The sequence below is a fragment of the Schistocerca serialis genome, unplaced genomic scaffold (assembly GCF_023864345.2).
Source record: "Schistocerca serialis cubense isolate TAMUIC-IGC-003099 unplaced genomic scaffold, iqSchSeri2.2 HiC_scaffold_1362, whole genome shotgun sequence".
Classification (NCBI taxonomy): Eukaryota; Metazoa; Arthropoda; class Insecta; order Orthoptera; family Acrididae; genus Schistocerca; species Schistocerca serialis.
This window is the reverse complement of record NW_026047583.1, coordinates 4649235-4937592: the sequence shown is the minus strand read 5'-3', so window position 1 is coordinate 4937592 and position 288358 is coordinate 4649235.

The window sequence follows — 288358 nt, the reverse complement described above, 5'->3', positions numbered from 1 at the left end:
TCTCCCGTGAGTCCAGTTTTAGATTCCGATGCTTCACTTCTGGTTTACTGTATCCCTTGGACCTTCTAATTGGCGATGAAATACAGAAATTGAATCCGAATTTAATACAAAAGGCACATTGCCCACTTAAGTACAAGAGGACTGACACTCTAACTTTCTATGATTTGAACCTCTCCTGTGAGTCCAGTTTTAGATTCCGATGCTTCACATCAGGTTTACTGAATCCCTTGTACCTTCTTATTGACGATGAAACAAGGGAATTGCATCCTAATTTAATACAAAAGACGCAATGCCGACCTAAGTACAAGAGGAATGACACTCTAACTTTCTATGATTTGAACTTCTCCTGTGGGTCCAGTTCTAGATTCCGACGCCTCACTTCAGGTTTACTGTATCCCTTGGACCTTCTTATCGACGATGAAACACAGAAATTGCATCCGAATTTAATATAAAAGGCACAATGCCGACTTAAGTACAAGAGGACTGACACTCTCACTTTCTATGATTTGAACCTCTCCTGTGAGTCCAATTTTAGATTCCGATGCTTCACTTCTGGTTTACTGTATACCTTGGACCTTCTTATTGACGATGAAACACAGTAATTGCATCATAATTAAATTCAAAAGGCACAATGCCGACTTAAGTACAGGCGGACTGACACTCTAACTTTCTATGATTTGAACCTCTCCAGAGAGTCCAGTTTTAGATTCCGATGCTTCACTTCAGGTTTACTGTGTACCTTGGACCTTCTTAGTGACGATGAGGCACAGAAATTGCATCGCAATTGAATTCAAAAAGCACAATGCCGACTTAAGTACAAGAGGACTGACACTCTCACTTTCTATGATTAGAACCTCTCCTGTGAGTCCAGTTTTAGATTCCGATGCTTCACTTCAGGTCTACTGTATCCCTTGGACCTACTTATTGACGATGAACCACAGAAATTGCTTCCGAATTTAATACAAAAGGCACAACGCGGACTTAAGTACAAGAGGACTGACACTCGCACTTTCAATGATTTGCACCTCTCCCGTGAGTCCAGTTTTAGATTCCAATGCTTCCCTTCAGGGGTACTGTATCCCATGGACCTTCTTATTGACGATGAAACACAGAAATTGCATCTGAATTTAATACTAATGGCACAATGCCGACTTAAGTACAAGAGGACTGACACTCTAACGTTCTATGATTTGAACCGCTCCTGTGAGTCCAGTTTTAGATTCCGACGCTTCACTTCAGGTTTACTGTATCCCTTGGACCTTCTTATTGACGATGAAACACAGAAATTGCATCCGAATTTAATACAAAAGGCACAATGCCGTCTTAGGTACAAGAGGAATGACACTCTAACTTTATATGATTTGAACCTCTCCTGTGAGTCCAGTTTTAGATTCCGACGCATCACTTCAGGTTTACCGTATCCCATGGACCTTCTTATCGACGATGAAACACAGAAATTGCATCCGAATTTAATACAAATGGCACAATGCCGACTTAAGTATAAGGGGACAGACACTCAAACTTTCAATGATTTGAACCTCTCCTGTGAGTCCAGTGTCAGATTCCGATGCTTCACTTCAGGTTTACTGTATCCCTTGTACCTTCTTATTGACGATGACACACAGAAATTGCATCCGAATTTAATACAAAAGGCACAATGCCGACTTAAGTACAAGAGGACTGACACTCTCACGTTCCATTATATGAACCTCTTCTGTGAGTCCAGTTTTAGATTCCGATGCTACACTTCAGGTTTACTGTATACCTTGGACCTTCTTATTGACGATGAGACACAGAAATTGCATGCGTATTTAATACAAGAGGCACAATGGTGACTTAAGTTCAAGACGACTGACACTCTCACTTTCTATAATTTGATCCTCTCCTTTGAGTCCAGTTTTAGATTCCGATGCTACACTTCAAGTTTACTGTATCCCTAGGACCTTCTTATTGACGATGAAACACAGATATTGCATCCGAATTTAATACAAATGGCACAATGCCGACTTAAGTATAAGAGGACTGACACTCTAACTTTCTATGATTTGAACCTCTCCTTTGAGACCAGTGTCAGATTCCGATGCTTCACTCCAGGTTTCCTTAATCCCTTGGACCTTCTTATTGACGAAGAAGCACAGATATTGCATCCGAATTTAATACGAAAGGCAAAATGCCGACTAAACTACAAGACGACTGACACTCTCACTTTCTATGATATGAACCTCTCCTGTGAGTCCAGTTTTAGATTCCGATGCTTCACTTCAAGTTTACTGTATCCCTTGGACCTTCTTATTGACGATGAAACACATAAATTGCTTCCGAATTTAATACAAAAGGCACAATGCCGACTGAGGTACAAGAGGACTGACACACTCACCTTCTATGATTTGAACCTCTCCTGTGAGTCCAGTTTTAGATTCCGATGCTTCACTTCAGGTTTACTGTATACCTTGGACCTTCCTATTGACGATGAAACACAGAAATTGCATCCGAATTTAATACAAAAGGCAGAATGCCGAGTTAAGTACAAGAGGACTGACACTCTAACTTTCTATGATTTGAACCTCTCCTGAGAGTCCAGATTTAGATTCCGATGCTTCACTTCAGGTTTACCGTATAGATTCGACCTTCCTATTGACGATGAAACACAGAAATTGCATCGGAATTAAATTCAAAAGATACAATGCCGACTTAAGTACAAGAGGACTGACACTCTAACTTTCTATGATTTTAACCTCTCCTGTGAGTCCAGTTTTAGATTCCGATGCTTCACTTCATGTTTACTGTGTACCTTGGACCTTCTAATTGACGATGAGGCACAGAAATTGCATTGCAATTGAATTCAAAAAGCACAATGCCGACTTAAGTACATGAAGACTGACCAACTTTCTATGATTTGAACCTTTCCTGTGAGTCCAGTTTTGGATTCCGATGCTTCTCTTCAGGTTTACTGTATCCCTTGTACCTTCTTATTGGCGATGAAACACAGAAATTGCATCCGAATTTAATACGAAAGGCAAAATGCCGACTAAACTACAAGACGACTGACACTCTCACTTTCTATGATATGAACCTCTCCTGTGAGTCCAGTTTTAGATTCCGATGCTTCACTTCAAGTTTACTGTATCCCTTGGACCTTCTTATTGACGATGAAACACATAAATTGCTTCCGAATTTAATACAAAAGGCACAATGCCGACTGAGGTACAAGAGGACTGACACACTCACCTTCTATGATTTGAACCTCTCCTGTGAGTCCAGTTTTAGATTCCGATGCTTCACTTCAGGTTTACTGTATACCTTGGACCTTCCTATTGACGATGAAACACAGAAATTGCATCCGAATTTAATACAAAAGGCAGAATGCCGACTTAAGTACAAGAGGACTGACACTCTAACTTTCTATGATTTGAACCTCTCCTGAGAGTCCAGATTTAGATTCCGATGCTTCACTTCAGGTTTACCGTATAGATTCGACCTTCCTATTGACGATGAAACACAGAAATTGCATCCGAATTTAATACAAAAGGCAGAATGCCGACTTAAGTTCAAGACGACTGACACTCTCACTTTCTATAATTTGATCCTCTCCTTTGAGTCCAGTTTTAGATTCCAATGCTTCACTTCAGGTTTACTGTATCCCTTGGACCTTCTTATTGCGATGAAACAAAGAAATTGCATCCGAATTTAATACAAATGGCACAATTCCCGACTTAAGTATAAGAGGACAGACACTCTAACTTTCGATGATTTGAACCTCTCCTGTGAGTCCAGTGTCAGATTCCGATGCTTCACTTCAGGTTTCCTTAATCCCTTGGACCTTCTTATTGACGATGAAGCACAGAAATTGCATCCGAATTTAATACAAAAGGCACAATGCCGACTTAAGTACAAGAGGACTGACACTCTCACTTTCTATGATTTGAACCTCTCCTGTGAGTCCAGTTTTAGATTCCGATGCTTCACTTCAGGTTTACTGTATCCCTTGTACCTTCTTATTGACGATGAAACACAGAAATTGCATCCGAATTTAATAGAAAAGCCACAATGCCGTCTTAAGTGCAAGAGGACTGACACTCTCACTTTCCATTATATGAACCTCTCCTGTGAGTCCAGTTTAATATTCCGATGCTTCACTTCAGGGTTACTGTATACCTTGGACCTTCTTATTGACGTTGAGTCACAGAAATTGCATCGGAATTTAATACAAAAGGCAAAATGCCGACTTAAGTACAAGAGGACTGACACTATAACTTGCTGTGATTTGAACGTCTCCTGTGAGTCCAGTTTTAGATTCCGATGGTTCAGTTCAGGTTTACTGTATACCTTCGACCTTCCTATTGACGATGAAACACAGAAATTGCATCCGAAATTAATACAAAAGGCACATTGCCCACTTAAGTACAAGAGGACTGACACTCTAACTCTCTATGATTTGAACTGCTCCTGTGAGTTTAGTTTTAGATTCCGATGCTTCACTTCAGGTTAACTGTATACCTCGGAACTTCTTATTACGATGAAACACAGAAATTGCATCGGAATTAAATTCAAAAGGCACAATGCCGACTTAAGTACAACAGGACTGACACTCTAATTTTCTATGATTTGATCCTCTCCTTTGAGTCCAGTTTTAGATTCCGATGCTTCACTTCTTATTTCCTTAATCCCATGGACCTTCTTATTGACGATGAAGCACAGAAATTGCATCCGAATTTAATACAAAAGGCACAATGCCGTCTTAAGTGCAAGAGGACTGACTCTTTAACTTTCTATGATTTGAACCTCTCCCGTGAGTCCAGTTTTAGATTCCGATGCTTCACTTCAGTTTTACTGTATCCCTTGGACCTTCTAATTGACAATGAAACACAGAAATTGCATCCGAATTTAATACAAAAGGCACAATGCCGACTTAAGTACAAGAGGACTGACACTCTCACTTTCTATGATTTGAACCTCTCCTGTGAGTCCAGTTTTAGATTCCGATGCTTCACTTCAGGTCTACTGTATCCCTTGGACCTACTTATTGACGATGAACCACAGAAATTGCTTCCGAATTTAATACAAAAGGCACAATGCGGACTTAAGCACAAGAGGACTGACACTCGCACTTTCAATGATTTGAACCTCTCCTGTGAGTCCAGTTTTAGATTCCAATGCTTCCCTTCATGGGTACTGTATCCCATGGACCTTCTTATTGACGATGAAACACAGAAATTGCACCTGAATTTAATACTAATGGCACAATGCCGACTTAAGTACAAGAGGACTGACACTCTAACTTTCTATGATTTGAACCGCTCCTGTGAGTCCAGTTTTAGATTCCGACGCTTCACTTCAGGTTTACCGTATCCCATGGAACTTCTTATCGACGATGAAACACAGAAATTGCATCCGAATTTAATACAAAATGCACAATGCCGACTTAAGTATAAGGGGACAGACACTCAAACTTTCTATGATTTGAACCTCTCCTGTGAGTCCAGTGTCAGATTCCGATGCTTCACTTAAGGTTTCCTTAATCCCTTGGACTTACTTATTGACGATGAAGCACAGAAATTTCATCCGAATTTAATACAAAAGGCACAATGCCGACTTAAGTACAAGAGGACTGACACTCTCACTTTCTATGATTTGAACCTCTCCTGTGAGTCCAGTTTTAGATTCCGATGCTTCACTTCAGGTTTCCTTAATCCCTTGGACCTTCTTATTGACGATGAAGCACAGAAATTGCATCCGAATTTAATACGAAAGGCACAATGCCGACTTAAGTACAAGAGGACTGACACTCTCACTTTCTATGATTTGAACCTCTCCTGTGAGTCCAGTTTTAGATTCCGATGCTTCACTTCAGGTATACTGTATCCCTTGTACCTTCTTATTGACGATGAAACACAGAAAATGCATCCGAATTTAATACAAAAGGCACAATGCCGACTTAAGTACAAGAGGACTGACACCCTAACTTTCTATGATTTGAACCTCCCCTGTGAGTCCAGATTTAGATTCTGATGCTTCACTTCATGTTAACTGTATACCTTCGACCTTCCTATTGACGATGAGACACAGAAATTGCATGCGAATTTAATACAAGAGGCACAATGCCGACTTAAGTTCAAGACGACTGACACTCTCACTTTCTATAATTTGATCCTCTCCTTTGAGTCCAGTTTTAGATTCCGATGCTTCACTTCAAGTTTACTGTATCCCTTGGACCTTCTTATTGACGATGAAACACAGATATTGCATCCGAAATTAATACAAATGGCACAATGCCGACTTAAGTATAAGAGGACTGACACTCTAACTTTCTATGATTTGAACCTCTCCTGTGTGTCCAGTGTCAGATTCCAATGCTTCACTCCAGGTTTCCTTAATCCCTTGGAATTCTTATTGACGAAGAAGCACAGAGATTGCATCCGAATTTAATATAAAAGGCACAATGCCGACTTAAGTACAAGAGGACTGACACTCTAACTTTCTATGATTTGAACCTCTCCTGTGAGTCCAGTTTTATATTCCGATGCTTCACTTCAGCTTTACTGTTTACCTTGGACCTTCTTATTGACGATGAAACACAGAAATTGCATCGGAATTAAATTCAAAAGAAACAATGCCGACTTAAGTACAAGAGGACTGACACTCTAACTTTCTATGATTTGAACCTCTCCTGTGAGTCCAGTTTTAGATTCCGATGCTTCACTTCATGTTTACTGTGTACCTTGGACCTTCTAATTGACGATGAGGCACAGAAATTGCATTGCAATTGAATTCAAAAAGCACAATGCCGACTGAAGTACATGAAGACTGACCAACTTTCTGTGATTTGAACCTTTCCTGTGAGTCCAGTTTTAGATTCCGCTGCTTCACTTCAGGTTTACTGTATCCCTTGTACCTTCTTATTGACGATGAAGCACAGAAATTGCATCCGAATTTAATACGAAAGGCACAATGCCGACTAAACTACAAGACGACTGACACTCTCAGTTTCAATGATATGAACCTCTCCTGTGAGTCCAGTTTTAGATTCCGATGCTTCACTTCAAGTTTACTGTATCCCTTGGACCTTCTTATTGACGATGAAACACAGAAATTCCATCCGAATTTAATACAGAAGGCACAATGCCGACTGAGGTACAAGAGGACTGACACACTCACCTTCTATGATTTGAACCTCTCCTGTGAGTCCAGTTTTAGATTCCGATGCTTCACATCAGGTTTACTGTATACCTTGGACCTTCCTATTGACGATGAAACACAGAAATTGCATCCGAATTTAATACAAAAGGCAGAATGCCGACATAAGTACAAGATGACTGACACTCTAACTTTCTATGATTTGAACCTCTCCTGTGAGTTCAGATTTAGATTCCGATGCTTCACTTCAGGTTTACTGTATAGATTCGACCTTCCTAATGACGATGAAACACAGAAATTGCATCCGAATTTAATACAAAAGGCAGAATGCCGACTTAAGTTCAAGACGACTGACACTCTCACTTTCTATAATTTGATCCTCTCCTTTGAGTCCAGTTTTAGATTCCGATGCATCACTTCAGGTTTACTGTATCCCTTGGACCTTCTTATTGCGATGAAACAAAGAAATTGCATCCGAATTAAATACAAATGGCACAATGCCGACTTAAGTATAAGAGGAGAGACACTCTAACTTTCTATGATTTGAAACTCTCCCGTGAGTCCAGTTTTAGATTCCGATGCTTCACTTCAGTTTTACTGTATCCCTTGGACCTTCTAATTGACAATGGAACTCAGAAATTGCATCCGAATTTAATACAAAAGGCACAATGCCGACTTAAGTACAAGAGGACTGACACTCTCACTTTCTATGATTTGAACCTCTCCTGTGAGTCTAGTTTTAGATTCCGATGCTTCACTTCAGGTCTACTGTATCCCTTGGACCTACTTATTGACGATGAACCACAGAAATTGCTTCCGAATTTAATACAAAAGGCACAATGCGGACTTAAGCACAAGAGGACTGACACTCGCACTTTCAATGATTTGAACCTCTCCTCTGAGTCCAGTTTTAGATTCCAATGCTTCCCTTAAGGGGTACTGTATCCCATGGACCTTCTTATTGACGATGAAACACAGAAATTGCACCTGAATTTAATACTAATGGCACAATGCCGACTTAAGTACAAGAGGACTGACACTCTAAGTTTCTATGATTTGAACCGCTCCTGTGAGTCCAGTTTTAGATTCCGACGCTTCACTTCAGGTTTACCGTATCCCATGGAACTTCTTATCGACGATGAAACACTGAAATTGCATCCGAATTTAATACAAATGGCACAATGCCGACTTAAGTATAAGGGGACAGACACTCAAACTTTCTATGATTTGAACCTCTCCTGTGAGTCCAGTGTCAGATTCCGATGCTTCACTTAAGGTTTCCTTAATCCCTTGGACTTACTTATTGACGATGAAGCACAGAAATTTCATCCGAATTTAATACAAAAGGCACAATGCCGACTTAAGTACAAGATTACTGACACTCTCACTTTCTATGATTTGAACCTCTCCTGTGAGTCCAGTTTTAGATTCCGATGCTTCACTTCAGGTTTCCTTAATCCCTTGGACCTTCTTATTGACGATGAAGCACAGAAATTGCATCCGAATTTAATACGAAAGGCACAATGCCGACTTAAGTACAAGAGGACTGACACTCTCACTTTCTATGATTTGAACCTCTTCTGTGAGTCCAGTTTTAGATTCCGAAACTTCACTTCAGGTTTACTGTATCCCTTGCACCTTCTTATTGACGATGAAACACAGAAAATGCATCCGAATTTAATACAAAAGGCACAATGCCGACTTAAGTACAAGAGGGCTGACACTCTCACTTTCCATTATATGAACCTCTCCTGTGAGTCCAGTTTTAGATTCCGATGCTTCACTTCCGGTTTACTGTATACCTTGGACCTTCTTAGTGACGATGAGTCACAGAAATTGCATCGGAATTTAATACAAAAGGCAGAATGCCGACTTAAGTACAAGAGGACTGACACTCTAACTTTCTATGATTTGAACCTCTCCTGTGAGTCCAGATTTAGATTCTGATGCTTCACTTCATGTTTACTGTATACCTTCGACCTTCCTATTGACGATGAGACACAGAAATTGCATGCGAATTTAATACAAGAGGCACAATGCCGACTTAAGTTCAAGACGACTGACACTCTCACTTTCTATAATTTGATCCTCTCCTTTGAGTCCAGTTTTAGATTCCGATGCTTCACTTCAAGTTTACTGTATCCCTTGGACCTTCTTATTGACGATGAAACACAGATATTGCATCCGAAATTAATACAAATGGCACAATGCCGACTTAAGTATAAGAGGACTGACACTCTAACTTTCTATGATTTGAACCTCTCCTGTGAGTCCAGTGTCAGATTCCAATGCTTCACTCCAGGTTTCCTTAATCCCTTGGAATTCTTATTGACGAAGAAGCACAGAGATTGCATCCGAATTTAATATAAAAGGCACAATGCCGACTTAAGTACAAGAGGACTGACACTCTAACTTTCTATGATTTGAACCTCTCCTGTGAGTCCAGTTTTATATTCCGATGCTTCACTTCAGCTTTACTGTTTACCTTGGACCTTCTTATTGACGATGAAACACAGAAATTGCATCGGAATTAAATTCAAAAGAAACAATGCCGACTTAAGTACAAGAGGACTGACACTCTAACTTTCTATGATTTGAACCTCTCCTGTGAGTCCAGTTTTAGATTCCGATGCTTCACTTCATGTTTACTGTGTACCTTGGACCTTCTAATTGACGATGAGGCACAGAAATTGCATTGCAATTGAATTCAAAAAGCACAATGCCGACTGAAGTACATGAAGACTGACCAACTTTCTATGATTTGAACCTTTCCTGTGAGTCCAGTTTTAGATTCCGCTGCTTCACTTCAGGTTTACTGTATCCCTTGTACCTTCTTATTGACGATGAAACACAGAAATTGCATCCGAATTTAATACGAAAGGCACAATGCCGACTAAACTACAAGACGACTGACACTCTCAGTTTCTATGATATGAACCTCTCCTGTGAGTCCAGTTTTAGATTCCGATGCTTCACTTCAAGTTTACTGTATCCCTTGGACCTTCTTATTGACGATGAAACACAGAAATTGCATCCGAATTTAACACAGAAGGCACAATGCCGACTGAGGTACAAGAGGACTGACACACTCACCTTCTATGATTTGAACCTCTCCTGTGAGTCCAGTTTTAGATTCCAATGCTTCACTTCAGGTTTACTGTATACCTTGGACCTTCCTATTGACGATGAAACACAGAAATTGCATCCGAATTTAATACAAAAGGCAGAATGCCGACATAAGTACAAGAGGACTGACACTCTAACTTTCTAAGATTTGAACCTCTCCTGTGAGTTCAGATTTAGATTCCGATGCTTCACTTCAGGTTTACTGTATAGATTCGACCTTCCTAATGACGATGAAACACAGAAATTGCATCCGAATTTAATACAAAAGGCAGAATGCCGACTTAAGTTCAAGACGACTGACACTCTCACTTTCTATAATTTGATCCTCTCCTTTGAGTCCAGTTTTAGATTCCGATGCTTCACTTCAGGTTTACTGTATCCCTTGGACCTTCTTATTGCGATGAAACAAAGAAATTGCATCCGAATTTAATACAAATGGCACAATGCCGACTTAAGTATAAGAGGAGAGACACTCTAACTTTCTATGATTTGAACCTCTCCTGTGAGTCCAGTTTTAGATTCCGATGCTTCACTTCAGGTTTACTGTATCCCTTGTACCTTCTTATTGAGATGAAACACAGAAATTGCATCCGAATTTAGTAGAAAAGCCACAATGCCGACTTAAGGGCAAGAGGACTGACACTCTCACTTTCCATTATATGAACCTCTCCTGTAAGTCCAGTTTTAGATTCCGATGCTTCACTTCAGGGTTACTGTATACCTTGGACCTTCTTATTGACGTTGAGTCACAGAAATTGCATCGGAATTTAATACAAAAGGCAAAATGCCGACTTAAGTACAAGAGGACTGACACTATAACTTTCTATGATTTGAACGTCTCCTGTGAGTCCAGTTTTAGATTCCGATGCTTCAGTTCAGGTTTACTGTATACATTCGACCTTCCTATTGACGATGAAACTCAGAAATTGCATCCGAATTTAATACAAAAGGCACAATGCCGACTTATGTACAAGACAACTGACACTCTCACTTTCTATGATATGAACCTCTCCTGTGAGTCCAGTTTTAGATTCCGATGCTTCACTTCAAGTTTAGTGTATCCCTTGGACCTTCTTATTGACGATGAAACTCAGAAATTGCATCCGAATTTAATACAAAAGGCACAATGTCGACTTAAGTACAAGAGGACTGACACTCTAACTTTCTATGATTTGAACCTCTCCTGTGAGTCCAGATTTAGATTCCGATGCTTCACTTCAGGATTACTGTATACCTTCGACCTTACTATTGACGATGAGACACAGAAATTGCTTCCGAATTTAATACAAAAGGCACAATGCCGACTTAAGTTCAAGACGACTGACACTCTGACTTTCTATAATTTGATCCTCCCCTTTGAGTCCAGTTTTAGATTCCGATGCTTCACTCCAGGTTTCCTTAATCCCTTGGACCTTCTTATTGACGAAGAAGCACAGATATTACATCCGAATTTTATACAAAAGGCACAATGCCGACTTAAGTACAAGAGGACTGACACTCTAACTTTCTATGATTTGAACCACTCCCGTGAGTCCAGTTTTAGAATCCGATGCTTCACTTCAGGTTTACTGTATCCCTTGGACCTTCTTATTGACGATGAAACACAGAAATTCCATCCGAATTTAATACAAATGTTACAATGCCGACTTAAGTATAAGAGGACTGACACTCTAACTTTCTATGATTTGAACCTCTCCTGTGAGTCCAGTGTCCGATTCCGATGCTTCACTTCAGGTTTCCTTAATCCCTTGGACCTTCTTATTGACGATGAAACAAGGGAATTGCATCCGAATTTAATACAAAGGACACAATGCCGACTTAAGTACAAGAGGAATGACACTCTAACTTTATATGATTTGAACCTCTCCTGTGAGTCCAGTTTTAGATTCCGACGCATCACTTCAGGTTTACCGTATCCCTTGGACCTTCTTATCGACGATGAAACACAGAAATTGCATCCGAATTTAATACAAATGGCACAATGCCGACTTAAGTATAAGGGGACAGACATTCAAACTTTCTATGATTTGGACCTCTCCTGTGAGTCCAGTGTCAAATTCCGATGCTTCACTTAAGGTTTCCTTAATCCCTTGGACCTTCTTATTGACGATGAAGCACAGAAATTGCATCCGAATTTAATACAAAAGGCACAATGCCGACTTAAGTACGAGAGGACTGACACTCTCACTTTCCATTATATGAACCTCTCCTGTGAGTCCAGTTTTAGATTCCGATGCTTCACTTCAGGTTTACTGTATACCTTGGACCTTCTTATTGACGATGAGTCACAGAAATTGCATCGGAATTTAATACAAAAGGCACATTGTCGACTTAAGTACAAGAGGACTGACTCTCTAACTTTCTATGATTTGAACCTCTCCTGTGAGTCCAGATTTAGATTCTGATGCTTCACTGCAGGTTTACTGTATACCTTTGACCTTCCTATTGACGATGAGACACAGAAATTGCATCCGAATTTAATACAAGAGGCACAATGCCGACTTAAGTTCAAGACGACTGACACTCTCACTTTCTATAATTTGATCCTCTCCTTTGAGTCCAGTTTTAGATTCCGTTGCTTCGCTTCAAGTTTACTGTATCCCTTGGACCTTCTTATTGACGATGAAACACAGAAATTGCATCCGAATTTAATACAAATGGCACAATGCCGAGTTAAGTATAAGAGGACTGACACTCTAACTTTCTATGATTTGAACCTCTCCTGTGAGTCCAGTTTTAGATTCCGATGCTTCACTTCAGGTTTACTGTATTCCTTGTACCTTTTTTTTGACGATGAAAAAAGGGAATTGCATCCGAATTTAATACAAAATACACAATGCAAACTTAAGTACAAGAGGACTGACACTCTAACTTTCTATGATTTGAACCTCTCCCGTGAGTCCAGTTTTAGATTCCGATGCTTCACTTCAGGATTACTGTATCCCTTGGACCTTCTTATTGACGATAAAACACAGAAATTGCATCCGAATTTAATACAAATGTTACAATGCCGACTTAAGTATAGGAGGACTGACACTCTAACTTTCTATGATTTGAACCTCTCCTGTGAGTCCAGTGTCCGATTCCGATGCTTCACTTCAGGTTTCCTTAATCCCTTGGACCTTCTTATTGACGAGAAGCACAGATATTGCATCCGAATTTTATACAAAAGGCACAATGCCGACTTAAATACAAGAGGACTGACACTCTAACTTTCTATGGTTTGAACATCTCCCGTGAGTCCAGTTTTAGATTCCGATGCTTCACTTCTGGTTTATTGTATCCCTTGGACCTTCTAATTGGCGATGAAATACAGAAATTGAATCCGAATTTAATACAAAAGGATCATTGCCGACTTAAGTACAAGAGGACTGACACTCTAACTTTCTATGATTTGAACCTCTCCTGTGAGTACAATTTTAGATTCCGATGCTTCACATCAGGTTTACTGTATCCCTTGTACCTTCTTATTGACGATGAAACAATGGAATTGCATCCTAATTTAATACAAAAGACGCAATGCCGACTTAAGTACAAGAGGAATGACACTCTAACTTTCTATGATTTGAACTTCTCCTGTGGGTCCAGTTCTAGATTCCGACGCCTCACTTCAGGTTTACTGTATCCCTTGGACCTTCTTATCGACGATAAAACACAGAAATTGCATCCGAATTTAATACAAAAGGCACAACGCCGACTTAAGTACAAGAGGACTGACACTCTCACTTTCTATGGCTTGAACCTGTCCTGTGAGTCCAGTTTTAGATTCCGATGCTTCACTTCTGGTTTACTGTATACCTTGGACCTTCTTATTGACGATGAAACACAGTAATTGCATCATAATTAAATTCAAAAGGCACAATGCCGACTTAAGTACAAGCGGACTGACACTTTAACATTCTATGATTTGAACCTCTCCAGAGAGTCCAGTTTTAGATTCCGATGCTTCACTTCAGGTTTACTGTATACCTCGGAACTTCTTATTACGATGAAACACAGAAATTGCATCGGAATTAAATTCAAAAGGCACAATGCCGACTTAAGTACAACAGGACTGACACTCTAATTTTCTATGATTTGATCCTCTCCTCTGAGTCCAGTTTTAGATTCCGATGCTTCTCTTCAGGTTTCCTTAATCCCTTGGACCTTCTTATTGACGATGAAGCACAGAAATTGCATCCGAATTTAATACAAAAGGCACAATGCCGACTTAAGTGCAAGAGGACTGACTTTTTAACTGTCTATGATTTGAACCTCTCCCATGAGTCCAGTTTTAGATTCGGATGCTTCACTTTAGGTTTACTGTGTCCCATGGACCTTCTTATTGACGATGAAACACAGAAATTGCATCCGAATTTAATAAAAATGGCACAATGCCGACTTAAGTATAAGAGGACTGACACTCTAACTTTCTATGATTTGAACCTCTCCTGTGAGTCCACTGTTAGACTCCGATGCTTCACTTCAGGTTTCCTTAATCCCCTGGACCTTCATATTGACGATGAAGCACAGAAATTGCATCCGAATTTAATACAAAAGGCACAATGCCGACTTAAGTACAAGAGGACTGACTCCTTAACTTTCTATGATTTGAACCTCTCCCGTGCGCCCAGTTTTAGATTCCGATGCTTCACTTCAGGTTACTGTATCCCTTGGACCTTCTAATTGACAATGAAACACAGAAATTGCATCCGAATTTAATACAAAAGGCACAATGCCGACTTAAGTACAAGAGGACTGACACTCTCACTTTCTATGATTTGAACCTCTCCTGTGTGTCCAATTTTAGATTCCGATGCTTCACTTCAGGTTTACTGTATCCCTTGGACCATCTTATTGACGATGAAACACAGAAATTGCATCCGAATATAATACAAAGGGCACAATGCCGACTTAAGTACAAGGCGACTGAAACTCTCACTTTCAATGATTTGAACCTCTCCTGTAAGTCCAGTTTTAGATTCCGATGCTTCACTTCAGGTTTACTGTATCCCTCGCACCATCTTATTGACAATGAAACAAAGAAATTGCATCCGAATATAATACAAAAGGCACAATGCCGACTTAAGTACAAGAGGACTGACACTTTAACTTTCTATGATTTGAACCTCTCCTGTGAGTCCAGTTTTAGATTCCGATGCTTCACTTCAGGTTTACTGTATACCTTGGACCTTCTTATTGACGATGAAACACAGTAATTGCATCGGAATTAAATTCAAAAGGCACAATGCCGACTTAAGTACAAGAGGACTGACACTCTAACTTTCTATGATTTGAACCTCTCCTGTGAGTCCAGTTTTAGATTCCGATGCTTCACTTCAGGTTTACTGTGTACCTTGGACCTTCTTATTGACGATGAGGCACAGAAATTGCATCGCAATTTAATTCAAAAAGCACAATGCCGACTTAAGTACAAGATGACTGACAAACTTTATATGATTTGAACCTTTCCTGTGAGTACAGTTTTAGATTCCGATGCTTCACTTCTGGTTTACTGTATCCCTTGGACCTTCTTATTAACGATGAAAAACAGAAATTGCATCCGAATTTAATACAAAAGGCACAATGCCGACTTAAGTACAAGTGGACTGACACTCTAATTTTCTATGTTTTGAACCTCTCCTGTGAGTCCAGTTTTAAATTCCGATGCTTCACTTCAGGTTTACTGTATCCCTTGGACCTTCTTGTTGACGATGAAACGCAGAAATTATATCCGAATTTAATACAAAAGGCACAATACCGACTTATGTACAAGAGGACTGACACTCTCAATTTCTATGATTTGAACCTCTCCCGCGAGTCCAGTTTTAGATTCCGACGCTTCACTTCAGGTTTACTGTATCCCTTGGACCTTCTTATTGACGATGAAACACTGAAATTGCATCGGAATTTATTACAAAAGGCACAATGCCGACTTAAGTACAAGAGGACTCACACTCTCACCTTCTATGATTTGAACGTCTCCTGTGAGTCCAGTTTTAGATTCCGGTGCTTCACTTCAGGTTTACTGTATCCCTTGTACCTTGTTATTGACGATGAAGCACAGAAATTGCATCCGAATTTAATACAAAAGGCACAATGCCGACTTAAGTACAAGGGGACTGACACTCTCACTTTCCATGATTTGAACCTCTCCTGTGAGTCCCGTTTTAGATTCCGAAGCTTAGCTTCAGGTTTACTGCATACCTTGGACCTTCTTGTTGACGATGAGACACAGAAATTGCATCCGAATTTAATACAAAAGGCACAATGCCGACTTAAGTACAAGAGGACTGACACCATAACCTTCTATGATTTGAACCTCTCCTGTGAGTCCAGTTTTAGATTCCGATGCTTCAGTTCAGTTTTACTGTATACCTTCGACCTTCCTATTGACGATGAAACACAGAAATAGCATCCGAATTTAATGCAAAAGGCACAATGCCGACTTAAGTACAAGAGGACTGACACTCTAACTTTCTATGACTTGAACCTCTCCTGTGAGTCCAGATTTAGATTCCGATGCTTCACTTCAGGTTTACTGTATACCTTCGACCTTCCTATTGACGATGAAACACAGAAATTGCATCCGAATTTAATACAAAAGCACAATGCCGACTTAAATACAAGAAGACTGACTAACTTTCTATGATTTGAACCTTTTCTGTGACTCCAGTTTTAGATTGCGATGCTTCACTTCAGGTCTACTGTATCCCTTGGACCTTCTTACTGACGATGAAACACAGAAATTGATTCCGAATTTAATACAAAAGGCACAATGCCGACTTAAGTACAAGAGGACTGACACTCGCACTTTCAATGATTTGAACCTCTCCTGTGAGTCCAGTTTTAGATTCCAATGCTTCACTTCAGGGTTACTGTATCCCATGGACCTTCTTATTGACGATGAAACACAGAAATGGCAACCGAATTTAGTACTAATGGCACAATGCCGACTTAAGTTCAAGACGACTGACACTCTCACTTTCTATAATTTGATCCTCTCCTTTGAGTCCAGTTTTAGATTCCGATGCTTCACTTCAGGTTTACTGTATCTCTTGGACCTTCTTATTGACGATGAAACACAGAAATTGCATCCGAATTTAATACAAATGGCACAATGCCGACTTAAGTATAAGAGGACTGACACTCTAACTTTCTATGATTTGATCCTCTCCTGTGATTCCAGTGTCAGATTCCGATGCTTCACTTCAGGTTTCCTTAATCCCTTGGACCTTCTTATTGACGAGGAAGCACAGATATTGCATCCGAATTTAATACAAAAGGCACAATGCCGACTTAAGTACAAGAGGACTGACACTCTAACTTTCTATGATTTGAACCTCTCCCGTGAGTCCAGTTTTAGATTCCGAAACTTCACTTCAGGTTTACTGTATCCCTTGGACCCTCCTATTGACGATGAAACACAGAAACTGCATCCGAATTTAATACAAAAGGCACAATGCCGACTTAAGTACAAGACGACTGACACTCTCACTTTCTATGATTTGAACCTCTCCTGTGAGTCCAGCTTTAGATTCCGATGCTTCACTTCTGGGTTACTGTATACCTTGGACCTTCTTATTGACGATGAAGCGCAGTAATTGCATCGGAATTAAATTCAAAAGGCACAATGCCGACTTAAGTACAAGAGGACTAACACTCTAACTTTCTATGATTTGAACCTCTCCTGTGAGTTCAGTTTTAGATTCCGATGCATCACTTCAGGTTTACTGTGTACCTTGGACCTTCTTATTGACGATGAGGCACAGAAATTGCATCGCAATTGAATTCAAAAAGCACAAGGCTGACTTAAGTACAAGAAGACTGACAAACTTCCTATGATTTGAACCTTTCCTGTGAGTACAGTTTTAGATTCCGATGCTTCACTTCAGTTTTACTGTATCCCTTGTACCTTGTTATTGACGATGAAACACAGAAATTGCATCGGAATTTAATACAAAAGGCACAATGCCGACTTAGGTACAAGAGAACTTACACCATAACCTTCTATGATTTGAACCTCTCCTGTGAGTCCAGTTTTAGATTCCGATGCTTCGGTTCAGGTTTACTGTATACCGTCCACTTTCCTATTGACGATGAAACAAAGAAATTGCATCCGAATTTAATAGAAAAGGCACAATGCCGACTGAAATACAAGAGGACTGACACTCTCACTTTCTATGATTTGAACCTCTCCTGTGAGTTCAGTTTTAGATTCCGATGCTTCATTTCAGGTTTACTGTATACCTTGGACCTTCTTATTGACGATGAAACACAGAAATAGCATCCGAATTTATTGCAAAAGGCACAATGCCGACTTAAGTACAAGAGGACTCACACTCTCACTTTCTATGATTTGAACCTCTCCTGTGAGTCCAGTTTTAGATTCCGGTGCTTCACTTCAGGTTTACTGTATCCCTTGTACCTTGTTATTGACGATGAAACACAGAAATTGCATCCGAATTTAATACAAAAGGCACAATGCCGACTTAAGTACAAGGGGACTGACACTCTCACTTTCCATGATTTGAACCTCTCCTGTGAGTCCCGTTTTAGATTTCGAAGCTTCACTTCAGGTTTACTGCATACCTTGGACCTTCTTGTTGACGATGAGACACAGAAATTGCATCCGAATTTAATACAAAAGGCACAATGCCGACTTAAGTACAAGAGGACTGACACCATAACCTTCTATGATTTGAACCTCTCCTGTGAGTCCAGTTTTAGATTCCGATGCTTCAGTTCAGGTTTACTGTATACCTTCGACCTTCCTATTGACGATGAAACACAGAAATTGCATCTGAATTTAATACAAAAGCACAATGCCGACTTAAGTTCAAGACGACTGACACTCTCACTTTCTATAATTTGATCCTCTCCTTTGAGTCCAGTTTTAGTTTCCGATGCCTCACTTCAGGTTTACTGTATCTCTTGGACCTTCTTATTGCCGATGAAACACAGAAATTGCATAGGAATTAAATTCAAAAGAAACAATGCCGACTTATGGACAAGAGGACTGACACTCCAACTTTCTATGACTTAAACCTCTCCTGTGAGTCCAGTTTTAGTTTCCGATGCTTCACTTCAGGTTTACTGTGTACCTTGGACCTTCTTATTGACGATGAGGCAAAGAAATTGCATCGTAATTGAATTCAAAAAGCACAAGGCCGACTTAAGTACAAGAAGTCTGACTAACTTTCTATGATTTGAACCTCTCCTGTGAGTACAATTTTAGATTCCGATGCTTCACATCAGGTTTACTGTATCCCTTGTACCTTCTTATTGACGATGAAACAATGGAATTGCATCCTAATTTAATACAAAAGACGCAATGCCGACTTAAGTACAAGAGGAATGACACTCTAACTTTCTATGATTTGAACTTCTCCTGTGGGTCCAGTTCTAGATTCCGACGCCTCACTTCAGGTTTACTGTATCCCTTGGACCTTCTTATCGACGATAAAACACAGAAATTGCATCCGAATTTAATACAAAAGGCACAATGCCGACTTAAGTACAAGAGGACTGACACTCTCACTTTCTATGGCTTGAACCTGTCTTGTGAGTCCAGTTTTAGATTCCGATGCTTCACTTCTGGTTTACTGTATACCTTGGACCTTCTTATTGACGATGAAACACAGTAATTGCATCATAATTAAATTCAAAAGGCACAATGCCGACTTAAGTACAAGCGGACTGACACTTTAACATTCTATGATTTGAACCTCTCCAGAGAGTCCAGTTTTAGATTCCGATGCTTCACTTCAGGTTTACTGTGTACCTTGGACCTTCTTAGTGACGATGAAACATAGAAATTGCATCCGATCTTAATACAAAAGGCACAATGCCGACTTAAGTACAGGAGGACTGACGCTCTAACTTTCTATGATTTGAACCGCTCCTGTGAGTCCAGTTTTAGATTCCGATGCTTCACTTCAGGTTAACTGTATACCTCGGAACTTCTTATTACGATGAAACACAGAAATTGCATCGGAATTAAATTCAAAAGGCACAATGCCGACTTAAGTACAACAGGACTGACACTCTAATTTTGTATGATTTGATCCTCTCCTCTGAGTCCAGTTTTAGATTCCGATGCTTCTCTTCAGGTTTCCTTAATCCCTTGGACCTTCTTATTGACGATGAAGCACAGAAATTGCATCCGAATTTAATACAAAAGGCACAATGCCGACTTAAGTGCAAGAGGACTGACTTTTTAACTGTCTATGATTTGAACCTCTCCCATGAGTCCAGTTTTAGATTCGGATGCTTCACTTTAGGTTTACTGTGTCCCTTGGACCTTCTTATTGACGATGAAACACAGAAATTGCATCCGAATTTAATAAAAATGGCACAATGCCGACTTAAGTATAAGAGGACTGACACTCTAACTTTCTATGATTTGAACCTCTCCTGTGAGTCCACTGTCAGACTCCGATGCTTCACTTCAGGTTTCCTTAATCCCCTGGACCTTCATATTGACGATGAAGCACAGAAATTGCATCCGAATTTAATACAAAAGGCACAATGCCGACTTAAGTACAAGAGGACTGACTCCTTAACTTTCTATGATTTGAACCTCTCCCGTGAGCCCAGTTTTAGATTCCGATGCTTCACTTCAGGTTACTGTATCCCTTGGACCTTCTCATTGACAATGAAACACAGAAATTGCATCCGAATTTAATACAAAAGGCACAATGCCGACTTAAGTACAAGAGGACTGACACTCTCACTTTCTATGATTTGAACCTCTCCTGTGTGTCCAATTTTAGATTCCGATGCTTCACTTCAGGTTTACTGTATCCCTTGGACCATCTTATTGACGATGAAACACAGAAATTGCATCCGAATATAATACAAAGGGCACAATGCCGACTTAAGTACAAGAGGACTGACACTCTAACTTTCTATGATTTGAACCTCTCCTGTGAGTCCAGTTTTAGATTCCGATGCTTCACTTCAGGTTTACTGTGTACCTTGGACCTTCTTATTGACGATGAGGCACAGAAATTGCATCGCAATTTAATTCAAAAAGCACAATGCCGACTTAAGTACAAGAAGACTGACAAACTTTCTATGATTTGAACCTTTCCTGTGAGTACAGTTTTAGATTCCGATGCTTCACTTCTGGTTTACTGTATCCCTTGGACCTTCTTATTAACGATGAAAAACAGAAATTGCATCCGAATTTAATACAAAAGGCACAATGCCGACTTAAGTACAAGTGGACTGACACTCTAATTTTCTATGTTTTGAACCTCTCCTGTGAGTCCAGTTTTAAATTCCGATGCTTCACTTCAGGTTTACTGTATCCCTTGGACCTTCTTGTTGACGATGAAACGCAGAAATTATATCCGAATTTAATACAAAAGGCACAATACCGACTTATGTACAAGAGGACTGACACTCTCAATTTCTATGATTTGAACCTCTCCCGCGAGTCCAGTTTTAGATTCCGACGCTTCACTTCAGGTTTACTGTATCCCTTGGACCTTCTTATTGACGATGAAACACAGAAATTGCATCGGAATTTAATACAAAAGGCACAATGCCGACTTAAGTACAAGAGGACTCACACTCTCACCTTCTATGATTTGAACGTCTCCTGTGAGTCCAGTTTTAGATTCCGGTGCTTCACTTCAGGTTTACTGTATCCCTTGTACCATGTTATTGACGATGAAACACAGAAATTGCATCCGAATTTAATACAAAAGGCACAATGCCGACTTAAGTACAAGGGGACTGACACTCTCACTTTCCATGATTTGAACCTCTCCTGTGAGTCCCGTTTTAGATTCCGAAGCTTAGCTTCAGGTTTACTGCATACCTTGGACCTTCTTGTTGACGATGAGACACAGAAATTGCATCCGAATTTAATACAAAAGGCACAATGCCGACTTAAGTACAAGAGGACTGACACCATAACCTTCTATGATTTGAACCTCTCCTGTGAGTCCAGTTTTAGATTCCAGATGCTTCAGTTCAGTTTTACTGTATACCTTCGACCTTCCTATTGACGATGAAACAAAGAAATTGCATCCGAATTTAATACAAAAGGCACAATGCCGACTGAAGTACAAGAGGACTGTCACTCTCACTTTCTATGATTTGAACCTCTCCTGTGAGTTCAGTTTTAGATTCCGATGCTTCACTTCAGGTTTACTGTATAACTTGGACCTTCTTATTGACGATGAAACACAGAAATAGCATCCGAATTTAATGCAAAAGGCACAATGCCGACTTAAGTACAAGAGGACTGACACTCTAACTTTCTATGACTTGAACCTCTCCTGTGAGTCCAGATTTAGATTCCGATGCTTCACTTCAGGTTTACTGTATACCTTCGACCTTCCTATTGACGATGAAACACAGAAATTGCATCCGAATTTAATACAAAAGCACAATGCCGACTTAAATACAAGAAGACTGACTAACTTTCTATGATTTGAACCTTTTCTGTGACTCCAGTTTTAGATTGCGATGCTTCACTTCAGGTCTACTGTATCCCTTGGACCTTCTTACTGACAATGAAACACAGAAATTGATTCCGAATTTAATACAAAAGGCACAATGCCGACTTAAGTACAAGAGGACTGACACTCGCACTTTCAATGATTTGAACCTCTCCTGTGAGTCCAGTTTTAGATTCCGATGCTTCACTTCAGGTTTACTGTATCTCTTGGACCTTCTTATTGACGATGAAACACAGAAATTGCATCCGAATTTAATACAAATGGCACAATGCCGACTTAAGTATAAGAGGACTGACACTCTAACTTTCTATGATTTGATCCTCTCCTGTGATTCCAGTGTCAGATTCCGATGCTTCACTTCAGGTTTCCTTAATCCCTTGGACCTTCTTATTGACGAGGAAGCACAGATATTGCATCCGAATTTAATACAAAAGGCACAATGCCGACTTAAGTACAAGAGGACTGACACTCTAACTTTCTATGATTTGAACCTCTCCCGTGAGTCCAGTTTTAGATTCCGAAACTTCACTTCAGGTTTACTGTATCCCTTGGACCCTCTTATTGACGATGAAACACAGAAACAGCATCCGAATTTAATACAAAAGGCACAATGCCGACTTAAGTACAAGACGACTGACACTCTCACTTTCTATGATTTGAACCTCTCCTGTGAGTCCAGTTTTAGATTCCGATGCTTCACTTCAGGTTTACTGTATCCCTCGCACCATCTTATTGACGATGAAACAAAGAAATCGCATCCGAATTTAATACAAAAGGCACAATGCCGACTTAAGTACAAGAGGACTGACACTCTCACTTTCTATGGCTTGAACCTGTCCTGTGAGTCCAGTTTTAGATTCCGATGCTTCACGTCTGGTTTACTGTATACCTTGGACCTGCTTATTGACGATGAAACACAGTAATTGCATCATAATTAAATTCAAAAGGCACAATGCCGACTTAAGTACAAGCGGACTGACACTTTAACATTCTATGATTTGAACCTCTCCAGAGAGTCCAGTTTTAGATTCCGATGCTTCACTTCAGGTTTACTGTGTACCTTGGACCTTCTTAGTGACGATGAAACATAGAAATTGCATCCGATCTTAATACAAAAGGCACAATGCCGACTTAAGTACAGGAGGACTGACGCTCTAACTTTCTATGATTTGAACCGCTCCTGTGAGTCCAGTTTTAGATTCCGATGCTTCACTTCAGGTTAACTGTATACCTCGGAACTTCTTATTACGATGAAACACAGAAATTGCATCGGAATTAAATTCAAAAGGCACAATGCCGACTTAAGTACAACAGGACTGACACTCTAATTTTCTATGATTTGATCCTCTCCTCTGAGTCCAGTTTTAGATTCCGATGCTTCACTTCAGGTTTACTGTGTACCTTGGACCTTCTTATTGACGATGAGGCACAGAAATTGCATCGCAATTTAATTCAAAAAGCACAATGCCGACTTAAGTACAAGAAGACTGACAAACTTTCTATGATTTGAACCTTTCCTGTGAGTACAGTTTTAGATTCTGATGCTTCACTTCTGGTTTACTGTATCCCTTGGACCTTCTTATTAACGATGAAAAACAGAAATTGCATCCGAATTTAATACAAAAGGCACAATGCCGACTTAAGTACAAGTGGACTGACACTCTAATTTTCTATGTTTTGAACCTCTCCTGTGAGTCCAGTTTTAAATTCCGATGCTTCACTTCAGGTTTACTGTATCCCTTGGACCTTCTTGTTGACGATGAAACGCAGAAATTATATCCGAATTTAATACAAAAGGCACAATACCGACTTATGTACAAGAGGACTGACACTCTCAATTTCTATGATTTGAACCTCTCCCGCGAGTCCAGTTTTAGATTCCGACGCTTCACTTCAGGTTTACTGTATCCCTTGGACCTTCTTATTGACGATGAAACACAGAAATTGCATCGGAATTTAATACAAAAGGCACAATGCCGACTTAAGTACAAGAGGACTCACACTCTCACCTTCTATGATTTGAACGTCTCCTGTGAGTCCAGTTTTAGATTCCGGTGCTTCACTTCAGGTTTACTGTATCCCTTGTACCTTGTTATTGACGATGAAACACAGAAATTGCATCCGAATTTAATACAAAAGGCACAATGCCGACTTAAGTACAAGGGGACTGACACTCTCACTTTCCATGATTTGAACCTCTCCTGTGAGTCCCGTTTTAGATTCCGAAGCTTAGCTTCAGGTTTACTGCATACCTTGGACCTTCTTGTTGACGATGAGACACAGAAATTGCATCCGAATTTAATACAAAAGGCACAATGCCGACTTAAGTACAAGAGGACTGACACCATAACCTTCTATGATTTGAACCTCTCCTGTGAGTCCAGTTTTAGATTCCGATGCTTCAGTTCAGTTTTACTGTATACCTTCGACCTTCCTATTGACGATGAAACAAAGAAATTGCATCCGAATTTAATACAAAAGGCACAATGCCGACTGAAGTACAAGAGGACTGTCACTCTCACTTTCTATGATTTGAACCTCTCCTGTGAGTCCAGATTTAGATTCCGATGCTTCACTTCAGGTTTACTGTATACCTTCGACCTTCCTATTGACGATGAAACACAGAAATGGCATCCGAATTTAATACAAAAGCACAATGCCGACTTAAATACAAGAAGACTGACTAACTTTCTATGATTTGAACCTTTTCTGTGACTCCAGTTTTAGATTGCGATGCTTCACTTCAGGTCTACTGTATCCCTTGGACCTTCTTACTGACGATGAAACACAGAAATTGATTCCGAATTTAATACAAAAGGCACAATGCCGACTTAAGTACAAGAGGACTGACACTCGCACTTTCAATGATTTGAACCTCTCCTGTGAGTCCAGTTTTAGATTCCAATGCTTCACTTCAGGGTTACTGTATCCCATGGACCTTCTTATTGACGATGAAACACAGAAATGGCAACCGAATTTAGTACTAATGGCACAATGCCGACTTAAGTTCAAGACGACTGACACTCTCACTTTCTATAATTTGATCCTCTCCTTTGAGTCCAGTTTTAGATTCCGATGCTTCACTTCAGGTTTACTGTATCTCTTGGACCTTCTTATTGACGATGAAACACAGAAATTGCATCCGAATTTAATACAAATGGCACAATGCCGACTTAAGTATAAGAGGACTGACACTCTAACTTTCTATGATTTGATCCTCTCCTGTGATTCCAGTGTCAGATTCCGATGCTTCACTTCAGGTTTCCTTAATCCCTTGGACCTTCTTATTGACGAGGAAGCACAGATATTGCATCCGAATTTAATACAAAAGGCACAATGCCGACTTAAGTGCAAGAGGACTGACACTCTAACTTTCTATGATTTGAACCTCTCCCGTGAGTCCAGTTTTAGATTCCGAAACTTCACTTCAGGTTTACTGTATCCCTTGGACCCTCTTATTGACGATGAAACACAGAAACTGCATCCGAATTTAATACAAAAGGCACAATGCCGACTTAAGTACAAGACGACTGATACTCTCACTTTCTATGATTTGAACCTCTCCTGTGAGTCCAGTTTTAGATTCCGATGCTTCACTTCAGGTTTACTGTATCCCTCGCACCATCTTATTGACGATGAAACAAAGAAATTGCATCCGAATTTAATACAAAAGGCACAATGCCGACTTAAGTACAAGAGGACTGACACTCTAACTTTCTATGATTTGAACCTCTCCTGTGAGTCCAGCTTTAGATTCCGATGCTTCACTTCTGGTTTACTGTATACCTTGGACCTTCTTATTGACGATGAAGCGCAGTAATTGCATCGGAATTAAATTCAAAAGGCACAATGCCGACTTAAGTACAAGAGGACTAACACTCTAACTTTCTATGATTTGAACCTCTCCTGTGAGTTCAGTTTTAGATTCCGATGCATCACTTCAGGTTTACTGTGTACCTTGGACCTTCTTATTGACGATGAGGCACAGAAATTGCATCGCAATTGAATTCAAAAAGCACAAGGCTGACTTAAGTACAAGAAGACTGACAAACTTCCTATGATTTGAACCTTTCCTGTGAGTACAGTTTTAGATTCCGATGCTTCACTTCAGTTTTACTGTATCCCTTGTACCTTGTTATTGACGATGAAACACAGAAATTGATTCCGAATTTAATACAAAAGGCACAATGCCGACTTAAGTGCAAGAGGACTGACACTCTCACTTTCTATAATTTGATCCTCTCCTTTGAGGCCAGTTTTAGATTCCGATGCTTCACTTCAGGTTTACTGTATCTCTTGGACCTTCTTATTGACGATGAAACACAGAAATTGCATCCGAATTTAATACAAATGGCACAATGCCGACTTAAGTATAAGAGGACTGACACTCTAACTTTCTATGAATTGATCCCCTCCTGTGATTCCAGTGTCAGTATCCGATGCTTCACTTCAGGTTTCCTTAATCCCTTGGACCTTCTTATTGACGAGGAAGCACAGATATTGCATCCGAATGTAATACAAAAGACACAATGCCGACTTAAGTACAAGAGGACTGACACTCTAACTTTCTATGATTTGAACCTCTCCCGTGAGTCCAGTTTTAGATTCCGATGCTTCACTTCAGGTTTACTGTATCCCTTGGACCCTCTTATTGACGATGAAACACAGAAATTGCATCCGAATATAACACAAAAGGCACAATGCCGACTTAAGTACAAGAGGACTGACACTCTAACTTTCTATGATTTGAACCTCTCCTGTGAGTCCAGTTTTAGATTCCGATGCTTCACTTCAGGTTTACTGTATCTCTTGGACCTTCTTATTGACGATGAAACACAGAAATTGCATCCGAATTTAATACAAATGGCACAATGCCGACTTATGTATAAGAGGACTGACACTCTAACTTTCTATGAATTGATCCTCTCCTGTGATTCCAGTGTCAGTATCCGATGCTTCACTTCAGGTTTCCTTAATCCCTTGGACCTTCTTATTGACGAGGAAGCACAGATATTGCATCCGAATGTAATACAAAAGACACAATGCCGACTTAAGTACAAGAGGACTGACACTCTAACTTTCTATGATTTGAACCTCTCCCGTGAGTCCAGTTTTAGATTCCGATGCTTCACTTCAGGTTTACTGTATCCCTTGGAACCTCTTATTGACGATGAAACACAGAAATTGCATCCGAATATAACACAAAAGGCACAATGCCGATTTAAGTACAAGACGACTGACACTCTCACTTTCTATGATTTGAACCTCTCCTGTGAGTCCAGTTTTAGATTCCGATGCTTCACTTCAGGTTTACTGTATCCCTCGAACCATCTTATTGACGATGAAGCAAAGAAATTGCATCCGAATTTAATACAAAAGGCACAATGCCGACTTAAGTGCAAGAGGACTCACACTCTAACTTTCTATGATTTGAACCTCTCCTGTGAGTCCAGCTTTAGATTCCGATGCTTCACTTCTGGTTTACTGTATACCTTGGACCTTCAAATTGACGATGAAGCGCAGTAATTGCATCGGAATTAAATTCAAAAGGCACAATGCCGACTTAAGTACAAGAGGACTGACACTCTAACTTTCTATGATTTGAACCTCTCCTGTGAGTACAGTTTTAGATTCCGATGCTTCACTTCAGGTTTACTGTATCCCTTGTACCTTGTTATTGATGATGAAACACAGAAATTGCATCCGAATTTAATACAAAAGGCACAATGCCAACTTAGGTACAAGAGGACTAACACCATAACCTTCTATGATTTGAACCTCTCCTGTGAGTCCAGTTTTAGATTCCGATGCTTCAGTTCAGGTTTACTGTATACCGTCGACTTTCCTATTGACGATGAAACAAAGAAATTGCATAAGAATTTAATACAAAATGCACAATGCCGACTGAAATACAAGAGGACTGACACTCTCACTTTCTATGATTTGAACCTCTCCTGTGAGTTCAGTTTTAGATTCCGATGCTTCATTTCAGATTTACTGTATACTTTGGACCTTCTTATTGACGATGAAACTCAGAAATAGCATCCGAATTTAATGCAAAAGGCACAATGCCGACTTAAGAACAAGAGGACTCACACTCTAACTTTCTATGACTTGAACCTCTCCTGTGAGTCCAGATTTAGATTCCGATGCTGCACTTCAGGTTTACTGTATACCTTCGACCATCCTATTGACGAGGAAACACAGAAGTTGCATCCGAATTTAATACAAAAGCACAATGCCGACTTAAGTTCAAGACGACTGACACTCTCACTTTCTATAATTTGATCCTCTCCTTTGAGTCCAGTTTTAGATTCCGATGCTTCACTTCAGGTTTACTGTATCTCTTGGACCTTCTTATTGACGATGAAACACAGAAATTGCATCCGAATTTAATACAAATGGCACAATGCCGACTTAAGTGTAAGAGGACTGACACTCTAACTTTCTATGATTTGAACCTCTCCTGTGAGTCCAGTGTCAGATTCCGATGCTTCACTTCAGGTTACCTTAATCCCTTGGACCTTCTTTTTGACGATGAAGCAAGGGAAATTGCATCCGAATTTAATACAAAAGGCACAATGCCGACTTAAGTACAAGAGGACTGACACTCTCACTTTGTATGATTTGAACCTCTCCTGTGAGTCCAGTTTTAGATTCCGATGCTTCACTTCAGGTTTACTGTATCCCTTGGACTTCTTATTGACGATGAAACACAGAAATCGCATCCGAATTTAATACAAATGGAACAATGCCGACTTAAGTATAATTGAAATGACACTCTAACTTTCTATGATTTGAACCTCTCCTGTGAGTCCAGTGTCAGATTCCGATGCTTCACTTCAGGTTTCCTTAATACCTTGGACCTTCTTATTGACGATAAAGCACAGAAATTGCATCCGAATTTAATACAAAAAGCACAATGCCGACTTAAGTACAAGAGAACTGACACTCTAACTTTCTATGATTTGAACCTCTCCTGTGATTCCAGTTTTAGATTCCGATGCTTCACTTCAGGTTTACTGTATCTCTTGGACCTTCTTATTGACGATAAAGCACAGAAATTGCATCCGAATTTAATACAAAAAGCACAATGCCGACTTAAGTACAAGAGAACTGACACTCTAACTTTCTATGATTTGAACCTCTCCTGTGAGTCCAGTTTTAGATACCCATGCTTCACTTCAGGTCTACTGTATCCCTTGGACCTTCTTATGGACGATGAAACACAGAAATTGCATTCGAATTTAATACAAAAGGCACAATGCCGACTTAAGTACAAGGGGACTGACACTCTCACTTTCTATGATTTGAACCTCTCCTGTGAGTCTGGTTTTAGATTAAAATGCTTCACTTCAGGGTTACTGTATCCCCTGGACCTTCTTATTGACGATGAAACACAGAAATTGCATCCGAATTTAATACAAATGGCACAATGCCGACTTAAGTACAAGAGGACTGACACTATAACTTTCTATGATTTGAACCGCTCCTGTGAGTCCAGTTTTAAATTCCGATGCTTCACTTCAGGTTTACTGTATACCTCGGAACTTCTTATTACGATGAAACACAGAAACTGCATCGGAATTAAATTCAAAAGGCACAATGCCGACTTAAGTACATGAGGACTGAAACTCTAATTTTCTATGATTTGAACCTCTCCTGTGAGTCCATTTTTAAATTCCGATGCTTCAGTTCAGGTTTAGTGTATCCCTAGGACCTTCTTGTTGACGATGAAACGCAAAAATTATATCCGAATTTAATACAAAAGGCACAATGCCGACTTATGTACAACAGGACTGACACTCTCACTTACTATGATTTGAACCTCTCCAGTGAGTCCAGTTTTAGATTCCGACGCTTCACTTCAGGTTTACTGTATCCCTTGGACCTTCTTATTGACGATGAAACACAGAAATTGCATCCGAATTTAATCCAAACGCACAATGCCGACTTAAGTACAAGAGGACTGACACTCTCACTTTCTATGATTTGAACCTCTCCTGTGAGTCCAGTTGTAGATTCCGATGCTTCACTTCAGGTTTACTGGATCCCTTGTACCTTGTTATTGACGATGAAACACAGAAATTGCATCCGAATTTAATACAAAAGGCACAATGCCGACTTAAGTACAAGAGGACTGACACTCTCACTTTCCATGATTTGATCCTCTCCTGTGAGTCCCATTTTGATTCCGGAGCTTCACTTCAGGTTTACTGTATACCTTGGACCTTCTTGTTGACGATGAGACACAGAATTGCATCGGTATTTAATACAAAAGGCACAATGCCGACTTAAGTACAAGAGGACTGACACCATAACCTTCTATGATTTGAACCTCTCCTGTGAGTCCACTTTTAGATTCCGATGCTTCAGTTCAGGTTTACTGTATACCTTCGACCTTCCTATTGACGATGAAACAAGGAAATTGCATCCGAATTTAATACAAAAGGCACAATGCCGACTGAAGTACAAGAGGACTGACACTCTCACTTTCTATGATTTGAACCTCTCCTGTGAGTTCAGTTTTAGATTCCGATGCTTCACTTCAGGTTTACTGTATACCTTGGACCTTCTTATTGACGATGAAACACAGAAATAGCATCCGAATTAAATGCAAAAGGCACAATGCCGACTTCAGTACAAGAGGACTGACACACTAACTTTCTATGACTTGAACCTCTCCTGTGAGTCCAGATTTAGATTCCGATGCTTCACTTCAGGTTTACTGTATACCTTCGACCTTCCTATTGACGATGAAACACAGAAATTGCATCCGAATTTAATACAAAAGCACAATGCCGACTTAAGTTCAAGACGACTGACACTCTCACTTTCTATAATTAGATCCTCTCCTTTGAGCCCAGTTTTAGATTCCGATGCTTCACTTCAGGTTTACTGTATCTCTTGGACCTTCTTATTGACAATGAAACACAGAAATCGCATCCGAATTTAATACAAATGGCACAATGCCGACTTAAGTGTAAGAGGACTGACACTCTAACTTTCTATGATGTGAACCTCTCCTGTGAGTCCAGTGTCAGATTCCGATGCTTCACTTCAGGTTTCCTTAATCCCTTGGACCTTCTTATTGACGATGAAGCAAAGAAATTGCATCCGAATTTTATACAAAAGGCACAATGCCGACTTAACTACAAGAGGACTGACACTCTCACTTTCTATGATTTGAACCTCTCCTGTGAGTACAGTTTTAGATTCCGATGCTTCACTTCAGGTTTACTGTATCCCTTGGACCTTCTTATTGACGATGAAACACAGAAATCGCATCTGAATTTAATACAAATGGCACAATGCCGACTTAAGTATAAGTGGACTGACACTCTATCTTTCTATGATTTAAACCTCTCCTGTGAGTCCAGTGTCAGATTTCGATGCTTCACTTCAGGTTTCCTTAATACCATGGACCTTCTTATTGACGATGAAGCACAGAAATTGCATCCGAATTTAATACAAAAAGCACAATGCCGACTTAAGTACAAGAGGACTGACACTCTAACTTTCTATGATTTGAACCTCTCCTGTGAGTCCAGTTTTAGATTCCGATGCTTCACCTCAGGTTTACAGTATCCCTTGGACCTTCTAATTGACGATGAAACACAGAAATTGCATCCGAATTTAATACAAAAGGCACAATGCCGACTTAAGTACAAGAGGACTGACACTCTAACTTTCTATGATTTGAACCTCTCCTGTGAGTCCAGTGACAGATTCCGATGCTTCACTTCAGGTTTCCTTAATACCTTGGACCTTTTTATTGACGATAAAGCACAGAAATTGCATCCGAATTTAATACAAAAGGCACAATGCCGACTTAAGTACAAGAGGACTGACACTATAACTTTCTATGATTTGAACCGCTCCTGTGAGTCCAGTTTTAAATTCCGATGCTTCACTTCAGGTTTACTTTATACCTCGGAACTTCTTATTACGATGAAACACAGAAACTGCATCGGAATTAAATTCAAAAGGCACAATGCCGACTTAAGTACATGAGGACTGAAACTCTAATTTTCTATGATTTGAACCTCTCCTGTGAGTCCAGTTTTAAATTCCGATGCTTCAGTTCAGGTTTAGTGTATCCCTAGGACCTTCTTGTTGACGATGAAACGCAAAAATTATATCCGAATTTAATACAAAAGGCACAATGCCGACTTATGTACAACAGGACTGACACTCTCACTTACTATGATTTAAACCTCTCCAGTGAGTCCAGTTTTAGATTCCGACGCTTCACTTCAGGTTTACTGTATCCCTTGGACCTTCTTATTGACGATGAAACACAGAAATTGCATCCGAATTTAATCCAAACGCACAATGCCGACTTAAGTACAAGAGGACTGACACTCTCACTTTCTATGATTTGAACCTCTCCTGTGAGTCCAGTTGTAGATTCCGATGCTTCACTTCAGGTTTACTGGATCCCTTGTACCTTGTTATTGACGATGAAACACAGAAATTGCATCCTAATTTAATACAAAAGGCACAATGCCGACTTAAGTACAAGAGGACTGACACACTCACTTTCGATGATTTGATCCTCTCCAGTGTGTCCCATTTAGATTCCGGAGCTTCACTTCAGGTTTACTGTATACCTTGGTCCTTCTTGTTGACGATGAGACACAGAATTGCATCGGAATTTAATACAAAAGGCACAATGCCGACTTAAGTACAAGAGGACTGACACCATAACCTTCTATGATTTGAACCTCTCCTTTGAGTCCAGTTTTAGATTCCGATGCTTCAGTTCAGGTTTACTGTATACCTTCGACCTTCCTATTGACGATGAAACAAGGAAATTGCATCCGAATTTAATACAAAAGGCACAATGCCGACTGAAGTACAAGAGGACTGACACTCTCACTTTCTATGATTTGAACCTCTCCTGTGAGTTCAGTTTTAGATTCCGATGCTTCACTTCAGGTTTACTGTATACCTTGGACCTCCTTATTGACGATGAAACACAGAAATAGCATCCGAATTAAATGCAAAAGGCACAATGCCGACTTAAGTACAAGAGGACTGACACACTAACTTTCTATGACTTGAACCTCTCCTGTGAGTCCAGATTTAGATTCCGATGCTTCACTTCAGGTTTACTGTATACCTTCGACCTTCCTATTGACGATGAAAAACAGAAATTGCATCCGAATTTAATACAAAAGCACAATGCCGACTTAAGTTCAAGACGACTGACACTCTCACTTTCTATAATTTGATCCTCTCCTTTGAGCCCAGTTTTAGATTCCGATGCTTCACTTCAGGTTTACTGTATCTCTTGGACCTTCTTATTGACAATGAAACACAGAAATTGCATCCGAATTTAATACAAATGGCACAATGCCGACTTAAGTGTAAGAGGACTGACACTCAAACTTTCTATGATTTGAACCTCTCCTGTGAGTCCAGTTTTAGATTCCAATGCTTCACTTCAGGGTTATTGTATCCCCTGGACCTTCTAATTGACGATGAAACACAGAAATTGCATCCGAATTTAATACAAAAGGTACAATGCCGACTTAAGAACAAGAGGACTGACACTATAACTTTCTATGATTTGAACCGCTCCTGTGAGTCCAGTTTTAGATTCCGATGCTTCACTTCAGGTTTTCTGTATACCTCGGAACTTCTTATTACGATGAAACACAGAAATTGCATCGAAATTAAATTCAAAAGGCACAATGCCGACTTAAGTACATGAGGAATGACACTCTAATTTTCTGTGATTTGAACCTCTCCTGTGAGTCCAGTTTTAAATTCCGATGCTTCAGTACAGGTTTAGTGTATCCCTAGGACCTTCTTGTTGACGATGAAACTTAAAAATTATATCCGAATTTAATACAAAAGGCACAATGCCGACTTATGTACAGCAGGACTGACACTCTCACTTACTATGATTTGAACCTCTGCAGTGAGTCCAGTTTTAGATTCCGACGCTTCACTTCAGGTTTACTGTATCCCTTGGACCTTCTTATTGACGATGAAACACAGATATTGCATCCGAATTTAATCCAAACGCACAAAGCCGACATAAGTACAAGAGGACTGACACTCTCACATTCTATGATTTGAACCTCTCCTGTGAGTCCAGTTTTAGATTCCGATGCTTCACTTCAGGTTTACTGTATCCCTTGTACCTTCTTCTTGACGATGAAGCACAGAAATTGCATCCGAATTTAATACAAAAGGCACAATGCCGACTTAAGTACAAGGGGACTGACACTCTCACTTTCCATGATTTGAACCTCTCCTGTGAGTCCCGTTTTAGATTCCGAAGCTTCACTTCAGGTTTACTGCATACCTTGGACCTTCTTGTTGACGATGAGACACAGAAATTGCATCCGAATGTAATACAAAAGGCACAATGCCGACTTAAGTACAAGAGGACTGACACCATAACCTTCTATGATTTGAACCTCTCCTGTGAGTCCAGTTTTAGATTCCGATGCATCAGTTCAGGTTTACTGTATACCTTCGACCTTCCTATTGACGATGAAACAAAGAAATTGCATCCGAATTTAATACAAAAGGCACAATGCCGACTGAAGTACAAGAGGACTGCACTCTCACTTTCTATGATTTGAACCTCTCCTGTGAGTTCAGTTTTAGATTCCGATGCTTCACTTCAGGTTTACTGTATACCTAGGACCTTCTTATTAGCGATTAAACACAGAAATAACATCCGAATTTAATGCAAAAGGCACAATGCCGACTTAAGTACAAGAGGACTGACACTCTAACTTTCTATGACTTGAACCTCTCCTGTGAGTCCAGATTTAGATTCCGATGCTTCACTTCAGGTTTACTGTATACCTTCGACCTTCCTATTGACGATGAAACACAGAAATTGCATCCGAATTTAATACAAAAGCACAATGCCGACTTAAGTTCAAGACGACTGACACTCTCACATTCTATAATTTGATCCTCTCCTTTGAGTCCAGTTTTAGTTTCCGATGCCTCACTTCAGGTTTACTGTATCCCTTGGACCTTCTTATTGACGATGAAACACAGAAATTGCATAGGAATTAAATTCAAAAGAAACAATGCCGACATATGGACAAGAGGACTGACACTCCAACTTTCTATGACTTAAACCTCTCCTGTGAGTCCAGATTTAGTTTCCGATGCTTCACTTCAGGTTTACTGTGTACCTTGGACCTTCTTATTGACGATGAGGCAAAGAAATTGCATCGTAATTGAATTCAAAAAGCACAATGACGACTTAAGTACAAGAAGTCTGACTAACTTTCTATGATTTGGACCTTTCTTGTGACTCCAGTTTTAGATTGCGATGCTTCACTTCAGGTCTACTGTATCCCTTGGACCTTCTTACTGACGATGAAACACAGAAATTGATTCCGAATTTAATACAAAAGGCACAATGCCGACTTAAGTACAAGAGGACTGACACTCTCACTTTCTATAATTTGATCCTCTCCTTTGAGTCCAGTTTTAGATTCCGATGCTTCACTTCAGGTTTACTGTATCTCTTGGACCTTCTTATTGACGATGAAACACAGAAATTGCATCCGAATTTAATACAAATGGCACAATGCCGACTTAAGTATAAGAGGACTGACACTCTAACTTTCTATGAATTGATCCTCTCCTGTGATTCCAGTGTCAGTATCCGATGCTTCACTTCAGGTTTCCTTAATCCCTTGGACATTCTTATTGACGAGGAAGCACAGATATTGCATCCGAATTTAATACAAAAGGCACAATGCCGACTTAAGTACAAGAGGACTGACACTCTAACTTTCTATGATTTGAACCACTCCCGTGAGTCCAGTTTTAGATTCCGATGCTTCACTTCAGGTTTACTGTATCCCTTGGACCCTCTTATTGACGATGAAACACAGAAATTGCATCCGAATATAATACAAAAGGCACAATGCCGACTTAAGTACAAGACGACTGACACTCTCACTTTCTATGATTTGAACCTCTCCTGTGAGTCCAGTTTTAGATTCCGATGCTTCACTTCAGGTTTACTGTATCCCTCGCACCATCTTATTGACGATGAAGCAAAGAAATTGCATCCGAATTTAATACAAAAGGCACAATGCCGACTTAAGTACAAGAGGACTCACACTCTAACTTTCTATGATTTGAACCTCTCCTGTGAGTCCAGCTTTAGATTCCGATTCTTCACTTCTGGTTTACTGTATACCTTGGACCTTCAAATTGACGATGAAGCGCAGTAATTGCATCGGAATTAAATTCAAAAGGCACAATGCCGACTTAAGTACAAGAGGACTGACACTCTAACTTTCTATGATTTGAACCTCTCCTGTGAGTCCAGTTTTAGATTCCGATGCTTCACTTCAGGTTTACTGTGTACCTTGGACCTTCTTATTGACGATGATGCACAGAAATTGCATCGCAATTGAATTCAAAAAGCACAAGGCCGACTTAAGTACAAGAAGACTGACAAACTTTCTATGATTTGAACCTTTCCTGTGAGTACAGTTTTAGATTCCGATGCTTCACTTCGGGTTTACTGTATCCCTTGTACCTTGTTATTGATGATGAAACACAGAAATTGCATCCGAATTTAATAGAAAAGGCACAATGCCAACTTAGGTACAAGAGGACTAACACCATAACCTTCTATGATTTGAACCTCTCCTGTGTGTCCAGTTTTAGATTCCGATTCTTCAGTTCAGGTTTACTGTATACCGTCGACTTTCCTATTGACGATGAAACAAAGAAATTGCATCCGAATTTAATACAAAATGCACAATGCCGGCTGAAATACAAGAGGACTGACACTCTCACTTTCTATGATTTGAACCTCTCCTGTGAGTTCAGTTTTAGATTCCGATGCTTCATTTCAGGTTTACTGTATACTTTGGACCTTCTTATTGACGATGAAACACAGAAATAGCATCCGAATTTAATGCAAAAGGCACAATGCCGACTTAAGTACAAGAGGACTCACACTCTAACTTTCTATGACTTGAACCTCTCCTTTGAGTCCAGATTTAGATTCCGATGCTTCACTTCAGGTTTACTGTATACCTTCGACCATCCTATTGACGAGGAAACACAGAAATTGCATCCGAATTTAATACAAAAGCACAATGCCGACTTAAGTTCAAGACGACTGACACTCTCACTTTCTATAATTTGAACCTCTCCTGTGAGTCCAGTTTTAGATTCCGATGCTTCACTTCAGGTTTACTGTATCCCTTGGACCTTCTTATTGACGATGAAACACAGAAATCGCATCCGAATTTAATACAAATGGCACAATGCCGACTTAAGTATAATTGGAATGACACTCTATCTTTCTATGATTTGAACCTCTCCTGTGAGTCAAGTGTCAGATTCCGATGCTTCACTTCAGGTTTCCTTAATGCCTTGGACCTTCTTATTGACGATAAAGCACAGAAATTGCATCCGAATTTAATACAAAAGGCACAATGCCGACTTAAGTACAAGAGGACCTGACACTCTAACTTTCTATGATTTGAACCTCTCCTGTGAGTCCAGTTTTAGATTCCGATGCTTCACTTCAGGTTTACTGTATCCCTTGGACCTTCTGATTGACGATGAAACACAGAAATTGCATCCGAATTTAATACAAAAGGCACAATGCCGACTTAAGTACAAGAGGACTGACACTCTAACTTTCTATGAATTAAACCTCTCCTGTGAGTCCAATTTTAGATTCCGATGCTTCACTTCAGGTTTACTGTATACCTCGGAACTTCTTATTACGATGAAACACAGAAATTGCATCGGAATTAAATTCAAAAGGCACAATGCCGACTTAAGTACATGAGGACTGAAACTCTAATTTTCTATGATTTGAACCTCTCCTGTGAGTCCAGTTTTAAATTCCGATGCTTCAGTTCAGGTTTAGTGTATCCCTAGGACCTTCTTGTTGACGATGAAACGCAAAAATTATATCCGAATTTAATACAAAAGGCACAATGCCGTCTTATGTACAACAGGACTGACACTCTCACTTACTATGATTTGAACCTCTCCAGTGAGTCCAGTTTTAGATTCCGACGCTTCACTTCAGGTTTACTGTATCCCTTGGACCTTCTTATTGACGATGAAACACAGAAATTGCATCCGAATTTAATCCAAACGCACAATGCCGAATTAAGTACAAGAGGACTGACACTCTCACTTTCTATGATTTGAACCTCTACTGTGAGTCCAATTGTAGATTCCGATGCTTCACTTCAGGTTTACTGGATCCCTTGTACCTTGTTATTGACGATGAAACACAGAAATTGCATCCGAATTTAATACAAAAGGCACAATGCCGACTTAAGTACAAGAGGACTGACACTCTCACTTTCCACGATTTGATCCTCTCCTGTGAGTCCCATTTAGATTCCGGAGCTTCACTTCAGGTTTACTGTATACCTTGGACCTTCTTGTTGACGATGAGACACAGAATTGCATCGGAATTTAATACAAAAGGCACAATGCCGACTTAAGTACAAGAGGACTGACACCATAACCTTCTATGATTTGAACCTCTCCTGTGAGTCCAGTTTTAGATTCCGATGCTTCAGTTCAGGTTTACTGTATACCTTCGACCTTCCTATTGACGATGAAACAAGGAAATTGCATCCGAATTTAATACAAAAGGCACAATGCCGACTGAAGTACAAGAGGACTGACACTCTCACTTTCTATGATTTGAACCTCTCCTGTGAGTTCAGTTTTAGATTCCGATGCTTCACTTCAGGTTTACTGTATACCTTGGACCTTCTTATTGACGATGTAACACAGAAATAGCATCCGAATTAATTGCAAAAGGCACAATGCCGACTTAAGTACAAGAGGACTGACACACTAACTTTCTATGACTTGAACCTCTCCTGTGAGTCCAGATTTAGATTCCGATGCTTCACTTCAGGTTTACTGTATACCTTCGACCTTCCTATTGACGATGAAACACAGAAATTGCATACGAATTTAATACAAAAGCACAATGCCGACATAAGTTCAAGACGACTGACACTCTCACTTTCTATAATTTGATCCTCTCCTTTGAGCCCAGTTTTAGATTCCGATACTTCACTTCAGGTTTACTGTATCTCTTGGGCCTTCTAATTGACAATGAAACACAGAAATTGCATCCGAATTTAATACAAATGGCACAATGCCGACTTAAGTGTAAGAGGACTGACACTCTAACTTACTATGATTTGAACCTCTGCTGTGAGTCCAGTGTCAGATTCCGATGCTTCACTTCAAGTTTCCTTAATCCCTTGGACCTTCTTATTGACGATGAAGCAAAGTAATTGCATCCGAATTTTATACAAAAGGCACAATGCCGACTTAACTACAAGAGGAATGACACTCTAACTTTCTATGATTTGAACCTCTCCTGTGAGTCCAGTTTTAGATTCCGATGCTTCACCTCAGGTTTACTGTATCCCTTGGACCTTCTAATTGACGATGAAACACAGAAATTGCATCCGAATTTAATACAAAAGGCACAATGCCGACTTAAGTACAAGAGGACTGACACTCTAACTTTCTATGATTTGAACCTCTCCTGTGAGTCCAGTTTTAGATTCCAATGCTTCACTTCAGGGTTACTGTATCCCTTGGACCTTCTAATTGACGATGAAACACAGAAATTGCATCCGAATTTAATACAAAAGGCACAATGCCGACTTAAGTACAAGGGTACTGACACTATAACTTTCTATGATTTGAACCGCTCCTGTAAGTCCAGTTTTAGATTCCGATGCTTCAATTCAGGTTTTCTGTATACCTCGGAACTTCTTATTACGATGAAACACAGAAATTGCATCGGAATTAAATTCAAAAGGCACAATGCCGACTTAAGTACATGAGGACTGACACTCTAATTTTCTGTGATTTGAACCTCTCCTGTGAGTCCAGTTTTAAATTCCGATGCTTCAGTACAGGTTTAGTGTATCCCTAGGACCTTCTTGTTGACGATGAAACGCAAAAATTATATCCGAATTTAATACAATAGGCACAATGCCGACTTAAGTACAAGAGGACTGACACTATAACTTTCTATGATATGAACCTCTCCTGTGAGTCGAGTATTAGATTCCGATGCTTGAGTTCAGGTTTACTGTATACCTTCGACCGTCCTATTGACGATGAAACACAGAAATTGCATCCGAATTTAATACAAAAGGCACAATGCCGACTTAAGTTCAAGACGACTGAAACTCTCACTTTCTATAATTTGATCCTCTCCTTTGAGTCCAGTTTTAGATTCCGATGCTACACTTCAGGTTTACTGAATCCCTTGGACCTTCTTATTGAAGATGAAACACAGAAATTGCATTCGAATTTAATACAAATGGCACAATGCCGACTTAAGTATAAGAGGACTGACACTCTAACTTTCTATGATTTGAACCTCTCCTGTGAGTCCAGTTTTAGATTCCGATGCTTCACTTCAGGTTTACTGTATCCCTTGAACCTTCTGATTGACGATGAAACACAGAAATTGCATCCGAATTTAATACAAAAGGCACAATGCCAACTTAAGTACAAGAGGACTGACACTCTAACTTTCTATGAATTTAACCTCTCCTGTGAGTCCAGTTTTAGATTCCGATGCTTCACTTCAGGTATACTGTATACCTCGGAACTTCTTATTACGATGAAACACAGAAATTGCATCGGAATTAAATTCAAAAGGCACAATGCCGACTTAAGTACATGAGGACTGAAACTCTAATTTTCTATGATTTGAACCTCTCCTGTGAGTCCAGTTTTAAATTCCGATGCTTCAGTTCAGGTTTAGTGTATCCCTAGGACCTTCTTGTTGACGATGAAACGCAAAAATTATATCCGAATTTAATACAAAAGGCACAATGCCCACTTATGTACAACAGGACTGACACTCTCACTTACTATGATTTGAACCTCTCCAGTGAGTCCAGTTTTAGATTCCGACGCTTCACTTCAGGTTTACTGTATCCCTTGGACCTTCTTATTGACGATGAAACACAGAAATTGCATCCGAATTTAATCCAAACGCACAATGCCGACTTAAGTACAAGAGGACGGACACTCTCACTTTCTATGATTTGAACCTCTACTGTGAGTCCAGTTGTAGATTCCGATGCTTCACTTCAGGTTTACTGGATCCCTTGTACCTTGTTATTGACGATGAAACACAGAAATTGCATCCGAATTTAATACAAAAGGCACAATGCCGACTTAAGTACAAGAGGACTGACACTCTCACTTTCCATGATTTGATCCTCTCCTGTGAGTCCCATTTAGATTCCGGAGCTTCACTTCAGGTTTACTGTATACCTTGGACCTTCTTGTTGACGATGAGACACAGAATTGCATCGGAATTTAATACAAAAGGCACAATGCCGACTTAAGTACAAGAGGACTGACACCATAACCTTCTATGATTTGAACCTCTCCTGTGAGTCCAGTTTTAGATTCCGATGCTTCAGTTCAGGTTTACTGTATACCTTCGACCTTCTTATTGACGATGAAACAAGGAAATTGCATCCGAATTTAATACAAAAGGCACAATGCCGACTGAAGTACAAGAGGACTGACTCTCTCACTTTCTATGATTTGAACCTCTCCTGTGAGTTCAGTTTTAGATTCCGATGCTTCACTTCAGGTTTACTGTATACCTTGGACCTTCTTATTGACGATGTAACACAGAAATAGCATCCGAATTAATTGCAAAAGGCACAATGCCGACTTAAGTACAAGAGGACTGACACACTAACTTTCTATGACTTGAACCTCTCCTGTGAGTCCAGAATTAGATTCCGATGCTTCACTTCAGGTTTACTGTATACCTTCGACCTTCCTATTGACGATGAAACACAGAAATTGCATACGAATTTAATACAAAAGCACAATGCCGACATAAGTTCAAGACGACTGACACTCTCACTTTCTATAATTTGATCCTCTCCTTTGAGCCCAGTTTTAGATTCCGATGCTTCACTTCAGGTTTACTGTATCTCTTGGACCTTCTAATTGACAATGAAACACAGAAATTGCATCCGAATTTAATACAAATGGCACAAAGCCGACTTAAGTGTAAGAGGACTGACACTCTAACTTACTATGATTTGAACCTCTGCTGTGAGTCCAGTGTCAGATTCCGATGCTTCACTTCAGGTTTCCTTAATCCCTTGGACCTTCTTATTGACGATGAAGCAAAGTAATTGCATCCGAATTTTATACAAAAGGCACAATGCCGACTTAACTACAAGAGGACTGACACTCTCACTTTCTATGATTTGAACCTCTCCTGTGAGTCCAGTTTTAGATTCCGATGCTTCACTTCAGGTTTACTGTATCCCTTGGACCTTCTTATTGACGATGAAACACAGAAATCGCATCCGAATTTAATACAAATAGCACAATGCCGACATAAGTATAAGAGGACTGACACTCTATCTTTCTATGATTTAAACCTCTCCTGTGAGTCCAGTGTCAGATTTCGATGCTTCACTTCAGGTTTCCTTAGTACCATGGACCTTCTTATTGACGATGAAGCACGGAAATTGCATCCGAATTTAATACAAAAAGCACAATGCCGACTTAAGTACAAGAGGAATGACACTCTAACTTTCTATGATTTGAACCTCTCCTGTGAGTCCAGTTTTAGATTCCGATGCTTCACCTCAGGTTTACTGTATCCCTTGGACCTTCTAATTGACGATGAAACACAGAAATTGCATCCGAATTTAATACAAAAGGCACGATGCCGACTTAAGTACAAGAGGACTGACACTCTAACTTTCTATGATTTGAACCTCTCCTGTGAGTCCAGTTTTAGATTCCAATGCTTCACTTCAGGGTTACTGTATCCCTTGGACCTTCTAATTGACGATGAAACACAGAAATTGCATCCGAATTTAATACAAAAGGCACAATGCCGACTTAAGTACAAGAGTACTGACACTATAACTTTCTATGATTTGAACCGCTCCTGTAAGTCCAGTTTTAGATTCCGATGCTTCACTTCAGGTTTTCTGTATACCTCGGAACTTCTTATTACGATGAAACACAGAAATTGCATCGGAATTAAATTCAAAAGGCACAATGCCGACTTAAGTACATGAGGACTGACACTCTAATTTTCTGTGATTTGAACCTCTCCTGTGAGTCCAGTTTTAAATTCCGATGCTTCAGTACAGGTTTAGTGTATCCCTAGGACCTTCTTGTTGACGATGAAACGCAAAAATTATATCCGAATTTAATACAATAGGCACAATGCCGACTTAAGTACAAGAGGACTGACACTATAACTTTCTATGATTTGAACCTCTCCTGTGAGTCGAGTATTAGATTCCGATGCTTGAGTTCAGGTTTACTGTATACCTTCGACCGTCCTATTGACGATGAAACACAGAAATTGCATCCGAATTTAATACAAAAGGCACAATGCCGACTTAAGTTCAAGACGACTGAAACTCTCACTTTCTATAATTTGATCCTCTCCTTTGAGTCCAGTTTTAGATTCCGACGCTACACTTCAGGTTTACTGAATCCCTTGGACCTTCTTATTGAAGATGAAACACAGAAATTGCATTCGAATTTAATACAAATGGCACAATGCCGACTTAAACATAAGAGGACTGACACTCTAACTTTCTATGATTTGAACCTCTCCTGTGAGTCCAGTGTCAGATTCCGATGCTTCACTTCAGGTTTCCTTAATCCCTTGTACCTTCTTACTGACGAGGAAGCACAGAAATTGCATCCGAATTTAATACAAAAGGCACAATGCCGACTTAATTAAAAGAGGACTGATACTCTAACTTTCTTTGCTTTGAACCTCTCCCGTGACTCCAGTTTTCGATTCCGATGCTTCACATCAGGTTTACTGTATCCTTTGGACCTTCTAATTGACGATGAAACACAGAAATTGCATCCGAATTTAATACAAAAGGCACAATGCCGACTTAAGTACAAGAGGACTGACACTCTCACTTTCCATGATTTGATCCTCTCCTGTGAGTCCCATTTAGATTCCGGAGCTTCACTTCAGGTTTACTGTATACCTTGGACCTTCTTGTTGACGATGAGACACAGAATTGCATCGGTATTTAATACAAAAGGCACAATGCCGACTTAAGTACAAGAGGACTGACACCATAACCTTCTATGATTTGAACCTCTCCTGTGAGTCCACTTTTAGATTCCGATGCTTCAGTTCAGGTTTACTGTATACCTTCGACCTTCCTATTGACGATGAAACAAGGAAATTGCATCCGAATTTAATACAAAAGGCACAATGCCGACTGAAGTACAAGAGGACTGACACTCTCACTTTCTATGATTTGAACCTCTCCTGTGAGTTCAGTTTTAGATTCCGATGCTTCACTTCAGGTTTACTGTATACCTTCGACCTTCCTATTGACGATGAAACACAGAAATTGAATCCGAATTTAAAACAAAAGGCGCAATGCCGACTTAGGTACAAGAGGACTGACACACTAACTTTCTATGATTTGAACCTCTCCTGTGAGTCCAGTTTTAGATTTCGATGCTTCACTTCAGGTTTACTGTATCCCTTGGACCTTCTTATTGACGATGGAACACAGAAATTGCATCCGAATTTAATACAAAAGGCACAAAGCTGACTTAAGTACAAGAGGACTGACACTCTCACTTACTATGTTTTGAACCTCTCCTGTGAGTCCAGTTTTAGATTCCGATGCTTCACTTCAGGTTTACTGTATCCCTTGTACCTTCTTATTGACGATGAAACAAGGAAATTGCATCCGAATTTAATACAAAAGACACAATGCCGACTTAAGTACAAGAGGAATGACACTCTAACTATCTATGATTTGAACCTGTCCTGTGAGGCCAGTTTTAGGTTCCGATGCTTCACTTCAGGTTTCCTTTATACCTTGGACCTTCTTATTGACGATGAAACAAAGAAATTGCATCCGAATTTAATACAAAAGGCACTATGCCGACATAAGTACAAGAGGACTGACACTCTCACTATCTATGATTTGAACCTCTCCTCTGAGTCCAGTTTTTGTTCCGATGCTTCACTTCAGGTTTACTGTATACCTTGGACCTTCTTATTGACGATGAAACACAGAAATTGCATCGGAATTTAATACAAAAGGCACAATGGCGTCTTAAGTACAAGAGGACTGACACTCTAACTTTCTATTATATGAACCTCTCCTGTGAGTCCAGTTTTAGATTCCGATGCTTCATTTCAGGTCTGCTGTATACCTTTGACCTTCCTATTGACGATGAAACACAGTAATAGCATCCGAATTTAATACAAAAGGCACAATGCCGCCTTAAGTACAAGACGACTGACACTCTAACTTTCTATGATTTGAACCTCTCCTGTGAGTACAGTTTTAGATTCCGAAGTTTCACTTCAGGTTTCTGTATCCCTTGGACCATCTTATTGACGATGAGACACAGAAATTGCATCGGAATTTAATACAAAAGGCACAATGCCGACTTAAGTACAAGAGGACTGACACTATAACTTTCTATGATTGAAACCTCTCCTGTGAGTCCAGTTTAAGTTTCCGATGCATCAGTTCAGGTTTACTGTATAACTTCGACCGTCCAATTGACGATGAAACACAGAAATTGCATCCGAATTTAATACAAAAGGCACAATGCCGACTTAAGTACAAGACGGCTGACACTCTCACTTTCTATGATATGAACCTCTCCTGTGAGTCCAGTTTTAGATTCTGATGCTTCACTTCAGGATTACTGTATCCCTTGGACCTTCTTATTGACGATGAAACACAGATTTTGCATCCGAATTTAATACAAAAGGCACAATGCCGACTTAAGTACAAGAGGACTGACACTCTAACTTTCTATGATTTGAACCTCTCCTGTGAGTCCAGTGTCAGATTCCGATGCTTCACTTCAGGTTATCTTAATCCCTTGGACCTTCTTATTGACGAGGAAGAACAGAAATTGCATCCGAATTTAATACAAAAGGCACAATGCCGACTGAAGTACAAGTAGACTGACACTCTCACTTTCTATCATTTGAACCTCTCCTGTGAGTCCAGTTTCAGATTAAGATGCTTCACTTAGGTTTACTGTATACCTTGGACCTTCTTATTGACGATGAAACACAGAAATTGCATCCGAATTTAATACAAAAAGCACAATGCCGACTTAAGTACAAGAGGACTGACACTCTAACTTTCTATGATTAGAACCTCTCCTGTGAGTCCAGATTTAGATTCCGATGCTTCACTTCAGGTTTACTGTATACCTTTGACCTTCCTATTGACGATGAAACACAGAAATTGCATCCGAATTTAATACAAAAGGCACAATGCCGACTTAAGTTCAAGACGACTGACACTCTCACTTACTATAATTTGATCCTCTCCTTTGAGTCCAGTTTTAGATTCCGATGCTTCACTTCAGGTTTACTGTATCCCGTGGACCTTCTTATTGAAGACGAAACACAGAAATTGCATTCGAATTTAATACAAATGGCACAATGATGACTTAAGTATAAGAGGACTGACACTCTAAATTTCTATGATTTGAACCTCTCCTGTGAGTCCAGTGTCAGATTCCGATGCTTCATATCAGGTTTCCCTAATCCCTTGGACCTTCTTATTGACGAGGAAGCACAGACATTGCATCCGAATTTAATACAAAAGGCACAATGCCGACTTAAGTACAAGAGGACTGATACTCTAACTTTCTTTGATTTGAACCTCTCCCGTGAGTCCAGTTTTCGATTCCGATGTTTCACTTCAGGTTTCTGTATCCCTTGGACCATCTTATTGACGATGAGACACAGAAATTGCATCGGAATTTAAAACAAAAGGCACAATGCCGACTTAAGTACAAGAGGACTGACACTCTAACTTTCTATGATTTGAACCTCTCCTGTGAGTCCAGTTTTAGATACCGATGCTTCACTTCAGGTCTACTGCATCCCTTGGACCTTCTTATAGACGATGAAACACAGAAATTGCATTCGAATTTAATACAAAAGGCACAATGCCGACTTAAGTACAAGGGGACTGACACTCGCACTTTCTATGATTTGAACCTCTCCTGTGAGTCTGGGTTTAGATTAAAATGCTTCACTTCAGGGTTACTGTATCCCCTGGACCTTCTTATTGACGATGAAACACAGAAATTGCATCCGAATTTAATACAAATGGCACAATGCCGACTTAAGTACAAGAGGACTGACACTATAACTTTCTATGATTTGAACCGCTCCTGTGAGTCCAGTTTTAGATTCCGATGCTTCACTTCAGGTTTACTGTATACCTCGGAACTTCTTATTACGATGAAACACAGAAATTGCATCGGAATTAAATTCAAAAGGCACAATGCCGACTTAAGTACATGAGGACTGAAACTCTAATTTTCTATGATTTGAACCTCTCCTGTGAGTCCAGTTTTAAATTCCGTTGCTTCAGTTCAGGTTTAGTGTATCCCGAGGCCCTTCTTGTTGACGATGAAACGCAAAAATTGTATCCGAATTTAATACAAAAGGCACAATGCCGACTTATGTACAACAGGACTGACACTCTCACTTACTATGATTCGAACCTCTCCAGGGAGTCCAGTTTTAGATTCCGACGCTTCACTTCAGGTTTACTGTATCCCTTGGACCTTCTTATTGACGATGAAACACAGAAATTGCATCCGAATTTAATCCAAACGCACAATGCCGACTTAAGTACACGAGGACTGACACTCTCACTTTCTACGATTTGAACCTCTCCTGTGAGTCCAGTTGTAGATTCCGATGCTTCACTTCAGGTTTACTGGATCCCTTGTACCTTGTTATTGACGATGAAACACAGAAATTGCATCCGAATTTAATACAAAAGGCACAATGCCGACTTAAGTACAAGAGGCTTGACACTCTCACTTTCCATGATTTGATCATCTCCTGTGAGTCCCATTTAGATTCCGGAGCTTCACTTCATTTTTACTGTATACCTTGGACCTTCTTGTTGACGATGAGACACAGAATTGCATCGGAATTTAATACAAAAGGCACAATGCCGACTTAAGTACAAGAGGACTGACACCATAACCTTCTATGATTTGAACCTCTCCTGTGAGTCCAGTTTTAGATTCCGATGCTTCAGTTCAGGTTTACTGTATACCTTCGACCTTCTTATTGACGATGAAACAAGGAAATTGCATCCGAATTTAACACAAAAGGCACAATGCCGACTGAAGTACAAGAGGACTGACACTCTCACTTTCTATGATTTGAACCACTCCTGTGAGTTCAGTTTTAGATTCCGATGCTTCACTTCAGGTTTACTGTATACCTTGGACCTTCTTATTGACGATGAAACACAGAAATAGCATCCGAATTAAATGCAAAAGGCACAATGCCGACTTAAGTACAAGAGGACTGACACACTAACTTTCAATGACTTGAACCTCTGCTGTGAGTCCAGATTTAGATTCCGATGCTTCACTTCAGGTTTACTGTATACCTTCGACCTTCCTATTGACTATGAAACACAGAAATTGCATCCGAATTTAATACAAATGGCACAATGCCGACTTAAGTGTAAGAGGACTGACACTCTAACTTTCTATGTTTTGAACCTCTCCTGTGAGTCCAGTGTCAGATTCCGATGCTTCAGTTCAGGTTTCCTTAATCCCTTGGACCTTCTTATTGACGATGAAGCAAAGAAATTGCATCCGAATTTTATACAAAAGGCACAATGCCGACTTAAGTACAAGAGGACTGACACTCTCACTTTCTATCATTTGAACCTCTCCTGTGAGTCCAGTTTTAGATACCGATGCTTCACTTCAGGTTTACAGTATTCCTTGGACCTTCTTATTGACGATGAAACACAGAAATCGCATCCGAATTTAATACAAATGGCACAATGCCGACTTAAGTATAAGAGGACTGACACTCTATCTTTCTATGATTTAAACCTCTCCTGTGAGTCCAGTGTCAGATTTCGATGCTTCACTTCGGGTTTCCTTAATACCATGGACCTTCTTATTGACGATGAAGCACAGAAATTGCATCCGAATTTAATACAAAAAGCACAATGCCGACTTAAGTACAAGAGGACTGACACTCTAACTATCTATGATTTGAACCTCTCCTGTGAGTCCAGTTTTAGATTCCGATGCTTCACCTCAGGTTTACTGTATCCCTTGGACCTTCTAATTGACGATGAAACACAGAAATTGCATCCGAATTTAATACAAAAGTCACAATGCCGACTTAAGTACAAGACGGCTGACACTCTCACTTTCTATGATATGAACCTCTCCTGTGAGTCCAGTTTTAGATTCTGATGCTTCACTTCAGGATTACTGTATCCCTTGGACCTTCTTATTGACGATGAAACACAGATTTTGCATCCGAATTTAATACAAAAGGCACAATGCCGACTTAAGTACAAGAGGACTGACACTCTAACTTTCTATGATTTGAACCTCTCCTGTGAGTCCAGTGTCAGATTCCGATGCTTCACTTCAGGTTATCTTAATCCCTTGGACCTTCTTATTGACGAGGAAGAACAGAAATTGCATCCGAATTTAATACAAAAGGCACAATGCCGACTGAAGTACAAGTAGACTGACACTCTCACTTTCTATCATTTGAACCTCTCCTTTGAGTCCAGTTTCAGATTCAGATGCTTCACTTAGGTTTACTGTATACCTTGGACCTTCTTATTGACGATGAAACACAGAAATTGCATCCGAATTTAATACAAAAAGCACAATGCCGACTTAAGTACAAGAGGACTGACACTCTAACTTTCTATGATTAGAACCTCTCCTGTGAGTCCAGATTTAGATTCCGATGCTTCACTTCAGGTTTACTGTATACCTTTGACCTTCCTATTGACGATGAAACACAGAAATTGCATCCGAATTTAATACAAAAGGCACAATGCCGACTTAAGTTCAAGACGACTGACACTCTCACTTACTATAATTTGATCCTCTCCTTTGAGTCCAGTTTTAGATTCCGATGCTTCACTTCAGGTTTACTGTATCCCGTGGACCTTCTTATTGAAGACGAAACACAGAAATTGCATTCGAATTTAATACAAATGGCACATTGATGACTTAAGTATAAGAGGACTGACACTCTAAATTTCTATGATTTGAACCTCTCCTGTGAGTCCAGTGTCAGATTCCGATGCTTCATATCAGGTTTCCCTAATCCCTTGGACCTTCTTATTGACGAGGAAGCACAGACATTGCATCCGAATTTAATACAAAAGGCACAATGCCGACTTAAGTACAAGAGGACTGATACTCTAACTTTCTTTGATTTGAACCTCTCCCGTGAGTCCAGTTTTCGATTCCGATGTTTCACTTCAGGTTTCTGTATCCCTTGGACCATCTTATTGACGATGAGACACAGAAATTGCATCGGAATTTAAAACAAAAGGCACAATGCCGACTTAAGTACAAGAGGACTGACACTCTAACTTTCTATGATTTGAACCTCTCCTGTGAGTCCAGTTTTAGATACCGATGCTTCACTTCAGGTCTACTGCATCCCTTGGACCTTCTTATAGACGATGAAACACAGAAATTGCATTCGAATTTAATACAAAAGGCACAATGCCGACTTAAGTACAAGGGGACTGACACTCGCACTTTCTATGATTTGAACCTCTCCTGTGAGTCTGGGTTTAGATTAAAATGCTTCACTTCAGGGTTACTGTATCCCCTGGACCTTCTTATTGACGATGAAACACAGAAATTGCATCCGAATTTAATACAAATGGCACAATGCCGACTTAAGTACAAGAGGACTGACACTATAACTTTCTATGAATTGAACCGCTCCTGTGAGTCCAGTTTTAGATTCCGATGCTTCACTTCAGGTTTACTGTATACCTCGGAACTTCTTATTACGATGAAACACAGAAATTGCATCGGAATTAAATTCAAAAGGCACAATGCCGACTTAAGTACATGAGGACTGAAACTCTAATTTTCTATGATTTGAACCTCTCCTGTGAGTCCAGTTTTAAATTCCGTTGCTTCAGTTCAGGTTTAGTGTATCCCGAGGCCCTTCTTGTTGACGATGAAACGCAAAAATTATATCCGAATTTAATACAAAAGGCACAATGCCGACTTATGTACAACAGGACTGACACTCTCACTTACTATGATTTGAACCTCTCCAGGGAGTTCAGTTTTAGATTCCGACGCTTCACTTCAGGTTTACTGTATCCCTTGGACCTTCTTATTGACGATGAAACACAGAAATTGCATCCGAATTTAATCCAAACGCACAATGCCGACTTAAGTACAAGAGGACTGACACTCTCACTTTCTATGATTTGAACCTCTCCTGTGAGTCCAGTTCAAGATTCCGATGCTTCACTTCAGGTTTACTGGATCCCTTGTACCTTGTTATTGACGATGAAACACAGAAATTGCATCCGAATTTAATACAAAAGGCACAATGCCGACTTAAGTACAAGAGGCTTGACACTCTCACTTTCCATGATTTGATCATCTCCTGTGAGTCCCATTTAGATTCCGGAGCTTCACTTCATTTTTACTGTATACCTTGGACCTTCTTGTTGACGATGAGTCACAGAATTGCATCGGAATTTAATACAAAAGGCACAATGCCGACTTAAGTACAAGAGGACTGACACCATAACCTTCTATGATTTGAACCTCTCCTGTGAGTCCAGTTTTAGATTCCGATGCTTCAGTTCAGGTTTACTGTATACCTTCGACCTTCCTATTGACGATGAAACAAGGAAATTGCATCCGAATTTAACACAAAAGGCACAATGCTGACTGAAGTACAAGAGGACTGACACTCTCACTTTCTATGATTTGAACCACTCCTGTGAGTTCAGTTTTAGATTCCGATGCTTCACTTCAGGTTTACTGTATACCTTGGACCTTCTTATTGACGATGAAACACAGAAATAGCATCCGAATTAAATGCAAAAGGCACAATGCCGACTTAAGTACAAGAGGACTGACACACTAACTTTCAATGACTTGAACCTCTGCTGTGAGTCCAGATTTAGATTCCGATGCTTCACTTCAGGTTTACTGTATACCTTCGACCTTCCTATTGACTATGAAACACAGAAATTGCATCCGAATTTAATACAAATGGCACAATGCCGACTTAAGTGTAAGAGGACTGACACTCTAACTTTCTATGTTTTGAACCTCTCCTGTGAGTCCAGTGTCAGATTCCGATGCTTCACTTCAGGTTTCCTTAATCCCTTGGACCTTCTTATTGACGATGAAGCAAAGAAATTGCATCCGAATTTTATACAAAAGGCACAATGCCGACTTAAGTACAAGTGGACTGACACTCTCACTTTCTATCATTTGAACCTCTCCTGTGAGTCCAGTTTTAGATTCCGATGCTTCACTTCAGGTTTACAGTATCCCTTGGACCTTCTTATTGACGATGAAACACAGAAATCGCATAAGAATTTAATACAAATGGCACAATGCCGACTTAAGTATAAGAGGACTGACACTCTATCTTTCTATGATTTAAACCTCTCCTGTGAGTCCAGTGTCAGATTTCGATGCTTCACTTCAGGTTTCCTTAATACCATGGACCTTCTTATTGACGATGAAGCACAGAAATTGCATCCGAATTTAATACAAAAAGCACAATGCCGACTTAAGTACAAGAGGACTGACACTCTAACTTTCTATGATTTGAACCTCTCCTGTGAGTCCAGTTTTAGATTCCGATGCTTCACCTCAGGTTTACTGTATCCCTTGGACCTTCTAATTGACGATGAAACACAGAAATTGCATCCGAATTTAATACAAAAGTCACAATGCCGACTTAAGTACAAGAGGACTGACACTCTAACTTTCTATGATTTGAACCTCTCCTGTGAGTCCAGTTTTAGATTCCAATGCTTCACTTCAGGGTTACTGTATCCCTTGGACCTTCTAATTGACGATGAAACACAGAAATTGCATCCGAATTTAATACAAAAGGCACAATGCCGACTTAAGTACAAGAGGACTGACACTATAACTTTCTATGATTTGAACCGCTCCTGTGAGTCCAGTTTTAGATTCCGATGCTTCACTTCAGGTTTTCTGTATACCTCGGAACTTCTTATTACGATGAAACACAGAAATTGCATCGGAATTAAATTCAAAAGGCACAATGCCGACTTAAGTACATGAGGACTGACACTCTAACTTTCTGTGATTTGAACCTCTCCTGTGAGTCCAGTTTTAAATTCCGATGCTTCAGTACAGGTTTAGTGTATCCCTAGGACCTTCTTGTTGACGATGAAACGCAAAAATTATATCCGAATTTAATACAAAAGGCACAATGCCGACTTATGTACAACAGGACTGACACTCTCACTTACTATGATTTGAACCTCTGCAGTGAGTTCAGTTTTAGATTCCGACGCTTCACTTCAGGTTTACTGTATCCCTTGGACCTTCTTATTGACGATGAAACACAGAAATTGCATCCGAATTTAATCCAAACGCACAAAGCCGACATAAGTACAAGAGGACTGACACTCTCACTTTCTATGATTTGAACCTCTCCTGAGAGTCCAGTTTTAGATTCCGATGCTTCACTTCAGGTTTACTGTATCCCTTGTACCTTCTTCTTGACGATGAAGCACAGAAATTGCATCCGAATTTAATACAAAAGGCACAATGCCGACGTAAGTACAAGAGGACTGACACTCTCACTTTCCATGATTTGAACCTCTAATGTGAGTCCAGTTTTAGATTCCGATGCTTCACTTCAGGTTTACTGTATACCTTGGACGTTCTTATTGACGATGAGACACAGAAATTGCATCGGAATTTAATACAAAAGGCACAATGCCGACTTAAGTACAAGAGGACTGACACTATAACTTTCTATGATTTGAACCTCTCCTGTGAGTCGACTATTAGATTCCGATGCTTGAGTTCAGGTTTACTGTATACCTTCGACCGTCCTATTGACGATGAAACACAGAAATTGCATCCGAATTTAATACAAAAGGCACAATGCCGACTTAAGTTCAAGACGACTGAAACTCTCACTTTCTATAATTTGATCCTCTCCTTTGAGTCCAGTTTTAGATTCCGATGCTTCACTTCAGGTTTACTGAATCCCTTGGACCTTCTTATTGAAGATGAAACACAGAAATTGCATCGGAATTTAATACAAATGGCACAATGCCGACTTAAGTATAAGAGGACTGACACTCTAACTTTCTATGATTTGAACCTCTCCTGTGAGTCCAGTGTCAGATTCCGATGCTTCACTTCAGGTTTCCTTAATCCCTTGTACCTTCCTATTGACGAGGAAGGACAGAAATTGCATCCGAATTTAATACAAAAGGCACAATGCCGACTTAATTAAAAGAGGACTGATACTCTGACTTTCTTTGCTTTGAACCTCTCCCGTGAGTCCAGTTTTCGATTCCGATGCTTCACATCAAGTTTACTGTATCCCTTGGACCTTCTAATTGACGATGAAACACAGAAATTGCATCCGAATTTAATACAAAAGGCGCAATGCCGACATAGGTAGAAGAGGACTGACACCCTAACTTTCTATGATTTGAACCTCTCCTGTGAGTCCAGTTTTAGATTTCGATGCTTCACTTCAGGTTTACTGTATCCCTTGGACCTTCTTATTGACAATGGAACACAGAAATTGCATCGGAATTTAATACAAAAGGCACAATGGCGACTTAAGTACAAGAGGACTGACACTCTAACTTTCTATTATATTAACCTCTCCTGTGAGTCCAGTTTTAGATTCCGATGCTTCATTTCAGGTCTGCTGTATACCTTTGACCTTCCTATTGACGATGAAACACAGTAATAGCATCCGAATTTAATACAAAAGGCACAATGCCGCCTTAAGTACAAGACGACTGACACTCTAACTTTCTATGATTTGAACCTCTCCTGTGAGTACAGTTTTAGATTCCGAAGTTTCACTTCAGGTTTCTGTATCCCTTGGACCATCTTATTGACGATGAGACACAGTAATTGCATCGGAATTTAATACAAAAGGCACAATGCCGACTTAAGTACAAGAGGACTGACACTATAACTTTCTATGATTTAAACCTCTCCTGTGAGTCCAGTTTTAGATTCCGATGCTTCAGTTCATGTTTACTGTATAACTTCGACCGTCCAATTGACGATGAAACACAGAAATTGCATCCGAATTTAATACAAAAGGCACAATGCCGACTTAAGTACAAGACGGCTGACACTCTCACTTTCTATGATATGAACCTCACCCGTGAGTCCAGTTTTAGATTCTGATGCTTCACTTCAGGATTACTGTATCCCTTGGACCTGCTTATTGACGATGAAACACAGATTTTGCATCCGAATTTAATACAAAAGGCACAATGCCGACTTAAGTACAAGCGGACTGACACTCTAACTTTCTATAATTTGAACCTCTCCTGTGAGTCCAGTGTCAGATTCCGATGCTTCACTTCAGGTTTCCTTAATCCCTTGGATCTTCTTATTGACGAGGAAGAACAGAAATTGCATCCGAATTTAATACAAAAGGCACAATGCCGACTGAAGTACAAGTAGACTGACACTCTCACTTTCTATCATTAGAACCTCTCCTGTGAGTACAGTTTCAGATTCAGATGCTTCACTTAGGTTTACTGTATACCTTGGACCTTCTTATTGACGATGAAACACAGAAATTGCATCCGAATTTAATACAAAAGGCACAATGCCGACTTAAGTACAAGAGGACTGACACTCTAACTTTCTATGATTTGAACCTCTCCTGTGAGTCCAGATTTAGATTCCGATGCTTCACTTCAGGTTTACTGTATACCTTTGACCTTCCTATTGACGATGAAACACAGAAATTGCATCCGAATTTAATACAAAAGGCACAATGCCGACTTTAGTTCAAGACGACTGACACTCTCACTTACTATAATTTGATCCTCTCCTTTGAGACCAGTTTTAGATTCCGATGCTTCACTTCAGGTTTACTGTATCCCTTGGACCTTCTTATTGAAGATGAAACACAGAAATTGCATTCGAATTAAATACAAATGGCACAATGATGACTTAAGTATAAGAGGACTGACACTCTAAATTTCGATGATTTGAACCTCTCCTGTGAGTCCAGTGTCAGATTCCGATGCTTCAGTTCAGGTTTACTGTATACCTTCGACCGTCCTATTGACGATGAAACACAGAAATTGCATCCGAATTTAATACAAAAGGCACAATGCCGACTTAAGTTCAAGATGACTGACACTCTCACTTTCTATAATTTGATCCTCTCCTTTGAGTCCAGTTTTCGATTCCGATGCTTCACTTCAGGTTTACTGTATCCCTTGGACCATCTTATTGACGATGAGACACAGAAATTGCATCGGAATTTAATACAAAAGGCACAACGCCGACTTAAGTACAAGAGGACTGACACACTAACTTTCTATGATTTGAATCTCTCCTGTGAGTCCAGTTCTAGATTTCGATGCTTCACTTCAGGTTTACTGTATCCCTTGGACCTTCTTATTGACGATGGAACACAGAAATTACATCCAAATTTAATACTAAAGGCACAAAGCCGACTTAAGTACAAGTGGTCTGACACTCTAACTTACTATGTTTGAACCTCTCCTGTGAGTCCAGTTTTAGATTCCGATGCTTCACTTCAGGTTTACTGTATCCCTTGTACCTTCTTATTGACGATGAAACAAGGAAATTGCATCCGAATTTAATACAAAAGACACAATGCCGACTTAAGTACAAGAGGAATGACACTCTAACTTTCTATGATTTGAACCTCTCCTGTGAGGCCAGTTTTAGATTCCGATGCTTCACTTCAGGTTTCCTTTATACCTTGGACCTTCTTATTGACGATGAAACACAGAAATTGCATCCGAATTTAATACAAAAGGCACTATTCCGACATAAGTACAAGAGGACTGACACTCTCACTATCTATGATTTGAACCTCTCCTCTGAGTCCAGTTTTTGATTCCGATGCTTCACTTCAGGTTTACTGTATACCTTGGACCTTCTTATTGACGATGAAACACAGATATTGCATCCGAAATTAATACAAAAGGCACAATGCCGACTGAAGTACAAGTAGACTGACACTCTTACTTTCTATCATTTGAACCACTCCTGTGAGTCCAGTTTCAGATTCCGGTGCTTCACTTCAGGTTTACTGTATACCTTGGACCTTCTCATTGACGATGAAACACAGAAATTGCATCCGAATTTGATACAAAAGGCACAATGCCGACTTAAGTAGAAGAGGACTGACACTCTAACTTTCTATGATTTGAACCTCTCCTGTGAGTCCAGATTTAATTCCGATGCTTCACTTCAGGTTTACTGTATACCTTCGACCTTCCTATTGACGATGAAACACAGAAATTGCATCCGAATTTAATACAAAAGGCACAATGCCGACTTAAGTTCAAGACGACTGACACTCTCACTTTCTATAATTTGTTCATCTCCTTTGAGTCCAGTTTTAGATTCCGATGCCTCACTTCAGGTTTACTGTATCCCTTGGACCCTCTTATTGCAGATGAAACACAGACATTGCATTCGAATTTAATACAAAGGGTTCAATGACGACTTAAGTATAAGAGGAGTGACACGATAACTTTCTATGATTTGAACCTCTCCTGTGAGTCCAGTGTCAGATTCCGATGCTTCACTTCAGGTTTCCTTAATCCCTTGGACATTCTTATTGACGAGGAAGCACAGAAATTGCATCCGAATTTAATACAAAAGGCACAATGCCGACTTAAGTACAAGACGACTGACACTCTAACTTTCTACGATTTGAACCTCTCCTGTGAGTACAGTTTTAGATTCCGATGTTTCACTTCAGGTTTCTGTATCCCTTGGACCATCTTATTGACGATGAAACACAGAAATTGCATCCGAATGTAATACAAAAGGCACAATGCCGACTTAAGTACAAGAGGACTGACACTCTCAATTTCTATGATTTGAACCTCTCCTGTTATTCCAGTTTTAGATTCCGCTGCTTCACTTCAGGTTTACTGTATACCTTGAACCTTCTTATTGACTATGAAACACAGAAATTGCATCCGAATTTAATACAAAACGCACAATGCCGACTTAAGCACAAGAGGACCGACACTCTAACTTTCTATGTTTTGAACCTCTCCTGTGGGACCAGTTTTAGATTCCGATTCCTGAATTCAGGTTTACTGTATCCCTTGGACCTTCATATTGACGTTGAAAACCAGAAACTTCATCCGAATTTAATAAAAAGGCACATTGCCGACTTAAGGACAGGAGGACTGACTCTCTCACTTTCTATGATTTGAACCTCTCCTGTGAGTCCAGTTTTAGATTCCGACGTTTCACTTCAGGTTTACTGTATCGCTGTACCTTCTTATTGACGATGAATCGAAGAAATCGCATCCTAATTTAATACAAAAGCACAATGCCGACTTGAGTACAAGAGGACTGACACTCTAACTTTCTATGATTTGAACCTCTCCTGTGAGTCGAGTCTTAGATTCCGATGCTTCACTTCAGGTATCCTTTATACCTTGGACACTCTTATTGACAATGAAACAAAGAAATTGCATCCGAATTTAATACAAAAGGCACAATGCCGACTTAAGTACATGAGGACTGAAACTATACCTTTCTATGATTTTAACCTCTCCTGTGAGTCCAGTTTTAGATTCCGATGCTTCAGCTCAGGTTTACTGTATACCGTCGACCTTGCTATTGACGATGAAACACAGAAATTGCATCCGAATTTAATACAAAATACACAATGCCCACTTAAGAACAAGACGACTGACACTCCCACTTTCTATGATTTGAACCTCTCCTGTGAGTCCAGTTTTAGATTCTGATGTTTCACTTGAGGTTTACTGTATCCCTTGGACCTTCTTATTGACGATGAAACACAGAAATTGCATCCGAATTTAATACAAAGGGCACAATGCCTACTTAAGTACAAGAGGACTGACACTCTAACTTTCTATGATTTGAACCTCTCCTAACAGTCCAGTTTTAGATTCCGATGCTTCACTTCAGGTTTACTGTGTACCTTGGACCTTCTTAATGACGATGAGGCACAGAAATTGCATCAGGGTTAAATTCAAAAGGCACAATGCCGACTTAAGTACAAGAGGACTGACACTCTAACTTTCTGTGATTTGAACCTCTCCTGTGAGTCCAGTTTTAGATTCCGATGCTTCACTTCAGGTTTATTGTGTACCTTGGACCTTCTTATTGACGATGAGGCACAGAAATTGCATCGGAATTAAATTCAAAAGGCACAATGCCGACTTAAGTACAAGAGGACTGACACTCTAACTTTCTATGATTTGAACCTCTCCTGTGAGTCCAGTTTTAGATTCCGTTGCTTCACTTCAGGTTTACTGTATCCCTTGGACCTTCTTATTGACGATGAAACACAGAAATTGCATCCGAATTTAATACAAAAGGCACAATGCCGACTTAAGTACAAGAGGACCGACACTCTAATTTTCTATGATTTGAACCTCTCCTGTGAGTCCAGTTTTAGATTCCGATGCCTCACTTTAGGTTTACTGTATACCTCGGAACTTCGTATTGACGATGAAACACAGAAATTGCATCGGAATTAAATTCAAAAGGCACAAAGCCGACTTAAGAACAAGAGGACTGACACTCTCGCTTTCCATGATTTGAACCTCTCCTGTCAGTCCAGTTTTAGGTTCCGATGCTTCACTTCAGGTTTACTGTATACCTTGGACATTCTTATTGACGATGAGACACAGAAATTGCATCGGAATTTATTACAAAAGGCACAATGCCGACTTAAGTACAAGAGGACTGACACTACAACTTTCTATAATTTAACCTCTCCTGTGAGTCCAGTTTTAGTTTCCGATGCTTCACTTCAGGTTTACTGTATACCTTCGTTCTTCCTATAGACGATGAAACACAGAAACTGCATCCGAATTTAATACAAAAGGCACAATGCAGATATAAGTACAAGACGACTGACACTCTCACTTTCTTTGATTTGAACCTCTCCTGTGAGTTCAGTTTTAGATTCCGATGCTTCACTTCAGGTTTACTGTATACCTTGGACCTTCTTACTGACGATGAAACACAGAAATAGCATCCGAATTTAATGCAAAAGGCACAATGCCGACTTAAGTACAAGAGGACTGACACTCTAACTTTCTATGACTTGAACCTCTCCTGTGAGTCCAGATTTAGATTCCGATGCTTCAATTCAGGTTTACTGTATACCTTCGACCTTCCTATTGACGATGAAACACAGAAATTGCATCCGAATTTAATACAAAAGCACAATGCCGACTTAAGTTCAAGACGACTGACACTCTCACTTTCTATAATTTGATCCTCTCCTTTGAGTCCAGTTTTAGATTCCGATGCTTCACTTCAGGTTTACTGTATCTCTTGGACCTTCTTATTGACGATGAAACACAGAAATTGCATAGGAATTAAATTCAAAAGAGACAATGCCGACTTATGGACAAGAGGACTGGCACTCCAACTTTCTATGACTTAAACCACTCCTGTGAGTCCAGTTTTAGTTTCCGATGCTTCACTTCAGGTTTACTGTGTACCTTGGACCTTCTTATTGACGATGAGGCACAGAAATAGCATCGTAATTGAATTCAAAAAGCACAATTCCGACTTAAGTACAAGAAGACTGACTAACTTTCTATGATTTGAACCTTTCCTGTGAGTACAGTTTTAGATTCCGATGCTTCACGTCAGGTTTACTGTATCCCTTGGACCATCTAATTAACGATGAAACACAGATATTGCATCCGAATTTAATACAAAAGGCACAATGCCGACTTAAGTACAAGAGGACTGACACTCTAACTTTCTATGATTTGAACCTCTCCTGTGAGTCCAGATTTAGATTCCGATGCTTCACTTCAGGTTTACTGTATACCTTTGACCTTCCTATTGACGATGAAACACAGAAATTGCATCCGAATTTAATACAAAAGGCACAATGCCGACTTTAGTTCAAGACGACTGACACTCTCACTTACTATAATTTGATCCTCTCCTTTGAGACCAGTTTTAGATTCCGATGCTTCACTTCAGGTTTACTGTATCCCTTGGACCTTCTTATTGAAGATGAAACACAGAAATTGCATTCGAATTAAATACAAATGGCACAATGATGACTTAAGTATAAGAGGACTGACACTCTAAATTTCGATGATTTGAACCTCTCCTGTGAGTCCAGTGTCAGATTCCGATGCTTCAGTTCAGGTTTACTGTATACCTTCGACCGTCCTATTGACGATGAAACACAGAAATTGCATCCGAATTTAATACAAAAGGCACAATGCCGACTTAAGTTCAAGATGACTGACACTCTCACTTTCTATAATTTGATCCTCTCCTTTGAGTCCAGTTTTCGATTCCGATGCTTCACTTCAGGTTTACTGTATCCCTTGGACCATCTTATTGACGATGAGACACAGAAATTGCATCGGAATTTAATACAAAAGGCACAACGCCGACTTAAGTACAAGAGGACTGACACACTAACTTTCTATGATTTGAATCTCTCCTGTGAGTCCAGTTCTAGATTTCGATGCTTCACTTCAGGTTTACTGTATCCCTTGGACCTTCTTATTGACGATGGAACACAGAAATTACATCCAAATTTAATACTAAAGGCACAAAGCCGACTTAAGTACAAGTGGTCTGACACTCTAACTTACTATGTTTGAACCTCTCCTGTGAGTCCAGTTTTAGATTCCGATGCTTCACTTCAGGTTTACTGTATCCCTTGTACCTTCTTATTGACGATGAAACACGGAAATTGCATCCGAATTTAATACAAAAGACACAATGCCGACTTAAGTACAAGAGGAATGACACTCTAACTTTCTATGATTTGAACCTCTCCTGTGAGGCCAGTTTTAGATTCCGATGCTTCACTTCAGGTTTCCTTTATACCTTGGACCTTCTTATTGACGATGAAACACAGAAATTGCATCCGAATTTAATACAAAAGGCACTATTCCGACATAAGTACAAGAGGACTGACACTCTCACTATCTATGATTTGAACCTCTCCTCTGAGTCCAGTTTTTGATTCCGATGCTTCACTTCAGGTTTACTGTATACCTTGGACCTTCTTATTGACGATGAAACACAGATATTGCATCCGAAATTAATACAAAAGGCACAATGCCGACTGAAGTACAAGTAGACTGACACTCTTACTTTCTATCATTTGAACCACTCCTGTGAGTCCAGTTTCAGATTCCGGTGCTTCACTTCAGGTTTACTGTATACCTTGGACCTTCTCATTGACGATGAAACACAGAAATTGCATCCGAATTTGATACAAAAGGCACAATGCCGACTTAAGTAGAAGAGGACTGACACTCTAACTTTCTATGATTTGAACCTCTCCTGTGAGTCCAGATTTAATTCCGATGCTTCACTTCAGGTTTACTGTATACCTTCGACCTTCCTATTGACGATGAAACACAGAAATTGCATCCGAATTTAATACAAAAGGCACAATGCCGACTTAAGTTCAAGACGACTGACACTCTCACTTTCTATAATTTGTTCATCTCCTTTGAGTCCAGTTTTAGATTCCGATGCCTCACTTCAGGTTTACTGTATCCCTTGGACCCTCTTATTGCAGATGAAACACAGACATTGCATTCGAATTTAATACAAAGGGTTCAATGACGACTTAAGTATAAGAGGAGTGACACGATAACTTTCTATGATTTGAACCTCTCCTGTGAGTCCAGTGTCAGATTCCGATGCTTCACTTCAGGTTTCCTTAATCCCTTGGACATTCTTATTGACGAGGAAGCACAGAAATTGCATCCGAATTTAATACAAAAGGCACAATGCCGACTTAAGTACAAGACGACTGACACTCTAACTTTCTACGATTTGAACCTCTCCTGTGAGTACAGTTTTAGATTCCGATGTTTCACTTCAGGTTTCTGTATCCCTTGGACCATCTTATTGACGATGAAACACAGAAATTGCATCCGAATATAATACAAAAGGCACAATGCCGACTTAAGTACAAGAGGACTGACACTCTCAATTTCTATGATTTGAACCTCTCCTGTTATTCCAGTTTTAGATTCCGCTGCTTCACTTCAGGTTTACTGTATACCTTGAACCTTCTTATTGACTATGAAACACAGAAATTGCATCCGAATTTAATACAAAACGCACAATGCCGACTTAAGCACAAGAGGACCGACACTCTAACTTTCTATGTTTTGAACCTCTCCTGTGGGACCAGTTTTAGATTCCGATTCCTGAATTCAGGTTTACTGTATCCCTTGGACCTTCATATTGACGTTGAAAACCAGAAACTTCATCCGAATTTAATAAAAAGGCACATTGCCGACTTAAGGACAGGAGGACTGACTCTCTCACTTTCTATGATTTGAACCTCTCCTGTGAGTCCAGTTTTAGATTCCGACGTTTCACTTCAGGTTTACTGTATCGCTGTACCTTCTTATTGACGATGAATCGAAGAAATCGCATCCTAATTTAATACAAAAGCACAATGCCGACTTGAGTACAAGAGGACTGACACTCTAACTTTCTATGATTTGAACCTCTCCTGTGAGTCGAGTCTTAGATTCCGATGCTTCACTTCAGGTATCCTTTATACCTTGGACACTCTTATTGACAATGAAACAAAGAAATTGCATCCGAATTTAATACAAAAGGCACAATGCCGACTTAAGTACATGAGGACTGAAACTATACCTTTCTATGATTTTAACCTCTCCTGTGAGTCCAGTTTTAGATTCCGATGCTTCAGCTCAGGTTTACTGTATACCGTCGACCTTGCTATTGACGATGAAACACAGAAATTGCATCCGAATTTAATACAAAATACACAATGCCCACTTAAGAACAAGACGACTGACACTCCCACTTTCTATGATTTGAACCTCTCCTGTGAGTCCAGTTTTAGATTCTGATGTTTCACTTGAGGTTTACTGTATCCCTTGGACCTTCTTATTGACGATGAAACACAGAAATTGCATCCGAATTTAATACAAAGGGCACAATGCCTACTTAAGTACAAGAGGACTGACACTCTAACTTTCTATGATTTGAACCTCTCCTAACAGTCCAGTTTTAGATTCCGATGCTTCACTTCAGGTTTACTGTGTACCTTGGACCTTCTTAATGACGATGAGGCACAGAAATTGCATCAGGGTTAAATTCAAAAGGCACAATGCCGACTTAAGTACAAGAGGACTGACACTCTAACTTTCTGTGATTTGAACCTCTCCTGTGAGTCCAGTTTTAGATTCCGATGCTTCACTTCAGGTTTATTGTGTACCTTGGACCTTCTTATTGACGATGAGGCACAGAAATTGCATCGGAATTAAATTCAAAAGGCACAATGCCGACTTAAGTACAAGAGGACTGACACTCTAACTTTCTATGATTTGAACCTCTCCTGTGAGTCCAGTTTTAGATTCCGTTGCTTCACTTCAGGTTTACTGTATCCCTTGGACCTTCTTATTGACGATGAAACACAGAAATTGCATCCGAATTTAATACAAAAGGCACAATGCCGACTTAAGTACAAGAGGACCGACACTCTAATTTTCTATGATTTGAACCTCTCCTGTGAGTCCAGTTTTAGATTCCGATGCCTCACTTTAGGTTTACTGTATACCTCGGAACTTCGTATTGACGATGAAACACAGAAATTGCATCGGAATTAAATTCAAAAGGCACAAAGCCGACTTAAGAACAAGAGGACTGACACTCTCGCTTTCCATGATTTGAACCTCTCCTGTGAGTCCAGTTTTAGGTTCCGATGCTTCACTTCAGGTTTACTGTATACCTTGGACATTCTTATTGACGATGAGACACAGAAATTGCATCGGAATTTATTACAAAAGGCACAATGCCGACTTAAGTACAAGAGGACTGACACTACAACTTTCTATAATTTAACCTCTCCTGTGAGTCCAGTTTTAGTTTCCGATGCTTCACTTCAGGTTTACTGTATACCTTCGTTCTTCCTATTGACGATGAAACACAGAAACTGCATCCGAATTTAATACAAAAGGCACAATGCAGATATAAGTACAAGACGACTGACACTCTCACTTTCTTTGATTTGAACCTCTCCTGTGAGTTCAGTTTTAGATTCCGATGCTTCACTTCAGGTTTACTGTATACCTTGGACCTTCTTACTGACGATGAAACACAGAAATAGCATCCGAATTTAATGCAAAAGGCACAATGCCGACTTAAGTACAAGAGGACTGACACTCTAACTTTCTATGACTTGAACCTCTCCTGTGAGTCCAGATTTAGATTCCGATGCTTCAATTCAGGTTTACTGTATACCTTCGACCTTCCTATTGACGATGAAACACAGAAATTGCATCCGAATTTAATACAAAAGGCACAATGCCGACTTAAGTATAAGAGGACTGACACTCTAACTTTCTATGATTTGATCCTCTCCTGTGAGTCCAGTGTCAGATTCCGATGCTTCACTTCAGGTTTCCTTAATCCCTTGGACCTTCTTATTGACGAGGAAGCACAGATATTGCATCCGAATTTAATACAAAAGGCACAATGCCGACTTAAGTACAAGAGGACTGACACTCTGACTTTCTATGATTTGAACCTCTCCCGTGAGTCCAGTTTTAGATTCCGATGCTTCACTTCAGGTTTACTGTATCCCTTGGACCCTCTTATTGACGATGAAACACAGAAATTGCATCCGAATATAATACAAAAGGCACAATGCCGACTTAAGTACAAGACGACTTACACTCTCACTTTATATGATTTGAACCTCTCCTGTGAGTCCAGTTTTAGATTCCGATGCTTCACTTCAGGTTTACTGTATCCCTCGCACCATCTTATTGACGATGAAACAAAGAAATTGCATCCGAATTTAATACAAAAGGCACAATGCCGACTTAAGTACAAGATGACTGACACTCTCACTTTATATGATTTGAACCTCTCCTGTGAGTCCAGATTTAGATTCCGATGCTTCACTTCTGGTTTACTGTATACCTTGGACCTTCTTATAGACGATGAAACGCAGTAATTGCATCGGAATTAAATTCAAAAGGCACAATGCCGACTTAAGTACAAGAGGACTGACACTCTAACTTTCTATGATTTGAACCTCTCCTGTGAGTTCAGTTTTACTTTCCGATGCTTCACTTCAGGTTTACAGTGTACCTTGGACCTTCTTGTTGACGATGAAACGCAGAAATTATATCCGAATTTAATACAAATGGCACAATACCGACTTATGTACAAGAGGACTGACACTCTCACTTTCTATGACTTAACCCTCTCCTGTGAGTCCAGATATAGTTTCCGATGCTTCACTTCAGGTTTACTGTGTACCTTGGACCTTCTTATTGACGATGAGGCACAGAAATTGCATCGTAATTGAATTCAAAAAGCACAATTCCGACTTAAGTACAAGAAGACTGACTAACTTTCTATGATTTGAACCTTTCCTGTGAGTACAGTTTTAGATTCCGATGCTTCACTTCAGGTTTACTGTATCCCTTGGACCATCATATTAACGATGAAACACAGATATTGCATCCGAATTTAATACAAGAGGCACAATGCCGACTTAAGTACAAGAGGACTGACACACTAACTTTCTATGATTTGAATCTCTCCTGTGAGTCCAGTTCTAGATTTCGATGCTTCACTTCAGGTTTACTGTATCCCTTGGACCTTCTTATTGACGATGGAACACAGAAATTACATCCAAATTTAATACTAAAGGCACAAAGCCGACTTAAGTACAAGTGGTCTGACACTCTAACTTACTATGTTTTGAACCTCTCCTGTGAGTCCAGTTTTAGATTCCGATGCTTCACTTCAGGTTTACTGTATCCCTTGTACCTTCTTATTGACGATGAAACAAGGAAATTGCATCCGAATTTAATACAAAAGACACAATGCCGACTTAAGTACAAGAGGAATGACACTCTAACTTTCTATGATTTGAACCTCTCCTGTGAGGCCAGTTTTAGATTCCGATGCTTCACTTCAGGTTTCCTTTATACCTTGGACCTTCTTATTGACGATGAAACACAGAAATTGCATCCGAATTTATTACAAAAGGCACTATTCCGACATAAGTACAAGAGGACTGACACTCTCACTATCTATGATTTGAACCTCTCCTCTGAGTCCAGTTTTTGATTCCGATGCTTCACTTCAGGTTTACTGTATACCTTGGACCTTCTTATTGACGATGAAACACAGATATTGCATCCGAAATTAATACAAAAGGCACAATGCCGACTGAAGTACAAGTAGACTGACACTCTTACTTTCTATCATTTGAACCACTCCTGTGAGTCCAGTTTCAGATTCCGGTGCTTCACTTCAGGTTTACTGTATACCTTGGACCTTCTCATTGACGATGAAACACAGAAATTGCATCCGAATTTGATACAAAAGGCACAATGCCGACTTAAGTAGAAGAGGACTGACACTCTAACTTTCTATGATTTGAACCTCTCCTGTGAGTCCAGATTTAATTCCGATGCTTCACTTCAGGTTTACTGTATACCTTCGACCTTCCTATTGACGATGAAACACAGAAATTGCATCCGAATTTAATACAAAAGGCACAATGCCGACTTAAGTTCAAGACGACTGACACTCTCACTTTCTATAATTTGTTCATCTCCTTTGAGTCCAGTTTTAGATTCCGATGCCTCACTTCAGGTTTACTGTATCCCTTGGACCCTCTTATTGCAGATGAAACACAGACATTGCATTCGAATTTAATACAAAGGGCTCAATGACGACTTAAGTATAAGAGGAGTGACACGATAACTTTCTATGATTTGAACCTCTCCTGTGAGTCCAGTGTCAGATTCCGATGCTTCACTTCAGGTTTCCTTAATCCCTTGGACATTCTTATTGACGAGGAAGCACAGAAATTGCATCCGAATTTAATACAAAAGGCACAATGCCGACTTAAGTACAAGACGACTGACACTCTAACTTTCTACGATTTGAACCTCTCCTGTGAGTACAGTTTTAGATTCCGATGTTTCACTTCAGGTTTCTGTATCCCTTGGACCATCTTATTGACGATGAAACACAGAAATTGCATCCGAATGTAATACAAAAGGCACAATGCCGACTTAAGTACAAGAGGACTGACACTCTCAATTTCTATGATTTGAACCTCTCCTGTTATTCCAGTTTTAGATTCCGCTGCTTCACTTCAGGTTTACTGTATACCTTGAACCTTCTTATTGACTATGAAACACAGAAATTGCATCCGAATTTAATACAAAACGCACAATGCCGACTTAAGCACAAGAGGACCGACACTCTAACTTTCTATGTTTTGAACCTCTCCTGTGGGACCAGTTTTAGATTCCGATTCCTGAATTCAGGTTTACTGTATCCCTTGGACCTTCATATTGACGTTGAAAACCAGAAACTTCATCCGAATTTAATAAAAAGGCACATTGCCGACTTAAGGACAGGAGGACTGACTCTCTCACTTTCTATGATTTGAACCTCTCCTGTGAGTCCAGTTTTAGATTCCGACGTTTCACTTCAGGTTTACTGTATCGCTGTACCTTCTTATTGACGATGAATCAAAGAAATCGCATCCTAATTTAATACAAAAGCACAATGCCGACTTGAGTACAAGAGGACTGACACTCTAACTTTCTATGATTTGAACCTCTCCTGTGAGTCGAGTCTTAGATTCCGATGCTTCACTTCAGGTATCCTTTATACCTTGGACACTCTTATTGACAATGAAACAAAGAAATTGCATCCGAATTTAATACAAAAGCCACAATGCCGACTTAAGTACATGAGGACTGAAACTATACCTTTCTATGATTTTAACCTCTCCTGTGAGTCCAGTTTTAGATTCCGATGCTTCAGCTCAGGTTTACTGTATACCGTCGACCTTGCTATTGACGATGGAACACAGAAATTGCATCCGAATTTAATACAAAATACACAATGCCCACTTAAGAACAAGACGACTGACACTCCCACTTTCTATGATTTGAACCTCTCCTGTGAGTCCAGTTTTAGATTCTGATGTTTCACTTGAGGTTTACTGTATCCCTTGGACCTTCTTATTGACGATGAAACACAGAAATTGCATCCGAATTTAATACAAAGGGCACAATGCCTACTTAAGTACAAGAGGACTGACACTCTAACTTTCTATGATTTGAACCTCTCCTAAGAGTCCAGTTTTAGATTCCGATGCTTCACTTCAGGTTTACTGTGTACCTTGGACCTTCTTAATGACGATGAGGCACAGAAATTGCATCAGGGTTAAATTCAAAAGGCACAATGCCGACTTAAGTACAAGAGGACTGACACTCTAACTTTCTGTGATTTGAACCTCTCCTGTGAGTCCAGTTTTAGATTCCGATGCTTCACTTCAGGTTTATTGTGTACCTTGGACCTTCTTATTGACGATGAGGCACAGAAATTGCATCGGAATTAAATTCAAAAGGCACAATGCCGACTTAAGTACAAGAGGACTGACACTCTAACTTTCTATGATTTGAACCTCTCCTGTGAGTCCAGTTTTAGATTCCGATGCTTCACTTCAGGTTTACTGTATCCCTTGGACCTTCTTATTGACGATGAAACACAGAAATTGCATCCGAATTTAATACAAAAGGCACAATGCCGACTTAAGTACAAGAGGACCGACACTCTAATTTTCTATGATTTGAACCTCTCCTGTGAGTCCAGTTTTAGATTCCGATGCCTCACTTTAGGTTTACTGTATACCTCGGAACTTCGTATTGACGATGAAACACAGAAATTGCATCGGAATTAAATTCAAAAGGCACAAAGCCGACTTAAGAACAAGAGGACTGACACTCTCGCTTTCCATGATTTGAACCTCTCTTGTCAGTCCAGTTTTAGGTTCCGATGCTTCTCTTCAGGTTTACTGTATACCTTGGACATTCTTATTGACGATGAGACACAGAAATTGCATCGGAATTTATTACAAAAGGCACAATGCCGACTTAAGTACAAGAGGACTGACACTACAACTTTCTATAATTTAACCTCTCCTGTGAGTCCGGTTTTAGTTTCCGATGCTTCACTTCAGGTTTACTGTATACCTTCGTTCTTCCTATTGACGATGAAACACAGAAACTGCATCCGAATTTAATACAAAAGGCACAATGCAGATATAAGTACAAGACGACTGACACTCTCACTTTCTTTGATTTGAACCTCTCCTGTGAGTTCAGTTTTAGATTCCGATGCTTCACTTCAGGTTTACTGTATACCTTGGACCTTCTTACTGACGATGAAACACAGAAATAGCATCCGAATTTAATGCAAAAGGCACAATGCCGACTTAAGTACAAGAGGACTGACACTCTAACTTTCTATGACTTGAACCTCTCCTGTGAGTCCAGATTTAGATTCCGATGCTTCAATTCAGGTTTACTGTATACCTTCGACCTTCCTATTGACGATGAAACACAGAAATTGCATCCGAATTTAATACAAAAGCACAATGCCGACTTAAGTTCAAGACGACTGACACTCTCACTTTCTATAATTTGATCCTCTCCTTTGAGTCCAGTTTTAGATTCCGATGCTTCACTTCAGGTTTACTGTATCTCTTGGACCTTCTTATTGACGATGAAACACAGAAATTGCATAGGAATTAAATTCAAAAGAGACAATGCCGACTTATGGACAAGAGGACTGGCACTCCAACTTCCTATGACTTAAACCACTCCTGTGAGTCCAGTTTTAGTTTCCGATGCTTCACTTCAGGTTTACTGTGTACCTTGGACCTTCTTATTGACGATGAGGCACAGAAATAGCATCGTAATTGAATTCAAAAAGCACAATTCCGACTTAAGTACAAGAAGACTGACTAACTTTCAATGATTTGAACCTTTCCTGTGAGTACAGTTTTAGATTCCGATGCTTCACGTCAGGTTTACTGTATCCCTTGGACCATCTAATTAACGATGAAACACAGATATTGCATCCGAATTTAATACAAAAGGCACAATGCGACTTAAGTATAAGAGGACTGACACTCTAACTTTCTATGATTTGATCCTCTCCTGTGAGTCCAGTGTCAGATTCCGATGCTTCACTTCAGGTTTCCTTAATCCCTTGGACCTTCTTATTGACGAGGAAGCACAGATATTGCATCCGAATTTAATACAAAAGGCACAATGCCGACTTAAGTACAAGAGGACTGACACTCTAACTTTCTATGATTTGAACCTCTCCCGTGAGTCCAGTTTTAGATTCCGATGCTTCACTTCAGGTTTACTGTTTCCCTTGGACCCTCTTATTGACGATGAAACACAGAAATTGCATCCGAATATAATACAAAAGGCACAATGCCGACTTAAGTACAAGACGACTTACACTCTCACTTTCTATGATTTGAACCTCTCCTGTGAGTCCAGTTTTAGATTCCGATGCTTCACTTCAGGTTTACTGTATCCCTCGCACCATCTTATTGACGATGAAACAAAGAAATTGCATCCGAATTTAATACAAAAGGCACAATGCCGACTTAAGTACAAGATGACTGACACTCTAACTTTCAATGATTTGAACCTCTCCTGTGAGTCCAGTTTTAGATTCCGATGCTTCACTTCTGGTTTACTGTATACCTTGGACCTTCTTATAGACGATGAAACGCAGTAATTGCATCGGAATTAAATTCAAAAGGCACAATGCCGACTTAAGTACAAGAGGACTGACACTCTAAATTTCTATGATTTGAACCTCTCCTGTGAGTTCAGTTTTACTTTCCGATGTTTCACTTCAGGTTTACTGTGTACCTTGGACCTTCTTGTTGACGATGAAACGCAGAAATTATATCCGAATTTAATACAAATGGCACAATACCGACTTATGTACAAGAGGACTGACACTCTCACTTTCTATGACTTAACCCTCTCCTGTGAGTCCAGATATAGTTTCCGATGCTTCACTTCAGGTTTACTGTGTACCTTGGACCTTCTTATTGACGATGAGGCACAGAAATTGCATCGTAATTGAATTCAAAAAGCACAATTCCGACTTAAGTACAAGAAGACTGACTAACTTTCTATGATTTGAACCTTTCCTGTGAGTACAGTTTTAGATTCCGATGCTTCACTTCAGGTTTACTGTATCCCTTGGCCCATCATATTAACGATGAAACACAGATATTGCATCCGAATTTAATACAAGAGGCACAATGCCGACTTAAGTACAAGTGGACTAACTCTCTAATTTTCTATGATTTGAACCTCTCCTGTGAGTCCAGTTTTAAATTCCGATGCTTCACTTCAGGTTTACTGTATCCCTTGGACCTTCTTGTTGACGATGAGACGCAGAAATTATATCCGAATTTAATACAAATGGCACAAAACCGACTTATGTACAAGAGGACTGACACTCTCACTTTCTATGATTTGAACCTCTCCTGCGAGTCCAGTTTTAGATTCCGACGCTTCACTTCAGGTTTACTGTAACCCTTGGACCTTCTTATTGACGATGAAACACAGAAATTGCATCGGAATTTAATACAAAAGGCACAATTCCGACTTAAGTACAAGAGGACTCACACTCTCACTTTCTATGATTTGAACCTCTCCTGTGAGTCCAGTTTTAGATTCCGATGCTTCAGCTCAGGTTTACTGTATACCGTCGACCTTGCTATTGACAATGAAACACAGAAATTGCATCCGAATTTAATACAAAAGGCACAATGCCCACTTAAGAACAAGACGACTGACACTCTCACTTTCTATGATTTGAACCTCTCCTGTGAGTCCAGTTTTAGATTCTGATGTTTCACTTGAGGTTTACTGTATCCCTTGGACCTTCTTATTGACGATGAAACACAGAAATTGCATCCGAATTTAATACAAAGGGCACAATGCCTACTTAAGTATAAGAGGACTGACACTCTAACTTTCTATGATTTTAACCTCTCCTGTGAGTCCAGTTTTAGATTCCGATGCTTCAGCTCAGGTTTACTGTATACCGTCGACCTTGCTATTGACGATGAAACACAGAAATTGCATCCGAATTTAATACAAAAGGCACAATGCCCACTTAAGAACAAGACGACTGACACTCTCACTTTCTATGATTTGAACCTCTCCTGTGAGTCCAGTTATAGATTCCGATGCTTCACTTCAGGTTTATTGTGTACCTTGGACCTTCTTATCGACGATGAGGCACCGAAATTGCATCGGAATTAAATTCAAAAGGCACAATGCTGACTTAAGTACAAGAGGACTGACACTCTAACTTTCTATGATTTGAACCTCTCCTGTGAGTCCAGTTTTAGATTCCGATGCTTCACTTCAGGTTTACTGTATCTCTTGGACCTTCTTATTGACGATGAAACACAGAAATTGCATCCGAATTTAATACAAAAGGCACAATGCCGACTTGAGTACAAGAGGACCGACACTCTAATTTTCTATGATTTGAACCTCTCCTGTGAGTCCAGTTTTAGATTCCGATGCCTCACTTTAGGTTTACTGTATACCTCGGAACTTCGTATTGACGAAGAAACACAGAAATTGCATCGGAATTAAATTCAAAAGGCACAAAGCCGACTTAAGTACAAGAGGACTGAGACTCTAACTTTCTGTGATTTGAACCTCTCCTGTGAGTCCAGTTTTAGATCCCGATGCTTCACTTCAGGTTTACTGTGTACCTTGGACCTTCTTATTGACGATGAGGCACAGAAATTGCATCGTAATTGAATTAAAAAAGCACAATTCCGACTTAAGTACAAGAAGACTGACTAACTTTCTATGATTTGAACCTTTCCTGTGAGTACAGTTTTAGATTCCGATGCTTCACTTCAGGTTTACTGTATCCCTTGGACCATCTTATTAACGATGAAACACAGATATTGCATCCGAATTTAATACAAAAGGCACAATGCCGACTTAAGTATAAGAGGACTGACACTCTAACTTTCTATGATTTGATCCTCTCCTGTGGGTCCAGTGTCAGATTCCGATGCTTCACTTCAGGTTTCCTTAATCCCTTGGACCTTCTTATTGACGAGGAAGCACAGATATTGCATCCGAATTTAATACAAAAGGCACAATGCCGACTTAAGTACAAGAGGACTGACACTCTAACTTTCTATGATTTGAACCTCTCCCGTGAGTCCAGTTTTAGATTCCGATCCTTCACTTCAGGTTTACTGTATCTCTTGGACCCTCTTATTGACGATGAAACACAGAAATTGCATCCGAATATAATACAAAAGGCACAATGCCGACCTAAGTACAAGACGACTGACACTCTCACTTTCTACGATTTGAACCTCTCCTGTGAGTCCAGTTTTAGATTCCGATGCTTCACTTCAGGTTTACTGTATCCCTCGCACCATCTTATTGACGATGAAACAAAGAAATTGCATCCGAATTTAATACAAAAGGCACAATGCCGACTTAAGTACAAGATGACTGACACTCTAACTTTCAATGATTTTAACCTCTCCTGTGAGTCCAGTTTTAGATTCCGATGCTTCACTTCTGGTTTACTGTATACCTTGGACCTTCTTATTGACGATGAAACGCAGTAATTGCATCGGAATTAAATTCAAAAGTCACAATGCCGACTTAAGTACAAGAGGACTGACACTCTAACTTTCTATGATTTGAACCTCTCCTGTGAGTCCAGTTTTAGTTTCCGATGCTTCACTTCAGGTTTACTGTGTACCTTGGACCTTCTTATTGACGATGAGGCACAGAAATTGCATCGCAATTGAATTCAAAAAGCACAATGCCGACTTAAGTACAATAAGACTGACAAACTTTCTATGATTTGAACCTTTATTGTGAGTACAGTTTTAGATTCCGATGCTTCACTTCAGGTTTACTGTATCCCTTGGACCATCTTATTAACGATGAAACACAGATATTGCATCCGAATTTAATACAAAAGGCACAATGCCGACTTAAGTATAAGAGGACTGACACTCTAACTTTCTATGATTTGATCCTCTCCTGTGGGTCCAGTGTCAGATTCCGATGCTTCACTTCAGGTTTCCTTAATCCCTTGGACCTTCTTATTGACGAGGAAGCACAGATATTGCATCCGAATTTAATACAAAAGGCACAATGCCGACTTAAGTACAAGAGGACTGACACTCTAACTTTCTATGATTTGAACCTCTCCCGTGAGTCCAGTTTTAGATTCCGATGCTTCACTTCAGGTTTACAGTATCCCTTGTACCTTGTTATTGACGATGAGGCACAGAAATTGCATCGCAATTGAATTCAAAAAGCACAATGCCGACTTAAGTACAAGAAGACTGACTAACTTTCTATGATTTGAACCTTTCCTGTGAGTACAGTTTTAGATTCCGATGCTTCACTTCAGGTTTACTGTATCCCTTGGACCATCTTATTAACGATGAAACACAGATATTGCATCCGAATTTAATACAAAAGGCACAATGCCGACTTAAGTATAAGAGGACTGACACTCTAACTTTCTATGATTTGATCCTCTCCTGTGGGTCCAGTGTCAGATTCCGATGCTTCACTTCAGGTTTCCTTAATCCCTTGGACCTTCTTATTGACGAGGAAGCACAGATATTGCATCCGAATTTAATACAAAAGGCACAATGCCGTCTTAAGTACAAGAGGACTGACACTCTAACTTTCTATGATTTGAACCTCTCCCGTGAGTCCAGTTTTAGATTCCGATGCTTCACTTCAGGTTTACTGTATCTCTTGGACCCTCTTATTGACGATGAAACACAGAAATTGCATCCGAATATAATACAAAAGGCACAATGCCGACCTAAGTACAAGACGACTGACACTCTCACTTTCTACGATTTGAACCTCTCCTGTGAGTCCAGTTTTAGATTCCGATGCTTCACTTCAGGTTTACTGTATCCCTCGCACCATCTTATTGACGATGAAACAAAGAAATTGCATCCGAATTTAATACAAAAGGCACAATGCCGACTTAAGTACAAGATGACTGACACTCTAACTTTCAATGATTTTAACCTCTCCTGTGAGTCCAGTTTTAGATTCCGATGCTTCACTTCTGGTTTACTGTATACCTTGGACCTTCTTATTGACGATGAAACGCAGTAATTGCATCGGAATTAACTTCAAAAGGCACAATGCCGACTTAAGTACAAGAGGACTGACACTCTAACTTTCTCTGATTTGAACCTCTCCTGTGAGTCCAGTTTTAGTTTCCGATGCTTCACTTCAGGTTTACTGTGTACCTTGGACCTTCTTATTGACGATGAGGCACAGAAATTGCATCGCAATTGAATTCAAAAAGCACAATGCCGACTTAAGTACAAGAAGACTGACAAACTTTCTATGATTTGAACCTTTCCTGTGAGTACAGTTTTAGATTCCGATGCTTCACTTCAGGTTTACTGTATCCCTTGGACCATCTTATTAACGATGAAACACAGATATTGCATCCGAATTTAATACAAAAGGCACAATGCCGACTTAAGTACAAGTGGACTAACACTCTAATTTTCTATGATTTGAACCTCTCCTGTGAGTCCAGTTTTAAATTCCGATGCTTCACTTCAGGTTTTTTGTATCCCTTGGACCTTCTTGTTGACGATGAAACGCAGAAATTATATCCGAATTTAATACAAATGGCACAATACCGAGTTATGTACAAGAGGACTGACACTCTCACTTTCTATGATTTGAACCTCTCCTGTGAGTCCAGTTTTAGATTCCGACGCTTCACTTCAGGTTTACTGTATCCCTTGGACCTTCTTATTGACGATGAAACACAGAAATTGCATCGGAATTTAATACAAAAGGCACAATGCCGACTTAAGTACAAGAGGACTCACACTCTCACTTTCTATGATTTGAACCTCTCCTGTGAGTCCAGTGTCAGATTCCGGTGCTTCACTTCAGGTTTCCTTAATCCCTTGGACCTTCTAATTGACGATGAAGCACAGAAATTGCATCCCAATTTAATACAAAAGGCACAATGCCGATTTAAGTACAAGAGGACTGACACTCTCACTTTCTATGATTTGAACCTCTCCTGTGAGTCCAGTTTTAGATTCCGATGCTTCAGTTCAGGTTTCCTGTATACCTTCGACCTTCCTATTGACGATGAAACAATGAAATTGCATCCGAATTTAATACAAAAGGCACAATGCCGACTTAAGTACAAGGGGACTCACACTCTCACTTTCTATGATTTGAACCTCTCCTGTGAGTCCAGTTTTAGATTCCGATGCTTCACTTCAGGTTTACGGTATCCCTTGTACCTTGTTATTGACGATGAAACACAGAAATTGCATCCGAATTTAATACAAAAGGCACAATACCGACTTATGTACAAGAGGACTGACACTCTCACTTTCTATGATTTGAACCTCTCCTGCGAGTCCAGTTTTGGATTCCGACGCTTCACTTCAGGTTTACTGTATCCCTTGGACCTTCTTATTGACGATGAAACACAGAAATTGCATCGGAATTTAATACAAAAGGCACAATGCCGACTTAAGTACAAGGGGACTCACACTCTCACTTTCCATGATTTGAACCTCTCCTGTGAGTCCAGTTTTAGATTCCGATGCTTCACTTCAGGTTTACTGTATCCCCTGTACCTTGTTATTGAAGATGAAACACAGAAATTGCATTCGAATTTAATACAAAAGGCACATTGCCGACTTAAGTACAAGAGGACTGACACTCTCACTTTCCATGATTTGAACCTCTCCTGTGAGTCCCGTTTTGGATTCCGAAGCTTCACTTCAGGTTTACTGTATACCTTCGACCTTCCTATTGACGATGAAACACAGAAATTGCATCCGAATTTAATACAAAAGCACAATGCCGACTTAAGTTCAAGACGACTGACACTCTCACTTTCTATAATTTGATCCTCTCCTTTGAGTCCAGTTTTAGATTCCGATGCTTCACTTCAGGTTTACTGTATCTCTTGGACCTTCTTATTGACGATGAAACACAGAAATTGCATCCGAATTTAAAACAAATGGCACAATGCCGACTTAAGTGTAAGAGGACTGACACTCTAACTTTCTATGATTTGAACCTCTCCTGTGAGTCCAGTGACAGATTCCGATGCTTCACTTCAGGTTTCCTTAATCCCTTGGACCTTCTAATTGTCGATGAAGCAAAGAAATTGCATCCGAATTTAATACAAAAGGCACAATGCCGACTTAAGTACAAGAGGACTGACACTCTCACTTTCTATGATTTGAACCTCTCCTGTGAGTCCAGTTTTAGATTCCGATGCTTCACTTCAGGTTTACTGTATCCCTTGGACCTTCTTATTGACGATGAAACACAGAAATCGCATCCGAATTTAATACAAATGGCACAATGCCGACTTCAGTATAAGAGGACTGACACTCTAACTTTCTATGATTTGAACCTCTCCTGTGAGGCCAGTGTCAGATTCCGATGCTTCACTTCAGGTTTCCTTAATACCTTGGACCTTCTTATTGACGATGAAGCACAGAAATTGCATCCGAATTTAATACAAAAGGCACAATGGCGACTTAAGTACAAGAGGACTGACACTTTAACTTTCTATGATTTGAACCACACCTGTGAGTCCAGTTTTAGATTCCGATGCTTCACTTCAGGTCTACTGCATCCCTTGGACCTTCTTATAGACGATGAAACACAGAAATTGCATTCAAATTATAACAAAAGGCACAATGCCGACTTAAGTACAAGGGGACTGACACTCGCACTTTCTATGATTCGAACCTCTCCTGTGAGTCCAGTTTTAGATTCCAATGCTTCACTTCAGGGTTACTGTATTCCTTGGACCTTCTTATTGACGATGGAACACAGAAATTGCATCCGAATTTAATACAAGAGGCACAATGCCGACTTAAGTACAAGAGGACTGACACTATAACTTTCTATGATTTGAACCGCTCCTGTGAGTCCAGTTTTAGATTCCGATGCTTCACTTCAGGTTTACTGTATACCTCGGAACTTCTTATTACGATGAAACACAGAAATTGCATAGGAATTAAATTCAAAAGGCACAATGCCGACTTAAGTACATGAGGACTGACACTCTAATTTTCTATGATTTGAACCTCTCCTGTGAGTCCAGTTTTAAATTCCGATGCTTCAGTTCAGGTTTAGTGTATCCCAGGGACCTCCTTGTTGACGATGAAACGCAAAAATTATATCCGAATTTAATACAAAAGGCACAATGCCGACTTATGTACAACAGGACTGACAGTCTCACTTACTATGATTTGAACCTCTCCAGTGAGTCAAGATTTAGATTCCGCGCTTCACTTCAGGTTTACTGTATCCCTTGGACCTTCTTATTGACGATGAAACACAGAAATTGCATCCGAATTTTATCCAAACGCACAATGCCGACTTAAGTACAAGAGGACTGCAACTCTCACTTTCTATGATTTGAACCTCACCTGTGAGTCCAGTTTTAGATTCCGATGCGTCACTTCAGGTTTACTGTATCCCTTGTACCTTCTTCTTGACGATGAAGCACAGAAATTGCATCCGAATTTAATACAAAAGGCACAATGCCGACTTAAGTACAGGAGGACTGACACTCTCACTTTCCATGATTTGAACCTCTCCTGTGAGTCCAGTGTCAGATTCCGATGCTTCACTTCAGGTTTCCTTAATACCTTGGACCTTCTTATAGACGATGAAACACAGAAATTGCATTCGGATTTAATACAAAAGGCACAATGCCGACTTAAGTACAAGGGGACTGACACTTGCACTTTCTATGATTTGAACCTCTCCTGTGAGTCCAGTTTTAAATTCCGATGCTTCAGTTCAGGTTTAGTGTATCCCTAGGACCTTCTTGTTGACGATGAAACGCTAAAATTATATCCGAATTTAATACAAAAGGCACAATGCCAACTTATGTACAACAGGACTGACACTCTCACTTACCATGATTTGAACCTCTCCAGTGAGTCCAGTTTTAGATTCCGACGCTTCACTTCAGGTTTACTGTATCCCTTGGACCTTCATATTGACGATGAAACACAGAAATTGCGTCGGAATTTAATACAAAAGGCACAATGCCGACTTAAGTACAAGAGGACTCACACTCTCTATTTCTATGATTTGAACCTCTCCTGTGAGTCCAGTTTTTGATTCCGATGCTTCACTTCAGGTTTACAGTATCCCTTGTACCTTGTTATTGACGATGAAACACAGAAATTGCATCCGAATTTAATACAAAAGGCACAATGCCGACTTAAGTACAAGAGGACTGACACTCTCACTTTCCATGATTTGATCCTCTCCTGTGAGTCCCGTTTTAGATTCCGAAGTTTCACTTCAGGTTTACTGTATACCTTGGACCTTCTTGTTGACGATGAGACACAGAAATTGCATCCGAATTTAATACAAAAGGCACAATGCCGAGTTAAGTACAAGGGGACTGACACCATAACCTTCTATGATTTGAACCTCTCCTGTGAGTCCAGTTTTAGATTCCGATGCTTCAGTTCAGGTTTACTGTATACCTTCGACCTTCCTATTGACGATGAAACAATGAAATTGCATCCGAATTTAATACAAAAGGCACAATGCCGACTGAAGTACAAGAGGACTGACACTCTCACTTTCTATGATTTGAACCTCTCCTGTAAGTTCAGTTTTAGATTCCGATGCTTCACTTCAGGTTTACTGTATACCTTGGACCTTCTTATTGACGATGCAACACAGAAATAGCATCCGAATTAAATGCAAAAGGTACAATGCCGACTTAAGTACAAGAGGACTGACACACTAACTTTCTATGACTTGAACCTCTCCTGTGAGTCCAGATTTAGATTCCGATGCTTCACTTCAGGTTTACTGTATACCTTCGACCTTCCTATTGACGATGAAACACAGAAATTGCATCCGAATTTAATACAAAAGCACAATGCCGACTTAAGTTCAAGACGACTGACACTCTCACTTTCTATAATTTGATCCTCTCCTTTGAGTCCAGTTTTAGATTCCGATGCTTCACTTCAGGTTTACTGTATCTCTTGGACCTTCTTATTGACGATGAAACACAGAAATTGCATCCGAATTTAATACAAATGGCACAATGCCGACTTAAGTGTAAGAGGACAGACACTCTAATTTACTATGATTTGAACCTCTCCTGTGAGTCCAGTGTCAGATTCCGATGCTTCACTTCAGGTTTCCTTAATCCCTTGGATCTTCTTATTGACGATGAAGCAAAGAAATTGCATCCGAATTTTATACAAAAGGCACAATGCCGACTTAAGAACAAATGGACTGACACTCTCACTTTCTATGGTTTGAACCTCTTATGTGGGTCCAGTTTTAGATTCCGAGGCTTCACATCAGGTTTACTCTATCCCTTGGAATTTCTTATTGACGATGAAACACAGAAATCGCATCCGAATTTAATACAAATGGCACAATGCCGACTTAAGTATAAGAGGACTGACACTCTAACTTTCTATGATTTGAACATCTCCTGTGAGTCCAGTGTCAGATTTCGATGCTTCACTTCAGGTTTCCTTAATACCATGGACCTTCTTATTGACGATGAAGCACAGAAATTGCATCCGAATTTAATACAAAAGGCACAATGCCGACTTAAGTACAAGAGGACTGACACTCTAACTTTCTATGATTTGAACCTCTCCTGTGAGTCCAGTTTTAGATTCCGATGCTTCACTGCAGGTCTACTGCATCCCTTGGACCTTCTTATAGACGATAAAACACAGAAATTGCATTCGAATTTAATACAAAAGGCACAATGCCGACTTAAGTACAAGGGGACTGACACTTGCACTTTCTATGATTTGAACCTTTCCTGTGAGTCCAGTTTTAGGTTCCAATGCTTCACTTCAGGGTTACTGTATCCCTTGGACCTTCTTATTGACGAAGAAACACAGAAATTGCATCCGAATTTAACACAAAATGCACAATGCCGACTGAAGTACAAGAGGACTGACACTCTCACTTTCTATGATTTGAACCTCTCCTGTGAGTTCAGTTTTAGATTCCGATGCTTCACTTCAGCTTTACTGTATACCTTGTACCTTCTTATTGACGATGAAACACAGAAATAGCATCCGAATTTAATGCAAAAGGCACAATGCCGACTTAAGTACAAGAGGACTGACACTCTAACTTTCTATATTTTGAACCTCTCCTGTGAGTCCAGTGTCAGATTCAGATGCTTCACTTCAGGTGTCCTTAATACCTTGGACCTTCTTATTGACGATGAAGCACAGAAATTGCATCCGAATTTAATACAAAAGGCACAATGCCGACTTCAGTACAAGAGGACTGACACTCTAACTTTCTATGATTTGAACCTCTCCTGTGAGTCCAGATTTAGATTCCGATGCTTCACTTCAGGTTTACTGTATCCCTTGGACCTTCTAATTGACGATGAAACACAGAAATTGCATCCGAATTTAATACAAAAGGCACAATGCCGACTTAAGTACAAAAGGACCCACACTCTAACTTTCTATGATTTGAACCTCTCCTGTGAATCCAGTTTTAGATTCCGATGCTTCACTTCAGGTCTACTGCATCCCTTGGACCTTCTTATAGACGGTGAAACACAGAAATTGTACTCGAATTTAATACAAAAGGCACAATGCCAACTTAAGTACAAGTGGACTGACACTTGCACTTTCTATGATTTGAACCTCTTCTGTGAGTCCAGTTTTAGATTCCGATGCTTCACTTCAGGTCTACTGCATCCCTTGGACCTTCTTATAGACGATGAAACACAGAAATTGCATTCGAATTTAATACAAAAGGCACAATGCCGACTTAAGTACAAGGGGACTGACACTTGCACTTTCTATGATTTGAACCTCTCCTGTGAGTCCAGTTTTAGATTCCAATGCTTCACTTCAGGGTTACTGTATCCCTTGGACCTTCTTATTGACGATGAAACACAGAAATTGCATCCGAATTTAATACAAAAGGCACAATGCCGACTTAAGTATAAGAGGACTGACACTCTAACTTTCTATGATTCGAACATCTCCTGTGAGTCCAGTGTCAGATTTCGATGCATCACTTCAGGTTTCCTTAATACCATGGACCTTCTTATTGACGATGAAGCACAGAAATTGCATCCGAATTTAATACAAAAGGCAAAATGCCGACTTAAGTACAGGAGGACTGACACTCTCACTTTCCATGATTTGATCCTCTCCTGTGAGTCCCGTTTTAGATTCCGAAGTTTCACTTCAGGTTTACTGTATCCCTTGGACATTCTTATTGACGATGAAACACAGAAATCGCATCCGAATTTAATACAAATGGCACAATGCCGACTTAAGTATAAGAGGACTGACACTCTAACTTTCTATGATTTGAACCTCTCCTGTGAGGCCAGTGTCAGATTTCGATGCTTCACTTCAGGTTTCCTTAATACCATGGACCTTCTTATTGACGATGAAGCACAAAAATTGCATCCGAATTTAATACAAAAGGCACAATGCCGACTTAAGTACAAGAGGACTGACACTCTCACTTTCTATGATTTGAACCTCTCCTGTGAGTCCAGTTTCAGATTCCGATGCTTCACTTCAGGTTTACAGTATCCCTTGTACCTTGTTATTGACGATGAAACACAGATATTGCATCCGAATTTAATACAAATGGCACAATGCCGACTTAAGTACAAGAGGACTGACACTCTCCCTTTCCATGATTTGATCCTCTCCTGTGAGTCCCGTTTAAGATTCCGAAGTTTCACTTCAGGTTTACTGTATACCTTGGACATTCTAATTGACGATGAAACACAGAAATTGCATCCGAATTTAATACAAAAAGCACAATGCCGACTTAAGTACAAGAGGACTGACACTCTAACTTTCTATGATTTGAACCTCTCCTGTGAGTCCAGTTTTAGATTCCGATGCTTCACTGCAGGTCTACTGCATCCCTTGGACCTTCTTATAGACGATAAAACACAGAAATTGCATTCGAATTTAATACAAAAGGCACAATGCCGACTTAAGTACAAGGGGACTGACACTTGCACTTTCTATGATTTGAACCTTTCCTGTGAGTCCAGTTTTAGGTTCCAATGCTTCACTTCAGGGTTACTGTATCCCTTGGACCTTCTTATTGACGAAGAAACACAGAAATTGCATCCGAATGTAATACAAAATGCACAATGCCGACTGAAGTACAAGAGGACTGACACTCTCACTTTCTATGATTTGAACCTCTCCTGTGAGTTCAATTTTTAGATTCCGATGCTTCACTTCAGCTTTACTGTATACCTTGGACCTTCTTATTGACGATGAAACACAGAAATAGCATCCGAATTTAATGCAAAAGGCACAATGCCGACTTAAGTACAAGAGGACTGACACTCTAACTTTCTATATTTTGAACCTCTCCTGTGAGTCCAGTGTCAGATTCCGATGCTTCACTTCAGGTGTCCTTAATACCTTGGACCTTCTTATTGACGATGTAGCACAGAAATTGCATCCGAATTTAATACAAAAGGCACAATGCCGACTTCAGTACAAGAGGACTGACACTCTAACTTTCATTGATTTGAACCTCTCCCGTGAGTCCAGATTTAGATTCCGATGCTTCACTTCAGGTTTACTGTATCCCTTGGACCTTCTAATTGACGATGAAACACAGAAATTGCATCCGAATTTAATACAAAAGGCACAATGCCGACTTAAGTACAAGAGGACTCACACTCTAACTTTCTATGATTTGAACCTCTCCTGTGAGTCCAGTTTTAGATTCCGATGCTTCACTTCAGGTCTACTGCATCCCTTGGACCTTCTTATAGACGGTGAAACACAGAAATTGCACTCGAATTTAATACAAAAGGCACAATGCCGACTTAAGTACAAGTGGACTGACACTTGCACTTTCTATGATTTGAACCTCTCCTGTGAGTCCAGTTTTAGATTCCAATGCTTCACTTCAGGGTTACTGTATCCCTTGGACCTTCTTATTGACGATGAAACACAGAAATTGCATCCGAATTTAATACAAAAGGCACAATGCCGACTTAAGTACAAGAGGACTGACACTATAACTTTCTATGATTTGAACCGCTCCTGTGAGTCCAGTTTTAGATTCCGATGCTTCACTTCAGGTTTACTGTACACCTCGGAACTTCTTATTACGATGAAACACAGAAATTGCATCGGACTTAAATTCAAAAGGCACAATGCCGACTTAAGTACATGAGGACTGACACTCTAATTTTCTATGATTTGAACCTCTCCTGTGAGTCCAGTTTTAAATTCCGATGCTTCAGTTCAGGTTTAGTGTATCCCTAGGACCTTCTTGTTGACGATGAAACGCAAAAATTATATCCGAATTTAATACAAAAGGCACAATGCCGACTTATGTACAACAGGACTGACACTCTCACTTACCATGATTTGAACCTCTCCAGTGAGTCCAGTTTTAGATTCCGACGCTTCACTGCAGGATTACTGTATCCCTTGGACCTTCATATTGACGATGAAACACAGAAATTGCATCGGAATTTAATACAAAAGGCACAATGCCGACTTAAGTACAAGAGGACTCACACTCTCACTTTCTATGATTTGAACCTCTCCTGAGAGTCCAGTTTTAGATTCCGATGCTTCACTTCAGGTTTACAGTATCCCTTGTACCTTGTTATTGACGATGAAACACAGAAATTGCATCCGAATTTAATACAAAAGGCACAATGCCGACTTAAGTACAAGGGAACTGACACTCTCACTTTCCATGATTTGAACCTCTCCTGTGAGTCCCGTTTTAGATTCCGAAGCTTCACTTCAGGTTTACTGCATACCTTGGACCTTCTTGTTGACGATGAGACACAGAAATTGCATCCGAATTTAATACAACAGGCACAATGCCGACTTAAGTACAAGAGGACTGACACCATAACCTTCTATGATTTGAAATTCTCCTGTGAGTCCAGTTTTAGATTCCGATGCTTCAGTTCAGGTTTACAGTATACCTTCGACCTTCCTATTGACGATGAAACACAGATATTGCATCCGAATTTAATACAAAAGCACAATGCCGACTTAAGTTCAAGACGACTGACACTCTCACTTTCTATAATTTGATTCTCTCCTTTGAGTCCAGTTTTAGTTTCCGATGCCTCACTTCAGGTTTACTGTATCTCTTGGACCTTCTTATTGACGATGAAACACAGAAATTGCATAGGAATTTAATACAAAAGGCACAATGCCGACTTAAGTACAAGGGGACTGACACTTGCACTTTCTATGATTTGAACCTCTCCTGTGAGTCCAGTTTTAGATTCCAATGCTTCACTTCAGGGTTACTGTATCCCTTGGACCTTCTTATTGACGATGAAACACAGAAATTGCATCCGAATTTAATACAAAAGGCACAATGCCGACTTAAGTACAAGAGGACTGACACTATAACTTTCTATGATTTGAACCGCTCCTGTGAGTCCAGTTTTAGATTCCGATGCCTCACTTCAGGTTTACTGTATACCTCGGAACTTCTTATTACGATGAAACACAGAAATTGCATCGGAATTAGTTTCAAAAGGCACAATGCCGACTTAAGTACATGAGGACAGACACTCTCATTTTCTATGATTTGAACCTCTCCTGTGAGTCCAGTTTTAAATTCCGATGCTTCAGTTCAGGTTTAGTGTATCCCTAGGACCTTCTTGTTGACGATGAAACGCAAAAATTACATCCGAATTTAATACAAAAGGCACAATGCCGACTTATGTACAATAGGACTGACACTCTCACTTACCATGATTTGAACCTCTCCAGTGAGTCCAGTTTTAGATTCCGATGCTTCACTGCAGGATTACTGTATCCCTTGGACCTTCATATTGACGATGAAACACAGAAATTGCATCGGAATTTAATACAAAAGGCACAATGCCGACTTAAGTACAAGAGGACTCACACTCTCACTTTCTATGATTTGAACCTCTCCTGTGAGTCCAGTTTTAGATTCCGATGCTTCACTTCAGGTTTACAGTATCCCTTGTACCTTGTTATTGACGATGAAACACAGAAATTGCATCCGAATTCAATACAAAAGGCACAATGCCGACTGAAGTACAAGAGGTCTGACACTCTCACTTTCCATGATTTGATCCTCTCCTGTGAGCCCCGTTTTAGATTCCGAAGTTTCACTTCAGGTTTACTGTATACCTTGGACCTTCTTGTTGACGATGAGACACAGAAATTGCATCCGAATTTAATACAAAAGGCACAATGCCGACTTAAGTACAAGAGGACTGACACCATAACCTTCTATGATTTGAACCTCTCCTGTGAGTCCAGTTTTAGATTCCGATGCTTTAGTTCAGGTTTACTGTATACCTTCGACCTTCCTATTGACGGTGAAACAATGAAATTGCATCCGAATTTAATACAAAAGGCACAATGCTGACTGAAGTACAAGAGGACTGACACTCTCACTTTCTATGATTTGAACCTCTCCTGTGTGTTCAATTTAGATTCCGGTGATTCACTTCAGCTTTACTGTATACCTTGGACCTTCTTATTGACGATGAAACACAGAAATAGCATCCGAATTTAATGCAAAAGGCACAATGCCGACTTAAGTACAAGAGGACTGACACTCTAACTTTCTATGAATTGAACCTCTCCTGTGAGTCCAGTGTCAGATTCCGATGCTTCACTTCAGGTGTCCTTAATACCTTGGACCTTCTTATTGACGATGAAGCACAGAAATTGCATCCGAATTAAATACAAAAGGCACAATGCCGACTTCAGTACAAGAGGACTGACACTCTAACATTCTATGATTTGAACCTCTCCTGTGAGTCCAGATTTAGATTCCGATGCTTCACTTCAGGTTTACTGTATCCCTTGGACCTTCTAATTGACGATGAAACACAGAAATTGCATCCGAATTTAATACAAAAGGCACAATGCTGACTTAAGTATAAGAGGACTCACACTCTAACTTTCTATGATTTGAACCTCTCCTGTGAGTCCAGTTTTAGATTCCGATGCTTCACTTCAGGTCTACTGCATCCCTTGGACCTTCTTATAGACGATGAAACACAGAAATTGCACTCGAATTTAATACAAAAGGCACAATGCCGACTTTAGTACAAGTGGACTGACACTTGCACTTTCTATGATTTGAACCTCTCCAGTGAGTCCAGTTTTAGATTCCGATGCTTCACTTCAGGTCTACTGCATCCCTTGGACCTTCTCATAGACGATGAAACACAGAAATTGCATTTGAATTTAATACAAAAGGCACAATGCCGACTTAAGTACAAGGGGACTGACACTTGCACTGTCTATGATTTGAACCTCTCCTGTGAGTCCAGTTTTAGATTCCAATGCTTCACTTCAGGGTTACTGTATCCCTTGGACCTTCTTATTGACGATGAAACACAGAAATTGCATCCGAATTTAATACAAAAGGCACAATGCCGACTTAAGTACAAGAGGACTGACACTTTAACTTTCCATGATTTGAACCGCTCCTGTGAGGCCAGTTTTAGATTCCGATGCTTCACTTCAGGTTTACTGTATACCTCGGAACTTCTTATTACGATGAAACACAGAAATTGCATCGGAATTAAATTCAAAAGGCACAATGCCGACTTAAGTACATGAGGACTGACACTCTAATTTTCTATGATTTGAACCTCTCCTGTGAGTTTAGTTTTAAATTCCGATGCTTCAGTTCAGGTTTAGTGTATCCCTAGGACCTTCTTGTTGACGATGAAACGCAAAAATTATATCCGAATTTAATACAAAAGGCACAATGCCGACTTATGTACAACAGGACTGACACTCTCACTTACCATGATTTGAACCTCTCCAGTGAGTCCAGTTTTAGATTCCGACGCTTCACTCCAGGTTTACTGTATCCCTTGGACCTTCATATTGACAATGCAACACAGAAATTGCATCGGTATTTAATACAAAAGGCACAATGCCGACTTAAGTACAAGAGGACTCACACTCTCACTTTCTATGATTTGAACCTCTCCTGTGAGTCCAGTTTTAGATTCCGATGCTTCACTTCAGGTTTACAGTATCCCTTGTACCTTGTTATTGACGATGAAACACAGAAATTGCGTCCGAATTTAATACAAAAGGCACAATGCCGACTTAAGTACAAGAGGTCTGACACTCTCACTTTCCATGATTTGATCCTCTCCTGTGAGCCCCGTTTTAGATTCCGAAGTTTTACTTCAGGTTTACTGTATACCTTGGACCTTCTTGTTGACGATGAGACACAGAAATTGCATCCGAATTTAATACAAAAGGCACAATGCCGACTTAAGTACAAGAGGTCTGACAATCTCACTTTCCATGATTTGATCCTCTCCTGTGAGCCCCGTTTTAGATTCCGAAGTTTTACTTCAGGTTTACTGTATACCTTGGACCTTCTTATTGACGATGAAACACAGAAATATTATCCGAAATAAATGCAAAAGGCACAATGCCGACTTAAGTACAAGAGGACTGACACTCTAACTTTCTATGACTTGAACCTCTCCTGTGAGTCCTGATTTAGATTCCGATGCTTCACTTCAGGTTTACTGTATACCTTCGACCTTCCTATTGACGATGAAACACAGAAATTGCATCCGAATTTAATACAAAAGCACAATGCCGACTTAAGTTCAAGACGACTGACACTCTCACTTTCTATAATTTGATCCTCTCCTTTGAGTCCAGTTTTAGATTCCGATGCTTCACTTCAGGTTTACTGTATCCCTTGGACCTTCTTATTGACGATGAAACACAGAAATTGCATCCGAATTTAATACAAAAGTCACAATGCCGACTTAAGTACAAGAGGACTGACACTATAACTTTCTATGATTTGAACCGCTCCTCTGAGTCCAGTTTTAGATTCCGATGCTTCACTTCAGGTTTACTGTATACCTCGGAACTTCTTATTACGATGAAACACAGAAATTGCATCGGAATTAAATTCAAAAGGCACAATGCCGACTTAAGTACATGAGGACTGACACTCTAATTTTCTATGATTTGAACCACTCCTGTGAGTTTAGTTTTAAATTCCGATGCTTCAGTTCAGGTTTAGTGTATCCCTAGGACCTTCTTGTTGACGATGAAACGCAAAAATTATATGCGAATTTAATACAAAAGGCACAATGCCGACTTATGTACAACAGGACTGACACTCTCACTTACCATGATTTGAACCTCTCCAGTGAGTCCAGTTTTAGATTCCGACGCTTCACTCCAGGTTTACTGTATCCCTTGGACCTTCATATTGACAATGCAACACAGAAATTGCATCGGAATTTAATACAAAAGGCACAGTGCCCACTTAAGTACATGAGGACTGACACTCTAATTTTCTATGATTTGAACCGCTCCTGTGAGTCCAGTTTTAGATTCCGATGCTTCACTTCAGGTTTCCTTAATCCCTTGGCCCTTCTTATTGACGATGAAGCAAAGAAATTGCATTCGAATTTTATACAAAAGGCACAATGCCGACTTAAGAACAAGAGGACTGACACTCTCACTTTCTATGATTTGAACCTCTCCTGTGAGTCCAGTTTTAGATTCCGATGCTTCACATCAGGTTTACTGTATCCCTTGGACCTTCTTATTGACGATGAAACACAGAAATCGCATCCGATTTTAATACAAATGGCACAATGCCGACTTAAGTATAAGAGGACTGACACACTAACTTTCTATGATTTGAACCTCTCCTGTGAGTCCAGTGTCAGATTTCGATGCTTCACTTTATGTTTCCTTAATACCATGGACCTTCTTATTGACGATGAAGCTCAGAAATTGCATCCGAATTTAATACAAAAGGCACAATGCCGACTTAAGTACAAGAGGACTGACACTCTAAATTCTATGATTTGAACCTCTCCTGTGAGTCCAGTTTTAGATTCCGATGCTTCACTTCAGGTTTACTGTATCCCTTGGACCTTCTAATTGACGATGAAACACAGAAATTGCATCCGAATTTAATACAAAAGGCACAATGCCGACTTAAGTACAAGAGGACTGACACTCTAACTTTCTATTATTTGAACCTCTCCTGTGAGTCCAGTTTTAGATTCCGATGCTTCACTGCAGGTCTACTGCATCCCTTGGACCTTCTTATAGACGATGAAACACAGAAATTGCATTCGAATTTAATACAAATGGCACAATGCCGACTTAAGTCCAAGGGGACTGACACTCGCACTTTCTATGATTTGAACCTCTCCTGTGAGTCCAGTTTCAGATTCCAATGCTTCACTTCAGGGTTACTGTATCCCTTGGACCTTCTTATTGACGATGAAACACAGAAATTGCATCCGAATTTAATACAAAAGGCACAATGCCGATTTAAGTGCAAGAGGACTGACACTATAACTTTCTATGATTTGAACCGCTCCAGTGAGTTCAGTTTTAGATTCCGATGTTTCACTACAGGTTTTCTGTATACCTCGGAACTTCTTTTTACGATGAAACACAGAAATTGCTTCGGAATTAAATTCAAAAGGCACAATGCCGACTTTAGTACATGAGGACTGACACTCTAATTTTCTATGATTTGAACCTCTCCTGTGAGTCCAGTTTTAAATTCCGATGCTTCAGTTCAGGTTTAGTGTATCCCTAGGACCTTCTTGTTGACGATGAAACGCAAAAATTATATCCGAATTTAATACAAAAGGCACAATGCCGACTTATGTACAACAGGACTGACACTCTCACTTACTATGATTTGAACCTCTCCAGTGAGTCCAGTTTTAGATTCCGACGCTTCACATCAGGTTTACTGTATCCCTTGGACCTTCTTATTGACGATGAAACACAGAAATTGCATCCGAATTTAATCCAAACGCACAAAGACGACTTAAGTACAAGAGGACTGACACTCTCACTTTCTATGATTTGAACCTCTCCTGTGAGTCCAGTTTTAGATTCCGATGCTTCACTTCAGGTTTACTGTATCCTTTGTACCTTTTTCTTGACGATGAAGCACAGAAATTGCATCCGAATATAATACAAAAGCACAATGCCGACTTAAGTACAAGAGGACTGACACTCTCACTTTCCATGATTTGAACCTCTCCTGTGAGTCCAGTTTTAGATTCCGATGCTTTACTTCAGGTTTACTGTATACCTTGGACCTTCTTATTGACGATGAGACACAGAAATTGCATCGGAATTTAATACAAAAGGCACAATGCCGACTTAAGTACAATAGGAGTGACACTCTAACTTTCTATGATTTGAACCTCTCCTGTGAGTCCAGTTTTAGATTCCGATGCTTCAGTTCAGGTTTACTGTATACCTCCGACCGTCCTATTGACGATGAAACACAGAAATTGCATCCGAATTTAATACGAAAGGCACAATGCCGACTTAAGTTCAAGACGACTGACACTCTCACTTTCTATAATTTGATCCTCTCCTTTGAGTCCAGTTTTAGATTCCGATGCTTCACTTCAGGTTTACTGTATCCCTTGTACCTTCTTATTGACGATGAAACAAGGAAATTGCATCCGAATTTAATACAAAAGACACAATGCCGACTTAAGTACATGAGGAATGACACTCTAACTTTCTATGATTTGAACCTGTCCTGTGAGGCCAGTTTTAGATTCCGATGCTTCACTTCAGGTTTCCTTTATACCTTGGACCTTCTTATTGACGATGAAACACAGAAATTGCATCCGAATTTAATACAAAAGGCACTATGCCGACTTAAGTACAAGAGGACTGACACTCTCACTATCTATGATTTGAACCTCTCCTCTGAGTCCAGTTTTTGATTCCGGTGCTTCACTTCAGGTTTACTGTATACCTTGGACCTTCTTATTGACGATGAAACACAGAAATTGCATCGGAATTTAATACAAAAGGCACAATGGCGACTTAAGTACAAGAGGACTGACACTCTCACTTTCTATTATATGAACCTCTCCCGTGAGTCCAGTTTTAGATTCCAATGCTTCACTTCAGGTTTACTGTATCCCTTGGACCTTCTTATTGACGACGAACCACAGATATTGCATCCGAATTTAATACAAAAGGCACAATGCCGACTGAAGTACAAGTAGACTGACACTCTCACTTTCTATCATTTGAACCTCTCCTGTGAGTCCAGTTTCAGATTCCGATGCTTCACTTCAGGTTTACTGGATACCTTCGACCTTCCTATTGACGATGAGACACAGAAATTGCATCCGAATTTAATACAAAAGGCACAATGCCGACTTAAGTACAAGAGGACTGACACTCTAACTTTCTATTATTTGAACCTCTCCTGTGAGTCCAGTTTTAGATTCCGATGCTTCACTTCAGGTCTACTGCATCCCTTGGACCTCCTTATAGACGATGAAACACAGAAATTGCATTCGAATTTAATACAAAAGGCACAATGCCGATTTAAGTGCAAGAGGACTGACACTATAACTTTCTATGATTTGAACCGCTCCAGTGAGTTCAGTTTTAGATTCCGATGCTTCACTACAGGTTTTCTGTATACCTCGGAACTTCTTTTTACGATGTAACACAGAAATTGCATCGGAATTAAATTCAAAAGGCACAATGCCGACTTAAGTACATGAGGACTGACACTCTAATTTTCTATGATTTGAACCTCTCCTGTGAGTCCAGTTTTAAATTCCGATGCTTCAGTTCAGGTTTAGTGTATCCCTAGGACCTTCTTGTTGACGATGAAACGCAAAAATTATATCCGAATTTAATACAAAAGGCACAATGCCGACTTATGTACAACAGGACTGACACTCTCACTTACTATGATTTGAACCTCTCCAGTGAGTCCAGTTTTAGATTCCGACGCTTCACATCAGGTTTACTGTATCCCTTGGACCTTCTTATTGACGATGAAACACAGAAATTGCATCCGAATTTAATCCAAACGCACAGAGCCGACTTAAGTACAAGAGGACTGACGCTCTCACTTTCTATGATTTGAACCTCTCCTGTTTGTCCAGTTTTAGATTCCGATGCTTCACTTCAGGTTTACTGTATCCTTTGTACCTTTTTCTTGACAATGAAGCACAGAAATTGCATCCGAATATAATACAAAAGGCACAATGCCGACTTAAGTACAAGAGGTCTGACACTCTCACTTTCCATGATTTGAACCTCTCCTGTGAGTCCACTTTTAGATTCCGATGCTTTACTTCAGGTTTACTGTATACCTTGGACCTTCTTATTGACGATGAGGCACAGAAATTGCATCATAATTTAATACAAAAGGCACAAAGCCGACTTAAGTACAATAGGAGTGACACTCTAACTTTCTATGATTTGAACCTCTCCTATGATTCCAGTTTTAGATTCCGATGCTTCAGTTCAGGTTTACTGTAGCCCTTCGACAGTCCTATTGACGATGAAACACAGAAATTGCATCCGAATTTAATACAAAAGGCACTATGCCGACTTAAGGACAAGAGGACTGACACTCTCACTATCTATGATTTGAACCTCTCCTCTGAGTCCAGTTTCAGATTCCGATGCTTCACTTCAGGTTTACTGGATACCTTCGACCTTCCTATTGACGATGAGACACAGAAATTGCATCCGAATTTAATACAAAAGGCACAATGCCGACTTAAGTACAAGAGGACTGACACTCTAACTTTCTATTATTTGAACATCTCCTGTGAGTCCAGTTTTAGATTCCGATGCTTCACTTCAGGGCTACTGCATCCCTTGGACCTTCTTATAGACGATGAAACACAGAAATTGCATTCGAATTTAATACAAAAGGCACAATGCCGACTTAAGTCCAAGGGGACTGACACTCGCACTTTCTATGATTTGAACCTCTCCTGCGAGTCCAGTTTTAGATTCCAATGCTTCACTTCAGGGTTACTGTATCCCTTGGACCTTCTTATTGACGATGAAACACAGAAATTGCATCCGAATTTAATACAAAAGGCACAATGCCGATTTAAGTGCAAGAGGACTGACACTATAACTTTCTATGATTTGAACCGCTCCAGTGAGTTCAGTTTTAGATTCCGATGCTTCACTACAGGTTTTCTGTATACCTCGGAACTTCTTATTACGATGAAACACAGAAATTGCATCGGAATTAAATTCAAAAGGCACAATGCCGACTTAAGTACATGAGGACTGACACTCTAATTTTCTATGATTTGAACCTCTCCTGTGAGTCCAGTTTTAAATTCCGATGCTTCAGTTCAGGTTTAGTGTATCCCTAGGACCTTCTTGCTGACGATGAAACGCAAAAATTATATCCGAATTTAATACAAAAGGCACAATGCCGACTTATGTACAACAGGACTGACACTCTCACTTACTATGATTTGAACCTCTCCAGTGAGTCCAGTTTTAGATTCCGACGCTTCACATCAGGTTTACTGTATCCCTTGGACCTTCTTATTGACGATGAAACACAGAAATTGCATCCGAATTTAATCCAAACGCACAAAGCCGACTTAAGTACAAGAGGACTGACACTCTCACTTTCTATGATTTGAACCTCTCCTGTGAGTCCAGTTTTAGATTCCGATGCTTCACTTCAGGTTTACTGTAACCTTTGTACCTTTTTCTTGACGATGAAGCACAGAAATTGCATCCGAATATAATACAAAAGGCACAATCCCGACTTAAATACAAGAGGACTGACACTCTCACTTTCCATGATTTGAACCTCTCCTGTGAGTCCAGTTTTAGATCCCGATGCTTTACTTCAGGTTTACTGTATACCTTGGACCTTCTTATTGACGATGAGACACAGAAATTGCATCGGAATTTAATACAAAAGGCACAATGCCGACTTAAGTACAAGAGGAGTGACACTCTAACTTTCTATGATTTGAACCTCTCCTATGAGTCCAGTTTTAGATTCCGATGCTTCAGTTCAGGTTTACTGTTTACCTTCGACCGTCCTATTGACGATGAAACACAGAAATTGCATCCGAATTTAATACAAAAGGCACAATGCCGACTTAAGTTCAAGACGACTGACACTCTCACTTTCTATAATTTGATCCTCTCCTTTGAGTCCAGTTTTAGATTCCGATGCTTCACTTCAGGTTTACTGTATCCCTTGTACCTTCTTATTGACGATGAAACAAGGAAATTGCATCCGAATTTAATACAAAAGACACAATGCCGACTTAAGTACAAGAGGAATGGCACTCTAACTTTCTATGATATGAACCTCTCCTGTGAGGCCAGTTTTAGATTCCGATGCTTCACTTCAGGTTTCCTTTATACCTTGGACCTTCTTATTGACGATGAAACACAGAAATTGCATCCGAATTAAATACAAAAGGCACTATGCCGACTTAAGTACAAGAGGACTGACACTCGCACTATCTATGATTTGAACCTCTCCTCTGAGTCCAGTTTTTGATTCCGATGCTTCACTTCAGGTTTACTGTATACCTTGGACCTTCTTATTGACGATGAAACACAGAAATTGCATTCGAATTTAATACAAATGGCACAATGCCGACTTAAGAACAAGTGGACGGACACTCTAACTTTCTATGATTTGAACCTCTCCTGTGAGTCCAGTTTTAGATTCGGATGCTTCACATCAGGTTTACTGTATCCTTTGGACCTTCTTATTGACGATAAAACACAGAAATTGCATCCGAATTTAATACAAAAGGCACAATGCCGACTTAAGTACAAGAGGACTGACACTATAACTTTCTATGATTTGAACCTCTCCTGTGAGTCCATTTTTGGATTCCGATGCTTCAATTCAGGTTTACTGTATACCTTCGACCGTCCTATTGACGATGAAACACAGAAATTGCATCCGAATTTAATACAAAAGGCATAATGCCGACTTAAGTACAAGATTACTGACACTCTAACTTTCTATGATTTGAACCCCTCCTGTGAGTCCAGATTTAGATTCCGATGCTTCACTTCAGGTTTACTGTATACCTTCGACCTTCCTATTGACGATGAAACACAGAAATTGCATCCGAATTTAATACAAAAGGCACAATGCCGACTTAAGTTCAAGACGACTGACACTCTCACTTTCTATAATTTGATCCTCTCCTTTGAGTCCAGTTTTAGATTCCGATTCTTCACTTCAGGTTTACTGTATCCCTTGGACCTTCTTATTGAAGATGAAACACAGAAATTGCATTCGAATTTAATACAAATGGCACAATGCCGACTTAAGTATAAGAGGACTGACACTCTAACTTTCTAAGATTTGAACCTCTCCTGTGAGTCCAGTGTCAGATTCCGATGCTTCACTTCAGGTTTCCTTAATCCCTTGGACCTTCATATTGACGAGGAAGCACAGAAATTGCATCCGAATGTAATACAAAAAACACAATGCCGGCTTAAGTACAAGAGGACTGATACTCTCACTTTCTTTGATTTGAACCCCTCCCGTGAGTCCAGTTTTCGATTCCGATGCTTCACTTCAGGTTTACTGTATCCCTTGGACCTTCTAATTGACGATGAAACACAGAAATTGCATCCGAATTTAATACAAAAGGCGCAATGCCGACTTAGGTACAAGAGGACTGACACACTAACTTTCTATGATTTGAACCTCTCCTGTGAGTCCAGTTTTAGATTTCGATGCTTCACTTCAGGTTTACTATATCTCTTGGACCTTCTTATTGACGATGGAACGCAGAAATTACATCCGAATTTAATACAAAAGGCACAAAGCCGACTTAAGTACAAGAGGACTGACACTCTAACTTACTATGTTGTGAACCTCTCCAGTGAGTCCAGTTTTAGATTCCAAAGCTTCACTTCAGGTTTACTGTATCCCTTGTACCTTCTTATTGACGATGAAACAAGGAAATTGCATCCGAATTTAATACAAAAGACACAATGACGACTTAAGTACAAGAGGAATGACACTCTAACTTTCTATGATTTGAACCTCTCCTGTGAGGCCAGTTTTAGATTCCGATGCTTCACTTCAGGTTTCCTTTATACCTTGGACCTTGTTATTGACGATGAAAGACAGAAATTGCATCCGAATTTAATACAAAAGGCACTATTCCGACATAAGTACAAGAGGACTGACACTCTCACTATCTATGATTTGAACCTCTCCTCTGAGTCCAGTTTTTGATTCCGATGCTTCACTTCAGGTTTACTGTATACCTTGGACCTTCTTATTGACGATGAAACACAGAAATTGCATCGGAATTTTAATACAAAAGGCCCAATGCCGACTTAAGTACAAGAGGACTGACACTCTAACTTTCTATTATATGAACCTCTCCTGTGAGTCCAGTTTTAGATTCCGATGCTTCATTTCAGGTCTGCTGTATACCTTTAACCTCCCTATTGACGATGAAACACAGTAATAGCATCCGAATTTAATACAAAAGGAACAATGCAGCCTTAAGTACAAGACGGCTGATACTCTAACTTTCTATGATTTGAACCTCTCCTGTGAGTACAGTTTTAGATTCCGATGTTTCACTTCAGGTTTCTGTATCCCTTGGACCATCTTATTGACGATGAGACACAGAAATTGCATCGGAATTCAATACAAAAGGCACAATGCCGACTTAAGTACAAGAGGACTGACACTATAACTTTCTATGATTTGAACCTCTCCTGTGAGTCCAGTTTTAGGTTCCGATGCTTCAGTTCAGGTTTACTGTATACCTTCGACCGTCCTATTGACGATGAAACACACAAATTGCATCCGAATTTAATACAAAAGGCACAATGCCGACTTAAGTACAAGACGACTGACACTCTCACTTTCTATGATATGAACCTCTCCCGTGACTCCAGTTTTAGATTCCGATGCTTCACTTCACGTTTACTGAATCCCTTGGACCTTCTTATTGACGATGAAACACAGATATTGCATCCGAAATTAATACAAAAGGCACAATGCCGACTGAAGTACAAGTAGACTGACACTCTTACTTTCTATCATTTGAACCTCTCCTGTGAGTCCAGTTTCTGATTCCAATGCTTCACTTCAGATTTACTGTATATCTTGGACCTTGTCATTGACGATGAAACACAGAAATTGCATCCGAATTTAATACAAAAGGCACAATGCCGACTTAAGTACAAGAGGACTGACACTCTAACTATCTATGATTTGAACCCCTTCTGTGAGTCCAGATTTAGATTCCGATGCTTCACTTCAGGTTTACTGTATACCTTCGACCTTCCTATTGACGATGAAACACAGAAATTGCATCCGAATTTAATACAAAAGGCACTATGCCGACTTAAGTTCAAGACGACTGACACTCTCACATTCTATAATTTGATCCTCTCCTTTGAGTCCAGTTTTAGATTCCGATGCCTCACTTCAGGTTTACTGTATCCCTTGGACCCTCTTATTGCAGGTGAAACACAGAAATTGCATTCGAATTTAATACAAATGGCACAATGCCGACTTAAGTATAAGAGGACTGACACGCTAACTTTCTATGATTTGAACCTCTCCTGTGAGTCCAGTTTTAGATTTCGATGCTTCACTTCAGGTTTACTGTATCCCTTGGACCTTCTTCTTGACGAAGGAACACAGAAATTGCATCCGAATTTAATACAAAAGGCACAAAGCCGACTTAAGTACAAGAGGACTGTCTCTCTCACTTACTATGTTTTGAACCTCTCCTGTGAGTCCAGTTTTAGATTCCGATGCTTCACTTCAGGTTTACTGTATCCCTTGTACCTTCTTATTGACGATGAAACAATTAAATTGCATCCGAATTTAATACAAAAGACACAATGCCGACTTAAGTACAAGAGGAATGACACTCTAACTTTCTATGATTTGGACCTCTCCTGTGAGGCCAGTTTTAGATTCCGATGCTTCACTTCAGGTTTCCTTTATACCTTGGACCTTCTTATTGACGATGAAACACAGAAGTTGCATCCGAATTTAATACAAAAAGCACTATTCCGACATAAGTACAAGAGGACTGACACTCTCACTATCTATGATTTGAACCTCTCCTCTGAGTCCAGTTTTTGATTCCGATGCTTCACTTCAGGTTTACTGTATACCTTGGACCTTCTTATTGACGATGAAACACAGAAATTGCATCGGAATTTAACACAAAAGGCACAATGCCGACTTAAGTACAAGAGGACTGACACTCTAACTTTCTATTATATGAACCTCTCCTGTGAGTCCAGTTTTAGATTCCGATGCTTCATTTCAGGTCTGCTGTATACCTTCGACCTTCCTATTGACGATGAAACACAGTAATAGCATCCGAATTTAATACAAAAGGCACAATGCCGCCTTAAGTACAAGACGACTGACACTCTAACTTTCTACGATTTGAACCTCTCCTGTGAGTACAGTTTTAGATTCCGATGTTTCACTTCAGGTTTCTGTATCACTTGGACCATCTTATTGACGATGAAACACAGAAATTGCATCCGAATGTAATACAAAAGGCACAATGCCGACTTAAGTACAAGAGGACTGACACTCTCAATTTCTATGATTTGAACCTCTCCTGTTATTCCAGTTTTAGATTCCGCTGCTTCACTTCAGGTTTAATGTATACCTTGAACCTTCTAATTGACGATGAAACACAGAAATTGCATCCGAATTTAATACAAAACGCACAATGCCGACTTAAGCACAAGAGGACCGACACTCTAACTTTCTATGTTTTGAACCTCTCCTGTGGGACCAGTTTTAGATTCCGATTCCTGAATTCTGGTTTACTGTATCCCTTGGACCTTCATATTGACGTTGAAAACCAGAAACTTCATCCGAATTTAATAAAATGGCACAATGCCGACTTAAGGACAGGAGGACTGACACTCTCACATTCTATGATTTGAACCTCTCCTGTGAGTCCAGTTTTAGATTCCGATGCTTCAGCTCAGGTTTACTGTATACCTTCGCTCTTCCTATTGACGATGAAACACAGAAATTGCATCCGAATTTAATACAAAAGCACAATGCCGACTTAAGTACAAGAGGACTGACACTCTAACTTTCTATGATTTGAACCTCTCCTGTGAGTCCAGTTTTAGATTCCGATGCTTCACTTCAGGTTTACTGTATCGCTTGTACCTTCTTATTGACGATGAATCAAAGAAATCGCATCCGAATTTAATACAAAAGCACAATGCCGACTTAAGTACAAGAGGACTGACACTCTAACTTTCTATGATTTGAACCTCTCCTGTGAGTCGAGTCTTAGATTCCGATGCTTCACTTCAGGTATCCTTTATACCTTGGACCCTCTTAGTGACAATGAAACAAAGAAATTGCATCCGAATTTAATACAAAAGGCACAATGCCGACTTAAGTACATGAGGACTGACACTATAACTTTCTGTGATTTTAACCTCTCCTGTGAGTCCAGTTGTAGATTCCGATGCTTCAGCTCAGGTTTATTGTATACCTTCGACCTTCCTATTGACGATGAAACACAGAAATTGCATCCGAATTTAATACATAAGGCACAATGCCCACTTAAGAACAAGACTTCTGACACTCTCACTTTCTATGATTTGAACCTCTCCTGTGAGTCCAGTTTTAGATTCCGATGTTTCACTTGAGGTTTACTGTATCCCTTGGACCTTCTTATTGACGACGAAACACAGAAATTGCATCCGAATTTAATACAAAAGGCACAATGCCTACTTAAGTACAAGAGGACTGACACTCTAACTTTCTATGATTTGAACCTCTCCTAAGAGTCCAGTTTTAGATTCCGATGCTTCACTTCAGGTTTACTGTGTACCTTGGACCTTCTTATTGACGATGTGGCACAGAAATTGCATCGGAGTTAAATTCAAAAGGCACAATGCCGACTTAAGTACAAGAGGACTGACACTCTAACTTTCTGTGATTTGAACCTCTCCTGTGAGTCCAGTTTTAGATTCCGATGCTTCACTTCAGGTTTATTGTGTACCTTGGACCTTCTTATTGACGATGAGGCACAGAAATTGCATCGGAATAAATTCAAAAGGCACAATGCCGACTTAAGTACAAGAGGACTGACACTCTAACTTTCTATGATTTGAACCTCTCCTGTGAGTCCAGTTTTAGATTCCGATACTTCACTTCAGTTTTACTGTATCCCTTGGACCTTCTTATTGACGATGAAACACAGAAATTGCATTCGAATTTAATACAAAAGGCACAATGCCGACTTAAGTACAAGAATACCGACACTCTAATTTTCTATGATTTGAACCTCTCCTGTGAGTCCAGTTTTAGATTCCGATGCCTCACTTTAGGTTTACTGTATACCTCGGAACTTCGTATTGACGATGAAACACAGAAATTGCATCGGAATTAAATTCAAAAGGCACAAAGCCGACTTAAGTACAAGAGGACTGACACTCTCACTTTCCATGATTTGAACCTCTCCTGTGAGTCCAGTTTTAGGTTCCGATGCTTCACTTCAGTTTTACTGTATACCTTGGACATTCTTATTGACGATGAGACAGAGAAATTGCACCGGAATTTATTACAAAAGGCACAATGCCGACTTAAGTACAAGAGGACTGACACTACAACTTTCTATGATTTAACCTCTCCTGTGAGTCCAGTTTTAGATTCCGATGCTTTACTTCAGGTTTACTGTATACCTTCGTTCTTCCTATTGACGATGAAACACAGAAATTGCATCCGAATTTAATACAAAAGGCACAATGCAGACATAAGTACAAGACGACTGACACTCTCATTTTCTAAGATATGAACCTCTCCTGTGAGACCAGTTTGTGATTCCGATGCTTCACTTCAGGATTACTGTATCCCTTGGACATTCTTATTGACGATGAAACAGAGAAATTGCATCCGAATTTAATACAAAAGGCACAATGCCGACTGAAGTACAAGAGGACTGACACTCCCACTTTCTATGATTTGAACCTCTCCTGTGAGTCCAGTTTTAGATTCCGATGGTTCACTTCAGGTTTACTGTATACCTTGGACCTTCTTATTGACGATGAAACACAGAAATTGCATCCGAATTTTATACAAAAGGCACAATGCCAACTTAAGTACATGAGGACTGACACTCTAAATTTCTATGATTTGAACCTGTCCTGTGAGTCCAGATTTAGATTCCTATGCTTCACTTCAGGTTTACTGTATACCTTAGACCTTCCTATTGACGATGAAACACAGAAATTACATCCGAATTTAATACAAAAGGCACAATGCCGACTTAAGTTCAAGACGACTGACACTCTCACTTTCTATAATTTGATCCTCTCCTTTGTGTCCAGTTTTAGATTCCGATGCTTCACTTCAGGTTTACTGTATCCCTTGGACCTTCTTATTTACGATGAAACACAGAAATTGCATCCGAATTTATTACAAAAGGCACAATGCCGACTTAAGTACAAGAGGACTGACACTCTCACTTTCTATGTTTTGAACCTCTCCTGTGAGTCCAGTTTTAGATTCCGATGCTTCACTTCAGGTTTACTGTATCCCTTGTACCTTCTTATTGACGATGGAACAAGGTAATTGCATCCGAAATTAATACAAAAGGCACAATGCCGACTTAAGTACAAGAGGAATGACACTCTAACTTTCTATGATTTGATTCTCTCCTTTGAGTCCAGTTTTAGATTCCGATGCTTCACTTCAGGTTTCCTTTATACCTTGGACTTTCTTATTAACGATGAAACACAGAAATTGCATCCGTATTTAATACAAAAGGTACTATGCCGACTTAAGTACAAGAGGACTGACACTCTCACTATCTATGATTTGAACCTCGCTGTGAGTCCAGTTTTTGATTCCGATGCTTCACTTCAGGTTTACTGTATACCTTGGACCATCTTATTGACGATGAAACACAGAAATTGCATCGGAATTTAATATAAAAGGCACAATGCCGACTTAAGTACAAGAGGACTGACACTCTAACTTCCTATGATATGAACAGCTCCTGTGAGTCCAGTTTTACATTCCGATGCTTCATTTCCGGTTTGCTGTATACCTTCGACCTTCCTATTGACGATGAAACACAGAAATATTATCTGAATTTAATACAAAAGGCACAATGCCGCCTCAAGTACAAGACGACTGACACTCTAACTATCTATGATTTGAACCTCGCCTGTGAGTACAGTTTTAGATGTCGATGCTTCAATTCAGGTTTACTGTTCCCTTGACCTTCTTATTGACGATGAAACACAGAAACTTCATCCGAATTCAATAAAAAGGCACAATGCCGACTTAAGTACAGGAGGACTGACACTCTTACTTTCTATGATTTGAACCTCTCCTGTGAGTCCTGTTTCAGATTCCGACGCTTCACGTCAGGTTTACTGTATCCCTTGGACCATGTTATTGACGATGAGACACGGAAATTGCATCCAAATTTAATACAAAAGGCACAATGCCGACTTAAGTACAAGAGGACTGACACTCTCACTTTCTATGATTTGAACCTCACCTGTGACCCCAGATCTAGATTCCGATGCATCACTTCAGGTTTACTGTATCCCTTGTACCTTCTTATTGACGATGAAACAAAGAAATCGCATTCGAATTTAATACAAAAGCACAATGTCGACATAAGTACAAGAGGACTGACACTCTAACTTTCTATGATTTGAACCTTTTCTGTGAGTCGAGTTTTAGATGCCGATGCAGCACTTCAGATGTCCTTTATGCTTTGGACCCTCTTATTGAGAATGACACACAGAAATTGCATCCGAATTTAATACAAAAGGAACAATGCCGACTTAAGTACAAGAGGACTGACACTATAACTTTCTTTGATTTGAACCTCTCCTGTGAGTCCAGTTTTATATTCCGTTGCTTCAGTTCAGATTTACTGTATAGCTTCGACCTTCCTATTGACGATGAAACACAGAAATTGCATCCGAATTTAATACTAAAGGCACAATGCCGACTTAAGAACAAGACGACTGACACTCTCACTTTCTATGATTTGAACCTCTCCTGTGAGTCCAGTTTTAGATTCCGATGTTTCACTTCAGGTTTACTGTATCCCTTAAGACCTTCTTATTGACGATGAAACACAGAAATTGCATCCGAATTTAATACAATAGGCACAATGCCGACTTAAGTACAAGAGGACTGACACTCTCACTTTCTATGATTTGAACCTCTCCTGTGAGTCCAGTTTTAGATTCCGATGCTTCACTTCAGGCTTACTGTATACCTTGGACCTTCTTATTGATGATGAAACACCAAAATTGCATCCGAATTTAATACAAAAGGCACAATGCCGACTTAAGTACAAGAGGACTGACACTCTAACTTTCTATGATTTGAACCTCTCCTGTGAGTCCAGTTTTAGATCCGAAGCTTCACTTCAGGTTTACTGTATACCTTGGACCATCTTATTGACGATGAAACACAGAAATTGCATCGGAATTAAATTCAAAAGGCACAATGCCGACTTAAGTACAAGAGGACTGACACACTAACTTTCTATGATTTGAACATCTCCTGTGAGTCCAGTTTTAGATTCCGATGCTTCACTTCAGGTTTACTGTATCACTTGTACCTTCTTATTGACGATGTAACACAGAAATTGCATCCGAATTTTATACAAAAGGCACAATGCCGACTTAAGTACAAGACGACTGACACTCTCACTATCCATGATATGAACCTCTCCTGTGAGTCCAGTTTTAGATTCCGATGCTTCACTTCAGGTTTTCTGTATCCCTTGGTCCTTCTAATTGACGATGAAACACAGAAATTACATCGGAATTTAATACAAAAGGCACAATGCCGACTTAAGTACAAGAGGAATGACACTCTTACTTTCTATGATTTGATGGTCTCCTGTGAGGCCAGTTTTAGATTCCGATGCTTCACTTCAGGTTTCCTTTATACCTTGGACCTTCTTATTGACGATGAAACACAGAAATTGCATCGGAATTTAGTACAAAAGGCACAATGCCGACATAAGTACAAGAGGACCGACACACTCACGTTCTATGATTTGAACCTCTCCTGTGAGTCCAGTTGTAGATTCCGCTGCTTCACTTCAGGTTTATTGTATACCTTGGACCTTCTTGTTGACGATGAAAGACAGAACTTGCATTCGAATTTAATACAAAACGCACAATGCCCACTTAAGCACAAGAGGACCGACACTCTAACTTTCTATGATTTGAACCTCTCCTGTGGGACCAGTCTTAGATTCCGATTCCTGACTTCAGGTTTACTGTATCCCTTGGACCATCGTATTGACGATGAGACACAGAAATTGCATCCGAATTTAATACAAAAGGCACAGTGCCGACTTAAGTACAAGAGGACTGACACTCTCACTTTCTATGATTTGAACCTCTCCTGTGAGTCCAGTTTTAGATTCCGATGCTTCACATCAGGTTTACTGTATCCCTTGTACCTTCTGATTGCCGATGAAACAAAGAAATCGCATTCGAATTTAATACAAAGGCACAATGCCGACTTAAGTACAAGAGGACTGACACTTTAATTTTCTATGATTTGAACCTATAATGTGAGTCCAGTTTTAGATTCCGATGCTTCACTTCAGATTTACTGTATCCCTTGGACCTTCTAATTGACGATGAAACACAGAAATTGCATCCGAATTTAATGCAAAAGGCAAAATGCCGACTTAAGTACAAGAGGACTGACACTCTCACTTTCTATGATTTGAACCTCTCCTGTGAGTCCAGTTTTAGATTCCGATGCTTCACTTCAGGGTTACTGTATCCCTTGTACCATCATATTGACGATGAAACAAAGAAATTGCATCCGAATTTAATACAAAAGGCACAATGCCAACTTAAGTACAAGAGGACTGACACTCTAACGTTCTATGATTTGAACCTCTCCTGTGAGTCCAGTTTTATATTCCGATGCTTCACTTCAGCTTTACTGTATACCTTGGACCTTCTTATTGACGATTAAACACAGAAATTGCATCGGAATTAAATTCAAAAGAAACAATGCCGACTTAAGTACAAGAGGACAGACACTCTAACTTTCTATGATTTCAACCTCTCCTGTCAGGCCAGTTTTAGATTCCGATGCTTCACTTCAGGTTTACTGTGTACCTTGGACCTTCTAATTGACGATGAGGCAAAGAATCTGCATCGCAATTGAATTCAAAAAGCACAATGCCGACTTAAGTACAAGAGGACTGACACTCTCACTTTCTATGATTTGAACCTCTCCTGTGAGTCCAAATTTGGATTCCGATGCTTCACTTCAGGTTTACTGTATGCCTTGGATCTTCGTATTGACGATGAGACACAGAAATTGCATCGTAAATTGATACAAAAGGCACAATGCCGACTTAAGTACAAGAGGACTGACACAATAACTCTCTATGATTTGAACCTCTCCTGTGAGTCCAGTTTTAGATTCCGATGCTTCAGTTCAGATTTACTGTATACCTTCGACCTTCCTATTGACGATGAAACACAGAAATTGCATCCGAATTTAATACGAAAGGCACAATGCCGACCAAACTACAACACGACTGACACTCTCACTTTCTATGTTATGAACCTCTCCTGTGAGTCCAGTGTCAGAATCCGATGCTTCACTTCAGGTTTACTGTATACCTTGGACCTTCGTATTGACGATGTGACACAGATATTCCATCGGAATGTAATACAAAAGGCACAATGCCGACTTGAGTACAAGAGGACTGACACTCTCACTTTCTATGTTTTGAATTACTCCTGTGAGTCCAGTTTTAGATTCCGTTGCTTCACTTCAGGTTTACTGTATACCTTGGACCTTCTTATTGACGATGAGTCACAGAAATTGCATCGGAATTTAATACAAAAGGCAGAATGCCGACTTCAGTACAAGAGGACTGACACTATAACTTTCTATTATCTGAACCTCTCCTGTGAGTCCAGTTTTAGGACCCGATTCTTCAGTTCAGGTTTACTGTTTACCTTCGACCTTCCTATTAACGATGAAACACTGATATTGCATCCGAATTTAAAACAAAAGGCACAATGCCAACTTAAGTACAAGACGACTGACACTCTCACTTTCTATGATATGAACCTCTCCTGTGAGTCCAGTTTTAGATTCCGATGCTTCACTTCAAGTTTACTGTATCCCTTGGACCTTCTTATAGACGATGAAACTCAGAAATTGCATCCGAATTTAATACAAAAGGCACAATGCCGACTTAAGTTCAAGACGACTGACACTCTCACTTTCTATAATTTGATCCTCTCCTTTGAGTCCAGTTTTAGATTCCGATGCTTCACTTCTTGGTTTACTGTAACCCTTGCACCATCTGATTGACGATGAAACACAGAAATTGCATCCGAATTTAATACAAAAGGCACAATGCCGACTTGAGTACAAGAGGACAGACACTCTAACTTTCTATGATTTGAACCTCTCCTGTGAGTAAAGTTTTAGGTTCCGATGCTTCACTTCATGTTTACTGTATCCCTTGGTCCTTCTAATTGACGATGAAACACAGAAATTGCATCCCAATATAATACAAAAGGCGCAATGCCGACTTAAGATCAAGAGGACTGACACTCTAACTTTCTGTGATTTGAACCTCTCCTGTGAATCTAGTTTTCGATTTCGATGCTTCACTTCAGGTTTACTGTATCCCTAGGACCTCATTATTGACGATGAAACACAGAAATTGCATCGGAATTTAATACAAAAGGCACAAAGCCGACTTAAGTACAAGAGGACTGACACTCTTACATTCTATGCTTTGAACCTCTCCTGTAAGTCCAGTTTTAGATTCCGATGCTTCACTTCAGGTTTACTGTATCCCTTGTACCTTCTTATTGACGATGAAACAAGGAAATTGCATCCGAATTTAAAACAAAAGGCACAATACCGACTTAAGTACAAGAGGACCGACACACTCACGTTCTATGATTTGAACCTCTCCTGTGAGTCTAGTTTTAGATTCCGCTGCTTCACTTCAGGTTTATTGTATACCTTGGACCTTCTTGTTGACGATGAAACACAGAAATTGCATCCGAATTTAATACAAAACTCACAATGCCGACTTAAGCACAAGAGGACCGACACTCTAACTTTCTATGATTTGAACCTCTCCTGTGGGACCAGTTTTAGATTCCGATTCCTGACTTCAGGTTTACCGTATCCCTTGGACCATCTTATTGACGATGAGACACAGAAATTGCATCCGAATTTAATACAAAAGGCACAGTGCCGACTTAAGTACAAGAGGACTGACACTCTCACTTTCTATGATTTGAACCTCTCCTGTGAGTCCAGTTTTAGATTCCGATGCTTCACATCAGGTTTACTGTATCCCTTGTACCTTCTTATTGCCGATGAAACAAAGAAATCGCATTCGAATTTAATACAAAGGCACAATGCCGACTTAAGTACAAGAGGACTGACACTTTAATTTTCTATGATTTGAACCTATCCCGTGAGTCCAGTTTTAGATTCCGATGCTTCACTTCAGGTTTATTGTATACCTTGGACCTTCTTATTGACGATGAAACACAGAAATTGCATCGGAATTAAATTCAAAAGAAACAATGCCGACTTAAGTACAAGAGGACTGACACTCTAACTTTCTATGATTTGAACCTCTCCTGTGTGTCCAGTTTTAGATTCCGATGCTTCACTTCAGGTTTACTGTATACCTTCGTTCTTCCTATTGACGATGAAACACAGAAATTGCATCCGAATTTAATACAAAAGGCACAATGCAGACATAAGTACAAGACGACTGACACTCTCATTTTCTAAGATATGAACCTCTCCTGTGAGACCAGTTTGTGATTCCGATGCTTCACTTCAGGATTACTGTATCCCTTGGACATTCTTATTGACGATGAAACAGAGAAATTGCATCCGAATTTAGTACAAAAGGCACAATGCCGACTGAAGTACAAGAGGACTGACACTCCCACTTTCTATGATTTGAACCTCTCCTGTGAGTCCAGTTTTAGATTCCGATGGTTCACTTCAGGTTTACTGTATACCTTGGACCTTCTTATTGACGATGAAACACAGAAATTGCATCCGAATTTTATACAAAAGGCACAATGCCAACTTAAGTACATGAGGACTGACACTCTAAATTTCCATGATTTGAACCTGTCCTGTGAGTCCAGATTTAGATTCCTATGCTTCACTTCAGGTTTACTGTATACCTTAGACCTTCCCATTGACGATGAAACACAGAAATTACATCCGAATTTAATACAAAAGGCACAATGCCGACTTAAGTTCAAGACGACTGACACTCTCACTTTCTATAATTTGATCCTCTCCTTTGTGTCCAGTTTTAGATTCCGATGCTTCACTTCAGGTTTACTGTATACCTTGGACCATCTTATTGACGATGAAACACAGAAATTGCATCGGAATTTAATATAAAAGGCACAATGCCGACTTAAGTACAAGAGGACTGACACTCCAACTTCCTATGATATGGACAGCTCCTGTGAGTCCAGTTTTACATTCCGATGCTTCATTTCCGGTTTGCTGTATACCTTCGACCTTCCTATTGACGATGAAACACAGAAATATTATCTGAATTTAATACAAAAGGCACAATGCCGCCTCAAGTACAAGACGACTGACACTCTAACTTTCTATGATTTGAACCTCGCCTGTGAGTACAGTTTTAGATGTCGATGCTTCAATTCAGGTTTACTGTTCCCTTGACCTTCTTATTGACGATGAAACACAGAAACTTCATCCGAATTCAATAAAAAGGCACAATGCCGACTTAAGTACAGGAGGACTGACACTCTTACTTTCTATGATTTGAACCTCTCCTGTGAGTCCTGTTTCAGATTCCGACGCTTCACGTCAGGTTTACTGTATCCCTTGGACCATGTTATTGACGATGAGACACGGAAATTGCATCCAAATTTAATACAAAAGGCACAATGCCGACTTAAGTACAAGAGGACTGACACTCTCACTTTCTATGATTTGAACCTCACCTGTGACCCCAGATCTAGATTCCGATGCATCACTTCAGGTTTACTGTATCCCTTGTACCTTCTTATTGACTATGAAACAAAGAAATCGCATTCGAATTTAATACAAAAGCACAATGCCGACATAAGTACAAGAGGACTGACACTCTAACTTTCTATGATTTGAACCTTTTCTGTGAGTCGAGTTTTAGATGCCGATGCAGCACTTCAGATGTCCTTTATGCTTTGGACCCTCTTATTGAGAATGACACACAGAAATTGCATCCGAATTTAATACAAAAGGAACAATGCCGACTTAAGTACAAGTGGACTGACACTATAACTTTCTTTGATTTGAACCTCTCCTGTGAGTCCAGTTTTATATTCCGTTGCTTCAGTTCAGATTTACTGTATAGCTTCGACCTTCCTATTGACGATGAAACACAGAAATTGCATCCGAATTTAATACTAAAGGCACAATGCCGACTTAAGAACAAGACGACTGACACTCTCACTTTCTGTGATTTGAACCTCTCCTGTGAGTCCAGTTTTAGATTCCGATGTTTCACTTCAGGTTTACTGTATCCCTTAAGACCTTCTTATTGACGATGAAACACAGAAATTGCATCCGAATTTAATACAATAGGCACAATGCCGACTTAAGTACAAGAGGACTGACACTCTCACTTTCTATGATTTGAACCTCTCCTGTGAGTCCAGTTTTAGATTCCGATGCTTCACTTCAGGCTTACTGTATACCTTGGACCTTCTTATTGATGATGAAACACCAAAATTGCATCCGAATTTAATACAAAAGGCACAATGCCGACTTAAGTACAAGAGGACTGACACTCTAACTTTCTATGATTTGAACCTCTCCTGTGAGTCCAGTTTTAGATCCGATGCTTCACTTCAGGTTTACTGTATACCTTGGACCATCTTATTGACGATGAAACACAGAAATTGCATCGGAATTAAATTCAAAAGGCACAATGCCGACTTAAGTACAAGAGGACTGACACACTAACTTTCTATGATTTGAACATCTCCTGTGAGTCCAGTTTTAGATTCCGATGCTTCACATCAGGTTTACTGTATCCCTTGTACCTTCTGATTGCCGATGAAACAAAGAAATCGCATTCGAATTTAATACAAAGGCACAATGCCGACTTAAGTACAAGAGGACTGACACTCTCACTTTCTATGATTTGAACCTCTCCTGTGAGTCCAGTTTTAGATTCCGATGTTTCACTTCAGGTTTACTGTATCCCTTAAGACCTTCTTATTGACGATGAAACACAGAAATTGCATCCGAATTTAATACAATAGGCACAATGCCGACTTAAGTACAAGAGGACTGACACTCTCACTTTCTATGATTTGAACCTCTCCTGTGAGTCCAGTTTTAGATTCCGATGCTTCACTTCAGGCTTACTGTATACCTTGGACCTTCTTATTGATGATGAAACACCAAAATTGCATCCGAATTTAATACAAAAGGCACAATGCCGACTTAAGTACAAGAGGACCGACACACTCACGTTCTATGATTTGAACCTCTCCTGTGAGTCCAGTTGTAGATTCCGCTGCTTCACTTCAGGTTTATTGTATACTTTGGACCTTCTTGTTGACGATGAAAGACAGAACTTGCATCCGAATTTAATACAAAACGCACAATGCCCACTTAAGCACAAGAGGACCGACACTCTAACTTTCTATGATTTGAACCTTTCCTGTGGGACCAGTCTTAGATTCCGATTCCTGACTTCAGGTTTACTGTATCCCTTGGACCATCGTATTGACGATGAGACACAGAAATTGCATCCGAATTTAATACAAAAGGCACAGTGCCGACTTAAGTACAAGAGGACTGACACTCTCACTTTCTATGATTTGAACCTCTCCTGTGAGTCCAGTTTTAGATTCCGATGCTTCACATCAGGTTTACTGTATCCCTTGTACCTTCTGATTGCCGATGAAACAAAGAAATCGCATTCGAATTTAATACAAAGGCACAATGCCGACTTAAGTACAAGAGGACTGACACTTTAATTTTCTATGATTTGAACCTATCCTGTGAGTCCAGTTTTAGATTGCGATGCTTCACTTCAGATTTACTGTATCCCTTGGACCTTCTAATTGACGATGAAACACAGAAATTGCATCCGAATTTAACACAAAAGGCAAAATGCCGACTTAAGTACAAGAGGACTGACACTCTCACTTTCTATGATTTGAACCTCTCCTGTGAGTCCAGTTTTAGATTCCGATGCTTCACTTCAGGGTTACTGTATCCCTTGTACCTTCATATTGACGATGAAACAAAGAAATTGCATCCGAATTTAATACAAAAGGCACAATGCCGACTTAAGTACAAGAGGACTGACACTCTAACGTTCTATGATTTGAACCTCTCCTGTGAGTCCAGTTTTATATTCCGATGCTTCACTTCAGCTTTACTGTATACCTTGGACCTTCTTATTGACGATGAAACACAGAAAATGCATCGGAATTAAATTCAAAAGAAACAATGCCGACTTAAGTACAAGAGGACAGACACTCTAACTTTCTATGATTTCAACCTCTCCTGTCAGGCCAGTTTTAGATTCCGATGCTTCACTTCAGGTTTACTGTGTACCTTGGACCTTCTAATTGACGATGAGGCAAAGAATCTGCATCGGAATTTAATACAAAAGGCACAATGCCGACTTAAGTACAAGAGGACTGACACAATAACTCTCTATGATTTGAACCTCTCCTGTGAGTCCAGTTTTAGATTCCGATGCTTCAGTTCAGATTTACTGTATACCTTCGACCTTCCTATTGACGATGAAACACAGAAATTGCATCCGAATTTAATACGAAAGGCACAATGCCGACCAAACTACAACACGACTGACACTCTCACTTTCTATGTTATGAACCTCTCCTGTGAGTCCAGTGTCAGAATCCGATGCTTCACTTCAGGTTTACTGTATACCTTAGACCTTCGTATTGACGATGTGACACAGAAATTGCATCGGAATGTAATACAAAAGGCACAATGCCGACTTGAGTACAAGAGGACTGACACTCTCACTTTCTATGTTTTGAACCACTCCTGTGAGTCCAGTTTTAGATTCCGTTGCTTCACTTCAGGTTTACTGTATACCTTGGACCTTCTTATTGACGATGAGTCACAGAAATTGCATCGGAATTTAATACAAAAGGCAGAATGCCGACTTAAGTACAAGAGGACTGACACTATAACTTTCTATTATCTGAACCTCTCCTGTGAGTCCAGTTTTAGGACCCGATTCTTCAGTTCAGGTTTACTGTTTACCTTCGACCTTCCTATTAACGATGAAACACTGATATTGCATCCGAATTTAAAACAAAAGGCACAATGCCAACTTAAGTACAAGACGACTGACACTCTCACTTTCTATGATATGAACCTCTCCTGTGAGTCCAGTTTTAGATTCCGATGCTTCACTTCAAGTTTACTGTATCCCTTGGACCTTCTTATAGACGATGAAACTCAGAAATTGCATCCGAATTTAATACAAAAGGCACAATGCCGACTTAAGTTCAAGACGACTGACACTCTCACTTTCTATAATTTGATCCTCTCCTTTGAGTCCAGTTTTAGATTCCGATGCTTCACTTCTTGGTTTACTGTAACCCTTGGACCATCTGATTGACGATGAAACACAGAAATTGCATCCGAATTTAATACAAAAGGCACAATGCCGACTTGAGTACAAGAGGACAGACACTCTAACTTTCTGTGATTTGAACCTCTCCTGTGAATCTAGTTTTCGATTTCGATGCTTCACTTCAGGTTTACTGTATCCCTAGGACCTCATTATTGACGATGAAACACAGAAATTGCATCGGAATTTAATACAAAAGGCACAAAGCCGACTTAAGTACAAGAGGACTGACACTCTTACATTCTATGCTTTGAACCTCTCCTGTAAGTCCAGTTTTAGATTCCGATGCTTCACTTCAGGTTTACTGTATCCCTTGTACCTTCTTATTGACGATGAAACAAGGATATTGCATCCGAATTTAATACAAAAGGCACAATACCGACTTAAGTACAAGAGGACCGACACACTCACGTTCTATGATTTGAACCTCTCCTGTGAGTCCAGTTTTAGATTCCGCTGCTTCACTTCAGGTTTATTGTATACCTTGGACCTTCTTGTTGACGATGAAACACAGAAATTGCATACGAATTTAATACAAAACTCACAATGCCGACTTAAGCACAAGAGGACCGACACTCTAACTTTCTATGATTTGAACCTCTCCTGTGGGACCAGTTTTAGATTCCGATTCCTGACTTCAGGTTTACCGTATCCCTTGGACCAACTTATTGACGATGAGACACAGAAATTGCATCCGAATTTAATACAAAAGGCACAGTGCCGACTTAAGTACAAGAGGACTGACACTCTCACTTTCTATGATTTGAACCTCTCCTGTGAGTCCAGTTTTAGATTCCGATGCTTCACATCAGGTTTACTGTATCCCTTGTACCTTCTTATTGCCGATGAAACAAAGAAATCGCATTCGAATTTAATACAAAGGCACAATGCCGACTTAAGTACAAGAGGACTGACACTTTAATTTTCTATGATTTGAACCTATCCCGTGAGTCCAGTTTTAGATTCCGATGCTTCACTTCAGGTTTATTGTATACCTTGGACCTTCTTATTGACGATGAAACACAGAAATTGCATCGGAATTAAATTCAAAAGAAACAATGCCGACTTAAGTACAAGAGGACTGACACTCTAACTTTCTATGATTTGAACCTCTCCTGTGTGTCCAGTTTTAGATTCCGATGCTTCACTTCAGGTTTACTGTGTACCTTGAACCTTCTAATTGACGATGAGGCAAAGAAATTGCATCGCAATTGAATTCAAAAAGCACAATGCCGACTTAAGTTCAAGACGACTGACACTCTCACTTTCTATGATATGAACCTTTCCTGTGAGTCAAGTTTCAGATTCCGATGCTTCACTTCAAGTTTACTGTATCCCTTGGACCATCTTATTGACGATGAAAGACAGATATTGCATCCGAATTTAATACAATAGGCACAATGCCGACTGAAGTACAAGAGGACTGACACTCTCACTTTCTATGATTTGAACCTCTCCTGTGAGTCCAGTTTTGGATTCCGATGCTTCACTTCAGGTTTACTGTATACCTTGGACCTTCGTATTGACGATGACACACAGAAATTGCATCGGAATTTAATACAAAAGGCACAATGCCGACTTAAGTACAAGAGGACTGACACAATAACTTTCTATGATTTGAACCTCTCCTGTGAGTCCAGTTTTAGATTCCGATGCTTCAGTTCAGATTTACTGTATACCTTCGACCTTCCTATTGACGATGAAACACAGAAATTGCATCCGAATTTAATACGAAAGGCGCAATGCCGACCAAACTACAAGACGACTGACACTCTCACTTTCTATGATATGAACCTCTCCAGTGAGTCCAGTGTCAGATTCCGATGCTTCACTTCAGGTTTACTGTATACCTTGCACCTTCCTATTGACGATGTGACACAGATAATGCATCGGAATTTAATACAAAAGGCACAATGCCGACTTAAGTCCAAGAGGACTGACAAAATAACTTTCTATGATTTGATCCTCTCCTGTGAGTCCAGTGTCAGATTCCGATGCTTCACTTCAGGTTTCCTTAATACCTTGGACCTTCTTATTGACGATGAAGCACAGAAATTGCATCCGAATTTAATACAAAGGCACAATGCCGACTTAAGTACAAGAGGACTGACACTCTAATTTTCTATGAGTTGAACCTCTCCTGTGAGTAGAGTTTTAAATTCCGATGCTTCACTTCATGTTTACTGTATCCCTAGGACCTTCTTGTTGACGATGAAACACAGAGATTATATCCGAATTTAATTCAAAAGGCACAATGCCAACTTATGTACAAGAGGACTGACACTCTCACTTTCTATGATTTGAACCTCTCCCGTGAGTCCAGTTTTAGATTCCGACGCTTCACTTCAGGTTTACTGTATCCCTTGGACCTTCAATTGACGATGAAACACAGAAATTGCATCCGAATTTATTACAAAAGGCACAATGCCGACTTCAGTACAAGAGGACTGACACTCTCACTTTCTATGTTTTGAACCACTCCTGTGAGTCCAGTTTCAGATTCCGTTGCTTCACTTCAGGTTTACTGTATACCTTGGACCTTCTTATTGACGATGGGTCACAGAAATTGCATCGGAATTTAATACAAAAGGCAGAATGCCGACTTAAGTACAAGAGGACTGACACTATAACTTTCTATTATTTGAACCTCTCCTGTGAGTCCAGTTTTAGGACCCGATGCTTCAGTTCAGGTTTACTGTTTACCTTCGACCTTCCTATTGACGATGAAACACAGAAATTGCATCCGAATTTAATACAAAAGGCACAATGCCAACTTAAGTACAAGACGACTGACACTCTCACTTTCTATGATATGAACCTCTCCTGTGAGTCCAGTTTTAGATTCCGATGCTTCACTTCAAGTTTACTGTATCCCTTGGACCTTCTTATAGACGATGAAACTCAGAAATTGCATCCGAATTTAATACAAAAGTCACAATGCCGACTTAAGTTCAAGACGACTGACACTCTCACTTTCTATAATTTGATCCTCTCCTTTGAGTGCAGTTTTAGATTCCGATGCTTCACTTCTTGGTTTACTGTAACCGTTGGACCATCTGATTGACGATGAAACACAGAAATTGCATCCGAATTTAATACAAATGGCACAATGCCGACTTAACTATAAGAGGACTGACACTCTAACTTTCTATGATTTGAACCTCTCCTGTGAGTCCAGTGTCAGATTCCGATGCTTCACTTCAGGTTTCCTTAATCCCTTGTACCTTCTTATCGACGATGAAGCACAGAAGTTGCATCCGAATTTAATACAAAAGGCACAGTGCCGACTTAAGTACAAGAGGACTGACACTCTCACTTTCTATGATTTGAACCTCTCCCGTGAGTCCAGTTTTAGATTCCGATGCTTCACATCAGGTTTACTGTATCCCTTGTACCTTCTTATTGCCGATGAAACAAAGAAATCGCATTCGAATTTAATACAAAGGCACAATGCCGACTTAAGTACAAGAGGACTGACACTTTAATTTTCTATGATTTGAACCTATCCCGTGAGTCCAGTTTTAGATTCCGATGCTTCACTTCAGGTTTACTGTATCCCTTGGACCTTCTAATTGACGATGAAACACAGAAATTGCATCCGAAATTAATACAAAAGGCAAAATGCCGACTTAAGTACAAGAGGACTGACACTCTCACTTTCTATGATTTGAACCTCTCCTGTGAGTCCAGTTTTATATTCCGATGCTTCACTTCAGCTTTACTGTACACCTTGGACCTTCTTATTGACGATGAAACACAGTAATTGCATCGGAATTAAATTCAAAAGAAACAATGCCGACTTAAGTACAAGAGGACTGACACTCTAACTTTCTATGATTTGAAACTCTCCTGTGAGTCCAGTTTTAGATTCCGATGCTTCACTTCAGGTTTACTGTGTACCTTGGACCTTCTAATTGACGATGAGGGAAAGAAATTGCATCGCAATTGAATTCAAAAAGCACAATGCCGACTTAAGTACGAGACGACTGACACTCTCACTTTCTATGATATGAACCTTTCCTGTGAGTCAAGTTTTAGATTCCGATGCTTCACTTCAAGTTTACTGTATCCCTTGGACCATCTTATTGACGATGAAAGACAGATATTGCATCCGAATTTAATACAAAAGGCACAATGCCGACTGAAGTACAAGAGGACTGACACTCTCACTTTCTATGATTTGAACCTCTCCTGTGAGTCCAGTTTTGGATTCCGATGCTTCACTTCAGGTTTACTGTATACCTTGGACCTTCGTATTGACGATGACACACAGAAATTGCATCGGAATTTAATACAAAAGGCACAATGCCGACTTAAGTACAAGAGGACTGACACAATAACTTTCTATGATTTGAACCTCTCCTGTGAGTCCAGTGTCAGATTCCGATGCTTCACTTCAGGTTTACTGTATACCTTGCACCTTCGTATTGACGATGTGACACAGATATTGCATCGGAATTTAATACAAAAGGCACAATGCCGACTTAAGTACAAGAGGACTGACACAATAACTTTCTATGATTTGAACCTCTCCTGTGAGTCCAGTGTCAGATTCCGATGCTTCACTTCAGGTTTCCTTAATCCCTTGGACCTTCTTATTGACGATGAAGCGCAGAAATGGCATCCGAATTTAATACAAAGGCACAATACCGACTTAAGTACAAGAGGACTGACACTCTAATTTTCTATGAGTTGAACCTCTCCTGTGAGTAGAGTTTTAAATTCCGATGCTTCACTTCATGTTTACTGTATCCCTAGGACCTTCTTGTTGACGATGAAACACAGAGATTATATCCGAATTTAATTCAAAAGGCACAATGCCGACTTATGTACAAGAGGACTGACACTCTCACTTTCTATGGTTTGAACCTCTCCCGTGAGTCCAGTTTTAGATTCCGACGCTTCACTTCAGGTTTACTGTATCCCTTGGACCTTCTTATTGACGATGAAACACAGAAATTGCATCCGAATTTAATACAAAAGGCACAATGCCGACTTTAGTACAAGAGGACTGACACTCTCACTATCTATGTTTGAACCACTCCTGTGAGTCCAGTTTTAGATTCCGTTGCTTCACTTCAGGTTTACTGTATACCTTGGACCTTCTTATTGACGATGAGTCACAGAAATTGCATCGGAATTTAATACAAAATGCAGAATGCCGACTTAAGTACAAGAGGACTGATACTATAACTTTCTATTATTTGAACCTCTCCTTTGAGTCCAGTTTTAGGACCCGATGCTTCAGTTCAGGTTTACTGTTTACCTTCGACCTTCTTATTGACGATGAAACACAGAAATTGCATTCGAATTTAATACAAAAGGCACAAGCCAACTTAAGTACAAGACGACTGACACTCTCACTTTCTATGGTATGAACCTCTCCTGTGATTCCAGTTTTAGATTCCGATGCTTCACTTCAAGTTTACTGTATCCCTTGGACCTTCTTATAGACGATGAAACTCAGAAATTGCATCCGAATTTAATACAAAAGTCACAATGCCGACTTAAGTTCAAGACGACTGACACTCTCACTTTCTATAATTTGATCCTCTCCTTTGAGTCCAGTTTTAGATTCCGATGCTTCACTTCTTGGTTTACTGTAACCGTTGGACCATCTGATTGACGATGAAACACAGAAATTGCATCCGAATTTAATACAAATGGCACAATGCCGACTTAAGTATAAGAGGACTGACACTCTAACTTTCTATGATTTGAACCTCTCCTGTGAGTCCAGTGTCAGATTCCGATGCTTCACTTCAGGTTTCCTTAATCCCTTGTACCTTCTTATCGACGATGAACCACAGAAGTTGCATCCGAATTTAATACAAAAGGCACAATGCCGACTTAAGTACAAGAGGACTGACACTTTAACTTTCAATGATTTGAACCTATCCCGTGAGTCTAGTTTCAGATTCCGATGCTTCACTTCTGGTTTACTGTATCGTTTGGACCTTCTAATTGACGATGAAACAAAGAAATTGCATCCGAATTTAATACAAAAAGCACAATGCCGACTTAAGTACAAGAGGAATGACACTGTAATTTTCTATGATTTGAACCTCTCCTGTGAGTCCAGTTTTAGATTCCGACGCTTCACTTCAGGTTTACTGTATCCCTTGGACCTTCTTATCGACGATGAAACACAGAAATTGCATCCGAATTTAATACAAAAGGCACAATGCCGACTTAAGTACAAGAGGACTGACACTCTCACTTTCTATGATTTGAACCTCTCCTGTGAGTCCAGTTTTAGATTCCGATGCTTTACTTCTGGTTTACTGTATACCTTGGACCTTCTTATTGACGATGAAACACAGTAATTGCATCGGAATTAAATTCAAAAGGCACAATGCCGACTTAAGTACAAGAGTACTGACACTCTAACTTTCTAAGATTTGAACCTCTCCAGAGAGTCCAGTTTTAGATTCCGATGCTTTGCTTCAGGTTTACTGTGTACCTTGGACCTTCTTAGTGACGATGAGGCACAGAAATTGCATCGCAATTGAATTCAAAAAGCACAATGCCGACTTAAGTACAAGAAGACTGACAAACTTTCTATGATTTGAACCTTTCCTGTGAGTCCAGTTTTAGATTCCGATGCTTCATTTCAGGTCTACTGTATCCCTTGGACCTTCTTATTGACGATGAAACACAGAAATTGCATCCGAATTTAATACAAAAGGCACAATGCCGAATTAAGTACAAGGGGACTGACACTCGCACTTTCAATGATTTGAACCTCTCCTGTGAGTCCAGTTTTAGATTCCAATGCTTCACTTCAGGGTTACTGTATCCCTTGGACCTTCTTATTGACGATGAAACACACCGTTGGGTGGCTTGCGGAGTATCAATGTAGATGTAGATGTAGAAATTGCATCCGAACTTAATACAAAGGGCACAATGAAGACTTAAGTACAGGAGGACTGACACTCTAACTTTCTATTATTTGAACCGCTCCTGTGAGTCCAGTTTTAGATTCCGATGCTTCACTTCAGGTTAACTGTATACCTCGGAACTTCTTATTACGATGAAACACAGAAATTGCATCGGAATTAAATTCAAAAGGCACAATGCCGACTTAAGTACAACAGGACTGACACTCTAATTTTCTATGGTTTGATCCTCTCCTTTGAGTCCAGTTTTAGATTCCGATGCTTCACTTCAGGTTTCCTTAATCCCTTGGACCTTCTTATTGACGATGAAGCACAGAAATTGCATCCGAATTTAATACAAAAGGCACAATGCCGACTTAAGCGCAAGAGGACTGACTCTTTAACTTTCTATGATTTGAACCTCTCCTGTGAGTCCAGTTTTAGATTCCGATGCTTCACTTCAGGTTTACTGTATCCCTTGGACCTTCTAATTGACAATGAAACACAGAAATTGCATCCGAATTTGATACAAAAGGCACAATGCCGACTTAAGTACAAGAGGACTGACACTCTAACTTTCTATGATTTGAACCATTCCTGTGAGTCCAGTTTTAGATTCCGATGCTTCACTTCAGGTGTACTGTATCCCTTGGACCTACTTATTGACGATGAACCACAGAAATTGCTTCCGAATTTAATACAAAAGGCAAAATGCCGACTTAAGTACAAGACGACTGACACTCGCACTTTCAATGATTTGAACCTCTCCTGTGAGTCCAGTTTTAGATTCCAATGCTTCACTTCAGGGTTACTGTATCCCATGGACCTTCTTATTGACGATGAAACACAGAAATTGCATCTGAATTTAATACTAATGGCACAATGCCGACTTAAGTACAAGAGGACTGACACTCTAACTTTCTATGATTTGAACCTCTCCCGTGAGTCCTGATTTAGATTCCGTGCTTCACTTCAGGTTTACTGCATACCTTCGAAGTTCCTATTGACGATGAAACACTGAAATTGCATCCGAATTTAATACAAAAGGCACAATGCCGACTTAAGTACAAGAGGACTGACACTCTCACCTTCTATGATTTGAACCTCTCCTGTGAGTCCAGTTTTAGATTCCGATGCTTTACTTCTGGTTTACTGTATACCTTGGACCTTCTTATTGACGATGAAACACAGTAATTGCATCGGAATTAAATTCAAAAGGCACAATGCCGACTTAAGTACAAGAGGACTGACACTCTAACTTTCTATGATATGAACCTCTCCAGAGAGTCCAGTTTTAGATTCCGATGCTTCACTTCAGGTTTACTGTGTACCTTGGACCTTCTTAGTGACGATGAGGCACAGAAATTGCATCGCAATTGAATTCAAAAAGCACAATGCCGACTTAAGTACAAGAAGACTGACAAACTTTCTATGATTTGAACCTTTCCTGTGAGTCCAGTTTTAGATTCCGATGCTTCATTTCAGGTCTACTGTATCCCTTGGACCTTCTTATTGGCGATGAAACACAGAAATTGCATCCGAATTTAATACAAAAGGCACAATGCCGACTTAAGTACAAGAGGACTGACACTCTCACTTTCTATGATTTGAACCTCTCCTGTGAGTCCAGTTTTAGATTCCAATGCTTCACTTCAGGGTTACTGTATCCCTTGGACCTTCTTATTGACGATGAAACACACCGTTGGGTGGTTTCCGGAGTATCAATGTAGATGTGGTTGTAGAAATTGCATCCGAACTTAATACAAAAGGCACAATGAAGACTTAAGTACAGGAGGACTGACACCCTAACTTTCTATTATTTGAACCGCTCCTGTGAGTCCAGGTTTAGATTCCGATGCTTCACTTCAGGTTAACTGTATACCTCGGAACTTCTTATTACGATGAAACACAGAAATTGCATCGGAATTAAATTCAAAAGGCACAATGCCGACTTAAGTACAAGAGGACTGACACTCTAACTTGCTATGATTTGAACCATTCCTGTGAGTCCAGTTTTAGAATCCGATGCTTCACTTCAGGTGTACTGTATCCCTTGGACCTACTTATTGACGATGAACCACAGAAATTGCTTCCGAATTTAATACAAAAGGCACAATGCCGACTTAAGTACAAGAGGACTGACACTCGCACTTTCAATGATTTGAACCTCTCCTGTGAGTCCAGTTTTAGATTCCAATAATTCACTTCAGGGTTACTGTATCCCATGAACCTTCTTATTGACGATGAAACACAGAAATTGCATCTGAAATTAATACTAATGGCACAATGCCGACTTAAGTGCAAGAGGACTGACACTCTAACTTCGTATGATTTCAACCGCTACTGCGAGTCCAGTTTTAGATTCCGACGCTTCACTTCAGGTTTACTGTATCCCTTGGACCTTCTTATTGACGATGACGCACAGAAATTGCATCCGAATTTAATACAAAAGGCACAATGCCGACTTAGGTACAAGAGGACTGACACTCTCACTTTCTATGATTTAAACCGCTCCTGTGAATCCAGTTTTAGATCAGATGCTTGACTTCAGGTTTACTGTGTACCTTGGACCTTCTTTTTGACGATGAATCACAGAAATTGCATCCGAATTTAATACAAAAGGCACAATGCCGACATAAGTTCAAGACGACTGACACTCTCACTTTCTATAATTTGATCCTCTCCTTTTAGTCCAGTTTTAGATTCCGATGCTTCACTTCAGGTTTACTGTATCCCTTGGACCTTCTTATTGACGATAAAACACAGAAATTGCATCCGAATTGAACACAAATGGCACAATGCCGACTTAAGTATAAGAGGACTGACACTCTAACTTTCTATGATTTGATTCTCTCCTTTGAGTCCAGTGTCAGATTCCGATGCTTCACTTCAGGTTTCCTTAATCCCTTGGACCTTCTTATTGACGAGGAAGCACAGATATTGCATCCGAATTTAATACAAAAGGCACAATGCCGACTTAAGTACAACAGGACTGACACTCTAATTTTCTATGATTTGATCCTCTCCTTTGAGTCCAGTTTTAGATTCCGATGCTTCACTTCAGGTTTTCTTAATCCCTTGGACCTTCTTATTGACGATGAAGCACAGAAATTGCATCCGAATTTGATACAAAAGGCACAATGCCGACTTAAGTGCAAGAGGACTGACTCTTTAACTTTCTATGATTTGAACCTCTCCTGTGAGTCCAGTTTTTGCTTCCGATGCTTCACTTCAGGTTTACTGTATCCCTTGGACCTTCTAATTGACAATGAAACACAGAAATTGCATCCGAATTTGATAGAAAAGGCACAATGCCGACTTAAGTACAAGAGGACTGACACTCTAACTTGCTATGATTTGAACCATTCCTGTGAGTCCAGTTTTAGATTCCGATGCTTCACTTCAGGTGTACTGTATCCCTTGGACCTACTTATTGACGATGAACCACAGAAATTGCTTCCGAATTTAATACAAAAGGCACAATGCCGACTTAAGTACAAGAGGACTGACACTCGCACTTTCAATGATTTGAACCTCTCCTGTGAGTCCAGTTTTAGATTCCAATAATTCACTTCAGGGTTACTGTATCCCATGGACCTTCTTATTGCCGATGAAACACAGAAATTGCATCTGAAATTAATACTAATGGCACAATGCCGACTTAAGTACAAGAGGACTGACACTCTAACTTCGTATGATTTCAACCGCTACTGTGAGTCCAGTTTTAGATTCCGACGCTTCACTTCAGGTTTACTGTATCCCTTGGACCTTCTTATTGACGATGACGAACAGAAATTGCATCCGAATTTAATACAAAAGGCACAAAGCGAACTTAGGTACAAGAGGACTGACACTCTCACTTTCTATGATTTAAACCGCTCCTGTGAATCCAGGTTTAGAATCAGATGCTTGACTTCAGGTTTACTGTATACCTTGGACCTTCTTTTTGACGATGAATCACAGAAATTGCATCCGAATTTAATACAAAAGGCACAATGCCGACTGAAGTACAAGAGGACTGACACTCTCACTTTCTATGATTTGAACCTCTCCTGTGATTCCAGTTTTAGATTCCCATGCTTCACTTCATGTTTACTGTATACCTTGGACCTTCTTGTTGACGATGAAACACAGAAATAGCATCCGAATTTAATACAAAAGGCACAATGACTACTTAAGTACAAGAGGACTGACACACTAACTTTCTATGATTTGAACCTCTCCCGTGAGTCCTGATTTAGATTCCGATGCTTCACTTCAGGTTTACTGTACACCATCGACCTTCCTATTGACGATGAAACACAGAAATTGCACCCGAATTTAATACAAAAGGCACAATGCCGACATAAGTTCAAGACGACTGACACTCTCACTTTCTATAATTTGATCCTCTCCATTTAGTCCAGTTTTAGATTCCGATGCTTCACTTCAGGTTTACTGTATCCCTTGGACCTTCTTATTGACGATAAAACACAGAAGTTGCATCGGAATTGAACACAAATGGCACAATGCCGACTTAAGTATAAGAGGACTGACACTCTAACTTTCTATGATTTGATTCTCTCCTGTGAGTCCAGTGTCAGATTCCGATGCTTCACTTCAGGTTTCCTTAATCCCTTGGACCTTCTTATTGACGAGGAAGCACAGATAATGCATCCGAATTTAATACAAAAGGCACAATGCCGACTAAAGTACAAGAGGACTGACACTCTAACTTTCTATGATTTGAACCTCTCCCGTGAGTCCAGTTTTAGATTCCGAAGCTTCACTTCAGGTTTACTGTATTCCTTGGACCCTCTTATTGACGATGTAACACAGACATTGCATCCGAATATAATACAAAAGGCACAATGCCGACTTAAGTACAAGACGACTGACACTCTCACTTTCTATGATTTGAACCTCTCCTGTGAGTCCAGTTTTAGATTCCGATGCTTCACTTCAGGTTTACTGTATCCCTCGCACCATCTTATTGACGATGAAACAAAGAAATTGCATCCGAATTTAATACAAAAGGCACAATGCCGACTTAAGTACAAGAGGACTGACACTCTCACTTTCTATGATTTGAACCTCTCCTGTGAGTCCAGTTTTAGATTCCGATGCTTTACTTCTGGTTTACTGTATACCTTGGACCTTCTTATTGACGATGAAACACAGTAATTGCATCGGAATTAAATTCAAAACGCACAATGCCGTCTTAAGTACAAGAGGACTGACACTCTAACTTTCTATGATTTGACCTCTCCAGAGGGTCCAGTTTTAGATTCTGATGCTTCACTTCAGGTTTACTGTGTACCTTGGACCTTCTTAGTGTCGATGAGGCACAGAAATTGCATCGCAATTGAATTCAAAAAGCACAATGCCGACTTAAGTACAAGAAGACTGACAAACTTTCTATGATTTGAACCTTTCCTGTGAGTCCAGTTTTAGATTCCGATGCTTCATTTCAGGTCTACTGTATCCCTTGGACCTTCTTATTGACGATGAATCACAGAAATTGCATCCGAATTTAATACAAAAGGCACAATGCCGAATTAAGTACAAGGGGACTGACACTCGCACTTTCAATGATTTGAACCTCTCCTGTGAGTCCAGTTTTAGATTCCAATGCTTCACTTCATGGTTACTGTATCCCTTAGACCTTCTTATTGACGATGAAACACACCGTTGGGTGGCTTGCGGAGTATCAATGTAGATGTAGATGTAGAAATTGCATCCGAACTTAATACAAAAGGCACAATGAAGACTTAAGTACAGGAGGACTGACACTCTAACTTTCTATTATTTGAACCGCTCCTGTGAGTCCAGTTTAAGATTCCGATGCTTCACTTCAGGTTAACTGTATACCTCGGAACTTCTTATTACGATGAAACACTGTAATTGCATCGGAATTAAATTCAATAGGCACAATGCCGACTTAAGTACAACAGGACCGACACTATAATTTTCTATGATTTGATCCTCTCCTTTGAGTCCAGTTTTAGATTCGGATGCTTCACTTCAGGTTTCCTTAATCCCTTGGACTTTCTTATTGACGATGAAGCACAGAAATTGAATCCGAATTCAATACAAAAGGCACACTGACGACTTAAGTGCAAGAGGACTGACTCTTTAACTTTCTATGATTTGAACCTCTCGTGTGAGTCCAGTTTTAGATTCCGATGCTTCACTTCAGGTTTACTGTATCCCTTGGACCTTCTAATTGACAATGAAACACAGAAATTGCATCCGAATTTGATACAAAAGGCACAATGCCGACTTAAGTACAAGAGGACTGACACTCTAACTTTCTATGATTTGAACCATTCCTGTGAGTCAAGTTTTAGATTCCGATGCTTCACTTCAGGTGTACTGTATCCCTTGGACCTACTTATTGACGATGAACCACAGAAATTGCATCCGAATTTAATACAAAAGGCTCAATGCCGCCTTAAGTACAAGAGGACTGACACTCGCACTTTCAATGATTTGAATCTCTCCTGTCAGTCCAGTTTTAGATTCCAATGCTTCACTTCAGGGTTACTGTATCCCATGGACCTTCTTATTGACGATGAAACACAGAAATTGCATCTGAAATTAATACTAATGGCACAATGCCAACTTAAGTACAAGAGGACTGACACTCTAACTTTCTATGATTTGAACCGCTACTGTGAGTCCAGTTTTAGATTCCGATGCTTCACTTCAGGTTTACTGTATCCCTTGGACCTTCTTATTGACGATGACGCACAGAAATTGCATCCGAATTTAGTACAAAAGGCACAATGCCGACTTAGGTACAAGAGGACTGACACTCTCACTTTCTATGATTTGAACCGCTCCTATGAATCCAGTTTTAGAATCAGATGCTTGACTTCAGGTTTACTGTATACCTTGGACCATCTTTTTGACGATGAATCACAGAAATTGCATCCGAAGTTAATACAAAAGGCACAATGCCGACTGAAGTACAAGAGGACTGACACTCTCACTTTCTATGATTTGAACCTCTCCTGTGAGTCCAGTTTTAGATTCCGATGCTTCACTTCAGGTTTACTGTATACCTTGGACCTTCTTGTTGACGATGAAACACAGAAATAGCATCCGAATTTAATACAAAAGGCACAATGACGACTTAAGTACAATAGGACTGACACACTAACTTTCTATGATTTGAACCTCTTCCGTGAGTCCTGATTTAGATTCCGATGCTTCACTTCAGGTTTACTGTATACCTTCGACCTTCCTATTGACGATGAAACACAGAAATTGCATCCGAATTTAATACAAAAGGCACAATGCCGACATAAGTTCAAGACGACTGACACTCTCACTTTCTGTAATTTGATCCTCTCCTTTTAGTCCAGTTTTAGATTCCGATGCTTCACTTCAGGTTTACTGTATCCCTTGGACCTTCTTATTGACGATGAAACACAGAAATTGCATCCGAATTTAATAAAAATATCACAATGCCGACTTAAGTAAAAGCGGACTGACACTCTAACTTTCTATGATTTGATCCTCTCCTGTGAGTCCAGTGTCAGATACCGATGCTTCACTTCAGGTTTCCTTAATCCCTTGGACCTTCTTATTGACGAGGAAGCACAGATATTGCATCCGAATTTAATACAAAAGGCACAATGCCGACTTAAGTACAAGAGGACTGACACTCTAACTTTCTGTGATTTGAACCTCTCCCGTGAGTCCAGTTTTAGATTCCGATGCTTCACTTCAGGTTTACTGTATCCCTTGGACCCTCTTATTGACGATGAAACACAGAAATTGCATTAGAATATAATACAAAAGGCACAATGCCGACTTAAGTACAAGACGACTGACACTCTCACTTTCTATGATTAGAACCACTCCTGTGAGTCCAGTTTTAGATTCCGATGCTTCACTTCAGGTTTACTGTATCCCTCGCTCAATCTTATGGATGATGAAACAAAGAAATTGCATCCGAATTTAATACAAAAGGCACAATGCCGACTTAAGTACAAGAGGACAGACACTCTAACTTTCTATGATTTGAACCTCTCCTGTGAGTCCAGTTTTAGATTCCGATGCTTCGCTTCTGGTTTACTGTATACCTTGGACCTTCTTATTGACGATGAAACACAGTAATTGCATCGGAATTAAATTCCAAAGGCACAATGCCGACTTAAGTACAAGAGGACTGACACTCTAACTTTCTATGATTTGAACCTCTCCTGTGAGTCCAGTTTTAGATTCCGATGCTTCACTTCAGGTTTACTGTATTCCTTGGACCTTCTCGTTGACGATGAAACGCAGAAATTATATCCGAATTTAATACAAAAGGCACAATACCGACTTATGTACAAGAGGACTGACACCCTCACTTTCTATGATTTGAACCTCTCCTGCGAGTCCAGTTTTAGATTCCGACGCTTCACTTCAGGTTTACTGTATACCTTCGACCTTCCTATTGACGATGAAACAAAGAAATTGCATCCGAATTTAATACAAAAGGCACAATGCCGACTGAAGTACAAGAGGACTGACACTCTCACTTTCTATGATTTGAACCTCTCCTATGAGTTCAGTTTTAGATTCCGATGCTTCACTTCAGGTTTACTGTATCTCTTGGACCTTCTTATTGACGATGAAACACAGAAATTGCATCTGAAATTAATACAAATGGCACAATGCCGACTTAAGTGTAAGAGGACTGACACTCTAACTTTCTATGATTTGAACCTCTCCTGTGAGTCCAGTGTCAGATTCCGATGCTTCACTTCTGGTTTCCTTAATCCCTTGGACCTTCTTAATGACGATTAAGCAAAGAAATTGCATCCGAATTTAATACAAAAGGCACAATGCCGACTTAAGTACAAGAGGACTGACACTCTCACTTTCTATGATTAGAACCTCTCCTGTGAGTCCAGTGTTAGATTCCGATGCTTCACTTCAGGTTTACTGTATCCCTTGGACCTTCTAATTGACGATGAAACAGAGAAATTGCATCCGAATTTAATACAAAAGGCACAATGCCGACTTAAGTACAAGAGGACTGACACCCTAACTTTCTATGATTTGAACCTCTCCTGTGAGTCCAGTGTCAGATTCCGATGCTTCACTTCAGGTTTCCTTAATACCTTGGACCTTCTTATTGACGATGAGGCACAGAAATTGCATCCGAATTTAATACATAAGGCACAATGCCGACTTAAGTACAAGAGGACTGACACTCTAACTTTCTATGATTTGAACCTCTCCTGTGAGACCAGTTTTAGATTCCGATGCTTCACTTCAGGTTTACTGTATCCCTTGGACCTTCTAATTGACGATGAAACACAGAAATTGCATCCGAATTTAATACAAAAGGCACAATGCCGACTTAAGTACAAGAGGACTGACACTCTAACTTTCTATGATTTGAACCTCTCCTGTGAGTCCAGTTTTAGATTCCGATGCTTCACTTCTGGTTTACTGTATCCCTTGTACCTTCTTATTGACGATGAAACAAGGAAATTGCATCCGAATTTAATACAAAAGACACAAGGCCGACTTAAGTACAAGAGGAATGACACTCTAACTTTCTATGATTTGAACCTCCCCTGTGAGTCCAGTTTTAGATTCCGACGCTTCACTTCAGGTTAACTGTATCCCTTGGACCTTCTTATTGACGATGAAACACAGAAATTGCATCCGAATTTAATGCAAAAGGCACAATGCCGACTTAAGTACGAGAGGACTGACACTCTACCTTTCTATGACTTGAACCTCTCCTGTGAGTCCAGATTTAGATTCCGATGCTTCACTTCAGGTTTACTGTATACCTTCGACCTTCTAATTGACGATGAAACACAGAAATTGCATCCGAATTTAATACAAAAGGCACAATGCCGACTTAAGTTCAAGACGACTGACACTCTCACTTTCTATAATTTGGTCCTCTCCTTTGAGTCCAGTTTTAGATTCCGATGCTTCACTTCAGGTTTACTGTATCTCTTGGACCTTCTTATTGACGATGAAACACAGAAATTGCATCTGAAATTAATACAAATGGCACAATGCCGACTTAAGTGTAAGAGGACTGACACTCTAACTTTCTATGATTTGAACCTCTCCTGTGAGTCCAGTGTCAGATTCCGATGCTTCACTTCTGGTTTCCTTAATCCCTTGGACCTTCTTAATGACGATTAAGCAAAGAAATTGCATCCGAATTTAATACAAAAGGCACAATGCCGACTTAAGTACAAGAGGACTGACACTCTCACTTTCTATGATTAGAACCTCTCCTGTGAGTCCAGTGTTAGATTCCGATGCTTCACTTCAGGTTTACTGTATCCCTTGGACCTTCTAATTGACGATGAAACACAGAAATTGCATCCGAATTTAATACAAAAGGCACAATGCCGACTTAAGTACAAGAGGACTGACACTCTAACTTTCTATGATTTGAACCTCTCCTGTGAGACCAGTTTTAGATTCCGATGCTTCACTTCAGGTTTACTGTATCCCTCGGACCTTCTAATTGACGATGAAACACAGAAATTGCATCCGAATTTAATACAAAAGGCACAATGCCGACTTAAGTACAAGAGGACTGACACTCTAACTTTCTATGATTTGAACCTCTCCTGTGAGTCCAGTTTTAGATTCCGATGCTTCACTTCTGGTTTACTGTATCCCTTGTACCTTCTTATTGACGATGAAACAAGGAAATTGCATCCGAATTTAATACAAAAGACACAAGGCCGACTTAAGTACAAGAGGAATGACACTCTAACTTTCTATGATTTGAACCTCTCCTGTGAGTCCAGTTTTAGATTCCGACGCTTCACTTCAGGTTAACTGTATCCCTTGGACCTTCTTATTGACGATGAGGCACAGAAATTGCATCGCAATTGAATTCGAAAAGCACAATGCCGACTTAAGTACAAGAAGACTGACTAACTTTCTATGATTTGAAACTCTCCTGTGAGTCCAGTTTTAGATTCCGATGCTTCACTTCAGGTCTACTGCATCCCATGGACCTTCTTATAGACGATGAAACACAGAAATTGCATTCGAATTTAATACAAAAGGCACAATGCCGACTTAAGTACAAGGGGACTGACACTCGCACTTTCAATGATTTGAACCTCTCCTGTGAGTCCAGTTTTAGATGCCAATGCTTCACTTCAGGTCTACTGCATCCCTTGGACCTTCTTATAGACGATGAAACACAGAAATTGCATTCGCATTTAATACAAAATGCACAATTCCGACTTAAGTACAACAGGACTGACACTCTCACTTTCCATGATTTGAACCTCTGCTGTGAGTCCAGTTTTAGATTCCGATGCTTCACTTTAGGTTTACTGTATACCTTGGACCTTCTTATTGACGATGAGACACAGAAATTGCATCGGAATTTAATACAAAGGGCACAATGCCGACTTAAGTACAAGAGAACTGACACTATAAATTTCTATGATTTGAACCACTCCTGTGAGCCCAGTTTTAGATTCCGATGCTTCAGTTCAGGTTTACTGTATACCTTCGACCGTCCTATTGACGATGAAACACAGAAATAGCATCCGAATTTAATACAAAAGGCACAGTGCCGACTTAAGTTCAAGACGACTGACACTCTAACTTTCTATGATTTGAACATCTCCTGTGGGTCCAGTTTTAGATTCCGATGCTTCACTTCAGGTTTACTGTATCCCTTGGACCTTCTTATTGACAATGAAACAAGGAAATTGCATCCGAATTTATTACAAAAGACACAATGCCGACTTAAGTACAAGAGGAATGACACTCTAACTTTCTATGATTTGAACCTCTCCTGTGAGTCCAGTTTTAGATTCCGACGCTTCACTTCAGGTTAACTGTAACCCTCGGACCTTCTTATTGACGATGAAACACAGAAATTGCATCCGAATTTAATACAAATGGCACAATGCCGACATAAGTACAAGAGGACTGACACTATAACTTTCTATGATTTGAACAGCTCCTGTGAGTCCAGTTTTCGATTCCGATGCTTCACTTCAGGTTTACTGTATCCCTTGGTCCTACTAATTGACGATGAAACACAGAAATTGCATCCGAATTTAATACAAAAGGCGCAATGCCGACTTAGGTACAAGAGGACTGACACACTAACTTTCTTTGATTTGAACCTCTCCTGTGAGTCCAGTTTTAGATTTCGATGCTTCACTTCAGGTTTACTGTATCCCTTGGACCTTCTTATTGACGATGGAACACAGAAATTGCATCCGAATTTAATACAAAAGGCACAAAGCCGAATTAAGTACAAGAGGACTGACACTCTCACTTACTATGTTTTGAACCTCTCCTGTGAGTCCAGCTTTAGATTCCGATGCTTCACTTCAGGTTTACTGTATCCCTTGTACCTTCTTATTGACGATGAAACAAGGAAATTGCATCCGAATTTAATACAAAAGACACAATGCCGACTTAAGTACAAGAGGAATGACACTCTAACTTTCTATGATTTGAACCTCTCCTGTGAGTACAGTTTTAGATTCCGAAGTTTCACTTCAGGTTTCTGTATCCCTTGGACCATCTTATTGACGATGAGACACAGAAATTGCATCGGAATTTAATACAAAAGGCACAATGCCGTCTTAAGTACAAGAGGACTGACACTATAATTTTCTATGATTTGAACCTCTCCTGTGAGTCCAGTTTTAGATTCCGATGCTTCAGTTCAGGTTTACTGTATACCTTCGACCGTCCTATTGACGATGAAACACAGAAATTGCATCCGAATTTAATACAAAATTCACAATGCCGACTTAAGTACAAGACGACTGACTCACTTTCTATGATATGAACCTCTCCCGTGAGTCCAGTTTTAGATTCCGATGCTTCACTTCAGGTTTACTGTATCCCTTGGACCTTCTTATTGACGATGAAACACAGATATTGCATCCGAATTTAATACAAAAGGCACAATGCCGACTGAAGTACAAGTAGACTGACACTCTCACTTTCTATCATTTGAACCTCTCCTGTGAGTCCAGTTTCAGATTCCGATGCTTCACTTCAGGTTTACTGTATCCCTTGGACCTTCTTATTGAAGATGAACCACAGAAATTGCATTCGAATTTAATAGAAATGGCACAATGCCGACTTATGTATAAGAGGACTGACACTCTAACTTTCTATGATTTGAACCTCTCCTGTGAGTCCAGTGTCAGATTCCGATGCTTCACTTCAGGTTTCCTTAATCCCTTGGACCTTCTTAATGACGAGGAAGCACAGAAATTGCATCCGAATTTAATACAAAAGGCACAATGCCGACTTATGTACAAGAGGACTGATACTCTAACTTTCTTTGATTTGAACCTCTCCCGTGAGTCCAGTTTTCGATTCCGATGTTTCACTTCTGGTTTCTGTATCCCTCGGACCATCTTATTGACGATGAGACACAGAAATTGCATCGGAATTTAATACAAAAGGCACCATGCCGACTTAAGTACAAGAGGACTGACACTATAACTTTCTATGATTTGAACCTCTCCTGTGAGTCCAGTTTTAGATTCCGATGCTTCAGTTCGGGTCTACTGTATACCTTCGACCTTCCTATTGAGGATGAAACACAGATATTGCATCCGAATTTAATACAAAAGGCACAATGCCGACTTATGTACTAGAGGACTGACACTCTAACTTTCTATGATTTGAACCTCTCCTGTGAGTCCAGATTTAGATTCCGATGCTTCACTTCAGGTTTACTGTATACCTTCGACCTTCCTATTGACGATGAAACACAGAAATTGCATCAGAATTTAATACAAAAGGCACAATGCCGACTTAAGTTCAAGACGACTGACACTCTCACTTTCTATAATTTGATCCTCTCCTTTGAGTCCAATTTTAGATTCCGATGCTTCACTTCAGGTTTACTGTATCCCTTGGACCTTCTTATTGAAGATGAAACACAGAAATTGCATTCGAATTTAATACAAATGGCACAATGCCGACTTAAGTATAAGAGGACTGACACTCTAACTTTCTATGATTTGAACCTCCCTGTGAGTCCAGTGTCAGATTCCGATGCTTCACTTCAGGTTTCCTTAATCCCGTGGACCTTCATATTGACGAGGAAGCACAGAAATTGCATCCGAATTTAATACAAAAGGCACAATGCCGACTTAAGTACAAGAGGACTGATACTCTAACTTTCTTTGATTTGAACCCCTCCCGTGAGTCCAGTTTTCGATTCCGATGCTTCACTTCAGGTTTACTGTATCCCTTGGACCTTCTAATTGACGATGAAACACAGAAATTGCATCCGAATTTAATACAAAAGGCGCAATGCCGACTTAGGTACAAGAGGACTGACACACTAACTTTCTATGATTTGAACCTCGCCTGTGAGTCCAGTTTTAGATTTCGATGCCTCACTTCAGGTTTACTGTATCCCTTGTACCTTCTTATTGACGATGAAACAAGGAAATTGCATCCGAATTTAATACAAAAGACACAATGCCGACTTAAGTACAAGAGGACTGACACTTTATCTTTCTATGATTTGAACCTGTCCTGTGAGGCCAGTTTTAGATTCCGATGCTTCACTTCAGGTTTCCTTTATACCTTGGACTTTCTTATTGACGATGAAACACAGAAATTGCATCCGAATTTAATACAAAAGCACTATTCCGACATAAGTACAAGAGGACTGACACTCTCACTATCTATGATTTGAACCTCTCCTCTGAGTCCAGTTTTTGATTCCGATGCTTCACTTCAGGTTTACTGTATACCTTGGACCTTCTTATTGACGATGAAACACAGAAATTGCATCGAAATTTAATACAAAGGCACAATGCCGACTTAAGTACAAGAGGACTGACACTCTAACTTTCTATTATATGAACCTCGCCTGTGAGTCCAGTTTTAGATTCCGATGCTTCATTTCAGGTCTGCTGTATACCTTCGACCTTCCTATTGACGATGAAACACAGTAATAGCATCCGAATTTAATACAAAAGGCACAATGCCGCCTTAAGTACAAGATGACTGACACTCTAACTTTCTATGATGTGAACCTCTCCTGTCAGTACCGTTTTAGATTCCGATGTTTCACTTCAGGTTTCTGTATCCCTTGGACCATCTTATTGATGATGAGACACAGAAATCGCATCGGAATTTAATACAAAAGGCACAATGCCGACTTAAGTACAAGAGGACTGACTCTATAACTTTCTATGATTTGAACCTCTCCTGTGAGTCCAGTTTTAGATTCCGATGCTTCAGTTCAGGTTTACTGTATACCTTCGACCGTCCTACTGACGATGAAACACACAAATTGCATCCGAATTTAATTGAAAAGGAACAATGCCGACTTAAGTACAAGACGACTGACACTCTCACTTTCTATGATATGAACCTCTCCTGTGACTCCAGTTTTAGATTCCGATGCTTCACTTCAGGTTTACTGTATCCCTTCGACCTTCTTATTGACGATGAAACACAGATATTGCATCCGAAATTAATACAAAAGGCACAATGCCGACTGAAGTACAAGTAGACTGACACTCTCACTTTCTATCATTTGAACCTCTCCTGTGAGTCCAGTTTCAGATTCCGATGCTTCACTTCAGGTTTACTGTATACCTTGGACCCTCTTATTGACGATGAAACACAGAAATGCATCCGAATTTAATACAAAAGGCACAATGCCGACTTAATTACAAGAGGACTGACACTCTAACTTTCTATGATTTGAACCTCTCCTGTGAGTCCAGATTTAGATTCCGATGCTTCACTTCAGGTTTACTGTATACCTTCGACCTTACTATTGACGATGAAACACAGAAATTGCATCCGAATTTAATACAAAGGGCACAATGCCGACTTAAGTTCAAGACGACTGACACTCTCACTTTCTGTAATTTGATCCTCTCCTTTGAGTCCAGTTTTAGATTCCGATGCTTCACTTCAGGTTTACTGTATACCTTGGACCTTCTTATTGAAGATGAAAACCCAGAAATTGCATTCGAATTTAATACAAATGGCACAATGCCGACTTAAGTATCAGAGGACTGACACTCTAACTTTCTATGATTTGAACCTCTCCTGTGAGTCCAGTGTAAGATTCCGATGCTTCACTTCAGGTTTCCTTAATCCCTTGGACCTTCTTATTGACGAGGAAGCACAGAAATTGCATCCGAATTTGATACAAAAGGCACAATGCCGACTTAAGTACAAGAGGACTGATACTCTAACTTTCTTTGATTTGAACCTCTTCCGTGAGTCCAGTTTTCGATTCCGATGCTTCACTTCAGGTTTACTGTATCCCTTGGACCTTCTAATTGACGATGAAGCACAGAAATTGCATCCGAATTTAATACAAAAGGCGCAATGCCGACTTAGATACAAGAGGACTGACACACTAACTTTCTATGATTTGAACCTCTCCTGTGAGTCCAGTTTCAGATTTCGATGCTTCATTTCAGGTCTGCTGTATACCTTCGACCTTCCTGTTGACGATGAAACACAGTAATAGCATCCGAAATTAATACAAAATTCACAATGCCGCTTTAAGTACAAGACGACCGGCACTCTAACTTTCTATGATTTGAACCTCTCCTGTGAGTACAGTTTTAGATTCCGATGTTTCACTTCAGGTTTCTGTATCCCTTGGACCATCTTATTGACGATGAAACACAGAAATTGCATCCGAATGTAATACAAAAGGCACAATGCCGACTTAAGTACAAGAGGACTGACACTCTCACTTTCTATGATTTGAACCTCTCCTGTTATTAAAGTTTTAGATTCCGCTGCTTCACTTCAGGTTTACTGTATACCTTGAACCTTCTTATTGACGATGAAACACAGAAATTGCATCCGAATTTAATACAAAACGCACAATGCCGACTTAAGCACAAGAGGACCGACACTCTAACTTTGTATGTTTTGAACCTCTCCTGTGGGACCAGTTTTAGATTCCGAATCATGACTTCAGGTTTACTGTATCCCTTGGACCTTCATATTGACGTTGAAAACCAGAAACTTTATCCGAATTTAATAAAAAGGCACAATGCCGACTTAAGGACAGGAGGACTGACACTCTCACTTTCTATGATTTGAACCTCTCCTGTGAGTCCAGTTTTAGATTCCGACGCATCACTTCAGGTTTACTGTATCCCTTGGACCATCTTATTGACGATGAAACACAGAAATTGCATCCCAATTTAATACAAAAGGCACAATGCCGACTCAAGTACAAGAGGACTGACACTCTCACTTTCTATGATTTGAACCCCTCCTGTGAGTCCAGTTTTAGATTCCGATGCTTCACTTCAGGTTTACTGTATCGCTTGTACCTTCTTATTGGCGATGAATCAAAGAAATCGCATCCGAATTTAATACAAAAGCACAATGCCGGCTTAAGTACAAGAGGACTGCCACTCTAACTTTCTATGATTTGAACCTCTCCTGTGAGTCGAGTCTTAGATTCCGATGCTTCACTTCAGGTATCCTTTATACCTTGGACCCTCTTAATGACAATGAAACACAGAAATTGCGTCCGAATTTAATACAAAAGGCACAATGCCGACTTAAGTTCAAGACGACTGACACTCTCACTTTCTATAATTTGATCCTCTCCTTTGAGTCCAGTTTTAGATTCCGATGCTTCACTTCAGATTTACTGTATACCTTGGACCTTCTTATTGAAGATGAAAACCCAGAAATTGTATTCGAATTTAATACAAATGGCACAATGCCGACTTAAGTATAAGGGGACTGACACTCTAACTTTCTATGATTTGAACCTCTCCTGTGAGTCCAGTGTCAGATTCCGATGCTTCACTTCAGGTTTCCTTAATCCCTTGGACCTTCTTATTGACGAGGAAGCACAGAAATTGCATCCGAATTTAATACAAAAGGCACAATGCCGACTTAAGTACAAGAGGACTGATACTCTAACTTTCTTTGATTTGAACCTCTCCCGTGAGTCCAGTTTTCGATTCCGATGCTTCACTTCAGGTTTACTGTATCCCTTGGACCTTCTAATTGACGATGAAACACAGAAATTGCATCCGAATTTAATACAAAATTCGCAATGCCGACTTAGGTACAAGAGGACTGACACACTAACTTTCAATGATTTGAACCTCTCCTGTGAGTCCAGTTTTAGATTTCGATGCTTCACTTCAGGTTTACTGTATCCCTTGGACCTTCTTATTGACGATGGAACACAGAAATTGCATCCGAATTTAATACAAAAGGCACAAAGCCGACTTAAGTACAAGAGGACTGACACTCTCACTTACTATGTTTTGAACCTCTCCTGTGAGTCCAGTTTTAGATTCCGATGCTTCACTTCAGGTTTACTGTATCCCTTGTACCTTCTTATTGACGATGAAACAAGGAAATTGCATCCGAATTTAATACAAAAGACACAATGCCGACATAAGTACAAGAGGAATGATACTCTAACTTTCTATGATTTGAACCTCTCCTGTGAGTACAGTTTTAGATTCCGAAGTTTCACTTCAGGTTTCTGTATCCCTTGGACCATCTTATTGACGATGAGACACAGAAATTGCATCGGAATTTAATACAAATGGCAAATGCCGTCTTAAGTACAAGAGGACTGACACTATAACTTTCTATGATTTGAACCTCTCCTGTGAGTCCAGTTTTAGATTCCGATGCTTCAGTTCAGGTTTACTGTAAACCTTCGACCGTCCTATTGACGATGAAACACAGATATTGCATCCGAATTTAATACAAAAAGCACAATGCCGACTTAAGTACAAGACGACTGACACTCTCACTTTCTATGATATGAACCTCTCCCGTGAGTCCAGTTTTAGATTCCGATGCTTCACTTCAGGTTTACTGTATCCCTTGGACCTTCTTATATACGATGAAACACAGATATTGCATCCGAATTTAATACAAAAGGCACAATGCCGACTGAAGTACAAGTAAACTGACACTCTCACTTTCGATCATTTGAACCTCTCCTGTGAGTCCAGTTTCAGATTCCGATGCTTCACTTCAGGTTTACTGTATACCTTGAACTTCTTATTGACGATGAAACACAGAAATTGCATCCGAATTTAATACAAAAGGCACAATGCCGATTTAAGTACAAGAGGACTGACACTCTAATTTTCTATGATTTGAACCTCTCCTGTGAGTCCAGATTTAGATTCCGATGCTTCACTTCAGGTTTACTGTATACCTTCGACCTTCCTATTGACGATGAAACACAGAAATTGCATCCGAATTTAATACAAAAGGCACAATGCCGACTTAAGTTCAAGACGACTGACACTCTCACTTTCTATAATTTGATCCTCTCCTTTGAGTCCAATTTTAGATTCCGATGCTTCACTTCAGGTTTACTGTATCCCTTGGACCTTCTTATTGAAGATGAAACACAGAAATTGCATTCGAATTTAATACAAATGGCACAATGCCGACTTAAGTATAAGAGGACAGACACTCTAACTTTCTATGATTTGAACCTCTCCTGTGAGTCCAGTGTCAGATTCCGATGCTTCACTTCAGGTTTCCTTAATCCCTTGGACCTTCATATTGACGAGGAAGCACAGAAATTGCATCCGAAATTAATACAAAAGGCACAATGCCGACTTAAGTACAAGAGGACTGATACTCTAACTTTCTTTGATTTGAACCCCTCCCGTGAGTCCAGTTTTCGATTCCGATGCTTCACTTCAGGTTTACTGTATCCCTTGTACCTTCTTATTGACGATGAAACAAGGAAATTGCATCCGAATTTAATACAAAAGACACAATGCCGACTTAAGTACAAGAGGAATGACACTCTAACTTTCTATGATTTGAACCTCTCCTGTGAGTACAGTTTTAGATTCCGAAGTTTCACTTCAGGTTTCTGTATCCCTTGGACCATCTTATTGACGATGAGACACAGAAATTGCATCGGAATTTAATACAAAAGGCACAATGCCGTCTGAAGTACAAGAGGACTGACACTATAACTTTCTATGATTTGAACCTCTCCTGTGAGTCCAGTTTTAGATTCCGATGCTTCAGTTCAGGTTTACTGTATACCTTCGACCGTCCTATTGACGATGAAACACAGAAATTGCATCCGAATTTAATACAAAAGGCACAATGCCGACTTAAGTACAAGACGACTGGCACTCTAACTTTCTATGATATGAACCTCTCCCGTGAGTCTAGTTTTAGATTCCGATGCTTCACTTCAGGTTTACTGTATCCCTTGGACCTTCTTATATACGATGAAACACAGATATTGCATCCGAATTTAATACAAAAGGCACAATGCCGACTGAAGTACAAGTAGACTGACACTCTCACTTTCTATCACTTGAACCTCTCCTGTGAGTCCAGTTTCAGATTCCGATGCTTCACTTCAGGTTTACTGTATACCTTGGACTTCTTATTGACGATGAAACACAGAAATTGCATCCGAATTTAATACAAAAGGCACAATGCCGACTTAAGTACAAGAGGACTGACACTCTAACTTTCTATGATTTGAGCCTCTCCTGTGAGTCCAGATTTAGATTCCGATGCTTCACTTCAGGTTTACTGTATACCTTCGACCTTCCTATTGACGATGAAACACAGAAATTGCATCCGAATTTAATACAAAAGGCACAATGCCGACTTAAGTTCAATACGACTGACACTCTCACTTTCTATAATTTGATCCTCTCATTTGAGTCCAATTTTAGATTCCGATGCTTCACTTCAGGTTTACTGTATCCCTTGGACCTTCTTATTGAAGAAGAAACACAGAAATTGCATTCGAATTTAATACAAATGGCACAATGCCGACTTAAGTATAAGAGGACTGACACTCTAACTTCCTATGATTTGAACCTCTCCTGTGAGTGCAGTGTCAGATTCCGATGCTTCACTTCAGGTTTCCTTAATCCCTTGGACCTTCATATTGACGAGGAAGCACAGAAATTGCATCCGAATTTAATACAAAAGGCACAATGCCGACTTAAGTACAAGGGGACTGATACTCTAACTTTCTTTGATTTGAACCTCTCCTGTGAGTACAGTTTTAGATTCCGATGTTTCACTTCAGGTTTCTGTATCCCTTGGACCATCTTATTGACGATGAGACACAGAAATTGCATCGGAATTTAATACAAAAGGCACAATGACGACTTAAGTACAAGAGGACTGACACTATAACTTTCTATGATTTGAACCTCTCCTGTGAGTCCAGTTTTAGATTCCGATGCTTCAGTTCAGGTTTACTGTATACCTTCGACCGTCCTATTGACGATGAAACACACAAATTACATCCGAATTTAATAGAAAAGGCACAATGCCGACTTAAGTACAAGACGACTGACACTCTCACTTTCTATGATATGAACCTCTCCCGTGAGTCCAGTTTTAGATTCCGATGCTTCACTTCAGGGTTACTGTATCCCTTGGACCTTCTTATTGACGATGAAACACAGATATTGCATCCGAAATTAATACAAAAGGCACAATGCCGACTGAAGTACAAGTAGACTGACACTCTCACTTTCTATCATTTGAACCTCCCCTGTGAGTCCAGTTTCAGATTCCGATGCGTCACTTCAGGTTTACTGTACACCTTGGACCTTCTTATTGACGATGAAACACAGAAATTGCATCCGAATTTAATACAAAAGGCACAATGCCGACTTAAGTACAAGAGGACTGACACTCTAACTTTCTATGATTTGAACCTCTCCTGTGAGTCCAGATTTAGATTCCGATGCTTCACTTCAGGTTTACTGTATACCTTCGACCTTCCTATTGACGATGAAACACAGAAATTGCATCCGAATTTAATACAAAAGGCACAATGCCGACTTAAGTTCAATACGACTGACACTCTCACTTTCTATAATTTGATCCTCTCATTTGAGTCCAATTTTAGATTCCGATGCTTCACTTCAGGTTTACTGTATCCCTTGGACCTTCTTATTGAAGAAGAAACACAGAAATTGCATTCGAATTTAATACAAATGGCACAATGCCGACTTAAGTATAAGAGGACTGACACTCTAACTTTCTATGATTTGAACCTCTCCTGTGAGTGCAGTGTCAGATTCCGATGCTTCACTTCAGGTTTCTTTAATCCCTTGGACCTTCATATTGACGAGGAAGCACAGAAATTGCATCCGAATTTAATACAAAAGGCACAATGCCGACTTAAGTACAAGTTGACTGATACTCTAACTTTCTTTGATTTGAACCCATCCCGTGAGTCCAGTTTTCGATTCCGATGCTTCACTTCAGGTTTACTGTATACCTTGGACCTTCTTATTGACGATGAAACACAGAAATTGCATCCGAATTTAATACAAAAGGCACAATGCCGCCTTAAGTACAAGATGACTGACACTCTAACTTTCTATGATTTGAACCTCTCCTGTGAGTACAGTTTTAGATTCCGATGTTTCACTTCAGGTTTCTGTATCCTTGGACCATCTTATTGACGATGAGACACAGAAATTGCATCGGAATTTAATACAAAAGGCACAATGACGACTTAAGTACAAGAGGACTGACACTATAACTTTCTATGATTTGAACCTCTCCTGTGAGTCCAGTTTTAGATTCCGATGCTTCAGTTCAGGTTTACTGTATACCTTCGACCGTCCTATTGACGATGAAACACACAAATTACATCCGAATTTAATAGAAAAGCACAATGCCGACTTAAGTACAAGACGACTGACACTCTCACTTTCTATGATACGAACCTCTCCCGTGAGTCCAGTCTTAGATTCCGATGCTTCACTTCAGGTTTACTGTATCCCTTGGACCTTCTTATTGACGATGAAACACAGATATTGCATCCGAAATTCATACAAAAGGCACAATGCCGACTGAAGTACAAGTAGACTGACACTCTCACTTTCTATCATTTGAACCTCTCCTGTGAGTCCAGTTTCAGATTCCGATGCGTCACTTCAGGTTTACTGTATACCTTGGACCTTCTTATTGACGATGAAACACAGAAATTGCATCCGAATTTAATACAAAAGGCACAATGCCGACTTAAGTACAAGAGGACTGACACTCTAACTTTCTATGATTTGAACCTCTCCTGTGAGTCCAGATTTAGATTCCGATGCTTCACTTCAGGTTTACTGTATATCTTCGACCTTCCTATTGACGATGAAACACAGAAATTGCATCCGAATTTAATACAAATGGCACAATGCCGACTTAAGTATAAGAGGACCGACACTCTAACTTTCTATGATTTGAACCTCTCCTGTGAGTCCAGTGTCAGATTCCGATGCTTCACTTCAGGTTTCCTTAATCCCTTGGACCTTCTTATTAACGAGGAAGCACAGAAATTGCATCCGAATTTAATACAAAAGGCACAATGCCGACTTAAGTACAAGAGGACTGATACTCTAACTTTCTTTGAATTGAGCCTCTCCCGTGAGTCCAGTTTTCGATTCCGATGCTTCACTTCAGGTTTACTGTATCCCTTGGACCTTCTAATTGACGATGAAACACAGAAATTGCATCCGAATTTAATACAAAAGGCGCAATGCCGACTTAGGTACAAGAGGACTGACACAGTAATTTTCTATGATTTGAACCTCTCCTGTAAGTACAGTTTTAGATTCCGATGTTTCACTTCAGGTTTCTGTATCCCTTGGACCATCTTATTGACGATGAAACACAGAAATTGCATCCGAATGTAATACAAAAGGCACAATGCCGACTTAAGTACAAGAGGACTGACACTCTCACTTTCTATGATTTGAACCTCTCCTGTTATTCCAGTTTTAGATTCCGCTGCTTCACTTCAGCTTTACTGTATACCTTGAACCTTCTTATTGACGATGAAACACAGAAATTGCATCCGAATTTAATACAAAAGGCACAATGCCCACTTAAGAACAAGAGGACAGACACTCTCACTTTCTATGATTTGAACCTCTCCTGTGAGTCCAGTTTTAGAGTCCGATGCTTCACTTCAGGTTTACTGTATCCCTTGGACCTTCTTATTGACGATGAAACACAGAAATTGCATCCGAATTTAATACAAAAGGCACAATGCCGACTTAAGAACATGAGGGCCGACACTCTAATTTCCTATGATTTGAACCTCTCCTGTGAGTCCAGTTTTAGATTCCGATGCTTCACTTTAGGTTTACTGTATACCTCGGAACTTCGTATTGACGATGAAACACAGAAATTGCCTCGGTATTAAATTCAAAAGGCACAAAGCCGACTGAAGTACAAGAGGACTGACACTCTCACTTTCCATGATTTGAACCTCTCCTGTGAGTCCAGTTTTAGGTTCCGATGCTTCACTTCAGGTTTACTGTATACCTTGGACATTCTTATTGACGATGAGACACAGAAATTGCATCGGAATTTTTTACAAAAGACACAATGCCGACTTAAGTACAAGAGGGCTGACACTACAACTTTCTATGATTTAACCTATCATGTGAGTCCAGTTTTAGATTCCGATGCTTCACTTAAGGTTTACTGTATACCTTCGTTCTTCCTATTGCCGATGAAACACAGAAATTGCATCCGAATTTAATACAAAAGGCACAATGCAGACATAAGTACAAGACGACTGACACTCTCATTTTCTATGAAATGAACCTCTCCTGTGAGTCCAGTTTTTGATTCCGATGCTTCACTTCAGGATTACTGTATTCCTTGGACCTTCTTATTGACGATGAAACACAGAAATTGCATCCGAATTTAATACAAAATGCGCAATGCCGACTGAAGTGCAAGAGGACTGACACTCTCACTTTCTATGATTTGAACCTCTCCTGTGAGTCCAGTTTTAGATTCCGATGTTTCACTTCAGGTTTACTGTATACCTTGGACCTTCTTATTGACGATGAAACACAGAAATTGCATCCGAATTTTATACAAAAGGCACAATGCCGACTGAAGTACAAGAGGACTGACACTCTAACTTTCTATGATTTGAACCTCTCCTGTGAGTCCAGATTTAGATTCCGATGCTTCACTTCAGGTTTACTGTATACCTTAGACCTTCCTATAGACGATGAAACACAGAAATTGCATCCGAATTTAATACAAAAGGCACAATGCCGACTTGAGTTCAAGGCGACTGACACTCTCACTTTCTATAATTTGATCCTATCCTTTGTGTCCAGTTTTAGATTCCGATGCTTCACTTCAGGTTTGCTGTATCCCTTGGACCTTTTAATTGACGATGAAACACAGAAATTGCATCCGAATTAAATTCAAAAGGCACAATGCCGACTTAAGTACAAGACGACTGACACTCTAAATTTCTATGATTTGAACCTCTCCTGGGAGTCCAGTTTTAGATTCCGATGCTTCACTTCAGGTTTACTGTATCGCTTGGACCTTCTTATTTACGATGAAACACAGAATTTGCATCCGAATTTAATACAAAAGGCACAAAGCCGACATAAGTACAAGAGGACTGACACTCTCACTTTCTATGTTTTGAACCTCTCCTGTGAGTCCAGTTTTAGATTCCGATGCTTCACTTCAGGTTTACTGTATCTCTTGTACCTTCTTATTGACGATGAAACAAGGAAATTGCATCCAAATTTAATACAAAAGGCACCATGCCGACTTAAGTACAAGAGGAATGACACTCTAACTTTCTATGATTTGATTCTCTCCTGTGAGTCCAGTTTTAGATTCCGATTCTTCACTTCAGGTTTCCTTTATACCTTGGACCTTCTTATTGACGATGAAACACAGAAATAGCATCCGAATTTAATACAAAAGGCACAATGCCGCCTTAAGTACAAGACGACTGACACTCTAACTTTCTATGATTTGAACCTCTCCTGTGAGTACAGTTTCAGATGTCGATGTTTCACTTCAGGTTTACTGTATCCCTTGACCTTCTTATTGACGATGAAACACAGATACTTCATCCGAATTCAATAAAAAGGCACAATGCCGACTTAAGTACAGGAGGACTGACACTCTTACTTTCTATGATTTGAACCTCTCCTGAGAGTCCAGTTTTAGATTCCGACGCTTCACGTCAGGTTTACTGTATCCCTTGGACCATCTTATTGACGATGAGACACAGAAATTGCATCCAAATTTAATACAAAAGGCACAATGCTGACTTAAGTACAAGAGGAATGACACTCTCACTTTCTATGATTTGAACCTCTCCGGTGAGTCCTGATTTAGATTCCGATGCTTCACTTCAGGTTTACTGTATCCCTTGTACCTTCTTATTGACGATGAAACAAAGAAATCGCATTCGAAATTAATACAAAAGCACAATGCCGACATATGTACAAGAGGACTAACACTCTAACTTTCTATGATTTGAACCTTTCCTGTGAGTCGAGTTTTAGATTCCAATGCTTCACTTCAGATGTCCTTTATACCTTGGACCCTCTTATTGAGAATGAGACACAGAAATTGCATCCCAATTTAATACAAAAGGCACAATGCCGACTTAAGTACAAGAGGACTGACACTCTAACTTTCTATGATTTGAACCACTCCTGTGAGTCCAGTTTTAGATCCGATGCTTCACTTCAGGTTTACTGTATACCTTGGACCATCTTATTGACGATGAAACACAGAAATTGCATCGGAATTAAATTAAAAGGCACAATGCCGACTTAAGTACAAGAGGACTGACACACTAACTTTCTATGATTTGAACCTCTCCTGTGAGTCCAGTTTTACATTCCGATGCTTCACTTCAGTTTTACTGTATCACTTGTACCTTCTTATTGACGATGAAACACAGAAATTGCATCCGAATTTAATACAAAAGGCACAAACCGAATTAAGTACAAGAGGACTGACACTCTCGCTTTCTATGATTAGAACCTCTCCTGTGAGTCCAGTTATAGATTCCGATGCTTCACTTCAGAATTACAGTATACCTTGGACCTTCTTATTGACGATGGAACACCGAAATTCCATCCGATTTTAATACAAAAGGCACAATGCCGACTTAAGTACAAGAGGACTGACACACTAACTTTCTATGATTTGAACCTCTCCTGTGAGTCCAGTTTAAGATTCCGATGCTTCACTTCGGTTTTACTGTATCACTTGTACCTTCTTATTGACGATGAAACACAGAAATTGCATCCGAATTTAATACAAAAGGCACAAAGCCGAATTAAGTACAAGAGGACTGACACTCTCGCTTTCTATGATTAGAACCTCTCCTGTGAGTCCAGTTTTAGATTCCGATGCTTTACTTCAGGTTTACTGTATACCTTGGACCTTCTTATTGACGATGGAACACCGAAATTGCATCCGAATTTAATACAAAAGGCACAATGCCGACTTAAGTACAAGAGGACTGACACTCTAACTTTCTATGATTTGAACCTCTCCTGTGAGTCCAGTTTTAGATCCGATGCTTCACTTCAGGTTTACTGTATACCTTGGACCATCTTATTGACGATGAAACACAGAAATTGCATCGGAATTAAATTCAAAAGGCACAATGCCGACTTAAGTACAAGAGGACTGACACACTAACTTTCTATGATTTGAACCTCTCCTGTGAGTCCAGTTTTAGATTCCGATGCTTCACTTCAGGTTTACTGTATCACGTGTACCTTCTTATTGACGATGAAACACAGAAATTGCATCCGAATTTAATACAAAAGGCACAATGCCGACTTAAGTACAAGACGACTGACACTCTCACTTTCTATGATATGAACCTCTCCTGTGAGTCCAGTTTTAGATTCCGATGCTTCACTTCAGGTTTACTGTATCCCTTGGACCTTCGTATTGACGATGAAACACAGAAATTGCATCCGAATTTAATACAAAAGGCACAATGCCGACTGAAGTACAAGAGGACTGACACTCTCACTTTCTATGATTTGAACCTCTCCTGTGAGTCCAGTTTTAGATTCCGATGCTTCACTTCAGGTTTACTGTATCCCTTGGACCTTCTAATTGACGATGAAACACAGAAATTGCATCCCAATTTAATACAAAAGGCGCAATGCCGACTTAAGTACAAGAGAACTGACACTCTAACTTTCTGTGATTTAAACCCCTCCTGTGTGTCCAGTTTTAGATTTCGATGCTTCACTTCAGGTTTACTGTTTCCCTTGGACCTTCTTATTGACGATGAAACACAGAAATTGCATCCGAATTTAATACAAAAGGCACAATGCCGACTTAAGTACAAGAGTACTGACACTCTCACATTCTATGTTTTGAACCTCTCCTGTGAGTCCAGTTTTAGATTCCGATACATCACTTCAGGTTTACTGCATCCCTTGTACCTTGTTATTGACGAACAAACAAGGAAATTGCATCGGAATTTAATACAAAAGGCACTATGCCGACTTAAGTACAAGAGGACTGACACTCTCACTATCTATGATTTGAACCTCTCCTGTGAGTCCAGTTTTTGATTCCGATGCTTCACTTCAGGTTTACTGTATACCTTGGACCTTCTCTTATTGACGATGAAACACAGAAATTGCATCGGAATTTAATACAAAAGGCACAATGCCGACTTAAGTACAAGAGGACTGACACTCTAACTTTCTATGATATGAACCACTCCTGTGAGTCTAGTTTTAGATTCCGATGCTTCATTTCCGGTTTGCTGTATACCTTCGACCTTCCTATTAACGATGAAACACAGAAATAGCATCCGAATTTAATACAAAAGGCACAATGCCGCCTTAAGTACAAGACATCTGACACTCTAACTTTCTATGATTTGAACCCCTCCTGTGAGTACAGTTTTAAATTCCGATGTTTCACTTCAGGTTTACTGTATCCCTTGGACCATCTTATTGACGATGAAACACAGATATTGCATCCAAATTTAATACAAAAAGTACAATGCCGACTTAGGTACAAGAGGACCGACACACTCACGTTCTATGATTTGAACCCCTCCTGTGAGTCCAGTTTTAGATTCCGATGCTTCACATCGAGTTTACTGTAACCCTTGTACCTTCTTATAGACGATGAAACAAAGAAATCGCATCCGAATTTAATACAAAAGCACAATGCCGACTTAAGTACAAGAGGACTGACATTCTAACTTTCTATGATTTGAACCTCTCCTGTGAGTCCAGTTTTAGATTCCGATGCTTCAGTTCAGATTTACTGTATACCTTCGACCTTCCTATTGACGATGAAACACAGGAATTGCATCCGAATTTAATACAAAAGGCACAATGCCGACTTAAGAACAAGACGACTGACACTCTCACTTTCTATGATTTGAACCTCTCCTGTGAGTCCAGTTTTAGATTCCGATGTTTCACTTCAGGTTTACTGTATCCCTTGGACCTTCTTATTGACGATGAAACACAGAAATTGCATCCGAATTTAATACAATAGGCACAGTGCCGACTTATGTACAAGAGGACTGACACTCTCACTTTCTATGATTTGAACCTCTCCTGTGAATCCAGTTTTAGATTCCGATGCTTCACTTCAGGTTTACTGTGTACCTTGGACCTTCTTATTGACGATGAAACACAGAAATTACATCCGAATTTAATACAAAAGGCACAATGCCGTCTTAGGTACAAGAGGACTGACACTCTAACTTTCTATGATTTGAACCTCTTCTGTGAGTCCAGTTTTAGATTCCGATGCTTCACTTCATGTTTACTCTGTACCTTGGAACTTCTTATTGACGATGAGGCAAGGAAATTGCATCGGAATTAAATTCAAAATGCACAATGCCGACCTAAGTACAAGAGGACTGACACTCTAACTTTCTATGATTAGAACCTCTCCTGTGAGTCCAGTTTTAGATTCCGATTCTTCACTTCAGGTTTACTGTATCCCTTGGACCTTCTTATTGACGATGAATCACAGAAATTGCATCCGAATTTAATACAAAAGGCACAATGCTGACTTAAGTACAAGAGGACTGACACTCTCACTTTCCATGATTTGAACCTCTCCTGTGAGTCCAGTTTTAGAATCCGATGCTTAACATCAGGTTTACTGTATCCCTTGGACCTTCTTATTGACGATGAAACACAGATATTGCATTCGTATTTAATACAAAAGTCACAATGCCGACTTAAGTACAGGTGGACTGTCACTCTCACTTTCTATCATTTGAACCTCTCCTGTGAGTCCAGTTTAAGATTCCGATGCTACACTTCAGTTTTACTATATCCCTAGGACCTTCTTATTGACGATGAAACACAGAAATTGCATCCGAATTTAATACAAAATGCACAATGCCGACTTAAGGACAAGAGGACTGACACTCTAATTTTCTATAATTTGAACCTTTCCTGTGAGTCCAGTTTTAGATTCCGATGATTCACTTCAGGTTCACTGTATCCCTTGTACCTTCTTATTGACGATGAAACAAAGAAATCGCATCCGAATCTAATACAAAAGCACAATGCCGACTTAAGTACAAGAGGACTGACACTCTAACTTTCTATGATTTGAACCTTTCCTGTGAGTCGAGTTTTAGATTCCGATGCTTGACTTCAGGTGCCCTTTATACCTTGGACCCTCTTATTGAGAATGAAACACAGGAATTGCATCAGAATTTACTACAAAAGGAACAATGCCGACTTAAGAACAAGACGACTGACACTCTCACTTTCTATGATTTGAACCTCTCCTGTGAGTCCAGTTTTAAATTCCGATGTTTCACTTCAGGTTTACTGTATCCCTTGGACCTTCTTATTGACGATGAAACACAGAAATTGAATCCGAATATTATACAAAAGGCACAATGCCGACTTAAGTACAAGAGGACTGACACTCTCACTTTCTATAATTTGAACCCCTCCTGTGAGTCCAGTTTTAGATTCCGATGCTTCACTTCAGGTTTACTTAATCCCTTGGACCTTCTTATTGACGATGAATCACAGAAATTGCATCCGAATTTAATACAAAAGGCACAACGGCGACTTAAGTACAAGAGGACTGACACTCTCACTTTCCATGATTTGAACCTCTCCTGTGAGTCCAGTTTTAGAATCCGATGCTTAACATCAGGTTTACTGTATCCCTTGGACCTTCTTATTGACGATGAAACACAGAAATTGCATCCGAATTTAATACAAAAGGCACAATGCCGACTTAAGTACAAGGGGACTGACACTCTAACTTTCTATGATTTGAACCTTTCCTGTGAGTCCAGTTTTAGATTCCGATGCTTCACTTCAGGTTTACTTTATACCTCGGAACTTCTTATTGACGATGAATCACAGAAATTCCAGCCGAATTTTATACAAAAGGCACAATGCCGACTTAAGTACAAGAGGACTGACACTCTCACTTTCCATGATTTGAACATCTCCTGTGAGTCCAGTTTTAGATTTCGATGCTTCACTTCAGGTTTACTGTATCCCTTGGACCTTCTTATTGACGATGAAACACAGAAATTGCATCCGAATTTAATACAAAAGGCATAAAGCGGACCTAAGTACAAGAGGACTGACACTCTCACATTCTATGTTTTGAACCTCTCCTGTGAGTCCAGTTTTAGATTCCGATGCTTCGCTTCAGGTTTACTGTATCCCTTGTACCATCTTATTGACGAACAAACAAGGAAATTGCATCGGAATTTAATACAAAAGGCCCTATGCCGACTTAAGTACAAGAGGACTGACACTCTCACTATCTATGATTTGTACCTCACCTGTGAGTCCAGTTTTTGATTCCGATGCTTCATTTCCGGTTTGCTGTATACTTTCGACCTTCCTATTGTCGATGAAACACAGAAATAGCATCCGAATTTAATACAAAAGGCACAATGCCGCCTTAAGTACAAGACGACTGACACTTTAACTTACTATGATTTGAACCACTCCTGTGAGTACAGTTTTAGATTCCGATGTTTCACTTCAGGTTTACTGTATCCCTAGGACCTTCTTATTGACGATGAAACACAGAAATTGCATCCGAATTTAATACAAAAGGCACAATGCCGACTTAAGTACAAGGGGACTGACACTCTAATTTTCTATGATTTGAACCTTTCCTGTGAGTCCACTTTTAGATTCCGATGCTTCACTGCAGGTTTACTGTATCCCTTGGACCTTCTTATTGACGATGAAACACAGAAATTGCATCCGAATTTAATACAAAAGGCACAAAGCCGACTTAAGTACAAGAGGACTGACACTCTCACATTCTATGGTTTGAACCTCTCCTGTGAGTCCAGTTTTAGATTTCGATGCTTCACTTCAGGTTTACTTTATACCTCGGAACTTCTTATTGACGATGAAACACCGAAATTGCATCGGAATAAAGTTCAAAAGGCACAATGCCGACTTAAGTACAAGAGGACTGACACTCTAACTTCCTAAGATTTGAACCTTTTCTGTGAATCAAGTTTTAGAATCAGATGCTTCACTTCAGGTTTACTTTATACCTCGGAACTTCTTATTGACGATGAATCACAGAAATTCCAGCCGAATTTTATACAAAAGGCACAATGCCGACTTAAGTACAAGAGGACTGACACTCTCACTTTCCATGATTTGAACCTCTCCTGTGAGTCCAGTTTTAGATTTCGATGCTTCACTTCAGGTTTACTGTATCATTTGGACCTTCTTATTGACGAACAAACAAGGAAATTGCATCGGAATTTAATACAAAAGGCCCTATGCCGACTTAAGTACAAGAGGACTGACACTCTCACTATCTATGATTTGTACCTCTCCTGTGAGTCCAGGTTTTGATTCCGATGCTTCACTTCAGGTTTACTGTATACCTTGGACCTTCTTATTGACGATGAAACACAGAAATTGCATCGGAATTTAATACAAAGGCACAATGCCGACTTAAGACAAGAGGACTGACACTCTAACTTTCTATGATATGAACCACTCCTGTGAGTCCAGATTTCGATTCCGATGCTTCATTTCCGGTTTGCTGTATACCTTTTACCTTCCTATTGACGATGAAACACAGAAATAGCATCCGAATTTAATACAAAAGGCACAATGCCGCCTTAAGTACAAGACGACTGACACTCTAACTTACTATGATTTGAACCACTCCTGTGAGTACAGTTTTAGATTCCGATGTTTCACTTCAGGTTTACTGTATCCCTTGGACCATCTTATTGACGATGAAACACAGAAATTGCATCCGAATTTAAGTCGGCATTGTGCCATTTGTATTAAATTCGGAATGCAATTTCTGTGTTTCATCGTCAATAAGAAGGTCCAAGGTATAAAGTAAACCTGAAGTAAAGCATCGGAATTTAAAACAGGACTCACAGGAGAGGTTCAAATCATAGAAAGTTAGAGTGTCTGTCCTCTTGTACTTAAGTCGGCATTGTGCCTTTTGTATTAAATTCGGATGCAATTTCTGTGTTTCATCGTCAATAAGAAGGTCCAAAGGATACAGTAAACCTGAAGTGAAGCATCGGAATCTAAAACTGGACTCACAATAGAGGTTCAAATCATAGGAAGTTAGAGTGTCAGTCCTCTTGTACTTAAGTCGGCATTGTGCTATTAGTTTTAAATTCGGATGCAATTTCTGTGTTTCATCGTCAATAAGAAGGTCCAAGGTATACAGTAAACCTGAAGTGAAGCATCGGAATCTGAAACTGGACTCACAGGAGAGGTTCAAATCATAGAAAGTTAGAGTGTCAGTCCTCTTTTACTTAAGTCGGCATTGTGCCTTTTGTATTAAATTCGGATGCAATTTCTGTGTTTCATCGTCAGTAAGAAGGTCCAAGGGATACAGTAATCCTGAAGTGAAGCATCGGAATCTAAAACTGGACTCACAGGAGAGGTTCAAAACATAGGAATTTAGAGTGTCAGTCCTCTTGTACTTCGGTCAGCATTGTGCCTTTTGTATTAAATTCGGATGCAATTTCTGTCTTTCATCGTCAATAAGAAAGTCCAAGGTATACAGTAAACCTGAGGTGAAGCATCGGAATCTATAACTGGACTCACAGGAGAGGTTCAAATCATAGGAAGTTAGAGTGTCAGTCCTCTTGTACTTAAGGCGGCATTGTGCCTTTTGTATTCAATTCGGATGCAATTTCTGTGTTTCATCTTCAGTAAGAAGGACCAAGGGATACAGTAAACCTGAAGTGAAGCATCGGAATCTAAAACAGGACTCACAAGAGAGGTTGAAATCATAGAAAGTTAGAGTGTCAGTCCTCTTGTACTTAAGTCGGCATTGTGTCATTTGTATTGATTTCGGATGCGGTTTCTGTGTTTCATCGTCAATAAGAAGGTCCAAGGGATACAGTAAACCTGCAGTGAAGCATCGGAATCTAAAACTGTAATCACAGGAGAGGTACACTTCTTAGAAAGTTAGAGTGTCAGTCCTCTTGTACTTATGTCGTCATTGTGCCATTTGTATTAAATTCGGATGCAATTTCTGTGTTTCATCGTCAATAAGAAAGACCAAGATATACAGTAAACCTGAAGTAAAGCATCGGAATCTAAAACAGGACTCGCAGGAGAGGTTCAAATCATAGAAGGGTAGAGTGTCAGTCCTCTTGTACTTAAGTCGGCATTGTGCTATTTGTATTAAATTCGGATGAAATATCTGTGTTTCATCGGTAATAAGAAGGTCCAAGGTATACAGTAAACCAAAATTGTAGCATCGGAATCTAAAACTGGACTCACAGGAGGGGTTCAAACCACAGAAAGTTAGAGTGTCAGTGCTCTTGTACTTAAGTCGGCAATGTGCGTTTTGTATTAAATTCGGATGCAATTTCTGTGTTTCATCGTCAATAAGAAGGTCCAAGGGATACAGTAAACCTGAAGTGAAGCATCAGAATCTAAAACTGGACTCACAGGAGTGGTTCAAATCATAGAAGGCTAGAGTGTCAGTCCTCCTGTACTTAAGTCGGCATTGTGCTATTAGTATTAAATTCGGATGCAATTTCTGTGTTGCATCGTCAATAAGAAGGTCCAAGGTATACAGTAAACCTGAAGTGAAGCATCGGAATCTAAAACTGGACTCACAGGAGAGGTTCAAATCATAGAAAGCTAGAGTGTCAGTCCTCTTGTACTTAAGTCGGCATTGTGCCATTTGTATTAAATTCGGATGCAATTTCTATGTTTCATCGTCAATAAGAAGGTCCAAGGTATACAGTAAACCTGAAGTGAAGCATCGGAATCTAAAACAGGACTCACAGGAGAGGTTCAAATCAAAGAAAGTTAGAGTGTCAGTCCTCTTGTATTTAAGTCGGCATTGTGCTTTTGTATTAAATTCGGATGCAATTTCTGTGTTTCACCGTCAATAAGAAGGCTTAAGGGATACTGTAAACCGGAAGTGAGTCATCGGAATCTAAAACTGGACTCACAGGAGAGGTTCAAATCATAGAAAGTTAGAGTGTCAGTCCTCGTGTACTTAAGTCGGCATTGTGCCTTTGTATTAAATTCGGATGCAATTTCTGTGTTTCATCGTCAATATGAAGGACCAAGGGATACAGTAAACCTGAAGTGAAGCATCGGAATCCAAAACTGGACTCACAGGAGAGGTTCAAATCATAGAAAGCTAGAGTGTCAGTCCTCCTGTACTTAAGTTGGCATTGTGCTATTTGTATTAAATTCGAATGCAATTTCTGTGTTGCATCGTCAATAAGAAGGGCCAAGGTATACAGTAAACCTGAAGTGAAGCATCGGAATCTAAAACTGGACTCACAGGAGAGGTTCAAATCATAGAAAGCTAGAGTGTCAGTCCTCCTGTACTTAAGTCGGCATTGTGCTATTTGTATTAAATTCGAATGCAATTTCTGTGTTGCATCGTCAATAAGAAGTGCCAAGGTATACAGTAAACCTGAAGTGAAGCATCGGAGTCTAAATCTGGACTCACAGGAGAGGTTCAAATCATAGAAAGCTAGAGTGTCAGTCCTCTTGTACTTAAGTCGGCATTGTGCCTTTTGTATTAAATTAGGATTCAATTTCTGTGTTCCATCGTCAATGAGAAGGTCCAAGGGATACAGTAAAACTGAAGTGAAGCATCGGAATCTAAAACCGGTCTCACAGGAGAGGTTCAAATCATAGAATAAAATAAGTGTCAGTCCACTTGTACTTCAGTCGGCATTGGGCCTTTTGTATTTAATTCCGATGCAATATCTGTGTTTCGTCGTCAATAAGATGGTCCGAGGTATACAGTAAACCTGAAGTGAAGCATCGGTATCTAAAACTGGACACACAGGAGAGGTTCAAATCATAGAAAGTTAGAGTGTCCAACCTCTTGTTTTTAAGTCGGCATTGTGCCATTAGTATTAAATTCGGATGCAATTTCTGTGTTTCATCGTCAATAAGATGGACCAAGGGATACAGTAAATCTGAAGTGAAGCATCGGAAACTAAATCTGGTCTCAAGGGATAGGGTGAAATCATAGAAATTTTGAGTGTCACTCCTCTTGTACTTAAGTCGGCTTTGTGCCTTTTGTAATAAATTCGGATGCAATTTCTGTGCTTCATCGTCAATAAGAAGGTCCAAGGTATACAGAAAACCTCAAGTGAAGCATCGGAATCTAAAACTGGGATCAAAGGAGAGGTCCAAATCATTGAAAGTTAGAGTGTCAGTCCTCTTGTACTTAAGTCGGCATTGTGCTTTTGTTTTAAATTCGGATGCAATTTCTGTGTTTCATCGTCAATAAGAAGGTCCAAGGGATACAGTAAACCTGAAGAGAAGCATCGGAATCTAAAACTGGACTCACAGGACAGGTTCAAATCATAGAAAGTTAGAGTGTTAGTCCTCATGTACTTAGGTCGGCATTGTGCCTTTTGTATTAAATTAGGATGCAATATCTGTGTTTCATGGTCAATAAGAAGGTCTAAGGGAAACAGTAAACCTGAAGTGAAGCATCGGAATCTAAAACTGGACTCACAGGGGAGGTTCAAATGATAGAAAGTTAGAGTGTCAGACCTCTTGTACTTGAGTCGGCATTGCTCCTTTTGTATCAAATTCGGATGCAATTTCTGTGTTTCATCGTCAATAAGAAGGTACAAGGGATGCAGTAAACCTGAAGTGAAGCATCGGAATCTAAAACTGGACTCACAGGAGAGGTTCAAATCATAGCAAGTTAGCGTGTCATTCCTCTTGTACTTAAGTCGGCATTGTGCCATTTGTATTAATTTCGGATGCAATTTCTGTGTTTCATCGTCAATAAGGAGGTCCAAGGTATACAGTAAACCTGAAGTAAAGCATCGGAATTTAAAACAGGACTCACAGGAGAGGTTCAAATCATAGAAAGTTAGAGTGTCAGTCCTCTTGTACTTAAGTCGGCATTGTGGCTTTTGTATTAAATTCGAATGCAATTTCTGTCGTTCATTGTCAATAAGAAAGTCCAAGGTATACAGTAAACCTGAAGTGAAGCATCGGAATCTAAAACTGGACTCACAGGAGGGGTTCAAATAATAGAAAGTTAGAGTGTCAGTCCTCTTGTACTTAAGTCGGCATTGTGCGTTTTGTATTAAATTCGGATGCAATGTCTGTGTTTCATCGTCAATAAGAAGGTCCAAGGGATACAGTAATCCTGCAGTGAAGCATCGGAATCTAAAACTGGACTCACAGGAGAGGTTCAAATCATAGAAAGTTAGAGTGTCAGTCCTCGTGTACATAAGTCGGCATTGTGCCTTTTGTGTTAAATTCGGATGCAATTTCTGTGTTTCATCGTCAATAAGAAGGTCCAAGGGATAGAGTAAACCTGAAGTGAAGCATCGGAATCTAAAACTGGATTCACAGGAGAGGTTCAAACCATAGAATGCTAGAGTGTCAGTCCTCCTGTACTTAAGTCGGCATTGTGCTATTTGTATTAAATTCGGATGCAATTTCTGTGTTTCATCGTCAATAAGAAGGTCCAAGGTATACAGTAAACCTGAAGTGAAGCATCGGAATCTAAAACTGGACTCACAGGAGAGGTTCAAATCATAGTAAGTTAGAGTGTCAGTCCTCATGTACCTAAGTCGGCATTGTGACTTTTGTATTAAATTCGGATGCAATTTCTGTGTTTCATCGTCAATTAGAAGGTCCAAGGTGTATAGTAAACCTGAAGTGATGCATCGGTTTCTAAAATAGGATTCACAGGAGTGGTTCAAATCATAGAAAGTTAGAGTGTCAGTCCTCATGTACCTAAGTCGGCATTGTGACTTTTGCATTAAATTCGGATGCAATTTCTGTGTTTTATCGTCAATAAGAAGGTCCAAAGGATACAGTAAACCTGATGTGAAGCATCGGAATCTAAAACTGGACTCACAGGAGAGGTTCAAATCATAGAAAGTCAGAGTGTCCGTCCTCTTGTTCTTAAGTCGGCATTGTGCCATTAGTATTAATTTCGGATGCAATTTCTGTGTTTCATCGTCAATGAGAAGATCGAAGGTATTCAGTAAACCTGAAGTGAAGCATCGGAATATAAAACTGGACACATAAGTAGAGGTTCAAATCATAGAAAGTTAGAGTGTCAGACCTCTTGTACCTAAGTCGGCATTGTGCCTTTTGTATTAAATTCGGATGCAATTTCTGTGTTTCATCGTCAATTAGAAGGTCCAAGGTGTATAGTAAACCTGAAGTGATGCATCGGTTTCTAAAATAGGATTCACAGGAGTGGTTCAAATCATAGAAAGTTAGAGTGTCAGTCCTCATGTACCTAAGTCGGCATTGTGACTTTTGCATTAAATTCGGATGCAATTTCTGTGTTTCATCGTCAGTAAGAAGGACCAAGGGATACAGTAAACCTGAAGTGAAGCATCGGAATCTAAAACTGGACTCACAGGAGAGGTTCAAATCATAGAAAGTTAGAGTGTCATTCCTCTAGTAGTTAAGTTGGCATTGTGCCTTTTGTATTAAATTAGGATGCAATTTCTGTGTTTCATCGTCAATAAGAAGGTCGAATTGATACAGTAAACCTAAAGTGAAGCATCGGAATCTAAAACTGGACTCACAGGACAGGTTCAAATCATAGAGAGTTAGAGTGTTAGTCCTCTTGTACTTAAGTCGGCATTGTGCCTTTTGTATTAAATTAGGATGCAATATCTGTGTTTCATCGTCAATAAGAAGGTCCTAAGGAAACAGTAAACCTGAAGTGAGGCATCGGAATCTAAAACTGGACTCACAGGGAAGGTTCAAATCATAGAAAGTTAGAGTGTCAGTCCTCTTGTACTTGAGTCGACATTGTGCCTTTTGAATTAAATTCGGATGCAATTTCTGTGTTTCATCGTCAATAAGAAGGTCCAAGGTATACAGTAAACCTGAAGTGAAGCATCGGTATCTAAAACTGGACTCACAGGAGAGGTTCAAATCATAGAAAATTAGAGTGTCAGTCCTCTTGTACTTAAGTCGGCATTGTGCCGTCTGAATTAAATTCGGATGCAATTTCTGTGTTTCATCGTCAATAAGACGGTACAAGGGATACAGTAAACCTGCAGTGAAGCATCGGAATTCGAAACTGGACTCAGAGGAGAGGTTCAAATCATAGAAAGTTAGAGTGTCAGTCCTGTTGTACTTAAGTCGGCATTGTGCCTTTTGTATTAAATTCCCACGTAATTTCTGTGTTACATCGTCAATAAGAAAGTCCAAGGGATACAGTAAACCTGAAGCGAAGCATCGGCATCTAAAACTGGACTCACAGGAGAGGTTCAAATCATAGAAAGTTAGAGTGTTAGTCCTCTTGTACTTAAGTCGGCTTTGTGCCTTTTGTATTAAATTAGGATGCAATATCTGTGTTTTATCGTCAATAAGAAGGTCCATGGGAAACAGTAAACCTGAAGTGAAGCATCGGAATCTAAAAGTGGACTCACAGGAGAGGTTCAAATCATAGCAAGTTAGCGTGTCATTCCTCTTGTACTTAAGTCGGCATTGTGCCATTTGTATTAATTTCGGATGCAATTTCTGTGTTTCATCGTCAATAAGAAGGTCCAAGGTATACAGTAAACCTGAAGTAAAGCATCGGAATTTAAAACAGGACTCACAGGAGAGGTTCAAATCATAGAAAGTTAGAGTGTCAGTCCTCTTGTACTTAAGTCGGCATTGTGCCTTTTGTATTAAATTCGGATGCAATTTCTGTCTTTCATCGTCAATAAGAAAGTCCAAGGTATACAGTAAACCTGAAGTGAAGCATCGGAATCTAAAACTGGACTCACAGGAGAGGTTCAAATCATAGAAAGTTAGAGTGTCAGTCCTCTTGTACTTAAGTCGGCATTGTGCCTTTTGTATTGAATTCGGATCCAATTTCTGTGTTTCATCGTCAATAAGAAGGTCCAAGGGATACAGTAAACCTGCAGTGAAGCATCGGAATCTAAAACTAGACTCACAGGAGAGGTTCAAATCATAGTAAGTTAGAGTGTCAGTCCTCATGTACTTAAGTCGGCATTGTGCCATTTGTATTAAATTCGGATGCAATTTCTGTGTTTCATCGTCAATAAGAAGGTCTAAGGTATACAGTAAACCTGAAGTGAAGCATCGGAATCTAAAACAGGACTCACAGGAGTGGTTCAAATCATAGAAAGTTAGAGTGTCAGTCCTCTGGTACTTAAGACGGCATTGTGCCTTTTGTATTAAAATCGGATGAAATTTCGGTGTTTCATCGGCAATAAGAAAGTCCAAGGTATACAGTAAACCTGAAGTGAAGCATCGGCATCCAACACTGGACTGACATGAGAGGTTCAAATCATAGAAAGTTAGAGTGTCTGTCCTCTTGTACCTAAGTCGGCATTGTGCCTTTTGTATTAAATTCGGATGCAATTTCTGTGTTTCATCGTCAATAAGAAGGTCCAAGGTATACAGTAAACCTGAAGTGAAGCATCGGAATCTAAAACTGGACTCACAGGAGGGGTTCAAATAATAGAAAGTTAGAGTGTCAGTCCTCTTGTACTTAAGTCGGCATTGTGCGTTTTGTATTAAATTCGGATGCAATGTCTGTGTTTCATCGTCAATAAGAAGGTCCAAGGGATACAGTAAACCTGCAGTGAAGCATCGGAATCTAAAACTGGACTCACAGGAGAGGTTCAAATCATAGAAAGTTAGAGTGTCAGTCCTCGTGTACATAAGTCGGCATTGTGCCTTTTGTATTAAATTCGGATGCAATTTCTGTGTTTCATCGTCAATAAGAAGGTCCAAGGGATAGAGTAAACCTGAAGTGAAGCATCGGAATCTAAAACTGGATTCACAGGAGAGGTTCATACCATAGAAAGCTAGAGTGTCAATCCTCCTGTACTTAAGTCGGCATTGTGCTATTTGTATTAAATTCGGATGCAATTTCTGTGTTTCATCGTCAATAAGAAGGTCCAAGGTATACAGTAAACCTGAAGTGAAGCATCGGAATCTAAAACTGGACTCACAGGAGAGGTTCAAATCATAGAAAGTTAGAGTGTCAGTGCTCTTGTACTTAAGTCGGCATTGTGCCATTTGTATTACGTTCGGATGCAATTTCTGTGTTTCATCGTCAATAAGAAGGTCCAAGGTATACAGTAAACCAGAAGTGAAGCTTCGGAATCTAAAACAGGACTCACAGGAGAGGTTCAAATTATAGAAAATTAGAGTGTCAGTCCTCTTGTACTTAAGTCGGCATTGTGCTTTTGTATTAAATTCGGATGCTATTTCTTTGTTTTACCGTCAATAAGAAGGTTTAAGGGATACTGTAAACGGGAAGTGAGTCATCGGAATCTAAAACTGGACTCACAGGAGATGTTCTAATCATAGAAAGTTAGAGTGTCCGTCCTCTTGTTCTTAAGTCGGCATTGTGCCATTAGTATTAATTTCGGATGCAATTTCTGTGTTTCATCGTCAATGAGAAGATCGAATGTATTCAGTAAACCTGAAGTGAAGCATCGGAATATAAAACTGGACACATAAGTAGAGGTTCAAATCATAGAAAGTTAGAGTGTCAGTCCTCTTGTACCTAAGTCGGCATTGTGCCTTTTGTATTAAATTCGGATGCAATTTCTGTGTTTCATCGTCAATTAGAAGGTCCAAGGTGTATAGTAAACCTGAAGTGAAGCATCGGATTCTAAAATAGGATTCACAGGAGTGGTTCAAATCATAGAAAGTTAGAGTGTCAGTCCTCATGTACCTAAGTCGGCATTGTGCCTTTTGCATTAAATTCGGATGCAATTTCTGTGTTTCATCGTCAGTAAGAAGGACCAAGGGATACAGTAAACCTGAAGTGAAGCATCGGAATCTAAAACTGGACTCACAGGAGAGGTTCAAATCATAGAAAGTTAGAGTGTCATTCCTCTAGCAGTTAAGTCGGCATTGTGCCTTTTGTATTAAATTAGGATGCAATTTCTGTGTTTCATCGTCAATAAGAAGGTCGAATTGATACAGTAAACCTGAAGTGAAGCTTCGGAATCTAAAACTGGACTCACAGGATAGGTTCAAATCATAGAGAGTTAGAGTGTTAGTCCTCTTGTACTTAAGTCGGCATTGTGCCTTTTGTATTAAATAAGGATGCAATATCTGTGTTTCATCGTCAATAAGAAGGTCCTAAGGAAACAGTAAACCTGAAGTGAAGCATCGGAATCTAAAACTGGACTCACAGGGGGGGTTCAAATCATAGAAAGTTAGAGTGTCAGTCCCCTTGTACTTGAGTCGACATTGTGCCTTTTGATTAAATTCGGATGCATTTTCTGTGTTTCATCGTCAACAAGAAGGTCCAAGGTATACAGTAAACCTGAAGTGAAGCATCGGTATCTAAAACTGGACTCACAGGAGAGGTTCAAATCATAGAAAGCTAGAGTGTCAGTCCTCCTGTACTTAAGTCGGCATTGTGCTATTTGTATTAAATTCGGATGCAATTTCTGTGTTGCATCGTCTATAAGAAGGTCCAAGATATACAGTAAACCTGAAGTGAAGCATCGGAATCTAAAACTGGACTCACAGGAGAGGTTCAAATCATAGAAAGCTAGAGTGTCAGTCCTCTTGTACTTAAGTCGGCATTGTGCCATTTGTATTAAATTCGGATGCAATTTCTATGTTTCATCGTCTATAAGAAGGTCCAAGGTATACAGTAAACCTTAAGTGAAGCATCGGAATCTAAAACAGGACTCACAGGAGAGGTTCAAATCAAAGAAAGTTAGAGTGTCAGTCCTCTTGTATTTAAGTCGGCATTGTGCTTTTGTATTAAATTCGGATGCAATTTCTGTGTTTCACCGTCAATAAGAAGGTTTAAGGGATACTGTAAACGGGAAGTGAGTCATCGGAATCTAAAACTGGACTCACAGGAGAGGTTCAAATCATAGAAAGTTAGAGTGTCAGTCCTCGTGTACTTAAGTCGGCATTGTGCCTTTTGTATTAAATTCGGATGCAATTTCTGTGTTTCATCGTCAATATGAAGGACCAAGGGATACAGTAAACCTGAAGTGAAGCATCGGAATCCAAAACTGGACTCACAGGAGAGGTTTAAATCATAGAAAGCTAGAGTGTCAGTCCTCCTGTACTTAAGTCGGCATTGTGCTATTTGTATTAAATTCGAATGCAATTTCTGTGTTGCATCGTCAATAAGAAGGGCCAAGGTATACAGTAAACCTGAAGTGAAGCATCGGAATCTAAAACTGGACTCACAGGAGAGGTTCAAATCATAGAAAGCTAGAGTGTCAGTCCTCTTGTACTTAAGTCGGCATTGTGCCTTTTGTATTAAATTAGGATTCAATTTCTGTGTTCCATCGTCAATGAGAAGGTCCAAGGGATACAGTAAACATGAAGTGAAGCATTGGAATCTAAAACTGGACTCATTGGAGAGGTTCGGACCATAGAAAGTAAGAGTGTCAGTCATCTTGTACTTAAGTCAGGATTGTGCATTTTGTATTAAAATCGGATGCAATTTCTGTGTTTCATCGTCAATAAGAAGGTCCAAGGTATACAGTAAACCTGAAGTGAAGCATCGGTATCTAAAACTGGAATCACAGGAGAGGTTCAAATCATAGAAAGTTAGAGTGTCCAACCTCTTGTTTTTAAGTCGGCATTGTGCCATTAGTATTAAATTCGGATTCCATTTCTGTGTTTCATCGTCAATAAGATGGACCAAGGGATACAGTAAATCTGAAGTGAAGCATCGGAAACTAAATCTGGTCTCACGGGATAGGTTGAAATCATAGAAATTTTGAGTGTCACTCCTCTTGTACTTAAGTCGGCTTTGTGCCTTTTGTAATAAATTCGGATGCAATTGCTGTGCTTCATCGTCAATAAGAAGGTCCAAGGTATACAGTAAACCTCAAGTGAAGCATCGGAATCTAAAACTGGGATCAAAGGAGAGGTCCAAATCATAGAAAGTTAGAGTGTCAGTCCTCTTGTACTTATGTCTTCATTGTGCCATTTGTATTGATTTCGGATGCAATTTCTGTGTTTCATCGTCAATAAGATGGTCCAAGGGATACAGTAAACCTGCAGTGAAGCATCGGAATCTAAAACTGTAATCACAGGAGAGGTACACTTCTTAGAAAGTTAGAGTGTCAGTCCTCTTGTACTTATGTCGGCATTGTGCCATTTGTATTACATTCGGATGCAATTTCTGTGTTTCATCGTCAATAAGAAAGACCAAGAAATACAGTAAACCTGAAGTGAAGCATCGGAATCTAACACAGGACTCGCAGGAGAGGTTCAAATCATAGAAGGGTAGAGTGTCAGTCCTCTTGTACTTAAGTCAGCATTGTGCTATTTGTATTAAATTCGGATGAAATATCTGTGTTTCATCGGTAATAAGAAGGTCCAAGGTATACAGTAAACCTAAAGTGTAGCATCGGAATCTAAAACTGGACTCACAGGAGGGGTTCAAACCACAGAAAGTTAGAGTGTCAGTGCTCTTGCACTTAAGTCGGCATTGTGCGTTTTGTATTAAATTCGGATGCAATTTCTGTGTTTCATCGTCAATAAGAAGGTCCAAGGGATACAGTAAACCTGAAGTGAAGCATCGGAATCCCAAACTGGACTCACAGGAGAGGTTCAAATCATAGAATGCTATAGTGTCAGTCCTCCTGTACTTAAGTCGGCATTGTGCTATTTGTATTAAATTCGGATGCAATTTCTGTGTTGCATCGTCAATTAGAAGGTCCAAGGGATACAGTAAACCTGAAGTGAAGCATCGGAATCTAAAACTGGACTCACAGGAGAGGTTCAAATCATAGAAAGCTAGAGCGTCAGTCCTCCTGTACTTAAGTCGGCATTGTGCTATTTGTATTAAATTCGGATGCAATTTCTGTGTTGCATCGTCAATAAGAAGGTCCAAGGTATACAGTAAACCTAAAGTGAAGCATCGGAATCTAAAACTGGACTCACAGGAGAGGTTCAAATCATAGAAAGCTAGAGTGTCAGTCCTCTTGTACTTAAGTCGGCATTGTGCCATTTGTATTAAATTCGGATGCAATTTCTGTGTTTCATCGTCAATAAGAAGGTCCAAGGTATACAGTAAACCTGAAGTGAAGCATCGGAATCTAAAACAGGACTCACAGGAGAGGTTCAAATCAAAGAAAGTTGGAGTGTCAGTCCTCTTGTACTTAAGTCGGCATTGTGCTTTTGTATTAAATTCGGATGCAATTTCTGTGTTTCATCGTCTATATGAAGGTCCAAGGGATACAGTAAACGTGAAGTGAAGCATCGGAATCTAAAACCAGTCTCACAGGAGAGGTTCAATTCATAGAATAAAATAAGTGTCAGTCCACTTGTACTTAAGTCGGCATTTTGCCTTTTGAATTTAATTCCGATGCAATATCTGTGTTTCGTCGTCAATAAAATGGTCCAAAGTATACAGTAAACCTGAAGTGAAGCATCGGTATCTAAAACTGGACTCACAGGAGCGGTTCAAATCATAGAAGGTTAGAGTGTCCAACCTCTTGTTCTTAAGTCGGCATTGTGCCATCAGTATTAATTTCGGATGCAATTTCTGTGTTTCATCGTCAATAAGAAGGTCCAAGTTATACAGTAAACCTGAAGTGAAGCATCGGAATATAAAACTGGACACATCAGTAGAGGTTCAAATAATAGAAAGTTAAAGTGTGAGTACGCTTCTACTTAAGTCGGCATTGTGCCTTTTGTATTGAATTCGGATGCAATTTCTGTGTTTCATCGTCAATAAAATGGTCCAAGGTATACAGTAAACCTGAAGTGAAGCATCGGTATCTAAAACTGGACTCACAGGAGAGGTTCAAATCATAGAAAGTTAGAGTGTCCAACGTCTTGTTCTTACGTCGGCATTGTGCCATTAGTATTAATTTCGGATGCTATTTCTGTGTTTCATCGTCAATAAGAAGGTCCAAGGTATACAGTAAACCTGAAGTAAAGCATCGGAATTTAAATAAGGACTCACAGGAGAGGATCAAATCATAGAAAGTTAGAGTTTCAGTCCTCTTGTATTTAAGTCGGCATTGTGCTTTTGTATTAAATTCGGATACAATTTCTGTGTTTCATCGTCAATAAGAAGGTCCAAAGGATACAGTAAACCTGAAGTGAAGCATCGGAATCTAAAACTGGACTCACAATAGAGGTTCAAATCATAGGAAGTTAGAGTGTCAGTCCTCTTGTACTTAAGTCGGCATTGTGCTATTAGTTTTAAATTCGGATGCAATTTCTGTGTTTCATCGTCAATAAGAAGGTCCAAGGTATACAGTAAACCTGAAGTGAAGCATCGGAATCTGAAACTGGACTCACAGGAGAGGTTCAAATCATAGAAAGTTAGAGTGTCAGTCCTCTTTTACTTAAGTCGGCATTGTGCCTTTTGTATTAAATTCGGATGCAATTTCTGTGTTTCGTCGTCAGTAAGAAGGTCCAAGGGATACAGTAATCCTGAAGTGAAGCATCGGAATCTAAAACTGGACTCACAGGAGAGGTTCGAAACATAGGAAGTTAGAGTGTCAGTCCTCTTGTACTTCGGTCAGCATTGTGCCTTTTGTAATTAATTCGGATGCAATTTCTGTCTTTCATCGTCAATAAGAAAGTCCAAGGTATACAGTAAACCTGAAGTGAAGCATCGGAATCTATAACTGGACTCACAGGAGAGGTTCAAATCATAGGAAGTTAGAGTGTCAGTCCACTTGTACTTAAGTCGGCATTGTGCCTTTTGTATTAAATTCGGATGCAATTTCTGTGTTTCATCGTCAATAAGAAGGTCCAAGGTATCCAGTAAACCTGAAGTGAAGCATCGGAATCTAAAAGTGGACTCACAGGATAGGTTAAAATCATAGAAAGTTAAAGTGTGAGTCCGCTTCTACTTAAGTCGCATTGTGCCTTTTGTATTGAATTCGGATGCAATTTCTGTGTTTCATCGTCAATAAGAAGGTCCAAGGGATACAGTAATCTGCAGTGAAGCATCGGAATCTAAAACTGGACTGACAGGAGAGGTTCAAATCATAGAAAGTTAGAGTGTCAGTCCTCCTGTACTTAAGTCGGCATTGTGCCATTTGTATTAAATTCGGATGCAATCTCTGTGTTTCATCGTCAATAAGAAAGACCAAGATATACAGTAAACCTGAAGTGAAGCATCGGAATCTAAAACAGGACTCGCAGGAGAGGTTCAAATCATAGAAGGGTAGAGTGTCAGTCCTCTTGTACTTAAGTCGGCATTGTGATATTTGTATTAAATTCGGATGAAATATCTGTGTTTCATCGGTAATAAGAAGGTCCAAGGTATACAGTAAACCTAAAGTGTAGCATCGGAATCTAAAACTGGACTCACAGGAGGGGTTCAAACCACAGAAAGTTAGAGTGTCAGTGCTCTTGTACTTAAGTCGGCATTGTGCGTTTTGTATTAAATTCGGATGCAATTTCTGTGTTTCATCGTCAATAAGAAGGTCCAAGGGATACAGTAAACCTGAAGTGAAGCATCGGAATCTAAAACTGGACTCACAGGAGTGGTTCAAATCATAGAAGGCCAGAGTGTCAGTCCTCCTGTACTTATGTCGGCATTGTGCTATTTGTATTAAATTCGAATGCAATTTCTGTGTTGCATCGTCAATAAGAAGGTCCAAGGGATACAGTAAACCTGAAGTGAAGCATCGGAATCTAAAACTGGACTCACAGGAGAGGTTCAAATCATAGAAAGCTAGAGTGTCAGTCCTCCTGTACTTAAGTCGGCATTGTGCTATTTGTATTAAATTCGGATGCAATTTCTGTGTTGCATCGTCAATAAGAAGGTCCAAGGTATACAGTAAACCTGAAGTGAAGCATCGGAATCTAAAACAGGACTCACAGGAGAGGTTCAAATCAAAGAAAGTTAGAGTGTCAGTCCTCTTGTATTTAAGTCGGCATTGTGCTTTTGTATTAAATTCGGATGCAATTTCTGTGTTTCACCGTCAATAAGAAGGTTTAAGGGATACTGTAAACCGGAAGTGAGTCATCGGAATCTAAAACTGGACTCACAGGAAAGGTTCAAATCATAGAAAGTTAGAGTGTCAGTCCTCGTGTACTTAAGTCGGCATTGTGCCTTTTGTATTAAATTCGGATGCAATTTCTGTGATTCATCGTCAATATGAAGGACCAAGGGATACAGTAAACCTGAAGTGAAGCATCGGAATCCAAAACTGGACTCACAGGAGAGGTTCAAATCATAGAAAGCTAGAGTGTCAGTCCTCCTGTACTGAAGTTGGCATTGTGCTATTTGTATTAAATTCGAATGCAATTTCTGTGTTGTATCGTCAATAAGAAGGGCCAAGGTATACAGTATACCTGAAGTGAAGCATCGGAATCTAAAACTGGACTCACAGGAGAGGTTCAAATCATGGAAAGCTAGAGTGTCTGTCCTCTTGTACTTAAGTCGGCATTGTGCCTTTTGTATTAAATTAGGATTCAATTTCTGTGTTCCATCGTCAATGAGAAGGTCCAAGGGATACAGTAAACATGAAGTGAAGCATTGGAATCTAAAACTGTTCTCATTGGAGAGGTTCGAACCATAGAAAGTAAGAGTGTCAGTCATCTTGTACTTAAGTCGGCATTGTGCATTTTGTATTAAAATCGGATGCAATTTCTGTGTTTCATCGTCAATAAGAAGGTCCAAGGGATACAGTAAAACTGAAGTGAAGCATCGGAATCTAAAACCGGTCTCACAGAAGGGGTTCAAATCATAGAATAAAATAAGTGTCAGTCCACTTGTACTTAAGTCGGCATTGGGACTTTTGTATTTAATTCCGATGCAATATCTGTGTTTCGTCGTCAATAAGATGGACCGAGGTATACAGTAAACCTGAAGTGAAGCATCGGTATCTAAAACTGGACTCACAGGAGAGGTTCAAATCATAGAAAGTTAGCGTGTCATTCCTCTTGTACTTAAGTCGGCATTGTGCCATTTGTATTAAATTCGGATGCAATTTCTGTGTTTCATCGTCAATAAGAAGGTCCAAGGTATACAGTAAACCTGAAGTAAAGCATCGGAATTTAAAACAGGACTCACAGGAGAGGTTCAAATCATAGAAAGTTAGAGTGTCAGTCCTCTTGTACTTAAGTCGGCATTGTGCCTTTTGTATTAAATTCGGATGCAATTTCTGTCTTTCATCGTCAATAAGAAAGTCCAAGGTATACAGTAAACCTGCAGTGAAGCATCGGAATCTAAAACTGGACTCACAGGAGAGGTTCAAATCATAGAAAGTTAGAGTGTCAGTCCTCTGGTACTTAAGTCGGCATTGTGCCTTTTGTATTAAAATCGGATGAAATTTCGGTGTTTCATCGGCAATAAGAAGGTCCAAGGTATACAGTAAACCTGAAGTGAAGCATCGGCATCCAACACTGGACTGACATGAGAGGTTCAAATCATAGAAAGTTAGAGTGTCAGTCCTCTTGTACCTAAGTCGGCATTGTGCCTTTTGTATTAAATTCGGATGCAATTTCTGTGTTTCATCGTCAATAAGAGGGTCCAAGGTATACAGTAAACCTGAAGTGAAGCATCGGAATCTAAAACTGGACTCACAGGAGGGGTTCAAATAATAGAAAGTTAGAGTGTCAGTCCTCTTGTACTTAAGTCGGCATTGTGCGTTTTGTATTAAATTCGGATGCAATGTCTGTGTTTCATCGTCAATAAGAAGGTCCAAGGGATACAGTAAACCTGCAGTGAAGCATCGGAATCTAAAACTGGACACACAGGAGAGGTCCAAATCAAAGAAAGTTAGAGTGTCAGTCCTCGTGTACATAAGTCGGCATTGTGCCTTTTGTATTAAATTCGGATGCAATTTCTGTGTTTCATCGTCAATAAGAAGGTCCAAGGGATAGAGTAAACCTGAAGTGAAGCATCGGAATCTAAAACTGGATTCACAGGAGAGGTTCAAACCATAGAAAGCTAGAGTGTCAGTCCTCCTGTACTTAAGTCGGCATTGTGCTATTTGTATTAAATTCGGATGCAATTTCTGTGTTTCATCGTCAATAAGAAGGTCCAAGGTATACAGTAAACCTGAAGTGAAGCATCGGAATCTAAAACTGGACTCACAGGAGAGGTTCAAATCATAGAAAGTTAGAGTGTCAGTCCTCTTGTACTTAAGTCGGCATTGTGCCATTTGTATTAAATTCGGATGCAATTTCTGTGTTTCATCGTCAATAAGAAGGTCCAAGGTATACAGTAAACCTGAAGTGAAGCTTCGGAATCTAATACAGGACTCACAGGAGAGGTTCAAATCACAGAAAGTTAGAGTGTCGGTCCTCTTGTACTTAAGTCGGCGTTGTGCTTTTGTATTAAATTCGGATGCAATTTCTTTGTTTCACCGTCAATAAGAAGGTTTAAGGGATACTGTAAACGGGAAGTGAGTCATCTAAATCTAAAACTGGACTCACAGGAGATGTTCAAATCATAGAAAGTTAGAGTGTCAGTCCTCTTGTACTTAAGTCGGCATTGTGCCTTTTGTATTAAATTCGGATGCAATTTCTGTGTTTTATCGTCAATAAGAAGGCCCAAGGGATACAGTAAACCTGATGTGAAGCATCGTAATCTAAAACTGGACTCACAGGAGAGGTCCAAATCATAGAAAGTTAGAGTGTTCGTCCTCTTGTTCTTAAGTCGGCATTGTGCCATTAGTATTAATTTCGGATGCAATTTCTGTGTTTCATCGTCAATGAGAAGATCGAAGGTATTCAGTAAACCTAAAGTGAAGCATCGGAATATAAAACTGGACACATAAGTAGAGGTTCAAATCATAGAAAGTTAGAGTGTCAGTCCTCTTGTACCTAAGTCGGCATTGTGCCTTTTGTATTAAATTCGGATGCAATTTCTGTGTTTCATCGTCAATTAGAAGGTAAAAGGTGTATAGTAAACCTGAAGTGAAGCATCGGATTCTAAAATAGGATTCACAGGAGTGGTTCAAATCATAGAAAGTTAGAGTGTCAGTCCTCATGTACCTAAGTCGGCATTGTGCCTTTTGTATTAAGTTCGAATGCAATTTCTGTGTTTCATCGTCAGTAAGAAGGACCAAGGGATACAATAAACCTGAAGTGAAGCATCGGAATCTAAAACTGGACTCACAGGAGAGGTTCAAATCATAGAAGGTTGGAGTGTCAGTCCTCTTGTACTTAAGTCTTCATTGTGCCTTTTGTATTAAATTCGGATGCAAGTTCTGTGTTTCATCGTCAATAAGAAGGTCCAAGGGATACAGTAAACCTGCAGTGAAGCATCGAAATGTAAAACAGGACTCACCGGATAGGTTCAAATCATAGAAACTTTGTGTGTCAGTCCTCTTGTACTTAAGTCGGCATTGTGCCTTTTGCATAAAATTCGGATGCAATTTCTGTGTTTCATCGTCAATAAGAAGGTCTAAGGTATACAGTAAACCTGAAGTGAAGCATCGGAATCTAAAACAGGACTCACAGGAGTGGTTCAAATCATAGAAAGTTATAGTGTCAGGCCTCTGGTACTTAAGTCGGCATTGTGCCTTTTGTATTAAAATCGGATGAAATTTCGGTGTTTCATCGGCAATAAGAAGGTCCAAGGTATACAGAAAACCTGAAGTGAAGCATCGGCATCCAACACTGGACTGACATGAGAGGTTCAAATCATAGAAAGTTAGAGTGTCAGTCCTCTTGTACCTAAGTCGGCATTGTGCCTTTTGTATTAAATTCGGATGCAATTTCTGTGTTTCATCGTCAATAAGAAGGTCCAAGGTATACAGTAAACCTGAAGTGAAGCATCGGAATCTAAAACTGGACTCACAGGAGGGGTTCAAATAATAGAAAGTTAGAGTGTCAGTCCTCTTGTACTTAAGTCGGCATTGTGCGTTTTGTATTAAATTCGGATGCAATGTCTGTGGTTCATCGTCAATAAGAAGGTCCAAGGGATACAGTAAACCTGAAATGAAGCATCGGAATATAAAACTGAACACATAAGTAGAGGTTCAAATCATAGAAAGTTAGAGTGTCAGTCCTCTTGTACCTAAGTCGGCATTGTGCCTTTTGTATTAAATTCGGATGCAATTTCTGTGTTTCATCGTCAATTAGAAGGTCCAAGGTGTATAGTAAACCTGAAGTGAAGCATCGGATTCTAAAATAGGATTCACAGGAGTGGTTCAAATCATAGAAAGTTAGAGTGTCAGTCCTCATGTACCTAAGTCGGCATTGTGCCTTTTGTATTAAGTTCGAATGCAATTTCTGTGTTTCATCGTCAGTGAGAAAGACCAAGGGATACAATAAACCTGAAGTGAAGCATCGGAATCTAAAACTGGACTTACAGGAGAGGTTCAAATCATAGAAGGTTGGAGTGTCAGTCCTCTTGTACTTAAGTCTTCATTGTGCCTTTTGTATTAAATTCGGATGCAAGTTCTGTGTTTCATCGTCAATAAGAAGGTCCAAGGGATACAGTAAACCTGGAGTGAAGCATCGAAATGTAAAACAGGACTCACCGGATAGGTTCAAATCATAGAAACTTTGTGTGTCAGTCCTCTTGTACTTAAGTCGGCATTGTGCCTTTTGCATAAAATTCGGATGCAATTTCTGTGTTTCATCGTCAATAAGAAGGTCCAAGGTATACAGTAAACCTGAAGTGAAGCATCGGAATCTAAAACTGGACTCACAGGAGGGGTTCAAATAAAAGAAAGTTAGAGTGTCAGTCCTCTTGTACTTAAGTCGGCATTGTGCGTTTTGTATTAAATTCGGATGCAATGTCTGTGGTTCATCGTCAATAAGAAGGTCCAAGGGATACAGTAAACCTGCAGTGACGCATCGGAATCTAAAACTGGACTCACAGGAGAGGTTCAAATCATAGAAAGTTAGAGTGTCAGTCCTCGTGTACATAAGTCGGCATTGTGCCTTTTGTATTAAATTCGGATGCAATTTATGTCTTTCATCGTCAATAAGAAGGTCCAAGGGATAGAGTAAACCTGAAGTGAAGCGTTGGAATCTAAAACTGGATTCACAGGAGAGGTTCAAACCATAGAAAGCTAGAGTGTCAGTCCTCCTGTACTTAAGTCGGCATTGTGCTATTTGTATTAAATTCGGATGCAATTTCTGTGTTTCATCGTCAATAAGAAGGTCCAAGGTATACAGTAAACCTGAAGTGAAGCATCGGAATCTAAAACTGGACTCACTGGAGAGGTTCAAATCATAGAAAGGTAGAGTGGCAGTCCTCTTGTACTTAAGTCGGCATTGTGCCATTTGTATTAAATTCGGATGCAATTTCTGTGTTTCATCGTCAATAAGAAAGTCCAAGGTATACAGTAAACCTGAAGTGAAGCTTCGGAATCTAAAACAGGACTCACAGGAGAGGTTCAAATCATAGAAAGTTAGAGTGTCAGTCCTCTTGTACTTAAGTCGGCATTGTGCGTTTTGTATTAAATTCGGATGCAATTTCTTTGTTTCACCGTCAATAAGAAGGTTTAAGGGATACTGTAAACGGGAAGTGAGTCATCGGAATCTAAAACTGGACTCACAGGAGATGTTCAAATCATAGAAAGTTAGAGTGTCAGTCCTCTTGTACCTAAGTCGGCATTGTGCCTTTTGTATTAAATTCGGATGCAATTTCTGTGTTTCATCGTCAATTAGAAGGTCCAAGGTGTATAGTAAACCTGAAGTGAAGCATCGGATTCTAAAATAGGATTCACAGGAGTGGTTCAAATCATAGAAAGTTAGAGTGTCAGTCCTCATGTACCTAAGTCGGCATTGTGCCCTTTGTATTAAGTTCGGATGCAATTTCTGTGTTTCATCGTCAGTAAGAAGGACCAAGGGATACAATAAACCTGAAGTGAAGCATCGGAATCTAAAACTGGACTCACAGGAGAGGTTCAAATCATAGAAGGTTAGAGTGTCAGTCCTCTTGTACTTAAGTCTTCATTGTGCCTTTTGTATTAAATTCGGATGCAAGTTCTGTGTTTCATCGTCAATTAGAAGGTCCAAGGGATACAGTAAACCTGCAGTGAAGCATCGAAATGTAAAACAGGACTCACCGGATAGGTTCAAATCATAGAAACTTTGTGTGTCAGTCCTCTTGTACTTAAGTCGGCATTGTGCCTTTTGCATTAAATTCGGATGCAATTTCTGTGTTTCATCGTCAATGAGAAGGTCTAAGGTATACAGTAAACCTGAAGTGAAGCATCGGAATCTAAAACAGGGCTCACAGGAGTGGTTCAAATCATAGAAAGTTAGAGTGTCAGTCCTCTGGTACTTAAGTCGGCATTGTGCCTTTTGTATTAAAATCGGATGAAATTTCGGTGTTTCATCGGCAATAAGAAGGTCCAAGGTATACAGAAAACCTGAAGTGAAGCATCGGCATCCAACACTGGACTGACATGAGAGGTTCAAATCATAGAAAGTTACAGTGTCAGTCCTCTTGTACCTAAGTCTGCATTGTGCCTTTTGTATTAAATTCGGATGCAATTTCTGTGTTTCATCGTCAATAAGAAGGTCCAAGGTATACAGTAAACCTGAAGTGAAGCATCGGAATCTAAAACTGGACTCACAGGAGGGGTTCAAATAATAGAAATTTAGAGTGTCAGTCCTCTTGTACTTAAGTCGGCATTGTGCGTTTTGTATTAAATTCGGATGCAATGTCTGTGGTTCATCGTCAATAAGAAGGTCCAAAGGATACAGTAAACCTGCAGTGACGCATCGGAATCTAAAACTGGACTCACAGGAGAGGTTCAAATCATAGAAAGTTAGAGTGTCAGTCCTCGTGTACATAAGTCGGCATTGTGCCTTTTGTATTAAATTCGGATGCAATTTCTGTCTTTCATCGTCAATAAGAAGGTCCAAGGGATAGAGTAAACCTGAAGTGAAGCATTGGAATCTAAAACTGGATTCACAGGAGAGGTTCAAACCATAGAAAGCTAGAGTGTCAGTCCTCCTGTACTTAAGTCGGCATTGTGCCTTTTGTATTAAATTCGGATGCAATTTCTGTGTTTCATCGTCAATAAGAAGGTCCAAGGTATACAGTAAACCTGAAGTGAAGCATCGGAATCTAAAACTGGACTCACAGGAGAGGTTCAAATCATAGAAAGTTAATGTGGCAGTCCTCTTGTACTTAAGACGGCATTGTGCCATTTGTATTAAATACGGATGCAATTTCTGTGTTTCATCGTCAATAAGAAAGTCCAAGGTATACAGTAAACCTGAAGTGAAGCTTCGGAATCTAAAACAGGACTCACAGGAGAGGTTCAAATCATAGAAAGTTAGAGTGTCAGTCCTCTTGTACTTAAGTCGGCATTGTGTTTTTGTATTAAATTCGGATGCAATTTCTTTGTTTCACCGTCAATAAAAAGGTTTAAGGGATACTGTAAACGGGAAGTGAGTCATCGGAATCTAAAACTGGACTCACAGGAGATGTTCAAATCATAGAAAGTTAGAGTGTCAGTCCTCTTGTACCTAAGTCGGCATTGTGCCTTTTGTATTAAATTCGGATGCAATTTCTGTGTTTCATCGTCAATTAGAAGGCCCAAGGTGTATAGTAAACCTGAAGTGAAGCATCGGATTCTAAAATAGGATTCACAGGAGTGGTTCAAATCATAGAAAGTTAGAGTGTCAGTCCTCATGTACCTAAGTCGGCATTGTGCCTTATGTATTAAGTTCGGATGCAATTTCTGTGTTTCATCGGCAATAAGAAGGTCCAAGGTATACAGTAAACCTGAAGTGAAGCATCGGCATCCAACACTGGACTGACATGAGAGGTTCAAAACATAGAAAGTTAGAGGGTCAGTCCTCTTGTACCTAAGTCGGCATTGTGCCTTTTGTATTAAATTCGGATGCAATTTCTGTGTTTCATCGTCAATAAGAAGGTCCAAGGTATACAGTAAACCTGGAGTGAAGCATCGGAATCTAAAACTGGACTCACAGGAGAGGTTCAAATCATAGAAAGTTAGAGTGTCAGTCCTCTTGTACTTAAGTCGGCATTGTGCCATTTGTATTAAATTCGGATGCAATTTCTTTGTTTCACCGTCAATAACAAGGTTTAAGGGATACTGTAAACGGGAAGTGAGTCATCGGAATCTAAAACTGGTCTCACAGGAGATGTTCAAATCATAGAAAGTTAGAGTGTCAGTCCTCTTGTACTTAAGTCGGCATTGTGCCTTTTGTATTAAATTCGGATGCAATTTCTGTGTTTTATCGTCAATAAGAAGGTCCAAAGGATACAGTAAACCTGATGTGAAGCATCTGAATCTAAAACTGGACTCACAGGAGAGGTTCAAATCATAGAAAGTTAGAGTGTTCGTCCTCTTGTTCTTAATTCGGCATTGTGCCATTAGTATTAATTTCGGATGCAATTTCTGTGTTTCATCGTCAATGAGAAGATCGAAGGTATTCAGTAAACCTGAAGTGAAGCATCGGAATATAAAACTGGACACATAAGTAGAGGTTCAAATAATAGAAAGTTAGAGTGTCAGTCCTCTTGTACTTAAGTCGGCATTGTGCCTTTTGTATTAAATTCGGATGCAATTTCTGTGTTTCATCGTCAATTAGAAGGTCCAAGGTGTATAGTAAACCTGAAGTGAAGCATCGGATTCTAAAATAGGATTCACAGGAGTGGTTCAAATCATAGAAAGTTAGAGTGTCAGTCCTCATGTACCTAAGTCGGCATTGTGCCTTTTGTATTAAGTTCGGATGCAATTTCTGTGTTTCATCATCAATAAGAAGGTCGAATTGATACAGTAAACCTGAAGTGAAGCATCGGAATCTAAAACTGGACTCACAGGACAGGTTCAAATCATAGAGAGTTAGAGTGTTAGTCCTCTTGTACTTAAGTCGGCATTGTGCCTTTTCTATTAAATTAGGATGCAATATCTGTGTTTCATCGTCAATAAGAAGGTCCAAAGGAAACAGTAAACCTGAAGTGAAGCATCGGAATCTAAAACTGGACTCACAGGACAGGTTCAAATCATAGAGAGTTAGAGTGTCAGTCCTCTTGTACTTAAGTCTTCATTGTGCCTTTTGTATTAAATTCGGATGCAAGTTCTGTGTTTCATCGTCAATAAGAAGGTCCAAGGGATACAGTAAACCTGCAGTGAAGCATCGAAATGTAAAACAGGACTCACCGGATAGGTTCAAATCATAGAAACTTTGTGTGTCAGTCCTCTTGAACTTAAGTCGGCATTGTTCATTTTGCATTAAATTCGGATGCAATTTCTGTGTTTCATCGTCAGTAAGAAGGACCAAGGGATACAGTAAACCTGAAGTGAAGCATCGGAATCTAAAACTGGACTCACAGGAGAGGTTCAAATCATAGAAAGTTAGAGTGTCTATAAGCTAGTAGTTAAGTCGGCATTGTGCGTTTTGTATTAAATTAGGATGCAATTTCTGTGTTTCATCGTCAATAAGAAGGTCCAAGGGATACAGTAAACCTGAAGTGAAGCATCGGAATCCAACACTGGACTGACATAAGAGGTTCAAATCATAGAAAGTTAAAGTGTCAGTCCTCTTGTACCTAAGTCGGCATTGTGCCTTTTGTATTAAGTTCGGATGCAATTTCTGTGTTTCATCGTCAATTAGAAGGTCCAAGGTATACAGTAAACCTGAAATGAAGCATCGGAATCTAAAACTGGACTCACAGGAGGGGTTCAAATAATAGAAAGTTAGAGTGTCAGTCCTCTTGTACTTAAGTCGGCATTGTGCGTTTTGTATTAAATTCGGATGCAATTTCTGTGTTTCATCGTCAATAAGAAGGTCCAAGGGATACAGTAAACCTGCAACGAAGCATCGGAATCTAAAACTGGACTCACAGGGGAGGTTCAAATCATAGAAAGTTAGGGTGTCAGTCCTCTTGTACTTGAGTCGGCATTGTGCCTTTTGAGTTAAATTCGGATGCAATTTCTGTGTTTCATCGTCAATAAGAAGGTCCAAGGTATACAGTAAACCTGAAGTGAAGCATCGGTATCTAAAACTGGACTCACAGGAGAGGTTCAAATCATAGAAAGTTAGAGTGTCAGTGCTCTTGTACTTAAGTCGGCATTGTGCCGTTTGTATTAAATTCGGATGCAATTTCTGTGTTTCATCGTCAATAAGACGGTCCAAGGGATACAGTAAACCTGCAGTGAAGCATCGGAATTCGAAACTGGACTCAGTGGAGAGGTTCAAATCATAGAAAGTTAGAGTGTCAGTCCTGTTGTACTTAAGTCGGCATTGTGCCTTTTGTATTAACTTCGGATGCAATTTCTGTGTTTCATCGTCAATAAGAAGGTCCAAGGGATACAGTAAATTGAAGTGAAGCATCGGAATCTAACTGGACTCACAGGAGAGGTTCAAATCATAGAAAGTTAGAGTGTCAGTCCTGTTGTGCTTAAGTCGGCATTGTGCCTTTTGTATTAAATTCCCACGTAATTTCTGTGTTACTTCGTCAATAAAAAGTCCAAGGGATACAGTAAACCTGAAGCGAAGCATCGGAATCTAAAACTGGACTCACAGGACAGGTTCAAATCATAGAAAGTTAGAGTGTTAGTCCTCTTGTACTTAAGTCGGCTTTGTGCCTTTTGTATTAAATTAGGATGCAATATCTGTGTTTTATCGTCAATAAGAAGGTCCATGGGAAACAGTAAACCTGAAGTGAAGCATCGGAATCTAAAACTGGACTCACAGGGGAGGTTCAAATCATAGAAAGTTAGAGTGTCAGTCCTCTTGTACTTGAGTCGGCATTGTTCCTTTTGTATCAAATTCGGATGCAATTTCTGTGTTTCATCGTCAATAAGAAGGTACAAGGGATACAGTAAACCTGAAGTGAAGCATCGGAATCTAAAACAGGACTCACAGGAGAGGTTCAAATCATAGAAAGTTAGAGTGTCAGTCCTCTTGTACTTAAGTCGGCATTGTGCCTTTTGGATTAAATTCGGATGAAATTTCGGTGTTTCATCGGCAATAAGAAGGTCCAAGGTATACAGTAAACCTGAAGTGAAGCATCGGAATCCAACACTGGACTGACATGAGTGGTTCAAATCATAGAAAGTTAGAGTGTCAGTCCTCTTGTACCTAAGTCGGCATTGTGCCTTTTGTATTAAATTAGGATGCAATTTCTGTGTTTCATCGTCAATCAGAAGGTCCAAGGTATACAGTAAACCTGAAGTGAAGCATCGGAATCTAAAACTGGACTCACAGGAGACGTTCAAATCATAGAAAGTTAGAGTGTCAGTCCTCTTGTACATAAGTCGGCACTGTGCCATTTGTATCAAATTCGGATGCAATTTCTGTGTTTCATCGTCAATAAGAAGGTCCAAGGTATACAGTAAACCTAAAGTGAAGCTTCGGAAACTAAAACAGGACTCACAGGAGAGGTTCAAATCATAAAAAGTTAGAGTGTCAGTCCTCTTGTACTTAGGTCGGCATTGTGCTTTTGTATTAAATTAGGATGCAATTTCTTTGTTTCACCGTCAATAAGAAGGTTTAAGGGATACTGTAAACCGGAAGTGAGTCTTCGGAATCTAAAACTTGTCTCACAGGGGAGGTTCAAATCATAGAAAGTTAGAGTGTCAGTCCTCTTGTACTTGAGTCGGCATTGTTCCTTTTGTATCAAATTCGGATGTAATTTCTGTATTTCATCGTCAATAAGAAGGTACAAGGGATACAGTAAACCTGAAGTGAAGCATCGGAATCTAAAACTGGACTCACAGGAGAGGTTCAAATCATAGAAAGTTAGAGCGTCATTCCTCTTGTACTTAAGTCGGCATTGTGCCATTTGTATTAAATTCGGATGCAATGTCTGTGTTTCATCGTCAATATGAAGGTCCAAGGTATACAGTAAACCTGAAGTGAAGTATCGGAATCTAAAACAGGATTCACAGGAGAGGTTCAAATCATAGAAAGTTAGAGTGTCAGTCCCCAAGTACCTAAGTCGGCATTGTGCCTTTTGTATTAAATTCGGATGCAATTAATGTGTTTCATCGTCAATAAGAAGGTCCAAGGGTTACAGTAAACCTGCAGTGAAGCATCGGAATCTAACTGGACTCACAGGAGAGGTTCAAATCATAGAAAGTTAGAGTGTCAGTCCTGTAGTACTTAAGTCGGCATTGTGCCTTTTGTATTAAATTCGCATGCAATTTCTATGTTACATCGTCAATAAGAAGGTCCTAGGGATACAGTAAACCTGAAGTGAAGCTTCGGAATCTAAAACAGGACTCACAGGAGAGGTTCAAATCATAGAAAGTTAGAGTGTCTGTCCTCTTGTACTTAAATCGGCATTGTGCTTTTGTATTAAATTCGGATGCAATTTCTTTGTTTCACCGTCAATAAGAAAGTTTAAGGGATACTGTAAACCGGAAGTGAGTCTTCGGAATCTAAAACTGGACTCACAGGGGAGGTTCAAATCATAGAAAGTTAGAGTGTCAGTCCTCTTGTACTTGAGTCGGCATTGTTCCTTTTGTATCAAATTCGGATGCAATTTCTGTGTTTCATCGTCAATAAGAAGGTACAGGGGATACAGTAAACCTGAAGTGAAGCATCGGAATCTAAAACTGGACTCACAGGAGAAGTTGAAATCATAGAAATTTTGAGTGTCTCTCCTCTTGTACTTAAGTCGGCATTGTGCCTTTTGTAATAAATTCGGATGCAATTTCTGTGCTTCATCGTCAATAAGAAGGTCCAAGGTATACAGTAAACCTCAAGTGAAGCATCGGAATCTAAAACTGGGTTCAAAGGAGAGGTCCAAATCATTGAAAGTTAGTGTGTCAGTCCCCTTGTACTTAAGTCATCATTGTGCCTTTTGTTTTAAATTCGGATGCAATTTCTGTGTTTCATCGTCAATAAGAAGGTCTAAGGGAAACAGTAAACCTGAAGTGAAGCATCGGAATCTAAAACTGGACTCACAGGAGTCGTTCAAATCATAGAATGTTACAGTGTCAGTCCCCTTGTACCTAAGTCGGCATTGTGCCTTTTGTATTAAATTCGTATGCAATTTCTGTGTTTCATCGTCAATAAGAAGGTCCAAGGGATACAGTAAACCTGCAGTGAAGCATCGGAATCTAACTGGACTCACAGGAGAGGTTCAAATCATAGAAAGTTAGAGTGTCAGTCCTGTTGTACTTAAGTCGGCATTGTGCCTTTTGTATTAAATTCGCATGCAATTTCTGTGTTACATTGTCAATAAGAAGGTCCAAGGGATACAGTAAACCTGAAGTGAAGCATCGGAATCTAAAACTGGACTCATAGGACAGGTTTAAATCATAGAAAGTTAGAGTGTTAGTCCTCTTGTACTTAAGTTGGCATTGTGCCTTTTGTATTAAATTAGGATGCAATATCTGTGTTTCATCGCCAATAAGAAGGTCCAAGGGAAACAGTAAACCTGAAGTGAAGCATCGGAATCTAAAACTGGACTCACAGGGGAGGTTCAAATCAAAGAAAGTTACAGTGTTAGTCCTCTTGTAAGTTAAGTCGGAATTGTTCCTTTTGTATCAAATTCGGATGCAATTTCTGTGTTTCATCGTCAATAAGCAGGTACAAGGGATACAGTAAACCTGAAGTGAAGCATCGGAGTCTAAAACTGGACTCACTGGAGGGCTTCAAGTAATAGAAAGTTAGAGTGTCAGCCCTCTTGTACTTAAGTAGGCATTGTGCGTTTTGTATTAAATTCGGATGCAATTTCTGTGTTTCATCGTCAATAAGAAGGTCCAAGGGATACAGTAAACCTGCAATGAAGCATCGGAATCTAAAACTGGACTCACAGGAGAGGTTCGAATCATAGAAAGTTAGAGTGTCAGTCCTCGTGTACTTAAGTCGGCATTGTGCGTTTTGTATTAAATTCGGATGCAATTTCTGTGTTTCATCGTCAATACGAAGGTCCAAGGGATACAGTAAACCTGAAGTGAAGCATCGGAATCTAAAACTGGACTCACAGGAGTGGTTCGAATCATAGAAAGCTAGAGTGTCAGTCCTCCTGTACTTAAGTCGGCATTGTGCTATTTGTATTAAATTCGGATGCAATTTCTGTGTTTCATCGTCAATAAGAAGGTCCAATGTATACAGTAAACCTGAAGTGAAGCATCGGAATCTAAAACTGGACTCACAGGAGAGGTTCAAATCATAGAAAGTTAGAGTGTCAGTCCTCTTGTACTTAAGTCGTCATTGTGCCATTTATATTAAATTCGGATGCAATTTCTGTGTTTCATCGTCAATAAGAAGGTCCAAGGTATACAGTAAACCTGAAGTGAAGCTTCGGAATCTAAAACAGGACTCACAGAAGAGGTTCAAATCAAAGAAAGTTAGAGTGTCAGTCCTCATGTACTTAAGTCGGCATTTTGCTTTTGTATTAAATTCGGATGCAATTTCTTTGTTTCACCGTCAATAAGAAGGTCCAAGGTATACAGTAAACCTGAAGTGAGTCTTCGGAATCTAAAACAGGACTCACAGGAGAGGTTCAAATCATAGAAAGTTAGAGTGTCAGTCCTCTTGTACCTAAGTCGACATTGTGCCTTTTGTATTAAATTCGGATGCAATTTCTGTGTTTCATCGTCAATACGATGGTCCAAGGGATACAGTAAACCTGCAGTGAAGCATCGGAATCTAACTGGACTCACAGGACAGGTTCAAATCATAGAAAGTTAGAGTGTTAGTCCTCTTGTACTTAATTCGGCATTGTGCCTTTTGTATTAAATTAGGATGCAATATCTGTGTTTCATCGTCAATTCGAAGGTCCAAGGGAAACAGTAAACCTGAAGTGAAGCATCGGAATCTAAAACTGGACTCACTGGGGAGGTTCAAATCATAGAAAGTTAGAGTGTCAGTCCTCTTGTAAGTGGAGTCGGCATTGTTCCTTTTGTATCAAATTCGGATGCAATTTCTGTGTTTCATCGTCAATAAGAAGGTACAAGGGATACAGTAAACCTCAAGTGAAGCATCGGAATCTAAAACTGGACTCACAGGAGAGGTTCAAATCATAGAAAGTTAGAGTGTCATTCCTCTTGTACTTAAGTCGGCATTGTGCCATTTGTATTAAATTCGGATGCAATTTCTGTGTTTCATCGTCAATAAGAAGGTCCAAGGTATACAGTAAACCTGAAGTAAAGCATCGGAATTTAAAACAAGACTCACAGGAGAGGTTAAAATCATAGAAAGTTAGAGTGTCAGTCCTCTTGTACTGAAGTCAGCATTGTGCCTTTTGTATTAAATTCGGATGCAATTTCTGTCTTTCATCGTCAATAAGAAAGTCCAAGGTATACAGTAAACCTGAAGTTAAGCATCGGAATCTAAAACTGGACTCACAGGAGAGGTTTAAATCATAGAAAGTTAGAGTGTCAGTCCTCTTGTACTTAAGTCGGCATTGTGCCTTTTGTATTGAATTCGGATGCAATTTCTGTGTTTCATCGTCAATAAGATGGTCCAAGGGATACAGTAAACCTGCAGTGAAGCATCGTAATCTAAAACTGGACTCACAGGAGAGGTTCAAATCATAGAAAGTTAGAGTGTCAGTCCTCCTGTACTTATGTTGGCATTGTGCCATTTGTATTAAATTCGGATGCAATTTCTGTGTTTCATCGTCAATAAGAAGGTCCAAGGTATACAGTAAACCTGAAGTGAAGCATCGGAATCTAAAGCAGGACTCACAGGAGAGGTTCAAATCATAGAAATTTAGGGTGTCAGTCCTCTTGTACTTAAGTCGGCATTGTGCCTTTTGTATTAAATTCGGATGAAATTTCGGTGTTTCATTGGCAATAAGAAGGTCCAAGGTATACAGTAAACCTGAAGTGAAGCATCGGAATCCAACACTGGACTGACATAAGAGGTTCAAATCATAGAAAGTTAAAGTGTCAGTCCTCTTGTACCTAAGTCGGCATTGTGCCTTTTGTATTAAGTTCGGATGCAATTTCTGTGTTTCATCGTCAATTAGAAGGTCCAAGGTATACAGTAAACCTGAAATGAAGCATCGGAATCTAAAACTGGACTCACAGGAGGGGTTCAAATAATAGAAAGTTAGAGTGTCAGTCCTCTTGTACTTAAGTCGGCATTGTGCGTTTTGTATTAAATTCGGATGCAATTTCTGTGTTTCATCGTCAATAAGAAGGTCCAAGGGATACAGTAAACCTGCAATGAAGCATCGGAATCTGTAACTGGACTCACAGGAGAGGTTCGAATCATAGTAAGTTAGAGTGTCAGTCCTCATGTACTTAAGTCGGCATTGTGCCTTTTGTATTACATTCGGATGCAATTTCTGTGTTTCATCGTCAATACGAAGGTCCAAGGGATACAGTAAACCTGAAGTGAAGCATCGGAATCTAAAACTGGACTCACAGGAGAGGTTCAAATCATAGAAAGCTAGAGTGTCAGTCCTCCTGTACTTAAGTCGGCATTGTACTATTTGTATTAAATTCGGACGCAATTTCTGTGTTTCATCATCAATAAGAAGGTCCAAGGTATACAGTAAACCAGAAGTGAAGCATCGGAATCTAAAACTGGACTCACAGGAGAGGTTCAAATCATAGAAAGTTAGAGTGTCAGTCCTCTTGAAAATAAGTCGGCATTGTGCCATTTGTATTAAATTCGGATGCAGTTTCTGTGTTTCATCGTCAATAAGAAGGTCCAAGGTATACAGTAAACCTGAAGTGAAGCTTCGGAATCTAAAACAGGACTCACAGGAGAGGTTCAAATCATAGAAAGTTAGAGTGTCAGTCCTCTTGTACTTAAGTCGGCATTGTGCGTTTTGTATTAAATTCGGATGCAATTTCTGTGTTTCTTCGTCAATAAGAAGGTCCAAGGGATACAGTAAACCTGCAGTCAAGCATCGAAATGTATATCAGGACTCACCGGATAGGTTCAAATCATAGAAAGTTAGTGTGTCAGTCCTCTTGTACTTAAGTCGGCATTGTGCCTTTTGCATTAAATTCGGATGCCATTTCTGAGTTTCATCGTCAGTAAGAAGGACCAAGGGATACAGCAAACCTGAAGCGAAGCTTCGGAATCTGAAACTGGACTCACAGGAGAGGTTCAAATCATAGAAAGTTAGAGTGTCATTCCCCTTGTAGTTATGTCGGCATTTTGCCTTTTGTATTCAATTAGGATGCAATTTCTGTGTTTCATCGTCAATAAGAAAGTCCAAGCGATACAGTAAACCTGTAGTGAGGCATCGGAATCTAAAACAGGACTCACAGGAGAGGTTCAAATCATAGAAAAGTAGAGTGTCAGTCCTGTTGTACTTATGTCGGCATTGTGCCTTTTGTATTAAATTCGCATGCAGTTTCTGAGTTTCATCGTCAATAAGAAGGTCGAAGGGATACAGTAAACCTGAAGTGAAGCATCGGAATCTAAAACTGGACTCACAGGACAGGTTCAAATCATAGAAAGTTAGAGTGTTAGTCCTCTTGTACTTAAGTCGGCATTCTGCCTTTTGTATTAAATTAGGATGCAATATCTGTGTTTCATCGTCAACAAGGAGGTCCAAGGGAAACAGTAAACCTGAAGTGAAGCATCGGAATCTAAAACTGGACTCACAGGGGAGGTTCAAATCATAGAAAGTTAGAGTGTCAGTCCTCTTGTACTTGAGTCGGCATTGTGCCTTTTGTATTAAATTCGGATGCGATTTCTGTGTTTCATCGTCAATAAGAAGGTCCAAGGTATACGGTAAACCTAAAGTGAAGCATCGGTATCTAAAACTGGACCCACAGGAGAGGTTCAAATCATAGAAAGTTAGAGTGTCAGTCCTCTTGTACTTAAGTCGGCATTGTGCCGTTTGTATTAAATTCGGATGCAATTTCTGTGTTTCATCGTCAATAAGACGGTCCATGGGATACAGTAAACCTGCAGTTAAGCATCGGAATCTAAAACTGGACTCAGAGGAGAGGTTCAAATCATAGAAAGTTTGAGTGTCAGTCCTGTTGTACTTAAGTCGGCATAGTGACTTTTGTATTAACTTCGGATGCAATTTCTGTGTTTCATCGTCAATAACAAGGTCCAAGGGATACAGTAAACCTGAAGTGAAGCATCGGAATCTAAAACTGGACTCACAAGAGAGGTTCAAATCATAGAAAGTTAGAGTGTCATTCCTCTTGTACTTAAGTCGGCATTGTGCAATTTGTATTAAATTCGGATGCAATTTCTGTGTTTCATCGGCAATAAGAAGGTCCAAGGTATACAGTAAACCTGAAGTGAAGCATCGGTATCTAAAACTGGACTCACAGGAGAGGTTCAAATCATAGAAAATTAGAGTGTCAGTCCTCTTGTACATAAGTCGGCATTGTGCCTTTTGTATTAAATTCGGATGCAATTTCTGTGTTTCATCGTCAATAAGAAGGTCCAATGTATACAGTAAACCTGAAGTGAAGCATTGGAATCTAAAACAGGACTCACAGGAGAGGTTCAAATCATAGAAAGTTAGAGTGTCAGTGCTCTTGTACTTAAGTCGGCATTGTGCCTTTTGTAATAAATTCGGATGCAATTTCTGTGGTTCATCGTCAATAAGGAGGTCCAAGGTATACTGTAAATCTGAAGTGAAACATCGAAATCCGTAACTGGACTCACAGGAGATGTCCAAATCATTGAAAGTTAGAGTGTCCGTCCTCTTGTACTTAAGTCGGCATTGTGCCATTTGTATTATATTCGGATGCAATTTCTGTGTTTCATCGTCAATAAGAAGGTCCAAGGTATACGGTAAACCTAAAGTGAAGCATCGGTATCTAAAACTGGACCCACAGGAGAGGTTCAAATCATAGAAAGTTAGAGTGTCAGTCCTCTTGTACTTATGTCGGCATTGTGCCGTTTGTATTAAATTCGCATGCAATTTCTGTGTTTCATCGTCAATAAGACGGTCCATGGGATACAGTAAACCTGCAGTTAAGCATCGGAATCTAAAACTGGACTCAGAGGAGAGGTTCAAATCATAGAAAGTTTGAGTGTCAGTCCTGTTGTACTTAAGTCGGCATTGTGACTTTTGTATTAACTTCGGATGCAATTTCTGTGTTTCATCGTCAATAACAAGGTCCAAGGGATACAGTAAACCTGAAGTGAAGCATCGGAATCTAAAACTGGACCCACAAGAGAGGTTCAAATCATAGAAAGTTTGAGTGTCAGTGCTCTTGTACTTAAGTCGGCATTGTGCCTTTTGTAATAAATTCGGATGCAATTTCAGTGGTTCATCGTCAATAAGAAGGTCCAAGGTATACAGTAAATCTGAAGTGAAACATCGAAATCCGTAACTGGACTCACAGGAGATGTCCAAATCATTGAAAGTTAGAGTGTCCGTCCTCTTGTACTTAAGTCGGCATTGTTCCATTTGTATTATATTCGGATGCAATTTCTGTGTTTCATCGTCAATAAGAAGGTCCAAGGTATACGGTAAACCTAAAGTGAAGCATCGGTATCTAAAACTGGACCCACAGGAGAGGTTCAAATCATAGAATGTTAGAGTTTCAGTCGTCTTGTACTTAAGTCAGCATTGTGCCTTTTGTATTAAAATCGGATACAATTTCTGTGTTTCATCGTCAATATAAATGGTCCAAGGAATACAGTAAACCCGCAGTGAAGCATCGGAATCTAAAACTGGACTCCCAGGAGAGGTTCAAATCATAGAAAGTTAGAGTGTCAGTCCTGTTGTACTTTAGTCGGCATTGTGCCTTTTGTATTAAATTCGGATACAATTTCTGTGTTTCATCGTCAATAAGAAGGTACAAGGTATACAGTAAACCTGAAGTGAAGAATCGGAATCTAAAATTGGTCTCACTGGAGAGGTTCAAATCATAGAAAGTTAGAGTGTCAGTCCTCTTGTACTTAAGTCGGCATTGTGCCATTTGTATTAAATTCGGAAGCAATTTCTGTGTTTCATCGTCAATTAGAAGGTCCAAGGGATACAGTAAACCTGCAGTGAAGCATCGGAATCTAAAACTGGACTCACAGGACAGGTTCAAATCATAGAAAGTTAGAGTGTTAGTCCTCTTGTACTTAAGTCAGCATTGTGCCATTTGCATTAAATTAGGATGCAATATTTGTGTGTCATCGTCAATAGGAAGGTCCAAGGGAAACAGTAAACCTGAAGTGAAGCAACGGAATCTAAAACTGGACTCACAGGGGAGGTTCAAATCATAGAAAGTTAGAGTGTCAGTCCTCTTGTACTTGAGTCGGCATTGTGCCATTTGTATTAAATTCGGATGCAATTTCTGTGTTTCATCGTCAATAAGAAGGTCAAAGGTATATAGTAAACCTGAAGTGAAGCATCGGTATCTAGAACTGCACTCACAGGAGAGGTTCAAATCATAGAAACTTAGGGTGTCAGTCCTTTTGTACTTAAGTCGGCATTGTGGCTTTTGTATTAAATTCGGATGCAATTTCTGTGTTTCATCGTCATTGAGAAGGTCCAAGGGATACAGTAAACCTGAAGTGAAGCATCGGAATCTAAAACTGGACTCACGGGAGAGGTTCAAATCATAGAAAGTTAGAGTGTCAGTCCTCTTGTACTTAAGTCGGCATTGTGCCATTTGTATTAAATTCGGATGCAATTTCTGTGTTTCATCGTCAGTAAGACGGTCCAAGGTGTACAGTAAACCTGAAGTGAAGCATCGGAATCTAAAACTGGGCTCACAGGAGAGGTTCAAATCATTGAAAGTTAGAGTGTCAGTCCACTTGTACTTAAGTCGGGATTGTGCCATTTGTAATAAATTTGGATGCAAATTCTGTGGTTCATCGTCAATAAGAAGGTCCAAGGTATACAATAAACCTCAAGTGAAACATCGGAATCCGTAACTGGACCCACAGGAGAGGTCCGAATCATTGAAAGTTAGAGTGTCCGTCCTCCTGTACTTATGTTGGCATTGTGCCATTTGTATTAAATTCGGATGCAATTTCTGTGTTTCATCGTCAATAAGAAGGTCCAAGGTATACAGTAAACCTGAAGTGAAGCATCGGAATCTAAAGCAGGACTCACAGGAGAGGTTCAAATCACAGAAATTTAGGGTGTCAGTCCTCTTGTACTTAAGTCGGCATTGTGCGTTTTGTATTAAATTCGGATGCAATTTCTGTGTTTCATCGTCAATAAGAAGGTCCAAGGGATACAGTAAACCTGCAATGAAGCATCGGAATCTGAAACTGGACTCACAGGAGAGGTTCGAATCATAGTAAGTTAGAGTGTCAGTCCTCATGTACTTAAGTCGGCATTGTGCCTTTTGTATTACATTCGGATGCAATTTCTGTGTTTCATCGTCAATACGAAGGTCCAAGGGATACAGTAAACCTGAAGTGAAGCATCGGAATCTGAAACTGGACTCACAGGAGAGGTTCAAATCATAGAAAGCTAGAGTGTCAGTCCTCCTGTACTTAAGTCGGCATTGTACTATTTGTATTAAATTCGGACGCAATTTCTGTGTTTCATCATCAATAAGAAGGTCCAAGGTATACAGTAAACCAGAAGTGAAGCATCGGAATCTAAAACTGGACTCACAGGAGAGGTTCAAATCATAGAAAGTTAGAGTGTCAGTCCTCTTGAAAATAAGTCGGCATTGTGCCATTTGTATTAAATTCGGATGCAGTTTCTGTGTTTCATCGTCAATAAGAAGGTCCAAGGTATACAGTAAACCTGAAGTGAAGCTTCGGAATCTAAAACAGGACTCACAGGAGAGGTTCAAAACATAGAAAGTTAGAGTGTCAGTCCTCTTGTACTTAAGTCGGCATTGTGCGTTTTGTATTAAATTCGGATGCAATTTCTGTGTTTCTTCGTCAATAAGAACGTCCAAGGGATACAGTAAAACTGCAGTGAAGCATCGAAATGTATATCAGGACTCACCGGATAGGTTCAAATCATAGAAAGTTAGTGTGTCAGTCCTCTTGTACTTAAGTCGGCATTGTGCCTTTTGCATTAAATTCGGATGCAATTTCTGTGTTTCATCGTCAGTAAGAAGGACCAAGGGATACAGCAAACCTGAAGCGAAGCTTCGGAATCTAAAACTGGACTCACAGGAGACGTTCAAATCATAGAAAGTTAGAGTGTCATTCCCCTTGTAGTTATGTCGGCATTGTGCCTTTTGTATTCTATTAGAATGCAATTTCTGTGTTTCATCGTCAATAAGAAAGTCCAAGCGATACAGTAAACCTGTAGTGAGGCATCGGAATCTAAAACAGGACTCACAGGAGAGGTTCAAATCATAGAAAAGTAGAGTGTCAGTCCTGTTGTACTTATGTCGGCATTGTGCCTTTTGTATTAAATTCGCATGCAGTTTCTGTGTTTCATCGTCAATAAGAAGGTCGAAGGGATACAGTAAACCTGAAGTGAAGCATCGGAATCTAAAACTGGACTCACAGGACAGGTTCAAATCATAGAAAGTTAGAGTGTTAGTCCTCTTGTACTTATGTCGGCATTCTGCCTTTTGTATTAAATTAGGATGCAATATCTGTGTTTCATCGTCAACAAGGAGGTCCAAGGGAAACAGTAAACCTGAATTGAAGCATCGGAATCTAAAACTGGACTCACAGGGGAGGTTCAAATCATAGAAAGTTAGAGTGTCAGTCCTCTTGTACTTGAGTCGGCATTGTGCCTTTTGTATTAAATTCGGATGCAATTTCTGTGTTTCATCGTCAATAAGAAGGTCCAAGGTATACGGTAAACCTAAAGTGAAGCATCGGTATCTAAAACTGGACCCACAGGAGAGGTTCAAATCATAGAAAGTTAGAGTGTCAGTCCTCTTGTACTTAAGTCGGCATTGTGCCGTTTGTATTAAATTCGCATGCAATTTCTGTGTTTCATCGTCAATAAGACGGTCCATGGGATACAGTAAACCTGCAGTTAAGCATCGGAATCTAAAACTGGACTCAGAGGAGAGGTTCAAATCATAGAAAGTTTGAGTGTCAGTCCTGTTGTACTTAAGTCGGCATTGTGACTTTTGTATTAACTTCGGATGCAATTTATGTGTTTCATCGTCAATAACAAGGTCCAAGGGATACAGTAAACCTGAAGTGAAGCATCGGAATCTAAAACTGGACTCACAAGAGAGGTTCAAATCATAGAAAGTTAGAGTGTCAGTGCTCTTGTACTTAAGTCGGCATTGTGCCTTTTGTAAAAAATTCGGATGCAATTTCAGTGGTTCATCGTCAATAAGAAGGTCCAAGGTATACAGTAAATCTGAAGTGAAACATCGAAATCCGTAACTGGACTCACAGGAGATGTCCAAATCATTGAAAGTTAGAGTGTCCGTCCTCTTGTACTTAAGTCGGCATTGTTCCATTTGTATTATATTCGGATGCAATTTCTGTGTTTCATCGTCAATAAGAAGGTCCAAGGTATACGGTAAACCTAAAGTGAAGCATCGGTATCTAAAACTGGACCCACAGGAGAGGTTCAAATCATAGAATGTTAGAGTTTCAGTCGTCTTGTACTTAAGTCAGCATTGTGCCTTTTGTATTAAAATCGGATACAATTTCTGTGTTTCATCGTCAATATAAATGGTCCAAGGGATACAGTAAACCCGCAGTGAAGCATCGGAATCTAAAACTGGACTCCCAGGAGAGGTTCAAATCATAGAAAGTTAGAGTGTCAGTCCTGTTGTACTTTAGTCGGCATTGTGCCTTTTGTATTAAATTCGGATACAATTTCTGTGTTTCATCGTCAATAAGAAGGTACAAGGTATACAGTAAACCTGAAGTGAAGCATCGGAATCTAAAATTGGTCTCACTGGAGAGGTTCAAATCATAGAAAGTTAGAGTGTCAGTCCTCTTGTACTTAAGTCGGCATTGTGCCATTTGTATTAAATTCGGAAGCAATTTCTGTGTTTCATCGTCAATTAGAAGGTCCAAGGGATACAGTAAACCTGCAGTGAAGCATCGGAATCTAAAACTGGACTCACAGGACAGGTTCAAATCATAGAAAGTTAGAGTGTTAGTCCTCTTGTACTTAAGTCAGCATTGTGCCATTTGCATTAAATTAGGATGCAATATTTGTGTGTCATCGTCAATAGGAAGGTCCAAGGGAAACAGTAACCTGAAGTGAAGCAACGGAATCTAAAACTGGACTCACAGGGGAGGTTCAAATCATAGAAAGTTAGAGTGTCAGTACTCTTGTACTTAAGTTGGCATTGTGCCTTTTGTATTAAATTCGGGTGCAATTTCTGCGTTTCATCGTCAATAAGAAGGTCCAAGGTATACAGTAAACCTGAAGTGAAGCATCGGAATCGCAAACTGGACTCACAGGAGAGGTTCAAATCATAGGAAGTTAGAGTGTCAGTCCTCTTGTACTTAAGTCGGCATTGTGCCATTTGTATTAAATTCGGATGCAATTTCTGTGTTTCATCGTCAATAAGAAGGTCCAAGGTATACAGAAAACCTGAAGTGAAGCACCGGAATCTAAAACTGGACTCACAGGAGAGGTTCAAATAATAGAAAGTTAGAGTGTCAGTCCTCTTGTACTTAAGTCGGCATTGTGACTTTTGTATTAAATTAGGATGCACTTTATGTGTTTCATCGTCAATAAGAAAGTCCAAGAGATACAGTAAACATGCTGTGGTGCTTCGGAATCTAAAACTGGACTCACAGGAGAGGTTCAAATCATAGATAGTTCGAGTGTCAGTTCGTCAATAAGAAGGTCCAAAGTATACAGTAAACCTGAAGTGAAACATCGGAATCCGTAACTGGACTCACAGGAGGCGTCCAAATCATTGAAAGTTAGAGTGTCCGTCCTCTTGTACTTAAGTCGGCATTGTGCCATTTGTATTATATTCGGATGCATTTCTGTGTTTCATCGTCAATAAGAAGGTCCAAGGTATACAGTAAACCTGAAGTGAAGCATCGGAATCTAAAACAGGACTCACAGGAGAGGTTCAAATCATAGAAAGTTATAGTGTCAGTGCTCTTGTACGTAAGTCGGCATTGCGCCTTTTGTAATAAATTCGGATGCAATTTCTGTGGTTCTTCGTCAATAAGAAGGTTCAAAGTATACAGTAAACCTGAAGTGAAACATCGGAATCCGTAACTGGACTCACAGGAGAGGTCCAAATCATTGAAAGTTAGAGTATCCGTCCTCTTGTACTTAAGTCGGCATTGTGATATTTGTATTATATTCGGATGCAATTTCTGTGTTTCATCGTCAATAAGAAGGTCCAAGGTATACAGTAAACCTGAAGTGAAGCATCGGAATCTATAACTGGACTCAGAGGAGAGGTTCAAATCATAGAAAGTTAGAGTGTCCGTCCTCTTGTACTTAAGTCGGCATTGTGCCATTTGTATTATATTCGGATGCAATTTCTGTTTTTCATCGTCAATAAGAAGGTCCAAGGGAGGCAGTAAACCTGAAGTGAAACATCGGAATCTAAAACTGGACTCACAGGAGAGGTTCAAATCATAGAAAGTTAGAGTGTCAGTCCTCTTGTACTTAAGTCGGCATTGTGCTTTTGTATTAAATTCAGATGCAATTTCTGTGTTTCATCGTCAATAAGAAGGTCCAAGGAGTACAGTAAAGCTGAAGTGATGCACCGGAACCTAAAACTGGACTCACAGGAGAGGTTCAAATCATAGAAAGTTAGAGTGTCAGTCCTCTTGTACTTATGTCGGCATTGTGCCATTTGTATTAAATTCGGATGCAATTTCTGTGTTTCATCGTAAAAGAAGGTCCAAAGGAAGCAGTAAACCTAAAGTGAAACATCGGAATCTAAAACTGGACTCACAGGAGAGGTTCAAATCATAGAAAGTTAGAGTGTCAGTCCTCTTGTACTTATGTCGGCATTGTGCCTTTTGTATTAAATTCGGATGCAATTTCTGCGTTTCATCGTCAATAAGCAGGTCCAAGGTATACAGTAAACCTGAAGTGAAGCATCGGAATCTAAAACTGGACTCACAGGAGAGGTTCAAATCATAGAAAGTTAGAGTGTCAGTCCTCTTGTACTTAAGTCGGCATTGTGCCTTTTGTATTAAATTCGGATGCAATTTCTGTGTTTCATCGTCAATAAGAAGGTCCAAGAGATAGAGTAAACCTGCTGTGATGCTTCGGAATCTAAAACTGGACTCACAGGAGAGGTTCAAATCATAGATAGTTAGAGTGTCAGTTCGTCAATAAGAAGGTCCAAAGTATACAGTAAACCTGAAGTGAAACATCGGAACCCGTAACTGGACTCACAGGAGACGTCCAAATCATTGAAAGTTAGAGTGTCCGTCCTCTTGTACTTAAGTCTGAATTGTGCCATTTGTATTATATTCGCATGCAATTTCCGTGTTTCATCGTCAATAAGAAAGTCCAAGGTATACAGTAAACCTGAAGTGAAGCATCGGAATCTAAAACAGGACTCACAGGAGAGGTTCAAATCATAGAAAGTTAGAGTGTCAGTGCTCTTGTACTTAAGTCGGCATTGCGCCTTTTGTAATAAATTCGGATGCAATTTCTGTGGTTCTTCGTTAATAAGAAGGTCCAAAGTATACAGTAAACCTGAAGTGAAACATCGGAATCCGTAACTGGACTCACAGGAGAGGTCCGAATCATTGAAAGTTAGAGTGTCCGTCCTCTTGTACTTAAGTCGGCATTGTGCCTTTTGTATTAAATTCGGATGCAATTTCTGTGTTTCATCGTCAATAAGAAGGACCAAGGGATACAGTAAACCTGAAGTGAAGCATCGGAAACTAAAACTGGACTCACGGGAGAGGTTGAAGTCAAAGAAAGTTAGAGTGTCAATCCTCTTGTACTTAAGTCGGCATTGTGATTTTTGTATCACATTCGGATGAAATTTCTGGTTTTTATCGTCAATAAGAAGGTCCAAGGGATACAGTAAACCTGAAGTGAAGCATCTGAATCTAAAACTGGACTCACTGGACACGTTCAAATCATAGAAAGTTAGAGTGTCAGTCCTCTTGTACTTAAGTCGGCATTGTGCCTTTTGTATTAAATTCGGATGCAATTTCTGCGTTTCATCGTCAATAAGAAGGTAAAAGGTATACAGTAAACCTGAAGTGAAGCATCGGAATCTAAAACTGGACTCACAGGAGAGGTTCAAATCATAGAAAGTTAGAGTGTCAGTCCTCTTGTACTTAAGTCGGCATTGTGCCTTTTGTATTAAATTCGGATGCAATTTCTGTGTTTCATCGTCAATAAGAAGGTCCAAGAGATAGAGTAAACCTGCTGTGATGCTTCGGAATCTAAAACTGGACTCACAGGAGAGGTTCAAATCATAGATAGTTAGAGTGTCAGTTCGTCAATAAGAAGGTCCAAAGTATACAGTAAACCTGAAGTGAAACATCGGAATCCGTAACTGGACTCACAGGAGAGGTCCAAATCATTGAAAGTTAGAGTGTCCGTCCTCATGTACTTATGTCGGCATTGTGCCATTTGTATTATATTTGGATGCAATTTCCGTGTTTCATCGTCAATAAGAAGGTCCAAGGTACACAGTAAACCTGAAGTGAAGCATCGGAATCTAAAACAGGACTCACGGGAGAGGTTCAAATCATAGAAATTTAGAGTGTCAGTCCTCTTGTACTTAAGACGGCATTGCGCCTTTTGTAATAAATTCGGATGCAATTTCTAAGGTTCTTCGTCAATAAGAAGGTCCAAAGTATACAGTAAACCTGAAGTGAAACATCGGAATCCGTAACTGGACTCACAGGAGAGGTCCAATTCATTGTAAGTTAGAGTGTCCGTCCTCTTGTACTTAAGTCGGCATTGTGCCATTTGTATTATATTCGGATGCAATTTCTGTGTTTCATCGTCAATAAGAGGGTCCAAGGTATACAGTAAACCTGAAGTGAAGCATCGGAATTTATAACTGGACTCACAGGAGAGGTTCAAATCATATAAAGTTAGAGTGTCAGTCCTCTTGTACTTAAGTCGGCATTGTGCCCTTTGTATTAAAATCGGATGCAATCTCTGTGGTTCATCGTCAATAAGAAGGTCCAAAGTATACAGTAAACCTGAAGTGAAACATTGGAATCCGTAACTGCACTCACAGGAGAGGTCCAAATCATTGAAAGTTAGAGTGGCGGTCCTCTTGTACTTAAGTCGGCATTGTGCCATTTATATTATATTCGGATGCAATTTCTGTGTTTCATCGTCAATAAGAAGGTCCAAGGGAAGCAGTAAACCTGAAGTGAAACATCGGAATCTAAAACTGGACTCACAGCAGAGGTTCAAATCATAGAAAGTTAGAGTGTCTGTCCTCTTGTACTTAAGTCGGCATTGGGCCTTTTGTATTAAATTCGGATACAATTTCTGTGTTTCATCGTCAATAAGAAGGTCCAAGGTATACAGTAAACCAGAAGTGAAGCATCGGAATCTAAAACTGGACTCACAGGAGAGGTTCAAATCATAGAATGTTAGAGTGTCAGTCCTTTTGTACTTAAGTCGGTATTGTGTCTTTTGTATTAAATTCGGATGCAATTTCTGTGTTTCATCGTCAATAAGAATGTCCAATGCATACAGTAAACCTGAAGTGAAGCATCGGAATCTGAAACAGGACTCACAGGATAGGTTCAAATCACAGAAAGTTAGAGTGTCAATCCTCTTGTACTTATGTCTGCTTTGTGCCTTTTGTATTAAATTCGGATGCAATTTCTGTGTCGTATCGTCAATAAGAAGGTCCAAGGAATACAGTAAACCTGAAGTGATGCATCGGAACCTAAAACTGGACTCACAGGAGAGGTTTAAAACATAGAAAGTTAGAGTGTCAGTCCTCGTGTACTTATGTCGGCAATGTGCCTTTTGTATTAAATTCGGATGCAATATCTGTGTTTCATCGTCAATAAGATGGTCCAAGGGAAGCAGTAAACCTTAAGTGAAACATCGGAATCTAAAACTGGACTCAGCGGAGACGTTCAAATCATAGAAAGTTAGAGTGTCAGTCATCTTGTACTTAAGTCGGCATTGTGCCATTTGTATTAAATTCGGATGCAATTTCTGTGTTTCATCGTCAACAAGAAGGTCCTAGGTATACAGTAAACCTGAAGTTTAGAATCTAAAACAGGATTCACAGGAGAGGTTCAAAACATAGAAAGTTAGAGTGTCAGTCCTCTTGTACTTAAGTCGGCATTGTGACTTTTGTATTGAATTAGGATGCAATTTCTGTGTTCCATCGTCAATAAGAAGAACCAATGTATACAGTAAACCTGAAGTGTAGCATCGGTATCTAAAACAGGACTCACATCAGAGGTTCAAATCATAGAAAGTTAGAGTGTCAGTCCTCTTGTACTTATGTCGGCATTGTGACTTTTGTATTAAATTAGGATGCAATTTCTGTGTTTCATCGTCAATTAGAAGGTCCAAGAGATACAGTAAACCTGCTGTGATGCTTCGGAATCTAAAACTGGACTCACAGGAGAGGTTCAAATCATAGATAGTTAGAGTGTCAGTTCGTCAATAAGAAGGTCCAAAGTATACAGTAAACCTGAAGTGAAACATCGGAATCCGTAACTGGACTCACAGGAGAGGTCCAAATCATTGAAAGTCAGACTGTCCGTCCTCTTGTACTTATGTCGGCATTGTGCCATTTGTATTATATTCGGATGCAATTTCCGCGTTCCATCGTCAGTAAGAAGGTCCAAGGTATACAGTAAACCTGAAGTGAAGCATCGGAATCTAAAACTGGACTCACAGGAGAGGTTCAAACCATAGAAAGTTAGAGTGTCAGTCCTCTAGTACTTATGTCGGCATTGTGCCTTTTGTATTAAATTCGGATGCAGTTTCTGTGTTTCATCGTCAATAAGAAGGTCCAAGGGATACAGTACACCTGAAGTGAAGCATAGGAATCTAAAACTGGACTCACAGGACAGGTTCAAATCATAGAAAGTTAGAGTGTCAGTCCTCTTGTACTTAAGTCGGCATTGTGACTTTTGCATTGAATTAGGATGCAATTTCTGTGTTTCATCGTCAATAAGAGGAACCAATGTATACAGTAAACCTGAAGTGAAGCATCGGAATCGAAAACAGGACTCACATCAGAGGATCAAGTCATAGAAAGTTAGAGGGTCAGTCCTCTTGTACTTAAGTCGGCATTGTGCCTTTTGTATTAAATTCGGATGCAATTTCTGTGTTTCATCGTCAATAAGAAGGTCCAAGAGATACAGTAAACCTGCTGTGATGCTTCGGAATCTAAAAGTGGACTCACAGGAAAGGCTCAAATCATAGATAGTTAGAGTGTCAGTCCTGTTGTACTTAAGTCTGCATTGTGCCTTTTGTATTAATTTCGGATGCAATTTCTCTGTTTCATCGTCTATAAGAAGCTCCAAGGGATACAGTAAACGTGAAGTGAAGCATCGGAAGCTAAAACTGGACTCACAGGAGAGGTTCAAATCATAGAAAGTTAGAGTGTCAGTCCTCTTGTACTTAAGTCGGCATTGTGCCATTTGTATTGAATTCGGATGGAATTTCTGTGTTTCATCGTCAATAAGAAGGTCCAAGGTATACAGTAAACCTGAAGTGAAGCATCGGAATCTAAAACTGGACTCACAGGAGAGGTTCAAATAATAGAAAGTTAGAGTGTCAGTCCTCTTGTACTTAAGTCGGCATTGTGACTTTTGTATTAAATTAGGATGCAATTTCTGTGTTTCATCGTCAATAAGAAGGTCCAAGAGATACAGTAAACCTGCTGTGATGCTTCGGAATCTAAAACTGGACTCACAGGAGAGGTTCAAATCATAGCTAGTTAGAGTGTCAGTTCGTCAATAAGAAGGTCCAAAGTATACAGTAAACCTGAAGTGAAACATCGGAATCCGTAACTGGACTCCCAGGAGAGGTCCAAATCATTGAAAGTTAGAGTGTCCGTCCTCTTGTACTTGAGTCGGCATTGTGCCATTTGTATTATATTCGGATGCAATTTCCGTGTTTCATCGTCAATAAGAAGGTCCAAGGTATACAGTAAACCTGAAGTGAAGCATCGGAATCTAAAACAGGACTCACAGGAGAGGTTCAAATCATAGAAACTTAGTGTCAGTGCTCTTGTACTTAAGTCGGCATTGCGCCTTTTGTAATAAATTCGGATGCAATTTCTGTGGTTCTTCGTCAATAAGAAGGTCCAAAGTATACAGTAAACCTGAAGTGAAACATCGGAATCCGTAACTGGACACACAGGAGAGGTCCTAATCATTGAAAGTTAGAGTGTCCGTCCTCTTGTACTTAAGTCGGCATTGTGCCATTTGTGTTATATTCGGATGCAATTTCTGTGTTTCATCGTCAATAAGAAGGTCCAGGGTATACAGTAAACCTGAAGTGAAGCATCGGAATCTATAACTGGACTCACAGGAGAGGTTCAAATCATAGAAAGTTAGAGTGTCAGTCCTCTTGTACTTAAGTCGGCATTGTGCCTTTTGTATTATATTCGGATGCAATTTCTGTGGTTCATCGTCAGTAAGAAGGTCCAAATTATACTGTAAACCTGAAGTGAAACATTGGAGTCCGTAACTGGACTCACAGGAGAGGTCCAAATCATTGAAAGTAGGAGTGTCCGTCCTCTTGTACTTAAGTCGGCATTGTGCCATTTGTATTATATTCGGATGCAATTTCTGTGTTTCATCGTCAATAAGAAGGTCCAAGGGAAGCAGTAAACCTGAAGAAACATCGGAATGTAAAACTCTACTCACAGGAGAGGTTCAAATCATAGAAAGTTAGAGTGTGAGTCCTCTTGTACTTAAGTCGGCATTGTGCCTTTTGTATTAAGTTCGGATGCAATTTCTGTGTTTCATCGTCAATAAGAAGGTCCAAGAGAAGCAGTAAACCTGCTGTGATGCATCGGAATCTAAAACTGGACTCACAGGAGAGGTTCAAATCATAGATAGTTAGAGTGACAGTCCTGTTGCACTTAAGTCGGCATTGTGCTTTTGTATTAAATTCGGATGCAATTTCTGTGTTTCATCGTCAATAAGAAGATCCTAGGTATACAGTAAACCTGAAGTGAAGCATCGGAATCTAAAACTGGATTCACAGGAGAGGTTCACATCATAGTAAGTTAGAGTGTCCGTCCTCTTGTACTTAAGTCGGCATTGTGCCATTTGTGTTATATTCGGATGCAATTTCTGTGTTTCATCGTCAATAAGAAGGTCCAGGGTATACAGTAAACCTGAAGTGAAGCATCGGAATCTATAACTGGACTCACAGGAGAGGTTCAAATCATAGAAAGTTAGAGTGTCAGTCCTCTTGTACTTAAGTCGGCATTGTGCCTTTTGTATTATATTCGGATGCAATTTCTGTGGTTCATCGTCAGTAAGAAGGTCCAAAGTATACTGTAAACCTGAAGTGAAACATTGGAATCCGTAACTGGACTCACAGGAGAGGTCCAAATCATTGAAAGTAGGAGTGTCCGTCCTCTTGTACTTAAGTCGGCATTGTGCCATTTGTATTATATTCGGATGCAATTTCTGTGTTTCATCGTCAATAAGAAGGTCCAAGGGAAGCAGTAAACCTGAAGAAACATCGGAATGTAAAACTCTACTCACAGGAGAGGTTCAAATCATAGAAAGTTAGAGTGTGAGTCCTCTTGTACTTAAGTCGGCATTGTGCCTTTTGTATTAAGTTCGGATGCAATTTCTGTGTTTCATCGTCAATAAGAAGGTCCAAGGGAAGCAGTAAACCTGAAGTGAAACATCGGAATCTAAAACTGGACTCACAGGTGAGGTTCAAATCATAGAAAGTTAGAGTGTCAGTCCTCTTATACTTAAGTCGGCATTGTGGCTTTTGCATTGAATTAGGATGCAATTTCTGTGTTTCAACGTCAATAAGAAGAACCAATGTATACAGTAAACCTGAAGTGAAGCATCGGAATCTAAAACAGGACTCACATCAGAGGTTCAAATCATAGAAAGTTAGGGGGTCACTCCTCTTGTACTTAAGTCGTCATTGTGCCTTCTGTATTAATATCGGATGCAATTTCTGTGTTTCATCGTCAATAAGAAGGTCCAAGAGATACAGTAAACCTGCTGTGATGCTTCGGAATCTAAAACTGGACTCACATCAGAGGTTCAAATCATAGAAAGTTAGAGGGTCAGTCCTCTTGTACTTAAGTCGGCATTGTGACTTTTGTATTAAATTAGGATGCAATTTCTGTGTTTCATCGTCAATAAGAAGGTCCAAGAGATACAGTAAACCTGCTGTGATGCTTCGGAATCTAAAACTGGACTCACAGGAGAGGTTCAAATCATTGATAGTTAGAGTGTCAGTTCGTCAATAAGAAGGTCCAAAGTATACAGTAAACCTGAAGTGAAACATCGGAATCCGTAACTGGACTCCCAGGAGAGGTCCAAATCATTGAAAGTTAGAGTGTCCGTCCTCTTGTACTTAAGTCGGCATTGTGCCATTTGTATTGTATTCGGATGCAATTTCCGTTGTTCATCGTCAATAAGAAGGTCCAAGGTATACAGTAAACCTGAAGTGAAGCATCGGAATCTAAAACAGGACTCACAGGAGAGGTTCAAATCATAGAAACTTAGAGTGTCAGTGCTCTTGTACTTAAGTCGGCATTGCGCCTTTTGTAATAAATTCGGATGCAATTTCTGTGGTTCTTCGTCAATAAGAAGGCCCAAAGTATACAGTAAACCTGAAGTGAAACATCGGAATCCGTAACTGGACTCACAGGAGAGGTCCAAATCATTGAAAGTTAGAGTGTCAGTCCTCTTGTACGTAAGTCGGCATTGTGTCATTTGTATTATATTCGGATGCAATTTCTGTGTTTAATCGTCAATAAGAAGGTCCAAGGTATACAGTAAACCTGAAGTGAAGCATCGGAATCTATAACTGGACTCACAGGAGAGGTTCAAATCATAGAAAGTTAGAGTGTCAGTCCTCTTGTACTTAAGTCGGCATTGTGCCTTTTGTATTAAATTCGGATGCAGTTTCTGTGATTCATCGTCAATAAGAAGGTCCAAAGTATACAGTAAACCTGAAGTGAAACATCGGAATCCGTAACTGGACTCACAGGAGAGGTCCAAATCATTGAAAGTTGGAGTGTCCGTCCTCTTGTACTTAAGTCGGCATTGTGCCATTTGTATTATATTCGGATGCAATTTCTGTGTTTCATCGTCAATAAGAAGGTCCAAGGGAAGCAGTAAACTTGAAGTGAAACATCGGAATCTAAAACTCTACTCACAGGAGAGGTTCAAATCATAGAAAGTTAGAGTGTCAGTCCTCTTGTACGTAAGTCGGCATTGTGCCTTTTGTATTACGTTCGGATGCAATTTCTGTGTTTCATCGTCAATAAGAAGGTCCAAGGGAAGCAGTAAACCTGAAGTGAAACATCGGAATCTAAAACTGGACTCACAGGAGAGGTTCAAATCATAGAAAGTTAGAGTGTCACTCCTCTTGTACTTAAGTCGGCATTGTGCCTTTTGTATTAAATTCGGATGCAATTTCTGTGTTTCATCGTCAATAAGAAGGTCCAAGAGATACAGCAAACCTGCTGTGATGCATCGGAATCTAAAACTGGACTCACAGGAGAGGTTCAAATCATAGATAGTTAGAGTGACAGTCCTGTTGCACTTAAGTCGGCATTGTGTTTTTGTATTAAATTCGGATGCAATATCTGTGTTTCATCGTCAATAAGAAGGTCCTAGGTATACAGTAAACCTGAATCGAAGCATCGGAATCTAAAACTGGATTCACAGGAGAGGTTCAAATCATAGAAAGTTAGAGTGTCAGTCCTCTTGTACTTAAGTCGGCATTGTGACTTTTGTATTGAATTAGGATGCAATTTCTGTGTTTCATCGTCAATAAGAAGAACCAATGTATACAGTAAACCTGAAGGGAAGCATCGGAATCTAAAACAGGACTCACAGGAGAGGTTCAAATCATAGAAAGTTAGAGTGTCAGTCCTCTTGTTCTTAAGTCGGCAGTGTGCTTTTTGTATTAAATTCGGATGCAATTTCTGTGTTTCATCGTCAATAAGATGGATCAAGGGATACAGTAAACCTGAAGTGAAGCCTCGGATACTAAAACTGGACTCACAGGAGAGGTTCAAATCATACAAAGTTAGAGTGTCAGTGCTCTTGTACTTGAGTCGGCATTGTGCCTTTTGTAATAAACTCGGATGCAATTTCTGAGCTTCATCGTCAATAGGAAGGTCCAAGGTACACAGTAGACCTGAAGTGAAACATCGGAATCCGTAACTGGACTCACAGGAGAGGTTCAAATCATAGAAAGTTTGAGTGTCAGTCCTCTTGTACTTATGTCGGCATTGTGCCTTTTGTATTAAATTCGGATGCAATTTCTGTGTTTCATCGTCAATAAGAAGGACAAAGGGATACAGTAAACCTGAAGTGAAGCATCGGAAACTAAAACTGGACACACAGGAGAGGTTGAAATCATAGAAAGTTAGAGTGTCAGTTCTCTTGTACTTACGTCGGCATTGTGCCTTTTGTAATAAATTCGGATGCAATATCTGTGCTTCATCGTCCAAAAAAAAGGTCCAAGGTATACAGTAAACCTGATGTGAAGCATCGGAATCTAAAACCTTACTCAAAGGAGAGGTCCAAATAATAGAAAGATAGAGTGTCAGTCCTCTTGTACTTATGTCGGCATTGTGCCTTTTGTATTAAATTCGGATGCAATTTCTGTGTTTCATCGTCAATAAGAAGGTCGAAGGGAAACAGTAAACCTGAAGTGAGGCATCGGAATCTAAAACTGATCTCACAGGTGAGGTTCAAATCATAGAATGTTAGAGTTTCAGTCCTCTTGTACTTATGTCGAGATTGTGCCTTTTGTATTAAATTCGGATGCAATTTCTGTGTTTCATCGTCAATAAGAAGGTCCAAGGTATACAGTAAACCTGAAGTGAAGCATCGGAATCTAAAACTGGACTCACAGGAGAGGTTCAAATCATAGAAAGTTAGAGTGTCACTCCGCTTGTACTTAAGTCTGGATTGTGCCTTTTGTATTAAATTCGGATGCAATTTCTGTGTTTCATCGTCAATAAGAAGCTCCAAGGGATACGGTAAACCTGAAGTGAAGCATCGGAATCTAAAACTGGACTCACATGAGAAGTTCAAATCATAGAAAATTAGAGTGTCAGTCCTCTTGTAATTAAGTCGGCATTGTGCCATTCGTATTAAAAATCGGATGCAATTTCTGTTTTTCATCGTCAATAAGAAGGTCCAAGGTATACAGTAAACCTGAAGCGAAGCTTTGGAAACTAAAACTGGACTCACAGTAGAGGTTCAAATAATAGAAAGTTAGAGTGTCAGTCCTCTTGTACTTAAGTCGGCATTGTGCCTTTTGTATTACATTGGGATGCAATTTCTGTGTTTCATCGTCAATACGAAGGTCCAAAGTATACAGTAAACCTGAATTGAAGCATCGGAATCTATAACTGGACTCACAGGAGAGGTTCAAATCATAGAAAGTTAGAGTGTCAGTCCTCTTGTACTTAAGTCGGCATTGGGCATTTTGTATTAAGTTCGGATGCAATTTCTGTGTTTCATCGTCAATAAGAAGGTCCAAGGGATACAGTAAACCTGAAGTGAAGCATAGGAATCTAAAACTGGACTCACAGGACAGGTTCAAATCATAGAAAGTTAGAGTGTCAGTCCTCTTGCACTTAAGTCGGCATTGTGCCTTTTGTATTAAATTCGGATGCAATTTCTGTGTTTCATCGTCAATAAGAAGGTCCAAGGGAAGCAGTAAACCTGAAGTGAAACATCGGAAACTAAAACTGAACACAAAGGAGAGGTTCAAATCATAGAAAGTTAGAGTGTCAGTCCTCTTGTACTTAAGTCGGCATTGTGCATTTTTTGTATTAAATTGGGATGCAATATCTGTGTTTCATCGTCAATAAGAAGGTCCAAGGTATACAGTAAACCTGAAGTGAAGAATCGGAATCTAAAACTGGACTCACATGAGAGGTTCAAATCATAGTAAGTTAGAGTGTCAGTCCTCTTGTACTTAAGTCGGCATTGTGCCTTTTGTAATAAATTCGGATGCAATTTCTGTGTTTCATCGTCAATAAGAAGGTCCAAAAGATACAGTAAACCTGCTGTGATGCATCGGAATCTAAAACTGGACTCACAGGAGAGGTTCAAATCATAGATAGTTAGAGTGACAGTCCTGTTGCATTTAAGTCGGCATTGTGCTTTTGTATTTAATTCGGATGCAATTTCTGTGTTCCATTGTCAATAAGAAGGTCGAAGGGAAACAGGAAACCTGAAGTGAGGCATCGGAATCTGAAACTGGACTCACAGGTGAGGTTCAAATCATAGAATGTTAGAGTTTCAGTCCTCTAGTACTTATGTCGAGATTGTGCCTTTTGTAATAAATTCGGATGCAATTTCTGTGTTTCATCGTCAATAAGAGGGTCCAAGGTATACAGTAAACCTGAAGTGAAGCATCGGAATCAAATACTGGACTCACAGGAGAGGTTCAAATCATAGAAAGTTAGAGTGTCACTCCACTTGTACTTAAGTCTGGATTGTGCCTTTTGTATTAAATACGGATGCAATTTCTGTGTTTCATCGTCAATAAGAAGCTCCAAGGGATACAGTAAACCTGAAGTGAAGCAACGGAATCTAAAACTGGACTCACAGGAGAAGTTCAAATCATAGAAAGTTAGAGTGTCATTCCTCTTGTTCTTAAGTCGGTATTGTGCAATTTGTATTAAATTCGGATGCTATTTCTGTTTTTCATCGTCAATAAGAAGGTCCAAGGTATACAGTAAACCGGAAGTGAAGCCTCGGATACTAAAACTGGACTCACGGGAGAGGTTCAAATCATACAAAGTTAGAGTGTCAGTGCTCTTGTACTTGAGTCGGCATTGTGCCTTTTGTAATAAACTCGGATGCAATTTCTGTGCTACATCGTCAATAGGGAGGTCCAAGGTACACAGTAAACCTGCAGTGAAACATCGGAATCCGTAACTGGACTCACAGGAGAGGTTCAAATCATAGAAAGTTAGAGTGTCAGTCCTCTTGTACTTATGTCGGCATTGTGCCTTTTGTATTAAATTCGGATGCAATTTCTGTGTTTCATCGTCAATAAGAAGGACAAAGGGATACAGTAAACCTGAAGTGAAGCATCGGAAACTAAAACTGGACACACGGGAGAGGTTGAAATCATAGAAAGTTAGAGTGTCAGTCCTCTGTTACTTACGTCGGCATTGTGCCTTTTGTAATAAATTCGGATGCAATATCTGTGCTTCATCGTCCAAAAAAAATGTCCAAGGTATACAGTAAACCTGATGTGAAGCATCGGAATCTAAAACCTTACTCAAAGGAGAGGTCCAAATCATAGAAAGATAGAGTGTCAGTCCTCTTGTACTTAAGTCGGCATTGTGCCTTTTGTATTAAATTCGGATGCAATTTCTGTGTTTCATCGTCAATAAGAAGGTCGAAGGGAAACAGTAAACATGAAGTGAGGCATCGGAATCTAAAACTGATCTCACAGGTGAGGTTCAAATCATAGAATGTTAGAGTGTCAGTCCTCTTGTACTTATGTCGAGATTGTGCCTTTTGTATTAAATTCGGATGCAATTTCTGTGTTTCGTCGTCAATAAGAAGGTCCAAGGTATACAGCAAACCTGAAGTGAAGCATCGGAATCTAAAACTGGACTCACAGGAGAGGTTCAAATCATAGAAAGTTAGAGTGTCACTCCGCTTGTACTTAAGTCTGGATTGTGCCTTTTGTATTAAATTCGGATGCAATTTCTGTGTTTCATCGTCAATAAGAAGCTCCAAGGGATACAGTAAACCTGAAGTGAAGCATCGGAATCTAAAACTGGACTCACAGGAGAAGTTCAAATCATAGAAAATTAGAGTGTCAGTCCTCTTGTACTTAAGTCGGCATTGTGCCATTTGTATTAAAAATCGGATGCAATTTTTGTTTTTCATCGTCAATAAGAAGGTCCAAGGTATACAGTAAACCTGAAGTGAAGCATTGGATACTAAAACTGGACTCACAGGAGAGGTTCAAATAATAGAAAGTTAGAGTGTCAGTCCTCTTGTACTTAAGTCGGCATTGTGCCTTATGTATTAAATTGGGATGCAATTTCTGTGTTTCATCGTCAATACGAAGGTCCAAAGTATACAGTAAACCTGAAGTGAAGCATCGGAATCTATAACTGGACTCACAGGAGAGGTTCAAATCATAGAAAGTTAGAGTGTCAGTCCTCTTGTACTTAAGTCGGCATTGGGCCTTTTGTATTAAGTTTGGATGCAATTTCTGTGTTTCATCGTCAATAAGAAGGTCCAAGGGATACAGTAAACCTGAAGTGAAGCATAGGAATCTAAAACTGGACTCACAGGACAGGTTCAAATCATAGAAAGTTAGAGTGTCAGTCCTCTTGTACTTAAGTCGGCATTGTGCCTTTTGTATTAAATTCGGATGCAATTTCTGTGTTTCATCGTCAATAAGAAGGTCCAAGGGATGCAGTAAACCTGAAGTGAAACATCGGAATCTAAAACTGAACACACAGGAGAGGTTCAAATCATAGAAAGTTAGAGTGTCAGTCCTCTTGTACTTAAGTCGGCATTGTGCCTTTTGTATTAAATTGGGATGCAATATCTGTGTTTCATCGACAATAAGAAGGTCCAAGGTATACAGTAAACCTGAAGTGAAGCATCGGAATCTAAAACTGGACTCTCAGGAGAGGTTCAAATCATAGAAAGTTAGAGTGTCAGTCCTCTTGTACTTAAGTCGGCATTGTGCCTTTTGTATTAAATTCGGATGCAATTTCTGTGTTTCATCGTCAATAAGAAGGTCCAAGGGATACAGTAAACCTGCTGTGATGCATCGGAATCTAAAACTGGACTCACAGGAGAGGTTCAAATCATAGATAGTTAGAGTGACAGTCCTGTTGCATTTAAGAAGGCATTGTGCTTTTGTATTAAATTCGGATGCAATTTCTGTGTTACATCGTCAATAAGAAGGTCGAAGGGAAACAGGAAACCTGAAGTGAGGCATCGGAATCCAAAACTGGACTCACAGGTGAGTTTCAAATCATAGAATGTTAGAGTTTCAGTCCTCTAGTACTTATGTCGAGATTGTGCCTTTTGTATTAAATTCGGATGCAATTTCTGTGTTTCATCGTCAATAAGAAGGTCCAAGGTATACAGTAAACCTGAAGTGAAGCATCGGAATCTAAAACTGGACTCACAGGAGAAGTTCAAATCATAGAAAGTTAGAGTGTCAGTCCTCTTGTACTTAAGTCGGCATTGTGCCATTTGTATTAAATTCGGATGCAATTTCTGTTTTTCATCGTAAATAAGAAGGTCCAAGGTATACAGTAAACCTGAAGTGAAGCATCGGAATCTAAAACTGGACTCACAGGAGAGGTTCAAATAATAGAATGTTAGAGTGTCAGTCCTCTTGTACTTATGTCGGCATTGTGCCTTTTGTATTAAATTCGGATGCAATGTCTGTTTTTCATCGTCAATAAGAAGGTCCAAAGTATACAGTAAACCTGAAGTGAAGCATCGGAATCTAAAACAGGACCTACAGGAGAGGTTCAAATCATAGAAAGTTAGAGTGTCAGTGCTCTTGTACTTAAGTCGGCATTGTGCCTTTTGTAAAAAATTCGGATGCAATTTCTGTGGTTCATCGTCAATAAGAAGGTCCAAAGTATACAGTAAACCTGAAGTGAAACATCGGAATCCCTAACTGGACTCACAGGAGAGGTCTAAATCATTGAATGTTAGAGTGTCAGTCCTCTTGTACTTAAGTCGGCATTGTGCCATTTGTATTATATTCGGATGCAATTTCTGTGTTTCATCGTCAATAAGAAGGTCCAAGGTATACAGTAAACCTGAAGTGAAGCATCGGAATCTATAACTGGACTCACAGGAGAGCTTCAAATCATAGAATTTTAGAGTGTCAGTCCTCTTGACTTAAGTCAGCATTGTGCCTTTTGTATTAAATTCGGATGCAATTTCTGTGTTTCATCGTCAATAAGAAGGACCAAGGGATACAGTAAACCTGAAGTGAAGCATCGGATACTAAAACTGGACTCACAGGAGAGGTTCAAATCATACAAAGTTAGAGTGTCAGTGCTCTTGTACTTAAGTCGGCAGTGTGCCTTTTGTAATAAACTCGGATGCAATTTCCGTGCTTCATCGTCAATAGGAAGGTCCAAGGTACACAGTAAACCTGAAGTGAAACATCGGAATCCGTAACTGGACTCACAGGAGAGGTTCAACTCATAGAAAGTTAGAGTGTCAGTCCTCTTGTACTTAAGTCGGGATTGTGCATTTTGTATTAAATTCGGATGCAATTTTGTGTTTCATCGTCAATAAGAAGGTCCAAGGGATACAGTAAACTTGAAGTGAAGCATCGGAATCTATAACTGGACTCACAGGAGAGGTTCAAATCATAGAAAGTTAGAGTGTCAGTCCTCTTGAACTTAAGACGGCATTGTGCCTTTTGTATTAAGTTCGGATGCAATTTCTGTGTTTCATCGTCAATAAGAAGGTCCAAGGGAAGCAGAAAACCTGAAGTGAAACATCGGAATCTAAAACTGAACACACAGGAGAGGTTCAAATAATAGAAAGTTAGAGTGTCAGTCCTCTTGTACTTAAGTCGGCATTGTGCCTTTTGTATTAAATTGGGATGCAATATCTGTGTTTCATCGTCAATAAGAAGGGCCAAGGTATACAGTAAACCTGAAGTGAAGCATCGGAATCTAAAACTGGACTCACAGGAGAGGTTCAAATCATAGAAAGTTAGAGTGTCACTCCTCTTGTACTTAAGTCTGGATTGTGCCTTTTGTATTAAATACGGATGCAATTTCTGTGTTTCATCGTCAATAAGAAGTTCGGAGGTATACAGTGAACCTGAAGTGAAACATCGGAATCCGTAACTGGACTCACAGGAGAGGTTCAAATCATAGAAAGTTAGAGTGTCAGTCCTCTTGTACTTATGTCGGCATTGTGCCTTTTGTATTAAATTCGGATGCAATTTCTGTGTTTCATCGTCAATAAGAAGGACAAAGGGATACAGTAAACCTGAAGTGAAGCATCGGAAACTAAAACTGGACACACGGGTGAGGTTGAAATCATAGAAAGTTAGAGTGTCAGTCCTCTTGTACTTACGTCGGCATTGTGCCTTTTGTAATAAATTCGGATGCAATATCTGTGCTTCATCGTCCAAAAAAAAGGTCCAAGGTATACAGTAAACCTGATGTGAAGCATCGGAATCTAAAACCTTACTCAAAGGAGAGGTCCAAATCATAGAAAGATAGAGTGTCAGTCCTCTTGTACTTAAGTCGGCATTGTGCCTTTTGTATTAAATTCGGAAGCAATTTCTGTGTTTCATCGTCAATAAGAAGGTCGAAGGGAAACAGTAAACATGAAGTGAGGCATCGGAATCTAAAACTGATCTCACAGGTGAGGTGCAAATCATAGAATGTTAGAGTTTCAGTCCTCTTGTACTTATGTCGAGATTGTGCCTTTTGTATTAAATTCGGATGCAATTTCTGTGTTTCATCGTCAATAAGAAGGTCCAAGGTATACAGTAAACCTGAAGTGAAGCATCGGAATCTAAAACTGGACTCACAGGAGAGGTTCAAATCATAGAAAGTTAGAGTGTCACTCCGCTTGTACTTAAGTCTGGATTGTGCCTTTTGTATTAAATTCGGATGCAATTTCTGTGTTTCATCGTCAATAAGTAGCTCCAAGGGATACAGTAAACCTGAAGTGAAGCATCGGAATCTAAAACTGGACTCACAGGAGAAGTTCAAATCATAGAAAATTAGAGTGTCAGTCCTCTTGTACTTAAGTCGGCATTGTGCCATTTGTATTAAAAATCGGATGCAATTTCTGTTTTTCTTCGTCAATAAGAAGGTCCAAGGTATACAGTAAACCTGAAGTGAAGCATTGGAAACTAAAACTGGACTCACAGGAGAGGTTCAAATAATAGAAAGTTAGAGTGTCAGTCCTCTTGTACTTAAGTCGGCATTGTGCCTTATGTATTAAATTGGGATGCAATTTCTGTGTTTCATCGTCAATACGAAGGTCCAAAGTATACAGTAAACCTGAAGTGAAGCATCGGAATCTAAAACTGGACTCACAGGACAGGTTCAAATCATAGAAAGTTAGAGTGTCAGTCCTCTTGTACTTAAGTCGGCATTGTGCCTTTTGTATTAAATTCGGATGCAATTTCTGTGTTTCATCGTCAATAAGAAGGTCCAAGGGATGCAGTAAACCTGAAGTGAAACATCGGAATCTTAAACTGAACACACAGGAGAGGTTCAAATCATAGAAAGTTAGAGTGTCAGTCCTCTTGTACTTAAGTCGGCATTGTGCCTTTTGTATTAAATTGGGATGCAATATCTGTGTTTCATCGACAATAAGAAGGTCCAAGGTATACAGTAAACCTGAAGTGAAGCATCGGAATCTAAAACTGGACTCACAGGAGAGGTTCAAATCATAGAAAGTTAGAGTGTCAGTCCTCTTGTACTTAAGTCGGCATTGTGCCTTTTGTATTAAATTCGGATGCAATTTCTGTGTTTCATCGTCAATAAGAAGGTCCAAGAGATACAGTAAACCTGCTGTGATGCATCGGAATCTAAAACTGGACTCACAGGAGAGGTTCAAATCATAGATAGTTAGAGTGACAGTCCTGTTGCATTTAAGTCGGCATTGTGCTTTTGTATTAAATTCGGATGCAATTTCTGTGTTTCATCGTCAATAAGAAGGTCGAAGGGAAACAGGAAACCTGAAGTGAGGCATCGGAATCCAAAACTGGACTCACAGGTGAGGTTCAAATCATAGGATGTTAGAGTTTCAGTCCTCTAGTACTTATGTCGAGATTGTGCCTTTTGTATTAAATTCGGATGCAATTTCTGTGTTTCATCGTCAATAAGAAGGTCCAAGGTATACAGTAAACCTGAAGTGAAGCATCGGAATCAAAAACTGGACTCACAGGAGAGGTTCAAATCATAGAAAGTTAGAGTGTCACTCCGCTTGTACTTAAGTCTGGATTGTGCCTTTTGTATTAAATACGGATGCAATTTCTGTGTTTCATCGTCAATAAGAAGCTCCAAGGGATACAGTAAACCTGAAGTGAAGCATCGGAATTTAAAACTGGACTCACAGGAGAAGTTCAAATCATAGAAAGTTAGAGTGTCAGTCCTCTTGTACTTAAGTCGGCATTGTGCCATTTGTATTAAATTCGGATGCAATTTCTGTTTTTCATCGTCAATAAGAAGGTCCAAGGTATACAGTAAACCTGAAGTGAAGCATCGGAATCTAAAACTGGACTCACAGGAGAGGTTCAAATAATAGAATGTTAGAGTGTCAGTCCTCTTGTACTTAAGTCGGCATTGTGCCTTTTGTATTAAATTCGGATGCAATGTCTGTTTTTCATCGTCAATAAGAAGGTCCAAAGTATACAGTAAACCTGAAGAGAAGCATCGGAATCTAAAACAGGACCTACAGGAGAGGTTCAAATCATAGAAAGTTAGAGTGTCAGTGCTCTTGTACTTAAGTCGGCATTGTGCCTTTTGTAAAAAATTCGGATGCAATTTCTGTGGTTCATCGTCAATAAGAAGGTCCAAAGTATACAGTAAACCTGAAGTGAAACATCGGAATCCGTAACTGGACTCACAGGAGAGGTCCAAATCATTGAATGTTAGAGTGTCAGTCCTCTTGTACTTAAGTCGGCATTGTGCCATTTGTATTATATTCGGATGCAATTTCTGTGTTTCATCGTCAATAAGAAGGTCCAAGGTATACAGTAAACCTGAAGTGAAGCATCGGAATCTATAACTGGACTCACAGGAGAGCTTCAAATCATAGAAAGTTAGAGTGTCAGTCCTCTTGACTTAAGTCAGCATTGTGCCTTTTGTATTAAATTCGGATGCAATTTCTGTGTTTCATCGTCAATAAGAAGGACCAAGGGATACAGTAAACCTGAAGTGAAGCATCGGATACTAAAACTGGACTCACAGGAGAGGTTCAAATCATACAAAGTTAGAGTGTCAGTGCTCTTGTACTTAAGTCGGCAGTGTGCCTTTTGTAATAAACTCGGATGCAATTTCTGTGCTTCATGGTCAATAGGAAGGTCCAAGGTACACAGTAAACCTGAAGTGAAACATCGGAATCCGTAATTGTACTCACAGGAGAGGTTCAAATCATTGAAAGTTAGAGTGTCAGTCCTCTTGTACTTAAGTCGGGATTGTGCATTTTGTATTAAATTCGGATGCAATTTTGTGTTTCATCGTCAATAAGAAGGTCCAAGGGATACAGTAAACTTGAAGTGAAGCATCGGAATCTATAACTGGACTCACAGGAGAGGTTCAAATCATAGAAAGTTAGAGTGTCAGTCCTCTTGTACTTAAGTCGGCATTGTGCCTTTTGTATTAAGTTCGGACGCAATTTCTGTGTTTCATCGTCAATAAGAAGGTCCAAGGGAAGCAGAAAACCTGAAGTGAAACATCGGAATCTAAAACTGAACACACAGGAGAGGTTCAAATAATAGAAAGTTAGAGTGTCAGTCCTCTTGTACTTAAGTCGGCATTGTGCCTTTTGTATTAAATTGGGATGCAATATCTGTGTGTCATCGTCAATAAGAAGGGCCAAGGTATACAGTAAACCTGAAGTGAAGCATCGGAATCTAAAACTGGACTCACAGGAGGGGTTCAAATCATAGAAAGTTAGAGTGTCACTCCTCTTGTACTTAAGTCGGCATTGTGCCTTTTGTATTAAATTCGGATGCAATTTCTGTGTTTCATCGTCAATAAGAAGGTCCAAGAGATACAGTAAACCTGCTGTGATGCATCGGAATCTAAAACTGGACTCACAGGAGAGGTTCAAATCATAGATAGTTAGAGTGACAGTCCTGTTGCACTTAAGTCGGCATTGTGCTTTTGTATTAAATTCGGATGCAATATCTGTGTTTCATCGTCAATAAGAAGGTCCTAGGTATACAGTAAACCTGAAGTGAAGCATCGGAATCTAAAACTGGATTCACAGGAGAGGTTCAAATCATAGAAAGTTAGAGTGTCAGTCCTCTTGTACTTAAGTCGGCATTGTGACTTTTGTATTGAATTAGGATGCAATTTCTGTGTTTCATCGTCAATAAGAAGAACCAATGTATACAGTAAACCTGAAGTGAAGCATCGGAATCTAAATCAGGACTCACAGGAGAGGTTCAAATCATAGAAAGTTAGAGTATCAGTCCTCTTGTTCTTAAGTCGGCAGTGTGCCTGTTGTATTAAATTCGGATGCAATTTCTGTGTTTCATCGTCAATAAGAAGGATCAAGGGATACAGTAAACCTGAAGTGAAGCCTCGGATACTAAAACTGGACTCACAGGAGAGGTTCAAATCATACAAAGTTAGAGTGTCAGTGCTCTTGTACTTGAGTCGGCATTGTGCCTTTTGTAATAAACTCGGATGCAATTTCTGAGCTTCATCGTCAATAGGAAGGTCCAAGGTACACAGTAGACCTGAAGTGAAACATCGGAATCCGTAACTGGACTCACAGGAGAGGTTCAAATCATAGAAAGTTAGAGTGTCAGTCCTCTTGTACTTATGTCGGCATTGTGCCTTTTGTATTAAATTCGGATGCAATTTCTGTGTTTCATCGTCAATAAGAAGGACAAAGGGATACAGTAAACCTGAAGTGAAGCATCGGAAACTAAAACTGGACACACGGGAGAGGTTGAAGTCATAGAAAGTTAGAGTGTCAGTCCTCTTCTACTTACGTCGGCATTGTGCCTTTTGTAATAAATACGGATGCAATATCTGTGCTTCATCGTCCAAAAAAAAGGTCCAAGGTATACAGTAAACCTGATGTGAAGCATCGGAATCTAAAACCTTCCTCAAAGGAGAGGTCCAAATCATAGAAAGATAGAGTGTCAGTCCTGTTGTAGTTATGTCGGCATTGTGCCTTTTGTATTAAATTCGGTTGCTATTCCTGTGTTTCATCGTCAATAAGAAGGTCGAAGGGAAACAGTAAACCTGAAGGGAGGCATCGGAATCTAAAACTGATCTCACAGGTGAGGTTGAAATCATAGAATGTTAGAGTTTCAGTCCTCTTGTACTTATGTCGAGATTGTGCCTTTTGTATTAAATTCGGATGCAATTTCTGTGTTTCATCGTCAATAAGAAGGTCCAAGGTATACAGTAAACCTGAAGTGAAGCATCGGAATCTAAAACTGGACTCACAGGAGAGGTTCAAATCATAGAAAGTTAGAGTGTCACTCCGCTTGTACTTAAGTCTGGATTGCGCCTTTTGTATTAAATTCGGATGCAATTTCTGTGTTTCATCGTCAATAAGAAGCTCCAAGGGATACAGTAAACCTGAAGTGAAGCATCGGAATCTAAAACTGGACTCACAGGAGAAGTTCAAATCATAGAAAATTAGAGTGTCAGTCCTCTTGTACTTAAGTCGGCATTGTGCCATTCGTATTAAAAATCGGATGCAATTTCTGTTTTTCATCGTCAATAAGAAGGTCCAAGGTATACAGTAAACCTGAAGCGAAGCATTGGAAACTAAAACTGGACTCACAGTAGAGGTTCAAATAATAGAAAGTTACAGTGTCAGTCCTCTTGTACTTAAGTCGGCATTGTGCCTTTTGTATTACATTGGGATGCAATTTCTGTGTTTCATCGTCAATACGAAGGTCCAAAGTATACAGTAAACCTGAAGTGAAGCATCGGAATCTATAACTGGACTCACAGGAGAGGTTCAAATAATAGAAAGTTAGAGTGTCAGTCCTCTTGTACTTAAGTCGGCATTGGGCTTTTTGTATTAAGTTCGGGTGCAATTTCTGTGTTTCATCGTCAATAAGAAGGTCCAAGGGATACAGTAAACCTGAAGTGAAGCATAGGAATCTAAAACTGGACTCACAGGACAGGTTCAAATCATAGAAAGTTAGAGTGTCAGTCCTCTTGCACTTAAGTCGGCATTGTGCCTTTCGTATTAAATTCGGATGCAATTTCTGTGTTTCATCGTCAATAAGAAGGTCCAAGGGAAGCAGTAAACCTGAGGTGAAACATCGGAATCTAAAACTGAACACAAAGGAGAGGTTCAAATCATAGAAAGTTAGAGTGTCAGTCCTCTTGTATTTAAGTCGGCATTGTGCATTTTTTGTATTAAATTGGGATGCAATATCTGTGTTTCATCGTCAATAAGAAGGTCCAAGGTATACAGTAAACCTGAAGTGAAGCATCGGAATCTAAAACTGGACTCACATGAGAGGTTCAAATCATAGAAAGTTAGAGTGTCAGTCCTCTTGTACTTAAGTCGGCATTGTGCCTTTTGTATTAAATTCGGATGCAATTTCTGTGTTTCATCGTCAATAAGAAGGTCCAAGAGATACAGTAAACCTGCTGTGATGCATCAGAATCTAAAACTGGACTCACAATAGAGGTTCAAATCATAGATAGTTAGAGTGACAGTCCTGTTGCATTTAAGTCGGCATTGTGCTTTTGTATTAAATTCGGATGCAATTTCTGTGTTTCATCGTCAATAAGAAGGTCGAAGGGAAACAGGAAACCTGAAGTGAGGCATCGGAATCTAAAACTGGACTCACAGGTGAGGTTCAAATCATAGAATGTTAGAGTGTCAGTCCTCTTGTTCTTAAGTCGGTATTGTGCCATTTGTATTAAATTCGGATGCAATTTCTGTTTTTCATCGTCAATAAGAAGGTCCAACGTATACAGTAAACCTGAAGTGAAGCCTCGGATACTAAAACTGGACTCACGGGAGAGGTTCAAATCATACAAAGTTAGAGTGTCAGTGCTCTTGTACTTGAGTCGGCATTGTTCCTTTTGTAATAAACTCGGATGCAATTTCTGTGCTTCATCGTCAATAGGAAGGTCCAAGGTACACAGTAGACCTGAAGTGAAACATCGGAATCCGTAACTGGACTCACAGGAGAGGTTCAAATCATAGAAAGTTAGAGTGTCAGTCCTCTTGTACTTACGTCGGCATTGTGCCTTTTGTAATAAATTCGGATGCAATATCTGTGCTTCATCGTCCAAAAAAAAGGTCCAAGGTATACAGTAAACCTGATGTGAAGCATCGGAATCTAAAACCTTCCTCAAAGGAGAGGTCCAAATCATAGAAAGATAGAGTGTCATTCCTCTTGTAGTTATGTCGGCATTGTGCCTTTTGTATTAAATTCGGATGCTATTTCTGTGTTTCATCGTCAATAAGAAGGTCGAAGGGAAACAGTAAACCTGAAGGGAGGCATCGGAATCTAAAACTGATCTCACAGGTGAGGTTGAAATCATAGAATGTTAGAGTTTCAGTCCTCTTGTACTTATGTCGAGATTGTGCCTTTTGTATTAAATTCGGATGCAATTTCTGTGTTTCATCGTCAATAAGAAGGTCCAAGGTATACAGTAAACCTGAAGTGAAGCATCGGAATCTAAAACTGGACTCACAGGAGAGGTTCAAATCATAGAAAGTTAGAGTGTCACTCCGCTTGTACTTAAGTCTGGATTGTGCCTTTTGTATTAAATTCGGATGCAATTTCTGTGTTTCATCGTCAATAAGAAGCTCCAAGGGATATAGTAAACCTGAAGTGAAGCATCGGAATCTAAAACTGGACTCACAGGAGAAGTTCAAATCATAGAAAATTAGAGTGTCAGTCCTCTTGTACTTAAGTCGGCATTGTGCCATTCGTATTAAAAATCGGATGCAATTTCTGTTTTTCATCGTCAATAAGAAGGTCCAAGGTATACAGTAAACCTGAAGCGAAGCATTGGAAACTAAAACTGGACTCACAGTAGAGGTTCAAATAATAGAAAGTTACAGTGTCAGTCCTCTTGTACTTAAGTCGGCATTGTGCCTTTTGTATTACATTGGGATGCAATTTCTGTGTTTCATCGTCAATACGAAGGTCCAAAGTATACAGTAAACCTGAAGTGAAGCATCGGAATCTATAACTGGACTCACAGGAGAGGTTCAAATCATAGAAAGTTAGAGTGTCAGTCCTCTTGTACTTAAGTCGGCATTGGGCCTTTTGTATTAAGTTCGGGTGCAATTTCTGTGTTTCATCGTCAATAAGAAGGTCCAAGGGATACAGTAAACCTGAAGTGAAGCATAGGAATCTAAAACTGGACTCACAGGACAGGTTCAAATCATAAAAAATTAGAGTGTCAGTCCTCTTGAACTTAAGTCGGCATTGTGCCTTTCGTATTAAATTCGGATGCAATTTCTGTGTTTCATCGTCAATAAGAAGGTCCAAGGGAAGCAGTAAACCTGAGGTGAAACATCGGAATCTAAAACTGAACACAAAGGAGAGGTTCAAATCATAGAAAGTTAGACTGTCAGTCCTCTTGAACTTGAGTCGGCATTGTGCATTTTTTGTATTAAATTGGGATGCAATATCTGTGTTTCATCGTCAATAAGAAGGTCCAAGGTAAACAGTAAACCTGAAGTGACGCATCGGAATCTAAAACTGGACTCACAGGTGAGGTTTAAATCATAGAATGTTAGAGTTTCAGTCCTCTAGTACTTATGTCGAGATTGTGCCTTTTGTATTAAATTCGGATGCAATTTCTGTGTTTCATCGTCAATAAGAAGGTCCAAGGTATACAGTAAACCTGAAGTGAAGCATCGGAATCAAAAACTGGACTCACAGGAGAGGTTCAAATCATAGACAGTTAGAGTGTCACTCCGCTTGTACTTAAGTCTGGATTGTGCCTTTTGTATTAAATACGGATGCAATTTCTGTGTTTCATCGTCAATAAGGAGCTCCAAGGGATACAGTAAACCTGAAGTGAAGCATCGGAATCTAAAACTGGACTCACAGGAGAAGTTCAAATCATAGAAAGTTAGAGTGTCAGTCCTCTTGTTCTTAAGTCGGTATTGTGCCATTTGTATTAAATTCGGATGCAATTTCTGTTTTTCATCGTCAATAAGAGGTCCAAGGTATACAGTAAACCTGAAGTGATGCCTCGGATACTAAAACTGGACTCACGGGAGAGGTTCAAATCATACAAAGTTAGAGTGTCAGTGCTCTTGTACTTGAGTCGGCATTGTGCCTTTTGTAATAAACTCAGATGCAATTTCTGTGCTTCATCGTCAATAGGAAGGTCCAAGGTACACAGTAGACCTGAAGTGAAACATCGGAATCCGTAACTGGACTCACAGGAGAGGTTCAAATCATAGAAAGTTAGAGTGTCAGTCCTCTTGTACTTATGTCGGCATTGTGCCTTTTGTATTAAATTCGGATGCAATTTCTGTGCTTCATCGTCAATAAGAAGGACAAAGGGATACAGTAAACCTGAAGTGAAGCATCGGAAACTAAAACTGGACACACGGGAGAGGTTGAAATCATAGAAAGTTAGAGTGTCAGTCCTCTTGTACTTACGTCGGCATTGTGCCTTTTGTAATAAATTCGGATGCAATATCTATGCTTCATCGTCCAAAAAAAAGGTCCAAGGTATACAGTAAACCTGATGTGAAGCATCGGAATCTAAAACCTTACTCAAAGGAGAGGTCCAAATCATAGAAAGATAGAGTGTCAGTCCTCTTGTACTTAAGTCGGCATTGTGCCTTTTGTATTAAATTCGGATGCAATTTCTGTGTTTCATCGTCAATAAGAAGGTCGAAGGGAAACAGTAAACATGAAGTGAGGCATCGGAATCTAAAACTGATCTCACAGGTGAGGTTCAAATCATAGAATGTTAGAGTTTCAGTCCTCTTGTACTTATGTCGAGATTGTGCCTTTTGTATTGAATTCGGATGCAATTTCTGTGTTTCATCGTCAATAAGAAGGTCCAAGGTATACAGTAAACCTGAAGTGAAGCATCGGAATCTACAACTGGACTCACAGGAGAGGTTCAAATCATACAAAGTTAGATTGTCACTCCGCTTGTACTTAAGTCTTGATTGTGCCTTTTGTATTAAATTCGGATGCAATTTCTGTGTTTCATCGTCAATAAGAAGCTCCAAGGGATACAGTAAACCTGAAGTGAAGCATCGGAATCTAAAACTGGACTCACAGGAGAAGTTCAAATCATAGAAAATTAGAGTGTCAGTCCTCTTGTACTTAAGTCGGCATTGTGCCATTTGTATTAAAAATCGGATGCAATTTCTGTTTTTCATCGTCAATAAGAAGGCCCAAGTTATACAGTAAACCTGAAGTGAAGCATTGGAAACTAAAACTGGACTCACAGGAGAGGTTCAAATAATAGAAAGTTAGAGTGTCAGTCCTCTTGTACTTAAGTCGGCATTGTGCCTTTTGTATTAAATTGGGATGCAATTTCTGTGTTTCATCGTCAATACGAAGGTCCAAAGTATACAGTAAACCTGAAGTGAAGCATCGGAATCTATAACTGGACTCACAGGAGAGGTTAAAATCATAGAAAGTTAGAGTGTCAGTCCTCTTGTACTTAAGTCGGCATTGGGCCTTTTGTATTAAGTTCGGATGCAATTTCTGTGTTTCATCGTCAATAAGAAGGTCCAAGGGATACAGTAAACCTGAAGTGAAGCGTAGGAATCTAAAACTGGACTCACAGGACAGGTTCAAATCATAGAAAGTTAGAGTGTCAGTCCTCTTGTACTTAAGTCGGCATTGTGCCTTTTGTATTAAATTCGGATGCAATTTCTGTGTTTCATCGTCAATGAGAAGGTCCAAGGGATGCAGTAAACCTGAAGTGAAACATCGGAATCTAAAACTGAACACACAGGAGAGGTTCAAATCATAGAAAGTTAGAGTGTCAGTCCTCTTGTACTTAAGTCGGCATTGTGCCTTTTGTATTAAATTGGGATGCAATATCTGTGTTTCATCGACAATAAGAAGGTCCAAGGTATACAGTAAACCTGAAGTGAAGTATCGGAATCAAAAACTGGACTCACAGGAGAGGTTCTATTCATAGAAAGTTAGAGTGTCACTCCGCTTGTACTTAAGTCTGGATTGTGCCTTTTGTATTAAATACGGATGCAATTTCTGTGTTTCATCGTCAATAAGAAGCTCCAAGGGATACAGTAAACCTGAAGTGAAGCATCGGAATCTAAAACTGGACTCACAGGAGAAGTTCAAATCATAGAAAGTTAGAGTGTCAGTCCTCTTGTACTTAAGTCGGCATTGTGCCATTTGTATTAAATTCGGATGCAATGTCTGTTTTTCATCGTCAATAAGAAGGTCCAAAGTATACAGTAAACCTGAAGTGAAGCATCAGAATCTAAAACAGGACCTACAGGAGAGGTTCAAATCATAGAAAGTTAGAGTGTCAGTGCTCTTGTACTTAAGTCGGCATTGTGCCTTTTGTAAAAAATTCGGATGCAATTTCTGTGGTTCATCGTCAATAAGAAGGTCCAAAGTATACAGTAAACCTGAAGTGAAACATCGGAATCCGTAACTGGACTCACAGGAGAGGTCGAAATCATTGAATGTTAGAGTGTCAGTCCTCTTGTACTTAAGTCGGCATTGTGCCATTTGTATTATATTCGGATGCAATTTCTGTGTTTCATCGTCAATAAGAAGGTCCAAGGTATACAGTAAACCTGAAGTGAAGCATCGGAAACTATAACTGGACTCACAGGAGAGCTTCAAATCATAGAAAGTAAGAGTGTCAGTCCTCTTGACTTATGTCAGCATTGTGCCTTTTGTATTAAATTCGGATGCAATTTCTGTGTTTCATCGTCAATAAGAAGGACCAAGGGATACAGTAAACCTGAAGTGAAGCATCGGATACTAAAACTGGACTCACAGGAGAGGTGCAAATCATACAAAGTTAGAGTGTCAGTGCTCTTGTACTTTAGTCGGCAGTGTGCCTTTTGTAATAAACTCAGATGCAATTTCTGTGCTTCATCGTCAATAGGAAGGTCCAAGGTACACAGTAAACCTGAAGTGAAACATCGGAATCCGTAACTGGACTCACAGGAGAGGTTCAAATCATAGAAAGTTAGAGTGTCAGTCCTCTTGTAGTTAAGTCGGGATTGTGCATTTTGTATTAAATTCGGATGCAATTTTGTGTTTCATCGTCGATAAGAAGGTCCAAGGGATACAGTAAACTTGAAGTGAAGCATCGGAATCTATAACTGGACTCACAGGAGAGGTTCAAATCATAGAAAGTTAGAGTGTCAGTCCTCTTGTACTTAAGTCGGCATTGTGCCTTTTGTATTACATTCGGATGCAATTTCTGTGGTTCATCGTCAATAAGAAGGTCCAAAGTATACAGTAAACCTGAAGTGAAACATCGGAATCCGTAACTGGACTCACAGGAGAGGTCCAAATCATTGAAAGTTAGAGTGTCCGTCCTCTTGTATTTAAGTCGGCATTGGGCCATTTGTATTATATTCGGATGCAATTTCTGTGTTTCATCGTCAATAAGAAGGTCCAAGGGAAGCAGTAAACCTGAAGTGAAACATCGGAATCTAAAACTGGACTCACAGGAGAGGTAGAAATCATAGAAAGTTAGAGTGTCAGTCCTCTTGTACATACGTCGGCATTGTGCCTTTTGTAATAAATTCGGATGTAATTTCTGTGCTTCATCGTCAAAAAGAACGTCCAAGGTATACAGTAAACCTGATGTGAAGCATCGGAATCTAAAACTGGACTCACAGGAGAGGTCCAAATCCTAGAAAGTTAGAGTTTCAGTCCTCTTGTACTTATGTCGAGATTCTGCCTTTTGTATTAAATTCGGATGCAATTTCTGTGTTTCATCGTCAATAAGAAGGTCCAAGGTATACAGTAAACCTGAAGTGAAGCATCGGAATCTAAAACTGGACTCACAGGAGAGGTTCAAATCATAGAAAGTTAGAGTGTCACTCCGCTTGTACTTAAGTCTGGATTGTGCCTTTTATATTAAATTCGGATGCAATTTCTGTGTTTCATCGTCAATAAGAAGCTCCAAGGGATACAGTAAACCTGAAGTGAAACATCGGAATCCGTAACTGGACTCACAGGAGAGGTTCAAATCATAGAAAGTTAGAGTGTCAGTCCTCTTGTACTTATGTCGGCATTGTGCCATTTGTATTAAATTCGGATGCAATTTCTGTGTTTCATCGTCAATAAGAAGGACAAAGGGAAACAGAAAAACCTGAGGTGAAGCATAGGAAACTAAAACTGGACACACGGGAGAGGTTGAAATAATAGAAAGTTAGAGTGTCAGTCCTCTTGTACTTACGTCGGCATTGTGCCTTTTGTAATAAATTCGGATGCAATTTCTGTGCTTCATCGTCAAAAAGAAGGTCCAAGGTATACAGTAAACCTGATGTGAAGCCCCGGAATCTAAAACTGGACTCAAAGGAGAGGTCCAAATCATAGAAAGATAGGGTGTTAGTCCTCTTGTACTTAAGTCGGCATTGTGCCTTTTGAATTAGATTCGGATGCAATTTCTGTGTTTCATCGTCAATAAGAAGGTCGAAGGGAAACAGTAAACCTGAAGTGAGGCATCGGAATCTAAAACAGGACCTACAGGAGAGGTTCAAATCATAGAAAGTTAGAGTGTCAGTCCTCTTGTACTTAAGTCGGCATTGGGCCTTTTGTATTAAGTTCGGATGCAATTTCTGTGTTTCATCGTCATTAAGAAGGTCCAAGGGATACAGTAAACCTGAAGTGAAGCATAGGAATCTAAAACTGGACTCACAGGACAGGTACAAATCATAGAAAGTTAGAGTGTCAGTCCTCTTGTACTTAAGTCGGCATTGTGCCTTTTGTATTAAATTCGGATGCAATTTCTGTGTTTCATCGTCAATAAGAAGGTCCAAGGGATGCAGTAAACCTGAAGTGAAACATCGGAATCTAAAACTGAACACACAGGAGAGGTTCAAATCATAGAGAGTTAGAGTGTCAGTCCTCTTGTACTTAAGTCGGCATTGTGCCTTTTGTATTAAATTGGGATGCAATATCTGTGTTTCATCGACAATAAGAAGGTCCAAGGTATACAGTAAACCTGAAGTGAAGCATCGGAATCTAAAACTGGACTCACAGGAGAGGTTCAAATCATAGAAAGTTAGAGTGTCAGTCCTCTTGTACTTAAGTCGGCATTGTGCCTTTTGTATTAAATTCGGATGCAATTTCTGTGTTTCATCGTCAATAAGAAGGTCCAAGAGATACAGTAAACCTGCTGTGATGCATCGGAATCTAAAACTGGACTCACAGGAGAGGTTCAAATAATAGAATGTTAGAGTGTCAGTCCTCTTGTACTTAAGTCGGCATTGTGCCTTTTGTATTAATTTCGGATGCAATGTCTGTTTTTCATCGTCAATAAGAAGGTCCAAAGTATTCAGTAAACCTGAAGTGAAGCATCAGAATCTAAAACAGGACCTACAGGAGAGGTTCAAATCATAGAAAGTTAGAGTGTCAGTGCTCTTGTACTTAAGTCGGCATTGTGCCTTTTGTAAAAAATTCGGATGCAATTTCTGTGGTTCATCGTCAATAAGAAGGTCCAAAGTATACAGTAAACCTGAAGTGAAACATCGGAATCCTTAACTGGACTCACAGGAGAGGTCCAAATCATTGAATGTTAGAGTGTCAGTCCTCTTGTACTTAAGTCGGCATTGTGCCATTTGTATTATATTCGGATGCAATTTCTGTGTTTCATCGTCAATAAGAAGGTCCAAGGTATACAGTAAACCTGAAGTGAAGCATCGGAATCTATAACTGGACTCACAGGAGAGCTTCAAATCATAGAAAGTTAGAGTGTCAGTCCTCTTGACTTAAGTCAGCATTGTGCCTTTTGTATTAAATTCGGATGCAATTTCTGTGTTTCATCGTCAATAAGAAGGACCAAGGGATACAGTAAACCTGAAGTGAAGCATCGGATACTAAAACTGGACTCACAGGAGAGGTTCAAATCATACAAAGTTAGAGTGTCAGTGCTCTTGTACTTAAGTCGGCAGTGTGCCTTTTGTAATAAACTCGGATGCAATTTCTGTGCTTCATCGTCAATAGGAAGGTCCAAGGTACACAGTAAACCTGAAGTGAAACATCGGAATCCGTAACTGGACTCACAGGAGAGGTTCAAATCATAGAAAGTTAGAGTGTCAGTCCTCTTGTAGTTAAGTCGGGATTGTGCATTTTGTATTAAATTCGGATGCAATTTTGTGTTTCATCGTCAATAAGAAGGTCTAAGGGATACAGTAAACTTGAAGTGAAGCATCGGAATCTATAACTGGACTCACAGGAGAGGTTCAAATCATAGAAAGTTAGAGTGTCAGTCCTCTTGTACTTAAGTCGGCATTGTGCCTTTTGTATTACATTCGGATGCAATTTCTGTGGTTCATCGTCAATAAGAAGGTCCAAAGTATACAGTAAACCTGAAGTGAAACATCGGAATCCGTAACAGGATTCACAGGAGAGGTCCAAATCATTGAAAGTTAGAGTGTCCGTCCTCTTGTACTTAAGTCGACATTGGGCCATTTGTATTATATTCGGATGCAATTTCTGTGTTTCATCGTCAATAAGGAAGTCCAAGGGAAGCAGTAAACCTGAAGTGAAACATCGGAATCTAAAACTGGACTCACAGGAGAGGTAGAAATCATAGAAAGTTAGAGTGTCAGTCCTCTTGTACTTACGTCGGCATTGTGCCTTTTTTAATAAATTCGGATGTAATTTCTGTGCTTCATCGTCAAAAAGAACGTCCAAGGTATACAGTAAACCTGATGTGAAGCATCGGAATCTAAAACTGGACTCACAGGAGAGGTCCAAATCCTAGAAAGTTAGAGTTTCAGTCCTCTTGTACTTATGTCGAGATTCTGCCTTTTGTATTAAATTCGGATGCAATTTCTGTGTTTCATCGTCAATAAGATGGTCCAAGGTATACAGTAAACCTGAAGTGAAGCATCGGAATCTAAAACTGGACTCACACGAGAGGTTCAAATCATAGAAAGTTAGAGTGTCACTCCGCTTGTACTTAAGTCTGGATTGTGCCTTTTATATTAAATTCGGATGCAATTTTTGTGTTACATCGTCAATAAGAAGCTCCAAGGGATACAGTAAACCTGAAGTGAAACATCGGAATCCGTAACTGGACTCACAGGAGAGGTTCAAATCATAGAAAGTTAGAGTGTCAGTCCTCTTGTACTTACGTCGGCATTGTGCCTTTTGTAATAAATTTGGATGCAATTTCTGTTCTTCATCGTCAAAAAGAAGGTCCAAGGTATACAGTAAACCTGATGTGAAGCATCGGAATCTAAAACTGGACTCAAAGGAGAGGTCCAAATCATAGAAAGATAGAGTGTTAGTCCTCTTGTACTTAAGTCGGCATTGTGCCTTTTGTATTAAATTCGGATGCAATTTCTGTGTTTCATCGTCAATAAGAAGGTCGAAGGGAAACAGTAAACCTGAAGTGAGGCATCGGAATCTAAAACTGGACTCACAGGTGAGGTTCAAATCATAGAATGTTAGAGTTTATGTCCTCTTGTCCTCATGTCGAGATTGTGCCTTTTGTATTAAATTCGGATGCAATTTCTGTGTTTCATCGTCAATAAGAAGGTCCAAGGTATACAGTAAACCAGAAGTGAAGCATTGGAATCAAAAACTGGATTCACAGGAGAGGTTCAAATCATAGAAAGTTAGAGTGTCACTCCGCTTGTACTTAAGTCTGGATTGTGCCTTATGTATTAAATTCGGATGCAATTTCTGTGTTTCATCGTCAATAAGAAGCTGCAAGGGATACAGTAAACCTGAAGTGAAGCATCGGAATCTAAAACTGGACTCACACGAGAAGTTCAAATAATAGAAAGTTAGAGTGTCAGTCCTCTTGTACTTAAGTCGGCATTGTGCCTTTTGTATTAAATTGGGATGCAATTTCTGTGTTTCATCGTCAATAAGAAGGCCCAAGAGGTACAGTAAACCTGCTGTGATGTATCGGAATCTAAAACTGGACTCACGGGAGAGGTTCAAATCATAGATAGTTAGAGTGTCAGTCCTGTTGTACTTAAGTCTGCGTTGTGCCTTTTGTATTAAATTCGGATGCAATTTCTGTGTTTCATCGTCAATAAGAAGCTCCAAGGGATACAGTGAACCTGAAGTAAAGCATCGAAATCTAAAACTGGACTCACAGGAGAGGTTCAAATCATAGAAAGTTAGAGTGTCAGTCCTCTTGTACTTAAGTCGGCATTGTGCCATTTGTATTAAATTCGGATGCAATTTCTGTGTTTCATCGTCAATAAGAAGGTCCAAGGTATACAGTAAACCTGAAGTGAAGCATCGGAATCTAAAACTGGACTCACAGGAGAGGTTCAAATAATAGAAAGTTAGAGTGTCAGTCCTCTTGTACTTAAGTCGGCATTGTGCCTTTTGTAAAAAATTCGGATGCAATTTCTGTGTTTCATCGCCATGAAGGAAGTCCAAGGTATACAGAAAAACTTAAGTGAAGCATCGGAATCTAAAACTGGACTTACAGGATAGTTTCAAATCATAGAAAGTGAGAGTGTCAGTCCTCTTGTACTTAAGTCGGCATTCTGCCTTTTGTATTAAATTCGGATGCAATTTCTGTGTTTCATCGTCAATAAGAAGGTCCAAGGTATACAGGAAACCTGAAGTGAAGCATCGATATCTAAAACTGGACTCACAGGAGAGGTTCAAATCATAGAAAGTGAGAGTGTCTGTGCTCTTGTACTTAAGTCGGCATTGTGCCTTTTGTAAAAAATTCGGATGCAATTTCTGTGGTTCATCGTCAATACGAAGGTCCAAAGTATACAGTAAACCTGAAGTGAAACATCGGAATCCGTAACTGGACTCACAGGAGAGGTCCAAATCATTGAAAGTTATAGTGTCAGTCCTCTTGTACTTAAGTCGGCATTGTGCCATTTGTATTAAATTAGGATGCAATTTCTGTGTTTCATCGTCAATAAGAAGGTCCAAGGTATACAGTAAACCTGAAGTGAAGCATCGGAATGTAAAACAGGACTCACAGGAGAGGTTCTAATCACTGAAAGTTAGAGTGTCAGTCCTCTTGTACTTATGTCGGCATTGTGCATTTTGTATTAAATTCGGATACAATTTCTGTGTTTCATCGTCAATAAGAAGGTCCAAGGTATACAGTAAACCTGAAGTGAATCATCGGAATCTATAACTGGACTCACAGGAGAGCTTCAAATCATAGAAAGTTAGAGTGTCAGTCCTCTGGACTTAAGTCAGCATTGTGCCTTTTGTATTAAATTCGGATGCAATTTCTGTGTTTCATCGTCAATAAGAATGTCCAAGGCATACAGTAAACCTGAAGTGAAGCATCGGAATCTAAAACAGGACTCACAGGAGAGGTTCAAATCATAGAAAGTTAGAGTGTCAGTCCTCTTGTACTTAAGTCGGCATTGTGCCTTTTGTATTCAATTCGGATGCAATTTCTGTGTTTCATCGTCAATATGAAGGTCCAAGAGATACAGTAAACCTGCTGTGATGCATCGGAATCTAAAACTGGACTCACAGGAAAGGTTCAAATCATAGATAGTTAGAGTGACAGTCCTGTTGTACTTAAGTCAGCATTGTGCTTTTGTATTAAATTCGGATGCAATTTCTGTGTTTCATCGTCAATAAAAAGCTCCAAGGGATACAGTAAACCTGAAGTGAAACATCGGAATCTAAAACTGGACTCACCGGAGAGGTTCAAATCATAGAAAGTTGGAGTGTCAGTCCTCTTGTACTTAAGTCGGCATTGTGCCATTTGTATTAAATTCGGATGCAATTTCTGTGTTTCTTCGTCAATAGGAAGGTCCTAGGTATAAAGTTAACCTGAAGTGAAGCATCGGAATCTAAAACTGGATTCACAGGAGAGGTTCAAATCATAGAAAGTAAGAGTGTCAGTCCTCTTGTACTTAAGTCGGCATTGTGACTTTTGTATTGAATTAGGATGCAATTTCTGTGTTTCATCGTCAATAAGAAGAACCAATGTACACAGTAATCCTGAAGTGAAGCATCGGAATCTAAAACAGGACTCACAGGAGAGGTTCAAATCATAGAATGTTAGAGTGTCAGTCCTCTTGTTCTTAATTCGGCAGTGTGCCTTTTGTATTAAATTCGGATGCAATTTCTGTGTTTCATCGTCAATAAGAAGGATCAAGGGATACAGTAAACCTGAAGTGAAGCATCGGATACTAAAATTGGACTCACAGGAGAGGTTCAAATCATACAAAGTTAGAGTGTCAGTGCTCTTGTACTTAAGTCGGCATTGTGCCTTTTGTAATAAACTCGGATGCAATTTCTGTGCTTCATCGTCAATAGGAAGGTCCAAGGTACACAGTAAACCTGAAGTGAAACATCGGAATCCGTAACTGGACTCACAGGAGAGTTTAAAATCATAGAAAGTTAGAGTGTCAGTCCTCTTGTACTTAAGTCGGGATTGTGCATTTTGTATTAAATTCGGATGCAATTTTGTGTTTCATCGTCAATAAGAAGGTCAAAGGGATACAGTAAACTTGAAGTGAAGCATCGGAATCTATAACTGGACACACAGGAGAGGTTAAAATCATAGAAAGTTAGAGTGTCAGTCCTCTTGTACTTAAGTCGGCATTGTGCCTTTTGTATTAAATTCGGATGCAATTTCTGTGGTTCATCGTCAATAAGAAGGTCCAAAGTATACAGTAAACCTGAAGTGAAACATCGGAATCCGTAACTGGACTCACAGGAGAGGTCCAAATCATTGAAAGTTAGAGTGTCCGTCCTCTTGTACTTAAGTCGGCATTGGGCCATTTGTATTATATTCGGATGCAATTTCTGTGTTTCATAGTCAATAAGAAGGTCCAAGGGAAGCTGTAAACCTGAAGTGAAACATCGGAATCTAAAACTGGACTCACAGGAGAGGTTCAAATCATAGAAAGTTAGAGTGTCAGTCCTCTTGTACTGAAGTCTGCGTTGTGCCTTTTGTATTAAATTCGGATGCAATATCTGTGTTTCATCGCCAACAAGAAGGTCCAAAGTATACAGTAAACCTGAAGTGAAACATCGGAATCCGTAACTGGACTCAAAGGAGGGGTTCAAATCATTGAAAGTTAGAGTGTCCGTCCTCTTGTACTTAAGTCGGCATTGTGCCAATTGTATTATATTTGGATACAATTTCTGTGTTTCATCGTCAATAAGAAGGTCCAAGGTATACAGTAAACCTGAAGTGAAGCATCGGAGTCTATAACTGGACTCACAGGAGAGGTTCAAATCATAGAAAGTTAGAGTGTCAGTCCTCTTGTACTTAAGTCGGCATTGTGCCTTTTGTATTAAATTCGGAAGCAATTTCTGTGTTTCATCGTCAATAAGAAGGTCCAAGGTATACAGTAAACCTGAAGTGAAGCATCGGAATCTAAAACTGGACTCACAGGAGAGGTTCAAATCATAGAAAGTTAGTGTGTCAGACGTCTCGTACTTAAGTCGGCATTGTGACTTTTGTATTAAATTCGGATGCAATTTCTGTGTTTCATCGTCAATACGAAGGCCCAAGAGATACAGTAAACCTGCTGTGATGCATCGGATTCTAAAACTGGACTCACGGGAGAGGTTCAAATCATAGATAGTTAGAGTGTCAGTCCTGTTGTACTTAAGTCTGCGTTGTGCCTTTTGTATTAAATTCGGATGCAATTTCTGTGTTTCATCGTCAATAAGAAGCTCCAAGGGATACAGTAAACCTGAAGTGAAGCATCGGAATCTAAAACTGGACTCACAGGAGAGGTTCAAGTCATAGAAAGTTAGAGTGTCAGTCCTCTTGTACTTAAGTCGGCATTGTGCCATTTGTATTAAATTCGGATGCAATTTCTGCGTTTCATCGTCAATAAGAAGGTCCAAGGTATACAGTGAACCTGAAGTGAAGCATCGGAATCTAAAACTGGACTCACAGGAGAGGTTCAAATAATAGAAAGTTAGACTGTCAGTCCTCTTGTACTTAAGTCGGCATTGTGCATTTTGTATTAAATTAGGATGCAATTTCTGTTTTTCATCGTCAATAAAAAGGTCCAATGTATACAGTAAACCTGAAGTGAAGCATCGGAATCTAAAACAGGACTCAGAGGAGAGGTTCAAATCATAGAAAGTTAGAGTGTCAGTCCTCTTGTACTTATGTCGGCATTGTTCATTTTGTATTAAATTCGGATGCTATTTCTGTGTTTCATCGTCAATAAGAAGGACCAAGGGATACAGTAAACCTGAAGTGAAGCATCGGAAACTATAACTGGACTCACGGGAAAGGTTGAAATCATAGAAAGGTAGAGTGTCAATCCTCTTGTACTTAAGTCGGCATTGTGCCTTTTCCATTATATTCGGATACAATTTCGGTGTTTCATCGCCAATAAGAAGGTCCAAGGTATACAGTAAACCTGAAGTGAAGCATCGGAATCTATAACTGGACTCACAGGAGAGCTTCAAATCATAGAAAGTTAGAGTGTCAGTCCTCTTGACTTAAGTCAGCATTGTGCCTTTTGTATTAAATTCGGATGCAATTTCTGTGTTTCATCGTCAATAAGAATGACCAAGGCATACAGTAAACCTGAAGTAAAGCATCGGAATCTAAAACTGGACTCACAGGGGAGGTTCAAATCATAGAAAGTTAGACTGTCAGTCCTCTTGTACTTAAGTCGGCATTGTGCCATTTGTATTAAATTCGGATGCAATTTCTGTGTTTCATCGTCAATAAGAAGGTCCAAGAGATACAGTAAACCTGCTGTGATGCATCGGAATCTAAAACTGGACTCACAGGAGAGGTTCAAATCATAGATAGTTAGAGTGACAGACCTGTTGTACTTAAGTCGGCATTGTGCTTTTGTATTAAATTCGGATGCAATTTCTGTGTTTGATCGTCAATAAGAAGCTCCAAGGGATACAGTAAACCTGAAGTGAAACATCGGAATCTAAAACTGGACTCACAGGAGAGGTTCAAATCATAGAAAGTTAGAGTGTCGGACCTCTTGTACTTTAGTCGGCATTGTGCCATTTGTATTAAATTCGGATGCAATTTCTGTGTTTCATCGTCAATAAGAAGGTCCTAGGTATACAGTAAACTTGAAGTGAAGCATCGGAATCTAAAACTGGATTCACAGGAGTGGTTCAAATCATAGAAAGTTAGAGTGTCAGTCCTCTTGTACTTAAGTCGGCATTGTGACTTTTGTATTGAATTAGGATGCAATTTCTGTGTTTCATCGTCAATAAGAAGGACCAAGGGATAAAGTAAACATGAAGTGAAGCATCGGATACTAAAACTGGACTCACGGGAGAGGTTCAAATCATAGAAAGTTAGAGTGTCAGTCCTCTTGTACTTAAGTCGGCATTGTGCCTTTTGTATTAAATTCGGATGCAATTTCTGTGGTTCATCGTCAATAAGAAGGTCCAAAGTATACAGTAAACCTGAAGTGAAACATCGGAATCCGTAACTTTACTCACAGGAGAGGTCCAAATCATTGAAAGTTAGAGTGTCCGTCCTCTTGTACTTAAGTCGGCATTGTGCCATTTGTATTATATTCAGATGCAATTTCTGTGTTTCATCGTCAATAAGAAGGTCCAAGGGAAGCAGTAATTCTGACGTGAAACATCGGAATCTAAAACTGGACTCACAGGAGAGGTTAAATCATAGAAAGTTATAGTGTCAGTCCTCTTGTACTTAAGTCGGCATTGGGCCTTTTGTATTAAATTCGGATGCAATTTCTGTGTTTCATCGTCAATAAGAAGGTCCAAGGTATACAGTAAACCTGAGTGAAGCATCGGAATCTATTACTGGACTCACAGGAGAGCTTCAAATCATAGAATGTTAGAGTGTCAGTCCTCTTGACTTAAGTCAGCATTGTGCCTTTTGTATTAAATTCGGATGCAATTTCTGTGTTTCATCGTCAATAAGAATGTCCAAGGCATACAGTAAACCTGAAGTGAAGCATCGGAATCTAGAACAGGACTCACAGGAGAGGTTCAAATCATAGAAAGTTAGAGTGTCAGTCCTCTTGTACTTAAGTCGCCATTGTGCCTTTTGTATTCAATTCGGATGCAATTTCTGTGTTTCATCGTCAATATGAAGGTCCAAGAGATACAGTAAACCTGCTGTGATGCATCGGAATCTAAAACTGGACTCACAGGAAAGGTTCAAATCATAGATAGTTAGAGTGACAGTCTTGTTGTACTTAAGTCAGCATTGTGCTTTTGTATTAAATTCGGATGCAATTTATGTGTTTCATCGTCAATAAAAAGCTCCAAGGGATACAGTAAACCTGAAGTGAAACATCGGAATCTAAAACTGGACTCACCGGAGAGGTTCAAATCATAGAAAGTTGGAGTGTCAGTCCTCTTGTACTTAAGTCGGCATTATGCCATTTGTATTAAATTCGGATGCAATTTCTGTGTTTCTTCGTCAATAGGAAGGTCCTAGGTATAAAGTAAACCTGAAGTGAAGCATCGGAATCTAAAACTGGATTCACAGGAGAGGTTCAAATCATAGAAAGTTAGAGTGTCAGTCCTCTTGTACTTAAGTCGGCATTGTGACTTTTGTATTGAATTAGGATGCAATTTCTGTGTTTCATCGTCAATAAGAAGAACCAATGTACACAGTAATCCTGAAGTGAAGCATCGGAATCTAAAACAGGACTCACAGGAGAGGTTCAAATCATAGAATGTTAGAGTGTCAGTCCTCTTGTTCATAAGTCGGCAGTGTGCCTTTTGTATTAAATTCGGATGCAATTTCTGTGTTTCATCGTCAATAAGAAGGACCAAGGGATACAGTAAACCTGAAGTGAAGCATCGGATACTAAAACTGGACTCACAGGAGAGGTTCAAATCATACAAAGTTAGAGTGTCAGTGCTCTTGTACTTAAGTCGGCATTGTGCCTTTTGTAATAAACTCGGATGCAATTTCTGTGCTTCATCGTCAATAGGAAGGTCCAAGGTACACAGTAAACCTGAAGTGAAACATCGGAATCCGTAACTGGACTCACAGGAGAGGTTAAAATCATAGAAAGTTAGAGTGTCAGTCCCCTTGTACTTAAGTCGGGATTGTGCATTTTGTATTAAATTCGGATGCAATTTTGTGTTTCATCGTCAATAAGAAGGTCAAAGGGATACAGTAAACTTGAGGTGAAGCATCGGAATCTATAACTGGACTCACAGGAGAGGTTAAAATCATAGAAAGTTAGAGTGTCAGTCCTCTTGTACTTAAGTCGGCATTGTGCCTTTTGTATTAAATTCGGATGCAATTTCTGTGGTTCATCGTCAATAAGAAGGTCCAAAGTATACAGTAAACCTGAAGTGAAACATCGGAATCCGTAACTGGACTCACAGGAGAGGTCCAAATCATTGAAAGTTAGAGAGTCCGTCCTCTTGTACTTAAGTCGGCATTGGGCCATTTGTATTATATTCGGATGCAATTTCTGTGTTTCATAGTCAATAAGAAGGTCCAAGGGAAGCAGTAAACCTGAAGTGAAACATCGGAGTCAAAAACTGGACTCACAGGAGAGGTTGAAATCATAGGAAGTTAGAGTGTCAGTCCTCTTGTACTTACGTCGGCATTGTGCCTTTTGTAATAAATTCGGATGCAATTTCTGTGCTTCATCGTCAAAAAGAACGTCCAAGGTATACAGTAAACCTGAAGTGAAGCATCGGAATCTAAAACTGGACTCACAGGAGAGGTTCAAATCATAGAAAGTTACAGTGTCACTCCGCTTGTACTTAAGTCTGGATTGTGCCTTTTGTATTAAATTCGGATGCAATTTCTGTGTTTCATCGTCAATAAGGAGCTCCAAGGGATACAGTAAACCTGAAGTGAAGCATCGGAATCTAAAACTGGACTCACGGGAGAGTTCCAATCATAGATAGTTAGAGTGTCAGTCCTGTTGTACTTAAGTCTGCGTTGTGCCTTTTGTACTAAATTCGGATGCAATTACTGTGTTTCATCGTCAATAAGAAGCTCCAAGGGATACAGTAAACCTGAAGTGAAGCAGCGGAATCTAAAACTGGACTCACAGGAGAGGTTCAAGTCATAGGAAGTTAGAGTGTCAGTCCTCTTGTACTTAAGTCGGCATTGTGCCATTTGTATTAAATTCGGATGCAATTTCTGCGTTTCATCGTCAATAAGAAGGACCAAGGGATACAGTAAACCTGAAGTGAAGCATCGGAAACTATAACTGGACTCACGGGAAAGGTTTAAATCATAGAAAGGTAGAGTGTCAATCCTCTTGTACTTAAGTCGGCATTGTGCCTTTTCTATTATATTCGGATACAATTTCGGTGTTTCATCGCCAATAAGAAGGTCCAAGGTATACAGTAAACCTGAAGTGAAGCATCGGAATCTATAACGGGACTCACAGGAGAGCTTCAAATCATAGAAAGTTAGAGTGTCAGTCCTCTTGTACTTAAGTCGGGATTGTGCATTTTGTATTAAATTCGGATGCAATTTTGTGTTTCATCGTCAATAAGAAGGTCAAAGGGATACAGTAAACTTGAAGTGAAGCATCGGAATCTATAACTGGACTCACAGGAGAGGTTAAAATCATAGAAAGGTAGAGTGTCAATCCTCTTGTACTTAAGTCGGCATTGTGCCTTTTCTATTATATTCGGATACAATTTCGGTGTTTCATCGCCAATAAGAAGGTCCAAGGTATACAGTAAACCTGAAGTGAAGCATCGGAATCTATAACTGGACTCACAGGAGAGCTTCAAATCATAGAAAGTTAGAGTGTCAGTCCTCTTGACTTAAGTCAGCATTGTGCCTTTTGTATTAAATTCGGATGCAATTTCTGTGTTTCATCGTCAATAAGAATGTCCAAGGCATACAGTGAACCTGAAGTGTAACATCGGAATCTGAAACTGGACTCACAGGAGAGGTTCAAATCATAGAAAGTTAGCGTGTCGGTCCTCTTGTACTTAAGTCGGCATTGTGCCATTTGTATTAAATTCGGATGCAATTTCTGTGTTTCATCGTCAATAAGAAGGTCCTAGGTATACAGTAAACCTGAAGTGAAGCATCGGAATCTAAAACTGGATTCACAGGAGAGGTTCAAATCATAGAAAATTAGAGTGTCAGTCCTCTTGTACTTAAGTCGGCATTGTGACTTTTGTATTGAATTAGGATGCAATTTCTGTGTTTCATCGTCAATAAGAAGGACCAAGGGATACAGTAAACATGAAGTGAAGCATCGGATACTAAAACTGGACTCACGGGAGAGGTTCAAATCATAGAAAGTTAGAGTGTCAGTCCTCTTGTACTTAAGTCTGGATTGTGCCTTTTGTATTAAATTCGGATGCAATTTCTGTGTTTCATCGTCAATAAGAAGGTCCAAGGGATACAGCAATCCTGAAGTGAAGCATAGGAATCTATAACTGCACTCACAGGACAGGTTCAAATCATAGAAAGTTAGAGTGTCAGTTCTCTTGTACTTAAGTCGGCATTGTGCCTTTTGTATTAAATTCGGATGCAATTTCTGTGTTTTATCGTCAGTAAGAAGGTCCAAGGGAAGCAGTAAACCTGAAGTGAAACATCGCAGTCTAAAACTGGACTCACAGGAGAGGTTCAAATCATAGAAAGTTAGGGTGTCAGTCCTCTTGTACTTAAGTCGGCATTGTGCGTTTTGTATTAGATTGGGATGCAATATCTGTGTTTCATCGTCAATAAGAAGGTCCAAGGTATACAGTAAACCTGAAGTGAAGCATCGGAATCTAAAACTGGACCCACAGGAGAGGTTCAAATCATAGAAAGTTAGAGTGTCAGTCCTCTTGTACTTAAGTCGGCATTGTGCCTTTTGTATTAAATTGGGATGCAATTTCTGTGTTTCATCGTCAATAAGAAGGTCCAAGAGATACAGTAAACCTGCTGTGATGCATCCGAATCTAAAACTGGAATCACAGGAGAGGTTCAAATCATAGATAGTTAGAGTGACAGTCCTATTGTACTTAAGTCGGCATTGTGCTTTTGTATTAATTTCGGATGCAATTTCTGTGTTTCATCGTCAATAAGAAGGTCCTAGGTATACAGTAAACCAGAAGTGAAGCATCGGAATCTAAAACTGGATTCACAGGAGAGGTTCAAATCATAGAAAGTTAGAGTGTCAGTCCTCTTGTACTTAAGTCGGCATTGTGACTTTTGTATTGAATTAGGATGCAATTTCTATGTTTCATCGTCAATAAGAAGAACCAATGTATACAGTAAACCTGAAGTGAAGCATCGGAATCTAAAACAGGACTCACAGGAGAGGTTCAAATCATAGAAAGTTAGAGTGTCTGTCCTCTTGTACTTAAGTCGGCAGTGTGCCTTTTGTATTAAATTCGGATGCAATTTCTGTGTTCCATCGTCAATAAGAAAGACCAAGGGATACAGTAAACCTGAAGTGAAGCATCGGATACTAAAACTGGACTTACGGGAGAGGTTCAAATCATACAAAGTTAGAGTGTCAGTGCTCTTGTACTTAAGTCGGCATTGTGCCTTTTGTATTAAATTCGGATGCAATATCTGTGTTTCATCGTCAATAAGAAGGACAAAGGGATACAGTAAACCTGCTGTGATGCATCGGAATCTAAAACTGGACTCACAGGAGAGGTTCAAATCATAGATAAATAGAGTGACAGACCTGTTGTACTTAAGTCGGCATTGTGCTTTTGTATTAAATTCGGATGCAATTTCTGTGTTTCATCGTCAATAAGAAGCTCCAAGGGATACAGTGAACCTGAAGTGTAACATCGGAATCTGAAACTGGACTCACAGGAGAGGTTCAAATCATAGAAAGTTAGCGTGTCGGTCCTCTTGTACTTAAGTCGGCATTGTGCCATTTGTATTAAATTCGGATGCAATTTCTGTGTTTCATCGTCAATAAGAAGGTCCTAGGTATACAGTAAACCTGAAGTGAAGCATCGGAATCAAAAACTGGATTCACAGGAGAGGTTCAAATCATAGAAAGTTAGAGTGTCAGTCCTCTTGTACTTAAGTCGGCATTGTGACTTTTGTATTGAATTAGGATGCAATTTCTGTGTTTCATCGTCAATAAGAAGGACCAAGGGATACAGTAAACATGAAGTGAAGCATCGGATACTAAAACTGGACTCACGGGAGAGGTTCAAATCATAGAAAGTTAGAGTGTCAGTCCTCTTGTACTTAAGTCTGGATTGTGCCTTTTGTATTAAATTCGGATGCAATTTCTGTGTTCCATCGTCAATAAGAAAGACCAAGGGATACAGTAAACCTGAAGTGAAGCATCGGATACTAAAACTGGACTTACGGGAGAGGTTCAAATCACACAAAGTTAGAGTGTCAGTGCTCTTGTACTTAAGTCGGCATTGTGCCTCTTGTAATAAACTCGGATGCAATTTCTGTGCTTCATCGTCAATAGGAAGGTCCAAGGTACACAGTAAACCTGAAGTGAAACATCGGAATCCGTAACTGGACTTACAGGAGAGGTTCAAATCATAGAAAGTTAGAGTGTCAGTCCTCTTGTACTTATTTCGGCATTGTGCCTTTTGTATTAAATTCGGATGCAATTTCTGTGTTTCATCGTCAATAAGAAGGACAAAGGGATACAGTAAACCTGAAGTGAAGCATCGGAAATTAAAACTTTACACACGGGAGAGGTTGAAATCATAGAAAGTTAGAGTGTCAGTCCTCTTGTACTTACGTCGGCATTGTGCCTTTTGTAATAAATTCCGATGCAATTCCTGTGCTTCATCGTCAAAAAGAAGGTCCAAAGTATACAGTAAAACTGATGTGAAGCATCGGAATCTAAAACTGGACTCAAAGGAGAGGTCCAAATCATAAGAAAGTTAGAGTGTCAGTCCTCTTGTACTTAAGTCGGCATTGTGACTTTTGTATTGAATTAGGATGCAATTTCTGTGTTTCATCGTCAATTAAAAGGTCCAAGGGAAACAGTAAACCTGAAGTGAAACATCGGAATCCGTAACTGGAATCACAGGAGAGGTTCAAATCATAGAAAGTTAGAATGTCAGTCCTCCTGTACTTATGTCGGCATTGTGCCTTTTGTATTAAATTCGGATGCAATTTCTGTGTTTCATCGTCAATAAGAAGGTCCAAGGTATACAGTAAACCTGAAGTGAAGCATCGGAATCTAAAACTAGACTCACAGGAGAGGTTCAAATCATAGAAAGTTAGAGTGTCACTCCTCTTGTACTTAAGTCTGGATTGTGCCTTTTGTGTTAAATTCGGATGCAATTTCTGTGTTTCATCGTCAATAAGAAGGTCCAATGTATACAGTAAACCTGAAGTGAAGCATCGGAATCTAAAACAGGACTCAGAGGAGAGGTTCAAATCATAGAAAGTTAGGGTGTCAGTGCTCATGTACTTAAGTCGGCATTGTGCCTTTTGTAATAAATTCGGATGCAATTTCTGTGGTTCTACGTCAATAAGAAGGTCCAAAGTATACAGCAAACCTGAAGTGAAACATCGGAATCCGTAACTGGACTCACAGGAGAGGTCCAAATCATTGAAAGTTAGAGTGTCCGTCCTCTTGTACTTAAGTCGGCATTGTGCCTTTTGTATTAAACTCGGATGCAATTTCTGTGTTTCATCGTCAATAAGAAGGTCCAAGGTATACAGTAAACCTGATGTGAAGCATCGGAATCTAAAACTGGACTCACAGGAGAGGTTCAAATCATAGAAAATTAGAGTGTCAGTCCTCTTGTACTTAAGTCGGCATTGTGCCTTTTGTATTAAATTCGGATGCAATTTCTGTGTTTCATCGTCAATACGAAGGCCCAAGAGATACAGTAAACCTGCTGTGATGCATCGGAATCTAAAACTGGACTCACGGGAGAGGTTCAAATCATAGATAGTTAGAGTGTCAGTCCTGTTGTACTTAAGTCTGCATTGTGCCTTTTGTATTAAATTCTGATGCAATTTCTGTGTTTCATCGTCAATAAGAATCTCCAAGGGATACAGTAAACCTGAAGTGAAGCATCGGAAGCTAAAACTGGACTCACAGGAGAGGTTCAAAACATAGAAAGTTAGAGTGACAGTCCTCTTGTACTTAAGTCGGCATTGTGCCATTTGTATTAAATTCGGATGCAATTTCTGTGTTTCATCGTCAATAAGAAGGTCCTAGGTATACAGTAAACCTGAAGTTAAACATCGGAATCTAAAACTGGACTCACAGGAGAGGTTCAAGTAATAGAAAGTTAGAGTGTCAGTACTCTTGTACTTAAGTCGGCATTGTGCCATTTGTATTAAATTCGGATGCAATTTCTGTTTTTCATCGTCAATAAGAAGGTAAAAGGTATACAGTAAACCTGAACTGAAGCATCGGAATCTAAAACTGGACTCACAGGAGAGGTTCAAATAATAGAAAGTTAGAGTGTCAGTCCTCTTTTACTTAAGTCGGCATTGTGCCTTTTGTATTAAATTGGGATGCAATATCTGTGTTTCATCGTCAATAAGAAGGTCCAATGTATACAGTAAACCTGACGTGAAGCATCGGAATCTAAAACAGGACTCAGAGGAGAGGTTCAAAACATAGAAAGTTAGAGTGTCAGTGCTCGTGTACTTAAGTCGGCATTGTGCCTTTTGTAATAAATTCGGATGCAATTTCTGTTACTCTTCGTCAATAAGAAGGTCCAAAGTATACAGTAAACCTGAATTGAAACATCGGAATCCGTAACTGGACTCACAGAAGATGTCCAAATCATTGAAAGTTAGAATGTCCGTCCTCTTGTACTTAAGTCGGCATTGTGCCATTTGTATTATATTCAGATACAATTTCTGTGTTTCATCGTCAATAAGAAGGTCCAAGGTATACAGCAAACCTGAAGTGAAGCATCGGAATCTATAACTGGACTCACAGGAGAGGTTCTAATCATAGAAAGTTAGAGTGTCAGTCCTCTTGTACTTAAGTCGGCATTGTGCCTTTTGTATTAAATTCGGATGCAATTGCTGTGTTTCATCGTCAATAAGAAGGTCCAAGGTATACAGTAAACCTGAAGTGAAGCATCGGAATCTAAAAATGGACTCACAGGAGAGGTTCACATCATAAAAAGTTAGAGTGTCAGTCCTCTTGTACTTAAGTCGGCATTGTGCCTCTTGTATTAAATTCGGATGCAATTTCTGTGTTTCATCGTCAATAAGAAGGTCCAAGGTATACAGTAAACCTGAAGTGAAGCATCGGAATCTAAAACTGGACTCACAGGAGAGGTTCAAATCATAGAAAGTTAGAGTGTCAGTCCTCTTGTACTTAAGTCGGCATTGTGCCATTTGTATTAAATTCGGATGCAATTTCTGTGTTTCATCGTCAATAAGAAGGTCCTAGGTATACAGTAAACCTGAAGTGAAGCATCGGAATCTAAAACTGGTTTCACAGGAGAGGTTCAAATAATAGAAAGTTAGAGTGTCAGTCCTCTTGTACTTACGTCGGCATTGTGCCTTTTGTAATAAATTCCGATGCAATTCCTGTGCTTCATCGTCAAAAAGAAGGTCCAAAGTATACAGTAAACCTGATGTGAAGCATCGGAATCTAAAACTGGACCCAAAGGAGAGGTCCAATTCATAAGAAAGTTAGAGTGTCAGTCCTCTTGTACTTAAGTCGGCATTGTGACTTTTGTATTGAATTAGGATGCAATTTCTGTGTTTCATCGTCAATTAGAAGGTCCAAGGGAAACAGTAAACCTGAAGTGAAACATCGGAATCCGTAACTGGACTCACAGGAGAGGTTCAAATCATAGAAAGTTAGAATGTTAGTCCTCCTGTACTTACGTGGGCATTGTGCCTTTTGTATTAAATTCGGATGCAATTTCTGTGTTTCATCGTCAATAAGAAGGTCCAAGGTATACAGTAAACCTGAAGTGAAGCATCGGAATCTAAAACTAGACTCACAGGAGAGGTTCAAATCATAGAATGTTAGAGTGTCACTCCTCTTGTACTTAAGACTGGATTGTGCCTTTTGTGTTAAATTCGGATGCAATTTCTGTGTTTCATCGTCAATAAGAAGGTCCAATGTATACAGTAAACCAGAAGTGAAGCATCGGAATCTAATACAGGACTCAGAGGAGAGGTTCAAATCATAGAAAGTTAGGGTGTCAGTGCTCATGTACTTAAGTCGGCATTGTGCCTTTTGTAATAAATTCGGATGCAATTTCTGTGGTTCTACGTCAATAAGAAGGTCCAAAGTATACAGCAAACCTGAAGTGAAACATCGGAATCCGTAACTGGACTCACAGGAGAGGTCCAAATCATTGAAAGTTAGAGTGTCCGTCCTCTTGTACTTAAGTCGGCATTGTGCCATTTGCATTATACTTGGATACAATCTCTGTGTTTCATCGTCAATAAGAAGGTCCAAGGTATACAGTAAACCTGAAGTGAAGCATCGGAATCTATAACTGGACTCACAGGAGAGGTTCAAATCATAGAAAGTTAGAGTGTCAGTCCTCTTCTACTTAAGTCGGCATTGTGCCTTTTGTATTAAATTCGGATGCAATTTCTGTGTTTCATCGTCAATAAGAAGGTCCAAGGTATACAGTAAACCTGAAGTGAAGCATCGGAATCTAAAACTGGACTCACAGGAGAGGTTCAAATCATAGAAAGTTAGAGTGTCAGTCCTCTTGTACTTAAGTCGGCATTGTGCCTTTTGTATTAAATTCGGATGCAATTTCTGTGTTTCATCGTCAATACGAAGGCCCAAGAGATACAGTAAACCTGCTGTGATGCATCGGAATCTAAAACTGGACTCACGGGAGAGGTTCAAATCATAGATAGTTAGAGTGTCAGTCCTGTTGTACTTAAGTCTGCATTGTGCCTTTTGTATTAAATACTGATGCAATTTCTGTGTTTCATCGTCAATAAGAATCTCCAAGGGATACAGTAAACCTGAACTGAAGCATCGGAATCTAAAACTGGACTCAAAGGAGAGGTTCAAATCATAGAAAGTTAGAGTGTAAGTCCTCTTGTACTTAAGTCGGCATTGTGCCATTTGTATTAAATTCGGATGCAATTTCTGTGTTTCATCGTCAATAAGAAGGTCCTAGGTATACAGTAAACCTGAAGTTAAGCATCGGAATCTAAAACTGGACTCACAGGAGAGGTTCAAATAACAGAAAGTTAGAGTGTCAGTCCTCTTGTACTTAAGTCGGCATTGTGCCATTTGTATTAAATTCGGATGCAATTTCTGTTTTTCATCGTCAATAAGAAGGTAAAAGGTATACAGTAAACCTGAACTGAAGCATCGGAATCTAAAACTGGACTCACAGGAGAGGTTCAAATAATAGAAAGTTAGAGTGTCAGTCCTCTTTTACTTAAGTCAGCATTGTGCCTTTTGTATTAAATTGGGATGCAATATCTGTGTTTCATCGTCAATAAGAAGGTCCAATGTATACAGTAAACCTGACGTGAAGCATCGGAATCTAAAACAGGACTCAGAGGAGAGGTTCAAAACATAGAAAATTAGAGTGTCATTGCTCGTGTACTTAAGTCGGCATTGTGCCATTTGTAATAAATTCGGATGCAATTTCTGTGATTCTTCGTCAATAAGAAGGTCCAAAGTATACAGTAAACCTGAAGTGAAACATCGGAATCCGTAACTGGACTCACAGAAGATGTCCAAATCATTGGAAGTTAGAGTGTCCGTCCTCTTGTACTTAAGTCGGCATTGTGCCATTTGTATTATTTTCAGATACAATTTCTTTGTTTCATCGTCAATAAGAAGGTCCAAGGTATACAGCAAACCTGAAGTGAAGCATCGGAATCTATAACTGAACTCACAGGAGAGGTTCAAATAATAGAAAGTTAGAGTGTCAGTCCTCTTGTACTTAAGTCGCCATTGTGCCATTTGTATTAAATTCGGATGCAATTTCTGTTTTCATCGTCAATAAGAAGGTCCAAGGTATACAGTAAACCAGAAGTGAAGCATCGGAATCTAAAACTGGACTCACAGGAGAGGTTCAAATAATAGAAAGTTAGAGTGTCAGTCCTCTTGTACTTAAGTCGGCATTGTGCCTTTTGTATTAAATTGGGATGCAATTTCTGTGTTTCATCGTCAATAAGAAGTTCCAATGTATACAGTAAACCTGACGTGAAGCATCGGAATCTAAAACAGGACTCAGAGGGGAGGTTCAAATCATAGAAAGTTAGAGTGACAGTGCTCGTGTACTTAAGTCGGCATTGTGCCTATTGTAATAAATACGGATGCAATTTCTGTGATTCTTCGTCAATAAGAAGGTCCAAAGTATACAGTAAACCTGAAGTGAAACATCGGAATCCGTAACTGGACTCACAGGAGAGGTCCAAATCATTGAAAGTTAGAGTGTCCGTCCTCTTGTACTTAAGTCGGCATTGCGCCATTTGTATTATATTCAGATACAATTTCTGTAATTCATCGTCAATAAGAAGGTCCAAGGTATACAGTAAACCTGAAGTGAAGCATCGGAATCTAAAACTGGACTCACAGGAGAGGTTCAAATCATAAAAAGTTAGAGTTTCAGTCCTCTTGTACTTAAGTCGGCATTGTGCTTCTTGTATTAAATTCGGATGCAATTTCTGTGTTTCATCGTCAATAAGAAGGTCCAAGGTATACAGTAAACCTGAAGTGAAGCATCGGAATCTAAAACTGGACTCACAGGAGAGGTTCAAATAATAGAAAGTTAGAGTGTCAGTCCTCTTGTAGTTAAGTCGGCATTGTGCCTTTTGTATTTAATTAGGATGCAATTGCTGTTTTTCATCGTCAATAAGAAGGTCCAATGTATACAGTAAACCTGAAGTGAAGCATCGGAATCTAAAACAGGACTCACAGGAGAGGTTCAAATCATAGAAAGTTAGAGTATCAGTGCTCTTGTACTTAAGTCGGCATTGTGCCTTTTGAAAAAAATTCGGATGCAATTTCTGTGGTTCATCGTCAATAAGAAGGTCCAAAGTATACAGTAAACCTGAAGTGAAACATTCGAATCCGTAACTGGACTCACTGGAGAGGTCCAAATCATTGAAAGTTAGAGTGTCCGTCCTCTTGTACTTAAGTCGGCATTGTGCCATTTGTATTATATTCGGATGCAATTTCTGTGTTTCATCGTCAATAAGAAGGTCCAAGGTATACAGTAAACCTGAAGTGAAGCATCGGAATCTAAAACTGGACTCACAGGAGAACTTCAAATCATAGAAAGTTGGAGTGTCAGTCCTCTTGACTTAAGTCAGCATTGTGGCTTTTGTATTAAATTCGGATGCAATTTCTGTGTTTCATCGTCAATAAGAATGTCAAAGGCATACAGTAAACCTGAAGTGAAGCATCGGAATCTAAAACAGGACTCACTGGAGAGGTTCAAATCATAGAAAGTTAGAGTGTCAGTCCTCTTGTACTTGTGTCGGCATTGTGCATTTTGTATTAAATTCGTATGCAATTTCTGTGTTTCATCGTCAATAAGAAGGACCAAGGGCTACAGTTAACCTGAAATGAAGCATCGGAAACTATAACTGGACTCACGGGAGAGGTTGAAATCATTGAAAGTTAGAGTGTCAATCCTCTTGTACTTAAGTCGGCATTGTGCCTTTTGTATTAAATTCTGATGCAATTTCTGTGTCGCATCGTCAATAAGAAGGTCCAAGGAATACAGTAAACCTGAAGGGATGCATCGGAACCTAAAACTGGACTCACAGGAGAGGTTCAAATCATAGAAAGTTAGAGTGTCAGTCCTCTTGTACTTATGTCGGCATTGTGCCTTTTGTATTAAATTCGGATGCAATTTCTGTGTTTCATCATTAATAAGAAGGTCCAAGGGGTACAGTAAACCTGAAGTGAAACATCGGAATCCGTAACTGGACTCACAGGAGAGGTTCAAATCATAGAAAGTTAGAATGTTAGTCCTCCTGTACTTACGTCGGCATTGTGCCTTTTGTATTAAATTCGGATGCAATTTCTGTGTTTCATCGTCAATAAGAAGGTCCAAGGTATACTGTAAACCTGAAGTGAAGCATCGGAATCTAAAACTGGACTCACAGGAGAGGTTCAAATCATAGAAAGTTAGAGTGTCACTCCTCTTGTACTTAAGTCTGGATTGTGCCTTTTGTGTTAAATTCGGATGCAATTTCTGTGTTTCATCGTCAATAAGAAGGTCCAATGTATACAGTAAACCTGAAGTGAAGCATCGGAATCTAAAACAGGACTCAGAGGAGAGGTTCAAATCATAGAAAGTTAGGGTGTCAGTGCTCATGTACTTAAGTCGGCATTGTGCCTTTTGTAATAAATTCGGATGCAATTTCTGTGGTTCTACGTCAATAAGAAGGTCCAAAGTATACAGCAAACCTGAAGTGAAACATCGGAATCCGTAACTGGACTCACAGGAGAGGTCCAAATCATTGAAAGTTAGAGTGTCCGTCCTCTTGTACTTAAGTCGGCATTGTGCCATTTGCATTATACTTGGATACAATCTCTGTGTTTCATCGTCAATAAGAAGGTCCAAGGTATACAGTAAACCTGAAGTGAAGCATCGGAATCTATAACTGGACTCACAGGAGAGGTTCAAATCATAGAAAGTTAGAGTGTCAGTCCTCTTGTACTTAAGACGGCATTGTGCCTTTTGTATTAAAATCGGATGCAATTTCTGTGTTTCATCGTCAATAAGAAGGTCCAAGGTATACAGTAAACCTGAAGTGAAGCATCGGAGTCTAAAACTGGACTCACAGGAGAGGTTCAAATCATAGAAAGTTAGAGTGTCAGTCCTCTTGTACTTAAGTCGGCATTGTGCCTTTTGTATTAAATTCGGATGCAATTTCTGTGTTTCATCGTCAATACGAAGGCCCAAGAGATACAGTAAACCTGCTATGATGCATCGGAATCTAAAACTGGACTCACGGGAGAGGTTCAAATCATAGATAGTTAGAGTGTCAGTCCTGTTGTACTTAAGTCTGCATTGTGCCTTTTGTATTAAATTCTGATGCAATTTCTGTGTTTCATCGTCAATAAGAATCTCCAAGGGATACAGTAAACCTGAACTGAAGCATCGGAATCTAAAACTGGACTCACAGGAGAGGTTCAAATCATAGAAGGTTAGAGTGTCCGTCCTCTTGTACTTAAGTCGGCATTGTGCCATTTGTATTATTTTCAGATACAATTTCTGTGTTTCATCGTCAATAAGAAGGTCCAAGGTATACAGCAAACCTGAAGTGAAGCATCGGAATCTATAACTGGACTCACAGGAGAGGTTCAAATAATAGAAAGTTAGAGTGTCAGTCCTCTTGTACTTAAGTCGCCATTGTACCATTTGTATTAAATTCGGATGCAATTTCTGTTTTTCATCGTCAATAAGAAGGTCCAAGGTATACAGTAAACCTGAAGTGAAGCATCGGAATCTAAAACAGGACTCACAGGAGAGGTTCAAATAATAGAAAGTTAGAGTGTCAGTCCTCTTGTACTTAAGTCGGCATTGTGCATTTGTATTAAATTCTGATGCAATTACTGTGTTTCATCGTCAATAAGAAGCTCCAAGGGATACAGTAAACCTGAAGTGAAACATCGGATTCTAAAACTGGTCTCACAGGAGAGGTTCAAATCATAGAAAGTTAGAGTGTCGGTCCTCTTGTACTTAAGTCGGCATTGTGCCATTTGTATTAAATTCGGATGCAATTTCTGTGTTTCATCTTCAATAAGAAGGTACAAGGTATACATTAAACCTGAAGTGAAGCATCGGAATCTAAAACTGGATTCACAGGAGAGGTTCATATAATACAAAGTTAGAGTGTCAGTCCTCTTGTACTTAAGTCGGCATTGTGACTTTTGTATTGAATTCGGATGCAATTTCTGTGTTTCATCGTCAATAAGAAGGTCCAATGTATACAGTAAACCTGAAGTGAAACATCGGAATCTAAAACAGGACTCACAGGAGAGGTTCAGACCATAGAAAATTAGAGCGTCAGTCCTCTTGTTCTTAAGTCGGCAGTGTGCCTTTTGTATTAAATTCGGATGCAATTTCTGTGTTTCATCGTCAATAAGAAGGACCAACGGATACAGTAAACCTGAAGTGAAGCATCGGATACTAAAACTGGACTCACGGGAGAGGTTCAAAACATACAAAGTTAGAGTGTCAGTGCTCTTGTACTTATGTTGGCATTATGCCTTTTGTAAAAAATTCGGATGCAATTTCTGTGCCTCATCGTCAATAGGAAGGTCCAATGTACACAGTAAACCTGAAGTGAAACATCGGAATCCGTAACTGGACTCACAGGAGAGCTTCAAATCATAGAAAGTTAGAGTGTCAGTCCTCTTGTACTTATGTCGGCATTGTGCCTTTTGTATTAAATTCGGATGCAATTTCTGTGTTTCATCGTCAATAAGAAGGACCAAGGGATACAGTAAACCTGAAGTGATGCATCGGAAACTAAAACTGGACACACGGGAGAGGTTGAAATCATAGAAAGTTAGAGTGTCAGTCCTCTTGTACTTACGTTGGCATTGTGCCTTTTGCAATAAATTCTGATGCAATTTCTGTGCTTCATCGACAAAAAGAAGGTCCAAGGTATACAGTAAACGTGATGTGAAGCATGGGAATCTGAAACTGGACTCAAAGGAGAGGTCCAAATCTAGAAAGTTAGAGTGTCACTACTCTTGTAACTTAAGTCTGGATTGTGCCTTTTGTGTTAAATTCGGATGCAATTTCTGTGTTTCATCGTCAATAAGAAGGACCAATGTATACAGTAAACCTGAATCAAGCATCGGAATCTAAAACAGGACTCAGAGGAGAGGTTCAAATCATAGAAAGTTAGAGTGTCAGTGCTCTTGTACTTAAGTCGGCATTGTGCCTTTGGTAATAAATTCGGATGCAATTTCTGTGGTTCTTCGTCAATAAGAAGGTCCAAAGTATACAGTAAACCTGAAGTGAAACATCGGAATCCGTAACTGGACTCACAGGAGAGGTCCAAATCATTGATAGTTAGAGTGTCCGTCCTCTTGTACTTAAGTCGTCATTGTGCCATTTGTATTATATTTGGATACAATTTCTGTGTTTCATCGTCAATAAGAAGGTCCAAGGTATACAGTAAACCTGAAGTGAAGCATCGGAATCTATAACTGGACTCACAGGAAAGTTTCAAATCATAGAAAGTTAGAGTGTCAGTCCTCTTGTACTTAAGTCGGCATTGTGCCTTTTGTATTAAATTCGGATGCAATTTCTGTGTTTCATCGTCAATAAGAAGGTCCAAGGTATACAGTAAACCTGAAGTGAAGCATCGGAATCTAAAACTGGACTCACAGGAGAGGTTCAAATCATAGAAAGTTAGAGTGACAGTCCTCTTGTACTTAAGTCGGCATTGTGCCTTTTGTATTAAATTCGGATGCAATTTCTGTGTTTCATCGTCAATACGAAGGCCCAAGAGATACAGTAAACCTGCTGTGATGCATCGGAATCTAAAACTGGACTCACGGGAGCGGTTCAAATCATAGATAGTTAAAGTGTCAGTCCTGTTGTACTTAAGTCTGCATTGTGCCTTTTGTATTAAGTTCGGATGCAATTTCTGTGTTTCATCGTCAATAAGAAGCTCCAAGGGATACAGTAAACCTGAAGTGAAGCATCGGAATCTAAAACTGGACTCACAGGAGAGGTTCAAATAATAGAAAGTTAGAGTGTCAGTCCTCTTGTACTTAAGTCGGCATTGTGCCATTTGTATTAAATTCGGACGCAATTTCTGTGTTTCATCGTCAATAAGAAGGTCCTAGGTATACAGTAAACCTGAAGTGAAGCATCGGAATCTAAAACTGGACTCACAGGAGAGGTTCAAATAATAGAAAGTTAGAGTGTCAGTCCCCTTGTACTTAAGTCGGCATTGTGCCATTTGTATTAAATTCGGATGCAATTTCTGTTTTTCATCGTCAATAAGATGGTCCAAGGTATACAGTAAACCTGAAGTGAAGCATCGGAATCTAAAACTGGACTCACAGGAGATGTTCAAATAATAGAAAGTTAGAGTTTCAGTCCTCTTGTACTTAAGCCGGCATTGTGCCTTTTGTATTAAATTGGGATGCAATTACTGTGTTTCATCGTCAATACGAAGGTCCAATGTATACAGTAAACCTGAAGTGAAGCATCGGAATCTAAAACAGGACTCAGAGGAGAGGTTCAAATCATAGAAAGTTAGAGTGTCAGTGCTCGTGTACTTAAGTCGGCATTGTGCCTTTTGTAATAAATTCGGATGCATTTTCTGTGATTCTTCGTCAATAAGAAGGTCCAAAGTATACAGTAAACCTGAAGTGAAACATCGGAATCCGTAACTGGACTCGCAGGAGAGGTCCAAATCATTGAAAGTTAGAGTGTCCGTCCTCTTGTACTTAAGTCGGCATTGTGCCATTTGTATTATATTCAGATACAATTTCTGTAATTCATTGTCAATAAGAAGGTCCACGGTATACAGCAAACCTGAAGTGAAGCATCGGAATCTATAACTGGACTCACAGGAGAGGTTCAAATCATAGAAAGTTAGAGTGTCAGTCCTCTTGTACTTAAGTCGGCATTGTGCCTTTTGTATTAAATTCGTATGCAATTGCTGTGTTTCATCGTCAATAAGAAGGTCTAAGGTATACAGTAAACCTGAAGTGAAGCATCGGAATCTAAAACTGGACTCACAGGAGAGGTTCAAATAATAGAAAGTTAGATTGTCAGTCCTCTTGTACTTAAGTCGGCATTGTGCCTTTTGTATTAAATTAGGATGCAATTTCTGTTTTTCATCGTCAATAAGAAGGTCAAATGTATACAGTAAACCTGAAGTGAAGCATCGGAAACTAAAACAGGACTCACACGAGAGGTTCAAATCATAGAAAGTTAGAGTGTCAGTGCTCTTGTACTTAAGTCGGCATTGTGCCTTTTGTAAAAAATTCGGATGCAATTTCTGTGGTTCATCGTCAATAAGAAGGTCCAAAGTATATAGTAAACCTGAAGTGAAACATCGGAATCCGTAACTGGACTCACAGGAGAGGTCCAAAGCATTGAAAGTTAGAGTGTCCGTCCCCTTGCACTTAAGTCGGCATTGTGCCATTTGTATTATATTCAGATGCAATTTCTGTGTTTCATCGTCAATAAGAAGGTCCAAGGTATACAGTAAACCTGAAGTGAAGCATCGGAATCTAAAACTGGACTCACAGGAGAACTTCAAATCATAGAAAGTTAGAGTGTCAGTCCTCTTGACTTAAGTCAGCATTGTGCCTTTTGTATTAAATTCGGATGCAATTTCTGTGTTTCATCGTCAATAAGAATGTCAAAGGCATACAGTAAACCTGAAGTGAAGCATGGGAATCTAAAACAAGGACTCACAGGACAGGTTCAAATCATAGAAAGTAAGAGTGTCAGTCCTCTTGTACTTAAATCGGCATTGTGCCTTTTGTATTAAATTCGGATGCAATATCTGTGTTTCATCATCAATACGAAGGTCCAAGGTAAACAGTAAACCTGAAGTGAAGCATCGGAATCTAAAACTGGACTCACAGGAGAGGTTCAAATCATAGAAAGTTAGAGTGTCAGTCCTCTTGTACTTAAGTCGGCATTGTGCCTTTTTTATTAAATTCGGATGCAATTTCTGTGTTTCATCGTCAATAAGGTGCTCCAAGGGATACAGTAAACCTAAAGTGAAACATCGGAATCTAAAACTGGTCTCACAGGAGAGGTTCAAATCATAGAAAGTTAGAGTGTCAGTCCTCTTGTACTTAAGTCGGCATTGTGCCATTTGTATTAAATTCGGATGCAATTTCTGTGTTTCATCGTCAATAAGAAGGTCCAAGTTATACATTAAACCTGAAGTGAAGCATCGGAATCTAAATCTGGATTCACAGGAGAGGTTCCAATAATAGAGAGTTGGAGTGTCAGTCCTCTTGTACTTAAGTTGGCATTGTGACTTTTGTATTGACTTCGGATGCAATTTCTGTGTTTCATCGTCAATAAGAAGGTCCAATGTATACAGTAAACCTGAAGTGAAGCATCGGAATCTAAAACAGGACTCACAGGAGAGGTTCAGATCATAGAAAATTAGAGTGTCAGTCCTCTTGTTCTTAAGTCGGCAGTGTGCCTTTTGTATTAAATTCGGATGCAATTTCTGTGTTTCATCGTCAATAAGAAGGACCAAGGGATACTGTAAACCTGAAGTGAAGCATCGGATACTAAAACTGGACTCACGGGAGAGGTTCAAAACATACAAAGTTAGAGTGTCAGTGCTCTTGTACTTATGTTGGCATTGTGCCTTTTGTAAAAAATTCGGATGCAATTTCTGTGCCTCATCGTCAATAGGATGGTCCAAGGTACACAGTAAACTTGAAGTGAAACATCGGAATCCGTAACTGGACTCACAGGAGAGGTTCAAATCATAGAAAGTTAGAGTGTCAGTCCTCTTGTACTTATGTCGGCATTGTGCCTTTTGTATTATATTCGGATGCAATTTCTGTGTTTCATCGTCAATAAGAAGGACCAAGGGATACAGTAAACCTGAAGTAAAGCATCGGAAACTAAAACTGGACACACGGGAGAGGTTCAAAACATAGAAAGTTAGAGTGTCAGTCCTCTTGTACTTACGTTGGCATTGTGCCTTTTGCAATAAATTCGGATGCAATTTCTGTGCTTCATCGTCAAAAAGAAGGTCCAAGGTATACAGTAAACGTGATGTGGAGCATCGGAATCTGAATCTGGACTCAAAGGAGAGGTCCAAATCATAGAAAGTTAGAGTGTCACTCCTCTTGTACTTAAGTCTGGATTGTGCCTTTTGTGTTAAATTCGGATGCAATTTCTGTGTTTCATCGTCAATAAGAAGGTCCAGTGTATACAGTAAACCTGAAGTGAAGCATCGGAATCTAAAACAGGACTCAGAGGAGAGGTTCAAATCATAGAAAGTTAGAGCGTCAGTGCTCTTGTACTTAAGTCGGCATTGTGCCTTTTGTAATAAATTCGGATGCAATTTCTGTGGTTCTTCGTCAATAAGAAGGTCCAAAGTATACAGTAAACCTGAAGTGAAACATCGGAATCCGTAACTGGACTCACAGGAGAGGTCCAAATCATTGAAAGTTAGAGTGTCCGTCCTCTTGTACTTAAGTCGGCATTGTGCCTTTTGTATTAAATTCGGATGCAATTTCTGTGTTTCATCGTCAATACGAAGGCCCAAGAGATACAGTAAACCTGCTGTGATGCATCGGAATCTAAAACTGGACTCACGGGAGAGGTTCAAATCATAGAAAGTTAGAGTATCAGTCCTGTTGTACTTAAGTCTGCATTGTGCCTTTTGTATTAAATTCGGATGCAATTTCTGTCTTTCATCGTCAATAAGAAGCTCCAAGGGATACAGTAAACCTGAAGTGAAGCATCGGAATCTAAAACTGGACTCACAGGAGAGGTTCAAATCATAGAAAGTTAGAGTGTCAGTCCTCTTGTACTTAAGTCGGCATTGTGCCATTTGTATTAAATTCGGATGCAATTTCTGTGTTTCATCGTCAATAAGAAGGTCCTAGGTATACAGTAAACCTGAAGTGAAGCATCGGAATCTAAAACTGGACTCACAGGAGAGGTTCAAATAATAGAAAGTTAGAGTGTCAGTCCTCTTGTACTTAAGTCGGCATTGTGCCATTTGTATTAAATTCGGATGCAATTTCTGTTTTTCATCGTCAATACGAAGGTCCAAGGTATACAGTAAACCTGAAGTGAAGCATCGGAATCTAAAACTGGACTCACAGGAGAGGTTCAAATAATAGAAAGTTAGAGTGTCAGTCCTCTTGTACTTAAGTCGGCATTGTGCCTTTTGTATTAAATTGGGATGCAATTTCTGTGATTCTTCGTCAATAAGAAGGTCCAAAGTATACAGTAAACCTGAAGTGAAGCATCGGAATCCGTAACTGGACTCACAGGAGAGGTCCAAATCATTGAAAGTTAGAGTGTCCGTCCTCTTGTACTTAAGTCGGCATTGTGCATTTTTGTATTATATTCAGATACAATTTCTGTGTTTCATCGTCAATAAGAAAGTCCAAGGTATACAGCAAACCTGAAGTGAAGCATCGGAATCTATAACTGGACTCACTTGGAGAGGTTCAAATCATAGAAAGTTAGAGTGTCAGTCCTCTTGTACTTAAGTCGGCGTTGTGCCTTTTGAATTAAATTCGGATGCAATTGCTGTGTTTCATCGTCAATAAGAAGGTCCAAGGTATACAGTAAACCTGAAGTGAAGCATCGGAATCTAAAACTGGACTCACAGGAGAGGTTCAAATCATAAAAAGTTAGAGTGTCAGTCCTCTTGTACTTAAGTCGGCATTGTGCCTCTTGTATTAAATTCGGATGCAATTTCTGTGTTTCATCGTCAATAAGAAGGTCCAAGGTATACAGTAAACCTGAAGTGAAGCATCGGAATCTAAAACTGGACTCACAGGAGAGGTTCAAATAATAGAAAGTTAGAGTGTCAGTCCTCTTGTACTTAAGTCGGCATTGTGCCTTTTGTATTAAATTAGGATGCAATTTCTGTTTTTCATCGTCAATAAGAAGGTCCAATGTATACAGTAAACCTGAAGTGAAGCATCGGAATCTAAAACAGGACTCACAGGAGAGGTTCAAATCATAGAAAGTTAGAGTGTCAGTGCTCTTGTACTTAAGTCGGCGTTGTGCCTTTTGTAAAACAATTCGGATGCAATTTCTGTGGTTCATCGTCATTAAGAAGGTCCAAAGTATACAGTAAACCTGAAGTGAAACATCGGAATCCCTAACTGGACTCACAGGCGAGGTCCAAATCATTGCAAGTTAGAGTGTCCGTCCTCATGTACTTAAGTCGGCATTGTGCCATTTGTATTATATTCGGATGCAATTTCTGCGTTTCATCGTCAATAAGAAGGTCCAAGGTATACAGTAAACCTGAAGTGAAGCATCGGAATCTAAAACTGGACTCACAGGAGAACTTCAAATCATAGAAAGTTGGAGTGTCAGTCCTCTTGACTTAAGTCAGCATTGTGCCTTTTGTATTAAATTCGGATGCAATTTCTGTGTTTCATCGTCAATAAGAATGTCAAAGGCATACAGTAAACCTGAAGTGAAGCATCGGAATCTAAAACAAGGACTCACAGGACAGGTTCAAATCATAGAAAGTTAGAGTGTCAGTCCTCTTGTACTTATGTCGGCATTGTGCATTTTGTATTAAATTCGGATGCAATTTCTGTGTTTCATCGTCAATAAGAAGGACCAAGGGATACAGTTTACCTGAAGTGAAGCATCGGAAACTATAACTGGACTCACGGGAGAGGTTGAAATCATAGAAAGTTAAAGTGTCAATCCTCTTGTATTTAAGTCGGCATTGTGCATTTGTATTAAATTCGGATGCAATTTCTGTGTCGCATCGTCAATAAGAAGGTCCAAGGAATACAGTAAACCTGAAGTAATGCATCGGAACCTAAAACTGGACTCACAGGAGAACTTCAAATCATAGAAAGTTGGAGTGTCAGTCCTCTTGACTTAAGTCAGCATTGTGCCTTTTGTATTAAATTCGGATGCAATTTCTGTGTTTCATCGTCAATAAGAATGTCAAAGGCATACAGTAAACCTGAAGTGAAGCATCGGAATCTAAAACAAGGACTCACAGGACAGGTTCAAATCATAGAAAGTTAGAGTGTCAGACCTCTTGTACTTAAGTCGGCATTGTGCCTTTTGTATTAAATTCGGATGCAATGTCTGTGTTTCATCATCAATAAGAAGGTATAAGGTAAACAGTAAACCTGAAGTGAAGCATCGGAATCTAAGACTGGACTCAAAGGTGAGGTTCAAATCATAGAAAGTTAGAGTGTTAGTCCTCTGGTACTTAAGTCGGCATTGTGCCTTTTGTATTAAATTCGGATGCAATTTCTGTGTTTCATCGTCAATAAGAAGCTCCAAGGGATACAGTAAACCTGAAGTGAAACATCGGAATCTAAAACTGGTCTCACAGGAGAGGTTCAAATCATAGAAAGTTAGAGTGTCAGTCCTCTTGTACTTAAGTCGGCATTGTGCCATTTGTATTAAATTCGGATGCAATTTCTGTGTTTCATCGTCAATAAGAAGGTCCAAGGTATACATTAAACCTGAAGTGAAGCATCGGAATCTAAAACTGGATTCACAGGAGAGGTTCAAATAATAGAGAGTTAGAGTGTCAGTCCTCTTGTACTTAAGTCGGCATTGTGACTTTTGTATTGAATTCGGATGCAATTTCTGTGTTTCATCGTCAATAAGAAGGTCCAATGTATACAGTAAACCTGAAGTGTAGCATCGAAATCTAAAACAGGACTCACAGGAGAGGTTCAGACCATAGAAAATTAGAGTGTCAGTCCTCTTGTTCTTAAGTCGGCAGTGTGCCTTTTGTATTAAATTCGGATGCAATTTCTGTGTTTCATCGTCAATAAGAAGGACCAAGGGATACAGTAAACCTGAAGTGAAGCATCGGATACTAAAACTGGACTCACGGGAGAGGTTCAAAACATACAAAGTTAGAGTGTCAGTGCTCTTGTACTTATGTTGGCATTGTGCCTTTTGTAAAAAATTCGGATGCAATTTCTGTGCCTCATCGTCAATAGGAAGGTCCAAGGTACACAGTAAACTTGAAGTGAAACATCGGAATCCGTAACTGGACTCACAGGAGAGGTTCAAATCATAGAAAGTTAGAGTGTCAGTCCTCTTGTACTTATGTCGGCATTATGCCTTTTGTAATAAATTCGGATGCAATTTCTGTGTTTCATCGTCAATAAGAAGGACCAAGGGATACAGTAAACCTGAAGTGAAGCATCGGAAACTAAAACTGGACACACGGGAGAGGTTGAAATCATAGAAAGTTAGAGTGTCAGTCCTCTTGTACTTACGTTGGCATTGTACCTTTTGCAATAAATTCGGATGCAATTTCTGTGCTTCATCGTCAAAAAGAAGGTCCAAGGTATACAGTAAACGTGATGTGAAGCATCGGAATCTGAAACTGGACTCAAAGGAGAGGTCCAAATCATAGAAAGTTAGAGTGTCAGTCCTCTTGTACTTAAGTCGGCATTGTGCCTTTTGTATTAAATTAGGATGCAATTTCTGTTTTTCATCGTCAATAAGAAGGTCCAATGTATACAGTAAACCTGAAGTGAAGCATCGGAATCTAAAACAGGACTCACAGGAGAGGTTCAAATCATAGAAAGTTAGAGTGTCAGTGCTCTTGTACTTAAGTCGGCATTGTGCCTTTTGTAAAAAATTCGGATGCAATTTCTGTGGTTCATCGTCATTAAGATGGTCCAAAGTAAACAGTAAACCTGAAGTGAAACATCGGAATCCGTAACTGGACTCACAGGAGAGGTCCAAATCTAGAAAGTTAGAGTGTCCGTCCTCTTGTACTTAAGTCGGCATTGTGCCATTTGTATTATATTCGGATGCAATTTCTGCGTTTCATCGTCAATAAGAAGGTCCAAGGTATACAGTAAACCTGAAGTGAAGCATCGGAATCTAAAACTGGACTCACAGGAGAACTTCAAATCATAGAAAGTTGGAGTGTCAGTCCTCTTGACTTAAGTCAGCATTGTGCCTTTTGTATTAAATTCGGATGCAATTTCTGTGTTTCATCGTCAATAAGAATGTCAAAGGCATACAGTAAACCTGAAGTGAAGCATTGGAATCTAAAACAAGGACTCACAGGACAGGTTCAAATCATAGAAAGTTAGAGTGTCAGTCCTCTTGTACTTATGTCGGCATTGTGCATTTTGTATTAAATTCGGATGCAATTTCTGTGTTTCATCGTCAATAAGAAGGACCAAGGGATACAGTTAACCTGAAGTGAAGCATCGGAAACTATAACTGGACTCACGGGAGAGGTTGAAATCATAGAAAGTTACAGTGTCAATCCTCTTGTACTTAAGTCGGCATTGTACCTTTTGTATTAAATTCGGATGCAATTTCTGTGTCGCATCGTCAATACGAAGGTCCAAGGAATACAGTAAACCTGAAGTGATGCATCGGAACCTAAAACTGGACTCACAGGAGAGGTTCAAATCATAGAAAAATAGAGTGTCAGTCCACTTGTACTTAAGTCGGCATTGTGCCTTTTGTATTAAATTCGGATGCAATTTCTGTGTTTCATCGTCAATAAGAAGGTCGAAGGGAAGCAATAAACCTGAAGTGAAACATCGGAATCTAAAACTGGACTCACAGGAGAGGTTCAAATCATAGAAAGTTAGAGTGTCAGTCCTCTTGTACTTAAGTCGCCATTGTGCCTTTTGTATTAAAATCGGATGCAATATCTGTGTTTCATCATCAATAAGAAGGTCCAAGCTTAACAGTAAACCTGAAGTGAAGCATCGGAATCTAAAACTGGACTCACAGGTGAGGTTCAAATCATAGAAAGTTAGAGTGTTAGTCCTCTTGTACTTAAGTCGGCATTGTGCTTTTTGTATTAAATTCGGATGCAATTTCTGTGTTTCATCGTCAATAAGAAGCTCCAAGGGATACAGTAAACCTGAAGCGAAACATCGGAATCTAAAACTGGTCTCACAGGAGAGGTTCAAATCATAGAAAGTTAGAGTGTCAGTCCTCTTGTACTTAAGTCGGCATTGTGCCGTTTGTATTAAATTCGGATGCAATTTCTGTGTTTCATCGTCAATAAGAAGGTCCAAGGTATACATTAAACCTGAAGTGAAGCATCGGGATCTAAAACTGGATTCACAGGAGAGGTTCAAATAATAGAGAGTTAGAGTGGCAGTCCTCTTGTACTTAAGTCGGCATTGTGACTTTTGTATTGAATTCGGATGCAATTTCTGTGTTTCATCGTCAATAAGAAGGTCCAATGTATACAGTAAACCTGAAGTGAAGCATCGGAATCTAAAACAGGACTCACAGGAGAGGTTCAGACCATAGAAAATTAGAGTGTCAGTCCTCTTGTTCTTAAGTCGGCAGTGTGCCTTTTGTATTAAATTCGGATGCAATTTCTGTGTTTCATCGTCAATAAGAAGGACCAAGGGATACAGTAAACATGAAGTGAAGCATCGGATACTAAAACTGGACTCACGGGAGAGGTTCAAAACATACAAAGTTAGAGTGTCAGTGCTCTTGTACTTATGTTGGCATTGTGCCTTTTGTAAAAAATTCGGATGCAATTTCTGTGCCTCATCGTCAATAGGAAGGTCCAAAGTACACAGTAAACTTGAAGTGAAACATCGGAATCCGTAACTGGACTCACAGGAGAGGTTCAAATCATAGAAAGTTAGAGTGTCAGTCCTCTTGTACTTATGTCGGCATTGTGCCTTTTGTATTAAATTCGGATGCAATTTCTGTGTTTCATCGTCAATAAGAAGGACCAAGGGATACAGTAAACCTGAAGTGAAGCATCGGAAACTAAAACTGGACACACGGGAGAGGTTGAAATCATAGAAAGTTAGAGTGTCAGTCCTCTTGTACTTACGTTGGCATTGTGCCTTTTGCAATAAATTCGGATGCAATTTCTGTGCTTCATCGTCAAAAAGAAGGTCCAAGGTATACAGTAAACGTGATGTGAAGCATCGGAATCTGAAACTGGACTCAAAGGAGAGGTCCAAATCATAGAAAGTTAGAGTGTGAGTCCTCTTGTACTTAAGTCGGCATTGTGCCTTTTGTATTAAATTAGGATGCAATTTCTGTTTTTCATCGTCAATAAGAAGGTCCAATGTATACAGTAAACCTGAAGTGAAGCATCGGAATCAAAAACAGGACTCACAAGAGAGGTTCAAATCATAGAAAGTTAGAGTGTCAGTGCTCTTGTACTTAAGTCGGCATTGTGCCTTTTGTAAAAAATTCGGATGCAATTTCTGTGGTTCATCGTCAATAAGAAGGTCCAAAGTATACAGTAAACCTGAAGTGAAACATCGGAATCCGTAACTGGACTCACAGGAGAGGTCCAAAACATTGAAAGTTAGAGTGTCCGTCCTCTTGTACTTAAGTCGGCATTGTGCCATTTGCATTATATTCGGATGCAATTTTTGTGTTTCATCGTCAATAAGAAGGTCCAAGGTATACAGTAAACCTGAAGTGAGCATCGGCATCTAAAACTGGACTCACAGGAGAACTTCAAATCATAGAAAGTTGGAGTGTCAGTCCTCTTGACTTAAGTCAGCATTGTGCCTTTTGTATTAAATTCGGATGCAATATCTGTGTTTCATCGTCAATAAGAATGTCAAAGGCATACAGTAAACCTGAAGTGAAGCATCGGAATCTAAAACAAGGACTCACAGGACAGGTTCAAATCATAGAAAGTTAGAGTGTCAGTCCTCTTGTACTTATGTCGGCATTGTGCACTTTGTATTAAAATCGGATGCAATTTCTGTGTTTCATCGTCAATAAGAAGGACCAAGGGATACAGTTACGATGAAGTGAAGCATCGGAAACTGTAACTGGACTCACGGGAGAGGTTGAAATCAAAGAAAGTTAGAGTGTCAATCCTCTTGTACTTCAGTCGGCATTGTGCCTTTTGTATTAAATTCGGATGCAATTTCTGTGTCGCATCGTCAATAAGAAGGTCCAAGGAATACAGTAAACCTGAAGTGATGCATCGTAACCTAAAACTGGACTCACAGGAGAGGTTCAAATCATAGAAAGTTAGAGTGTCAGTCCTCTTGTACTTATGTCGGCATTGTGCCTTTTGTATTAAATTCGGATGCAATTTCTGTGTTTCATCGTCAATAAGAAGGTCCAAGGGGTACAGTAAACCTGAAGTGAAGCATCGGAATCTAAAACTGGACTCACAAGTCAGGTTCAAATCAAAGAAAGTTAGAGTGTCAGTCGTCTTGTACTTAAGTCGGCATTGTGCCTTTTGTATTAAATTCGGATGCAATTTCTGTGTTTCATCGTCAATAAGAAGGTCCAAGGGAAGCAATAAACCTGAAGTGAAACATCGGAATCTAAAACTGGACTCACAGGAGAGGTTCAAATCATAGAAAGTTAGAGTGTCAGTCCTCTTGTACTTAAGTCGGCATTGTGCCTTTTGTATTAAATTCGGATGCAATATCTGTGTTTCATCATCAATAAGAAGGTCCAAGGTAAACAGTAAACCTGAAGTGAAGCATCGGAATCTAAAACTGGACTCACAGGAGAGGTTCAAATCATAGAAAGTTAGAGTGTCAGTCCTCTTGTACTTAAGTCGGCATTGTGCCTTTTGTATTAAATTCGGATGCAATTTCTGTGTTTCATCGTCAATAAGAAGCTCCAAGGGATACAGTAAACCTGAAGTGAAACATCGGATTCTAAACTGGTCTCACGGGAGAGGTTCAAATCATAGAAAGTTAGAGTGTCAGTCCTCTTGTACTTAAGTCTGCATTGTGCCATTTGTATTAAATTCGGATGCAATTTCTGTGTTTCATCGTCAATAAGAAGGTCCAAGGTATACATTAAACCTGAAGTGAAGCATCGGAATCTAAATCTGGATTCACAGGAGAGGTTCAAATAATAGAGACTTAGAGTGTCAGTCCTCTTGTACTTAAGTCGGCATTGTGACTTTTGTATTGATTTCGGATGCAATTTCTGTGTTTCATCGTCAATAAGAAGGTCCAATGTATACAGTAAACCTGAAGTGAAGCATCGGAATCTAAAACAGGACTCACAGGAGAGGTTCAGACCATAGAAAATTAGAGTGTCAGTCCTCTTGTTCTTAAGTCGGAAGTGTGGCTTTTTATTAAATTCGGATGCAATTTCTGTGTTTCATCGTCAATAAGAAGGACCAAGGGATACAGTAAACCTGAAGTGAAGCATCGGATACTAAAACTGGACTCACGGGAGAGGTTCAAAACATACAAAGTTAGAGTGTCAGTGCTCTTGTACTTATGTTGGCATTGTGCCATTTGTAAAAAATTCGGATGCAATTTCTGTGCCTCATCGTCAATAGGAAGGTCCAAGGTACACAGTAAACTTGAAGTGAAACATCGGAATCCGTAACTGGACTCACAGGAGAGGTTCAAATCATAGAAAGTTAGAGTGTCAGTCCTCTTGTATTTATGTCGGCATTGTGCCTTTTGTATTACATTCGGATGCAATTTCTGTGTTTCATCGTCAATAAGAAGGACCAAGGGATACAGTAAACCTGAAGTGAAGCATCGGAAACTAAAACTGGACACACGGGAGAGGTTGAAAACATAGAAAGTTAGAGTGTCAGTCCTCTTGTACTTACGTTGGCATTGTGCCTTTTGCAATAAATTCGGATGCAATTTCTGTGCTTCATCGTCAAAAAGAAGGTCCAAGGTATACAGTAAACGTGATGTGAAGCATCAGAATCTAAAACTGCACTCACAGGAGAGGTTAAAATCAAAGAAAGTTAGAGTGTCAGTCCTCTTGTACTTAAGTCGGCATTGTGCCTTTTGTATTAAATTCAGATGCAATTTCTGTGTTTCATCGTCAATAAGAAGGGCCAATGTATACAGTAAACCTGAAGTGAAGCATCGGAATCTAAAACAGGACTTACAGGAAAGATTCAAATCATAGAAAAGTAAAGTGTCAGTCCTCTTGTACTTAAGTCGGCATTGTGCCTTTTGTATTAAATTCGGATGCAATTTCTGTGATTCATCGTCAATAAGAAGGTCCAAGGTATACAGTAAACCTGAAGTGATGCAATGGAAACTAAAACTGGACTCACGGGAGAGGTTAAAATCATACAAAGTTAGAGTGTCAGTCCTCTTGTACTTAAGTCGGCATTGTGCATTTTGTTATAAGTTCGGATGCAATTTCTGTGCTTCATCGTCAATAAGAAGGTCCAAGGTATACAGTAAACCTGCAGTGAAGAATCGGAATCCAAAAATGGACTCACAGGAGAGATGCAAATCAAGAAAGTTAGAGTGTCAGTCCTCTTGTACTTAAGTCGGCATTGTGCCTATTGTATTAAATTCGGATTCAATTTCTGTGTTTCATCGTCAATAAGAAGGTCCAAGGTATACAGTAAACATGAAGTGAAGCATCGGAATCTAAAACTGGACTTACAGGAGGGGTTATATCATTGAAAGTTAGAGTGTCAGTCCTCTTGTACTTAAGTCGGCATTGTGCCTTTTGTATTAAATTCGGATGCAATTTCTGTGTTTCATCGTAAATAAGAAGGGCCAATGTATACAGTAAACCTGAAGTGAAGCATCGGAATCTGAAACTGGACTCACAGGAGAACTTCAAATCATAGAAAGTTGGAGTGTCAGTCCTCTTGACTTAAGTCAGCATTGTGCCTTTTGTATTAAATTCGGATGCAATATCTGTGTTTCATCGTCAATAAGAATGTCAAAGGCATACAGTAAACCTGAAGTGAAGCATCGGAATCTAAAACAAGGACTCACAGGACAGGTTCAAATCATAGAAAGTTAGAGTGTCAGTCCTCTTGTACTTATGTCGGCATTGTGCACTTTGTATTAAAATCGGATGCAATTTCTGTGTTTCATCGTCAATAAGAAGGACCAAGGGATACAGTTACCCTGAAGTGAAGCATCGGAAACTGTAACTGGACTCACGGGAAAGGTTGAAATCAAAGAAAGTTAGAGTGTCAATCCTCTTGTACTTCAGTCGGCATTGTGCCTTTTGTATTAAATTCGGATGCAATTTCTGTGTCGCATCGTCAATAAGAAGGTCCAAGGAATACAGTAAACCTGAAGTGATGCATCGTAACCTAAAACTGGACTCACAGGAGAGGTTCAAATCATAGAAAGTTAGAGTGTCAGTCCTCTTGTACTTATGTCGGCATTGTGCCTTTTGTATTAAATTCGGATGCAATTTCTGTGTTTCATCGTCAATAAGAAGGTCCAAGGGGTACAGTAAACCTGAAGTGAAGCATCGGAATCTAAAACTGGACTCACAAGTCAGGTTCAAATCAAAGAAAGTTAGAGTGTCAGTCGTCTTGTACTTAAGTCGGCATTGTGCCTTTTGTATTAAATTCGGATGCAATTTTTGTGTTTCATCGTCAATAAGAAGGTCCAAGGGAAGCAATAAACCTGAAGTGAAACATCGGAATCTAAAACTGGACTCACAGGAGAGGTTCAAATCATAGAAAGTTAGAGTGTCAGTCCTCTTGTACTTAAGTCGGCATTGTGCCTTTTGTATTAAATTCGGATGCAATATCTGTGTTTCATCATCAATAAGAAGGTCCAAGGTAAACAGTAAACCTGAAGTGAAGCATCGGAATCTAAAACTGGACTCACAGGAGAGGTTCAAATCATAGAAAGTTAGAGTGTCAGTCCTCTTGTACTTAAGTCGGCATTGTGCCTTTTGCATTAAATTCGGATGCAATTTCTGTGTTTCATCGTCAATAAGAAGCTCCAAGGGATACAGAAAACCTGAAGTGAAACATCGGATTCTAAACTGGTCTCACGGGAGAGGTTCAAATCATAGAAAGTTAGAGTGTCAGTCCTCTTGTACTTAAGTCTGCATTGTGCCATTTGTATTAAATTCGGATGCAATTTCTGTGTTTCATCGTCAATAAGAAGGTCCAAGGTATACATTAAACCTGAAGTGAAGCATCGGAATCTAAATCTGGATTCACAGGAGAGGTTCAAATAATAGAGACTTAGAGTGTCAGTAATCTTGTACTTAAGTCGGCATTGTGACTTTTGTATTGATTTCGGATGCAATTTCTGTGTTTCATCGTCAATAAGAAGGTCCAATGTATACAGTAAACCTGAAGTGAAGCATCGGAATCTAAAACAGGACTCACAGGAGAGGTTCAGACCATAGAAAATTAGAGTGACAGTCCTCTTGTTCTTAAGTCGGCAGTGTGGCTTTTTATTAAATTTGGATGCAATTTCTGTGTTTCATCGTCAATAAGAAGGACCAAGGGATACAGTAAACCTGAAGTGAAGCATCGGATACTAAAACTGGACTCACGGGAGAGGTTCAAAACATACAAAGTTAGAGTGTCAGTGCTCTTGTACTTATGTTGGCATTGTGCCATTTGTAAAAAATTCGGATGCAATTTCTGTGCCTCATCGTCAATAGGAAGGTCCAAGGTACACAGTAAACTTGAAGTGAAACATCGGAATCCGTAACTGGACTCACAGGAGAGGTTCAAATCATAGAAAGTTAGAGTGTCAGTCCTCTTGTATTTATGTCGGCATTGTGCCTTTTGTATTACATTCGGATGCAATTTCTGTGTTTCATCGTCAATAAGAAGGATCAAGGGATACAGTAAACCTGAAGTGAAGCATCGGAAACTAAAACTGGACACACGGGAGAGGTTGAAATCATAGAAAGTTAGAGTGTCAGTCCTCTTGTACTTACGTTGGCATTGTGCCTTTTGCAATAAATTCGGATGCAATTTCTGTGCTTCATCGTCAAAAAGAAGGTCCAAGGTATACAGTAAACGTGATGTGAAGCATCGGAATCTGAAACTGGACTCAAAGGAGAGGTCCAAATCATAGAAAGTTAGAGTGTCAGTCCTCTTGTACTTAAGTCGGCATTGTGCCTTTTGAATTAAATTCGGATGCAATTTCTGTGTTTCATCGTCAATAAGAAGGTCCAAGGGTTACAGTAAACCTGAAGTGAGGCATCGGAATCTAAAACTGGACTCACAGGAGAGGTTCAAATCGTAGAAATTTAGAGTTTCAGTCCTCTTGTACTTATGTCGAGATTGTGCCATTTGTATTAAATTCGGATGCAATTTCTGTATTTCATCGTCAAGAAGGGGGTCCATGGGATACAGTAAACCTGGCGTGAAGCATCGGAATCTAAAACTGGACTCACAGGAGAGGTTCAAATCATAGAAAGTAAGAGTGTCAGTCCTCTGGTACTTACGACGGCATTGTGCCTTTTGTATTAAATTTGGATGCCATTTCTGTGTTTCATCGTCAATAAGAGGTTCCAAGGGATACAGTAAACCTGAAGTGAAGCATCGGAATCTTAAACGGGACTAACAGGAGAGGTTCAAATCATAGAAAGTTAGAGTGTCAGTCCTCTAGTACTTAAGTCGGCATTGTGCCTTTTGTATTAAATTCGGATGCAATTTCTGTGTTTCATCGCCGATAAGAAGGTCCAAGGGAAACAGTAAACCTGAACTGAAGCATCGGAATCTAAAACTGGACTCACAGGAGAGGTTCAAATCATAGAAAGTCAGGGTGTCATTCCTCTTGTACTTAAGTCGGCTTTGTGCCTTTTGTAATAAATTTGGATGCCATTTCTGTGTTTCATCGTCAATAAGAAGGTCCAAGGTATACAGAAAACCTGAAGTGAAGCATCGGAATCTAAAACTGCACTCACAGGAGAGGTTAAAATCAAAGAAAGTTAGAGTGTCAGTCCTCTTGTACTTAAGTCGGCATTGTGCCTTTTGTATTAAATTCAGATGCAATTTCTGTGTTTCATCGTCAATAAGAAGGGCCATTGTATACAGTAAACCTGAAGTGAAGCATCGGAATCTAAAACAGGACTTACAGGAAAGATTCAAATCATAGAAAAGTAAAGTGTCAGTCCTCTTGTACTTAAGTCGGCATTGTGCCTTTTGTATTAAATTCGGATGCAATTTCTGTGATTCATCGTCAATAAGAAGGTCCAAGGTATACAGTAAACCTGAAGTGAAGCAATGGAAACTAAAACTGGACTCACGGGAGAGGTTAAAATCATACAAAGTTAGAGTGTCAGTCCTCTTGTACTTAAGTCGGCATTGTGCATTTTGTTATAAGTTCGGATGCAATTTCTGTGCTTCATCGTCAATAAGAAGGTCCAAGGTATACAGTAAACCTGCAGTGAAGAATCGGAATCCAAAAATGGACTCACAGGAGAGATGCAAATCAAGAAAGTTAGAGTGTCAGTCCTCTTGTACTTAAGTCGGCATTGTGCCTATTGTATTAAATTCGGATGCAATTTCTGTGTTTCATCGTCAATAAGAAGGTCCAAGGTATACAGTAAACATGAAGTGAAGCATCGGAATCTAAAACTGGACTTACAGGAGGGGTTATATCATAGAAAGTTAGAGTGTCAGTCCCCTTGTACTTAAGTCGGCATTGTGCTTTTTGTATTACATTCGGATGCAATTACTGTGTTTCATCGTCAGTAAGAGGGTCCAAGGGATACAGTAAACCTGAAGTGAAGCATTGGAAACTAAAACTGGACTCACGGAAGAGGTTCAAATCATAGAAAGTTAGAGTGTCAGTCCCCTTGTACTTAAGTCGGCATTGTGCTTTTTGTATTACATTCGGATGCAATTACTGTGTTTCATCGTCAGTAAGAGGGTCCAAGGGATACAGTAAACATGCAGTGAAGCATCGGAATCTAAGGCTGGAATCACAGGAGAGGTTCAAATCATAGAAAGTTAGAGTGTCAATCCTCTTGTACTTATGTCGGCATTGTGCCTTTTGTATTAAATTCGGATGCAATTTCTGTGTTTCATCGTCAATAAGAAGGTCCAAGGGAAACAGTAAACTTGAAGTGAGACATCGGAATCTAAAACTGGACTCACAGGAGAGGTTCAAATCGTAGAAATTTAGAGTTTCAGTCCTCTTGTACTTATGTCGAGATTGTGCCATTTGTATTAAATTCGGATGCAATATCTGTATTTCATCGTCAAGAAGAAGGTCCATGGGATACAGTAAACCTGGCGTGAAGCATCGGAATGTAAAACTGGACTCACAGGAGAGGTTCAAATCATAGAAAGTTAGAGTGTCAGACCTCTTGTACTTAAGTCGGCATTGTGCCGTTTGTATTAAATTCGGATGCAATTTCTGTGTTTCATCGTCAATAAGAAGGTGCAAGGTATACAGTAAACATGCAGTGAAGCATCGAAATCTAAAACTGGACTCGAAGGACAGGTTCAAATCATAGAAAGTTAGAGTGTCAGTCCTCTTGTACTTAAGTCGGCATTGTGCATTTTTTATTATATTTGGATGCAATTTCTGTGTTTCATCGTCAATAAGAAGGACCAAGGGATACAGTTAACCTGAAGTGAAGCATCGGAAACTATAACTGGACTCACGGGAGAGGTTGAAATCATAGAAAGTTAGAGTGTCAATCCTCTTGTACTTAAGTCGGCATTGTGCCTTTTGTATTAAATTCGGATGCAATTTCTGTGTCGCATCGTCAATAAGAAGGTCCAAGGAATACAGTAAACCTGAAGTGATGCATCGGAACCTAAAACTGGACTCACAGGAGAGGTTCAAATCATATAAAGTTAGAGTGTCAGTCCTCTTGTACTTAAGTCGGCATTGTGCCTTTTGTATTAAATTCGGATGCAATTTCTGTGTTTCATCGTCAATAAGAAGGTCCAAGGGAAGCCATAAACCTGAAGTGAAACATCGGAATCTAAAACTGGGCTCACAGGAGAGGTTCAAATCATAGAAAGTTAGAGTGTCAGTCCTCTTGTACTTAAGTCGGCATTGTGCCTTTTTTATTAAATTCGGATGCAATTTCTGTGTTTCATCGTCAATAAGGAGCTCCAAGGGATACAGTAAACCTGAAGTGAAACATCGGAATCTAAAACTGGTCTCACAGGAGAGGTTCAAATCATAGAAAGTTAGAGTGTCAGTCCTCTCGTACTTAAGTCGGCATTGTGCCATTTGTATTAAATTCGGATGCAATTTCTGTGTTTCATCGTCAATAAGAAGGTCCAAGGTATACATTAAACCTGAAGTGAAGCATCGGAATCTAAATCTGGATTCACAGGAGAGGTTCCAATAATAGAGAGTTAGAGTGTCAGTCCTCTTGTACTTAAGTTGGCATTGTGACTTTTGTATTGAATTCGGATGCAATTTCTGTGTTTCATCGTCAATAAGAAGGTCCAATGTATACAGTAAACCTGCAGTGAAGCATCGGAATCTAAAACAGGACTCACAGGAGAGGTTCAGATCATAGAAAATTAGAGTGTCAGTCCTCTTGTTCTTAAGTCGGCAGTGTGCCTTTTGTATTAAATTCGGATGCAATTTCTGTGTTTCATCGTCAATAAGAAGGACCAAGGTATACTGTAAACCTGAAGTGAAGCATCGGATACTAAAACTGGACTCACGGGAGAGGTTCAAAACATACAAAGTTAGAGTGTCAGTGCTCTTGTACTTATGTTGGCATTGTGCCATTTGTAAAAAATTCGGATGCAATTTCTGTGCCTCATCGTCAATAGGATGGTCCAAGGTACACAGTAAACTTGAAGTGAAACATCGGAATCCGTAACTGGACTCACAGGAGAGGTTCAAATCATAGAAAGTTAGAGTGTCAGTCCTCTTGTACTTATGTCGGCATTGTGCCTTTTGTATTAAATTCGGATGCAATTTCTGTGTTTCATCGTCAATAAGAAGGACCAAGGGATACAGTAAACCTGAAGTGAAGCATCGGAAACTAAAACTGGACACACGGGAGAGGTTGAAAACATAGAAAGTTAGAGTGTCAGTCCTCTTGTACTTACGTTGGCATTGTGCCTTTTGCAATAAATTCGGATGCAATTTCTGTGCTTCATCGTCAAAAAGAAGGTCCAAGGTATACAGTAAACGTGGTGTGAAGCATCGGAATCTGAATCTGGACTCAAAGGAGAGGTCCAAATCATAGAAAGTTAGATTGTCACTCCTCTTGTACTTAAGTCTGGATTGTGCCTTTTGTGTTAAATTCGGATGCAATTTCTGTGTTTCATCGTCAATAAGAAGGTCCAATGTATACAGTAAACCTGAAGTGAAGCATCGGAATCTAAAACAGGACTCAGAGGACAGGTTCAAATCATAGAAAGTTAGAGTGTCAGTGCTCTTGTACTTAAGTCGGCATTGTGCCTTTTGTAATAAATTCGGATGCAATTTCTGTGGTTCTTCGTCAATAAGAAGGTCCAAAGTATACAGTAAATCTGAAGTGAAACATCGGAATCCGTAACTGGACTCACAGGAGAGGTCCAAATCATTGAAAGTTAGAGTGTCCGTCCTCTTGTACTTAAGTCGGCATTGTGCCTTTTGTATTAAATTCGGATGCAATTTCTGTGTTTCATCGTCAATAAGAAGGACCAAGGGATAAAGTAAACCTGAAGTGAAGCATTGGAAACTAAAACTGGACTCACGGAAGAGGTTCAAATCATAGAAAGTTAGAGTGTCAGTCCTCTTGTACTTAAGTCGGCATTGTGCCTTTTGTATTAAATTCGGATGCAATTTCTGTGTTTCATCGTCAATAAGAAGGTCCAAGGTATACAGTAAACCTGAAGAGAAGCAACGGAATCTAAAACTGGACTTACAGGAGGGGTTATATCATAGAAAGTTAGAGTGTCAGTCCCCTTGTACTTAAGTCGGCATTGTGCTTTTTGTATTACATTCGGATGCAATTACTGTGTTTCATCGTCAGTAAGAGGGTCCAAGGGATACAGTAAACATGCAGTGAAGCATCGGAATCTAAGGCTGGAATCACAGGAGAGGTTCAAATCATAGAAAGTTAGAGTGTCAATCCTCTTGTACTTATGTCGGCATTGTGCCTTTTTTATTAAATTCGGATGCAATTTCTGTGTTTCATCGTCAATAAGAAGGTCCAAGGGAAACAGTAAACTTGAAGTGAGACATCGGAATCTAAAACTGGACTCACAGGAGAGGTTCAAATCGTAGAAATTTAGAGTTTCAGTCCTCTTGTACTTATGTCGAGATTGTGCCATTTGTATTAAATTCGGATGCAATATCTGTATTTCATCGTCAAGAAGAAGGTCCATGGGATACAGTAAACCTGGCGTGAAGCATCGGAATCTAAAACTGGACTCACAGGAGAGGTTCAAATCATAGAAAGTTAGAGTGTCAGTCCTCTTGTACTTAAGTCGGCATTGTGCCGTTTGTATTAAATTCGGATGCAATTTCTGTGTTTCATCGTCAATAAGAAGGTGCAAGGTATACAGTAAACATGCAGTGAAGCATCGAAATCTAAAACTGGACTCGAAGGAGAGGTTCAAATCATAGAAAGTTAGAGTGTCAGTCCTCTTGTACTTAAGTCGGCATTGTGCATTTTTTATTATATTTGGATGCAATTTCTGTGTTTCATCGTCAATAAGAAGGACCAAGAGATACAGTTAACCTGAAGTGAAGCATCGGAAACTATAACTGGACTCACGGGAGAGGTTGAAATCATAGAAAGTTAGAGTGTCAATCCTCTTGTACTTAAGTCGGCATTGTGCCTTTTGTATTAAATTCGGATGCAATTTCTGTGTCGCATCGTCAATAAGAAGGTCCAAGGAATACAGTAAACCTGAAGTGATGCATCGGAACCTAAAACTGGACTCACAGGAGAGGTTCAAATCATATAAAGTTAGAGTGTCAGTCCTCTTGTACTTAAGTCGGCATTGTGCCTTTTGTATTAAATTCGGATGCAATTTCTGTGTTTCATCGTCAATAAGAAGGTCCAAGGGAAGCCATAAACCTGAAGTGAAACATCGGAATCTAAAACTTGACTCACAGGAGAGGTTCAAATCATAGAAAGTTAGAGTGTCAGTCCTCTTGTACTTAAGTCGGCATTGTGCCTTTTTTATTAAATTCGGATGCAATTTCTGTGTTTCATCGTCAATAAGGAGCTCCAAGGGATACAGTAAACCTGAAGTGAAACATCGGAATCTAAAACTGGTCTCACAGGAGAGGTTCAAATCATAGAAAGTTAGAGTGTCAGTCCTCTCGTACTTAAGTCGGCATTGTGCCATTTGTATTAAATTCGGATGCAATTTCTGTGTTTCATCGTCAATAAGAACGTCCAAGGTATACATTAAACCTGAAGTGAAGCATCGGAATCTAAATCTGGATTCACAGGAGAGGTTCCAATAATAGAGAGTTAGAGTGTCAGTCCTCTTGTACTTAAGTTGGCATTGTGACTTTTGTATTGAATTCGGATGCAATTTCTGTGTTTCATAGTCAATAAGAAGGTCCAATGTATACAGTAAACCTGCAGTGAAGCATCGGAATCTAAAACAGGACTCACAGGAGAGGTTCAGATCATAGAAAATTAGAGTGTCAGTCCTCTTGTTCTTAAGTCGGCAGTGTGCTTTTTGTATTAAATTCGGATGCAATTTCTGTGTTTCATCGTCAATAAGAAGGACCAAGGGATACTGTAAACCTGAAGTGAAGCATCGGATACTAAAACTGGACTCACGGGAGAGGTTCAAAACATACAAAGTTAGAGTGTCAGTGCTCTTGTACTTATGTTGGCATTGTGCCATTTGTAAAAAATTCGGATGCAATTTCTGTGCCTCATCGTCAATAGGATGGTCCAAGGTACACAGTAAACTTGAAGTGAAACATCGGAATCCGTAACTGGACTCACAGGAGAGGTTCAAATCATAGAAAGTTAGAGTGTCAGTCCTCTTGTACTTATGTCGGCATTGTGCCTTTTGTATTAAATTCGGATGCAATTTCTGTGTTTCATCGTCAATAAGAAGGACCAAGGGATACAGTAAACCTGAAGTAAAGCATCGGAAACTAAAACTGGACACACGGGAGAGGTTGAAAACATAGAAAGTTAGAGTGTCAGTCCTCTTGTACTTACGTTGGCATTGTGCCTTTTGCAATAAATTCGGATGCAATTTCTGTGCTTCATCGTCAAAAAGAAGGTCCAAGGTATACAGTAAACGTGGTGTGAAGCATCGGAATCTGAATCTGGACTCAAAGGAGAGGTCCAAATCATAGAAAGTTAGATTGTCACTCCTCTTGTACTTAAGTCTGGATTGTGCCTTTTGTGTTAAATTCGGATGCAATTTCTGTGTTTCATCGTCAATAAGAAGGTCCAATGTATACAGTAAACCTGAAGTGAAGCATCGGAATCTAAAACAGGACTCAGAGGACAGGTTCAAATCATAGAAAGTTAGAGTGTCAGTGCTCTTGTACTTAAGTCGGCATTGTGCCTTTTGTAATAAATTCGGATGCAATTTCTGTGGTTCTTCGTCAATAAGAAGGTCCAAAGTATACAGTAAATCTGAAGTGAAACATCGGAATCCGTAACTGGACTCACAGGAGAGGTCCAAATCATTGAAAGTTAGAGTGTCCGTCCTCTTGTACTTAAGTCGGCATTGTGCCTTTTGTATTAAATTCGGATGCAATTTCTGTGTTTCATCGTCAATAAGAAGGACCAAGGGATAAAGTAAACCTGAAGTGAAGCATTGGAAACTAAAACTGGACTCACGGAAGAGGTTCAAATCATAGAAAGTTAGAGTGTCAGTCCTCTTGTACTTAAGTCGGCATTGTGCCTTTTGTATTAAATTCGGATGCAATTTCTGTGTTTCATCGTCAATAAGAAGGTCCAAGGTATACAGTAAACCTGAAGAGAAGCAACGGAATCTAAAACTGGACTTACAGGAGGGGTTATATCATAGAAAGTTAGAGTGTCAGTCCCCTTGTACTTAAGTCGGCATTGTGCTTTTTGTATTACATTCGGATGCAATTACTGTGTTTCATCGTCAGTAAGAGGGTCCAAGGGATACAGTAAACATGCAGTGAAGCATCGGAATCTAAGGCTGGAATCACAGGAGAGGTTCAAATCATAGAAAGTTAGAGTGTCAATCCTCTTGTACTTATGTCGGCATTGTGCCTTTTGTATTAAATTCGGATGCAATTTCTGTGTTTCATCGTCAATAAGAAGGTCCAAGGGAAACAGTAAACTTGAAGTGAGACATCGGAATCTAAAACTGGACTCACAGGAGAGGTTCAAATCGTAGAAATTTACAGTTTCAGTCCTCTTGTACTTATGTCGAGATTGTGCCATTTGTATTAAATTCGGATGCAATATCTGTACTTCATCGTCAAGAAGAAGGTCCATGGGATACAGTAAACCTGGCGTGAAGCATCGGAATCTAAAACTGGACTCACAGGAGAGGTTCAAATCATAGAAAGTTAGAGTGTCAGTCCTCTTGTACTTAAGTCGGCATTGTGCCGTTTGTATTAAATTCGGATGCAATTTCTGTGTTTCATCGTCAATAAGAAGGTGCAAGGTATACAGTAAACATGCAGTGAAGCATCGAAATCTAAAACTGGACTCGAAGGAGAGGTTCAAATCATAGAAAGTTAGAGTGTCAGTCCTCTTGTACTTAAGTCGGCATTGTGCATTTTTTATTATAATTGGATGCAATTTCTGTGTTTCATCGTCAATAAGTAGGACCAAGGGATACAGTTAACCTGAAGTGAAGCATCGGAAACTATAACTGGACTCACGGGAGAGGTTGAAATCATAGAAAGTTAGAGTGTCAATCCTCTTGTACTTAAGTCGGCATTGTGCCTTTTGTATTAAATTCGGATGCAATTTCTGTGTCGCATCGTCAATAAGAAGGTCCAAGGAATACAGTAAACCTGAAGTGATGCATCGGAACCTAAAACTGGACTCACAGGAGAGGTTCAAATCATAGAAAGTTAGAGTGTCAGTCCTCTTGTACTTAAGTCGGCATTGTGCCTTTTGTATTAAATTCGGATGCAATTTCTGTGTTTCATCGTCAATAAGAAGGTCCAAGGGAAGCCATAAACCTGAAGTGAAACATCGGAATCTAAAACTGGACTCACAGGAGAGGTTCAAATCATAGAAAGTTAGAGTGTCAGTCCTCATGTACTTAAGTCGGCATTGTGCCTTTTTTATTAAATTCGGATGCAATTTCTGTGTTTCATCGTCAATAAGGAGCTCCAAGGGATACAGTAAACCTGAAGTGAAACATCGGAATCTAAAACTGGTCTCACAGGAGAGGTTCAAATCATAGAAAGTTAGAGTGTCAGTCCTCTCGTACTTAAGTCGGCATTGTGCCATTTGTATTAAATTCGGATGCAATTTCTGTGTTTCATCGTCAATAAGAAGGTCCAAGGTATACATTAAACCTGAAGTGAAGCATCGGAATCTTAATCTGGATTCACAGGAGAGGTTCCAATAATAGAGAGTTAGAGTGTCAGTCCTCTTGTACTTAAGTTGGCATTGTGACTTTTGTATTGAATTCGGATGCAATTTCTGTGTTTCATCGTCAATAAGAAGGTCCAATGTATACAGTAAACCTGAAGTGAAGCATCGGAATCTAAAACAGGACTCACAGGAGAGGTTCAGATCATAGAAAATTAGAGTGTCAGTCCTCTTGTTCTTAAGTCGGCAGTGTGCCTTTTGTATTAAATTCGGATGCAATTTCTGTGTTTCATCGTCAATAAGAAGGACCAAGGGATACTGTAAACCTGAAGTGAAGCATCGGATACTAAAACTGGACTCACGGGAGAGGTTCAAAACATACAAAGTTAGAGTGTCAGTGCTCTTGTACTTATGTTGGCATTGTGCCATTTGTAAAAAATTCGGATGCAATTTCTGTGCCTCATCGTCAATAGGATGGTCCAAGGTACACAGTAAACTTGAAGTGAAACATCGGAATCCGTAACTGGACTCACAGGAGAGGTTCAAATCATAGAAAGTTAGAGTGTCAGTCCTCTTGTACTTATGTCGGCATTGTGCCTTTTGTATTAAATTCGGATGCAATTTCTGTGTTTCATCGTCAATAAGAAGGACCAAGGGATACAGTAAACCTGAAGTAAAGCATCGGAAACTAAAACTGGACACACGGGAGAGGTTGAAAACATAGAAAGTTAGAGTGTCAGTCCTCTTGTACTTACGTTGGCATTGTGCCTTTTGCAATAAATTCGGATGCAATTTCTGTGCTTCATCGTCAAAAAGAAGGTCCAAGGTATACAGTAAACGTGATGTGAAGCATCGGAATCTGAATCTGGACTCAAAGGAGAGGTCCAAATCATAGAAAGTTAGAGTGTCACTCCTCTTGTACTTAAGTCTGGATTGTGCCTTTTGTGTTAAATTCGGATGCAATTTCTGTGTTTCATTGTCAATAAGAAGGTCCAATGTATACAGTAAACCTGAAGTGAAGCATCGGAATCTAAAACAGGACTCAGAGGAGAGGTTCAAATCATAGAAAGTTAGAGTGTCAGTGCTCTTGTACTTAAGTCGGCATTGTGCCTTTTGTAATAAATTCGGATGCAATTTCTGTGGATCTTCGTCAATAAGAAGGTCCAAAGTATACAGTAAATCTGAAGTGAAACATCGGAATCCGTAACTGGACTCACTGGAGATGTCCAAATCATTGAAAGTTAGAGTGTCCGTCCTCTTGTACTTAAGTCGGCATTGTGCCTTTTGTATTAAATTCGGATGCAATTTCTGTGTTTCATCGTCAATACGAAGGCCCAAGAGATACAGTAAACCTGCTGTGATGCATCGGAATCTAAAACTGGACTCACGGGAGAGGTTCAAATCATAGGTAGTTAGAGTATCAGTCCTGTTGTACTTAAGTCTGCATTGTGCCTTTTGTATTAAATTCGGATGCAATTTCTGTGTTTCATCGTCAATAAGAAGCTCCAAGGGATACAGTAAACCTGAAGTGAAGCATCGGAATCTAAAACTGGACTCACAGGAGAGGTTCAAATCATAGAAAGTTAGAGTGTCAGTCCTCTTGTACTTAAGTCGGCATTGTGCCATTTGTATTAAATTCGAATGCAATTTCTGTGTTTCATCGTCAATAAGAAGGTCCTAGGTATACAGTAAACCTGAAGTGAAGCATCGGAATCTAAAACTGGACTCACAGGAGAGGTTCAAATAATAGAAAGTTAGAGTGTCAGTCCTCTTGTACTTAAGTCGGCATTGTGCCATTTGTATTAAATTCGGATGCAATTTCTGTTTTCCATCGTCAATAAGAAGGTCCAAGGTATACAGTAAACCTGAAGTGAAGCATCGGAATCTAAAACTGGACTCACAGGAGAGGTTCAAATAATAGAAAGTTAGAGTGACAATCCTCTTGTACTTAAGTCGGCATTGTGCCTTTTGTATTAAATTGGGATGCAATTTCTGTGATTCTTCATCAATAAGAAGGTCCAAAGTATACAGTAAACCTGAAGTGAAACATCGGAATCCGTAACTGGACTCACAGGAGAGGTCCAAATCATTGAAAGTTAGAGTGTCCGTCCTCTTGTACTTAAGTCGGCATTGTGCCATTTGTATTATATTCAGATACAATTTCTGTGTTTCATCGTCAATAAGAAAGTCCAAGGTATACAGCAAACCTGAAGTGAAGCATCGGAATCTATAACTGGACTCACAGGAGAGGTTCAAATCATAGAAAGTTAGAGTGTCAGTCCTCTTGTACTTAAGTCGGCGTTGTGCCTTTTGTATTAAATTCGGATGCAATTGCTGTGTTTCATCGTCAATAAGAAGGTCCAAGGTATACAGTAAACCTGAAGTGAAGCATCGGAATCTAAAACAGGACTCACAGGAGAGGTTCAAATCATAGAAAGTTAGAGTGTCAGTGCTCTTGTACTTAAGTCGGCATTGTGCCTTTTGTAAAAAATTCGGATGCAATTTCTGTGGTTCATCGTCATTAAGAAGGTCCAAAGTATACAGTAAACCTGAAGTGAAACATCGGAATCCGTAACTGGACTCACAGGAGAGGTCCAAAGCATTGCAAGTTAGAGTGTCCGTCGTCTTGTACTTAAGTCGGCATTGTGCCATTTGTATTATATTCGGATGCAATTTCTGCGTTTCATCGTCAATAAGAAGGTCCAAGGTATACAGTAAACCTGAAGTGAAGCATCGGAATCTAAAACTGGACTCACAGGAGAACTTCAAATCATAGAAAGTTGGAGTGTCAGTCCTCTTGACTTAAGTCAGCATTGTGCCTTTTGTATTAAATTCGGATGCAATTTCTGTGTTTCATCGTCAATAAGAATGTCAAAGGCATACAGTAAACCTGAAGTGAAGCATCGGAATCTAAAACAAGGACTCACAGGACAGGTTCAAATCATAGAAAGTTAGAGTGTCAGTCCTCTTGTACTTATGTCGGCATTGTGCATTTTGTATTAAATTCGGATGCAATTTCTGTGTTTCATCGTCAATAAGAAGGACCAAGGGATACAGTTAACCTGAAGTGAAGCATCGGAAACTATAACTGGACTCACGGGAGAGGTTGAAATCATAGAAAGTTACAGTGTCAATCCTCTTGTATTTATGTCGGCATTGTGCCTTTTGTATTAAATTCGGATGCAATTTCTGTGTCGCATCGTCAATAAGAAGGTCCAAGGAATACAGTAAACCTGAAGTGATGCATCGGAACCTAAAACTGGACTCACAGGAGAGGTTCAAATCATAGAAAGTTAGAGTGTCAGTCCTCTTGTACTTAAGTCGGCATTGTGCCTTTTGTATTAAATTCGGATGCAATTTCTGTGTTTCATCGTCAACAAGAAGGTCCAAGGGAAGCAATAAACCTGAAGTGAAACATTGGAATCTAAAACTGGACTCACAGGAGAGGTTCAAATCATAGAAAGTTAGAGTGTCAGTCCTCTTGTACTTAAGTCGGCATTGTGCCTTTTGTATTAAATTCGGATGCAATATCTGTGTTTCATCATCAATAAGAAGGTCCAAGGTAAACAGTAAACCTGAAGTGAAACATCGGAATCTAAAACAGGACTCACAGGTGAGGTTCAAATCATAGAAAGTTAGAGTGTTAGTCCTCTTGTACTTAAGACGGCATTGTGCCTTTTGTATTAAATTCGGATGCAATTTCTGTGTTTCATCGTCAATAAGAAGCTCCAAGGGATACAGTAAACCTGAAGTGAAACTTCGGAATCTAAAACTGTTCTCACAGGAGAGGTTCAAATCATAGAAAGTTAGAGTGTCAGTCCTCTTGTACTTAAGTCGGCATTGTGCCATTTGTATTATATTCGGATGCAATTTCTGCGTTTCATCGTCAATAAGAAGGTCCAAGGTATACAGTAAACCTGAAGTGAAGCATCGGAATCTAAAACTGGACTCACAGGAGAACTTCAAATCATAGAAAGTTGGACTGTCAGTCCTCTTGACTTAAGTCAGCATTGTGCCTTTTGTATTAAATTCGGATGCAATTTCTGTGTTTCATCGTCAATAAGAATGTCAAAGGCATACAGTAAACCTGAAGTGAAGCATCGGAATCTAAAACAAGGACTCACAGGACAGGTTCAAATCATAGAAAGTTAGAGTGTCAGTCCTCTTGTACTTATGTCGGCATTGTGCATTTTGTATTAAATTCGGATGCAATTTCTGTGTCGCATCGTCAATAAGAAGGTCCAAGGAATACAGTAAACCTGAAGTGATGCATCGGAACCTAAAACTGGACTCACAGGAGAGGTTCAAATCATAGAAAGTTAGAGTGTCAGTCCTCTTGTACTTAAGTCGGCATTGTGCCTTTTGTATTAAATTCGGATGCAATTTCTGTGTTTCATCGTCAATAAGAAGGTCCAAGGGAAGCAATAAACCTGAAGTGAAACATCGGAATCTAAAACTGGACTCACAGGACATGTTCAAATCATAGAAAGTTAGAGTGTCAGTCCTCTTGTACTTAAGTCGGCATTGTGCCTTTTGTATTAAATTCGGATGCAATTTCTGTGTTTCATCGTCAATAAGAATGTCAAAGGCATACAGTAAACCTGAAGTGAAGCATCGGAATCTAAAACAAGGACTCACAGGACAGGTTCAAATCATAGAAAGTTAGAGTGTCAGTCCTCTTGTACTTATGTCGGCATGTGCATTTTGTATTAAATTCGGATGCAATTTCTGTGTTTCATCGTCAATAAGAAGGACCAAGGGATACAGTTAACCTGAAGTGAAGCATCGGAAACTATAACTGGACTCACGGGAGGGGTTAAAAACATAGAAAGTTACAGTGTCAATCCTCTTGTACTTAAGTCGGCATTGTGCCTTTTGTATTAAATTCGGATGCAATTTCTGTGTCGCATCGTCAATAAGAAGGTCCAAGGAATACAGTAAACCTGAAGTGTTGCATCGGAACCTAAAACTGGACTCACAGGAGAGGTTCAAATCATAGAAAGTTAGAGTGTCAGTCCTCTTGTACTTAAGTCGGCATTGTGCCTTTTGTATTAAATTCGGATGCAATTTCTGTGTTTCATCGTCAATAAGAAGGTCCAAGGGAAGCATTAAACCTGAAGTGAAACATCGGAATCTGAAACTGGACTCACAGGAGAGGTTCAAATCATAGAAAGTTAGAGTGTCAGTCCTCTTGTACTTAAGTCGGCATTGTGCCTTTTGTATTAAATTCGGATGCAATATCTGTGTTTCATCATCAATAAGAAGGTCCAAGGTAAACAGTAAACCTGAAGTGAAGCATCGGAATCTAAAACTGGACTCACAGGTGAGGTTCAAATCATAGGAAGTTAGAGTGTTAGTCCTCTTGTACTTAAGTCGGCATTGTGCTTTTTGTATTAAATTCGGATGCAATTTCTGTGTTTCATCGTCAATAAGAAGCTCCAAGGGATACAGTAAACCTGAAGTGAAACATCGGAATCTAAAACTGGTCTCACAGGAGAGGTTCAAATCATAGAAAGTTAGAGTGTCAGTCCTCTTGTACTTAAGTCGGCATTGTGCCATTTGTATTAAATTCGGATGCAATTTCTGTGTTTCATCGTCAATAAGAAGGTCCAAGGTATACATTAAACCTGAAGTGAAGCATCGGAATCTAAAACTGGATTCACAGGAGAGGTTCAAATAATAGAGAGTTAGAGTGTCAGCCCTCTTGTACTTAAGTCGGCATTGTGACATTTGTATTGAATTCGGATGCAATTTCTGTGTTTCATCGTCAATAAGAAGGTCCAATGTATACAGTAAACCTGAAGTGAAGGATCGGAATCTAAAACAGGACTCACAGGAGAGGTTCAGACCATAGAAAATTAGAGTGTCAGTCCTCTTGTTCTTAAGTCGGCAGTGTGCCTTTTGTAGTAAATTCGGATGCAATTTCTGTGTTTCATCGTCAATAAGAAGGACCAAGGGATACAGTAAACATGAAGTGAAGCATCGGATACTAAAACTGGACTCACGGGAGAGGTTCAAAACATACAAAGTTAGAGTGTCACTGCTCTTGTACTTATGTTGGCATTGTGCCTTTTGTAAAAAATTCGGATGCAATTTCTGTGCCTCACCGTCAATAGGAAGGTCCAAGGTACACAGTAAACTTGAAGTGAAACATCGGAATCCGTAACTGGACTCACAGGAGAGGTTCAAATCATAGAAAGTTAGAGTGTCAGTCCTCTTGTACTTATGTCGGCATTGTGCCTTTTGTATTAAATTCGGATGCAATTTCTGTGTTTCATCGTCAATAAGAAGGACCAAGGTATACAGTAAACATGCAGTGAAGCATTGAAATCTAAAACTGGACTCGAAGGAGAGGTTCAAATCATAGAAAGTTAGAGTGTCGGTCCTGTTGTACTTCGGTCGGGATTGTGCCTTTTGTATTAAATTCGGAAGCAATTTCTGTGTTTCGTCGACAATAAGAAGGTCCAAGGGATACAGTAAACCTAAAGTGATGAATCGGAATCTAAAACTGGACTCCCAGGAGAGGTTCAAATCATAGAAAGTTAGAGTGTCAGTCCTCTTGTACTTAAGTCGGCATTGTGCCTTTTGTATTAAATTAGGATGCAATTTCTGTTTTTTATCGTCAATAAGAATGTCAAAGGCATACAGTAAACCTGAAGTGAAGCATCGGAATCTAAAACAAGGACTCACAGGACAGGTTCAAATCATAGAAAGTTAGAGTGTCAGTCCTCTTGTACTTATGTCGGCATTGTGCATTTTGTATTAAATTCGGATGCAATTTCTGTGTTTCATCGTCAATAAGAAGGACCAAGGGATACAGTTACCCTGAAGTGAAGCATCGGAAACTATAACTGGACTCACGGGAGAGGTTGAAATCAAAGAAAGTTAGAGTGTCAATCCTCTTGTACTTCAGTCGGCATTGTGCCTTTTGTATTAAATTCGGATGCAGTTTCTGTGTCGCATCGTCAATAAGAAGGTCCAAGGAATACAGTAAACCTGAAGTAATGCATCGTAACCTGAAACTGGACTCACAGGAGAGGTTCAAATCATAGAAAGTTAGAGTGTCAGTCCTCTTGTACTTATGTCGGCATTGTGCCTTTTGTATTAAATTCGGATGCAATTTCTGTGTTTCATCGTCAATAAGAAGGTCCAAGGGGTACAGTAAACTTGAAGTGAAGCATCGGAATCTAAAACTGGACTCACAGGGCAGGTTCAAATCAAAGAAAGTTAGAGTGTCAGTCGTCTTGTACTTAAGTCGGCATTGTGCCTTTTGTATTAAATTCGGATGCAATTTCTGTGTTTCATCGTCAATAAGAAGGTCCAAGGGAAGCAATAAACCTGAAGTGAAACATCGGAATCTAAAACTGGACTCACAGGAGAGGTTCAAATCATAGAAAGTTAGAGTGTCAGTCCTCTTGTACTTAAGTCGGCATTGTGCCTTTTGTATTAAATTCGGATGCAATATCTGTGTTTCATCATCAATAAGAAGGTCCAAGGTAAACAGTAAACCTGAAGTCAAGCATCGGAATCTAAAACTGGACTCACAGGAGAGGTTCAAATCATAGAAAGTTAGAGTGTCAGTCCTCTTGTACTTAAGTCGGCATTGTGCCTTTTGTATTAAATTCGGATGCAATTTCTGTGTTTCATCGTCAATAAGATGCTCCAAGGGATACAGTAAACCTGAAGTGAAACATCGGATTCTAAAACTGGTCTCACAGGAGAGGTTCAAATCATAGAAAGTTAGAGTGTCAGTCCTCTTGTACTTAAGTCGGCATTGTGCCATTTGTATTAAATTCGGATGCAATTTCTGTGTTTCATCGTCAATAAGAAGGTCCAAGGTATACATTAAACCTGAAGTGAAGCATCGGAATCTAAAACTGGATTCACAGGAGAGGTTCAAATAATAGAGACTTAGAGTGTCAGTCCTCTTGTACTTAAGTCGGCATTGTGACTTTTGTATTGATTTCGGATGCAATTTCTGTGTTTCATCGTCAATAAGAAGGTCCAATGTATACAGTAAACCTGAAGTGAAGCATCGGAATCTAAAACAGGACTCACAGGAGCGGTTCAGACCATAGAAAATTAGAGTGTCAGTCCTCTTGTTCTTAAGTCGGCAGTGTGCCTTTTTATTAAATTCGGATGCAATTTCTGTGTTTCATCGTCAATAAGAAGGACCAAGGGATACAGTAGACCTGAAGTGAAGCATCGGATACTAAAACTGGACTCACGGGAGAGGTTCAAAACATACAAAGTTAGAGTGTCAGTGCTCTTGTACTTATGTTGGCATTGTGCCATTTGTAAAAAATTCGGATGCAATTTCTGTGCCTCATCGTCAATAGGAAGGTCCAAGGTACACAGTAAACTTGAAGTGAAACATCGGAATCCGTAACTGGACTCACAGGAGAGGTTCAAATCATAGAAAGTTAGAGTGTCAGTCCTCTTGTATTTATGTCAGCATTGTGCCTTTTGTATAAAATTCGGATGCAATTTCTGTGTTTCATCGTCAATAAGAAGGACCAAGGGATACAGTAAACCTGAAGTGAAGCATCGGAAACTAAAACTGGACACACGGGAGAGGTTGAAATCATAGAAAGTTAGAGTGTCAGTCCTCTTGTACTTACGTTGGCATTGTGCCTTTTGCAATAAATTCGGATGCAATTTCTGTGCTTCATCGTCAAAAAGAAGGTCCAAGGTATAGAGTGAACGTGATGTGAAGCATCGGAATCTGAAACTGGACTCAAAGGAGAGGTCCAAATCATAGAAAGTTAGAGTGTCAGTCCTCTTGTACTTAAGTCGGCATTGTGCCTTTTGAATTAAATTCGGATGCAATTTCTGTGTTTCATCGTCAATAAGAAGGTCCAAGGTATACGGAAAACCTGAAGTGAAGCATCGGAATCTAAAACTGCACTCACAGGAGAGGTTAAAATCAAAGAAAGTTAGAGTGTCAGTCCTCTTGTACTTAAGTCGGCATTGTGCCTTTTGTATTAAATTCAGATGCAATTTCTGTGTTTCATCGTCAATAAGAAGGGCCAATGTATACAGTAAACCTGAAGTGAAGCATCGGAATCTAAAACAGGACTTACAGGAAAGATTCAAATCATAGAAAAGTAAAGTGTCAGTCCTCTTGTACTTAAGTCGGCATTGTGCCTTTTGTATTAAATTCGGATGCAATTTCTGTGTTTCATCGTCAATAAGAAGGTCCAAGGTATACAGTAAACCTGAAGTGAAGCAACGGAAACTAAAACTGGACTCACGGGAGAGGTTAAAATCATACAAAGTTAGAGTGTCAGTCCTCTTGTACTTAAGTCGGCATTGTGCATTTTGTTATAAATTCGGATGCAATTTCTGTGCTTCATCGTCAATAAGAAGGTCCAAGGTATACAGTAAACCTGAAGTGAAGCATCGGAATCCAAAAATGGACTCACAGGAGAGATGCAAATCAAGAAAGTTAGAGTGTCAGTCCTCTTGTACTTAAGTCGGCATTGTGCCTATTGTATTAAATTCGGATGCAATTTCTGTGTTTCATCGTCAATAAGAAGGTCCAAGGTATGCAGTAAACATGAAGTGAAGCATCGGAATCTAAAACTGGACTTACAGGAGGGGTTATATCATAGAAAGTTAGAGTGTCAGTCCTCTTGTACTTAAGTCGGCATTGTGCCTTTTGTATTAAATTCGGATGCAATTTCTGTCTTTCATCGTAAATAAGAAGGGCCAATGTATACAGTAAACCTGAAGTGAAGCATCGGAATCTAAAACAGGACTCACAGGAAAGGTTCAAATCATAGATAATTAAAGTGTCAGTCCTCTTGTACTTAAGTCGGCATTGTGCCTTTTGTATTAAATTCAGATGCAATTTCTGTGTTTCATCGTCAATAAGAAGGACCAAGGGATACAGTAAACCTGAAGTGAAGCATCGGAAACTAAAACTGGACTCACGGAAGAGGTTCAAATCATAGAAAGTTAGAGTGTCAGTCCTCTTGTACTTAAGTCGGCATTGTGCCTTTTGTATTAAATTCGGTTGCAATTTCTGTGTTTCATCGTCAATAAGAAGGTCCAAGGTATACAGTAAACCTGAAGTGAAGCAACGGAATCTAAGGCTGGAATCACAGGAGAGGTTCAAATCATAGAAAGTTAGAGTGTCAGTCCTCTTGTACTTATGTCGGCATTGTGCCTTTTGTATTAAATTCGGATGCAATTTCTGTGTTTCATCGTCAATAAGAAGGTCCAAGGGAAACAGTAAACTTGAAGTGAGGCATCGGAATCTAAAACTGGACTCACAGGAGAGGTTCAAATCGTAGAAATTTAGAGTTTCAGTCCTCTTGTACTTATGTCGAGATTGTGCCATTTGTATTAAATTCGGATGCAATATCTGTATTTCATCGTCAAGAAGAAGGTCCATGGGATACAGTAAACCTGGCGTGAAGCATCGGAATCTAAAACTGGACTCACAGGAGAGGTTCAAATCATAGAAAGTAAGAGTGTCAGTCCTCTTGTACTAAAGTGGGCATTGTGCCTTTAGTATTAAATTCGGATGCAATTTCTGTGTTTCGTCGTCAATAAAAAGGTCCAAGGGATACAGTTAACCTAAAGTGATGCATCGGAATCTAAAGCTGGACTCCCAATAGAGGTTCAAATCATAGAAAGTTAGAGTGTCAGTCCTCTTGTACTTAAGTCGGCATTGTGCCGTTTGTATTAAATTCGGATGCAATTTCTGTGTTTCATCGTCAATAAGAAGGTGCAAGGTATACAGTAAACATGCAGTGAAGCATTGAAATCTAAAACTGGACTCGAAGGAGAGGTTCAAATCATAGAAAGTTAGAGTGTCGGTCCTGTTGTACTTCGGTCGGGATTGTGCCTTTTGTATTAAATTCGGAAGCAATTTCTGTGTTTCGTCGACCATAAGAAGGTCCAAGGGATACAGTGAACCTAAAGTGATGCATCGGAATCTAAAACTGGACTCCCAGGAGAGGTTCAAATCATAGAAAGTTAGAGTGTCAGTCCTCTTGTACTTAAGTCGGCATTGTGCATTTTTTATTATATTTGGATGCAATTTCTGTGTTTCATCGTCAATAAGAAGGTCCATGGGATACAGTAAACCTGAAGTGAAGCATCGGAATCTTAAACTGGACTCACAGGAGAGGTTCAAATCATCGAAAGTTAGAGAGTCAGTCCTCTTGTACTTTCGTCGGCATTGTGCCTTTTGTAAGAAATTCGGATGCAATTTCTGTGCTTCATCGTCAATAAGAAGGTCCAAGGTATACAGTGAACCTGAAGTGAAGCATCGGAATCTAAAACTGGACTCAAAGGAGAGGTCCAAATCATAGAAAGTCAGAGTGTCAGTCCTCTTGTACTTATGTCGGCATTGTGCCTTTTGTAATAAATTCGGATGCAATTTCTGTGTTTCATCGTCAATAAGAGGGTCCAAGGAAAACAGTAAACCTGAAGTGAGGCATCGGAATCTAAAACTGGACTCACAGGAGAGGTTCAAATCATAGAAAGTTAGAGTGTCAGTCCTCCTGTACTTAAGTCGAGATCGTGCCTTTTGTTTTAAATTCGGATGCAATTTCTGTGTTGCATCGTCAATAAGAAGGTCAAAGGTATACAGTAATGCTGAAGTGAAGCATCGGAATCTAAAACTAGACTCACAGGAGAGAATCAAATCATAGAAAGTTAGAGTGTCAGTCCACTTGTACTTTAGTCGGCATTGTGCAT